Raw genomic sequence first — 288,358 nt, 5'->3', positions numbered from 1 at the left:
ATAGCTTTTTGGGTTGGTGGCTGCTTTCATACCTTCTGCTGGACTGGCTCCATCCCTGCTGCTCAGGCTGTCCCTCCTAATAGACGGTGGTACAGTGGAGGTCTCCTCTTCTAGCACCTGCCTGTAGGTAGGCCTCTTTCCCTGGCCCCCTCCCAGGTGCCACACTCCAGCCTCCTACTCCATCTTTCACTCGACCACTTCCTGCTGATCAGGCTCAATTATATCTGAGGGATGTCCTCACCCCATGCCAAGCTTCCTGCTTGGGAATTGGTCAAGATTCTTCTGACATGCCTATCAGCTCCTCCTCACCCCCACCCACTGCCTTCTAGAATCTTCTCAAGCTTCTAGAGCAGAGGGAGGTATCAGGGAACTGACCTGCAGAGCCCTCAGTCCTGACCTAGACTAACCTAGCTGACTCATCCCAGGCTGACTCATCCCAGGCTGCTGTTTAGCCTCTGCCTAAAAAACCCGTGCTAACCAGAGGGCGCTACAACCGTTGGAGCTGAACTGTAGGCACGTATAATACTTTGTTTTTTTTCTGGTGCCTGGGATGTTCTGTTGCTTCATAGAGCCACCCATAGATATTAATGGGTGAAAACACAGCTATTAGCCTAAAGTAGCACACGTACCCAGGCGTAACATTGAGAATGTGAGAGTGTTAGCTGCATACAGCCACCTCTACCTATTCATGTCTATGGGTGGCTGTACGCAGCACCAGGACATGCTGGGCACCACAAATATGCAGCCTGTTTATGCTGAAAGGACAAATGTGTCCATGTGCACATAACATAAAAGACACAAAAAAAGCAACTCTGTATTCAATATTGCATGGAAGTAGACTCTTGCAAGTACAGAAGGGCTGGAGTGTGCGAGGAAGAAGCAGAAGCCAATCACCTCATGTGGTGACAAGAAGCATTCTGATAGGAGAAGAAAGCAAAGTGTTAGGCTACGTTCACTGACCATTTGGAAATTCGGGCACTGCCCGAGGGCCCGAGGTCAGTAGGAGGCCCCATGAGATGCCCCTGGTACCTTTTTCATAGGCTTTTTTGAGTTTGGGCAAGGACACAGAGGCCCCATGATCCCCTATTGCCCGAGGGCCCCATGAGTTGTCAGTCCGCCCCTGGTTCACACTAGCTTTGTCAGCAGGCATCAGACGGGCATTTGGGAAGCATTTTTAACGCTTCTCAAACACCTATGAAAATTCTGCACATGGCAGCACACAGTGCTGTTCACACTGAAGCGTTAGTGTTAGCGTTGCATGTTGAGTCAGGAGGCGTTGAAACCTCCCATTCAAGTCTATGGTGATGCTCCTCAAACGCCTGGCAGGCATGTGCGGAGCGTTAATACCATTAAACTTCATTATAGGCGTTTTGTGGTGCAGTTTTAATGCTTGGCAAATTCCTATCAAACGCCTCAAAAACGTGCATAGGGTGTTTCGGGAGCGTTTGGGAAGCGTTACAAATGCTTCCCAAGTGCCTGTCTAACGCATGTCAAACTCCATAGGGCATTTGGCAAGCGTTAGAAATTAGTGAAGTGTGATCGATTTCTTATAGGGGTGAGGTCATCACTGTGCTACTTCTCCTTTACTATCCAGTCACAGGCTCTGGCAGGTCCAGGGTGACCTGGGCTCAGAGGAAGTAGATTAAACAATGCTGGCTTTCAGAATGAGGACATCTAGTGGTGGAAATAATGTAATTCAGGAAAAATCTCTGTATTGAAAGTAAATATAATATTTTCTGCTTTAAACTCACAGAGACGAAAAATATGTCAGATTAGCAGACTTGTGCAATTCAGTAGAATCCATATTTCTAGCAGTGTGTATCCTGCTACTCCGTGTTTATCTTCTGCTGTGCAGGGACTGTGAGAAGATAATAGCGAGACTTGGGGCAGCACAGTGGCTAAATGGTTAACATTTCCACCTGGCAGTACTAGGGTTGTCAATTCAAATCCAAACCACGGCACCACCTGCCTGGAGTTTGCATGTTCTCCCTGTGCCTGCGTGGGTTTCCTCTGGTTACTCCGGTTTCCTCCCACACTCCAAAGACATGTTGGTAGGTTAATTGGTTCCTGTCTAAATTGGCCCTAATATGTGTGTGTATGAATGTGAGTTGGAGACCTTAGATTGTACGCCCCTTGAGGGTTAGGGACTGATGTGCATGTACAATATATATGTAAAGCGCTGTGTAAATTGATGGCGCTATATAAGTAACGGAAATAAATAAATTTAATGCAATTATACCAGTAAGAACAACTGAAGACATTCCTTCAACAGAACAAGGAAGATTGTCTAGTTTGATTGCAGCAGCTGAAAGCAAAACAAGGAAATTTCCCGGCTATCCACACGCAAAATGTATAATATACATTCGGTCAGCACTCATCATAAAATGTATTAAGAAACACAATTAGATGGTCTGTAGAGACATCGGGGTGGATTTACTAAGACTAAAGAGTGTGAAATCTGGTGCAGTTCTGCATAGAAACCAATCAGCTTCCAGGTTTTATTGTCAAAGCTTAACTGAACAACCTGAAGTTAGAAGCTGATTGGCTACTATACAGCTACACCAGATTTTGTACTCTCCAGTTTTAGTAAATCCCCCCCATTGTACCCTGCTCGGGCAACCAGTATTTCAAAGTCACACCTGTAGGCAGGTAGATCATTGTTACTACAAAAGGTTGTGGCACAGATGTACTCTGGGCTGACCCATGCACAATGTACTGCAGATAGTCGCTTCTTAGTATACACAGCGGGAGTCTGTCAGCAAGTCCCAGCCATTGATTCATGGCCGGGACCTGCTGATCAACTGTGTCCAATCATAACCCAGAGCTCTGTGTTGACAATGAACACAGAGCTCTGTACAAAGGGAACAACCTCTCTGTTTCTTATCCCTTCAAAGCAGGGATGGGAAACAAAGAGGTCTGTTAGTAAAAGCAGTACATAATTCACATATTACACCCCTTGATCACCCTAAATCAAGGGGTGTAACAATACACACATTACCCCTTGATCACCCTAAATGTTAACCCCTTCCCAGCTAGTGTCATTAGTACAATGACAGTGTTTAATATTACCACTGATCACTGTATTAATGTCACTGGTGATGTCAGTGGCAGCTAGTCAGTTCCCACCCAGTGCCAGATAGCGTGGCAGGCAATCTGACACTATCACAGTCCCACTATAAGTTGCTGATCACCGCCACTAGTAGCATAAAAAAAATATATAGAAATTCCAGTATATACACCATTGTTTGTAGATGCTATAACTTTCATAAAAAACAGTCAATATACTTATGGGGATTTTTTTTTTATTACCAATGGCGTAGCAGAATACATTTTGGCCTAAATTTATGAAGAAATTTTATTTTTTTAAATTTTTTATTGGATAGGTTTTATAACAGAAAGTAAAAAATATTTAAAATTTTTCAAATTTTTTTTTCATTTAAAAAATAAAAAATCCACTGGTGATCAAATACCACCAAAAGGAAGCTCTATTTGTGTGGAAAGAATGATATAAATTTTGATTGGGTACAGTGTTACATGACTGTGCAATTACCAGCTAAAGTAGCACGCTGCTGTATTTCAAAACATGGCCAGGTCAACTTTTGGAGCTGAAATGGTTAAAGCTCACCCATAGTTCAATGTTTCCAAATGTAAAAAAAATCACATAGAGAAAAATAATCCCTTGAGAGAGTACAATATTGAAGGTACAGTGTTGGCCAGCACTTCAGAGGGAAAGGACTTGGGGGTACTTATTTCAGATGATTACAAAATGAGCAACAGTGTGGCCAGGCAGAAGGGAAAGCAAATCGAATTCCAGGATGCATCACTAGAGGGGTCACCGGCAGGAGGAAGGAGGTCCTGATTCCTCTATATAGATCTTTATATCACTAGAGGGGTCACCGGCAGGAGGAAGGAGGTCCCGATTTCTCTACATAAATCTTTATATCACTAGAGGGGTCACCGGCAGGAGGAAGGAGGTCCTGATTCCCCTATATAGATCTTTATATCACTAGAAGGGTCACCGGCAGGAGGTCCCGATCCCTCTACATAGATCTTTATATCCCTAGAGGGGTCACCGGCAGGAGGAAGGAGGTCCTGATTCCTCTATATAGATCTTTATATCACTAGAAGGGTCACCGGCAGGAGGAAGGAGGTCCTGATTCCCCTATATAGATCTTTATATCACTAGAGGGGTCACCGGCAGGAGGAAGGAGGTCCTGATTCCCCTATATAGATCTTTATATCACTAGAAGGGTCACCGGCAGGAGGAAGGAGGTCCTGATTCCCCTATATAGATCTTTATATCACTAGAAGGGTCACCGGCAGGAGGAAGGAGGTGCTGATTCCCCTATATAGATCTTTATATCACTAGAAGGGTCACCGGCAGGAGGAAGGAGGTGCTGATTCCCCTACATAGATCTTTATATCACTAGAGGGGTCACCGGCAGGAGGAAGGAGGTCTTGATTCCCCTACATAGATCTTTATATCCCTAGAGTGGTCACCGGCAGGAGAAAGGAGGTGCTGATTCCCCTACATAGATCTTTATATCACTAGAGGGGTCACCGGCAGGAGGAAGAAGGTCTTGATTCCCCTACATAGATCTTTATATCCCTAGAGTGGTCACCGGCAGGAGAAAGGAGGTGCTGATTCCCCTATATAGATCTTTATATCCCTAGAGGGGTCACCGGCAGGAGGAAGGAGGTGCTGATTCCCCAATATAGATCTTTATATCCCTAGAGGGGCCACCGGCAGGAGAAAGGAGGTCTTGATTCCCCTATATAGATCTTTATATCACTAGAGGGGTCACCGGCAGGAGGAAGGAGGTCCCGATCCCTTAACATAGATCTTTATATCACTAGAGGGGTCACCGGCAGGAGGAAGGAGGTCCCGATCCCTCTACATAGATCTTTATATCACTAGAGAGGTCACCAGCAGGAGGAAGGAGGTCCCGATCCTTTATATAGATCTTTATTTCACTATATCACCCCCCCCCAAACACAAAAAAAAAACACACACAAAAAAAAACCCCAGGAAGACCCGATAGACCACTCAGCCTTTTTCTGACATCACCTTTCTGTTTCTATATATGCATATGTCCAGTGGGAACAGGTTAAATTACAACGTCTTGTGTAGAATTGTATATGGATGTGTTTTTATATTTTCATATATATATATTTATTTTTGCTTTATTTATTTTGGAGTTATCATTTAAGTCTTATGTATAAGATTTTTTTTTTTACTTTAAATGTGCTTATAATATAATCTTTAATTTACTACAGATTCACGTTAAATACTTTTCATCCCCACCTTGTATATCTAAATATCTGCTGACTTTGCCCTTCAGTGATCAAAATGAAAGGTAAACTGGTGGGACTTTTGAAGCTCACCCCCCAGGCATGGAGTTTTTCATTAGATGGATCTGTCAGCACCTCTGTGGCCCTTGTTCGGTGACCCCATCCCTCTGATGAATTGTTTGGCTCTATCAGGAACGAGCTGCTACAATTGATGCATCTGTTCGGCCCTCTCTTGACCTGTTCATTTACTTCTCCAGCTCTCTGTTTACTTGATATTTGGCAGGCCAATCTTCTGGCAACTTTAACTTCCCTTCAAACATTTGCCTATTCCACTGCTACCAATCATTTTAATGTGACTACTTCATGAGGGCTTTAGCACTGCTATTTTCCACACTGCAACACAAAGGCAACAGGTTTTACGGCTGTCTGTCCCCCAGATAATGTGTTGCTTCCTTTTCAGTCTGAAAATAATCTGCTCCAAAGGAGAGAGGAAATATGGGTGAATGTCACTAGGTTTGGACTGGGCTTAATTCCCAGGTTGCTATCTCTTTAAAATGACTGCAAATGTATAAAAAAAAAACCATCGATCCTGCCATAAAACCAGGCATCTCCTAAATTCCAGTATACAGTTGACAACACTGCCTTTGCTGCACTGAAATCCCCAAGCAGCGTTGTCAGCCCTGTCTGAGGTGTTCTCTGCCGGACTACACAACCCCTCTCCTTTATGTTTTAGAGATGTAATGCTACCCTCTTGAGTGCTGCTGAGTTTTTGGGTCCCCCTAAGCTCTGCACAGCCAGGCAACATGAATTTTCCACACTTGCATCTACAGTTAGTAGGCAGCCTTTGAGCTTGGTTTTGGTTGTTTTATTAGGGGATAACAACTTGAATGAGGGTCTAAGGGTATATGGGATGCCCAATGGAACTGAAACAACTTGGAGGACAAATTCCTAGGCACAAAAAGGACAACAATCCTGCAAAATCATGAAGGAACAGATCCTAGGCTATGAACTCCTTTAGGAGTGGCTCTTATCTTCTGAAGAATCGGCATACAGCCTTTGCATGGAGCACTTGGTCCCCTGAGATGAACCTCTTCAGATCCCAAATAAAAATCTCCTCATCCACTTGGCTGTCTTGAAAGTATCCCAGAGCAAGGGATTCTGAGACACACAAGTAATGTAGTCCCAGGAAGAACTAGTTGGGTATTGCTCTTGACCGCCCTCTCCCTTGTTTTGCCCAGGGGGTGTAGAAGTACTCACATTGTCCTGTTCCTGTAGCCTTAAAGGTTGAAGCTGATTTCAGGCCTTACACTGAGGTGGCTCCTTCCCCTACTGACAACCTGTCTTTCCTCGGTAGACTGTGGGACAATGGAGGTCCTGCTTTTCAGCTTCCAGCCTGTAGGTAGACCCCCCTTCTCTGGAGCCCCCTCCCAGACTCCACAGCATTAGCACTTCCTCACTCCATCTTCCACCTGACTCCCCTGTTGACCAGGCTCTCTCATATTTAAGGGCTGACCTAGCCACCATGCCACACCTCCTGCCTGGGGATTGGCCAGATTCTCCTAGGTACGCAGATCAGCCCCACCTCACCCCCACCCACTGGCTTCTAGAAACTTCTCCAAATTTTTAGAGCAGGGGGAGGCATCAGAGAACTGACCTGTAGAACCCTTTAGCCTTAACCTGAAGTAATCTAGCTAACTCACTCCCAGGCTGACTCATACCCAGGCTTCTAGCAAGCCTCTAATTGTACAAAAAAAACACTAGCAGGTGTTACAGAGAGGAGGAAAAGTGGAGGTGGTCTGTAGTCCAACAGGGGCTGACAACGCTGACTAGGATTTCAATGTAGCAGCAGTAACATGTTGTCGGCTCAGTACAGAGCTTTAGAAGCTTTTTTATGCACTTTTGCCATTTTAATAGAGACAGAACATGGGGAAATGTGCATGCGTGGCAGAGATGTACTGAACACTGTATTTATTTTTTATTTTGCCCTCACATACATTTATAACTTGTGGGGAGCACTACCAGCTGTTTGACCATGTGGTGTTGTTAAATGCTCTCCCACTGCATTTACAGTCCACAATACATGTTATATATTGGGCATAGTTCACACCATTGCAAGGCAGGGAAAAAAAGTAAAGCAGGCTGCATTTTTTCACAATGCACATATGCATCAACTCATGTAAGCGCATGTAAGCTCAATGCGGCTGCATTTTGCAAATGCGTTAAAGCGCGTCAAGCGTTTGAGCGTTCATTGATTCTGTTGGCCAGAATCTTCATTTACTGTATTCTGTCTATTGAAATTAATGAATGTTCAAGGGCTAAATGTGCCTATTGTTAGGTGCATTTACACATGTTTAGGTATGTCCAGCATATTTTTCTGCTCAAACATTCCTCTCCTAAATGCGAAAGGGAAGGGATTGTTTTCTGCCTCTGAATACTCCTCTTCAAATGCACCTATAAACATCTACAGTGCTGTGAAAAAGTATTTGCCCCCCTTCCTGATTTTTGTTTGCATATTTATCATACTTAAATGATTCAGACCATCAAACAGATTTTAATATTACACAAAGATAACCCGAGTATTTTAAAAAAATTATTATTATTAATATTATACCAGATGTATACAGCACCAACAGTTTGTGCAATGCTTTACAACATGAGGGCAAACCGTACAGTTACAATACGATTGGAGAAATCAGAGGGCCCTGCTCGTTAGAGCTTACAATCTAAGATGGAAGGGTCAAGTGAAACAAAAGGTAATAACTGTGGGGGATGAGCTGATGAAGAAATTACATGTACAGTTGTTAGGTGGAGGAAGGATAGGCTTCTCTGAAAAGAAAAGTTTTCAGGGATTGCCTAAAAGTGGACAGAGTAGGAGATAGTTGGACAGATTGGGGTAGGGAATTCCACAGGATGGGAGAGGCTTGGCAGAGGTCTTGCAGGCAAGCATGGGAGGAGGTGACAAGGGAACTAGAGAGCAGGAGGTCTTGGGGGGAATGAAGAGGACAGTTTTGTTGGCATTTTGAGACAAGGTTAATGTTGTAGTTCGGGGCTGAGTTGTAGATGACTTTGTAAGTTGTTGATAGTATTTTAAATTGAATTTGTTGGGTGCATGCAGCCAGTACAGGGATTGGTAGAGAGAGGCGGCAGACACTGAACGGTTGGTAAGGTGGATGAGCCTGGCAGCAGCATTCATGATAGACTGAAGGGGGGATAGCCTATGTAATGGTAATCCAATGAGGAGGGATTTTCAGTAGCCGAGGCGCGAGATAACCTGAGAGTGAATTGGGGGCTTTGTGGTGTCATTGGTTAGGAAGGGGCGTATTTTGGAAATATTGTGGAGGTTGAGATGGCAAGCTTTGGAAAGTGATTGGATGTGGGGCCGAAAGGAAAGTTCAGAGTCCAGGATTACACCCAGCACCCTGGCATGCGAGGATGGGTTGATGGATCTTGACAGAGTAAGCTGACCCAGGGAGGAGGTGTAGATCGAGAATAGGAGAGGTCAAAGAACAGAACCTTGGAGGACCCCCACGGAGAGAGGAAGAGGAGAGGAGGAAGTAGAATTTTTAGTGACACTGAAGGTGCAGTGGGATAGGTAGAATGAGAACCAATGAAGAGCACAGTCACAGATACCAAGGGAGTAAAGTTTTTTCTTGAGGAGGGGTTGGTCAACCGTATCAAAGGCAGAAGTAGGAATACAGAATAGTGTCCATTGGTTTTTGCTGTTATTAAATTGTGAGCTTTAGGAGAGCAGATTCTGTGGAGTGTTGAGGGCAAAATCCAGCCTGAAAGGGGATCAAGAAGGTGATTCTTAATGAGGTTGTCACTCAGTTGGTTGTAGACTAGCCGTTCAACGAGTTTGGAGGAAAAGGGGAGCAAGGAAATGGGGCATAGGTTGTTAAGATTGGTGGGGTCCAAGGAAGGCTCTTTAAGTATGGGGGTGACTAGTGGATGGTTTAGAGTGTTGAGAAAGTTGCCAGAAGAGATACAAAATGCAGTTTTTAAATAATTTCATTTATTAAGGGAAGAAATCAGTCCTGCCTGGCCCTATGTGAAAAAGTTATTGCCCCCTAAACCTAATAACCGGTTGTGCCACCCTTGGCGGCAACAACAGCAATCAAGCGTTTGCTGTAAATGCATAAAATGCATGAAGGTAAAAAACCTTGAGCCTTTACAACCGCTTTAAACAAAATCATTATTATTATTATTATATATTGTACATTCATTTCAGTCCCTAACCCTCAAGGGGTGTATAATCTAAGGTCCCTAACTCACATTCATACACATATGATGGCCAATTTAGACAGGAGTTGATTAACCTACCAGCATATCTTTGGAGTGTGGGAGGAAACTCACACAGGCACAGGGAGAACATGTAAACTCCAGGCAGGTGGTGCTGTGGTTGGGCTTCAAACCAACAACCCTAGTGCTGCCAGTTTAAAGTGCTAACCATTTAGCCATTGTGCTGCCCATACTCAGATTATCTTTGTGTAATATTAAGATTTAACTGTGACAAATATGGAAGAAAAAAAAAAATCAGGAAGGGGGCAAATACTTTTTCATGTTTGTGTATCTGTGCATGGCCACATTGGCTAACAGAGAGCCAAACGCCTCTAAAAGCCTTTTTTTTTTTTACTCCTAGTGTTCATGAGGCCAACAAATACTTTCAAAGTGCAAAATGTTTGAAATTTTAAAGTTAGTTTTCTTTTGAAATCAACCACAGCCTGAGTAGAAAAGCCTGTACCCTGATAGCAGCTGCAGAGTGGGAATCCTCTGTGTGGAAGCAGTGATCTCTCTGCAGAGGTCTGACATGTCCTCCAGTGAGTCAGAGCTAAAGCTAAAGTTCTCCTTTTTATCAGAGAGCCTGAATTTTGCTTATTGATGACTACGCAGAGGGAAAGTAAGATCTCTGCAGAAAGGACACTGCCTCCACACAAATGAAGGGTTCTTTGCAGTGGCTTGCTGGCAGGGGGCAGGCTTTTCTAAAAGGGATGTGGCTGCTTTCTAAAAAAAAAATGAACTGTAACATTTTTCACAGCTTTTGTTTTGATGCACCTGGAATGTATTCCGCAGATTTAAACTGAAATTTCCTTTGGGCTTTAAATCATTTTTTTGCCGTGCCAATGGTGAGATAAGTGCCTGCAGACACTACTAACTCCATGCAGCGTTCTTCTATAAAGTTTGAAATTTAAATAGGTGTTCAAATTGTCAATTTTCTACAGCTGATTACTTGGCAGTAGGAGCTTAAAAAAGTAAAGGTGATTCCTAAATTGTTTCAATCTGCTTCCCAGTGTTGTGCTATTACCCTTCGTGTAAGAGATATATTTTAAACAGCAGATGTGTAGCACAAATATTCCACAGCTCTCACCCAAAGAGTCAGCACAGAAGTCCTGTTTAATCTGCTCCTAGTTATATGGATGTATGTGGGAGCTACACAGACACACCAAGGTGCCCCTGCATTGTCGAGTGCTACCCCAATCAATGAGAGGTCCACCAGCGGGACCTAAATAGAGAACATGCTTCATTCTTTCTATGGTTCTACGATAACCTAAGGCATTGCTTAGGCTGGATATACACTAGTAGATTTATCAACAAACATTCGTATGAAGATTCTTTGTACATTTGATGACTTGGCCAATGTCGTTTGAAAGTCATTCAAAATTTAATTTTCTTTTACAATAGATTGTGGAATGAATGGACTACACGCTCCTAAAAGGAAAAACATGAACTAAATTCTACCAGTGGATGGCTAGCTTTAAATTGCTTTTAAACCCTTACATGTAACTAGTTAAGTGACTGGTCTCAGGTGATACACAGAGATGAAACAAATCCTCCTACAGAAGTTATACCTGTCTACCTGCAGCCCTCTCTTCTTTACAGCTATTCAAAGTCCACAATATACACAGCATTTCTGAGCTACAAAAGGCAGGGGGTGGGTATCTATTGTCACACACTGCTCAGCATAGAGCAGGGAGCTTAGTGTAAACTGAGATCTGATTGGAGGGAATGGACACACCCCCTCTACAAAGTTCTATAGGGAAACATGCACAGCTAAGGCTATCAATCACCTGCTGTGTGCTGGAAGGGTTGGGGCAGGACTGTCTCCTGGGTTTGTCTGATGTTGGCATAGACTGTTAGAAGTGACTCATGCAGAAAAACAGTGACTCATGCACAGAACAGGAAGTGTTTGGAGGGTCAAAGTGAGGGAATCCCTGGTTCTTACCAGAACTAGTATCCCTATTGTAAGATTTCCCCTCTATTCCTGTTCTGGGGACAACCCACAACTTGGGATTTGCTTTCGCTTTCGATGAAAATAATGGTGAATAGGACAATAGAGAGGGTGCATTTCCATAACGGGGACACAGACAGCAATAAAAGCCTGACAGGCGTTCTAATCCGTCTCCACTCTGTCCAGAACAAAAAAGAAAAAAGTTTTGCATTTAGTTACACTTTAAGTATAAGATTGGATGGTCAACACTGAAAGGAATGGGGTAAATGTGTAATAAAAATGTAAAATGAGAGTACTGCTGTCCCTGAAAGGGAACCTGTCATGAGCAAACAATGGGGACTGCCGTTGACAAACTCTTCTTTTGAGAATGCTAGATCCTTGGCTGTCTTAATATTGATTGGACTTCAGTGTCTTCTGAGTCTTTGACTGGAACATGTACAAAGATAGGGAATTTTATCACTTTTTGACACTGATTTACAACAGCCATGCTTTAGGACTGTGAGTCAAAAAACACTTAAAGTATATGTGAACCCTCACCCTTACTTGCAAAAACAAACAATTCAGTGTAAATTCAAAATGAAGACAAATCGTTTGTGTATATATAAAAAAAATATACATATAAACACTTTTTTTTTCTTTTTTTTATGTGGTGACATAATCATGTTCTCAGCTGTATAAGTAACTCAGAGAGCTGGGGGAGGAGAAACAGCAGGCACTGATCTTCCCAGTGAATGGTTGTGTGGGGAAGGATGGGGGGGTGTCAGCACAAGTCTGATCATTGGAGGACAGGCAGGTTGTTCTTCCAGCACAGTCAGAAAACTGACCACGCTAAGAAGGATGTGCTTCCATGCCTAGCGTGGTCAGTTTAACATAGGAAAGCAGAAGGAATGACAGGATCAGCAGATATTTCACACAAAGGACACAATACAAAGTGAGCAGGATACTTTTTACCACAAGTACGTGGTACAGCAGGCACCTATCAGAAAATATGAAATGTTGGGGGTAACATATTCTTCAAATCAGACAGCCATGCAAATAGCATATGTAGAAAGAGCTAAGCAATGAAGGCTCCCATACTTCACTCATGACAAAGCCACTTCAATACAAGAGGTGGGCTGAAGACTGTCCAGGTGAATGCATACAGAAAATAATGCCATTGGTGCAATCGATATGAAACATGGCAATGGACACAAAGGGGGTTATTTACTAACACTGCATGGTGCAAAGTCTAGAGCAGCTCTGCCTAGAAACCAATCAGCTTCCACAATTTATTGTCAAAGTTAAAAGCTGATTGGCTGCTATGCACAGCTGCACCAGATTCTGAATGTTCCAGTTTTTGTAAATCTCCCCCAGTGGAAGACGCATTTACTTAGTAGGCATATATTAAAAAAAAACATTCACCCCGTCAATCAGCACAATGGTTCTATTGCTTTGTAGTTTATTTAAAGTGACACTAAAAATTCTCCATATTCTCCAAAAATAATCCATACACATCGACTACTTAAAGTATTACTAAACCCAGGACCCTGCATTCACTATATCTGGTCTCCCATAGTACACAGACCATAGAAATGCAATTATTTTAGTAAATATAAACTGCTAAATACCTTTTCTCATCAGCAGTTTATAGCAGTTTTGTGACTTCTATAAGTGTCCAACAGAGCACCGGTTAAAGCTTGTAGAAGGAGTTTTAATTCTCCCCTGATTGTCCTATGAGGCTGCATAACCCCTGACCCTCTTTCTGGACAGTGCTGATTGGCCCTGTGCTGATCACATACACCCTCCCAAAGAAAAAGAACAACTCTCTAGCAATACACACCAAACTGAGCTTTGTACTATCAGCAGATGGATTGGGGACAGTAGAAGAAGGGGAGGATCAGAGAAGACAGGATCAAACAGCCTTTTTTACACAATGCAGATAATTAACCCCTTAGGTTGCACAGTGAGTATAACAAGCATGCTTTACTGCATATACAGACTGATTTTACTGTTGTGTGTTTAGTAACACTTTAATGATCCTGTAATCTATTTTACATGATGTTGTTTCCTACTGTGTTTTTCTGCCTCTTTGTAATGTCTTATATGAGTTCTCAAACCCTTCCTTTTCCCACCACTTATGTTTATTTGGAAAAAGTAGTGCATGTTAGTAGTGGTCATGTGTACTGCACTACACATGCTACAAATCCCACAGTCCATCTTGGGAACAAGCAAGAGAGGGTGACTACATTCCTACATAACATGGGACCATGGAGAACAGATGTAGCCACCCTCTAACAGGAAGTCGGATCACAGCAGAAAAAAAAAAGGAAAAAAAAAGGAATTTAAAGATCTGGAAGAGGCTGAGAGCAATAGAAGGGCCTTTTGAGTGAAGAATGCATACTACATTTTTTAAATGTACTTTAAGTCACTTTAAGTTAGGACTTCTCACCCAGAATTCCATGGTTCCTCCAGAGGTTGTTAGGAGTTCCTTGAGCAATAAGCAATGTCTGCCTCTCAGATAAGTCCCCACTGTCACCATTGATCTTTTTAACTGTCTATATGGGGGTACTTCTTCCCAATGACCACAAGTGTAAGGAGCAGGGGCAGACTGACAACTCATGGGGCCCCCGGGCAATAGGGGATTATGGGGCCCAAATCAAACCCAAAAAAGCCTATGAAAGGTACCAGGGACATCTCATGGGGCCCCCTACTTACCCCAAGCCCTCAGACAGTGCCTGAGTTCCCCAATGGTCAGTCCGCCCCTGGTAAGGAGCATTCTTCCCGCTGACCATCGCACTAATGTATCATGAGTTGTAGCTATAGTCAGGGGCGGACTGACCATTTGGAAACTCGGACACTGCCCAAGGGCCCGGGGTCAGTAGGGGGCCCCATGAGATGCCCCTGGTACCTTTTTCATAGGCTTTTTTGAGTTTAGGCAAGGACACAGGGGCCCCATGATCCCCTATTGCCCGGGGGCCCCATGAGTTGTCAGTCCGCCCCTGGCTATAGTCATTATTAGCAAGGGTTCTCTGTGTTGAAAAGGTTGAGAAAGGCTGTGTTAAGTAGATTAAACTGAGACCTCCCTTTTTATAATAGAAACTGATCAGACAGGTCCTCTTTGCCGATTGTCAATTGAGTTGTTGAACTTAGTGGACACCAGTTATGTGCTGCCCATGTTAGTTGCCAAGTATTTCCCTTGAATGTGGTGTATTCAGTGTGCTAACATGGCCCATTCTCAGCCCGCGGATGTTTGTTCTGAGTCTACAGGTCACTTCAGTTGTCGTCATCATCAGGCTGAATTCTCTTCTCCTGTTACCCCGCCGTGATGTGATCTACAGAGCGTGAGATACTCTCATCATCTGCAATACCGTCTCCCAATGACTTCTTCCATTGGACTGACACAGTCTTGTTGGGTCATTTTTTTCATTTCACAGCAGTGTTTTCATTCCTTTCCACCACATACTTAAACTTGCTTTTTTAAAATCCTACTGCGTTTTGCAATACAGATTTTCCATTCTGATTGTCAAAGTCTGCTGTCCTTCCCTGCTCTCTGCGGCCGCCTTTGTGCTCAGCATGCAGCTTTTTGACTTATAAATAGTTTGTACTATGACTCCGCTGTCCTTCACATATACACAGACTCAGGCTGCTTTTCCCAGAGAATAGGTGTAGGTACTCCTCCCTTCCAAGTCACCCCTTGTCTCCACCCCCCACCTAACACTGAAAAGCGTCCCTTTACTGTCCCGTTCCCGTCTACTGCCCATACCTCCAAGAGAATACCAAACCAAGTATCATTTTGTGGTGCTAAGTAAGTTGTATGGAATTTGTTCATGATAACAAGAAAAATAGATCTACTGCAGCCAACAACCACAGATTCCCCCAGCAACAGTAGACACCCCCCCAGCAACAATAGACCCCCCTCTAGCAACAATATATCCTCCTCAGCAAAAATAGACACCACCAGCAACCATAATTCCTCCCAGCAAAAAAAGACCACCCCAGGAACAAGATATTCCCTCCCCCAGAAACAATAGAACGCAACCGGTAACAATAGATCCGCCCAAAGAACAATAGATCACCACCATCAACAATAGACCTGCCCCAGCAACAATAGACCACCGATTACAACAATAAATCCCCCAGCAGCCAACATCAGTAGACCCACTCCCCTCAACATAAGACCCCAAGAACAACAATAGACCCACCCAAGGGTAGACCCCCCCCCGCAGCAACAATATATTCCCCCAGTGACAATAGACCCTGCCAGCAGACACCATCAATAGACCCCCCAGCACAGCCCAGCTCCAATTGCCAGAACATGCATTCAGTGCTGAAGGGCCTCTTTACTTTTTGAAAAACAGGTAATTGAGTTGTGGTTTTAACGACCCCCCCCCCCCCCACAAGCTGCGGCCACAGATCATGTTTGATCAGATGCTTCCCTGAGTGTACTGGCCAGGGAATGACAACACTGAAACTGGTGGCAGCAAATTATTTTTCATTAGTCACATTGGGGATTGGGAAATGGTTGTTCTTCCATCTCCTCTGTGGGCTGCAAACCTGACAGCTTACAACCGTCCTGGGCTTCTCCGTGAAACAGGAAAAGCTGGGGAACAGCGGAGGGAGGGGGGGTGGGCCCCTTTCAAGCATAGTAAAAGCGATCAGGTAGCTGTAAAGCCACTTGGATCACTTACATAAAAGCTGCTCACCAGAACTAAAAAATGGTGAGAGGATCATGGCTGCCACTGCAGCCATATTCCTGGTATATCTACTTGCTACATATTCGTATGCTGGGCAGCAAATGGTTAATGCGACATGCCAAGATGAGAGGATTTTTATGTAACAGAAGTACATAGAAAGACATGAAATTACACTGCATATTGGTGCACTTATGTTTTTGATACATATTTTTTTTAGTTTTTTTATTCATTCATGATTTGTTATGGAGTAGCGCTACTCTGATTTTCATTGATTTGTAGACAAATGCATAACAGCAACATAACGTGTGAGCAGCAACTCAAAATAGGGAAGTGAATGGTATTTGGGATAACAGTGCAAGGCTTTCATTTGATCAAATACCACGTCAAGCTCAACCATTCATGTCAATGGGGTCTCCCCACAGCCACGAGCCAAACGCTTAATTTTCAGTTAGCCCCATTATAAATTGCCATTCTGAACACTTGCTCTATGCACACGACACATCCCATAGTCCATAGCAGTGCTGTCCACCTCCCGCAGAATGTTTTACTGACAACCAAAAAAATGACATTAAAAACTAAAACAATCAATATTCAGCCACTTGCTTACCAGGCATGTCACCCCCTTCCTGTCCAGGCCAATTTTCAGCTTTCAGTGCTGTCACTCTTTGAATGACAATTGGGCGGTCATGCAACACTGTACCCAAACTAAGGTTTTATTATTTTGTTCACAAAACTAGAGCTTTTTTTGGTGGTATTTAATCACCACTGGGTGTTTTATTTTTTGGTAAACAAATGAAAAAAGACCAACAATTAAAAAAAAAAAGTGTTTCTGTGTTTCTATTATAACATTTTGCAAACAGGTAATTTTTCTCCTTCACTAATGTGCATTGATGAGGCTGCACTGATAGCCAGCACTGATGGGCACTGATAGGCAGTACTGTTGGGCACTTATAAGGTGGCAATGATGGGCATTGATGAGGAGGCACTGATGAGGCTGCACTTATAAGCAGTATTGATGGGCACTAAAAGACAGCACTGATGGGCACTGATAGCCAGCACTGATGGGCACTGATAGCCAGAACTGATGGGCACTGATAGGCAGTACTGATGGGCACTAATAAGGTGGCAATGATGGGCACTGATGAAGAGGCACTGATGAGGCTGCACTTATATGTAGTATTGATGGGCACTAAAAGACAGCACTGATGGGCACTAATAGGCAGCACTGAAGGGCACTGATAGGCTGCAATGATGGGAATTGATGAGGAGGCACTGATGAGGCTGCACTGATATGCAGCATTGATGAGCACTAAAAGACAGTTTTTCTGTGTTTCTATTATAACATTTTGCAAGCAGGTAATTTTTCTCCTTCATTAATGTGCATTGATGAGGCTGCACTGATAGCCAGCACTGATGGGCACTGATAGGCAGTACTGATGGGCACTAATAAGGTGGCAATGATGGGCATTGATGAAGAGGCACTGATGAGGATGCACTTATATGCAGTATTGATGGGCACTAAAAGACAGCACTGATGGGCACTAATAGGCAGCACTGAAGGGCACTGATAGGCGGCAATGATGGGAATTGATGAGGAGGCACTGATGAGGCTGCACTGATATGCAGCATTGATGGGCACTAAAAGACAGCAATGATGGGCACTAATAGGCAGCACTGAAGGGAAATGATAGGCGGCAATGATGGGCATTGATGAGGCTGCACTGATATGCAGCATTGATAGGCACTAAAAGACAGCAATGATGATAAACACTGACAATACCCATAACAAGTAATTTGACTGGTTTACACTTACAAAAATCAACACAGCATGACAAATTATCATCCACTGATATTTAAAGACAGTTGTAAAAATTATTGATTTTCAGTGGCGACGCTATGGGGGTGTGTATGGGGAGGGTGCGCACTGCACTCGGATGACACCCACCAGAGGGGTGACACCAGGGCTGCCGATAGGAGGGTACCAGCGGGCCTACTGTACGGGGTCTGGGCGCACAGAGGGACCAGGACAGCAGGGGGATCAGTGCGGCGGGATGGGAGGACAATTTTTATGTCTCTCTCTCCAGCAGCTGAAAACCAGTTTCTCCCCCTCTCCCTCCTGCTGGCTTTCTGCTGCTGGAGAGAGAGACACAGGAAATCATTCTGTAATTGTCCTCCTGCACCGCTGCTCCATTCCCTACTCCCTGTTCTGCCCACATCTGATCTCCTCCTGTGTGCCCTACCCCACAGGACCCTTCCTTTTGTGAATGGACAAAGTGAGTGATTGGTACTGATCGCTCCTGTGTTCATTGATAACTGAATAATATTTTTTTTTTTAAATTGGAAAAATAATTTTACACATTCTTTGCAATTCGGGGGGGGGGCTGTCATATAGGCTGCACAGGGCCTGTGGAAGCCCTGGGTGATATCCAGCCACAATGAAGTCATATCCAACCACAATGGTGTCACCCCACGGATTGGTGCGCCAGCACCGATCTCATCATTTACAGGGGCTGGTTTGGGTATGTGGAGGGGGGAGAGGGGGTTTTTCAATGTAATTCCACCAGGTGACACAAATCCTAGTGACACCACTCCTGATTTTTACAGACTGTCTGTAAATTAACTGACGGTCCATAGTCCATCACAGGATTGCATACACTGGGACCATGGAGAATAAATAGAGTCGCCCAATAACTTGCTGAGGCTCTGCTTAGATATTCTGACCATGGTCCTCCCTGAATTTCTCAGAAGGTGACAAATGATTTCCCTGACAAACACGGGGTATCTCCTCCCTCTGAAGTACATGTGTCTTTATTTGCAGCTTAAAGGTAAACTCATTTGTTATCTGTCTGATCACTTCAACTGGAAGAGATACAGTATCTAGCCAGAAAGACAGAGGTTATCCGCTGGTTAATGTCCTCTTAAAGCTTTTCTGTAAAACAATGATGAAAGGCCCTGACCACAGATAAAACAGATTATTTGAAACTAATACCAGCAAGGTGAACTGATAAAACGGATTATTTATTAATATTTTGTGCGGTCATTAGAGTAGAGATCAATACTCCAGGGATAAAGGGCGCTGCTCAAGAGGTTGAGTATAAATTTGCATATACAAGGCAGAGGTTGTGGGTTTAGGAATTAGGGCCCTTTTATACTGCTGTGTTGAAAAAACATGGTAAAAAAAGAATATGCATTTCTGCCATGTTTTTGATGCTTTTTTTATACTTTTTTTAAGCATTTTTGCTGCGTTTTCTTGACTTCTGACTCCAGTCAAGCACCTGTGAAACTTGCACATGACTCAAAAAAACTCGCTGCTGGTGCGTTTTTGCTACATTTTCTATTCATTTCAAGGAGGAGGTGCATTTTGGTGTGGATTTTAACCACTTGCCTACTAGGCGCTTATATACCCTTTGTGCCCAGTCCAATTTTCAGCTTTTGAATAACAACTGTGCAGTCATGCAACATTGTACCCATTTGAATTTTTTAGCATTTTTTTCAGACAGATAGAGCTTTCTTTTGGTGGTAATTAATCGCCACTGGGTTTTTTATTGTTTGCACTATAAACAAAAAAAAGCAACAAAAAAAAAGCAAAAGCAAAGTTTTTCTTTGTTTCTATTATAAAAATTTGCAAACAGGTAATTTTTCTCCTTCACTGATGTGTGTTGAGGCTGCACTGATAGGCAGCACTGATAGACACTGATAGGCAGCACTGATGAGGCGGCACTGGTGGGCATTGTTGAGGAGGCACTGATGATACTGCACTGATATGCAGCAATAATGGTCACTAATAGGCATCACTGATAGGCAGCACTGATAGGCACTGATGGACGACACTGACAGACGGCACTGACTGACAGCCCTGACTCACAGCACTGACTGATGGCACTGACTGGCGGCACTGCTGGGCAGGGGCGGACTGACCATTTGGAAACTCGGGCACTGCCCAAGGGCCCGGGGTCAGTAGGGGGCCCCATGAGATGCCCCTGGTACCTTTTTCATAGGCTTTTTTGAGTTTGGGCAAGGACACAGGGGCTCCATGATCCCCTATTGCCCGGGGGCCCCATGAGTTGTCAGTCCGCCCCTGCTTGTGAGTATGTATTTGTATTTTTACAATACATTTCTTATTATCATGGTGATGCACAAGGAGAGTGCACCCTGTTTTGTTCTTTTCTGCTAGTATCAAGATTTCCCGATCTATTAAGGGCGGCACCTCAGCAAGTGCTGGATTTCATATTTTTGAGTGCACGAGAAGGATTTGAGTGCTGGTTTCTGGTTACTGTTGGAGATGACACATACATACTTACATTGATCTAAGCTGTAAAAATGGCCATGCCTAAACTTCAGCTTTGAAGAATACAAAACAATAAAATCAACAATATAAAATAATGGTACTTCCTCATCGTAACATCTAGTTCCTAGACAACATATTTTTCTGCCCCGTCACAGGAACATTGATTTGTATGGTGAATGGGAGAAGAAGAGACAATTTAGCCAGGCAGTAAGCTGAAACTCCTAAAAGAAGTAGGACATCTGGTAACCCTTTGGACGTATAAATGCTTCCTCCCCGGGAGAGTATCACATTGTCTTGTACTGTACAGACGAATAACAATAAGTGAAGAGAGAAAGCTCCATAGGCAGCTTCCCACAAAACTAAACTCTGGAAAAAAGATTGAAACAGTTGCAAGAATCCTCTTTTGTTGCTTCCAGCTTCTACAAGGAGACATCGAAAGCAATTAGACACACAGAACAACCAGAACAAAACTGGCCCAAGAGCTGGAATGTGAAGAGCCCGATCACAAGGCTGATTACATAACTCTGATTGTCTCCTGAGTATTGTTCTGAAAGAGGTTTACCAGCAATAATGGCACCAGACAGCCATACTTATCAGAAACAGGACCGCGGCTGATAAATCCTACACAACCATAGGCCCCTTCAATCGGCCCAGCAAGCCGGGAGGTATGGGCCTTATCACTTTTGACATTTGCCATTAGCTCTGGTACAGAGCTGTCACAGGAGGACCATGTAACTGTATGTAACACTTGATAACACCGTTGGGTTAAAAGCCACCCTAGGTGTGGAGGTGTCTGAAGGCCTTGGAGTATCAGAAGTGAATTCCATGTGGAGGGGAAGCTCAGATTGTGCATCCAAAGTGATTGATATAAAAAAAAGTTTCAATTAGCGGGCTACTTGCTGGAAATTCCATGGATCCGAGAACTGATATGCAGGAATTCCTACTTTGAAGTAAATGTAGACCAAACCATTAAAACCTCATATAATAATATAAAGTGTATGTCTGGTGAGAAAAATAGGGAAAAAAATGTATACAATATATACACTCACTGGCCACTTTATTAGGTACACCTTGTTAGTATCGGGTTGGACCCCCTTTTGCCTTCAGAACTGCCTTAATTAGTTGTGGCATAGATTCAACAAGGTGTTGCAAACATTCCTCAGAGGTTTTGATCTATATTGACATGATAGCATCACACAGTTGCTGCAGATTTGTCAGCTGCACACATACACACCATTACACCATCACCAGCCTGAACCATTGATACAAAGTAAGATGGATCCATACTTTCATGTTGTTTATGCCAAATTCTGACCCTACCATCTGAATGTTACATCTAAAATCAAGACTCATCAGACCAGGCAACGTTTTTCCAATCTTCTATTGTCCAATTTTGGTGAGCCTGTGCAAATTGTAGCCTTCGTTTCCTTTTTTTACCTGACAGGAGTGGCACCCAGTGTGGTCTTCTGCTGCTGTAGCCCATCTGCTTCAAGGTTTGACATGGTCATTCAGAGATGGTATTCTGCATACCTTTATTATTATTATTATACAGTATTTATAAAGCGCCAATAGTTCGCTCAGCGCTGTACATTACAAAGGGGGACAGAACATGTGACAGAACAATACCAATACAATGCAAAACATGAGGGGATCGAGGGCCCTGCTCTTTCAAGCTTACAATCTAGGAGGGAGGGGATGGTGGCAGAGGAGGAGATAGCTGTGGGGGATGGAGTGGTAGGAAGAGTGGAGGAGGTCGGCAAGTTAGCAGGGGGCGGGGTAGGCTTCCCTGAAGAGATGGGTTTTCAGGGTGCGCCTAAAGAAGAGGAGAGTAGGTGATAATCTGTCGGGTTGGGGCAGGGAGTTCCAGAGGATGGGTGACACCCTGGAGAAGTCCTGGAGGCGGGCATGGGAGGAGGAGACCAGGGAACTAGAGAGAAGGAGGTCTTGTGAGGAGCGGAGTGTGCGTGCTGGGCGGTACTTGGATATTAGGACAGTGATGTAGTTCGGGGCAGTATGGTGGACGGCTTTGTACGTCAGTGTTAGGATTTTGAATTTGATCCGTTGCGCAATCGGAAGCCAGTGGAGGGATTGGTAGAGGGGGGTGGCGGAAACGGAGCGGTTGGAAAGGTGAATGAGTCTGGCAGCCGTATTCAGGATGGACTGAAGCGGGGATAGCCAGCGGCAAGGCAGGCCAGTGAGGAGGGAGTTGCAGTAGTCGAGTCGTGATATGATGAGGGAGTGGATGAGCTGTTTAGTGGTTTCTGGAGTTAGGAACGTGCGGATTTTGGCGATGTTGCGGAGGTGGAGTCTGCACGAGTTTGTTAAAGAGTGGACTTGGGGCTGGAAGGATAGGTTGGAGTCCAAAATGACACCAAGTACTCTGGCCTGCAGGGCGGGTTTGATGGTGGCGTTGTTGGGCATGATGGAGAAGTCAATGGGGGGTGGTGTCCGGGCTGGAGGGAAGACAAGAAACTCGGTTTTGGAGAGGTTCAGTTTAAGGAAGTGGAGCGACATCCAGTCTGATATGTCGCTCAACAGGTGTGTGATTCGGGCGGAGACCAAGGGGGTGAGGTGGGGGGTTGAGAGATAGATTTGTGTGTCGTCGGCATAGAGGTGGTAGTTGAAGCCGTGAGAGTGTATGAGTTGGCCAAGGGAGGAGGTGTAGATGGAGAAGAGAAGGGGTCCGAGGACAGAGCCTTGAGGGACCCCAACAGAGAAGGGGAGTGAGAGGGAGGTGGTGGCATTATAGGTAACGCTGAAAGAGCGTTGTGACAGGTAGGATGAGAGCCAGGAGAGAGCAGAATCTCTGAGGCCGAGGGAGTGTAGTTTTTTGAGGAGGAGGGGGTGGTCGACTGTGTCAAAGGCCGCAGAGAGGTCAAGGAGTAGGAGCACTGAATAGTGGCCATTAGCTTTGGCGGTTAGCAGGTCGTTGGAGAGTTTGAGTAAGGCAGTTTCGGTGGAGTGTAGGGGACGGAAGCCGGACTGTAGGGGATCGAGGAGGTTGTTGTCGTTGAGGTGAGAGCATAAGCGGGCGTAGACTAGGCGCTCAAGGAGTTTAGATGTAAATGGGAGCAGGGAGATGGGTCTGAGGTTGTTCGGGTCATTGGGGTCCAGGGAGGGCTTTTTAAGTATGGGGGTGATGTGTGCATGTTTCAGAGGGGAAGGGAAAGTGCCGGAGGAGAGGGAGAGATTGAAGATGTGGGTGAGGAAGCGTAGGATGGAGGGGGAGGGAGGTTGTAGGAGTTGTGAGGGGATAGGGTCAAGGGGACAGGTGGTGAGGCGGGCATCAGAGAGGATCTTGGAGACTTCTTCGATGGTAGTAAGGTCAAAGGTGCGGAGTGTTGGGGGAGCTTCAGTATGAGGAATGTAGGGTGGGGTGGGAGAGGAGGTCAGAGCAGTGGTGGGGCCGTGGGAGAGGGGTGTAGAGGGGGTAGCTGAGTGAGGGGGAAGGGGGTTGGAGGGAGTTTGAGCAGCGACGAAGTCCCTGTGGGTTATGTCGAGGGGGAGGGGGGATGAGGGGGTAGCTGTGTGAGAGGGGACGGGTTGAGAAGGCGTGTGAGTTGCGGCAATGTCCTTGCGAATTGTGTCAGTCTTGTTTTTGAAGTGATTGGCAATCTCAAGGGCAGTGAGTGAGGTGCCTTGGTTGTAACAAGCAGTTATTTTAGTTACTGTTGCCTTTTATCATCTCAAACCAGTCTACCCATTCTCCTCTAACCCCAACAAGGCATTTTCGTCCACACAGCTCCCGCTCACTGGATAGTTTCTCTTTTTTGGACCATTCTCTGTAAACCTCAGAGATGGTTGTGCATGAAAATACCAGTAGATCAGCAGTTTTTGAAATACTCAGACCAGCCCATCTGGCACCAACAACCATGCCATGTTCAGAGTCACTTAAATCCCCTTTCCCCCCTTCATTCTGATGCTCGGTTTGAACTTCAACAAGTCCTCTTCACCACACCTAGATGCCTAAATGCATTGAGTTGCTGCCATGTGATTGATTAGCAATTTGTGTTGCCAAGAAATTGAACAGGTGTACCTAATAAAGTTCATGGTGAATATATATATATATATATATATATATATATATATATATATATATATACAGTGAAGGAAATAAGTATTTGATCCCCTGCTAATTCTGAATGTTTGCCCACTCACAAAGAAATGATCAGTCTAAAAATCGAATGGTAGGTGTATTGTGACACTGAGAGACAGAATATCAACAAACATTTCTAAAGAAATTCATATCTAACAACTTATGCACTGACTTGCATGTTCATGAGGGAAAAAAGTATTTGATTCCCTATCATTCAGCAGGATTTCTTCTACCAGGTGTCTGTCATACAGGTAACAAGCTGAGATTAGAAGTAGTCTCTTAAAGGGAGTGCTGCTAATCTCATTTTGTTACCTGTATAAAAGACACCTGTCCACAGGAGCAATCAGACAATCAGATTCCAAACTCTCCACCATGGCAAAGACCAAAGAACTGTGCAAGGAAGTCAGGGGAAGATTGTAGACCTACACAAGGCTGGACTGGTCTACCAAACTATCGCCAAGCAGCTTGGTGAGAAGGTGACAACAGTTGGTGCAATCATTCGCAAATGGAAGAAATGCAAAACAACTGTCAATCTGTCTAATGCACCATGCAAGATCTCACCTCGTAGAGTGCCAATGATCATGAGAACAGTGAGGAATCATCCCAGAACTACACGTGAGGATCTTGTCAATGATCTCCAGGCAGCTGGGAACACAGTCGCCAAGAAAACAATTGGTAACACACTACGCTGACAAGGACTGAAATCCTGCAGTGCCTGCAAGGTCCCTCAAGAAAGCACATGTCCAGGCCCGTCTGAAGTTTGCCACTGAACATCTGAATGATGCAGAGGAGGACTGGTTGAAAGTGTTGTGGTCAGATGAGACCAAAATCAAGCTCTTTGGCATCAACTCAACTCGCCGTGTTTGGAGGAAGAGGAATGCTGCCTATGACCCCAAGAACACCATCCCAACTGTCAAACATAGTGGTGGAAACATTCTGCTTTGGGGGTGTTTTTCTGCTAAGGGGACAGGACAACTGCACCGCATCAAAGGGACGATGGATGGGGCAATGTACCGTGAGAACCTTCTTCCCTCAGCCAGGGTATTGAAAATGGGTCATGGATGGGTGTTCCAGCATGACAATGACCCAAAACACACGGCCAAGTCAACAAAGGAGTGGCTCAAGAAGAAGCACATTAAGGTCCTGGAGTGGCCTAGTCAATCTCCAGACCTTAATCCGATTGAAAATCTGTGGAGGGAGCTGAAAGTTCGAGTTGCCAAATGTCAACCACCAAACCTTAATGACTTGGAGAGGATCTGCCAAGAGGAGTGGGTCAAAATCCCTCCTGAGATGTGTGCAAACCTGATGGCCAACTACAGGAAACGTCTAATTTCTGTGATTGCCAACAAGGGATTTGCCACCAAGTACTAAGTCATGTTTTGTGAAGGGGATCAAATACTTATTTCCCTCATGAACATGCAAATCAGTTGCATAATTTGTTAGACATGCATTTCTTTTGAATTTTTTGTTGCTATTCTGTCTCTCAGTGTTACAATACACCTACCATTCGATTTTTAGACTGATCATTTCTTTGTGAGTGGGCAAACATTCAAAATCAGCAGGGGATCAAATACTTATTTCCTTCACTGTATACAGTATATATACATATATATATATATATAATATACATTGTGTGAATATATAGTGTTCCTAGTGTATTGATCAAAGGCTGTTTTTCTCTCGGTCAGCTATTTTTTTTCAAACTGCTGCACCTTACATTGTTTGTTTAGATATGTACATAATATTGAGTGACTCATAGGTTGGATAGAGTTTGGGTGGAGAGTGCAAGGAGACAGGAGCTCTATTCTGGAGATGGCCCCCATAGGACTTAGCGGGACCTGCAAAGATGTGAAGGTTCCAGTGTCTGGTATTCCCCGGCCAGGTGGCTGACACATTAAGTAGGACTGAAATTGGGAAAAGGACTAGCAGTGTGGGAAAGGAGCTGACTATAGTCAACCAACATAGTACTGAGCATGCAAGTGATATTTGACCCAGCTCTGTATTCTAGAATTGGAGGCCCTGAAGTCATATGTGCTATAACTTTGTTCTCAGAAGTTGTCCACCTTAAAGTTAAAAAGTAACTCCATGGGACTCGACTCCATTATTACTTGTGGCCTTTCCCAGGAACCAATATCTGGCTCAGCCAGAAGAATTGTGGTACAAGGTGTGGAAAATGGAATGCTACATGTACTGAATGAGCACTTTATTTGCTTCCTTTGACAACAGGGACACACACTAATTCAAAGAAGGATGGGGCTGCCCAAAACCACCCTGCAACCACTTGTAGGCAGGTACAGTCTGCTTTCTCCACTTAAGGTGGTGTTTGACTGGAGCTATACTGCAGCTGGAGGGGGAAGTCAAGAGAAACTTGATTTCTCTATGGTTCTTTTGGTCCCCTGGAGCAGCGTTCCAGTTGTTGCATCCTGGTGACCCTAATGGCCATCTTGGGTCATGCACAGTCTTTTTAAGTTCCTGCCCCCAGGTTTTGGCATGCATTTGCGAAAGTGGCTAGTGTAGGGAGAGTTTACAAGTTTGTCAGGGAAAGCACTAGTTGTAGGGAAAGGTTCTGGAGGCCTAGGGAAAGAGCGGGGCCTACACCTATACCTCCTCAAGCTTCCTCTTGGGTTGGACTAGCCACGTCGCACTACACCTCCCTTGGTAAGTGTTGTCTCCAACTTGGGCCTACTACCGCTAGCTCTCCACTGCATTGACTGTGAGTTCCTGGTTGGGCGTTCCACCCGGGCTGTTGTACAGGTACTCCTCGCTTAACGACCGAGTTCCGTTTCAACGACTTGGTCGTTAAGCGAATTGGTCGTTAAGTGAGGAACTGCATGTACTGTATACAGTAGTACAATATATGCATAGTATTTGACAATACAGTATTCTGAATAAGTAAAATAACAAGAAAGATCAAACTGAAAACTTCCACTTGTTTTAATTTGCATAGGTTGTGTAATTTACACACAGTACTGGAATGTATTACAGTACAGTAGTACAATACAGTATATGCATAGTATTTGACAATACAATACAGTATTCTGAATAAGTAAAATAACAAGAAATATCAAACTGAAAACTTCCACAGTAAACAAAAAAAACAAAACAAACAAAAAAAAAAATTCAGGCTATCATTTTAGTCAACGAATCCTTCAAAATCGTCATCATCAGAGCTATTATCAGGAGCTGCTGAAGGCCCAGGTAAGGGAGACGATGGAGTAGAAATTGAAGCATTGGTAGTGCTTGGTGTAACTTTCCAAAAGTATCCACTTAGAGTGGTCTGCTTTGTCATTTTCTTTTTTTCTTCATATATTTCACGATAGCACTGTAAAACTTGACTTATTTGTCTTTCCACCTTTGTGAATCGTTCAACATTCGGATCCATACTCTCTAGTTGGAACATAGCTGCATTCACTTTTGAGAACACACCAGCTAATCCCTTCACAGTAAACTTCTTTGGCACTTCTTCCATGTTTTCATTTTCTTCTTCCTCCTCCGCCAGGTTCTGCTGTGCTTCCAACTCTATTAAATCTTCGGTAGTTAGCTCTCCCTCCCTGTATTGCACTAATTCCTCAATATCTTCCACCTCAACTTCTAAATTAAGCACTTTAGCAAGTTCCATAGTTGTTTTATTTATGGCATCAACATGTTCATCTTTCTCAAAAACTGTAACATTGCTCACAAAACATTTTAGGCATTTTTTCCATATGCCTTGCATACACTTTTCTGTCACTCCCTTCCAAGCGGATTCAATGTTGTTTATGCAGTCTAAAATGTTGTAAGATCTCCAGAAATCACGGAGAGTTACTTCATCATTTTCTGTTGCTGCTACAGCTTTGGAAAAAGTTGTGCGTAAATAGTATGCTTTAAATGTGGCTATGGCCCCCTGGTCCATTGGCTGAAGGATTGAAGTTGTGTTTTTAGGTAGATATACTATCTTTACATCTGTGTTTAGGTCATCAAGATACTGGGGATGGCCTGGAGCATTATCAAGCAGGAGGATAATTTTAAAAGGAATGCCCTTTTCTTGACAATAATGCTTCACTGAGGGTATGAAGCAGTGGATGAACCAATCCTCAAATAAAGCTTGAGTCATCCATGCCTTGTTATTTGCTCGGTAGTAAACAGGCAGTGTGTTCTTTCTAACTCTGCTCAATGCACGTGGGTTTTCAGAGCGATAGATAAGCAAAGGCTTCAACTTAAACCCGGTAACATTTCCTCCCAACAACAATGTGACCCTGTCCTTAAATGCCTTAAAGCCAGGCATTGTCTTAGCTTCTTTGTGTATATAGGATCTTTCAGGCATTTTCTTCCAAAAAAGTCCAGTTTCATCCACATTGAAGATCTGTTCTGGACAGTAGCCACCTTGCTCTATGATTTTATCAAATTGGTCAACAAATTTTTCTGCTGCTTCTACATCTGCACTTGCTGCCTCACCACTGACACTCCGATTATGCAGCTTGAATCTTCGAGAAAACCGTTGAAACCATCCGTTACTTGCTGTAAAGGTTTCGGTTGAACCGCTGCGTGCTTGCAAAGTCTCAAAGATATTGAGTGCCTTGGCTTGAATTATTGAAAGGTTCAATGGCATTCTTTTTTGAATCTGGTCATCAAACCAGATAGCCAGTAACTTCTCCATATCATGAATTAGGCCTTTCCGCTGTCTAGTTATTATGGCTTTAAAGCCTGTTGATGCTTTCACTGCCTCTTTTACTCTATCTTTATCCTTAAGGATTGTTGAAATGGTTGAATGTGCCAGATGCAAGTCATGTGCTATCTCATGGACTTTTTTGCCACCTTCATAATCCTTTATGATCTTTATTTTCTTCTCAAGATCAATAGCCTTCCTTTGTTTCTTGGCATTTTCTGGTGCAACCTTGCTTTTCCTTTTTGGAGACATCTGGGGTAAAGTACAATACAGAATAAGGCACCCAGATCACACACAACTTGTATGCTTGAAGAAAAAGCTTTATAAATAGTTACACTGTACTGTACATACTGTAATGTACTATATCTGTACTGTATACAGTATTGTCACACTACTGTGCATTATTGTGTGGGCCTGAGAGAGATCCTGGACTGTATACAGTACAGTACAGTATAGCTGTTTATAAAGTTTTTTTCTTTGCATCGCAAAAAAATACAGTAATTTACAGTACTGAATACTGACCAGGAAACCAGCAGTACCGGACCTCAGAATAGTGTACAATTTCAGCCATGAATGACTTTGAGACGCAGGGCCGCTACCACCGCTACCACGTCCGCTACCACGTCTGCTACCACGTTTAGCGCGTAACCACGTTTTAGCACGTACCGTCGGTGAGATGGTCGTAAGTGTGAGCGGTCGTAACGGTGAAGAGATGGTCGTAAGTGCGAGCGGTCGATAAACAGGTAGGTCGTTAAGCGAGGAGTATCTGTATTGTTCTGCAAGTTCTTCAACACATCATTTTCTGCACTTCAGGCCTCAATGTGATTACATCAATATAGCATACTGCACCTACCCCACATGATTGTAATGCACCTGGTTGCAAAATGATGTTGCAGCAAAAATAGGCAGTGAAAAGCCTCTGAAAAGCGGTCCACTGGAGATCGTTAATGTGTAAACCTAACTTTAAAATGTTTGTCTGGCCAAAAAGACATAAACATTTTATTACAGGTCCTCATCCGTCCCTGTGCTTAAAGCGGAGCTCCGCCTAAAAGGGGAAGTTCCGCTTTAAGGACTGCTCTCCCGCTCCCCATTAAGGATTGGCACCTTTGGGGGGGGGGAGGGGGAGCGGGTACCCAAATCTGACAGGTACCGGCTCCCAATTGCGGTCGGACCGCCTAGGCGATCGGAAACGGAAGGTGTCCTCCCTCCTTCCCTCCTAATAGTCTTCTGGGACACGTGACAGGTCCCAGAAGACTACAGGACCATTCATGAAGCGCAGCTCTACTCGCGCATGCTCAGTGGGTACCTGACTGTGAAGCCGCAAGCAGTCACACATCACGGGACAGAGGGACAGGTAAGTGGCTGTTTTTTTAAAAGTCATCAGCTACAGTTTTAGTAGATGCTGACTTTTATTTTTTTGCTGACTTTTATTTTTTGACAGGATGAGTGGGACTCCGCTTTAAGGAGCTTGCAATCTAAGGTCCCTATCTCACATGCTCATTAAGGCCAATTAATCTAGCAGCGTATCTTTGGAGTGTGGGAGAAAATCCTCAAAGCACAGGAAGAACCTCCCTCTCCCCTTTTAGATTATGAGCATTATTTTGACTTTGCTTTGCTGGGAAAGAAATCAATGTATGCAGCAGAGCAGGACAGATTGGGGTGGGGAATGGGCAGCATTGTGTAGTCCAGCAGGGAAGACTAATAATGCAATCTAAGATTTCAGTTCAGCAGAGGGGAATTATGCATGTATTGTGCAGGTGTTCTAAATACCTAGTGGCCTAGTGGTAAAGAGGCTGTAAAGAGACTGCTGGAGATGATCAGCACTGAGAAGTAACACAGGATGAAAAAACAGCCAATCAGTGATCACTTGAAGAGTAGTAAGCAAGATGTCACTTCCTGACATCATTGCTTACTACGTGTGAAATCTGTGATGATCACAGAGGTCACATGGTACAAGACTATTCACAACAGCCTTGTACCATGTGACCAGCTGTAACCAATCACAACTCACACAGTATTTCTCAACGGCTGCAAGAATGCAGCCAGAGAGAAGGAGAAATGATTGCTTTTACAGCCTTTATGGGTGTAAAAGCAATCAGTGTAAAAAAAAAAATCTTCACAACTCCCCACAAGTAGTACAGTGTTACTATGGTGACACTGTACTGCTAGGGTGACAGTATGTTAAAAAAAACCACATAAATAATAATATAAAAAAATAAAATAAAAATATATAAAAAAGTTTTTAAAAATTATATTTTTTGGTTATAAACTAATTTGAGTTATTTTTTTCTTTACTAAAAAGATAACCGCATAATTTTTTGCCAAGATTTATGAATAAAGATTATTTACTTGCACAATTTTATAAGAAAAAACACTTTTTTTCAAAATTTTTGGACTTTTTCATTTATATAGCAAAAAAATAGAAATCCCAGTGAATAAATACCACCAAAATAAAATTTTATCTGTCTCAAAAAAATGCTAAAAAATTCATATGGGTACAGTGTTGCATGACCGTGCAATTGTCATTCAAAGTGTGATAGCGCTGAAAGCTGAAAATTAGCCTGGACTGAAAGGGGGTGAAAGTGTCTGGACTTGAAGTGGTTAAACTTATTGCATTCACAGAGGCTGCCAATCAGCTAACATTTCCAGTAAGAGGTCAGGAATATTTGTACAGGTTTCCTCCGACTTACACTAAGCTGTCATCTACATCTGTACTATACAGCGCAGTATAAAATATAGCAGGCCAGCACTTTGCAGTATCACACCACCACATCCATTTTCATAGTATTTCCCCATCTGTATGTGACTTTCCAGGTTCCAGACCTGTTTTCTTTGTTGCCTCAAATTGCTGTCATCTGACAGTCTGGCTCCTGCCCTGTTTTATTAAGTTTGTCTTCTATTTATTTGGTTTTCGTACATGGTCGGTGTCTGTTCCTCCACATTCATTTAAGAATTTCCTCTTCAAGAATAATTTTTCCGATTATTGCTTCAATCTGACAGCACTCCACACTGTAGTCAGTAGAATAAAATTCATCTTAATGTAATAAAAATAAGTCTACATGGCTCAGTAAGAGCTACTCCCACTTCTTGGAAATTACTATTTAAATTTTCACCAATATGTATGTTTTCTGGAGTTACTGCAGCGTGCTAAAAAAAAGATCATTTTTCACCGACAAAATTGTTTTTCCTATTTTGCGTTTGAAGGAAAATGGTCATTGGCTAGAAAGATAACGTCTGCAGGATTTTTATTCGGACTGATGTTCTCACCCAAGCATGTGGGTTAAACATGTGCCTCAAATATTTTTAAATGTGGAAGTTCAAGTTCACGGTTCAGACAGTAACTATAAATCCATTGGTCTGCCCCCCCTTCCAAAAAAAAAATTTGGTTGATTTATACAAAATGTTTTAAATGTATTGATTAATTTGGAAAAAAAAGGTTATCTTCCTATGAGAGAGAAAAAACACATTCTCATATAAGCCTGTAGCCCACTGTGACAATATGGAAAGCTATATTGTTTTAAAATGGTTCTAAACTCTAAAACCTCATGTACACTGGACTTTTTAATGCTACAGTTAGGGACATCTGGAGTTTTTTTTATTTCTTTTTGACCTCTAAACACCCCTGCATGTTAGCCTATGTGTCCATGCACACATGGGCATTTAGTGGAGTTTAGAGGCAGGTGCATTTGCCTGGAATCATGGTCACATCTTCTTTCTTCCCACTTGAGAACATGGACCAGTACAAGAGTTGCAAATTCTATTACCCGTTTCCTAAAAAAGAACTGGTCAATACAGTTTAGAGGTCAGATCATCTCTTCTCCATCTAGTAGTTATTAGTGCCACTTGGAAGTTAATCTATCCATGTCATTTGCAGTCAGATAGCTGTTACCAAACTAAGAATGCCCACTGTCATGACGTGATGGCCAGAAGATCCAACTACCGAATTATCATTAGGCTGCATTCACACCAGAGCAGAGCGATCTTCAGGTGTTTCTATTTGAGTGTTTTTTGAGTGTTTTTGTGTGTGTATATGAGCATATTTTAAGGTTCCGTTTTAGTGGCGTGGGAACAGTTCTTACAGGTTCAAAAATGCCTGAAATACGCCTGAAAAAAAATGCTAAAAAATACCCGATTCAAGCATTTTCAGGCATTGCTATTGAAGTTTATGGGGCCAAACCTGCCTCAAAAGCTTCAGGCGCCGAGCTATAGGCTCCTAAGTGCCCATTATGTGACTAGTCACCATTGATATTCATGTGATTTTTGGATGTTAAGCATTTTGGAGCTTCGAGCTACAAAATGCTCAGGTGGGAATGGGGCCTAAATAAGAACACTCATGGCATAAAAATGAGTCAGCCCAAAAAAAATCCATACCATTGAATTCTTCAAGACCTGTCAGCCGGTTGGCGTCTACAGAGTTGACAGACTGTCGACACTACAGCTTTTGCCACTCCGCCCATGATTACCCAGCAATGATAATCTCATGTCTGTGTATGAAAAACTGAATATTTCATAATGTCCCTCAGAAATGATTATGTTACCTTGTCATTTATTTCCAAACAAACTTCCCCACATAAATACGTGTACAAGTTGCAATAACACAAGTTTCATATGTAACATCACGCTTCATCATCATAAAACTATAACGATGCCCATGAGATGCCACAGCCCGATGGTTACCATTTGCAGGAAAAGAATGAACAAGAGCCCTAGCTTAGCCGAGGAGCAGAGTGATTTTTCCAATTTTGAGGGGTTATTTCATAAACGTCTTATTTAATAAGACCTTTATACATTAGGCCTTCCCTGGCTATCAATGAAAGATGCATTCTAGTGGGAGCATATGTTTTTGGCTGCACACCTCTCCTCCTGGGAAAAGAAGAGAACATTTTCATAACAAAATCCTCAAAAATAAGCAACGTGAAAATAAATCAATGGAAAAACACTGAATCTTTGCAGTGGCTGCTGAAAAAAAAATACTGTTTAAGGGCTCAAGAGAACTCTGGTTACATTAGTGAGCTCATGGTGGGTTGTAAAAATGTGACTGTCTTTACTTTGACTAAAGCTGAACTTATTATTCTACTGGCTGAAGAAAACTGAGTATTTGACTTTTTAGTATGAAAAACACACACAAAGTATAAGCTGTACAGTGCTGCCTTTTCAAAGGGGGGTTTCTACTATACCCTTATAAATATATTCAGTCTTGAGCTTCTTTTTTGTGAACTTGGACCTAGATTCAAATACTGTATTAACTTAAAGCCCAACTAAGGGCTTTTTTTTTGGGTTCCAATCCTACCCTACACTATCCCAAACGAATGTAGCCATACATACACTTTAAAGCTATGTGGACAGTCTTACTGGAATTAATAAATAAAAAGTAATACTGCCCCAGTGAAAACTCTACTCCAAGATCTCTCCAGTACTCATCACATGACCAAAAGCCTCTTGAAAATGTTAGAAAAGGTTAACCTTTCCTGTGTAGAACACATGTTGGGCCTTCACATTTTTACAACTACCAGAGATACAGTTTAACCCCAGAGAAACCCCTACAATAATTTTCAGGTTTTGGGGAACCCTTACTAAAACCAATTAATTGGGCAAAAATTCCCCTTACATCAGTAGTCAGTAAAAAGAATATAATCCCTACAGAAGTGGTCAGAATGTCACAACTAAAACAATAATTAATGTCATGCTACTGGCTTTGCAAAGTGGCATTGGTCTTGGAACTATGTGGGCACCATCAAATAAAAGGTCAATCTTCCACAGGTCAAGCAAAATCTGGAGGAATCCGGGTTGAGGATAGCTGTGCTAAAGCCTGGAAGATTACCACCCTAAGCTTTGAAGTGGTAAAAAAAGGTTAATCAACATTATGCTAAATGGAAAACTGATGGCAATCCTGGCTGATATCTACACCAAATTGCTCCCCCATTGGCAGGCTTACCCTATCTTATTTTCAACCTCCACAGTTTGATGATTCTCTATTGACCTTTTGACTTCATAATGAAATGACCTACTAGGGTCTTCTCCCTTCTCCCTTGTCTTTCCCGTTTTCTTTTGCTGTGTACTTTCTTCTTTGCTTTTCCCTTCTTTATCCTTATCTTTCCTCTTTGCTTTGTTACTGTCTTATATCTTCTTCCTAGTCCCAAAGCTCCCCCCCTTTACATTTATTAAAATTTCTTCTTCATCTCCTATATCTGTGCCGTTAATCTTATCTGGAAGACTTCCTAGTCCCTAGTCCCAAAGCTTTCCCCATTTTACATTTCTTAAACTATCTTCTTCATCTTCTACAGTATATCTATGCCCATTAACCTTATCTGGAAGACTACTGTGATCCTGGTTTCCAGGTATCTGCATTAGGGTGAAAAACCTTTCAGTGCCTGTTTCGGGGCAGAGCCGTGCTGTGTGTGTCAATGGACACACAGACAATATACAGATCATTTGCACTTAAAGTATAACTAAAGGCAAAACTTTTTTTTTAGTTTAGGTTAGATTGGAAGGGAATAGAACACCTGTCAGGTTTTTATTGCTGTCCTCATTAGGGAGATTGATCCTCTCTATTTTGTCTTGGTGATCATTGTCATCAAGAGTGAAAGAAAATCCAGAATTTTGAATTGTCACCAGAACAAGATCAGAGAAAGTCATCAAATGGAGACACAAGTTTTGTCGACAACTATAGGACAGGAAGTGAAAGGAAATCTCCCCAATGGGACATAGATGGAAAAAAAAACTGATAGGGACTATAACCATCCCTTACTCTATCCCAAATAAAAAAAAAGGTTTGTTTTGGTTCTACTTTAATTGCATGCTGATTATTAGAGATGAGCGAAGAAATGAAAAATTCGATTCGACTGATTCGGCGAATTCGTGGACAATATTCGATTCGAGTCGAATAAATTCGCTGTGAATTTAACTTAAAAAAGGGTGTTTCTAGGCTTCAGAGAGACTTAATATTAGTGCAGAACACTGTACCTTTAATTTAAATGCCCTTGGAGTCTGCTGGGGAAGAGAAATAATACTGTCAGTCAGTATGACATGCAGATGAGTGCCGTCGATCTTAGAATCACCGCACACTTCACTCATTTGGGCAGTCACGGGGCCAAAACCAGAGTGTGGAGCCACAGTGTGGCGGTGGAGGCAGCAGCAATGGGAGGCCATACAGCACCCTATGACAAAAATGGAAACCACCAGCAGTGTGAGGAGACCTGAAAGTGGCACATGGCAGAGTGTGGCGATAGAGACAGCAGCAATGGGAGGCCGTACAGGGACCCATGACACACTCTGGACCTGGCAGCAGCATGAGGAGGCGGTACAGGGGCCCATGACAGATTACGGGCCTGGCAGCAGCATGAGGAGTCGGTACAGGGGCCCATGGCAGATTACGGGCCTGGCAGCAGCAATGGGAGGCCGTACAGGGACCCATGACACACTCTGGACCTGGCAGCAGCATGGGGAGGCGGTACAGGGGCCCATGACAGATTACGGGCCTGGCAGCAGCATGAGGAGTCGGTACGGGGGCCCATGACACACTCTGGACCTGGCAGCAGCATGAGGAGGCGGTACAGGGGCGCATGACAGATTACGAGCCTGGCAGCAGCAACTTGGACAGGAGGACGTTCAGCTTCTGCACCGTCGGGTGCGTGCTCGCAAACTGTTGTCTCTTGGAAACGGATTCCAAGAAAGACTGCTGACGGAATCCGTGAAGAGGAGTAGCAGGAGAAGGAGCATCTGAACGAGCGGAATATGCCAACAAGCGACAACAGTGGCCCATGACAGATTACGGGCCTGGCAGCAGCATGAGGAGTCGGTACGGGGGCCCATGGCAGATTACGGGCCTGGCAGCAGCTATGGGAGGCCCGTAATCTGCCAGCACCCTATGACAAAAAATGGAACCCACCAGCAGTGTGAGGAGACCTGAAAGTGGCACATGGCAGAGTGTGGCGATGGAGACAGCAGCAATGGGAGGCCGTACAGGGACCCATGAGAGACTCTGGACCTGGCAGCAGCATGAGGAGGCGGTATAGGGGCCCATGGCAGATTAGGGGCCTGGCAGCAGCTATGGGAGGCCCGTAATCTGCCAGCACCCTATGACAAAAAATGGAACACACCAGCAGTGTGAGGAGACCTGAAAGTGGCACATGGCAGAGTGTGGCGATGGAGGCAGCAGCAATGGGAGGCCGTACAGGGACCCATGAGAGACTCTGGACTTGGCAGCAGCATGAGGAGGCGGTATAGGGGCCCATGGCAGATTAGGGGCCTGGCAGCAGCTATGGGAGGCCCGTAATCTGCCAGCACCCTATGACAAAAAATGGAACACACCAGCAGTGTGAGGAGACCTGAAAGTGGCACATGTTTGGGGCATGATTCATGGCGGATTTAGTCAGTTGTGTCAGGAACTGGTGGTTTGAAATCCAGACTAATCCACGCCTGATTCATTTTCACAAACGTGAGTCTCTCCACACTTTGGGTGGACAGTCGTGTCCTCCGCGGAGTTGCAATACCTCCTGCCGCACTAAACACGCGCTCCGATGCCACGCTACTGGCCGGGCATGACAGCCTTTCAAGGGCAAATTCAGCTAGTTGGGGCCAAAGGTCAAGTTTCGTTGCCCAGTAGTCAAGGGGATTGTCTACCTCGGTTGGCAGGGTGCTGTCCAAGTAGGCCTAAGCCTGTTGTTTGAGGTCCTGCTCCAGGTCCACCTGATGCTGCTGCTGCTGCTGCGGCTGGTTAGTAGTTTCCTCACTGCGCTGGTGAAGAAAGCTACTCATCATCGACTGCAGACTGAGGCAGCCGCTGCTGGTGGAGCTGCCACTGCTCCTACCACCCCACCCCTCCCCTGCTGCCATGGCAGCGGAACACGAGCGCACAGGGCCCACAGTGTCTGAGGATGGACGTTGGCGCAGACAGGCAGAGACCAGCTGACTACATAGGTGTTTTTTATAGTACGTTATTTTGGCCTCCCTCTCAGCAGGTGTGAAAAAGGCCACCATTTTTGAACGGTAGCGAGGGTCCAACAAGGTGGACAGCCAAAAGTCATCCCTCTGTCTGATGGTTATTATTCGGCTGTCGCTACGCAAGCAACCGAGCATGCTATGGGCCATTTGTGCCAAGGAATGCGAGGGACTCCCTGCCTCCATCTCCACAGCATACTGCCACGGTGCGTCTAGGTCCTCTGTCTCCTCTTCCTCCTCCTCTACCAGATGCTCCTGCTCCTCCACTCCTGTCCGCTGAGTGGAAAAACCACCCATTTCACTCAATAATTCCTGAGCACCAATGTCCTCCTCTACCTCCTCCTCTTCTTCCAGTCCTGCCCCCACAGGGGCCATGTGGCGTTGAGATCTGTGCGCCACGTCTACCGCACCCTGACCAGCCATTGTTAACAGCATTTGTTCCAGGACGTGCAACAGAGGAATGACGTCGTTCATCCCATAGTCCTGCCGACTCACGAATAGCGTGGCCTCCTCAAAGGGCCTGAGCAAGCGCAGGTGTCACGCATGAGCTGCCAATGGCTGACATCTAAGTTACACAGGGAGTACCTTTATCTGCTTTTAACATCAGGAAATCTGTGATGGCCTTTTGCTGTTCGTAAAGGCGGTCTAACATATGTAGGGTTGAATTCCACCTTGTTGCAACGTCACAGCATGAGGAGTCGGTATAGGGGCCCATGGCAGATTAGGGGCCTGGCAGCAGTTATGGGAGGCCCATAATCTGCCAGCACCCTATGACAAAAAATGGAACACACCAGCAGTGTGAGGAGACCTGAAAGTGGCACATGGCAGAGTGTGGCGATGGAGACAGCAGCAATGGGAGGCCGTACAGGGACCCATGAGAGACTCTGGACCTGGCAGCAGCATGAGGAGGCGGTATATAGGGGCCTACGGCAGATTAGGGGCCTGGCAGCAGCTATAGGAGGCCCGTAATCTGCCAGCACCCTATGTCAAAAAATTCAACACACCAGCAGTGTGTGAGGAGACCTGAAAGTGGCACATGGCAGAGTGTGGCGATGGAGACAGCAGCAATGGGAGGCCGTACAGGGACCCATGACAGACTCTGGACTTGGCAGCAGCATGAGGAGGCGGTATATAGGGGCTTATGGCAGATTAGGGGCCTGGCAGCAGCTATAGGAGGCCCGTAATCTGCCAGCACCCTATGTCAAAAAATTCAACACACCAGCAGTGTGAGGAGACCTGAAAGTGGCACATGGCAGAGTGTGGCGATGGAGACAGCAGCAATGGGAGGCCGTACAGGGACCCATGACAGACTCTGAACTTGGCAGCAGCATGAGGAGGCGGTATATAGGGGCCCATGGCAGATTAGGGGCCTGGCAGCAGCTATAGGAGGCCCGTAATCTGCCAGCACCCTATGTCAAAAAATTTAACACACCAGCAGTGTGAAGAGACCTGAAAGTGGCACATGGCAGCAGAGTGTGGCGATGGAGACAGCAGCAATGGGAGGCCGTACAGGGACCCATGAGAGACTCTAGACTTGGCAGCAGCATGAGGAGGCGGTATATAGGGGCCCATGGCAGATTAGGGGCCTGGCAGCAGCTATGTGAGGCCCGTAATCTGCCTGCACCCTATGTCAAAAAATTAAACACACCAGCAGTGTGAAGAGACCTGAAAGTGGCACATGGCATGAGAGACTCTGGACCTGGCAGCAGCAGGAGGAGGCGGTATAGGGGCCCATGGCTGATTAGGGGCCTGGCAGCAGCTATGTGAGGCCCGTTATCTTGCAGCACCCTATGTCAAAAAATTTAACACACCAGCAGTGTGAAGAGACCTGAAAGTGGCACATGGCAGCAGAGTGTGGCGATGGAGACAGCAGCAATGGGAGGCCGTACAGGGACCATGACAGACTCTGGACTTGGCAGCAGCATGAGGAGGCGGTATATAGGGGCCCATGGCAGATTAGGGGCCTGGCAGCAGCTATGTGAGGCCCGTTATCTTGCAGCACCCTATGTCAAAAAATTTAACACACCAGCAGTGTGAAGAGACCTGAAAGTGGCACATGGCAGCAGAGTGTGGCGATGGAGACAGCAGCAATGGGAGGCCGTACAGGGACCCATGAGAGACTCTGGACCTGGCAGCAGCAGGAGGAGGTGGTATATAGGGGCCCATGGCAGATTAGGGGCCTGGCAGCAGCTATGTGAGGCCCGTAATCTGCCTGCACCCTATGTCAAAAAATTTAACACACCAGCAGTGTGAAGAGACCTGAAAGTGGCACATGGCAGCAGAGTGTGGCGATGGAGACAGCAGCAATGGGAGGCCGTACAGGGACCATGACAGACTCTGGACTTGGCAGCAGCATGAGGAGGCGGTATATAGGGGCCCATGGCAGATTAGGGGCCTGGCAGCAGCTATGTGAGGCCCGTAATCTGCCTGCACCCTATGTCAAAAAATTTAACACACCAGCAGTGTGAAGAGACCTGAAAGTGGCACATGGCAGCAGAGTGTGGCGATGGAGACAGCAGCAATGGGAGGCCGTACAGGGACCATGACAGACTCTGGACTTGGCAGCAGCATGAGGAGGCGGTATATAGGGGCCCATGGCAGATTAGGGGCCTGGCAGCAGCTATGTGAGGCCCGTTATCTTGCAGCACCCTATGTCAAAAAATTTAACACACCAGCAGTGTGAAGAGACCTGAAAGTGGCACATGGCAGCAGAGTGTGGCGATGGAGACAGCAGCAATGGGAGGCCGTACAGGGACCCATGAGAGACTCTAGACTTGGCAGCAGCATGAGGAGGCGGTATATAGGGGCCCATGGCAGATTAGGGGCCTGGCAGCAGCTATGTGAGGCCCGTAATCTGCCTGCACCCTATGTCAAAAAATTTAACACACCAGCAGTGTGAAGAGACCTGAAAGTGGCACATGGCAGCAGAGTGTGGCGATGGAGACAGCAGCAATGGGAGGCCGTACAGGGACCATGACAGACTCTGGACTTGGCAGCAGCATGAGGAGGCGGTATATAGGGGCCCATGGCAGATTAGGGGCCTGGCAGCAGCTATGTGAGGCCCGTTATCTTGCAGCACCCTATGTCAAAAAATTTAACACACCAGCAGTGTGAAGAGACCTGAAAGTGGCACATGGCAGCAGAGTGTGGCGATGGAGACAGCAGCAATGGGAGGCCGTACAGGGACCCATGAGAGACTCTGGACCTGGCAGCAGCAGGAGGAGGCGGTATATAGGGGCCCATGGCAGATTAGGGGCCTGGCAGCAGCTATGTGAGGCCCGTAATCTGCCTGCACCCTATGTCAAAAAATTTAACACACCAGCAGTGTGAAGAGACCTGAAAGTGGCACATGGCAGCAGAGTGTGGCGATGGAGACAGCAGCAATGGGAGGCCGTACAGGGACCCATGACAGACTCTGAACTTGGCAGCAGCATGAGGAGGCGGTATATAGGGGCCCATGGCAGATTAGGGGCCTGGCAGCAGCTATAGGAGGCCCGTAATCTGCCAGCACCCTATGTCAAAAAATTTAACACACCAGCAGTGTGAAGAGACCTGAAAGTGGCACATGGCAGCAGAGTGTGGCGATGGAGACAGCAGCAATGGGAGGCCGTACAGGGACCCATGAGAGACTCTAGACTTGGCAGCAGCATGAGGAGGCGGTATATAGGGGCCCATGGCAGATTAGGGGCCTGGCAGCAGCTATGTGAGGCCCGTAATCTGCCTGCACCCTATGTCAAAAAATTAAACACACCAGCAGTGTGAAGAGACCTGAAAGTGGCACATGGCATGAGAGACTCTGGACCTGGCAGCAGCAGGAGGAGGCGGTATAGGGGCCCATGGCTGATTAGGGGCCTGGCAGCAGCTATGTGAGGCCCGTTATCTTGCAGCACCCTATGTCAAAAAATTTAACACACCAGCAGTGTGAAGAGACCTGAAAGTGGCACATGGCAGCAGAGTGTGGCGATGGAGACAGCAGCAATGGGAGGCCGTACAGGGACCATGACAGACTCTGGACTTGGCAGCAGCATGAGGAGGCGGTATATAGGGGCCCATGGCAGATTAGGGGCCTGGCAGCAGCTATGTGAGGCCCGTTATCTTGCAGCACCCTATGTCAAAAAATTTAACACACCAGCAGTGTGAAGAGACCTGAAAGTGGCACATGGCAGCAGAGTGTGGCGATGGAGACAGCAGCAATGGGAGGCCGTACAGGGACCCATGAGAGACTCTGGACCTGGCAGCAGCAGGAGGAGGCGGTATATAGGGGCCCATGGCAGATTAGGGGCCTGGCAGCAGCTATGTGAGGCCCGTAATCTGCCTGCACCCTATGTCAAAAAATTTAACACACCAGCAGTGTGAAGAGACCTGAAAGTGGCACATGGCAGCAGAGTGTGGCGATGGAGACAGCAGCAATGGGAGGCCGTACAGGGACCCATGACAGACTCTGAACTTGGCAGCAGCATGAGGAGGCGGTATATAGGGGCCCATGGCAGATTAGGGGCCTGGCAGCAGCTATAGGAGGCCCGTAATCTGCCAGCACCCTATGTCAAAAAATTTAACACACCAGCAGTGTGAAGAGACCTGAAAGTGGCACATGGCAGCAGAGTGTGGCGATGGAGACAGCAGCAATGGGAGGCCGTACAGGGACCCATGAGAGACTCTAGACTTGGCAGCAGCATGAGGAGGCGGTATATAGGGGCCCATGGCAGATTAGGGGCCTGGCAGCAGCTATGTGAGGCCCGTAATCTGCCTGCACCCTATGTCAAAAAATTAAACACACCAGCAGTGTGAAGAGACCTGAAAGTGGCACATGGCATGAGAGACTCTGGACCTGGCAGCAGCAGGAGGAGGCGGTATAGGGGCCCATGGCTGATTAGGGGCCTGGCAGCAGCTATGTGAGGCCCGTTATCTTGCAGCACCCTATGTCAAAAAATTTAACACACCAGCAGTGTGAAGAGACCTGAAAGTGGCACATGGCAGCAGAGTGTGGCGATGGAGACAGCAGCAATGGGAGGCCGTACAGGGACCATGACAGACTCTGGACTTGGCAGCAGCATGAGGAGGCGGTATATAGGGGCCCATGGCAGATTAGGGGCCTGGCAGCAGCTATGTGAGGCCCGTTATCTTGCAGCACCCTATGTCAAAAAATTTAACACACCAGCAGTGTGAAGAGACCTGAAAGTGGCACATGGCAGCAGAGTGTGGCGATGGAGACAGCAGCAATGGGAGGCCGTACAGGGACCCATGAGAGACTCTGGACCTGGCAGCAGCAGGAGGAGGCGGTATATAGGGGCCCATGGCAGATTAGGGGCCTGGCAGCAGCTATGTGAGGCCCGTAATCTGCCTGCACCCTATGTCAAAAAATTTAACACACCAGCAGTGTGAAGAGACCTGAAAGTGGCACATGGCAGCAGAGTGTGGCGATGGAGACAGCAGCAATGGGAGGCCGTACAGGGACCATGACAGACTCTGGACTTGGCAGCAGCATGAGGAGGCGGTATATAGGGGCCCATGGCAGATTAGGGGCCTGGCAGCAGCTATGTGAGGCCCGTTATCTTGCAGCACCCTATGTCAAAAAATTTAACACACCAGCAGTGTGAAGAGACCTGAAAGTGGCACATGGCAGCAGAGTGTGGCGATGGAGACAGCAGCAATGGGAGGCCGTACAGGGACCCATGAGAGACTCTGGACCTGGCAGCAGCAGGAGGAGGCGGTATATAGGGGCCCATGGCAGATTAGGGGCCTGGCAGCAGCTATGTGAGGCCCGTAATCTGCCTGCACCCTATGTCAAAAAATTTAACACACCAGCAGTGTGAAGAGACCTGAAAGTGGCACATGGCAGCAGAGTGTGGCGATGGAGACAGCAGCAATGGGAGGCCGTACAGGGACCATGACAGACTCTGGACTTGGCAGCAGCATGAGGAGGCGGTATATAGGGGCCCATGGCAGATTAGGGGCCTGGCAGCAGCTATGTGAGGCCCGTAATCTGCCTGCACCCTATGTCAAAAAATTTAACACACCAGCAGTGTGAAGAGACCTGAAAGTGGCACATGGCAGCAGAGTGTGGCGATGGAGACAGCAGCAATGGGAGGCCGTACAGGGACCCATGAGAGACTCTAGACTTGGCAGCAGCATGAGGAGGCGGTATATAGGGGCCCATGGCAGATTAGGGGCCTGGCAGCAGCTATGTGAGGCCCGTAATCTGCCTGCACCCTATGTCAAAAAATTTAACACACCAGCAGTGTGAAGAGACCTGAAAGTGGCACATGGCAGCAGAGTGTGGCGATGGAGACAGCAGCAATGGGAGGCCGTACAGGGACCCATGAGAGACTCTGGACCTGGCAGCAGCAGGAGGAGGCGGTATATAGGGGCCTATGGCAGATTAGGGGCCTGGCAGCAGCTATAGGAGGCCCGTAATCTGCCAGCACCCTATGTCAAAAAATTCAACACACCAGCAGTGTGAGGAGACCTGAAAGTGGCACATGTTTGAGGCATGATTCATGGCGGATTTAGTCAGTTGTGTCAGGAACTGGTGGTTTGAAATCCAGACTAATCCACGCCTGATTCATTTTCACAAACGTGAGTCTCTCCACACTTTGGGTGGACAGTCGTGTCCTCCGCGGAGTTACAATACCTCCTGCCGCACTAAACACGCGCTCCGATGCCACGCTACTGGCCGGGCATGACAGCCTTTCAAGGGCAAATTCAGCTAGTTGGGGCCAAAGGTCAAGTTTCGTTGCCCAGTAGTCAAGGGGATTGTCTACCTCGGTTGGCAGGGTGCTGTCCAAGTAGGCCCAAGCCTGTTGTTTGAGCTCCTGCTCCAGGTCCACCTGATGCTGCTGCTGCTGCTGCGGCTGGTTAGTAGTTTCCTCACTGCGCTGGTGAAGAAAGCTACTCATCATCGACTGCAGACTGAGGCAGCCGCTGCTGGTGGAGCTGCCACTGCTCCTACCACCCCACCCCTCCCCTGCTGCCATGCCAGCGGAACGCGAGCGCACAGGGCCCACAGTGTCTGAGGATGGACGTTGGCGCACAAAGGCAGAGACCAACTGACTACATAGGTGGTTTTTATAGTACGTAATTTTGGCCTCCCTCTCAGCAGGTGTGAAAAAGGCCACCATTTTGGACCGGTAGCGAGGGTCCAACAAGGTGGACAGCCAAAAGTCATCCCTCTGTCTGATGGTTATTATTCGGCTGTCGCTACGCAAGCAACCGAGCATGCTATGGGCCATTTGTGCCAAGGAATGCGAGGGACTCCCTGCCTCCATCTCCACAGCATACTGCCACGGTGCGTCTGGGTCCTCTGTCTCCTCCTCCTCCTCCTCTACCAGATGCTCCTGCTCCTCCACTCCTGTCCGCTGAGTGGAAAAACCACCCATTTCACTCAATAATTCCTGAGCACAAATGTCCTCCTCTACCTCCTCCTCTTCTTCCTGTCCTGCCCCCACAGGGGTCATGTGGCGTTGAGATCTGTGCGCCACGTCTACCGCACCCTGACCAGCCATTGTTAACAGCATTTGTTCCAGGACGTGCAACAGAGGAATGACGTCGTTCATCCCATAGTCCTGCCGACTCACGAATAGCGTGGCCTCCTCAAAGGGCCTGAGCAAGCGGCAGGTGTCACGCATGAGCTGCCAATGGCTGACATCTAAGTTACACAGGGGAGTACCTTTATCCGCTTGTAACATCAGGAAATCGGTGATGGCCTTTCGCTGCTCGTAAAGGCGGTCTAACATGTGTAGGGTTGAATTCCACCTTGTTGCAACGTCGCAGATCAGGCGATGCTGTGGAATTCCGTTCTGCCGCTGCAGCTCAATGAGGGTGTTCTTTGCGGTGTAGGAATGGCTGAAATGCATGCACAGTTTACGTGACATTTTAAGGATGTCTTGCAGTGGGATGGTGGATTTTAGGAACCGCTTGACAACCAGATTGAACACGTGAGCCATGCATGGCGCATGGCACAACCTTCCTTGACGCAGAGCAGACACCATGTTCTTTCCGTTGTCAGTCAACATGGTTCCGATTTTTAGTTTGCGCGGAGACAGCCATCTGTCGATTTCTCTGTTCATTACACTCAGCAGTTCCTCCCCTGTGTGACTACGTTCGCCAAGGCATACCAGGTGCAGCACAGCGTGACACCGTTGCGCCCTGCACATGTGATATGCCGGTCGGGTAATGGGACTTGGCACGGGGGTGGCGGCTGAGGACACGGCGGAAAAAGAGGTGGTAGAGGCGGACATGCTTGCTGGACCAAGGACGTGCAAACGTGGAGGCAAAAGCGTCGTGACCTGTCCAAGTTGCTGGTGCGGCTGTGCCGGCACCACGTTCACCCAGTGGGCCGTAAATGACATGTACTGTCCCTGACCGTAGTTACAGCTCCACACGTCGGCGCTGCCGTGCACTTTGGCAGAGACCGACATGCTCAAAGACTGGCCCACCATCTCTTCTACATGTGAATGCAGGGCTGGCACTGCCTTTTGGGCAAAGAAATGACGGCTTGGCACTCTCCACCGCGGCGCGGCACAAGCCATCATTTCTCGGAAAGGTGCTGAGTCCACCAGTTGGAAAGGGAGGGACTGCAGCACCAGCAACTTGGACAGGAGGACGTTCAGCTTTTGCACCGTCGGGTGCGTGCTCGCAAACTGTTGTCTCTTGGATACGGATTCCAAGAAAGACTGTTGACGGAATCCGAGAAGAGGAGTAGCAGGAGAAGGAGCATCTGAACGAGCGGAAGATGCCAATGAGCGACAACTCCCCTCAGCAGAGGTGTTGGAGCCTTGACTGGCTGATAGAGGGCGATTGACGACGTCGGGTGACGGAGCAAGTAACGGAGCGGGTGATGGAGCGGGGGCTGGGGCAGGCAGAACCGCCGTATGTTTATCACGGTTTTCCCAGGCCACCGAATGGTGACGCTGCATATGCTGACGCAACGCTGTAGTCCCAACATGGGCCCCCTGGCCACGCTTGCATTTCTGGCCACATAGTCGACATACGGCTACGTTTACTTCCTCGGGCGGCTTGAGGAAAAATTGCCACACCACCGAGTAGGAAACTTTGCCCCCGCTACTCTTCACTGGCTGACTGCTACTTCCTCCGTGCGCACCGGCACCACTACTGGCCGTGGTGGTAGGCTGCAGTGGAGCTGGTGCTCTACTCCGTGGACGTTTGGCTCCACTGACACTGATGCGACCCTGCTGCTGTCTCCTGGGCAACCCACCGACTGTTTTGCTCGCTGCCAAGCTGCCACCCTCTTCTCCTGATGATGCGGAAGAAATTGCCTGATGACGACGAGGCTGCCAAGTGCGATCAACCTCCTCATCATCAAGTAGGGTCTCCGCCTCACTACTAGCCCCCTCGGCTGCGTCTGGGTCAGGAGACAGACCTGTCTCTAGACCGGCTACCGAGCCACTCTCCTCGCCAGTACTTGTTCGCTTGGCTGCTGAAAAGGCCGATGTCTCCCCCCGTTCCTGACCGCCCTCTGTTAGCTCTTCCTCACTGTACAGTGGGGCTGAGCCCACAGCATGCGATACTTCGCTTGGTGAGGGAACAGCAAAGGACAGGGGCAGGTAGAGGACACGTGATTTCAGTGGGCTTGGTCCCGGGCCATGCCAACTAACGGTTGTGTCTGACGTACCCACCGACCGTTGGCTGTAGGTGTCAGAGGTGACCTGGGAAGAGGAAGACGACCGAGCCAACCAATCAATGACGGCAGGGTTGTCGGTGGAGACACGACCGCTGGATGACACCGGGAGCACTGGCCTCTGGCTGCGAATACTGCTGCCTCGACCCCTTCCTCTGCTGCCACGTCTGCTCGCTCCTAAAACATTGCCTCCTCTGCCACTCCTCTGCATGTTGTCTGACATACTATTTAATTCAACGATTAGGTGTCCCTGAGTAACAATTCTCTGGCACTCAGTAACAATTCTGTCTGTCCCTGAGTATGAATTCTGTGGCCCTGAGTAACAATTGTGTGTCTGTGCAAGTAACAATTCTGTGTCTGTGCAAGTAACAATTTTGTGTCTGTGAGAGTAACAATTCTCTGGCACTCAGTAACAATTCTGTCTGTCCCTGAGTAACAATTCTCTGGCACTCAGTAACAATTCTGTCTGTCCCTGAGTAACAATTCTGTCTGTCCCTGAGTATGAATTCTGTGGCCCTGAGTAAGAATTCTCTGGCACTCAGTAACAATTCTGTCTGTCCCTGAGTATGAATTCTGTGGCCCTGAGTAACAATTGTGTGTCTGTGCAAGTAACAATTCTGTGTCTGTGCAAGTAACAATTTTGTGTCTGTGAGAGTAACAATTCTCTGGCACTCAGTAACAATTCTGTCTGTCCCTGAGTAACAATTCTCTGGCACTCAGTAACAATTCTGTCTGTCCCTGAGTATGAATTCTGTGGCCCTGAGTAACAATTCTGTCTCTGTGCGAGTAACAATTCTGTGTCTGTGCAAGTAACAATTTTGTGTCTGTGAGAGTAACAATTCTCTGGCACTCAGTAACAATTCTGTCTGTCCCTGAGTAACAATTCTCTGGCACTCAGTAACAATTCTGTCTGTCCCTGAGTAACAATTCTCTGGCACTCAGTAACAATTCTGTCTGTCCCTGAGTAACAATTCTCTGGCACTCAGTAACAATTGTGTGTCTGTGCAAGTAACAATTCTGTGTCTGTGCAAGTAACAATTTTGTGTCTGTGAGAGTAACAATTCTCTGGCACTCAGTAACAATTCTGTCTGTCCCTGAGTAACAATTCTCTGGCACTCAGTAACAATTCTGTCTGTCCCTGAGTATGAATTCTGTGGCCCTGAGTAACAATTCTGTCTCTGTGCGAGTAACAATTCTGTGTCTGTGCAAGTAACAATTTTGTGTCTGTGAGAGTAACAATTCTCTGGCACTCAGTAACAATTCTGTCTGTCCCTGAGTAACAATTCTATGGCACTCAGTAACAATTCTGTCTTCCCTGAGTAACAATTCTCTGGCACTCAGTAACAATTCTGTCTGTCCCTGAGTATGAATTCTGTGGCCCTGAGTAACAATTCTGTCTCTGTGCGAGTAACAATTCTGTGTCTGTGCAAGTAACAATTTTGTGTCTGTGAGAGTAACAATTCTCTGGCACTCAGTAACAATTCTGTCTGTCCCTGAGTAACAATTCTCTGGCACTCAGTAACAATTCTGTCTGTCCCTGAGTATGAATTCTGTGGCCCTGAGTAACAATTGTGTGTCTGTGCAAGTAACAATTCTGTGTCTGTGCAAGTAACAATTTTGTGTCTGTGAGAGTAACAATTCTCTGGCACTCAGTAACAATTCTGTCTGTCCCTGAGTAACAATTCTCTGGCACTCAGTAACAATTCTGTCTGTCCCTGAGTATGAATTCTGTGGCCCTGAGTAACAATTCTGTCTCTGTGCGAGTAACAATTCTGTGTCTGTGCAAGTAACAATTTTGTGTCTGTGAGAGTAACAATTCTCTGGCACTCAGTAACAATTCTGTCTGTCCCTGAGTAACAATTCTCTGGCACTCAGTAACAATTCTGTCTGTCCCTGAGTAACAATTCTCTGGCACTCAGTAACAATTCTGTCTGTCCCTGAGTATGAATTCTGTGGCCCTGAGTAACAATTGTGTGTCTGTGCAAGTAACAATTCTGTGTCTGTGCAAGTAACAATTTTGTGTCTGTGAGAGTAACAATTCTCTGGCACTCAGTAACAATTCTGTCTGTCCCTGAGTAACAATTCTCTGGCACTCAGTAACAATTCTGTCTGTCCCTGAGTATGAATTCTGTGGCCCTGAGTAACAATTCTGTCTCTGTGCGAGTAACAATTCTGTGTCTGTGCAAGTAACAATTTTGTGTCTGTGAGAGTAACAATTCTCTGGCACTCAGTAACAATTCTGTCTGTCCCTGAGTAACAATTCTCTGGCACTCAGTAACAATTCTGTCTGTCCCTGAGTAACAATTCTCTGGCACTCAGTAACAATTCTGTCTGTCCCTGAGTAACAATTCTCTGGCACTCAGTAACAATTGTGTGTCTGTGCAAGTAACAATTCTGTGTCTGTGCAAGTAACAATTTTGTGTCTGTGAGAGTAACAATTCTCTGGCACTCAGTAACAATTCTGTCTGTCCCTGAGTAACAATTCTCTGGCACTCAGTAACAATTCTGTCTGTCCCTGAGTATGAATTCTGTGGCCCTGAGTAACAATTCTGTCTCTGTGCGAGTAACAATTCTGTGTCTGTGCAAGTAACAATTTTGTGTCTGTGAGAGTAACAATTCTCTGGCACTCAGTAACAATTCTGTCTGTCCCTGAGTAACAATTCTATGGCACTCAGTAACAATTCTGTCTTCCCTGAGTAACAATTCTCTGGCACTCAGTAACAATTCTGTCTGTCCCTGAGTATGAATTCTGTGGCCCTGAGTAACAATTCTGTCTCTGTGCGAGTAACAATTCTGTGTCTGTGCAAGTAACAATTTTGTGTCTGTGAGAGTAACAATTCTCTGGCACTCAGTAACAATTCTGTCTGTCCCTGAGTAACAATTCTCTGGCACTCAGTAACAATTCTGTCTGTCCCTGAGTATGAATTCTGTGGCCCTGAGTAACAATTGTGTGTCTGTGCAAGTAACAATTCTGTGTCTGTGCAAGTAACAATTTTGTGTCTGTGAGAGTAACAATTCTCTGGCACTCAGTAACAATTCTGTCTGTCCCTGAGTAACAATTCTCTGGCACTCAGTAACAATTCTGTCTGTCCCTGAGTAACAATTCTGTCTGTCCCTGAGTATGAATTCTGTGGCCCTGAGTAAGAATTCTCTGGCACTCAGTAACAATTCTGTCTGTCCCTGAGTATGAATTCTGTGGCCCTGAGTAACAATTGTGTGTCTGTGCAAGTAACAATTCTGTGTCTGTGCAAGTAACAATTTTGTGTCTGTGAGAGTAACAATTCTCTGGCACTCAGTAACAATTCTGTCTGTCCCTGAGTAACAATTCTCTGGCACTCAGTAACAATTCTGTCTGTCCCTGAGTAACAATTCTCTGGCACTCAGTAACAATTCTGTCTGTCCCTGAGTAACAATTCTGTCTGTCCCTGAGAATGAATTCTGTGGCCCTGAGTAAGAATTCTCTGGCACTCAGTAACAATTCTGTCTGTCCCTGAGTAACAATTCTCTGGCACTCAGTAACAATTCTGTCTGTCCCTGAGTAAAAATTCTGTGGCCCTAATAACGTTTCTGTGGCCCTAAGTAACAATTCTCTGGCACTGAGTAACAATTCTGTCTGTCCCTGAGTATGAATTCTGTGGCCCTAACTAGCGTTTCTTTGTCCCTAAATAACGATTCTGTGGCCCTCATTAACAAGTCTGTGTCCCTGAGTAATGGTTCTCTGTCCCTAAGTAACTTCTCTCTGTCCCCAATTCTCGTTTCTGTGGCCCTAACTCTGTCCCTGTCCCTAGTACAGAGCGGTCTGCCTCTGTTCAATGACTGCAGGCAAATGAAGATTTCCAAAATGGCCGCTATATATACCTCGACCATTACACAGTGCTGGCTGGCTGGCTGCTGATTGGCTGATGCGATCACATGTCGTTGAGGAATGCATTATGGGGCAGCGCGCCTTGTCTGCGCGCCTTCCCCGACATCCCCGCTCCGTCGCCGCACATGTCAGCCGCCATTTTCGGAAAAATTTCGATTCGCGCGTCCGAATTAGGCTGTTTTTCGGATTCGGCACGAATCGAAATTTTTCCGAAATTCGACTCGAATTCCACTTCGGATACTTCGATTCGCTCATCTCTACTGATTATTATTATTATTATTGTTATACAGGATTTATATAGCGCCAACAGTTTTCTCAGTGCTTTACAATACAACAGGAGACAATACAGCAACAATACAATTCAATGCAAGAGGGATAGGAGGGCCTTGCTCCTCGGAGCTTACAATCTAGGAATGCCCCATTTCAGTTAGTAGTAAACTGTGGCAACAATTTAGTAAATATGTGCATGGACTAAAGAGTTCCCACATCTGCTTTCTTCTTTACGGATACTTTTCATTTAAGTAATATAGCTCACAAAGCATTTTAGCTTAAACATAATTCTGTCCATTTAGGTTTCTTTCAAAATATGGGCATAAGCGATGCACGCTCCTGAAACATAATCAAGGGAGACAGCTCTTTGTGTGCCATTGGGGTGATATCACGCTACAGGTTTTATAGAACAACTTGTATTTTACTGCCATTTACCAAATTCCGCAGAGTGAAAGTTAACCCATTTGCAGTGGCCTAGGTGTCTGCCAGAAGGAAGGCCTGAGAGACATTTGCCAAGTTTTAAACAGCGCTGTCCCGGGAGTATGCTCAGAAGGCATGTATCTGGACCTGAGCAGGGAAATTTTCCTGTAGAGGAAGGATGTACGCTGCAAAACCATTCCAGCCTAGGACTAAAGTTACATTTTTATGAATAAATTACACATTCCTGGGTGAAGGAATAGTCTTGTGGTTAGAGCTATGGTCTGCACAGTGGGAGACCCAGGCTCCCAGCCAGCTCTCTCTTTATAGGGCAGTGTTCTGCTTACTGTTCTTTTATTCAAAATGTTGTGAAATTGCTTTGTTTTTAACAGAAAAACTATCATGTGTCATCCAAGTATTTTGTCTTGTTAATGTAAAATTTATCTTAAAATTTTATTATATGGTTTTCGTGTTAATGTGCTTCTTGTGTCATATTTTCATAAATAAATTTCATATGCTGGGTTGCCACCACTAGAGGCAGCATGTCATTAGGCAAATGACGTGCGAGAGAAGGTTAAAGAAGAAGTACACTCAGGATGATAATCAGCAGAAAACCTGCCTCATTTCTGGTTATATGGTATACTTGACAAATAGGGGTAGATTTACTAAAACTAGAACATTCAGAATCTGGTGCAGCTGTTCATAGTAAAAAATCAGCTTCTAACTTCAGCTTGTCCAATTAGGCTTTGACAATTAAACCTGGAAGCTGATTGGTTTCTGTGCTGAGCTTCCCCGGATTCTGTGTGCTCCAGTTTTAGTAAATCCCCCTCCAGATTCATAAAGTAATTTATTTATTTTCCTTTTTTCGGATAGGTAAGGTACAGATAAAAACCCCTGTTAGTTTACTTGTTGCTGTCTGTGTTGTGCTGGGAAGATTTCCCTTCACTTTTTGTCCTGGAGATGCAAAAGGAAGTGAAAGAAAATTGCATTTTAGTGGCAATCCCAACTGCTGAGCTAAATGCTGTCTCACCATGAGCACTGAAGGTTGGACATAAGCACCTTTGTGGCAGCATGATTAGTCCAGTATGCAAACAATGTATATTTTTTTTTTAAGGGACTAACAGTCTAAATAAGTTGTTATCTTCCTGTCTATTGTCTACAGCTCTGGTCCAGCGAGAAGAAAGAAATCAAATATGTTCCACAGGATTCAGCACTTTATCCAACCCTTGGGGCATTATTCTCCTCATTGTCAGCAACAGTGGGGCGCAGTTTCTGCCACTGACACCAACAATGGGGCGCTATTCTTCCCACTCTTACCGATGATGGGGCACTATTCTTTCCACTGACACTTATAATGGGGCACTATTCCTCTCACTGATGCCTACGATGGGAGACTATTCCTGCCACCAATGATGGGGCACTGTTTACTGCCACTGGCACCAGGACATTTTTTACTCCCACTGGCCACAGCCCAGCCCTAACGTTTGAAGGACAGTAAACTGGCCCTTTGTTTAGAAAGTTTGGAGACCCCTGGTCTAAAGGCTGGGTATGCACAAGTCATTTATTTGTAAAATGCTGACTAAGCACCTGCAGAATCCAAAAAAAAAGGAAGCAGGGCCAGGGCTACAGATACATTTAACCCATCACCAAATCAACGCAGAGGGGCTGGGAGAGAAGTAAAGGTAAAGTAAAGTATAAAAATCACAAATTAAAAAAAATGCAAAAGAAAAAAAGAAAGCAAAGGTAAAGTAAAAAATAAAGGTGAAGTAAAGGTGAAGAAAAAGCAAGAGAGAGCACTAAAAGTATGCTTATCCTCTAAATCAGAGAGTAACTGAATTCACTGTTTTCTACTTTAAAGTGGAAGCCAAATCAAAAACATTTCCTATGTTTTAGATGGGGACAGAGTAGAATCAATTTACCCATCAGGAAGAGAAAGAAATAAAAGTGAGTTATTAGGAATTTAATCTGCCAGCAGCTGGTTCAAGCAGTTTGAGGCAGCCGCTGATGGACTGCTATGCAAACACATATCCCTGATGAGGACAGTAGAGAAGCAGCTACAGAAACGCGTTGGCTTTGCTAACAATTATCATTAGAATAAATTTGCATTTGGACTTTAATATTATGGTTTAGTGTTTCAGTTCCTAAATACTCAGCACTACCATCATCCAAGGTGATTGTGGAAGCCCTCAGTGTGCAGAAGCTGCCAGCTCAATATACAAACTCTCTCTGTCTTTTCTAAGTCATAAAAATCTTACAGAGGTTCTAGCCTTCCCCTACTCTACTAAAAAATAATTACTATTTATGCCTGTGTTGCTGGCAGAGAGTTCTCCTCACTTCCTGTCTGGTAAAATGTTAGCAGCAGGACAGAAAATGAGGGGAAAAACTCTCTAGTGGAGATCAGGAGGGTAGTAAAAGTTAGAGGGGGGTCTAAATCTTTCCCATTTGAGTCAAAACCAAAAGCAAAGTTTTGGCTGGACATACACTGGGGTGTGGCAGCCTTCTATAAAAATAGTTCAGATGTTTACACCAATTGACCTGAAAATGTTAAACTGCAATTTTACCATAAATGGTGTTTTTATAATTTGCCTGAAATTCTTTATATATTAAAACAAACTGACAGCAGAGATACATTTTTTTGGTCTTTGTTTGGTGCCATTCTCTGATTTTTTTTATCCTGCAACAGCTAATGAAACCAGAAATTGAGATTTGGAAGCAATAGGGAAAATATTAAAAGCTGCAAGAGTTGGTTTGAATTTGTACACTCAGCTTGCACAAATCATTGGAACAGGAAGAGCTGTAACTTCGAAAACGTAACTGGCGCCAAACTTTTTGAGAACGTTTATAGAGTTCTCCAAGGATCCACCAAATTGACTGCAAGCTACAAAATAATAGTCAAACTTTGTTATAACACTCTACAGCCAACTCCTGCAATGCAGAAAGTGTTCACTACGGGAATAAAAAAGTGCTTGGCGTGATTTTACATGATGGCTTTAATGGTCTGGCAGTGGTGGGGAACTCGTGTGAGGTTTTTTGAGTACACTCCAGAGAATTTTCAACCAATAAAGAACTAAGAATACATAATCAGGTTACACTGAACCAAGATGCCCCTTGGTATTTTATTACAAGGTGATAGCTCTGTAGCACAATGTATCTTGCTGTTAGAGCACCATTGTTAGAGTGCCTAGAATTTGATACAGACTAATTATGTCGGCAAAGTCACTCAAGCATGGGCTGGGTTGACTGGGTCACTAGCTTCATTTTCATCCTGCATATTCAGACCCTTGTAGATCCTGACTCGGAATTCAGAAGTGAAATCTAGATAGAATCTGGCAGAACTGAGATGTTTATAGTAACGCAAAAAGGATATGGAAAATTAAAATCGACCTTCCTCTACACCCTTTTTAGTTATAAAACGTTCTTGACTCCCACTTAAAGGCAATATATCGTTTTTATAGCTATTTTTGAACTTGATCAGTGTTTTTAGAGTCTACCACACCACTTACATTCTTGATGAAATGTATCTTAAAATTTATGGTTGATCACAAATAGGATACTATACCTGCATTTTTTTTTTTTTACTTATTACACAAAATACTTTATACTGTTGTAGGTGAGGGGTTAATGGCAGTTAGGGAAGGGGGTTAATAAAAATGCATATGTAAACCCGTGATCTATTTTTCAGTGTGTTTGGCATCATGCGTTACTATATACAGTTTTCTTAAGACCGTCACACCAATAATAAACATTACTTTATTGGCGTCCTCCTCACTTCCCCCCAAACTACAATGCCAACTTTTTTTAGGCAAGAGTAAAGTCTCCTGTGTTCTTGAATCCTCCTGAGATATGCATGTCACATATCCCAGAAGGCATCAACTTCAATACAACATCTGGCAAAGGCAGACCTGGTGGTGTATCATCAAGGGACATATCGATTGAACCAGGAGGGACAACCGGTTCCCGATGACATCAGAAGCGAAGATTTTGGTGTGGGACCCGCCATGCAGCACAAAGCTGCAGATCCCAACAAACTGAAACTGTATTCACCAGGCTTGTGAGTAAATTTTTTGAAGATAACCCATCTTAAAAAGTAAGGGAAGATTAAAATCACGAGGTGTGGGGCTTGTGAATTTCCTCTTTAAGCAAATCGTCTTTTGTGAATTTGTTGCAAAGTTTCTTACCTGCCAGTAACAGCTCTTCCTCTTGCAGAGTGACAACTTACTTTCAGTAGACCCTTGGGCTGCCCATCAGGTCTATCATATAGGCACATTTAGGTTAACGCTCACAAAGTAGGCTTACAAACCCTGCTGTTAATTGGGATGCAGTGGATTAGCACTGTCAGCCTGGAACAGGATGTGTTCTTACTGGCAGGATCTCTAGTTAAGAAGCTTTGCATTAGGTTTAAAAAAATGCTTAGCAAAATTATGAAAGTTGAATTCTTATATTTAAGCAGCTTGCTGTGACTGAGTTTTTATTAGTATAGGGCAGGGGTATTGAATTAAAATTCAAGGAGGTCCCACCTTACATCAGGCATTACCATCAGAGTGCCCCCTTACACTCAAAGTATCCCTTTCCATCATATTCCTCTTTAGAGTGCCCCTTTCCATCACATGTGCCAATCACACTGCACCTTTCCATCACATGTGTCGATCAGATTGCTCCTTTCCACAGTATGTGCCCATTTGTGCCCCCTTAACATAAAATATGCCCATCAAAGTGCCCCTTAAGATAAAATAAGGGACATGCTGATGAGCATATTTATATTAGCGGGCACTCTGATGGGCACATTTTATGCTAAGGGCCACTCTGATGGGCACATTCTATGTTGTGCCCATCAGAGTGCACCTTAACATTAAAGCAGAGTTCCAGCTGAAAAAAAAAACAAAAAAAACTGTAGCTGCTGAGTTTTAAAATACAGTCACTTACCTGTCCCTCAGTCCAGCAGTGTCCTCACTACCACTGGTTTCATCGGCGATCTTCTCTCCCTGGCGCCAGCTTCACAGCCGGGTGCTCACTGTGCATGCGCGAGAAGTGCTGCGCTTTGTAAATGGCTCTGCAGTCTTCTGGAACCTATCACGTGTTCCAGAAGAGTACAGGGAGGGGGGAGGACAACCTCCGATCGCCTTAGGTGATATAGGCGGAAGTGGGAGCGAGTATCTGTCAAATTCGAGTATCCGCTCCCCAAAGGTGTCAATCCTTAACAGGGAGCAAGGACAAAGGCCTAAAGCGGAACTTCCCCTTTTGGGTGGAGCTCCGCTATAATGTGCCCATCAGCATGACCCTTTAACATTAAATGTGCCCATCAGAGTGCCCCTGTAAGACCACACTCTACCTTGAGGGCAGACAAGAGCTTGCCGGCATCCTTGCTGAAGGAGCAGCTGCACGCTCATGTACAGGCAGGGAGCGGGAGCCGGAGAGACAGTGAGCTGCAAGGGGCGGGGTGCACATGTGATGTCATCAGTTGCCATGACAACCGCCCTGCTGAGCGGCGGATCTGTCATTCCAGTCTGGTGGGCTGAGGGTCCAGAAGGAAGTGCTGCCTGGGCTGTTCTTGGACCGCAGTCCGCCATTTAGTGACCACTGGTATAGGTTGTTTGTCCAATGGATGTTCATCAGCGTATGCAAGCTGTTTATGGTGATAATTGTGTTGATGTAAGGACTTTATGTTTGGGCCAAAAGTTGCAAAAATGGCAAGGAGGGAACATTTGAATTGTGTGAAACACAAAGGTGGCTGACCTGTGCAGTATCTAACGAAAGTCACAAGAAATGTATTAATGAACTGATTAGAGACAATCAGCAGATTACTCGGCAAGAAATGTTTAACAGATATTTGTAATGTGGATCTCATGATGGCTATTTTTGGATAGCGGAAGGTTTGTGTGCTTTGGAATCCATACAGAAGCAATTAAGAGACTACATTTCATCACCCTACCGCATCCACCATACAGTCCAGGACATCATGATGTATCCAGTGAAAATGTTGAGAATGATGTCAGGATATGGTTTGATTGTCACTGTTATACAGTCATGGCCAAAATTATTGGCACCCCTGCATTTCTGTCAGATGATGCACAACTTCGCCCAGAAAATTGTAGCAATTACAAATGTTTAGGCATTCTCATGTTTATTTCTTTTGTTTGTATTGGTATGACACAAAAAAGTGGAGGAAGCCAAATTAGACACATTCCACGCAAAACCCCAAGAATGGACTGGAAAAAATTATTGCCACTCCCAATTTATTATTTGGTAGCACAGCTCTTGGAAAAAATTACTGAAGTCAATAGATTCCTGTAACCATCAATGAGTTTCTTACACCTCTACTGGAATATTGGACCACTCTTCTTTCACCAACTGCTCCAGGTCTCTCAGATTGGAAAGGTTCCTTTTCCCAACTGCTGTTTTGAGATCTCTCCACAGGTGCTCTATGGGATTGAGATCTGGACTCATTGCTGGCCTGTTCAGTAATCTCCAGCGCTTTGTCTGAAACCATTTCTGGGTGCTTTTTAACATGTGCTTTGGGTCATTGCCCTGCTGTAAGACCCATGAAATATGATGGAAACCCAACTTTCTGACACTGGGCCCTACATTGCACCCCAGAATTCTTTGCTAGTCTTCAGATTTCATAATGCCATACACACGGTCAAGACATCCTGTGCCTGAAGCAGCAAAGCAGCCCCAAAACATCAGTGAGCCTCCACCATGTTTTACTGTAGGGATTGTATTCTTTTCTGTAAAGACCTCATTTCTTTTTCTGAAAACAGTTGAGTGAAGTAGAATTGTTTCATCTGTACACAGCACATTCCTTCAAAAGGATTTTGGCTTCCTCCAATCTGGCTTTTTTATGTTTCTGGGTCAGCAGCGGGGTCCTCCTGGGTCTTCTAAAATAGCATCTCTTTTCATTCAGATGGGGACGTATAGTGCGAGCTGACACAGTTGTACCCTGTGCCTGAAAGTCAGTTTGAATTTGTCTGGAAGTTGATCGAGGTTCTTTATCCACCATTCGAACAATCCTTCATAGCAATCTTTGATCATATCTCTTTCGTCCACATCCTGGGAGATCAGCTACAGTGCCATGGGCTGTAAGCTGCCTGACAATGTTGCGCACAGTGGACAGAGGAACATTAAGATCTATTAATGGATACAGGTGAGTTTAATTGCAAATTACAGAAGCATCACAAACTTGGAATGCAATTATTTCTTACAATTCCAAGAAGGTGCCAATCATTTTGTCTAGTCCATTTTCGGGGTTTTCCATGGAATGTGTCAGATTTGGCTTTTTGTTTCTCCACTTTTCTTGACACACCAATACCAACAAACAATGATGGACACGCTGTCAGAACGGCTGTGGACTGACCAATAGTGTAGTAGAGGTAAGTTGAGAGAGAGAGAGTTGTGTGTGTTTGTGTGTGTGTGTGTGTATGTGGGAGGGGGGGATGCAGAGTGTGTGTGTGTGTGGGGGGGGGGGTGCAGAGTTTGTGTGTATGTGTGGGTGGTGGAGCATATTGTGATATTTATGGTGGAGCAAGCTGTACTCTGACCATCCCTTGTGCCATGTCTGCAGTCTCTGACAATCTCCTGTGCTACTTCTGCAGTCTCTGACCCTCCCCTGTACTAACGGCATTAACCTCTAGCAACCAATCAGTGAGAGGTAATGTGCTGTAACCTCTAACAACCAATCAGTGAGAGGTAATGTGCTGTAACCTCTAGCAACCAATCACTGAGTGTGGACTAGTTCTTTATGTTTATATTATTAAAGTTTTTTTTTAGATAAGTCTATGTGTGTGTTTATTTGTTTTTTTGGGCTGTTGGAGTGGAAATAAAAAATTGCATGGTGGAGAAAATCTCAGACTCTATTTAACCCCCCCATTAAGCCACGCCCGACATTTAGAGTAATTTAAGACACACCCACTTTTTGGTGCAGCGTGCTCTACCATATTTTTTATCTCCAGGCCACGCCCACGATTGATGTCCCCACCCCTAATTTACATATTGCTCTCCCTATGCTGGCTTTCTGGACATACAATAAAAAAAGTGTCTCTAAAATTTTTTGGGGAAATGTTGCCAACTATGCATCAGTTATATGACGTTGTACTGCATTGGTGACAATATGTTAAAAAAAAAAATTGTGACAAAAAATTTCAAAAAAACTCACCATGCCTCCTCTTACTACGGTAAATATCTTGGACTGTCTACTTTAAAAAAAGGGGTCATTTGGGGGGTATTTGAACTGTCGTGGCATTTTCAGGCCTCAAGAAATGAGAAAATCCATCAGTACATCAAGACTGATCAATTTTCAAATATATACTGTACACTATAGCTGGTAGCCTCTTTAACTTTACTACAGACTAAATAATATATACTGATTTGGATTTGGGTTAAAAAAAATTGCAAAATTTTATACAGAAAGGAACATTTTTCAAAATGTTTCTTTTTTTAGTTAGCAAGAAACCAGTGGTGATCAACCACTGTAAGGAAAATTATATAACCCATATGAAAGAAAAATATATTTGAAATATATTTTAAAAATATTATTCCCAAATATATTGCCATATATTTGAAATACTAACATTTTGGCCATATTCAATATATTTCAAAATATATTTCAATAAATATGTATATATATATACTGCATGTTGAAATGCCTTTTTTATTACAAAATATATGAAAAATATTTTTAAAAACACATTTCAAATATACTGTATGTCTTTAAAATTTTTACTCTACATTTTTGGAATGCATTTAAAAATATATGTAAAAATATGTTAAAATTACTTTTTTATATGTTAAAAAAATCTGAAGAATATATTTTTAAAAAATAAATTTTTTTTAAATATATTCTTCAGATTTTTTTTAACTGAGGCATTCGTAAACCGAGGTATGCCTGTTCTTTGAATCCATTGGTTAAATTTGAATCTGGTTGAAAACGAATAAACAAAACTAACTTTGTTACGCATGCATCAAAAAGAAATTAGTAACTCAAAAAATCCATCCGAAACAAAACAAAACAGAACAAATGTTTTCGTTCTACACATGTCTAAGAGGGATCACTCCCAACCACAGCTACCTCAATGGAGCCACACCATCACTAGGTCTAGCTGAGGCTGTCGGCACCCTCCTGCCAAAACCCGGCCACCACTGGAACATGTGTAAGTAGAGAGGAAGTGGCTGGAGGATACCAGGAGCACTGAGATGCAACCAAAAATTGTGGAACAGTGTTTATTGGAAAAAAAAACATGGCAGTAGTTTATGACACGTGATGCTTCTGTAAGCCGTGTAGCGGGGTGGGCTCCCCAGGATACAGTGAAGTCACGAACGAGGAAAGCAACCCCAACACCAGCTTTTGCCACAACAGAATTTTACTTAGATGTGGCAAATAAACACAACCACAAATGCTGGAAACATACAATAAATTTACATACACCCAGCCCAAAGACTGAGACCCTTGTGCTGCACAGCACAGCGCCTTCTGATGGATGAAGGTAGAAAGTGAAGTAATTTACCTACTGGCGGGCACAACTGAGCTGCCACACCTTACCTGTTATTACCCTAAAAGAGCAGGAATCAGTGTATGGGTGTACGGTATGGGCTAGCCTGCAGTGCAGCACAACAGCTTACAATCTTACACAAATCTACAGTATTGCCCCTCCCATAACTGGTTCTGTAGCACGTGCCTGAGTATTCCTTCTGAGCAAAACGCCAGTCTGGCTTGAGTTTGTAGGATTTTATCAGCTCTCCAGTGGGAAATGTCACTTTAAGTTGTGGAGTCCTTCCAATAATCAGTAACAACACTTGTGGCCTGACACAAACAGAGACCCTAACTAACTAACTATAGGCCTGGACTCAGTCTCAAGGCGCCAACACTGAAATGAGGTGCGTGCACGATCTTACCGACCCGGGTCTGCTTTGTATTCGCTGGTGACTCTGAACAGAACAAATGTCTCTCCAACAAGCATGCGGTCTTGCCGCATAAGTTGCTTAGTTCCTCTGCTCTCATCAGCCTTCCTGGCAGCAATCTCATCAGCATTACTGGCAGCAATCTCATCAGCTTCCTGACAGCAATCTCATCAGCATTCCTGGCACCAATCTCTGGTTACTGAGGGACGCTTTCACACCTGGATGTCATCAGATTCTCAGCTCACATGGCCCCTTATTCACCATGCTCCAAAACATGGCTTCTCTCTCTCCTTCCTGTTCTCTCCAACTCTGCATGCAAAACCCCACCTCTTCATGAATATACAAATATCTATGCAGTCTGAGGCTGTGTTAGAAAAACCGTGACATCTTGTGGCTAAACCGCAGAATGTCAGTCAAAACATTAATTTACTTCCGCACAAACAGTGTTCAAACAATGAGAGCTGTTTCCCCATCTCACACTTCAGAAAACTGTTGTCCAATGGAGGCTTAGATTTACTTTTTGTGATGGAAAACTGGAAGTGTTTACTTTTGACTTTTTATCCTCTACAGATAATGATGATGGTGACTTTTCCTTCAACATTCACTAAGTTGTTTTTTCTAGTCAGGAGGAAGCAGCCATTTCGAAGAGGGTGCAGAAAATATGGAGGCCTGTCTTTCAGAGGAACAATCCTTTAAGCCTTTCAGTTGCACTCAGCTGAGATTTGTTTAGTCTTTCTTGTGAGGCTGACTTTCCCTTTTCATTGTTTTGAACACAAAGATGGCTGAACTCTTTCGCTGCCTACATGTCCAGAGAGAGATACTTGACGTGGTAAACAAATCAACCAAATCAACCCCTTCACCTTGTCCTTTCTAACAATGTCTGGAAGTTCCAAGTACTTTAGCTTGGCCTGACTTTGAAGACCACCTCTGAGAGGTAATAATTACTGTGTTCTGGTTAAACATTACCTATTAAAAACTGCTAAAAAGTCATGTAAATGTGTTTTGCAAAGCTATTTTTTTAAGTAACAAACATGTTATACTTACCTGTTCTGTGCATTTGTATTGCACAGAACGTTCAAACATTTCCTCTTCTGGGGTCCCATGCTGGCGCTCTAAGCTCCTACTCTTCTACGAGTACCCCACATAGCAAGCCGCTTACTATGGGGGCACTCATGTAGGCTCAATCCCCAGCTGGGCTGTGTGCATCTATAGACATGCACAACCTGTCCTGGCTCTGCCCCAGCTCCCGCTAACTGGATTTGACTGACAACAGCTCCCAAGGCTCCCGCTGCTCTCAGCCAAGTCCGTGAATGCAGGAAGAGAGTAGAGTGGGGCTGCTGCTGGGGACAATGCTAGTTTGAAAATGGCACAGGTAAGTGTTTAGGGAAGTGTGGGGAGGCACAGACAGTGGAAAGTTTTTTCACCTTAATCCACAGGACGCATTTAGGTACAAAAACCTTCTGTCTTTAGAATCACTTTAACATGTTGATATTGGCCGCCAGCATATATGCGGCCATGTTGAAACTACTTATATATAACAAAACCACACCTAACTTAAAGTGAAATACCCCTTCGGACCCAATGCATAATTACCTCCCCCCAGGAGACTCTATCAGGGTACACGGAGAAATTTGGAAGGACTTTAAATATTTATTTTTACTTGGTTGGACATTGGGAAATTTATACATTTTTAGTGACCATAATTGCCTTTACCTACTGTTGAAACGACTTACTATGCTGAGAGCGCGCTTCCTGCATGCTCCCAGCACGGTAGCCGGCGGTGATCAGTAAGTTCCCATTGCATACTTGCAATCAGGAGTTTTCCTATCATGTGACCGCTGTGACAGCCAATCACAGCGGTCACAAGATCCAAAGGCCTTTTAGAGCCCTTAAAGGGCTGGGAGACAGTTGGCGCCAAAGGGTTGAATATTTTTTCATATTGTGGCTGTGTTGTGGTTCGGTACACAAAGTTGTGCTTTTATGAAAACACCCGTAATGTAGAGTTAAATGGAAATGTATGCAAAGCGTATATATCAGCACAACACACAAGGCAATGCACACGTCTTTCCCTAAAGAGGAACTTCACTCCCTATGTGTTTCCCCCCTTACCAGTATTGTTGGGTTCTCTTCATAACACATACTCACACCCCCAGCCAGTCCAGCTTTGTCCCACTGTTCAGGTGGCAAAGCCTAAGCACCATCCCACCATCTTGGTCCTGCTCACTGGTGGGAGTTGGCTGCCTCTTCTGGGTTCAGGCAACCAGCCCCTGATGATGTGCACTAGTCACACCCCCTGGCTGCTGTGTGTCCCCTGGTCCTTTAGCCTCCTAGGAGATACCAAGTGCCTAGGTGATGAATGAGGAAGTGCCAACAAGTACCTTCTGTGAGTACTCACTACTGCCACAAATAAAAGAAAATGCTTGAAAATGTGCTATGCTATATTAATGCTATGATTTTGAGTATTATGATGAGGTCAACATAAATGATGACAATATTACTGTAGATAGAGCTGAGTATTAATAGTAGCAGTTAGCGATAGCAAATGCAAAGGTTCTCCAGCACATCAGACATACTCCAGGCTTTGCAAATGCTGCTGTTCTGTACTGCAAGGGTGGGGGCCACAAAAATATGATGCCCCTTTAAATATCTCAATAAATGGAGTTGTGGTAATAGAAGAAACCCTGCAGATAAATTGGCCACCTCTACTAATGAGTTTAGCAGCCGAAATGCGAGGTGCTAGTGTTTTATACTGGGGCAACTGGAGATCAGATTGGTGGAAAAAAATAAATTAAATTAAATTTAAAAAAAAAATATATATATATATATATATATATATATACATATATATGGTTGTGCTCAAAAGTTTGCATACTCTGGCAGAAATAATGAAATTTTGGCACTAATACTTAAAAAATGACTGATCATGCCAAAAAACTGTCTTTTCTTTAGGGATTGTAATCATATAAAGCCATTTACTATCATATAGTTGTTTGACTCCTTTTTAAATCATACTGTAATGATAACATAAATCACCCAAATGGCCATGATCAAATGTTTCCATGCCCTGGAATGTTTGGCCTTGGTACAGACAATAAGAGGTTCATTTCTGTGGCTTTTTAAATTGCAATTAGTGTCTGTGAATGAAAAATCAAGGAATTTGTTAGCTCTCACGTGGATGCACTGAGCAGGCTAGACACTGAGCCATGGGTAGCAGAAAAGAACTGTCTAAAGACCTGTGTAGCAAGGTAATGGAACTTTATAAAGGTGGGAAAGAATATAAAAAGATAGCCAAAGCTTTGAGCATGCAAGTCAGTACTGTTCATTCACAAATTAAGATGTGGAAAATTTGGGGATCTCTTGATATCAAGCCAAGGTAAGGTAAACCAAGAAAGATTGCAACCACTTCCAGAAGAAATGTTCAGGATGCAAAGAAAAACCCACAGGAAACTGGAAAAACATAGTGCAGTTGTTTTTAGGGACCTCAATACGACAATACTTGAACAAAAATGAGCTGCATGGTTGAGTTGCCAGAAAGAAGCCTATACTGTTCCAATGCCACAAAAAGACCTGGTGAGACATGTCAAGATGTTGGGAATATTTTAATGGGAGAAGGCAGAGAAGTGGGAGACCATGAGGGGGACCAAGTTGCTGCACCATGGGCTTCTGGGTTGTTATTGCCCCTGGGCCAATAGTTGTCAGTCAGCCCCTGGTTCTTCTCCTGATGCCAGCATGCATACTTCAATAACTCCATGAACACTGACCCAGTGACCAGTCTAGGAGATGTCTTTTCAAGTTTTAATGCTGAGTAAACCTGTAACAGAGGATGGATGTAGGGAATAGGATACTGCGATAAGTACAAGGTTTAGCAAAAAGGACACTAACTTCATTGTCCTGACCACTGAGATTGAAAGGGAAAGGCCAGATTAGGGGTCATTGCAAAATCCATACCCCATAAGACTACAATGGCTCTTATCTTCTTGCAGCACCAAATGTCACCCAGATCAGCAAACAGTCTTTTACTCATGAGGCCAAGGGATAGCCACCCAGACTTAGCTTCTAGATGCCTTCTAATGAGGTGGCAGTAGACTTGAACCTCAAAGGTGAAGACTCCTCAAAGGTGATTCTGTAGCTGCAGGTGGGGGTACTAGACTCTGCGATAGCCAAGGCCTAGGTGAACAGAAGTTGAACTAGCAGAACAGCCTTCAGAGATGGCAGCTTTCCCAGTTGATATAGTCTTCTTTACACTGAAGATAGCTCTTAATTATATTGGCTGTATGTTTGGGGTCGTTGTCCTGCTGCAGAACACATTTGGAGCCAATCACATGCAAGGAACCTCTTCAATGCTTCACTTTTGCCTGCAGACACTCATTATTGTACAACTCTCCAGACCTTCAGCAAACAAACTGCCTCCCATTGAAGCTAAATATTTAAAATTTTGATTCATCAGTCCAGAGCACCTGCTGACATTTTTGCACCCCAGTTCCTGTTCCTTGTTTTCGTGCATAATTGAGACACTTAGGCTTGTTTCCAAGTCAGATATATGGCTTTTTGGCCGTAATTCTTCAACATATACCAATCCTGGTCAGACTTCTCCGAACAGTAGGTAGGTATACCTGGGTCCCACTGGTTTCTGCCATTTTTGTGCTGATAAGTGCTGGACATCTTCTGATGTCGAAGGGAAGTAAGCATGATGTGACTTTCATCTGCTGCATTAAGTTTCCTTGACCAATATCTGCATCTATGGTCCTCAACGTTGCCCAATCAATGGTGTTCTTAATCCTGAGAAATACAGACAGATACTTATCCATCAAGCCATACCTCCAAGGAGATGTGTGACTGGCCCCAAATGTATTCTGCAGCAGGGCACCAACAAAAACATTCAGAGAATGTTATTAAGAACTATCTTCAGAGTAAAGAAGAACAAAGAGTCCTGGAAGTGATGGATTGGCCCCCACCGAGCCTTGATCTCAACATCATTGAGTCTGTCTGGAATTACATGAAGAGCCAGAAGAGTATGAGACAGCCAACATTCAGAGATGATCTGTGGGTAGTTCTCCGAGATGGAACAACCTACCTCATTCCTTTTAGTTCCTTCAAAATCTTTAATACAAGCACTGTGGGTACCTAGAAAAATTGATGCTGGTTTGAGGCCGAAGGATAGTCACACCAAACACTGATTTGATTTTATTTTTCTTCTGTTTGTTCACTTTGCATTTTGTAAGTTGAATAAATTAAACAATTAAAATATATATTTTTTAAAGCATTCTTACTTTACAGCATTTCTTCACACCTGCCTATAACTTTTGCACAGTACTGTATATGCAGTATATATTATATGAAAATAATGTGATATTATACAAGTATATTAGTTATTTTTCCCTTAAGTTCTCCGTTAAGACCCAAAAATGAAAGCCGAAAGATTATACAGCTAAAAAAAGCTAAATAAATAAATCAAAACTGAACATATTTCTTACATCTGCCATCACAATCTCTGTATGGCATTTGTATGAAAATTTGAGTTTGAAAATAGTTTTTACATTACATTTTTTTTTCTTCTTTAAATCTTATACGTGTGGTTCAGTTGAAATGTGTTGACATATTTCTTAACATTGGAGAAGTTTTAATACCCACCACTAGAAGAGCATGGGATATTCTTGGACTTGCCAGTGTGTGCAAATCTTACACTGTTACACTGGGCACTTTCTTTACCAGCTATACGTTTATGGAGTCATGCAGACAAAACATTCCTAAGTCTTGTGTTGAGTTTCTGTTTATAAAGAGACCATTATGTTCTCTTCTAACCCATGTTTGAAAAGAAAAAAGGGCAAGAATTTTGTGTTTTTAAGTTCAACAAAGAACGTGCTGTCCTTAAAGCATGATTCCACTTTCTCAAAGTTTCTGGACAAATCTGACATTGTAAAGCAGAACAATGACACTTCGGGGCTCATTTATGTTGGTGATATCACTTTCTACTCTCCACTGTAAACCATTGGGGTACTCCACTGCATTCTGCATTCTGCAGCCCATTCATAAAATGCAGCCTGTGGTACATTGTTCTCTCTGCTTAAAGCAAAACAAAGCGCTGGTTTAAAAAATATATTAAAGTATGTATTCTTAAGTTAACCACTTCAATACCGGGCACTTTAACCCCCTTCCTGCCCAGGCCAATTTTCAGCTTTCAGCGCTGTTGCACTTTGCACTTTGCATTTTTATACTTTTTTTTCAGACAGATATAGCTTTCGTTTGGTGGTTATTAAACACCACTGGGTTTTTTATTTTTTTGCCAAACAAACCAATAATTTTGAAAAAAAAACAAAATTTTTTTTAGTTTCTGTTATCAAATTTTACAAATAAGTAATTTTTCTTTTTCGCTGATGTGCTCTGATGAGGCTGTACTGATGGGCACTGATAGGCTGCACTGATGGGCACTGATGGGTATTGATGAGACTGCACTGATGTGCACTGATGAGGCTGCATTGATGAGGTGGTGCTGATGGGCACTGATGACGCGGCACTGATGGGTACTGATAAGCTGCATTGATGTGGAGGACTAATGTGGATGCACTAATAAGGCCACACTGACGGGCACTGATATGCTGCACTGATGGGCATTGATTGGCACTGTAGGGGCTACACCGATAATCAGGGCACTGATGATGCGGTGCAGTCAGCCGCGGTAAAATGCCTACATGCCAGGGGCGGACTGACCATTTGGAAACTCGGGCACTGCCCGAGGGCCCGGGGTCAGTAGGGGGCCCCATGAAATGCCCCTGGTGCCTTTTTCATAGGCTTTTTTGAGTTTGGGCAAGGACACAGGGGCCCCATGATCCCCTATTGCCCGGGGGCCCCATGAGTTGTCAGTCCACCCCTGCTACATGCTACATTTTATCACAGCGTACAGGACAGAATCCCATGTCACTGCACATCAGCATAACAGACTGCATTGTGCACTTCAAATAAAGTTGGTACAAAAAAAAAGGGAGCTGTGTGATGCCCTGAAACATGCATCACACTGCCCCCTACTGTCGGCTGACTGCAGCCAGAATGGACAGCTGCCGCAAACTAAACTGCTGTGGTCTAGTGTGTGGCAGCTGTCCAGGGTCCGCCTTAAGGGTCCGTTCACACCAATGCATTTTTTAGTGATATATAATTTTGCAGAAAAGCACTGCAGTCCATTTAGCATGGTTTTCTATGGAACATGCTCACATATATGCTTTTTTGAGCTGCTGCATTTTTGAAAAGTGCTAGGGACATTTTAAAAGCAAAAAGCAGCATTTTTGCTACAATAGAGTTCAATGGAGAAGCTGCTAAAATGCATGGTAGTGCGTTTTTGCCGCGTTTTGCATTTTTATTGTTTCCAGCAACAAAAAAAGTCCACTTTAACAAAAAAAAAGCTGAACAAAATGCAAAACGTGGTAAAAACACATCAAAAATGCATACAAAACGCGTGTAGAAAAACTCAAAAAGAACTGTGAAAAGCACTGCAAAACGGACAAAAAGCAAACTGCATAAGTGTGAACAGAGCCTAAGTGAAATAAACTTTTCTTCTTCCATCCCAGCAGAACTTTTCCTAATCTTTTTATATTCCTAATCGCTATTCTTAAGCATTTGCATAGTAATCAAGGGCGGACTGGCAACTCATGGGGCCCCCGGGGCAATAGGGGATCATGGGGCCCCTGTGTCCTTGCCCAAACTCAAAAAAGCCTATGAAAAAGGTACCAGGGGCATCTCATGGGGCCCCCTACTGACCCCCCGCCCTCGGGCAGTGCCCGAGTTTCCAAATGGTCAGTCCGCCCCTGATAGTAATACGTAAAGATCCTTGAAGTATAGTAAGTAAGCCCTCATGCATATTTGATGAGCTTGTTACTTTAAAGGGAAACTTCAGTCTATAACAACTGTTGATGCAACAATGGAGCACAATTGGTGCATCACTGCAAATAAACGATGCAGCGGGAGGCAGCCACTGTGTCCTTGCAGCTGCTGCATCCCAATAGCCAAGAATGGGTCTGCCTGCACATGGAACACTTGTACATCTTGTGCTGGCAAACACAGCCCTTCCCATGGATGTACCCTTAAGTACCCCCCATGTGAATATGGCCTAGGTGCAGGGGTGGACTGACCATTTGGAAACTAGGGCACTGCCCGAGGGCCCGGGGTCAGTAGGGGGCCCAATAAGATGCCCCTGGTACCTTTTTCATAGGCTTTTTTGAGTTTGGGCAAGGACACAGGGGCCCCATGATCCCCTATTACCCGGGGGCCCCATGAGTTGTCAGTCCACCCCTGCCTAGGTGGGAAATTGAAATTTTGAAATTCTTTTAACTTTTGCTATCCCGAGATTGACCTGCAGTAGGCATGCAGGTTTCGGTATGCACACCTATTTGTTGTCAATGTGTGTCCATGGGCCAAAAAACATACCTGCCTTATTTCTATCCAATGCACAGCAAGGCATCTGTGTGTCTTTTTTGCATGCTTAGAGACAGTAAGCCCCATTCACACCAATGCAATATGCCATGCGATTTGACAGTTCAAAATCGCATAAGTTGCACCTTATTTGTGCCTTTGGAACCGTTCAAATCAGTGAGACTCAGACTTGCTACTTGCACCGATTTTTAAAACGGTTCTTGCACAGCATAAAGCAATATTAAACCCCACACCATAAAAATGTAATATATTGCAGCTTACCAGTCATTAGAGGCGGTGGCTGCATTCGTTTTCTTTTTACGACTTTATTCGCCTCACCTGGTGAGCTGTCCATTATCATACCTCCTGTATTAGGTGGCCTCCACTCTGGACGAGGGAGCATCAGGGGCACCTTTGGACAGAAAGACTGTCAATCGAGGGGGGGGGGGTTGTTAGATGTATTCGCAGATTTAAATGCAAACAAATTGAACTCCAGATAACACTTTATAAGCATATACAGCAAAGATTTGTTCCTTTTGGGATAAAGGTTTTACATGAATAAATAAATAAAAGCTGATCATTGTAAGCATCCCTCTCAGTGGTAAATAGTTTGTCTCATCCCTGTAACTGCAGGAGAGCTTTCCTGTTGAAAATAACAGACTTACTGGCTGAATCACCAGGTGAAAATAGAACAAAGAAAGCCTAAAAAATGAATCTAATGCAGCCATCGCATCTATTGGTAAGCTGCAATATAATAAATGCTTGCTTTTGGGTTTAATACTGCTTTAAAGCAATATTAAACCCCAAATCAAAAATGGAATATATCCCAGTTTACCATTCCTTAAAGGTGGTGGCTGTATTCGTTTTCTTATTTTCTAGGCTTTTTTCCCTTCATTCCCACCTAAATATCTGGCCAGTACCACATCTCCTGTCTTAGGGTGCCTAGCAGATTAAGGCTAGGCTCAAACGATGTCGGTTTCCCATGTTTACATGGGCACATCAATCTATTCCCGTTCTGTATCTGCCACCCCTCTCTGCCAATCCCTCCACTGGCTTCCCATTGTCCAACGGATAAAATTCAAACCACTAACAATAACATATAAAGCCATTTATAACTCTGCCCCAAATTACTTCACCGATTTTGTCTCTAAATATCACCCAAACCGTCCTCTCCGCTCCTCGCAAGACCTCCTACTCTCTAGCTCCCTTGTCTCCTCCTCCCATGCTCGTCTCCAGGACTTCTCCAGGGCTTCCCCCATCCTCTGGAACTCCCTACCCCAATCTATCAGACTATCGCCTACTCTGCTCACTTTTAGGCACACTCCGAAAACCTATCTCTTCAGGGAAGCCTACCCTGCCCTCAGGTAATACTGGAATCCTCTACTCTTCCAACCACTCCATCCCCCACAGTTATTACCTTTTGTACCACTATCCCCTCCCTCCTAGATTGTAAGCTCCAAGGAGCAGGGCCTTCAAATCCCTCTTGTATTGAACTGTATTGTTACTGTACTGTCTCCCGCCATAATGTAAAGCGCTGAGCAAACTGTCGGCGCTATATAAATCCTGTATAATAATAATAATTCCCTGCTCCTCGCAGGACCTCCTGCTCTCTAGCTCCCTTTTCTCCTCCTCCCATGCTTGTCTCCAGGACTTCTACAGAGCTTCCCCCATCCTCTGGAACTCTCTACCCCAATCTATCAGACTATCACCTACTCTGCTCACTATCTGCCTACTCTGAAAACCTATCTCTTCAGGGAAGCCTATCCTGCCCTCAGCTAATAATTGAATCTTCTACTCCTCCTACCAGTCCATCCCCCACAGTTATTACCTTTTGTACCACCAGCCCCTCCCTCCTAGATTGTAAGCTCCAAGGATCAGGGCCCTCTAATCCCTCTTGTATTGAACTGTATTGTTACTGTATTGTCTCCCTTTATATTGTAAAGCGCTGAGCAAACTGTAGGTGCTATATAAATCCTGTATAATAATAATAATATTCATTTTAATCACTTCCCAACTGCGCTATAGACAAAAGATGGCTACTACATGGTCGCTAGTTTTGGGAGAGCGTCCATGGACATTACTGTTTTCGGGTTTAATACCGCTTTAAACCGCAGAATGTACCTTGGTTCTTGTCCAGTTTAGGGACATGCTGTGGAAGGCTGAGGTTTTCTTTTAACTCAACAGCATCAATCAATGTCAAGGAGCCCAAAGCACAGAGGTCACAGGGAAGGGGCACAGTCCTGTAAGACAGGAAACACACTTATTTGGTTCAAAAATAGTTTAAACATCCTTCTCCTCCATAGATCACTCATTTACCGGTTTAAGAAAAATTAGGAGTTGACCTATTTGGCCGATTTCAAGGAATTTCTGCTAAAAGTGTCATTTGTTATTGTTATCCACACTTGGGGGGACATTCATCAATTCTCTCAGAAAAGTCATGCTAAGTCCTCATGCACACTGATAATGCTGGTAACGTTAGCTGTGTAAAGTCTCGTTAAAAATGAGAGTTTTTCAGATTTTTTTTATCGTTCGCATTTGCGGTTTTTAGCTTTTTTTTACCCCAAAAAATTGGGGGGTCAAAAAAAGTCCAAGAACACCGGTTTGCAGCGTTTTACCACATTTTGCCATGTTTTTCAGCATTAGAGCGTTTTTACAGCTAAAAATCTCCTCTACAAACCCACTAGTCCTGGGTTCTTTTTCCAGCCAAAAAACGTCCCAGCCAAAAAAACTTTGATTCCAGTCTATGTGTGCATCTACACATAGGATAACATGCTGGGGGGTTTACTGGCTGTAGAAAAAAAGTCAAAAGCCAAAAACAACCTCTGTAAAAACGTCCCGTGTGCATGAGGACTAAAAAGGAGCAGAAACTCAGATAATGAGACAGATTTACTGTAAGGCCCCATTCACACCTAGCTTGTTTTTTAAGCATTGTTTTTTTTTTGCATTTTTTTAACGCAACACACTTAGGGCAGCTCAATGATTTTATGGATCTTTTTGCCAAGGTTCAAGTTACACATTTTTTTTACTGAGCCTTTCATTGCTGTGTTTGGAGCGCCTTTTACAAGATGTGAATGGAGACTAAGGGCCCAGAATTTGTGCTTGCTAAAAAAAAATGCAAAAAAAGGGTTTCCCTTTAAATCCTATGGGACTCTTCTCACCACTTCGCTGTGGGTGCAGTGCATTTTGAAAAGTTCTACTTGCAACATCTTTGCTGCGGTTTTGGAAACTCAGGCCCTCATCGAAATAGCAAATGCAGAAATGTATCTGCTATGCATTTTTTTAAGTCCCATGTCCAAGTTTCACAGTTGCACTTTATTAGGTCCACCTGCTCAATTGCTTGGTAACACAAATTGTGAATCAGCCAATCACATGGCAGCAACTCAATGCATTTAGGCATCTAGATATGGTAAAGATGACTTGCTGAAGTTCAAACCGAGCATGAGAATGGGGGAGAAAGTGGATTTAAGTGACTTTGAACGTGGCTGGTTGTTGGTGCCAGATGGGCTGGCAAACTATTTCAAAAACTGCTGATCTACTGGCATTTTCACGCACAACCATCTCTAGGGTTTTCAAAGAATGGTCCAAAAAAGGGAAAATATCTAGTAAGCGGCAGTTGTGTGGATGAAAATGCCTTGTTGATGTCAGAGGTCAGAGGAGAATGGGCAGGCTGTTTGAGATGATAGAAAGGCAAACCTTAACTCGTGTCAATATGGACCAAAATCTCTGAGGAATGTTTCCAACACCTTGTTGAATCTATGCCACGAAGAATTAAGGCAGTTCTGAAGGCAAAAGGGGGTCCAATCTCTGCAGATACACTTTTTGCTGTACTGGAATTCTTCTTCTTTTCATTCTTCTTCTTCTTTTCATTCTTCTTCTTCTTCTTTTCATTCTTCTGCTTCTTCTTTTCATTCTTCTTCTTCTTCTTTTCATTCTTCTTTTCATTCTTCTTCTTCTTCTTTTCATTCTTCTTCTTCTTTTCATTCTTCTTTTCATTCTTCTGCTTCTTCTTTTCATTCTTCTTCTTCTTCTTTTCATTCTTCTTTTCATTCTTCTTCTTCTTCTTTTCATTCTTCTTCTTCTTTTCATTCTTCTTTTCATTCTTCTCATTCTTCTTTTCATTCTTCTTCTTCTTTTCATTCTTCTTTTCATTCTTCTTCTTCTTCTTTTCATTCTTCTTTTCATTCTTCTCATTCTTCTTTAAGTGACTTTGAACGTGGCTGGTTGTTGGTGCCAGATGGGCTGGCAAACTATTTCAAAAACTGCTGATCTACTGGCATTTTCACGCACAACCATCTCTAGGGTTTTCAAAGAATGGTCCAAAAAAGGGAAAATATCTAGTAAGCGGCAGTTGTGTGGATGAAAATGCCTTGTTGATGTCAGAGGTCAGAGGAGAATGGGCAGGCTGTTTGAGATGATAGAAAGGCAAACCTTAACTCGTGTCAATATGGACCAAAATCTCTGAGGAATGTTTCCAACACCTTGTTGAATCTATGCCACGAAGAATTAAGGCAGTTCTGAAGGCAAAAGGGGGTCCAATCTGGTACCAGCAAGGTGTACCTAATAAAGTGGCTAGTGAGTGTATATACTGTATATAGTTTGTAGGCACTATAACTTTCACACAAACCAATCAATATACAGTTAATAGGATTTTTTATCAAAGACATATAGCAGAATACATTTTGGCCTAAATTTACAAAGAAATTTAAATTTTTAATTTTTTTTTTATTAGATATGTTTTATAGGAGAAAGTAAAAAATACCAATTACCAGTTAAAGTAGGGCAGTGCCGAATAGCAAAAAATGGCCTGGTTATGAAGGGAGGAAACAAATAGATACAATGTTTCAACCGCTGTAAATGTGAAGGAACTGTCAGAGAACTGTCAGAAATAGCGGAGCTCTCTGCAGATACACTTTTTGCTGTACTGGAATTCTTCTTCTTTTCATTCTTCTTCTTCTTTTCATTCTTCTTCTTCTTCTTTTCATTCTTCTTTTCATTCTTCTTCTTCTTCTTTTCATTCTTCTTTTCATTCTTCTTCTTCTTCTTTTCATTCTTCTTTTCATTCATCTCATTCTTGTTTTCATTCTTCTTTTCATTCTTCTTCTCATTCTTCTTTTCATTCTTCTTCTTCTTCTTTTCATTCTTCTTCTTCTTTTCATTCTTCTTTTCATTCTTCTCATTCTTCTTTTCATTGTTCTTTTTATTCTTCTCCTTCTTCTTTACATTCTTCTTCTTCTTCTTTTCATTCTTCTTCTTCTTCTTTTCATTCTTCTTCTTCTTTTCATTCTTCTTCTTCTTCTTTTCATTCTTCTTCTTCTTCTCTTCATTCTTCTTTTCATTCTTCTTCTTCTTCTTCTTCTTTTCATTCTTCTTTTCATTCTTCTTCTTCTTCTTTTCATTCTTCTTCTTCTTCTTTTCATTCTTCGTTTCATTCTTCTTTTCATTCTTCTTCTCATTCTTCTTTTCATTCTTCTTCTTCTTCTTTTCATTCTTATTTTCATTCTTCTCATTCTTCTTTTCATTCTTATTTTCATTCTTCTTCTCATTCTTCTTTTCATTCTTCTTCTTCTTCTTTTCATTCTTCTTCTTCTTCTTTTCATTCTTCTTTTCATTCTTCTTCTTCTTCTTTTCATTCTTCTTCTTCTTCTTTTCATTCTTCTTCTTCTTCTTCGTCGTGCCCCGTGACTGCCCAAATGAGTGAAGTGTGCGGTGATTCTAAGATCGACGGCACTCATCTGCATGTCATACTGACTGACAGTATTATTTCTCTTCCCCAGCAGACTCCAAGGGCATTTAAATTAAAGGTACAGTGTTCTGCACTAATATAAAGGCTCTCTGAAGCCTAGAAACCCTTTTAATAAGTTAAATTCGCAGCGAATAAATTCGCATCGAATCGAATTTCTCCCGCAAATTCGGCGAATCAGCCGAATCGAATTTTTGAATAATTCGCTCATCTCTAATGAAAACGTATTGCGGTTGCAACAATGTGTCTATTTGTATTCAAATAAAAACATCTGTATCCGAAATGGATACAAATAGATACATTGTTGCAACCGCAATACTTTTTCATGTCAAATATAATAGCAGAGCTCTCCACAGGGACAGAAGTAATTAAATGCCGGCTGTAGACGGGACGAAAATCGGCAGATTTTTTTTTACCGTTGGTGGTAACGTCGGCCTATTGAAAGACCGATTTTTCATTTTTTTTTAAAAAAAACGGACAGTTTTCGACCCGTCTATGGCCTGCATAAGAAGGTAAAGAGAGATACATCTCATCAACCTGATTATGAATGGTTTATTCAGCTGGTGTCATAGTTATTATCCCGTTTCCTTTGTATTCATCATTATCCGTTTAATTCCTAGGAGTCCATCCACCTTGATTGTTCTGTTCATGAAGGAACAGTTTAAGAAGAAAAAGACTTTACCAGGCCTTACAATATGGAACTTTATTGCAGATGAATACAGAAAGGAAATTATATTGCCTCATATGGATCATTTTTGCCTATACAGCCGTTTTTGAAGATGCCGAACGGTTCTTTATTTTAATTCTTTGATTTTTATATGATTGCAATATGTTCACCCTGTCAATTCCAACCTTTTCATGATCTATGTGATCGAATAAAATACAATATCGCATCTACTTTTGTAGTGACTTTACTCCGTATAGGATTTCAATTAACCACTTTCTAGGCGGTTTTGCACTGGTCAACTGCCATTTTTTCTGTTTCAGTATATTCAGGTTTATAATCCACACTTTCATTTGAAGTGAGTCAGAGATATTATCTAGATACGGTTATCTTATCAAACTGGATGGCACTTTCCCCTTTGTTAACCTTCGCCGGGGACCTGGGGATCGACATCTGTAGCCGCCAAAGGTTGCGCGGGTAGGGTGGCGCATACGCGTGCCCCCTACCTGGAAATGCGAATCACGTATATATGTATGTGATTTTGTGCAGCTCTGCCGCCCTGTAGCAGTATTTCTGCTATAGGGCAGTGGGGAAGCGGTTAAAGGGGAAGCGTATGTATGATCAAAATGTAAAATCATATATTTACTTCCACATTATATTTCAATTATTTCTATCCTACTACTGTATTAATCTGAATGAACTTTATAAACTTACTTTGTGAAGATCCCACAAACTTCCTTCCTCGAATTTTGTGACAGGCACTGCTGTGTCACACATTTCACAGAGCCTACTTTCTGATATACAGAGTAACAGCAAAGGAAAAACTGCAAAACATGCATGGAATCCAGGAAGTTGTGGAGAGAGATGACCAGCAGACAGGCACACAACAAGGAGATCTTTCGTTATATTATCCATTTGAGCTCCGGAAGATTTTCCTCCCTTCATAACCAGGCCATTTTTTGCTATTCGGCACTGCCCTACTTTAACTGGTAATTGGTATTTTTTACTTTCTCCTATAAAACATATCTAATAAAAAAAAAATTAAAAATTTAAATTTCTTTGTAAATTTAGGCCAAAATGTATTCTGCTATATGTCTTTGATAAAAAATCCTATTAACTGTATATTGATTGGTTTGTGTGAAAGTTATAGTGCCTACAAACTATATACAGTATATACACTCACTAGCCACTTTATTAGGTACACCTTGCTGGTACCAGATTGGACCCCCTTTTGCCTTCAGAACTGCCTTAATTCTTCGTGGCATAGATTCAACAAGGTGTTGGAAACATTCCTCAGAGATTTTGGTCCATATTGACACGAGTTAAGGTTTGCCTTTCTATCATCTCAAACAGCCTGCCCATTCTCCTCTGACCTCTGACATCAACAAGGCATTTTCATCCACACAACTGCCGCTTACTAGATATTTTCCCTTTTTTGGACCATTCTTTGAAAACCCTAGAGATGGTTGTGCGTGAAAATGCCAGTAGATCAGCAGTTTTTGAAATAGTTTGCCAGCCCATCTGGCACCAACAACCAGCCACGTTCAAAGTCACTTAAAGAAGAATGAGAAGAATGAAAAGAAGAATGAAAAGAAGAAGAAGAAGAATGAAAAGAAGAATGAAAAGAAGAAGAAGAATGAAAAGAAGAATGAGAAGAATGAAAAGAAGAATGAAAAGAAGAAGAAGAATGAAAAGAAGAAGAAGAAGAATGAAAAGAAGAATGAAAAGAAGAAGAAGAAGAATGAAAAGAAGAAGCAGAAGAATGAAAAGAAGAATGAAAAGAAGAAGAAGAATGAAAAGAAGAAGAAGAAGAATGAAAAGAAGAATGAAAAGAAGAAGAAGAAGAATGAAAAGAAGAAGCAGAAGAATGAAAAGAAGAAGAAGAAGAATGAAAAGAAGAAGAAGAATGAAAAGAAGAAGAATTCCAGTACAGCAAAAAGTGTATCTGCAGAGAGCTCCGCTATTTCTGACAGTTCTCTGACAGTTCCTTCACATTTACAGCGGTTGAAACATTGTATCTATTTGTTTCCGAATAAAAACATCTGTATCCTAAATGGAAACAAATAGATACAATGTTTCAACCGCTGTAAATGTGAAGGAACTGTCAGAGAACTGTCAGAAATAGCGGAGTTCTCTGCAGTGACACTTTTTGCCGGCTGATCGGGGAAAATTCGATTCGTGCATCCGAAGTTTGCTAAAATTCGGATTCGGTGCGAATCAAATTTTTCCTAATATTCGAAACGAATTCCACTTCGCCAAGTTCGATTTGCTCATCTCTAGTTTTCATGTCAAATATAATAGCGGACTGGAATTCTTCTTCTTTTTCTTTTTCTTCTTCTTTTTCTTCTTTTTCCTTTCTTCTTTTTCTTCTTCTTTTTCTTCTTCATGCAGGCCCCAGCTCATGCGCAGATTTTTTATCAGTAAAAAGATCAGCTGATTTGCCCATCATTGCCGGGAAAATCGGCCGATCGGCAAAATCAGACAATTTTTTTCCACCTTCACCGATAAAAAAAATGTGCCAAAACCCCAAAAAACGGCAGACCAATTAACCCATTCACGGTGCGAAAATCGGCCGATTTTTTTTTCAGCCGAAAAATCAGCCGATTTTTGATCCGTCTATGGCATGCATTAGTGGCTGTGCCATAATAAGCATAATAGGTATAAACCTTCCTGGATAACCACCACTGATGGAAGTAAATCCACAGTAACAAGTGACTCCAAAAGTGAATAAATAATAAATATAAGTGATACTAAAGTATCATTTAATAAAATTAAAGTGAATTACCATAAGGAAGATCAGAAAAAATTCCTTCTCACTGAAAGTATGAAAAAAAACCCTATGTGCATGAATAGGGAGGTGAGAGTCCAGGGTAATAAACAAAGATGTTTCAAAAAGGACATACAAGCCTCGATGATTCCTTATCAAAATGCCCCTCTAGGGGTTCCAAAAATTGCTCTTGAAACAGAGTTGATATAGTTTCTATAGAAATGCGTGAGACTGTTGTCTCATATCACTGACTGTATAAGCCCACAGTATATAATATACCCGGGCGAAGGTTCCCCGCTGGCACCCACCGACCGCCGAGTAACACTGACAGGGGAGAGACCTGTTTCCCTAGTAAAACACACACAGCACACAGTTAACCCTTTGATCACCCCAGATGTCAACCCCTTCCTGCCCAGTGTCATTAGTACAGTGTCAGTGCTTTTTATTAGCACTGATCACTCTATTAGTGTCATTGGGATGTCAGTGACAGTTAGTCAGTTCCCCCCAGTGTCAGAATGCCCCCCACAGTCCCACTATAAGTCGCTGATTATTTCCAAAAAAAAAATTCCAGTATATATACCGCCATTTGTAAATGCTATAACTTTCACGTAATTCAATTAATTTACACGTATTGGGGTTTTTTTAGCAAAGACATGGAGCAGAATACATTTTGGCCTAAAGTTTTGACGAAATTTAATTTTTAAAATTTTTTACTGGACATGTTTTACAGCAAAAAGTCAAAAATATTGTTTTTTTTTCCAAATTGTGGGGTCTTTTTTTGTTTATAGAACAAAAGGTGATCAAATACCACCAAAAGAAAGCTCTATTTGTGTGTGGGGGGGACATACATTTAATTTCTGTACAGTGTTGAATGACCGGGTAATTGTCAGTTAAAGTAATGCAGCACCGTAGCGCACAAAATGGCCTGTCAGGAAGGGGGTAAATCCTCTGGAGAGCAAGTGGTTAACTGTGCCTCTGTTTAGAGTGAAAATCTGTATCATCTACAGCAGTGGTCTCCAAACTGTTGCCCGAGGGCGAGATGCAGACCCTTGCTTGCTTTTATCTGGCCTTGGGGCACTATTTAATTTACAGACACCAATAATGGGACACAGTTCCTCCCAATGACACCAACAATGGGGCCAAATGGCACTAATGATGGGGCACAATTCCTACCAATGACACCAATGATGGGGCACAATTCCTTCCAATGACACCAGTGATGGGGCACAAATCCTCCCAATAATACCAATGATGAGGCACAGTTCCTCCCATTGACACTAACAATGGGGCATAGTTCCTCCCAATGACACCAACAATGGGGCCCAATGATGTCAATGCTGGGGCACAATTTTTCCCAATGAAGCCAGTGATGGGGCACAGTTCCTCCCAATTACACCAGTGATGGGGCACAATTTTCCCAATTACAGTTGCAAGAAAAAGTATGTGAACCCCTTGGGATTATGTGTAGTTTTGCATGAATTGGGCATAAAATGTGCTCTGAACGTCATCTAAGTCACAACAATAGAAGAACACAGTCTGCTGAACATAATACTACACAAACATTAGATGTTGCCATGGTTTAATTGCACATAACATGTAAACATTCACAGTGCAGGGAGGAAAAAGTATGTGAACCTTTGGACTTAATAACTTGTTGACCCTCCTTTGGCAGCAATAACCCCAACCAAACGTTTCCTGTAGTTGCAGATCAGACCTGCACAACGATCTGGAGTCATTTTGGACCACTCCTCTTCACAAAACTGTTTCAGTGTAGCAATAATCTTGGGATGTCTGGTGTGAATCGCTCTCTTAAGGTCATGCCACAGCATTTCAATCGGGTTGAGCTCAGGACTCTGACTGGGCCACTCCAGACGGCGTATTCTGTGCTGTTGCAGCCATTGTTTTGTTGAATTACTTGTATGCTTTGGGTCATTGTCCTGTTGCATCACCCATCCTCTGCGGAGCTTCAGTTGGCGGACAGATGGTCGTACGTTTTCCTGCAAAATGTCTTGATAAACTCTGGAATTCATTTTCCCATCAATGACAACAATCCATCCAGGCCCTGAGGCAGCAAAGCAGCCCCATACCATGATGCTCCCTCCGCCATGTTTTACAGTGGGGATGAGGTTTTGATGTTGGTGTGTTGTGCCTTTTTTTCTCCACACATAGTGTTGTGTGTTCTTCCCAAACAACTCAATCTTGGTTTCATCTGTCCACAGTATATTTTGCCAGTAGTGCTGTGGAACATCCAGGTGCTCTTTTGCAAACTTCAAACGTGCTGCAATATTCTTTTTGGACAGCAATGGCTTCCTCCGTGGTGTCCTCCCATGTACTCCATTCTTGTTTAATGTTTTCCTTATTGTAGATGTGTCAACAAAAATGTTAACATGTGCCAGAGATTTCTGTAGGTCTTTAGCTGACACTCTGGGATTCTTCTTTACCTCATGCAGCATTCTGCGCTGTGCTCTTGCAGTCATTTTTACAGGACGACCACGCCTAGGGAGAGTAGCAACAGTGCTAAACTTTCTCCATTTGTAGACAGTCTGTCTTAACGTGGACACATGAACATCAAGGCTTTTGGAGATACTTTTGTAACCCTTTCCAGCTTCATGCAAGTCAACAATTCTTGATCGTAGGTCCTCTGAGAGCTCTTTCCTGCGAGGCATGGTTCACATCAGACAGTGCTTCTTGAAACCAGTAAACCCAAAACAGGTGTGTGTTTTTTTAGGGCAGGACAACTGTCAGCAACACATCCAATATCATCACACTGATTGGAGTCAAGGTTGGCTCACTCCTGGCTCCAATTAGCTCTGGGAGAAGTCATTAAGCTACGGCCTCACATACTTTTTCCTCCCTGTACTGTGAATGTTTACATGTTATGTGCAATTAAACCATGGCAACATCTAATGTTTGTGTAGTATTATGTTCAGCAGACTGTGTTCTTCTATTGTTGTGACTTAGATGACGTTCAGAGCACATTTTATGCCCAATTCATGCAAAACTCCACGTAATCCCAAGGGGTTCACATACTTTTTCTTGCAACTGTACATCAACAATGGGGCACTATTTCTCCCAATCGCACCAATAATGGGACACTATTCCTACCAATGACACCAATGATGGAGCACAATTCCTACCAATGATACCAATAATGGGGCCCAATTACACCAATGATGGGGCACAATTCCTCCCAATGACACCAAGGATGAGGCATTGTTTACTTCAACTGATGCTGGGACATTTTCTACTCCCAAAAGGTCACAGTATGGCCCCTCTAAAGTCTTAAGGACAGTAAACTGGCCCTTTGTTTAAAAAGTTTGGAGACCCTTGATCTACAGTGATCAATCTGTCACTTCACATGCAAATCTGCCTAAACTGGGTATACACACTTTTTTGTTCAATCAGGCTAAAAGAAAATGATCTAGCACATTCCCCCATCCATTCTATACAGCAGGGATGGAGAAGTCCTAGGGTTGCCACCTCAACCCTTTAAACCAGCGGTTCTCAACCTGGGGGTCGAACGACCATTTCCCAGGGGTCGCCTAAGACCATCGGAAAACACATATTTCCGATGGTCTTAGGAACCGAGACACCGCTGCAGTCTCCGGCGATGTGTGGGCGGGATGATACGCTGCTGTCACCTGGCCACACCTCGCGGATCGCTCAGCAGCTCCGCCTCCTCGCCGCTGATTGGCCACCGGAACTGTAGCTCAGGAGAGGCACACAGGCGGCCAATCACCGGCGAGGAGGTGGAGCTTGGAGAGGAGGAGCCGAGCGGCAGCGCGCGTACATCAAAGAAGACCAAGGGAGCTGCCGGAGCAAGTGAAGAGGAGAGCGGCCAGAGAAGGAAGACAGCTGACAGGTAAGTGAGAGAGCGAGCCCAGGCTGGAGCAGGGGTCAGCAAAGTAAGTATCATTGGTGTCAGTGGGAGGAATAGTGCCCCATCATTTGTGTCACTAATACCAACGATGGGGCACTATTCCTCCCCCCACTGACACCAACGATGGGGCACTATTCCTCCCCCCACTGACACCAACGATGGGGCACTATTCCTCCCCCCACTGACACCAACGATGGGGCACTATTCCTCCCCCCACTGACACCAACGATGGGGCACTATTCCTCCCCCCACTGACACCAACGATGGGGCACTATTCCCCCCCCCACTGACACCAACGATGGGGCACTATTCCTCCCCCCACTGACACCAACGATGTGGCACTATTCCTCCCCCCACTGACACCATCGATGTGGCACTATTCCTCCCCCCACTGACACCAACGATGGGGCACTATTTCCCCCCCCCCCGACCCCAATGATGGGGCACTATTCCTCCCACTGACACCAATGATGGGGCACTATTCCTCCCCCCACTGACACCAACGATGGGACACTATTTCCCCCCCCCCCCCCGACCCCAATGATGGGGCACTATTCCTCCCACTGACACCAATGATGGGCCACTATTCCTCCCACTGACACCAATGATGTGGCACTATTCCTCCCACTGACACCAGTGATGGGGCACTATTCCTCCCACTGACACCAGTGATGGAGCACTACTCCTCCCACTGACACCAGTGATGGGGCACTACTCCCCCCACTGACACCAGTGATGGAGCACTACTCCCCCCACTGACACCAATGATGGGGCACTACTCCCCCCACTGACACCAATGATGGGGCACTACTCCTCCCACTGACACCAATGATGGGGCACTACTCCTCCCACTGATACCAATGATGGGGCACTAACCTCCCACTGACACCAATGATGGGGCACTATTCCTCCCACTGACACCAATGATGTGGCACTATTCCTCCCACTGACACCAGTGATGGAGCACTACTCCTCCCACTGACACCAGTGATGGGGCACTACTCCCCCCACTGACACCAGTGATGGAGCACTACTCCCCCCACTGACACCAATGATGGGGCACTACTCCCCCCACTGACACCAATGATGGGGCACTATTCCTCCCACTGACACCAATGATGGGGCACTATTCCTCCCACTGACTCCAACGATGGGGCACTATTCCTCCCACTGACTCCAACGATGGGGCATTATTCCTCCCACTGACACCAACGATGGGGCACTATTCCTCCCACTGATACCAACGATGGGGCACTATTCCTCCCACTGACACCAACGATGGGGCACTATTCCTCCCACTGACACCAACGATGGGGCACTATTCCTCCCACTGACACCAACGATGGGGCACTATTCCTCCCACTGACACCAACGATGGGGCACTATTCCTCCCACTGACACCAACGATGGGGCACTATTCCTCCCACTGACACCAACGATGGGGCACTATTCCTCCCACTGACACCAACGATGGGGCACTATTCCTCCCACTGACACCAACGATGGGGCACTATTCCTCCCACTGACACCAGTGATGGGGCACTATTCCTCCCACTGACACCAGTGATGGGGCACTATTCCTCCCACTGACACCAGTGATGGGGCACTATTCATCCCACTGACATCAGTGATGGGGCACTATTCCTCCCACTGATACCAACAATGGGGCACTATTCATCCCACTGACATCAGTGATGGGGCACTACTCCTTCCACTGACACCAATGACATGGCACTACTCCTCCCACTGCAAAATTACAGTTATGAAGTAGCAATGAAAATAATTTTATGGTTGGGGGTCACCACAACATGAGGAACTGTATTAAGGGGTCGCGGCATTAGAAAGGTTGAGAACCACTGCTTTAAACCAAGACACATATTAATTGCACAGGTTCTGAGGCTAGTTTAATGCAGAAAAGGCACTAAATGAGTTTAATTACCACATTAATCAGCATCAGAACCTGTGTAATTAATATGTGTCCAGTTTTAAAGGGATGAGGTGGCAACGCTAAGGCGTCTCCTGTTGCAGCTATTGTATTTTGCTGTACAGCCAAAGCTGGCACCTGTCAGAATACTCGAAGAGTGGCTGCGTCTGGTTGGATGTAGCCAGAGTTTGCCTTGTAGGTAGGTGCCTACAGGAGGGTTCATTTTTTTCTGTGCTGACTCCTGTTCTGCAGTTATCTGGGTCAAGTCTTCTGTCTTCACTGTTATAATATAGATGTGTGCTATATCAGAGGGATTGATTGTCTAGATCAGGGATTCTCAACCAAGGTTCCATGGAACCCAAGGGTTCCTCCAGAGGTTGCTAGGGGTTCCTTGATCAATTAGCAATTTCTGCCTCTCAGATAAGTTCCCACTGACAGAATTAATCTTTTTAAGTATCTGTAAGGGGGTAAGTCTTCCCAATGACAAGTGTAAGGAGCATTCTTCCCTCCGACCATCGCACTAATGTATCATGAGTTGTAGCTATAGTCATTTTTAGCAGGTGTTCCCTAAATAACAAAAAAAGATTTAAAGGGTTCCTCTGTGTTAAAAAGGTTGAGAAAAGCTGGTCTAGATTTTCCTGCCAATTTTCAACAAATCCACATGAACAGGGGCTCCTCAGTGCCCCAGGAGAGAGCTGCTGGAAATACTGACCAGATGTAGGCTGTTATGCTGCCGGATCACTCCCCTAGCAAGGGGGGACCATGCAGGGTTCCCTGAGGGACTGGGAACCTGAGGACTCTTAAAGTGGAGTTCCACCTAAAAAAAAAAATAAAAGTCAACAGCTACAAAAACTGTAGCTGCTGACTTTTAAAATACAGCCACTTACCTGTCCCTCAGTCCATTGGTGTTTTCACCAATGCTGGTTTCACCGGCCGTCTTCTCTCCCTGGCGCCGGCATCTTCAGTGTGGGCACATGGCTGTGACAGCTTTCAGCTTCACAGCCGGGTGCTCACTGCGCATGTGTGAGAAGTTCTACGCTTTGTGAATGGCCCCGTAGTCTTCTGGGACCTGTCACGTGTCCCAGAAGACTATGGGGAGGGAGGGGGGAGGACAACTTCCACTTCCAAGCGACTAGGCGTTCGCAGCAGAAGTGGGAGCAGGTAGCTGTCAAATTCTGGTACCCGCTCCCCAATGGTGCCAATCCTTAATGGGGAGCGGGGGACAAAGGCTTAAAGCGGAACTTCCCCTTTTGGGTGGAGCTCCGCTTTAACTACCAATCGTAGACTTACTGCCTTTAAGGATCTTTACCAAAAATGGACTATATGGACTGAGAGTGGGAGCAGATGAGTAGTTTAGCAAAAGACAATGTGACGGGGCTGACACCACCAAGTTCATTGAACTGCTGTGTTTTGTAATCTGTCATGAGTATTTTCTGTGTTATTTCAAAGAGCCCTCCTAGTTTCAGTCTGAGCTTTCTATGTTATTTTAAAGATTGCTACCAGTTATAATCTTGGACTGCAGAATAATGAGCCTTTATTATGAGAGAGGGAGTAGCTATGTAGTTTAGCAAAAGACAACTGGGCAGGTCTGACACCACCATTTTCTGTAAATGCAGGGTCTTTTGAGGGATAAAACACAGGGAAACGTGTATGTTTGGTGGAGATTTAATGGATATGCTTTTATATACAGGTGTACTTTGGTTTACAAACGCCTCGGTTACCGTAATTTTCGGTTTACGAATGAAAATCCATTGAAAATAATGCCTCGATTTACAGATTTTTTACGATTTTTTTTCCACAATATGAAGTGTATGTTGGTGCCCATTTTTAATGCAATTGCTGGCTTTTTTTCTTCTTCATTATAGTTCACAGAATTAGCTGTCACTTTCCCCAGAGCTAAAGGATATTTTGTTTCTTTTTTCTTGGGAAACTAACTAAAAGGAAACTTTTCTTTCAGCTGGGGAAAAGTGACAGCTGATTCTCTGAGCTTTAGTGAAGAAAAAAAAAGCAGGTAATTACATTTAAAAACCGGCACTGACGTATAGTGACAGCGACTTTTTTTTTACTTTTTTCTGACCTCCGGAACGGATTAATTGGTTTTCAATGCATTCCTATGGGAAGCTGCGTTTTGGTTTATGAATTTTTTGCAACATGAAATGTCCTGTAGAACGCATTAAATTCGTAAACCGAGGTACACCTGTATGTATTTTACCTTGACATACACTTTAAGTAATTTTTTGCTGTACCAGTGCGTCATTTTATTGTTATCAAATATAAGACATCAGATTCTAGATCCAGTTCCAGAAACAAGCTGCCAAACAGCTCTGCAGCCCATGTTCGGTGTGCCTGTAAAAGCCCCATAGTGTCTGTTGAATCCATCAGTCCTTATTGACAAGTCTGGTTAAATTATCAAGTTGTATTTAATTTTCTATAAGCTTAGGAAAATGAATGTTGCAGCCAAGACCTTGGTGTTTTCTTTTCCTGAAATGATGATTTATACATCTTGGCTGCAATAGACAGGGTGTCAGACATATTTCATACTTCTGCGTCTTTGACACTTCAAGTACTCGCTTGCCGTTGTAACTCCCAACCTCAAGCATGTTTCCCATTACAGACATCCAAGTGACTGCCATGCACACTGACTCACCAAGCTGTTTTACATTTTCACAAAGTATATATCCCAATCGCAATAAAATACAGATGGTGTCACACCGATTAAGCATTGTATATTCACTGTTTCCTTTTTTCCCCTCAATTCTTCTTCACCTATATATTGACATGAAGTCTTGTTAGCAATAAAATGTTAAGAAATGGAGCCATGGTAAATAGGTTGGACTTTCCAGTGGAGCAAATGTACATTTACGTGGCCTGAAAATTTAAATAGAATTTGTAAAAATACCCGTGTGAGAAAAATTAAATGCAAGCCGCCATTCTCTGACTTATGGGCCCTTATTTACCAAGCCTGAGATAGGATTGTGACACCTTTAAAGTGACACTTAATTCTGGTTAAAAATAAATTCAATTTAGGTATGTATTCCTAACTTCACAAAGTCACTTCTATTGCTCTCAACCCCCTCCAAATCTCCAATTTTCTTTTTTTGCTGCTGTGACTTCCTGTTAGAGGGTGGCTGCATTCGTTCTCCGTGGTCCTTCTGTACAGTGCTGTGAAAAAGTATTTGCCCCCTTCCTATTTGTTTGCATGTTTGTCTCTATTAAATTGTTTAGATCATCGAACAAATTTTAATATTGCACAAAGATAACCCAAGTAAATAAAAACGCAGCAAAAACACAGCAAAAATGCATAGGCATTTTTATTGTGCTTTTGCCACGCTTTCTGGGCATTTTTTAAAGGACACGTGACTAGAAACTATTCCAAAAACGCTTCTCAGAAGCATTTCTGAGTTTTTTTCAAGGCGCTTTTCAGGCGTTTTTCCATTGATTGCAATGGGAAGAGACGTTTTTGGGGTGTTTTTTTAACTCCCCAAAGATGCTGCAAGCAGGAGTTTTTACACCGCACCGTAAGGGCAATGCCTCAGTGAGAAAACATACATAGATATACATACACAGGGAAGCAGTTTTTTTGAGCTTTTCAGCTGCTTTTTTTTTTAAAGTATTAAAAAACCTCCCCTGTAAGGGGGAAAAGATAGTATATTCACCATTCCTGGTGCACCCACCCATGGCACCTAGGTGAAGGGGACCTTATTCTGCTTGCAGCAAGATCTGTGGAAAGTAAAGTAGCACCATACTGGAGCATCTTCCTGCGAGATTTGAAGTGTTATCATTCCCCAAGATCTTTTTGGCTGGGAAAGGTGTCACCCCCTGCATCACGGAAGTCACTAGCAGGAAACTATTATTATTATCTTTTACCCCTACAGGTGTTTATTATCCAGTGTTCTGTAAGACGGAGGGGAGCACATATTTAAAGGGGACCTTGCATGCTTTAAACTGAAATAAAATCATAACACAACTTGTTGGAGGAAAATGGCCACGGCCCTTTAGCCCTGGTTCACATATATGTGGCTGAGCGGGCCGTGTTTTGCATGGGCACGAGAGTCCATTCATTTCAATGGACTCCTGTGCCCCGGGACATGCAGGGAAGAAGTCCCTACACTTCCTTGGAAACCGCAGCCCTCAAGGAAATCTCGGTTCTCAGTGTGGTTGCGATTTCCAGTGCAGGTGGCGTGCCATTAGAATTAATGGCACCCGCCCACGGGTCCGCATTCTTCTGTGTGGGTGGTGCGGCTGCACGGATTTATGTGCGGATCTGCAGCGGCACCACCCGCAGATATGTGAACTAAGCCTTAATGTTTTTTTTTTTCAAAGATAACATATATTAGTCAATCTAAAGCAGTGGTCTACAAACTGTGACCAATGGACCCTAGGTTGTATCCGGCTCTTGGCGCGCTATTCCTCCCACTGACACCAATAATAGGGTACTATTCCTCTCACTGACACCAACAAATGCACACTATTCTTCCCACTGACACCAACGATGGGGCACTACTCCTTCCACTGCAACCACCAATGGCACACTATTCATCACACTGACATCCATGATGGGGCACGATTCCTCAAACTGACATTCATGATGGGGCACTATTGCTCCCACTGACATCCATGATGGGGGCTATTCCTCCTACTGACATCCTAGATGGGGCACTATCCCTCCCACTGGCATCAACAATTTGGCACTACTTCTCCCACTGACACCAACAATGGGGCACAATTCCTCCCACTGACAACAACAATGGTGATTGTTCCTCCATTGAATAGTAATAATGGGTCATTATTACTCCTCCTACTGCCCACAGAAACTATGTAATGTTTTTACTCTCACTGACCACCATGCATGACTCATTGTTCACTCCCACTGGCACTGGAGTATTTTCTACTCCCACTGGTCACAGTCTGGTCCTCCTCAAGTCTGAAGTACAATAAACTGGCTCTTTGCTTAAAAAGTTTGGAGAGCCCTGATCCAAAGTAAAAAATCACATCTGTGTGTTTCGAGCCGCTGGGGTTTTTTGAAAGGGTCAGGGAACATTTCCCACAGAAGATTGCATTTTGCATGTAATAGACTTCAATGAAACCGTACCAAAAACTTAAGTATTGAGTCTTTGATGCTTTTTTTATGCATTTTGTATGTTTTGTGATTGGTTGTTAAGGATGTGGCGGCTGCCCAGTCCTTAACAACCATGTTGTTTACCGGATATTAAGGACACTGGCGGCTGCCCACTCCTTAACAACCATGTTGTTTACTGGATATTAAAGTGGAGTTCCACCCAAAAGGGGAAGTTCCGCTGTAAACATGGGTCCCCCGCTCCCCATTAAGGATTGGCACCTTTGGGGAGTGGGGGGGGGGGGAAACGGGTACCTGAATTTGACAGTTACCCGCTCCCACTTCTGCTGCGATCGCCTAGGCGATTTGAAGCGGAAGTTGTCCTCCTCCCCTCCCTCCCTGAAGTCTTGTGGGACACGTGAAAGGTCCCAGAAGATGATGGGGCCATTCAGGAAGTGCAGCGATACTCGCACATGTGCAGTGGGTACCCGGCTGTGAAGCCACAAGCTGTCACAACCGGGTGCCCACACTGAAGATGCCGGCACCTGGAATACAGGACGGCCGGTGAAACGGGCTACGGCGAGGGCAACGTGGGATCATGGGACAGGTAAGTGGCTGTTTTTTAAAAGTCAACAGCTACGGTTTTTGTAGCTGCTGACTTTTAATTTTTTACAGAGTGAGTGGAACTCCGCTTTAAGGACGCCGGCAGCTGCCCGCTCCTTGACAGCAAGATACAAACACAACATGCAAAATGCATAAAAATGCAAAAGAAAAATGCATCAAAAATGGATGTGAAAAAGACACAAAATGTACCTGGAAAATGCATCAACCGCAATCCGCATAGATGTGAAGCTAGCCGTAAATTTGGTACAGACAGTGTCGAGTGCTCTACTCCCAACTGGAGAGGAAAAACCTTACATAGGAATGGATGAACAATTTTTTTTTTCATTCAAAACACTATATATTATGGGCAGCACAGTGGCTAAATGGTTATCACTTCCACCTGGCAGTACTAGGGTTGTTGGTTCAAATCCCACCCATGGCACCACCTGCTTGGTGTTTGCATGTTCTCCCTGTGCCTGCGTGGGTTTTCTCCAGGTACTCCGGTTTCCTCCCACACTCCAAAGACCTGCTGGTAGGTTAATTGAATCCTGTCTAAATTGTTCCTAGTATGTGTATGTATGATTGTAAGTTAAGGACCTTAGATTGTACGCCCCTTGAGGGTTAGGGACTGATGGCTTAGGGCTCTAAAGGATAATATTAAGGTAGGGTGCTGTGATGTTTTCTCTAAGCTAAGTGCATCACCCTGCCAGCCCCTATTCAGAGTCATGATCTGCCTACATTGCATAGAAAAGCACAGAGACCCACTGGTCAGTGGTAGACATGTGCAGAACTAAAAATGTGTTTTGTTTCAGATCGACACGTTAGGTTACTAATTACTATTTGTTGCATTCATAAGGAAATGTGTTTTGTTTATTCATTTTTGACCGGATTTGAGGCATCAACAGCAAGGCTCCTACTTTCCATTCATCATACATCTGCATCAGAGACTGGTCATCAGCTCTGAGGAAAGGGATTCGTCCCCGAAACGCGTCAGCCATTTGACCGCACTGACAGTGAGAACACCTTGCCTGCCGTTGTGGCCATTGTCATTTTTCTATGCTTTTTAGATACATGCTTCGTCTGTGAGTATGTTTTTATTATTCTTTCACTCCTACAATAAACCTTGGATAATGCACTAGGTGTGTGCGCCACCTGTTTTCTCTCTATCCAGTGGCTGATTTCCCCGTCTGAGGAGGGCTGCACCCCTGGAGCATTTCCTTTGGTTGTCGCTGTCCTGGTACCCTTGGCTTCCCTTTTGGCTGTGCATATCCTGAGGCGCTGGAGAGTACATACGATATCCTAGCCTAACAGCAGATTAAACTTCAACTTTAAATCTAGGCCCAGTGAAATGATTTTGTTTGCTGTTACTGTAATATATTGTTTGAGAATTGGCATTTTTCACTCTAGTTTCTGTGTTATGCAGAAACATTAGAGTGGGTTACAAAGTCGTTCTTTTAGCCAGCTACTATCAGAAAGACATATTGCCATGCAGGACTTGTATGACTCTGTCTTTGAAGCCTTTAAGGGTTGAAATAAAAGAAAAGAAGTAGAGGAGACCACAACAGCACATTTGTCTACCACATGCCGTCTGTAGCTGTTTTATCATATTGAAAGCTAGAATGAAAATTCATACGAGGAAAGACAAGGAAATTGTCTCATTTTTACTTTTATGAGTGTGCGCTGCAGTGGGGCCCATTTATAACCAGCGGTTTCAACGTGCCGTATATCTCCAAACCTCACCGAAGCTCAAGAGTACCTTTATTTTCAATTGTGTAGTTTACATGCTTGCCGTTTGGTAAGGTGTTTTTCTGAAAATGTTGTCTGTCGCAATTTGTCTGCGGTTTGGGTAGAGCATTGCAATGCTATAAATGGCAAATACAAATTGCACTATAGGTATGTTTTATATGTGTTTTCAGTTAACCACTTCATGTCCGGACACTTTCACCCCCTTCCTGTCCAGGCCAACTTTCAGCTTTCAGTACTATCACGCTTTGAATGACAATTGCGCGGTCATGCAACACTGTACCCATCTGAGTTTTTTAGCATTTTTTTGAGACAGATACAATTTTTTTTGGTGGTATTTATTCACGGGCTTCTTTTGGATGTGAGGTCTGGACGCTCCTCGTAGACTGTCGGCTGTGATATCGCGGTGAGCGAGGCTCGTCCCTGCTTTCTTGAGGCTGTCATTGCTGGTGTTGGCTAGACACCCTGTTTGTGAGTGCATTTCTGACGTTTTAATTAAACATTTTGGTTTTAAACGTACTGCACCATGATTTCCTTTTTTGATTCCCCGAACATGATCTATGGTATGGAGATGTGAAGACTACCTGCTGTTAAGGCTATTCCATATTGTGCTGATTGGCTGCTTGCAGTATATTGCTCCCAGTTTGGATTACTTCTGCTGATCATCGCTCCCAGAGCAAACGATATCTTTGCTGATTTATAATCTGGTCAACATGGAGCTCTGGTGAGTGTACCCATTTCATTCGGTGGTGGATTTTGTTTGCACGGTGTTTGAATTATACAAGATTTCACTGTTTAATTACTTTGTGATGGTGGATGGACTTTTATATAATATTTTTTTATCACGGACATCATTATTTTAAACTAATCATTTTTGTATTTACTTATATTTAGCGCACTCTTTGATTTATTCACATTTTCACCTTTTTTTGATTAGGAGTACAGCTTTTGTTTTATTTAGTTTGTGGCGCTTTTTTTTCTCTATTTCTTATATTATCATGGTATTTATTCACCACTGGGATTTTTGCCACCTGATGCAAGATTCCCACTTCCAATCATATCTCAAAAGATATCACTGTCTAGGGTCAGTAGATATGTTGTCTAAAAATAAATAAGATATTTTGTCAGCACACCCACAAGCTTGTTTCAAAGTGCAAATTTTTTATTTAGTGCATGATCACATATAACCCCAATTCCAAAAAAGTTTAGACGCCATGTACAATCTATATAAAACAGAATGCAACGATTAGCAAATCTCATAAACCCATTTTTGTTAACAATAGAATAGAGAAACCATATGAAATGTTTAAAATTAGAAAATGTACCTTTTTAAGAAACAATAAGGTCATTTTTAAATTGCTGGCAGAAACATGTCTCAAAAAAGTTAGGACAGGGCAACAAAAATCTGGCAAAGTAAATGGTACTAACAAGGAAGTGCTGGAAGAAAATTTTGCAACTAATTAGGATTATTGTCAACCGGTCAGTAACACGACTGATTATAAAAAGAGCATCTTAGAGAGTAAGAGCATCTCAGAAGTAAAGATGGGCAGAAGATCACTAATCTGTGAAAGACTGGAGATCTAAAAGTCTAAAAATTGTCGAACAATTTCAGAATTATTCATAAAATGGTACGTTTTCTTAGTTTAAACTTTTGATCTACAGTATTTTCTACTGGGAATAAAATATGGGTTTTTAAGATTTGCAAAAGATTGCATTCCGTTTTTATGCAGATTTTGTGTACCAAATTTTTTGGAATTTGGGTTGTAGAAGACAGTGTTTTGGAACTGTTCAGAGACCCTTCTTCAGGCATGTAAAGAGACCTGATGAAGGGTCCCTATGTCACCTTTCAATAAAGAAGAGCTTTGCTATTTGAAACAAGGAAACAAGCTTGTTGGTGTGCCGACATATCTCACCCGTGTTATACACCATGACCAATCGGGAGTCATTGCAGCACTCTTAACTATAGAGTTGATTCCAGTATTATGTGCAAAAAGAATATACTCCAAGTTGCCTAAAATGATCCTTCATATACTGAATTTGCTCTTATCAAGCTGCATTTGCTCAGTATTGTATATTTATAGTAATATATAATATGTATAATATGTAATATTCTAATTGCTTTCATGTATCTATTCTTTAATTTGCAGCAATTCTTAGAGGGATAGCCGATCTCTCTGCTTATGTAATAGGAATTCCATATGCCTGGAAACCCTGTTGATTTAGAATAGGAAGCAGGAAGCTGGGAGGGAAGATAGATGGAGCATTAAGTGTATTTGTCACAAATATTGCTCTCCCTTGCTGACTGATTCAGACCACATGAGGATTCCATTTTGTTGTCAGTAGGCTCTGATTTGAAGAGTGATGAGATGAAGGGATTATGTGTGCGTCTTTATGAAATGTGCTGAAAACTGTCAGTATGTCTCAGTAGCTGATGATTATCCTGTGAGTTTCAGGGCCCCCAAATTGTATTGTCATCCAGTTAAAACTCTTAAAATTAGCTAAAGTAGTAAGTGTGTGTTCCCAAATTCCACGTTGAGATGCCTGGTGGAAGGGTTAAAGGTTATACCAAATAAAACTAGCTCAATTACTCTGGTGGTCCTAATTACACATGTTTAATGTCTTCTGAGGACTCCAAAGCTTTGCGATCTCCTTTCACAGACTGAGATTCTCTGAACTTTACTTCTGTGTGTCGATGCAATGTGTTGGGAGACGAAAGCAACTTTTGGCCACCTCAGGTGACATTCTTTCCATTGCTGTGACCCTCTCTTGTATCCACGCAGCACTATCTAGAGACATCTTGGACATCCCCGAAGGCAGCAGGCCACAGTGGGGCAAACTCATCGATCAAAGTAGGAAAGGTAAGTAAATCAACTTTATATTTCAAGCAGTGCACAGTTCACCTCCTTAGCATGTTTCATTTGTGTAGTTTGGGCACTCCAAACCATGCCCTGGCACATATAATTGTAACATGCTTGGGACAACTTGGAAAAGGTGGTCTAGGGCTTGTTTCACATGGCATCCTGTACAGTTTTTTTCAGCATGAGTATAAAAGGTGCTCAAGTATAGAACTCTTATTGATTACTAAGTACTCACGGAGCATGGAAGCAAGGATCACCATGGTCTGGCTGGCAGAGATGATAAGGTAAGCATGCTCAGACCTGGCACACTGTGAGTGCAGATCAGCAGGGGAGTGAGGATAATCGTACTTGGACATGGTTCCAATCAACTATGCCTGGTGGGAGTACACCCTTAAAGGGTGTACACTGTAAGTAGTTATCAGTAGTGGAATCTCTGTAACCATCCTCATCACGGCATCCCTAACCATAAGTAATGAGTGCTCTAATGAGGAAAAAAATATCTAAGAGTTGCTGGGATTTTTCTATAAGTTCATACAAAGTAGAGAGAGGGACAAAAACCTTTGGAGAGCTCACTAGTTCAGGTTAGGCTGCTCACAACAGAGAGAGCTATCCTCCAGTGGGTTTCCAGCAGATTAACAGAAAAAAACATGCAGCAATGGAAGGAGCACCAATGATGGAAGAGTCCAAATAAATGTTTTGGTTTGCACTAAAAAATAGCCAACATGTTTCAGGGGCCAAAAAGCACCCCCATCATCAGGGCTTCAGTTAAAATTGGAAATTTGAATGGACTAAAAAAAGGACTTCCCCATGTGAAACTATGTAGGGAAGCTAGCTGCTGCACTAGGGGAGTTAAGCTGGCCATACTTTAGTAGATTTTCGAATGAACATTCATATGGATATTTGCAAGAACATTTGTGCAAAAATTATTTGTATATTCAATGACTCATTGAATTTTATTCAAAAGTACTTCGAAACTCTGTTTGATTTTGACATTCGATTTTGGAATAAATGTAATTTCCAAAGCCCAAACCACATTCACTGTTAGAAATTTGTTCATTAGAGTAAAATTCTCTATCCTGCTCCTTAGAATTTTTTTGTGGCTGCAGTTTTAAATGAATTTCAATTTGACATCAATAACGATTACAATGCTAAACTGACATTCTTAGAACTAAATATTTTTCTACTAGTGTATGGCCAGCTTTTCTCAGGCAGGAAGAATACTCACACAGATGGCTAATACCTCTCCTAGTCCAGCAATTAAACTCCCTACATAGATTCATGCTGGAAGGTCTTATTTTGATACCATTCAACTTTCTTATTTTCAACAAAGCCTTCATGAAGGCAGAGTATTTTTGGCCCCTGAAACAATTTGGTTGTTTTATAGAGAAAACAAAATGTATTTGGACTCTTTTATCATTTTGTTTGGTGCTCTTTCCAATGGTGCATATTTTTTCCTGTAATCTGCTGGGTACCCATTGGACCTGTCTGTTGTGAGCAGCCTTACCTGAACCAGTGAGCTCTCAAAATAAGACCTTCCTTTGATGTTCTAAGAACATCAATTCAATTTTCTAATCGTTAGTGGGGTCAAATTGCCCATCCATTTCAACTACAGTGACAAGAAAATTCCAAAGAGCAGGATGGAAAATTTTTCACAAATTTCTGATAATGACTGTGGTTTGAGCTTGGGAAATCACATTTATTTCAGAATCGAATGTTAAAGGCAAACAGAATTTTGAAGTACTTCTGAATAACATTCGTCCAGTCATTGAATGTACAAATCATTTTTGCACGAATGTGCTTACATATATTCATACAAATGTTCATTACAAAATCTACAAAAGTAGTCCAGTAATTAGCTTCCCTACATAGATCCACACAGGAAAGAACTATTTTAAGTCCATTCAACTCTTATTTTAACTGAAGCCCTGATGAAGGGGGGTGTTTTTTTGGTCGCAGAAATGTGTTGGATGTTTTTAGTTCAAACCAATAAATGAAGTTGGACTATTTTATTATGCGGTCTGCGCTCCTTCCATTGGTGCACATTTTTTTTATGGAAACCTGTTGGGTACCCACTGAAGGGTAGCCCTGTCACAAACAACCTAACCTGAACCAGGAAGTTTTTTTTTTCTCTCAGTGGCTCCCAAAAAGAGATGAATGATTCTTGGTGCAAACCAATAAATTCATTTGGGCTTCTATTATAAGTATTGTTCAGGCAGTTAAGTTGAATTCACATTTGATTTTGGCTACTAAAAGTATGCAACACTTTGGGTTTGACATGCTTTCCAAACACACTACCCCATGATTACTTGGACTGGTTGCATCCCTTGAATATATTAAGTAGTGTATGGCTGACCTACAAAACTCATACTGGCGATGACAGATGTACATAACGAGAGTCAAAAACGCAACGCTGCTACAGCATTCTTCATCATTTACATGCTAATTTACTACCCCCTCTATTGTGGGGCAGTTACAGTGTCTCCGGCCAAACCACAGAAGTACAAATCAGCTTCCATCTTGCCATCTAAGATAAGAGGAGGAAGTCATGGGCTGACTGTGGTTAAGAAAGTAACACGTTTTCAATGTAGGAAAACATCTTCTATTATACTTTAGAATGCCTACTTTGTTAGTTTTGGATGATGGACATGGTGTGGAAATCAGAAGAATAATTGAAATATTTTTTTACAGAAATAAGTAAAGACTATTCTGTTACACTAATCTGACATGAAAGTTTAACTGCAATAGCAACAAAAACATATCTATCTTCTCGGCGCAGAGCTCAAGTAAAATAATTCAGATGCTGACATATTTCCATTAATGGTCACCGAGAAAACAGCTCCCTGGTCATGCAGCAGTTCACTAATTAGCTAAAGAAACCTGTATCTTCCAGATTAATGTTCCAGTGTAATCATAAATCTAGGCTGATGCTTTGAATAATTGAAGATTATATTTAGCCAAAACATTTTTTTTTAAATTTTGGATATCTGTCTGGGGCTCCGTTAGAGAGCTTTCCCTCACTTTGGACCTATTTAGACCCTGGCTTCCTGGTACATTGCTTTAAAGTACTATTTACTGCCTTTGGCGCTCATTCACAGAGCTGTTCATGGCCATCCAATGCTCAGATTAATACATTTCTGTGGTGAGTATGGTCAGGCTTTTACATTCAGGAGCCTGTACAAATCAATGACAGATTGACACTGTCCGTGGTTGTCCTTGAACAATTTCACTAACTTAGGCTTTAATCTGTAGCGAGCAGGCACAAAAAAATGGTGTGAACCTTCTGAATCTACATAGCTTTCTGTTACAATGAGGACAGTTTAATGAATCTTTCAACATGCTCAATTTCCACTGCTGGTTGCTTGGCAAGGACAGCATGGATTTAAAAGGCACGGGTGTCTATTAATATAGTAGGATTGGTCTCCTGTGGGGCACATAAACATGAATGCTTGGCTCGGCATGCAAGTTTATTTCAGTACAAAGGGGAGTGGGAGGAGGCGCTGATCAGTGTTCCCTGAGAGAGGTCAGCCAACGGTCCTATTCACTCTATGGACATTGATTACTAAAAAGTTATTTCAATATCATTCCAGACAACTCATAGGTAATTTTCACTTGCTGGTCTCTGTTATCAGTGCTACTAACACAACACATTTCACTCTTGTTAATTAATGGCTGGTTTGTGAAACTTTTGATTCTGTTGCCGTAATTGTTTTTTTCCTTTTTTTTTAAACAGATGTTTTATAACTTTTAAACCATATATAAAGTCTTTGTTTTACAAATAAACATTTGATACATGCTGTAGCCAAGACATTGGATTTACAGAGCAATGTGGATTTTTTACAGAGAGAGTACAACAGATGCTGCTTACTTTCAGACTCTCTCTGTCTGATTGAAACTCCATATGGAGGCATGTGAACACAGCAGGAATGGAAGAGCAGGCATGGTTACTTGGCAAGGACAGGATGGATTTATGGAGAGTCTATTAATATACAGTAGGAGGGTTGATCGTTTACTCTGTGAATGTCAGCTTAAGTTATTGAGCTCTGAGAACATCACTCTCTTTCAGAAAGCAGATAAGGATAGTCTAGCAAGCATGAAAAAAGGAACTAAAAATGTCACCTGCTAATTATAATGCATTATAATATACAATATTTGATATTTATCAGTTCAAAAAATAACTATTTTTAAAAAAGTGTCCTTTATCTTGTAGGAACCAGAAACCTTATTTTGTGTCCAAAGATGGTCAAGAGGAGATTTCATTAGTGGAAACCTGGCTGTCACATCTTGTTATATTGCCAAAGGAATGTTGACACTCTTTCACATTATTGAGTTCAGTTGTCTCCAGTGAAGGGTACTGTCAATGCTACATCATACAGAGAATATTTAAGATAATTGTGCACTTCAAACTGTGGCAACAGTTTGGAGAAGGTCCTTTCTTGTTCCAGCATGACTGTGGCTTAAAAAGAATCCCAGAACTCAACTCCACTGAACACCTTTGCGATTAGTTGCAAAACTGATTGTAAGTCATGCTTTCTCATCCAACATAAGCACCTGACCTCACAAATGCTCAGGCAACCGAACAGGCACAGATTCCCATAGAGAAACTCTAAAAACCCTATAAAAGGCCTTTCCAGGAGGAAGCAGGATGGTATAGCAGCAGAGGGGTGTAATGGTAAGGTGTTCATAAACCTTTGGCCATATAGTATATAGGTAACATCCCTTTAAAGAAATAAAAACTGTACATCTTAATTGTGGTACATTCTTTATACAGTAAGTTGCCATAAAATGTGATTGGATCCTAATCTTAGTCACAACAATATACAAACACAGTGTGCTTATGCTGATAGAATTATTATTATTATTATTATACAGTATTTATAAAGCGCCAATAGTTCGCTCAGCGCTGTACATTACAGAGGGGGACAGAACATGTGACAGAACAATACCAATACAATGCAAAACATGAGGGGATCGAGGGCCCTGCTCTTTCGAGCTTACAATCTAGGAGGGAGGGGATGGTGGCACAGGAGGAGAAAGCTGTGGGGAATGGAGTGGTAGGAAGAGTGGAGGAGGTCGGCAAGTTAGCAGGGGGTGGGGTAGGCTTCCCTGAAGAGATGGGTTTTTAGGGTGCACCTAAAGGAGAGGAGAGTAGGTGATAATCTGATGGGTTGGGGCAGGGAGTTCCAGAGGATGGGTGACACCCTGGAGAAGTCCTGGAGGCGGGCATGGGAGGAGACCAGGGAACTAGAGAGAAGGAGGTCTTGTGAGGAGCGGAGTGTGCGTGTTGGGTGGTACTTGGATATTAGGTCAGTGATGTAGTACGGGGCAGTATGGTGGAAGCTTTGTACGTCAGTGTTAAGATTTTGAATTTGATCCGTTGCGCAATCGGAAGCTGTGGAGGGATTGGCAGAGGGGGGTGGCGGAAACGGAGCGGTTGGAAAGGTGATTGAGTCTGGCAGCCGTATTCAGGATCGACAGAAGCGGGGATAGCCTGTGGCGAGGCAGGCCAGTGAGGAGGGAGTTGCAGTAATCGAGTCGTGATATGATGAGGGAGTGGATGAGCTGTTTAGTGGTTTCTGGAGTTAGGAACGTGCGGATTTTGGCGATGTTGCGGAGGTGGAGTCTGAATGGTGGAGTAGAATACAAACAATTCTAATTAATTGTGTTGTTATTGGACAAACCCATTAAATAGTCACAGTGCTGGAAAGAAAAAAATGTTGAACCCATAGACTAATTATTTCAATGAAAGCTAATTGGAGTCAGAAGTTTGTACCACTGGAGTACAAATAATGAAATTAGTTTGTGGGTGTGGTTTAGAGCTACTTTGATTGATTAAAAAGACTCAAATATTTTAAGATTGCTGTTCATAAGAAGCATCAGCTGATGCTGAAAAAAGGAACTATCTGGAGACACAATCAAGAGTAATTTATCTGCAAAAGGCTGGAAAGAGATGCCAAACAGTCTCAAAGTGTTTCGACATTCATCAGTCAACAGTTAGACAAAATGATCATAAATGGAAGCAGTTTAATACTGTGGCTACTCTTCCTAGAATTGGGCACCCAAGGCACAATGTAGAATCCTCAATGAGGTCAAAATGAATCCACTAATAACAGCTAAAGGCTTGAATACATCACTGAAACTGGCAAACATCCCTGTTCATGAGTCTATCAAATGTAACGCTAGTCTTTGAACAGGCAGGTGTCCATGGCAGAACACCATGAAGGAAGCCAGTTCTCTCTAAAAAACATTGCCGAACACCTGAAGATTGCCAGTGCTACTGGAAAAATGTTTTGTGGACTGATGGAAAAAAGGTTTAAGTGCTTAAAAAGAATACTCAGCATTATATAATATTCGGCGCAAAAAAGGCACAGCTTATCCTAACCCCAACAAAAAAAGAAGTACATATTGTCCTTAGATTTGATGATTGCCTTACTGTCTTTTTTCAGATCTCCAGTCCTAGGATGACAACATTGACTCGCTATATCTATGGAGAAGCAGCATTGTCACCCTAGGCCAGGGCTGCAAACACCTTCCCCGCTCCACTTCTCCATAACAAAGAGGGAAGGGGTTCTGTAATCCTCAGACATAGTTGGGAACAATGTAACTTATAAGAGTAAAGCACAGATACAGAGATTTAACAGTTGACAAGATTTATGGAAAAAAATAGCAGATAATTGAATGGACATGACAAAACACATTCAGTGTTATATTTAACAGACCAAAGGGGATCATATAAGGGAACTCCATTGTTAGGGTTTACATACACTTTAACAAAAGTCTAATCGTTATAGTAAACATACAAAATATTACATCACGACAGACTATAAAACATAGGTCTTACAAGTTCCAAAATCCCTAACAAAATGATATCAAAGTTGAGTAAATACATTGAAGTTAAATAAATAAAATATCAAAGATTTCTAATCATTGGAAGTCTTTCATCCCACGTCTGTATTGAATTTTAGAAAGCGACATAAGACATCTATGAATAGAAACGTGTGCCTTCAAAATGAATTAAATGTGTTTATTTTGTCAAGAGACCTAAACTTTCTCATACTTGAAGTCATTAGTGCCATATGGTTGTACTGTATGTGATTTCTAAGTTCTATCGTGGATCATGTGTTCATTACACTCCTTTATGGCAGATGAAATGTTCAGTGTTGTGCCTATAGTATATTCAGTATTAATCATTTATTCATACTTGGCTAGACTTGTATATTATTTCAGTATTTGGTTTATAAATGGTCAAAGTAAATAATTTATCTTTTAAAGTTGAAATTTCTATTCAATCATGTCTCTCTAGAAATTTGCTTAGTGCATATTTCACTATATTACACTATTGACGAAGATAGTTAGTCCAGTTAAATAGTTTCCCATTGGCTCTTTAATATCTTTTGGCTTCCTTATGTTCTCCTAGTAATCCTGAAAATAACACACTTCATGTTTCCAGTGAATTTTGCATTGTTTCTATGGAGGGAATCACGGTTTCCACAAAGGGGTTGATTGACTAAAACTGGAAAGTGCAAAATCTGATGCAGCTCTGCATAGAAACCAGTTGTCAGGGCTCCCGGGTATGACCAGAGGTATGTGACTGACGCAGGGAAACGCAGACTTCAGATATGTTATAAACAATATAATTTATTAACACTAACAATACAAACATAAACGCAGTGCAATACTAAAACATAACACAGTGCAAACGAACCAAACCAACCACCCACAGATAACAGTACATACAATGCAAGCGTCGTCAGGCAGGCCGGGTCAATAACAATCTGGCAGGTAGGTACAGGGGGAGCAAGCGGAGAATGGTCGAGGTCACAAGCCAGGTTCAGCAGGTAGCAGGCAGCGTGGTACAGAGGGTCAGGCAGAGGGATGGTCAGGAACGAGCCGGGGTCAGAGCAGGAGAGGGTCAGCGTAATCAGAACAGGCAGAGTTTGGCAACAAGGAAACGTACTAGCAGGAACACAGGAACAGGAACAAGAATGCAGGATTACAAGATACAGGGCCCAGGAAAAACACACACACCAAGGCCCAGACTGCAGGTCTGGCCATCACTTAAATACACCTGTATAAGCAGTTTCAGGTGTTTGGTTGGCTGCAGGGTTGAGTCTCTGATTGCTGGGAGCACCCGCTGGCCAGCCCTGGTACTGCAGCCCACAAGGCAGGTGAGTCCCACCATTACTGGCAAGTCCATTCCTAACACCAGTTCCCAGGTTTTTTTTGTCAAAACTTAATTGAACAAACTGAAGTTAAAAGCTAACTGGCTGCCATGCACAGCTGCACCAGGTTTTCCATTCTTCAGTTTTAGTAAATCAACCCCAAAGTGTCTGTGGGAAGGTGCAGCTTGGTGCGAGCACTGAATACATAGGGTCTGGTTGTGGTAAACTCGAAACTTGTAGTGAATAGAATGCCAACATTACAAACACCCTAGTGGGAGAGCGCCACTAGGGAAATAGCTCACAGTTCATTGCAGTCATGTGTGGCTGAGGAAAGATGCAGACAGTGTCTGTTTCAGAGGGAGAAGTGTGGCCTGGCCGGTCCAGTGCGGTCCTAAGTTGGGGAGACTTTTTTCCTCATCAGAAACCTACAGCTAGTAACTCTCCCTATGAAGCAGGGTCTCTCTCCCTACACTATCCACTCACAACCAAGTGTGCCAAAACCTTGGTGCAGGGACCTAAATAGACCTTGCTGACCAAAGATGGCCACAGTGTAGCCAACCGGAATGTTGCTCCATTGACACAGGAAACCATAGAGAAACCAGGTTTCCTTTGCACTTCCTCTCTAGGCTGTGGCACCACTCGGGTTGAGTGCCACCTACAATGGAGAACACAGACTGCACCTGACTACATGTCTGCCCTTGTTTATCTCCATTACATGGTGGATTGATGAGACTGGTAGTTTATACAAGAAAGATAAATATGCTTTTGCTCACAACTCACAGTGACAAGTGACAAGAAAATTGTATTTCTGGTACACTGAAGCACAGGTATTTGCAATGGCTGAAAATGTTCTTATTTGGAACAATGAAACCAAATGCAGCCAACACATCTAAGGAGTGGTAGGCTACAATACATTTCATTTTTGCTTTTGTGTTTAGACACAATTGTATCAGTAAATTCCAGTTAACTGCATAAGATATATTAATGCTAAATAAATGGAAGGGTTAGTCTTCTGAAAAAGTATATTTTAGGTAAAGGTAAAGCTTGTTGGGTGGAGTCAGCTTTTGGGTCTTGCATATTCCAGTAGTGACATCTGTTCTTGTCCGCCTGGCAGTTTTCCAGGCTCCTGCTCATTTTTGTTTGTTTCAGTTCCTCTTGTTTCATTCTCTAAAATGTAAAATTATAGTGTAGTATTTATTTAAAACATTCATAACAACATTCCACATGGAAAGAGCTAGACAACATAGACATGCAGAATACCAAGATGGCTGCCGTTCTGAAGCATAGAACCGGCGGCGTGACGTCAGTACGTAGGCTCCACCCAACGTGTTTTGTGCGCATGCATGTCCTCAGGGATACGTCCATTGCCAAAATCAGAAAGTGACACCATTTAAATAGCCTGCAGAGCCCAACTGAAATTGCCAGACTGATTGCCTAGATCTTCTGTTACAATTGCTACCTAACAAGTAGCCTTCTGGTGAGTGCATAGTGGTGGTGGATCACTCTTTGGATCCCAGAGCACTGTGTGGAACCGGACACTTTGTTGTGATTAGTCATATCACATTACGTTTTCACCAATACACTTCTGAAGAACTTTTTTGTGATATTGCATTGTTTGCACTGATATATATTTATTGTCATTTACACTTGTATTTGTTTTATGTGCTGCACTCTTTGTATATCTAGACATCATAAAGAAGAAGCATGCTGGAGGAAAACAATGTGGTGGCCTGCGATGATGAGAATTGTTGAGTATGGAACTGTAGTGAAGGAGGTAAGTCTAGTTGAGCTCAGACTAGTGGAGGAAACCGGGTAAGTAAATGTTGGTTTCAAGTTTCCTTGCCTTTTAAGCATACAGGTAATGAACTATTAAAGAGGTCATTTGACCTACTCAGTCTCTCTCAAATTTGTATAGAGAGAAAATCAATAAGGGTAACTTTCAGAGGTGAATCAAAAAGCAGGTAATAAATATCCGATTCTTCAAAACAAATAGTAGGGCCAGGTTCACAGACTCCCAGCAGATGGTTTGTTACAAATTTGCTAATATCAATATCCCAGGGCTGTGGATAAGGGACCACCACTAGTCCTCCTGTATGGGGCCCAAGGCCAGGAGGGGGCCCAGGCAGCTGGGTGAATCAGATGTGGACAGGGAGAGAAATTTGCATGGCAGGGGACAATTACTGGAATTGATCCCCTATATGGCTCTCTCTGCAGTATCTGAAAGCTGGCTTCTTCTCTCCCTCCCGCTGGCTTTTTCAGCTGCTGCAGACAGAGCCATACAGGGGAATGGTTATAGTAATTGCACTGCACCCATCTCCCTCCCTGTTATACATACATTTCTGCCTGCTGCCCAGGCCCCACTGTGTGCCCCCACCCTCGCAGTGCTGCCGGCTTCCCTTCTCTCTTTCCCTCTCCTTATTGCAAGCACACAATAGGATCTCAAAGGATGGACAGCGAGGATAGGGTCTGGTAATTATGTCACATTTACCACCCCCTTCCTTTCCTGAATGAACACAATGAGTGATCTGTATTTGTCACTCATCATGTTCATTCATAACTGAAGCATAGTAAACTGTTTTGGGGTTTATTTTTGGAGGGGGGGTTGGCTGTCAGCTTGGCTGTATGGGGCCTTGTTGTTTCTAACAGCTGAATACCCCACATCCAATTACTGTTCAAAGCTTGCCACCTCAACAGCTCCAAAATATGCCCCTTCCTAACCAATGATACCACAAAGCTGCTAATTCACTCTCTGGTCATCTCACACGTTGACAGCTGCAACTTTCTCTTCATTGACTTACCTTTATATAGGCTATCTCCCCTTCAGTCCATCATGAATGGAGTTGTCAGACTTATTCACCTTACCAACCATTCAATATCTGCTACCCCTCTCTGCCAATCCCTCCACTGGCTTCCACTTTAACCAACGAATTAAATTAAAAATACTAACAATAACTTACAAAGTCATCGACAACTCAGCACCCAGCTACATCACTAATCTAGTCTCAAAATACCAACCAGATCTATCTTTGTTCCTCCCAAGACCTCCTGCTCTCTAGCTCCGTTGTCTTCTCCCATGCTCTCTTCCAGGACTTCTTCAGAGCCTCTCCTATCCTATGGAACATCCTATCCCAATATGTCTAACTATCGCCAACTCTGTCGACTTTTAGGTGATCTCTGAAACCCTTCTCTTTGGGGAAGCCTATCCTGCCCCCATCTAATAACTGTACTTTTATTTTCTCCATCAGTTCATCCCGCACAGTTATTACCTTTTTGTATAACTTGACACTCTCCTTTAGATTGTAAGTTCTAAAGAGCAGGACCCTCTGATTCCTCCTGTATTGAATTGTATTGTAGCTGTACTGTCTGCCCTCTTGTTGTAAAGCACTGTACAAACTGTTGGCGCTATATAAATCCTGTATAAGAATAAAAATATTCAATAAAGTGCTTCACTACCATGGTATAGTTCTCTGCCCTGTCCTTATTTATATTTCCTATATAATCTGGGTTTCTTGATTTTTCAGGTTCTTCGGATGTTAAACTGTGTTTTTTTTTTTTTTTTTTCTTTATACTTTTTTTGATGATCTTCTGCAAAGTCAAGGGAAGTTTAAGTCTGGCTGACCCAAAAAGCAGCCAGCTCCGAGAAAGGAACATGTAATTCATCACCTTTCAGTTCAGTAAGGATCTTTCCTCAGTCCCGGCTCAGCTATCTGCCAAGAGCACGTTTTCTCAACAAATGTGCAAAGCCTCAGCAAGTCGCTTTCATTCCCGACATCCTTCAAGATAAAGGAGTTTGTTCGGAGAGCTCAAAAAATGAGGAACAGATGGGGAAGAAACAATTGTCTGAATTCATATTTTTCATAAGAAATATTACAACTTTCAACATTTTCATTAAATGTGCATAATGTTCTTTCATGGTTAACAAAGGTTTGTTTATTTATGGTATATAAATGCTACATTGTAACAAATATGTGTTGGGTTTACAAAATGAAGTACTGTAATATAAGGATATGGGTTAAATTACTTTCCAATGGTCCATTGGTGCTGTGATTTGTAAGCTTGGAGGCCTTCTCAGCCTTCCCCATTCATGCCTGCCCCATGTCACCTCTTCCTTCTTGGATGTAGACCCTAGCAAAGTGTCTGCCATTGATAAATGACAGGTCTCTGAGAAAGCACTGGTCAGTAACTTTTGTATTTTTTCCAGTTAGCATTTTAGGATGTTTGACTCTTCCCGGAATATTCTACTATGACAAACCTTTTTTGGTTCTCTGCCAAACCTAAATAATGCCAGATAGAGAACTCTTCATTAGCTAAGTGCCTTTGTAATCACAATACATGTCAGAGATAAAGCTATGAATGAAAAATTAAGAATGTATGAATACATATACTAGTTGCATGAGGCTGGAGTCACACTTTTCTGTGTATGCTTTCATACATTTTTTATGTGCGTAATCAATGATTAGCTTCACTTTGCTCCTTTGTGTTTTATCACATAAAATTCAAATTATGTACACAGGTTAGCCATTACTTTAACCCCTTTACAACTGCAATATACATATGTATGCAGTGCAGGGCAAGTGGGCCCTTATGCTCATCTGGCGTACATATGAGCCCCTGCCTTGTACTCGGGTGTGTTCAATTATTATTATTATTATTATTCAGGATTTATATAGCGCCAACAGTTTGCTCAGCGCTTTACAATATAACGGGAGACAATACAGCAACAATACACTTCAATACAAGAGGGATAGAAGGGCCCTGCTCCTTGGAGCTTACAATCCAGGATGGAGGGGCTAGTGGTACAAAAGGTAGTAACTGTGGGGGATGGACTGGTAGGAAGAGTAGAAGATTCCATTATTAACTGAGGGCCGGATAGGCTTCCCTGAAGTGATAGGTTTCAGAGAACGCCTAAAAGTGAGCAGAGTAGGCGAGAGTCTGATAAATTGGGGTAGAGAGTTCCAGAGGATGGGGGAAGCTCTGGAGAAGTTCTGAAGATGAGCATGGGAGGAGGAGACAAGGGAGCTAGAGAGCAGGAGGTCGCGTGAGGAGCGGAGAGCATGGTTTGGGTGATATTTGGAGACAAGATCGGTGACGTAATTTGGGGCAGAGTTATAAATGGCTTTATATGTTATTGTTAATGTTTTGAATTTTATCCGTTGGGCAACTGGAAGCCAGTGGAGGGATTGGCAGAGAGGGGTGTTCAATTGGAGCCCCCAGAACTGTGACTGAGCTGTCACCAACAGCTCAGAGTCAGCTACTAATAATTGAGAGCTGGTAAGATGGACTTTGATGACAGCAGCACTGTGCAGCCATCACAGTGTCGCATGGTCAGAAACCCCTCTACAGGCCTTGGGTATCTCAGTCCATTTAAAGCATAGGGTACTAGTTCCCATCTATTAGATGAGTTGACATGTGTTCTCTGATTTTTGATCCATTTTGGTAAGGCCTATTGATAGCAGAGAACAAAAATGCATTGCATTAACATTAGTTTTTTTTTTATTGTCAACATGTTTTATAGAGGCTTTGGGTGGAAATGCCAACTCTTGACAATGTGAGCAAAAAAGAAAAAAATTAAAATATGCAGTACAAAGTTTTGAGAGTACTTCAGATAATTGCAAATCGAGCAAGCAGTGTGGCCAGGCAGTGGGAAAAGTCATAGAATTCTAGGATGCATCACCAGCAGGAGGAAGGAGGTGCTGATTCCCTTATATAGATCTTTAGTTAGACCTCTAGACCTTTAGAATATGATGTCCAGTTCTGGGGACCTCACTTTCAAAAAGATATTGATAAGACAGAACAAGTCCAGAGATCTGCAACAAAAATGGTGAAAAGTCTGAGGGATAAAACATATCAGAAGAGACTTCAGGAATAGGAATGTATAGTCTTGAGGTAAGAAGGGAAAGAGGAAACCTGACTGAAACATTTAAATACATGAAGGGTGTGAATAAGGTTCAAGAGGGCAATGTTTTCAATATGAAGCCAAGATCAAGAACACGGGGACATGACCTCAAACTAGCAGGAGGAAAGTTCAAAATTGATCTTAGAAAGTATTATTTTACTGAAAGGGAAGCTGATGCTTGGAATAGACTTCCAGCAGAGGTAGTGAGTCAGTCAACAGTAAGGCCCCTTTCAAGTGAGTGTTCCGATCACGTCTGCCTGTAGTTTACACCCATCAACATTCAATCCAATCCGATCTGCTAAAGCAAACGCCTGGCCGGATCAGATCGGATGGAAGTTGGATAAAAAAAGGACAGGTGGTTCATACACATCTGACCACTCATAAAGGAGTGGGTGCAAAGCAGAAAGGACACAGCTTACTCTCCTCTATGGGTGATCGGATGTAAATGAAATGCTTGTCTAGTTACACACGGCATGTCATCCACCTACTCAGCTGGAATCAGCACACAGATCCCCTGCTGAGCAAGCGGATCGCAAGTGGGGTCCGCCCCATGTGAAAGGGGCCTAGGTGGATTCAAACATGTTTGGGAGTAACATAGATTTATACTCTGAAAAAAAGTTTAAAAAAAGTATAAATTAAAAAAAAATGGATCAGACTTGATGGACCGCTTAGTGCCGGTTCACATATATGCGGATTGGATGTGGTTTGAACCGCATCCAATCTGCATGATATGTAAAATAACATTGCTTCCTATGGTGCCTGTTCACATATGTCCGGTGCACCGGTGGTGCAGATTCAGTGCGGTTGTAGCCTCCCTAGCGGTCTGTGCTCAAAGCGGTACATTTTTTTGCATGGAAATACAGTATTTTCTGGCGTATAAGACTACTTTTTATACTTAAAAATATACCCCATAAATTGGGGGTCGTCTTATACGCGGGGTATAAAATGTAAACCTTGAGTTTGTTTGGGTCAAGCTGGCTGGATGTGTGGTAATACTGTACATACAGTACACCGTGCTGAGCCAAGCTGGCTCAAAACAAATGTCCCTATTACAGATTTATCTGTCAGCCCGCTGGATGTGCGGTATATACAGTATACTGCGCTGAGCCAAGCGGTTTCAAAATGTACCGGTACGTCCCTACTGTAATCAGCCTACTAGATGCGTGTATGTACGGTAGCTGCGGCTATATACAGTATACACTGGGCCAATCACGGTGAGTGATGTATTCTACTAATGAATACAAAGCCTGCTTGGATTGGCTGAGTCAGAGATGTGGGCTGATGATGTCACAACCTCAGCCAATCCGAGCAGGCTTTGTATTCATTAGTAGAATACATCGCTCACTGTGATTGGCCCAGTGTATACTGTATGTAGCCGCAGCTACCATACATACACACATCCAGAGGTCTGATTACCGTAGGGACGTACCGGTACGTTTTGAAACTGCTTGGCTCAGCATACTGTATATACCACACATCCAGCGGGCTGACAGATTAATCTGTCATAGGGACATTTGTTTTGAGCCAGCTTGGCTCAGCGCAGTATACCGTATGTACATTACTGCACATCCAGAGGGCTGTATATATACTGTATGTAGCCGAAGCCACCGTATTACCGCACATCCAGCGGTAACCATCTGATTTGGAATTCGATCCATATGATGACTGTCTTACAAATGTATCACAAGATGTCATTCATGAACTTATGATGTCAGAGGATGAACATGAGGATTTTGAAGGATTTTAAGTACCGGTAAGTCATAACCATTTCAATTAAAAAATCTGATGTTTTTAAATGGTGTCGCCTCGGAAGGGGGGTAGTCTTATACGGCGAGTATAGCCCAAAACCTATGTTTTAACTGGAAAATTAGGGGGTCGTCTTATACACCCAGTCGCCTTATACGCCGGAAAATACAGTATGTAGTTTTTTTATTGTAGGCCTGTAATTTTTAGGAATAACTCACTGAAATCTGTCCGAACAAGAGTCTAGTAAACATCCCGGGTATGTTAAAACTTGAAACACGAAATCATAAATTATAATATAATAAATAATCATAAAAAATAATAATATAATAATAATAAATTTAATTCAATAATATAATCAAATCAAAAACACTGAAATTTGAAATATAGCGCCAAGTTCGCACATCGCTAAGCTCAGTCACAAAATCGTTTTCAGTGTCTGATGACGAATTTCCCCCACGAATCATTATCACTCAATTCTGCAAGTGGTTCTGATTTACTATCGCTGTTCTCTAGCCGGTCTAAAACCGCTTTTGACCTAAAGGGACACTTTTTGGACGCCATGGACATTTCTCAGTTTTCAGGCAGAAAGAACAGTAAAAATGCAGGCAAGGCGCCGGACAAAGCACTCGGGACAAAATGTATGTGAAATGGTTTGATACAGTAATGTTTTACTATGTGATTTTAGTAAATTTTAAAATTTCCCGTCATTCCATCCCCCATACGTCCTGACGCTCGCAGGGAACAGAGCCCAGATGCCGGCAACCGCCGGAGGACATTACAGGGGACACAACAGGAGGGACATCACGGGAGCGCAGGACAAGGTAAGTGCAGAAGAGAACCAGAAGCAGCGCTGCAAGGTATTCCTGAGTGTAGCTCGGGGTTACCGCTTGTGGTGCTTAAACTTTACCCCGAGCTACACTCAGGAATACCGCCAGGGAGGTTAAAAAGATTTATGTCCGATTTCTGAGCAGTGCGATCTGGTTCAGGTGCAGATTGCAGACTACTGACTTCTATGGGAACCATTACTAAACTGCATATGTGTGAACAGGATAGGATCCTGACCTGAACCTGTCCTGAACCTGAAGTAAACCTGACATGAATCAGTGAACAACTACTGTGTCAATTAGCTGTGAAACCTGAGCTTCAATCCACACCACACTTGTGGGAATCAGTTCTTAGATTTTTTTCTGCCGTCACTCTTCTATGTTTCTATGTTTCAATGCAGTTTAGGGGGGACCCTAACCAAACCACCAAATCTACTTCTAAATATGTTGATTAAATTCCTTCTTATTGATGAATTGTCTATTTTGTCTATGATTTTCACCTCGGTGACACTGTGATTCAATAAGCCATTAGCGATTTCCAGCAGTGTATTTGGAAGCCTTATATCAAATTAACAAAAAACCTGTATGCAACGTATGCAAAACATTCAAGTAGTTTTTTTTTTTACTACACTTTTACTGTATGGCGTCATCATTGTGACAAGATCATAAAGAAATGCCACCATATGAGTGATAAGGAAAGTAGAGTTAAGTATGACACATTGGGGTAAATTGTTGATTTTGTTGCAGGTGTAACTATTGTGTGGAATCTTTGAGACAATTTTGCAACCAAATTGGTATTTGATACGATCTGATAGTCTCCAAACTTCTTCAAAAAGCTTCTCTACATGCAAAACTCTTCAGCTTCGCGAGAAAGATACAACCCCTGGCAAAAAGTATGGAATCACCACTCTTAGAAAATGTTCATTCAATTGTTTAATTGTGTAGGAAAAACAATAATCGCAGATTATTTTTATTTAACATTCCAACCTTCTGGCTTTAAGAAACACTAGAAAAAAAATAAAAAATAAAGTATTCAATTGCAACTGTTTTTGCAGATCAAACAGAGTAAAAAAAAATATGAAAGCACTCAATTCTGAGGAAAATATTATGGAGTCATGAAAAAAAACCCTACACTACACAACTAGTACTTTGTTGCACCACCTCTGGCTTTTGTAACAGCTTGAGTTGTCTGAGGCATGGATTTAACTATGGACAAACAGTATGCTTCATCAATCCGGCCCCAACTTTCTCTTATTGCCGTTGGCAGATCAGCTCTGCAGGATGGAGCCCTGTCATGGACTATTTTCTTTCATTTCCACCAACATAAATTTTCTATTGGATTGAGGTCCAGACTATTTGCAGGCCATGCCATTGACATCATAAATCCTTCTTGAAGGAACGTTTTCATGGCTTTTGCCCTATGTCAAGATGCATTATCATCCTGAAAAAAGATGTCATCATCACCAAACATCCTTTCAATTAATGGAATAAGAAAAGTGTCCAAAATCTCAATATAAACTTATTATTTAACTTATTACTTAGCATTTGTTGAAGATTTAATGACTGTCATCTCCCTCGTACCTTTACCTGACATGCAACCCCATATCATCAATGCATGTTTCCCTCAGGCAGTCATCTTTATGCATTTCATTGGAGCGGCACCAAACAAAAGTTCCAGCATCATCACCCTGCACCAAGCAGATTCGTGATTCATCACTGAATATCACTTTCATCCAGTCAGTTCATGATTGCTTTTCTTTAGCCCACTGTAACCTTGTTTTTTTCTGTTTAGGTGTTAATGATGGTTTATTGGTTTTCATTTGGCTTTTCTGTGTGTAAATCCCATTTCCTTTAGGCGATGTCTTACAGTTCGCTCACGGACATTGACTCCAGTTTCTGCCCATTTGTTCCTCATTTGTGTTGTGAATTTTCTGTTTTCAAGGCATATTGCTTTAAGTTTTCTATCTTGACGCTTTCATGTCTTCCTTGGTCCACCAGTACGCTTCCCTTTTACAACCTTCCCATTTGATTTGTACTTTGTCCAGATTTTAGACACAGCTGACTGGGAACAACCAACATCTTTTGCAACATCCCCTGATGATTTACCTTCTTGAAGAAGTTTTATAATCCTCTCCTTTGTTTCAATTGATATCTCTGGTGTTGGATCCATGATTCACGTCAATCAGTTTGGTGCAACAGCTCACCAAGGTATACAAGAACTTGTTTTTTAACTGCAGACTAATTAGCAGATGTAATCTGATGCAGATGTTTGTTTTAGAACTGCAAAGTACATGATGATTCCATAATATTTCCCTCAGAACTGAGGGATTCCATATTTTTTTCCTCTGCTTGATCTGCAATAACAATTGCAATTGAATACAGTTTTCTTTCTTTTTTAATTTTTTTTAAGTGTTTCTTAAAGCCAGAAGGTTGGAATGTTATATGAAAATAGTTTTGAGACATGTCTGTGATTGTTTTTTTTTCTACACAATTGACTGAATAAACATTTGCAAAGGGTGGTGATTCCATACTTTTTGCCCGGGTGTGCAGCTTTGGCAGAGTTGCAGCGTTCATATACACTCTACCAACATATACAGTAAGATCTGTTCTGTCATTTGGCGCCCAACCATGAGACAGATTTCCAGAGTATCTACAACACGCTTTATAAATTCCAGGGAAAGTTATGAATTTGCTCTTTTGGACAACAAAATGTTTTCTTCTCACTTTTTTTTCTTTTCTCTGCACACCTCATCAAGTCACGTGCTTGTTTTTTCTTGTATGTACAAAGACATATGACTTGGTGGATGAAACAGAGATTGTAGAGCACCTTCTGAACGCCTGCCAGCTGTTGCTTTACTGCCTTCTGAAAAAGAAATCCACCACAGATTGTTTTTCAGAGGGCAGTAAGCATGCGTCTATCTGAAAGAGCTGTGAGAGAGGATTTGCTCTCACTTTGAAGAGATTTTCTCTCGCTCTCTGTTTTATCTCTGGCAAAGGAAATCCTCTCAATGGGATACACTTCGCTTTTTTCCCTCATTTCCACCTTACAGTGATTCTTACACAGGCTCCCTCCACTCTCGGTTTGCAATCAAGTTATCGAGTCAAAAAAATGGCTGCACCTGTACTGCAAGGGTTATCTGTTTCTTTAGGTCTAGAGGGCATAGAAAAATAGGTTTTCTTACCTGATTCTCTACTCCTCCATGCTGCTAGATCAGTCCTTCAGTGACTTCTCCCCCTTGCTCTAGCAGGCTAAGGTCCTGACATCATCAAGACCAATGCAGAGTCCATAGTCCTGCTTTGGATGTGAGGACGCCAAGTCCACTTCTGGAGCATGGGAGAGCACAGTCTTCTAGTGGAGGAGAGGATCAGAAAAGTAAAACTGCTTTCCCTTCCCCCAGACCAGGGGTCTCCAAACTTTAAATACAAAAGGCCACTTTACTGTTCTTCAGACTATAGACATTGGAAGTAGAAAATGTCCTAGTATCAGCAGGAGCAAACAATGCCCCATTGTTGGTGCTAAAGAGAGGAACTGTGTCCCATCGTTGTGTCATTGGGGAATCATGCTCCATAATTGGTGTCATTGGGAGGAATTGTGCCCCATCATTGGTGTTATTGGGCCCAATTGTTGGTGTCATTGGGTGGAACTGTGCCCCGTCGTTGGTGTCATTGGGAGGAATTGTGCCCCACCATTGGTGTTATTGGGCCCAATTGTTGGGTGTCATTGGGTGGACCTGTGCCCCATCGTTGGTGTCACTGGGAGGAATTGCACCGCTTCATTGGTGTCATTGGGAGGAATTTCACCCTTTCATTGGTGTCAGTGGAGGGAATTATGCCCCATTGTTGGTGCCACAGTTTGGGGACAACTGCCCTAGACTAAACAAGCAGTCAGTCCTTGCAGTGCATGTACAATTTTAGTACCAGTTCACACTGCACATAGCCTGTGATTCACACAGGAATTGCACACATTTCTATGCAAATCACTTACAGTTTCTGTGTGGTGCAGTTTGAGCCATACATTTTGTCCCAGTCGGCACCCGGTGATCTCCAAGGATTTCCGACGGGGGAGAGACCTGTATGTAAACAACACAGATTTCTCCCCTGTCAGCTCCTGCACACTGCTTTGTATGGCTCTGCATAGCAGAGCCATACAAAGCAGTGTGCTTACAGTGTAAAGCAGACACAGCCCCCATAGTGAAACAGCAAACAGTTAACCCTTCGATTTCCCAAGATGTTAACGCCTTCCTGCCCAGTGCCATTAGTATAGTGTCAGTGCTTTTTTTATTAGCACTGATCACTGTATAGGTGTCACTGGGGATGTTAGTGACACAAAGTCAGTTCCCCCCAGTGTCAGAATGCCCGCCACAGTCGCGCTATAAGTCGTTGATCACCGCCATTACTAGTAAAAGAACCAAAAAATTCCAGTATATACACCGCCATTTGTAAACGCTATAACTTTCATGTAAACCAATTAATTTACACATATTGGGATTTTTTTAGCAAAGACATGGAGCAGAATACATTTTGGCCTAAATTTATGACGAAATTAGATTTTTTTTTTACTGCACATGTTTAATAGCAAAAAGTCAAAAATATATATATATTTTTTTCAAAATCTTTAGTCTTTTTTTGTTTATAGCACAAAAAAATTAAAAAAGCACAGGTGATCAAATACCACTGGAAGAAAGCTCTATTCGTGGGGGGAAAAAGGACGTAAATTTCATTTATGTACAGCATTGCATGACCGTGCAATTGTCAGTTAAATTAGTGCAACGCAAAAAATGGCCTGGTCACGAAGGGGGGTAAATCCTCAGGAGGGCAAGTGGCTAGGGAAAACAAAAACGATACAATCATTTTAAACAACTTTATTTTTTTTAGAAAAATAAAATTTTGAAAAACAAAAGTACAAAAACATTCTGACTTTACAAATTACAAAAACAAGTATGGCAATTGTCAGTGGCAGCTTTCACTGAAAGCAAATACATCAGATACCGAGCGTACCTGTTTAAATACTACTATTTTCAGCACCGTCTAGGATCAAGTAGTTATTGCAAAAGAAGAACAATCATCAAAATTCAGATCAACATCCTATAAAATTAAATATAATTGGCCATTGCAGTGTCATTTACCAACTGGTTATTTGAAATGGTTTCCTCTTTTCTTGTAGATAGTTGTAGAGGGAATGTAGTTCCTGGCTAAATTCTCTCTATAGGCAGCAGTTGCCACAGCGATCCCTGCAGGTTACAGCAGGAATCACGGCAATTGTTAAGCTATAAGTGCACTATAGATAACAAGCTCCCGCCTAATGTCCTCCTCCAGGCTCTGCCATCTGAGCTAAATTGGTATTTAGCATTTAAGATTAGAAAAAACAATCCTTCATCTCCAAACAGGTGGCTTTGTCTAGACTAAGAGGAAGTCATTAGTCTGCTGCAGGCAGGAGGAAATATTTCCATAGTCTACCAGTAATCATTCAGATTGTACATTGTCACTTTGTAGCAAGTCACAAGGTAAGATGCTGCAGCAAGGGCTGATCCGTGTAAGAGATTTGTGATCACAAACAAGAACCGCCCAAGATTTAGATGACCATGTCATTTTTGAGCCATGCATCTCAATACAGGAAGTAGATGATGACCCTGGATGAATGCTGAAGAAAGCTGGAGCTGTCCTTCAGATGAGAAATGCAGATGAAGACATTGGCAGGGGGAAAACTGTGACCTTGAAGTAATAATGCATTTAAGGTTTAACGTTCCACACCACTGCTAAGAGTTTCAGATGCTACTTGATTCCATTACAAATCAGGCAGACAATCTAAAAGTGTAGCAACGCATTTCAGGGGTCAAAGTGCCCTCAAAACACGATGGTTACTTTTTGGATTGTCCCCCTGATTTTTTGCATCTGGACCTCTTAGCAGTGGCACAATACTTCAGTTTCAATGTTTGTTACATTATTTACAAGCCAAAGAGACCATGAAGATCCTCTAGGGTGTAGAAGTCTCCTGGCTGGGAACCAGATCATTTACATCAATACCTTAAGATAGCAATACCAGTGAGATAACCCTTTGGGTCTAGATCTATTTTTTCCATTTTTCTCAAGGGTAAGGATAGGAATCTGCCACAAAGAACAATGGAAGTCTTAGTTGGCATCTTGGTGCATGCATCAGCCTCATTGTGGTCCCTGCCCCATCACAACACATTCCAGCTCAGATGGCATTTTAGCTCAGACTGCCCATAGCCAACTGTGTTGCAATGGGCAGTCTGCCCCGCCAATTGGTTTCCAATGGGCAGCACAGGGTTTCCAATCATCAGCTTTATGAATCTTTATTATGTTTCTCATTGCAGCGGGACTGGAGGGCTTGTTATTTAGAGTGCATGCATCCTTTAGGAAAAAGAGCACAATAAAATACAACAATGTACCTTTGTTAAATAATTTACAGAATTCAATTACAAATAATTTTATACAATTAAAATGTATTTTGATGGTAGTTTTCTTCAGGGTATGTATACACGTACACAGTGGTGCTTTTACAAGGCAGTGCTTTCAGTCCATGATGAATGCAGCATGGGCCCACTGCAGAGACCCCAATTATTGTTATCCCTGAACCCCTTGATGAATTCCATGCTAAATCCAGAAGGTACCAGAAAACATTGGAAGCAATGTGTCCTGCTTGTGGATCCCATGAATTCCTTTGTATCATGTAGTCACTGCACTGAAATCCCATCACCACATAAGTGTATACATATCCTTAACCACTCGACCTGATCATAACACACAACACTAGTTATTGTAGGGTTGACATTTTTACATTTTCACATCAAGTAGGTAGCACTGAAATAGGCATATTATAAAATAATGTAGCCAAACAATTTAGATTAAAGACAACCTTGCCATGATCAAAGCAGGCATTTCATGGGTAGACTTCATTAAAGCATAAGAAGTGGAGGACATGGATAAGAGTAAGTCACATACTTCCATATTCTAAACTGCATTAGAAAAATGGCAGATCTCATTGACTGCTCGGAAGTCCAGGGGCACTATTAGTTTTTTTCCCCTGTATTCCAATAATTGTTTCCATTAAACTATGTATTAGGTAATGTAGATAACTACACAGAAACATTGACCATGGTTCCAAAATAGAACTTCTCAAAAATTTGGAAACGCAAAAGTGTGGATAATATTATGAAGCTAGTGGAAATAAATTCTGGGAATGGTGGGGCTAATGCTTCTGGCAACTTATCCAATTGCTTATTTTATTTCCCAAGAGAATCTAATTTACCAATACCAGGAATATGAAAAAAATCTACCCTTGCAGTACGGTCCAACTGCAGGGTTGTATACTTGTTATGTCTAGGGGTACAGGAATAGGCCAGGTTATTCACCCTATCCCCTGCTCTGGCCATACCCTCTTGTCTCCAAAGCGTCGTTCTGTGGGTAGTCCCTTGGCATCAAATACAATGCAGGGCTATTTACCTTGCATTGCACATAGTGGGGGCGAGCATGTGACCATGGCCTAGAGAGGAGGTTGCTGGGAACTAGTTGAACCACTGCTGGGACCTTGCTGGAGCATGGTATAAGGTAAGTATTTCTTCTTATTGAAACCCCTAAACCACATGAGTCAAACGCAAGGTCTGCAGGCTAAATCTGGCTCACCGACCATATAATGTGGCCCTCGCACCTCTCCTACAGCTGCGGTACCCCCCCCCCCTCACCATCACCTTGCGTTAGCAGTTGGCAGCAGAGAGGAAAACAGAACTCCTCCACCAGATCCTGAACTTCTCCATGCAGCTGTGGAGAGGCTCATCTTTCCCCCCCATTCATCCCGTCTTAGCAGTCAGCAGCAGAGAGGAGGACAGACCTCCTCCTATAGATCCTGCGCCTCTTTGTGCAACTTCAGCACTCCTCTCATCTCCCCCTCCCCCTGGTCTCAGCATTCAGTAGACTCCAGCAGCTGACTCTAGCTCCAGTCTGGTCCACCTCCAGACCCTGCACTTTCTGCTTCTCAGCTCTGCCCCCTAGCTTCTTCCTAGCAGCAGCACAAGGTAAGGGGGGAGCACTGTGATGTAAGGGAAGGAGGGGGTTCTTGACATCTGATGGTGGGAGGGGGGGGGCTCTAGACATCTGATGTATGGGAGGACATCTAGTCCTGCAGATACAACCAGAAATTTAAGGTGAACCATAATACTGATGCGACCCGTGAATAAATTTATTGACACCCTAGACATAAGGAGCATTTAGTAGGGGAAGAGATTTTTTTCATTCCTGGAGGTGGGCTTTAAGATTCACTTTTCCCACTGTCATAAATCAGCCTCTCTGAAGTTCCTCAGCAATCAATGAGATTCTAGCTTATTGCAAAACAAGTCAGGCTGATGTCAGATGGGCAGTTTTGTAGCAAAGGTTAATTTCAATGGATATTACTATAAATAATATTGATAGAAATTTGATGCAATTTGTAGTTAGCGATTTAATCGCAAGAGTCGCTGGTGATTTGTCACTAAGAAGTGATCTATCACATTTATAGGCCAAACTAGGGCTGGTGTGCTCTGCTACAAACTGCTCTCCTACAGCCATTTGTAGCTAAGTCAAGCGATTTGTAGCTAAGCCCACGGAGGTTACTAAAGAGCGGTTGTACCTGGAGAACTGGAGAAAATTTTGTCGCCAGCATAAAATGCTACAAAAGCTCAATCTCTGGGACTCTGACTCCCAGGCACTGAGTTTTAGCAGCATTTTATGCTGGTGACAAAATCTCCAGGGGAAATTGCTACAAATTGCTGAAAGATTAGAAAATAAATATGAATTTTTTATTGAGAAATAAAAGTAAGGTCACTGCAAATAAATCGCCCGCTGACATCAGCCTTAAAAAGATCAAAGATTTGTTACATTCTTTCTTTTATTAAGTTCTTTACACCAGTCGGTGTATGTGATATATTTGGCTTGAAAGCTGAATAAGTTAAATTTGTGCTAATTTTTTTTTTTTGGTAAATCATTGGAGGTTTTTTGAAAATAATTATTAGATGTTACAAGCTGAAAGTTTGCAATTTTAAAAAGGGGACAAATTAAAGATATTTGCATTAGATGGCTGATTAAAAATACTGGCATATCTGTCACTAACTAAAACTTTGGTTAAAAAAAAAAAACTTTTGAACTTCGTTCTGAAAATGAGTCCCTGATCGAAATCTCTAGCATCATGTCAGCCATGCCCACATCACATACTTTAAAGTATACAGTATATTTATTTAATAACTTAGCCCTGCTATAGGAAGATAATGTGCCCCCAAAATGGCTTGTTGTCATCTCTAGAAAGCTTGCAAACTGGCATCATGACAGGCAGGAGAACAATGGTAAATGTTCATAAAAGGGCTTACATTCTGCTTTTAATATTCACCGCTGCTTTTTAAAGCTGAATTTCAAGTTGTGATCTTTATTGGTCTAGCTTGACACAATGGAGTCGATTTACTAAAACTGGAACTGGAGAGTGCAAAATCTCTGCAGGGAGACATAGGTGTGCACAGCCTATTCCATTAGGGTGTACATACCAAAGCTCAAACACACATGCATGTATACTGTATATATATACATACATATGCATACCTCGGTTTACGAACGCCTAGGTTAACATAATTTTTGGTTTACGAATGAAAATCCATTGAAAATAATGCCTCGGTTTACAAATTTTTGTCGCAATACGAACGGATTATTTGGTTTTCAATGCATTTACACATTTTTTTTTCATGTGCCTGTACAGTACTATGCCTTTAAAGTGCACTTTATAAAGAGTTTTGAAGAGATAAGACTTTTTTTTTTAACGGATTAATTGGTTTTCAATGCATTTACAAATTTTTTTTTAATCATGTCCCTTTATGCCTTTAAAGTGCACTTTATAAAGAGCTTTGAACAGATAAAACTTTTGATAAAAGACAATTTTTTTTACTTTTTTCTGACCTCCAGAACGGATTAATTGGTTTTCAATGCATTCCTATGGGAAACCACGTTTTGGTTTACAAATGTTTCGCAATACGAAAAGTCCCGCATAACAAATTAAATTCATAAACTGAGGTATACCTGTATATATAATCTTCCTTGCAGCCTTGCAGCACTCTGCCCCGCCGGCACATTATCTTCCTGCTTGAAGATTCAGAATGAAGGAGAAATGCTTCCACACTTCTCTTATGAGCAGAGCCACTCAGTGGGAGATCTTTCCCATATCCCCACCAGCACACAGAGTGATAATGCTAATGCAAACGGGGTGATTAGGAGGTGCCCAGGCATATCCGGCACACCCTGTGCACATGCCTATGCATAGAGACCAATCACATTCCAGGTTTTTTGTCTAAGATTGGCTTCCATACACAGATGCACCAAATTTTGCACTCTCCAGTTTGTTAAATCAACCCCAATGTACCATTCTTCCCTCATACCTGAAGGGTGCTGAAGAAGCTGACTATTACTGTAGCAGTCAATGCTACTTCAGTGATAGCCACAATCCTCCAGGTCTTGTATGAAGTGGCTTCCCCGCTGCACTCCAACCACAGGGGGTCATTCACTCTGCACTGCCACCATTCGCAGAATGCCTTGTATATTTTCAATGGATACAAGGTATTCTCTGGAAGGATCAGAGGAGAAGCAGTGATATTGCCCATAACCCCATAACAAGGAGAAACTAGATCAGAGAGAAGCATGGAAAAAGCTTTACTTCCTGGTGTCGACTCCTAGGCAGGATGTCTACTTTTAAAGGTATCAAACTGTAGAAGTTCACTGTGAGAGCCTGATCGCATTATGCCGAGCTGCAGGAAAGCATGTGCCGTAACGCGCTTTATCGTGAGTTGCGTTACCCTACTTTTCCATAGCCTATTTAATTTGAATGGGTCCCAACACACAGCAACACATCTCATCTGCATTTTTTTTCCCACTGCAGCATGCCACAACCCCCATTGTGTGTTGTTGTGGCACACTATAGTGTGAAAGAGAAGCCACTCAAAATAAATGACATACCATATACAGTGTTACTTAAGTGTGAAAGGGCCCTCCGCTATTTAAGATGCTTTACAATTATGACAATATAATTTAAAATTAAAGTAACAAATATTAGGACACAACAAATAATCACCTTCTCATCCCTGTAAATAATAACACTGCATAAAAATCACCAGTGCAATGTTTAGAACAGTCCTTCCGATTGTAAAGCCGATAGTCCGCTGACACCGCTGAGCTGGTACCAATTCATTACTGCTGAGTTCCATTGCGCAATTCGGAGATGATCACCACATTATTCAATATATTCATTTCTAACAGTGTATCACATTATCTTTTTTTTTTCCTTTTTTGAGTCACATTAAAAATTTGCTGATTTATTGCACATCCACCCGGGCAATTCAGGTAAAAATGTATCGCACTCTAGAAATTAGAATGATTATTAGTGCATTTTCTCCTCCAAATAAAGCCACGTCACACCTTGATCAAACTTTTTTCCTCATAAGAAAAGTGTCCGTCAATCTGTTGTTTTAAGATATATCATTTTGCTTTGGTCAGGGGTGAGATTACTTGAGCCAGCTTTGAAGAAGATAAGTTGTCGACCTACAGAAGAAAAAAAAAATATATTTTATTTTTTAAAGAAACAAAAATATAGATTTTCTTCAGCAGCTCTTAGGAATTATTATTCTGAAGGCAGTCTTAAGTGTATGCATGCAACTTTGACCACCAACTTCAGCTGGCATTAGCTCTGATTCATTGAGGAGCAGTAATATTTAAATCTGAAGATTGGAGCGCCATACTAAAAATGTTAGAGCCAAAAACAAGGTTTATTTCCCATCTTATCATAGGTGCCAGAGCCAACACGTTTCAGGCACCGCACATCTCCCCCTTCATCAGGGCTTAAAATATACAGAACCTCCTAGTATGTACTTGTGTATGGACTGGTATGGAGCTGGTATTTAGACTCTGTATTGAGAAAACTCGGCAATGTTTAGCAGCTGCTGAAACACTTATCAAGTAGCAGTGGTGCATAAAGTGGTTATAAAGGCTGAATGTCTTTTACTTTCATGCATTCTATACATGAAAGTAGAAAACCTTCTGTGTGCTGCTCCCCCCCCACCACCCCCCTAATACTCAACTGAGCTGGATCTCAATCCAACGTTGTGCACGGTAGCCTCAGCTGTCCTGGGTCTCTCTCTCTTCATTGGCTGGTACACAGAAGCGGAAGCCAGTGAGCCAATGAGGAGAGGGGGGGGGGGCTGAGCCATGACTCCATGTGTTTTATAGACGCATAGAGTGGGGGTTGGGAGTGAGCACTCACCAGTGCCCTCATAGCAAGTGGCTTGCTTTTGGGGGCGATGGTCAAGGAGGAGGAGCCAGAAGCGCCAGTAGGGGACTCAAGAAGAAGATGATTGGGGCTGCTCTGTGTAAAACCATTAAAGTAAGTATGACATGTTTGTTATTTAAAAAAATGCCTAAAGAGCACCTTATGTCCCTTGAAAACTGTTGGCAGCTTGATGAATCAGGCCAATTTGCTCATTGATGCTGTTACAGACTAACATTTTTTAATAGTCTATTTTTTTTTTTTACATTCTTTAACCTATATATATATATATATATATATATATATATATATATTTGAAATGGTTTTGACTTACTTTATTTGGCCTTAGGAATAAAGTCACCAGAAAAAAACAGCCCTGATGTAGGGAATATGGTAAGTGCCCAAAAACAGGTTGGGCGGCACAGTGGCTTAGTGGTTAGCACGTCTGCCTTGCAGTACATGGGTCATGGGCTCGATTCCCAACCATGGTGCCTACTGCATGGAGTTTGCATGTTCTCCCTGTGCTTGCGTGGGTTTCCTCTGGGTGCTCTGGTTTCCTCCCAAACGCCAAAGACATGCTTGTAGGTTAATTGGCTCCTGTCTAAATTGGCCCTAGTATGTGTATGTATGAATGTAAGTTAGGGACCTTAGATTGTACACCCCTTGAGGGTTAAGGACTGATGTGAATGTTCAAAATATATATGTGTAAAGCGCTGCGTAAATTGACAGCACTATATAAGTACCTGAAATAAATAAATAAATATATACCCCTCTATGAAGAAGAGACATACAGTACCTGTGATCAAGATCGATGTGCCTGCCTTTTGTAATGTAGGGTTGAGCGTTCACAATATTAAAATTTAATGAAGTTTTGTCACACTCACAACACAGTTACCAGTTTACTAATGTGTAACCCAAGCTGCCAGATTACTTCTCACTAACTGATGGACCTTTGATGTGCCCTAATTTTATCTTTAGGTCTTATTCATGGCAGGAGCTCTTAAGGCATACTTAAAAGACTTGCCTATGTAAGAGTTCACATTTACATGCCTTAGATGCTCTTTAGAGCACCCTAGGTATTGTTAGAAAATTGATGAATCAGGGCTACTGTTTTCCACTCCACATTTAGATCTATCTGATAAAAATAACATTAAGTCCAGATTATTACAAAATCAGACACAGCATAGTGATCCCTGTATTATCATTGTACTAAATATATTTGTTTTATATATATATATATATATATATATATATATATACATACATACATGCATATATATTTGTTTTTTACAAAGGTATTCCTTTACAGGCCTAGCCACTGAGTTGTGTGAGACAGTGTCTGAATCATAATTGAAAACAAAACATAAAACAATACTTTTTTAATCACCTAATTAGATTACACGGCACGTTTTCTGATTTTTGTCTGATTGCTATTTACCAAGCCAGATTCTACCCTTCTGTGTACTGCCTGTATACTGCATATATAACAGCTTTCTTGTACGGAGGAACGGAGAATTGCTGGCTGTCTGCTTAGTCTCAATTACACCATCCATCCTTCCTCACTTCCACATTCATTTTGGCCTATCTTTCACTAGAGCGTTGTATGTTTTTCCTCCCCAGATACTTCTGGCTGATCTAATGACTGTTGAACTGGGCACCATCTGCATGGCTGGATCTAAGTCATTGACTTATTCAGTGACACAAATGAATTCTCACCTTTTTATCTGCAGATGGTTCACTTTTTCTTCTTTCATGTCAGAGAAATATTTCTCTATTACAGTGTGAATCTTATGTATGAATGTTTTAAAAAAGCATAAAGCAATGTGCAGACCTCCAATTATCAAAGAACCTTAGGTTCCAGCACATGCCATGCCCAAGAGTATAGCTTCACTCCATCAGACACAGAAGAGCAGAGATTTTATCACAGTCAAAGCACATTAAGAACCTGTGTCAATGGGCTTTTGTATACTTTAACCAGATTTAGCATTCTCATAGTAATCTATGGCTCCTTAGGATTGGAGAACGCACTGGGCTGATTCGATCAGTCACTGGTCATGGGTGAATGGTGAGGTGGGAAGGCTTCACTTGAAATAATTTGTGCCTAACTTAAAAGGGGATGACACGTAGCCCTTTTTTGGGCCTTGGCTGCTACCTCTGGATATGATCTTAGGATTGTTTCTATGTGAGAACTAGGAAGCATAGGTGGAAAGGAGCACCCTTAATCCAGTAAGTACAAGTTGGAAGGTGAGCTTGAAGGTGCTTAATAAAAATTGCAACTAGTTTAACAAGCCTCACACTGGGCGCTTGAAACCAGAAGTGAGAGACCCTCGGGGATCGCCCCTCTGTGCAATGTAAGAAACATGAGAGGTGAAGGATAAATGGAAGTATAAGGGGGTGCTGCCGGTGAAATACCACTACTCTTTAGTTTTTTCACTTATGCGGTGAAGCGGGGAGGCATGCCCTGAGGGGCTCTCACTTCTGGCTCCAAGTGACTGGTGTGCAGCTTGTTAACCTTGTTGCAATTTCTATTAATCACCTTCAAACTCATCTTTCAACTTGTACTTACTGGACTCCGAGTGCTCCTTTCCGCCTACTCTTCCTCATACTAGTCTTTGAGAATGTAAAACCCTCTTGAAGCAGATCAAATGCAGGTCAGAAGGATGTCGACTGCAGGTCAAATACACATGTGAATGAATGAATTCTGAATGATCTCAGAAGCATCCCAAACTGATGCCAATGACTCTGACCAAATCTTGTTGACACAGGTCCTAATGCATACATTTCATCCCCTGATAGTATCACAGCTTAAACAATCACCTGCATAGATACATTTGTAAGAAAGGGTTGTCAATAGAGATGAGCGAATCGAACCTGGCGATCCGGAATTCGAGTCGAATTTCAGGAAATATTCGATTCGCGTGGAATCCGAAATTTTGCCTACTTCGGGTGCGCGAATCGAACATTTCCCGATCAGCCGGCAAAAGTGTCCCTGCAGTGAGCTCCGCTATTTCTGACAGTTCTCTGACAGAAGGAACACATGTTTAGCGGTTGAAACATTGTATCTATTAGTTTCCATTTAGGATACAGATGTTTCAACCGCTGTACATGTGAAGAAGCTGTCAGAGAACTGTCAGAAATAGAGGAACTCTGCACATACACTTTTTGCCGGCTTGGAATTATTCTTCTTTTCATCCTACTTCTTCTTCTTCTTCATCCTCATCCTCATCCTCTTCTTCTGAGGATGAGGATGAGGATGAAGAAGAAGAAGAAGAAGAAGAAGAGGAAGTAGGATGAAAAGAAGAATAATTCCAAGCCGGCAAAAAGTTTATGTGCAGAGTTCCTCTATTCTGCAGATACACTTAGAGGAGCTCTGCAGATACACTTTTTGCCGGCTTGGAATTAATCTTATTTTCATCCTACTTCTTCTTCTTCTTCTTCATCCTCATCCTCAGAAGAAGAAGAAGAGGATGAGGATGAAGAAGAAGAAGAAGAAGTAGGATGAAAATAAGAATAATTCCAAGCCGGCAAAAAGTGTATGTGCAGAGTTCCTCTATTCTGCAGATACACTTAGAGGAGCTCTGCACATACACTTAGAGGAGCTCTGCACATACACTTTTTGCCGGCTTGGAAATAATCTTATTTTCATCCTACTTCTTCTTCTTCTTCTTCATCCTCATCCTCATCCTCAGAAGAAGAAGAAGAGGATGAGGATGAAGAAGCAGAAGAAGAAGAAGTAGGATGAAAATAAGAATAATTCCAAGCCGGCAAAAAGTGTATGTGCAGAGCTCCTCTAAGTGTATCTGCAGAGCTCCTCTAAGTGTATCTGCAGAATAGAGGAACTCTGCACATACACTTTTTGCCGGAAACCGCTGTATGGAGGGAATGTCCCATAACTGTCAGAAATAGACTATTTCTGACAGTTCTGGGACATTCACTCCATACAGCGGTTTCAACCGCTGTATGGAGGGAATGTCATAGAACTGTCAGAAATAGACTATTTATGACAGTTCTGGGACATTCACTCCATACAGCGGTTGAAACATTGTATCTATTTTTTTCCATAAATGACATTCTGCAAATACACTTAGAGGAGCGCTGCAGATACACTTTTTGCCGGCTTGGAATTAATCTTATTTTCATCCTACTTCTTCTTCATCCTCATCCTCATAAGAAGAAGAAGAAGTAGGATGAAAATAAGAATAATTCCAAGCCGGCAAAAAGTGTATCTGCAGCGCTCCTCTAAGTGTATCTGCAGAATGTCATTTATGGAAAAGAATAGATACAATGTTTCAACCGCTGTATGGAGTGAATGTCCAAGAACTGTCAGAAATAGACTATTTATAACAGTTCTGGGACATTCACTCCATACAGCGGTTTCAACCGCTGTATGGAGGGAATGTCATAGAACTGTCAGAAATAGACTATTAATGACAGTTCTGGGACTGTCCTTCCATACAGCGGTTGAAACATTGTATCTATTTGTTTCCATAAATGACATTCTGCAGATACACTTAGAGGAGCGCTGCAGATACACTTTTTGCCTACTTCTTCTTCTTCTTCTTCATCCTCATCCTCTTCTTCTTCTTATAAGGATGAGGATGAAGAAGAAGAAGAAGAAGTAGGATGAAAATAAGATTAATTCCAAGCCGGCAAAATGTGTATCTGCAGCGCTCCTCTAAGTGTATTTGCAGAATGTCATTTATGGAAAAAAATAGATACAATGTTTCAACCGCTGTATGGAAGGAATGTCATAGAACTGTCAGAAATAGACTATTTCTAACAGTTCTGGGACATTCCTTCCATACAGCGGTTGAAACATTGTATCTATTTGTTTCCATAAATGGATCCATTTATGGAAACAAATAGATACAATGTTTCAACCGCTGTATGGAAGGAATGTCCCAGAACTTTCATAAATAGTCTATTTCTGACAGTTCTATGACATTCCCTCCATACAGCGGTTTCAACCGCTGTATGGAGTGAATGTCCCAGAACTGTCAGAAATAGTGTATTTCTGACAGTTATGGGACATTCACTCCATACAGCGGTTGAAACATTGTATCTATTTTTTTCCATAAATGACATTCTGCAGATACACTTAGAGGAGCGCTGCAGATACACTTTTTGCCGGCTTGGAATTAATCTTATTTTCATCCTACTTCTTCTTCTTCATCCTCATCCTCATAAGAAGAAGAAGTAGGATGAAAATAAGAATAATTCCAAGCCGGCAAAAAGTGTATCTGCAGCGCTCCTCGAAGTGTATATGCAGAATGTCATTTATGGAAAAAAATAGATACAATGTTTCAACCGCTGTATGGAGTGAATGTCCCATAACTGTCATAAATAGACTATTTTTGACAGTTCTGGGACATTCACTCCATACAGCGGTTGAAACCGCTGTATGGAGGGAATGTCATAGAACTGTCAGAAATAGACTATTTCTAACAGTTCTGTGACATTCCTTCCATACAGCGGTTGAAACATTGTATCTATTTGTTTCCATAAATAGATCCATTTATGGAAACAAATAGATACAATGTTTCAACCGCTGTATGGAAGGAATGTCCCATAACTATCAGAAATAGACTATTTCTGACAGTTCTGGGACATTCACTCCATACAGCGGTTTCAACCGCTGTATGGAGGGAATGTCATAGAACTGTCAGAAATAGACTATTTATGACAGTTCTGGGACATTCACTCCATACAGCGGTTGAAACATTGTATCTATTTTTTTCCATAAATGACATTCTGCAAATACACTTAGAGGAGCGCTGCAGATACACTTTTTGCCGGCTTGGAATTAATCTTATTTTCATCCTACTTCTTCTTCTTCATCCTCATCCTCATAAGAAGAAGAAGTAGGATGAAAATAAGAATAATTCCAAGCCGGCAAAAAGTGTATCTGCAGCGCTCCTCTAAGTGTATATGCAGAATGTCATTTATGGAAAAAAATAGATACAATGTTTCAACCGCTGTATGGAGTGAATGTCCCATAACTGTCATAAATAGACTATTTCTGACAGTTCTGGGACATTCACTCCATACAGCGGTTTCAACCATACAGCGGTTGAAACATTGTATCTATTTGTTTCCATAAATGGATCCATTTATGGAAACAAATAGATACAATGTTTCAACCGCTGTATGGAAGGAATGTCCCAGAACTGTTAGAAATAGTCTATTTCTGACAGTTCTATGACATTCCCTCCATACAGCGGTTGAAACCGCTGTATGGAGTGAATGTCCCAGAACTGTCAGAAATAGTCTATTTCTGACAGTTATGGGACATTCACTCCATACAGCGGTTGAAACATTGTATCTATTTTTTTCCATAAATGACATTCTGCAGATACACTTAGAGGAGCGCTGCAGATACACTTTTTGCCTACTTCTTCTTCATCCTCATCCTCTTCTTCTTCTTATAAGGATGAGGATGAAGAAGAAGAAGAAGAAGAAGAAGTAGGATGAAAATAAGATTAATTCCAAGCCGGCAAAATGTGTATCTGCAGCGCTCCTCTAAGTGTATTTGCAGAATGTCATTTATGGAAAAAAATAGATACAATGTTTCAACCGCTGTATGGAGTGAATGTCCCATAACTGTCAGAAATAGACTATTTCTGACAGTTCTGGGACATTCACTCCATACAGCGGTTGAAACCGCTGTATGGAGGGAATGTCATAGAACTGTCAGAAATAGACTATTTCTAACAGTTCTGTGACATTCCTTCCATACAGCGGTTGAAACATTGTATCTATTTGTTTCCATAAATGGATCCATTTATGGAAACAAATAGATACAATGTTTCAACCGCTGTATGGAAGGAATGTCCCATAACTGTCAGAAATAGACTATTTCTGACAGTTCTGGGACATTCACTCCATACAGCGGTTTCAACCGCTGTATGGAGGGAATGTCATAGAACTGTCAGAAATAGACTATTTCTAACAGTTCTGTGACATTCCTTCCATACAGCGGTTGAAACATTGTATCTATTTGTTTCCATAAATGGATCCATTTATGGAAACAAATAGATACAATGTTTCAACCGCTGTATGGAAGGAATGTCCCATAACTGTCAGAAATAGACTATTTCTGACAGTTCTGGGACATTCACTCCATACAGCGGTTTCAACCGCTGTATGGAGGGAATGTCATAGAACTGTCAGAAATAGACTATTTATGACAGTTCTGGGACATTCACTCCATACAGCGGTTGAAACATTGTATCTATTTTTTTCCATAAATGACATTCTGCAAATACACTTAGAGGAGCGCTGCAGATACACTTTTTGCCGGCTTGGAATTAATCTTATTTTCATCCTACTTCTTCTTCTTCATCCTCATCCTCATAAGAAGAAGAAGAAGAAGTAGGATGAAAATAAGAATAATTCCAAGCCGGCAAAAAGTGTATCTGCAGCGCTCCTCTAAGTGTATATGCAGAATGTCATTTATGGAAAAAAATAGATACAATGTTTCAACCGCTGTATGGAGTGAATGTCCCAGAACTGTCAGAAATAGACTATTTATGACAGTTCTGGGACATTCACTCCATACAGCGGTTGAAACCGCTGTATGGAGGGAATGTCATAGAACTGTCAGAAATAGACTATTAATGACAGTTCTGGGACATTCCTTTCATACAGCGGTTGAAACATTGTATCTATTTGTTTCCATAAATGGATCCATTTATGGAAACAAATAGATACAATGTTTCAACCGCTGTATGGAAGGAATGTCCCAGAACTGTTAGAAATAGTCTATTTCTGACAGTTCTATGACATTCCCTCCATACAGCGGTTTCAACCGCTGTATGGAGTGAATGTCCCAGAACTGTCAGAAATAGTCTATTTCTAACAGTTATGGGACATTCACTCCATACAGCGGTTGAAACCGCTGTATGGAGGGAATGTCATAGAACTGTCAGAAATAGACTATTTATGACAGTTCTGGGACATTCCTTCCATACAGAGGTTGAAACATTGTATCTATTTGTTTCCATAAATGAATCCATTTATGGAAACAAATAGATACAATGTTTCAACCGCTGTATGGAAGGAATGTCCCAGAACTGTTAGAAATAGTCTATTTCTGACAGTTCTATGACATTCCCTCCATACAGCGGTTGAAACCGCTGTATGGAGTGAATGTCCCAGAACTGACAGAAATAGTCTATTTCTGACAGTTCTGGGACATTCCCTCCATACAGCGGTTTAAACCGCTGTATGGAGTGAATGTCCCAGAACTGTCAGAAATAGACAGAAACTGTCACAGAACTGTCCTTCTTCTCATCCTTCTCCTTCTTCTCATCCTTCTCCTTCTTCTCATCCTTCTCCTTCTTCTCATCCTTCTCCTTCTTCTCATCCTTCTTCTCATCCCTCTTCTCATCCTTCTCCTTCTTCTCATCCTTCTCCTTCTCCTTCTTCTCATCCTTCTCCTTCTCCTTCTTCTCATCCTTCTCCTTCTTCTCATCCTTCTCCTTCTCCATCTTCTCATCCTTCTCCTTTTCCTTCTTCTCATCCTTCTCCTTCTGCTTCTCCTTCTCCTTCTTCTCATCCTTCTCCTTCTTCTCATCCTTCTCCTTCTTCTCATCCTTCTCTTTCTTCTCATCCTTCTCCTTCTTCTCATCCTTCTCCTTCTTCTCATCCTTCTCCTTCTCCTTCTTCTCATCCTTCTCCTTCTTCTCATCCTTCTCCTTCTCCTCATCCTTCTCCTTCTTCTCATCCTTCTCCTTCTTCTCATCCTTCTCCTTCTCCTTATCCTTCTCCATCTTCTCATCCTTCTCCTTCTCCTTCTTCTCATCCTTCTCCTTCTGCTTCTCCTTCTCCTTCTTCTCATCCTTCTCCTTCTTCTCATCCTTCTCCTTCTTCTCATCCTTCTCCTTCTTCTCATCCTTCTCCTTCTTCTCATCCTTCTCCTTCTCCTTCTTCTCATCCTTCTCCTTCTTCTCATCCTTCTCCTTCTTCTCATCCTTCTCCTTCTCCTTCTTCTCATCCTTCTCCTTCTTCTCATCCTTCTCCTTCTCCTCATCCTTCTCCTTCTTCTCATCCTTCTCCTTCTTCTCATCCTTCTCCTTCTCCATCTTCTCATCCTTCTCCTTCTTCTCATCCTTCTCCTCCTTCTCATCCTTCTCCTTCTCCTCATCCTTCTCCTTCTTCTCATCCTTCTCCTTCTCCTTTTTCTCATCCTTCTCCTTCTCCTTCTTCTCATCCTTCTCCTTCTCCATCTTCTCATCCTTCTCCTTCTCCTTCTTCTCATCCTTCTCCTTCTTCTCATCCTTCTCCTTCTCCTTCTTCTCATCCTTCTCCTTCTCCATCTTCTCATCCTTCTCCTTCTTCTCATCCTTCTCCTTCTCCTTCTTCTCATCCTTCTCCTTCTCCTTCTTCTCATCCTTCTCCTTCTCCTTCTCCTTCCTGATCTCCAAGGGCATTTAAATTAAAGGTACAGTGTTCTGCACTAATTTAAAGGCTCTCTGAAGCCTAGAAACCCTTTTTATAAGCCATCTTCGTAGCGAAGAAATTCGCATCGAATCGAATTTCATACTGGAATTCGCCGAATCAGCCGAATCGAATTTTTCAATACTTCGCTCATCTCTAGTTGTCAAAGTCAGTCTTTTGTAGCTACAGTTATTAGAGCCTCACAACTGGGCCTGTAGGCTAAGATATTCATTTATAGGCTAGTCACTTGTAAAGAAATGATAACTGGGCACTTACAGTAAGTTTGCAAATGTAGTATTACTACACTATTGACCACACTATTTGCCAGTCTTCCTGTAACCAAATCTGTGGTTGGGCGATCTGTGCAGCTTCAGCAAGTCTTGCAGTGCTAGACTTGCGCCAATGTGATTTTGGAAGAAATCTAGGCTTAGTCACCAGAAAGCACACAAGCACAGTGAAAATGTTTTTTAAAAAACAGGTCATCCTCTGTAGGGTTCTCAGTTTGGGCTCCAGTCTACTTTAGAGGTTTGGAAGCAGGAGTGATTACAAACCAGGCTCCTGATGGTTGCTCACACCAGTGTCTAAGGAAGCCTTTTCTCAGCCAGTTTGCATATACCATAATAACCATTGAGATTCTTCCCCTTTCTTCTCTGAGTGCTGGATAACTTTGCTATGGACAACACTGACAATTTTAGACAATACTTCTTTCATTCCAATGGATTAGGCCCATTGAGAGAAGGAAAAGTTTATTACACAGCCTTATTTTTTTTTGTTTTGGATAGAACAGAGATCTATTAGAACCCCTGTCAGTATTTATTGCTGTCTGTGTACTTGTTAAGGAGATTCACCCTCTCTATTTTTCCTGTTTATCATTATCATTAAAAGTGAAAGTAAAAGAAAATCCCAAACTTTGGGTTGTTCCCAGAAAAGTAATAGAGGGGAAATCTTACAATGGTTTTGGTGACCTGAGGGTCCCCAAGGATTTCCCTTAATTTGTAAGGATTTCCTCTCACTTCCTTTTTGGCTATGGGACAGGAAATTAAGGGAAATCTCCGCAGTGGAACATACATGGCGAAAAAATTTTGACAGGGGTTATAACTGTCCCTTGCTCTACCCAAAATGAAAAAAAAATGTTTTGCCTGTAGTTCTCCTTTCAGTCCAATTCTCTATAGAAATGATGAACCAACATTAACAAATGAAGCATAGAGATACATGGTTGCTAAAGGCCACAGCCTCACTTTTATGTCAGCTTTGTTTGCACCAGCTTTTTTAAACTATTCCATAGTGATTAACAATAATTCATAGAATTAAATGTACAATAAAGATGTGCATTACCTGTCCATGTTGTTTGATTGGTCCAGACAAAGGCCTTGCACTGGGAATGACTTTCACAAACGTCTATTGCTTCATTTAGGTCAAACACTGAGAGGAGACATCCATCATGATGATAAGATGGCCAACATCTGTAGTCTTCTTCTAGTATAGAAACACCTTCTACCCGACTATACTCTGAAACAAATCAGATAAGAAATGTTAAGACTGAAGACTTGCATTTTCTTAAATAGACCCAGCTTGGTCTCTAAAAGAAGGAGAAGAGTTAGATAACTTCATTCCAGAACTGTAGCCTCCCTCATTCTCCTCGGAGAATTTTTGGAGGTGTCTGATCCTTGTGTCCCCACCATACTGTGGCTCTATCCATTGACCCCTATGTCAGTCCTGTAGTGGCATAGCAGTTGGGAGGAACCAGAACATGGCAGGGAACACAGGAAATGGCATCCAACACTCCCAGGATGTCGAATACTGAAGAGATTGACGCTGGTTGTTGTGCTGGAATAAAGGTTGTATGAGTCACGGGTCAATGCAGACTATACCATCTCTTCTTTTGCTTTTGGATTCATTTAGAGAACTTATGTGATCTCTTCAAAGCCCAATGTTGGCCAAACATTTTGTTTTGTTTTTTTTAATAGAGTGGGAAAAGCCTACAGCCTTCTGTGTCCCACTTGGGGATATTTCCTCCACTAGTTCTCAGGATTAGAAGGAGAGCCCGACAAAAACACATTTTTTTTTTAGCAGTGAGGTAGAGCTGGAACTTCTGGCTGCTGGTTCTTCCTGTTATGGTGACAACTGCAACCACCATTTCTTGTACTGGTGTCATAGAGACAGAAAGTAAGGGGATATCTCCTCAATGAGGTCAAAGACATAAACAAAAACCTGACAGAAATGTTAACTCTTCCTCAATATATCCAAAGCAAAACGTATACAGTATATTAATGCAAAGATGTAAAAATAAAAAAGGACACTAAAATATAGTGCTTCAGTCTGTAGGCTTGAAGAGGTATCTCACACCTTTTCTTTTGATGTGCTCATTCTTATGTGTTGCTACACCTTCCAGCTGCTGAAAAAATGGCAGGTGAAAGGGGAGGGGCACACATGAAAGAGATGCTTGCATATCAATGTTTATTTCTGTTATACACTCTTAAAAACAATATTTATAATGACCTGATACATTCACATTCAGACAGTTCACATGATAAAACAATTGCTTTACACTAAACAGCATGCACCAGGAGAATTCCCTTTGCAGCTTTGAAACAAAACAGGCAAAGAGTTATCTATGTGGATGTGGAAAAAAAAATAAAAGTTAACAATATGAATTTCTCAAACAAGCCAAAGAAACAGCATGAGCAAAGTTCAAATATTCCTTTTTTTAATGGTTTATTTAAAAAATGTGTAAGTTGCGTCATTTTGAAGGACCAACACCCAAGCTGGTTTGTATAGAATATTAAAATTACAGATACATGTAGTATCTTAAAAATATTTCAAGAGGTTATGAGAAGTGAAGATGTTTGGGATCAAGTCATTGTCTAGGGGTGCAATATTTAGTTATTACAATGCAAACAAGCGTGAATGTAGTGCAAAATATCCAAATGTATTCCACAATATAAAAATAGTCCATCAATCAATTTATGCTGTTATAGAAAGGAGTAAAGTATAATGGTTTGGGGTCAATTTTATTATTTTTTAAATAAAATTTTAGACTGCTGTTTTAAAGTTGTGTATATATATATATATATATATATATATACACTATATTGTCAAAAATATTGGGACGCCCCTCCAAATCATTGGATTCAGGTGTTCCAATCACCTCCATGGCCACAGGTTTATAAAATCAAGCCCCTAGGCATGCAGACTGCTTCTACAAACATTTGTGAAAGAATGGAAAGCTCTCAGGAGCTCAGTTAATTCAAGCGTGGTACCGTGATAGGTTGTCACCTGTGCAATAAGTCCATCCGTGACATTTCCTTGCTACTAAATATTCCATGATCAGCTGTTAGTGATATTATATCAAAGTGGAAGCAACTGGGAACAACAGCAACTCAGCCATGAAGTGGTAGGCCACGTAAAATGACAGAGCGGGATCAGCACATGCTGAAGCGCACAGTGCGCAGAAGTCACCAACTGTCTGCAGAGTCAATAGCTAAAGACCTCCAAACTTCATGTGGCCTTCAGATTAGCACAACAGTGCATAGAGAGCTTCATGGAATGGGTTTCCATGGCCGAGCAGCTGCATCCAAGCCTTACATCACCAAGTGCAATGCAAAGCGTCGGATGCAGTGGTGTAAAGCACACAGCCACTGGACTCTAGGGCAGTGGAGACGTGTTCTCTAGAGTGACCAATCACGCTTCTCTGTCTGGCAATCTGGTGGATGTGTCTGGGTTTGGCAGTTGCCAGAAGGACGGAACTTGCCTGACTGCATTGTGTCAAGTGTAAAGTTTGGTGAAGGGGGGATTATGATGTGGGGGTTGTTTTTCAGGGGTTGGGCTTGGCCCCTTAGTTCCAGTGAAGGGAACTCTCAATACGAACATTTATTACATGGAGCAGGATTCAGGACATGCACAAAAGATGGCAATTGTATATGCAGACTGAACAAGAAAGAATCTAACTGCTTATAACAAACAATCTCCTCTGGGTGATCTATGTACATTGCAGGGTTTTAACAAACTGTAGCAGATTCCTACCTTTATTGCTGTAAAACAATAGCTGTTTGTTTTACCAGACTGATTGCAAACTTTGCAAACTTATTCTGAATGGGAGTAGCTGATTCATTTTAATCAGCTGATGCACACTCCGTATTCTATAGAGAAAAGATGCCCTGTCTGCGTCCCTTTAAATGTGATATAAGATTTCCCCAAAGTTTAATTTTTATTGCAGGGGATGCCTAAAATCTGAATCAGTGGGCCAATCACAAGCAGGTAAAGACATTTTTTAAGGCTTTCTGCACATCAGCTGTGTACAAAATGCCTCCAGGTTGCCATATTGCATTGAATTTGAGATAAAATTACAGAGCTGCATATTGAGAAGAAAAGGTCATTTTTAATAACATTAAAGTGGTTCTAAGGGCTGAAGGTTTTTTTACATCCTATGCATGAAGGTAAAAAACCTTCAGTGTGCAACTGCCCTCCCAGCCCCCTCTAATACTTACCTGTGATTTGGATAAAACCAGCGGCTCTCCTGGCTCTCTCCCTCCTCATTGGCTCAGACACAGTAGTGGGAATAGTTGGGAAGATACTAGAGAGTTTAATAAAAGACCACAAAGATGAGTTCTTGCTGGAAACAAATACTTTAAGCAACAGACAGTATGGACTCATGAAAGACAGAAGTTGCCAAACAAATCTGATTTCTTTTTATGAGGGGGTGAGCAAAACCTTGGACAGAGGGGTGGCGGTGGACGTGGTATACTTGGACAGAGGGGTGGTGGTGGACGTGGTATACTTGGACAGAGGGGTGGTGGTGGACGTGGTATACTTGGATTTTGTAAAAGCATTTGACACAGTTCCCTACACATGACTAATGTGTAAGGTAAAGTCTACAGGCTTGGAAAAATCTGTATGTAAATGGACAGAAAACTGGCTAAAAGATTGTATTCAGTAGTGGTTAATGATTCATACTCTGCATGGTCTAGGGTTGTTAGTGGTGTACCCCAAGGTTCAGTGATGGGACCCTTACTTTTTAATATATTTATAAACAATATAGGGTCTGGGATTAAAAATATAATTTCAGTCTTTGCAGATGACACCAAGCTGTGCCGTGGAATAACGTCCTTACAGGATGTCTCCAACTTACAAGCCGACCTCAATGCTCTGTGTAATTGGGCAACTATGTGGCAAATGAGGTTTAATGTTGATAAATGTAAGGTTCTGCACTTGGGGGCTAAGAATATGCATGTATCATACATACTAGGGGGGAAATCAATCGTGGAGAAGGATCTGGGAGTTCTGGTAGATCACAAGCTTAATAATGGCATGCAATGCCAAGCTGCGGTTTCTAAAACGAGCAAAATTCTCTCTTGTATTAAGAGAGTTATAGACTCCAGAGAGAGAGATATATCATATTACCCCGATACAAATCATTAGTAAGACCTCATCTGGAATATGCAGTTCAGTTTTGGGCACCAATTCACAAAAAGAACATTGGGGAACTGGAGAAAGTACAGAGAAGGGCAACCAAACTGATAAGAGGCATGGAGGAGCTCAGATATGAGGAAAGATTAGATTAACTGAATTCATTCTCTCTTGAGAAGAGGAGATTAAGGGGAGATATGATCAACATGTATAATACATAAGGGGGGATATGATCTCCATGTATAATACATAAGGGGGGATGTGATCTCCATGTATAATACATAAGGGGGATATGATCTCCATGTATAATACATAAGGGGGGGGATATGATCACCATGTATAATACATAAGGGGGGATATGATCTCCATGTATAATACATAAGGGGGAATAAGATCAACATGTATAAATACATCAGTGGCTCATATAGTGAACTCGGTGTAGAGTTATTCACCCTGAGGTCACCACAGAGGACAAGAGGGCACTCTTTACGTCTGGAGAAAAAGAAATGTAATCTCCAAACACGGAAAGGTTTCTTCACAGGGAGAGCTGTGAAAAAGTGGAATAGATTCCCTAAAGAGTTGCTTCTGGCCAGCTCAGTAGATTGCTTTAAAAAAGTCCTGGATTCTTTCTTGGATACACAGAATATAACTGGATATAACATTTATAGGTAAAATTGATCCAGGGAATATCTGATTGCCTCTCGGGGGATCAGGAAGGAATTTTTCCCCTGCAGGAGCAAATTGCTTTGCTGGGTTTTTTTTGCCTTCCTCTGGATCAACTGTGGGTGTAGGATTATAACTTTTTTTTTTTTAATGGTTAAACTGGATGGACTTTTGTCTTTTTTCAGCCAGACTAACTATGTAATCATAGCCAGTGAGGAGGGAGCGGGGGGCAAGACTGAGCAGAGCTCTGTGTGTCTTATAGGTACAGAGCCAGCTCAGGAGCAAGTACGTATGAGTGCTCCGATAGCAAGTGGCTTGCTATGGGGGCTTTCAGGAAAGGGGAGGAGCCAGGAGAACCAGTGGGGGATCCAAGAAGAGGGGGATCGGGGTTTCTTTGTGCAACACCACTGCACAGAGCAGGTAAGTATAATATGTTTGTTTGTCTTTTTTATTTGTACCTTTCACTTTAAATTACAACATGGCTTGTGCAGCAATTGTACATTCTATATCATTTTTTTTTTTTATTTGCTGCACTTTTTTTCCACGAAAATGGAGTCATACTGAAACTAGAACATATCACAGCCACATTTCCTTTAGTAAATCAAATCCATTTCCCTAATCCTCATAACTACAAATCACATTCAAACTTACAAAGTACACTGAATCTATCTGGTTGCAGAATATAAGTCTCGTTCTTAGTAAGCATACTTTGGCACATCAGTAGTAGCCTTTAAAGAGGGAAAATCTGAATTCAGAATTGCGAAATATTCATGGATATTTTATCAGGTAAGTTATTTTTTCTTGCAACATTTTATGTTTGGAGAGCTGATCTGAAGGCGTATTTCTATAACTAGAGGCAAAATGAAGTTAGCTAGTGCCCACATGTTTGCTGGGAGGCCTTCTAATTCCTCGGACATGCATAATAAGTTAACACATGCTGTAAATTAGGCAAAGTGCTGACATTTGCTCTAGATATCATAACGCTTGATAAAAACAGCCCCTGGGCAAATAATGTGGTAATTTGTTTTTCCTAGTTTTAGTCGATAAGTGTGTTCCCTATAACACTTGATAAAAGGAAAATGAATGAGTACATTGTGCATCGGCTTTATAAACTAATCAGTCTTCAGGATCTGTATTTCAGTCCCAATCTCTTTATATTTTGCCTAAAGTGGTTGTAAAGCTCAAGGTTTTTTTAAAAAACCTTCTCTGTGCAGCAGCTCCCCCAGCCCCTCCAGTACTCACCTAAGCCCCCTCTCGATCCATCTTGGGACTCCCTCTCCTCACTGGTTGAGACAGCAACGAGAGCCATTGAGAAGAGAGAGGGGGCAGGGTCTGAGCCGCGGCTCCATGTGTGAATAGACATACGGAGCAGCGGGTGCCCCCATAGCAAGCTGCTTGCTATGGGGGCACCCGACAGGAGGGAGGGGACAGGAGAACCTATGAAGGACCCAAGTAGAGGAGGATCCAAGCTGCTCTGTGCAAAACCACTACACACAGTAGGTAAGTATAACATGTTATTTTTAGAAAAAAAATGTAAGCCTTTAGTATCTCTTTAATTGTTCTCCATTCAAAACTATAAATTAAAATAGGTTGAAACCCAAACTAAATGACATGCAGTTTGCTAAATAGTCATGAGTCATGTACAATTGTCATTTTTTTTTTCTCAAAAGATACTGTTTCCACCGTTGGCATCTCAGTGCTGCTGATCTCTCACGGCCTCTGTGAACCGTCTCTTGCCTAAATGCACAGGTTTATATGAACATCATTTACCTGGACTGGCTATCTGATAGTGACAACAGTGGACCATGCCTGTGCAATGTGTGTCAGCAGGGCTGTGACAAGGGGTGGGCAAGAGGGACAGCTGCCCAGGGCATAGCGGTAGAGAGGGGGTGGCCTCTCACTGCATGCTCCAGATCTGCTGTCACACCATGCTCCAGCATGCCCACTCTCCACCCCTATCCATCCACAGCTGACACAAAAAAACACACTGTGCATGTTCAACTACCTTCTGACTGCTAGAAAGCAAGTGATTGACCATGCATATACAGTGCAGACTCTATGCCAACCATGGGCAGCAAGATTAAAGGGGGCAGAGAATGAGTGTAAGGTGGTATACCCATTCTATGAGTGGCTCATGCATTAGTAGTAGGTGAGGGGGGTGCACTGGTAGTCTTCAATTGGGAAAGCATCTGATGGGGTGACAACGAGGGAGCACACCTGGGAGAAAGTTAGCCATGGCAGACTTACCAGGTATTACTTTCATGAAAGTTGCATTTAAAACAACTTTTGAAATTTTATTAACAAGTTACAACTTTCATGAAATTTTAGTCATAGGAGGTTAGATTTACTTTCATCCTTGGATGCATTCAGTGGGGTAGGGTGGGGACAACAGCATTATGAATAGCATCTATAAATGATCATTCGGATTGGCTGAATGTGCATGTTTATCCCTATGGATGAGGAAGGTGGAGGAATGATTCTCCACACCTGGCTATGGTTTATCTCATGGGAAAACAATAGCAATCTGCCAAGAAAATCCAACCTTTTGCCGATTTTCCTGAAGCAATCCTACAGCAGTGATTGCTGCATATTTACTGTACATTTATCCAGTAGAAGCAGTAAATAGGTAAAGTAAAGCTGTACTTCAAGAAACATAAAGTCTGCCATTGTAGGGTTGCCACCTCATCCCTTTAAAACTGAGCACATATTAGTTATGCAGGTTCTGTGGCAGATTAAGGTGGTAATTAAACTCACTTTTTAGAGGTACTTGTATAGCACTGTCAATTTACGCAGGGCTTGTACGTTCACATCAGTCCCTAGCCCTAAAGGGGCGTACAATATAAGATCCCTACCTTACATTCATACTCACACATACTAGGGCCAATTTAAACAGAATTCAATTAACCTGCCAGCATGTCTTTGGAGTGTGAGAGCAAACTGGAGGAAACCCACACAGGCACAGGGAGAACATGCAAACTCCAGTCAGGTGGCGCCGTGGTTGGGATTCAAGCCAACAACCCTAGTGCTGCCAGTCGGAACTGCTAACCATTTAGCCACTGTGCTGCACTTAGTGCCTTAGCTGGATTAAATTAGCCTCAGAACCTGTGTAATTAATATATGTTCAGTTATAAAGGGATGAGGTGGCAACCGTATGCCATTGATACTCTTGAAAATGCTAGATGCTAGGTTGTTCCAATACTTTCTAAATAAGTGACCCGGAGGCACCACGTAGATTTGAAAAACGTTTGTATACTTGATTCAACTTAAAAATAATGGAAGTCATTGGATCATTATGGCAGCTAGGCAACTGCTTTAGAAGGAGCCCAACAATAGCAGCCTACATACAAGGCCAGGACAAGGAGCAACAAGGGAGAGCAGGAGGGGCAGCTGCCCCAGGTCCAGAGTTTTTATGTGTGTGTGTGGATGGGGGACGACGACGACCGCAGAGCAGCAACTGCCCTGTGCTAGAATGCTAGGTATCACAAGGGGCAGTTGTAGATCAAGGCCTCCCTTGGTGCAGAACAGTACCCGACCACCCTTAGTATGGGCACTAACTGGGAATTCCTGTATGGGAAAAAGATCAGTAACACCTAGTAAGCTCTAACATTGGCACACAAAGCTACCTAGGAACTACTCTTAGGGACAATTCACACTTGCTTTGGTCTCTGAAGAGTGATTCATATTTGGATCGCTCTTAAGAGAGCCTTTGGTGTTATATCACCTCCTCAGTGTCTGCTTCAATCCCGCACTAGCATGCCGCATGCATTGTATGTAGTTGCTTGTAGGGGGCTACATTTACTTGAAGGGATTGTGCTCACTGGGCACTACACCTTCAAAAAGCATCAAAGGGGGGTCTAAGTCTTCTCGCAGTGGTTTTACACCCCAGGCTGGTGACTCTGCAGCTAGAGGGGGAGGGGCTGAAGGGTGGTAAAACGTCCTTAGGGTTCCAGCAGGTTGACAGATTCCCTATGAGCAGGATGAGTAAGCCACGCCAAAAATGACTTTCAGACCACGTTTACAACAATACCACAAAATGTAATCACCCTAAAAACTATTTTATTTAACATAAATACCCCTTTTAAGGAAGAAAAAAAATAATACTAGCTGATTCTGTCAGCTGAAGCTTCCCATGACTCTCCAATGGATGATGAGAAAGAGAACATGGAAAATGTCACTTTATTTTCTCGCCCTCCTCTTCTGTACTGACTAATATATGACCAGCCTGCATTGGCTGCCTTTCAGTCTCAGATGGCTTTAAAAGCCACCCTCTTGTTCTCTGTTCACAGCTCCTCCGAGTTCCTCCAGCCATCACTGAGCTGCCTTTATTGCCCAAACCATCAGTGAATTAATCACTTTTAAATATTACAACTTAGCTCATTTATAAACATGCCATAGATGTAATAACTCAGCAGATTCATATTTTGCAATTGTACGTAGCTTGCGATATGTAAACCACACGGTCATGCTTATACTAAGCTTAAGTAAATAATTATTCCACGGGGTTGTACAGTGCTTGTGTTTGTGAAGGGTGAGATTTCAATTCAGAGAGAGAGAGAGAGAGATCACACCCGCTCTTTCTCTCCCTCTCTGTTTCTTATTCTCTCTTTTCTTATGATTTCCCCCTTTCCTTGGCATTTCTCTCTTTCTTCATACCAGTCTTGGTCATACTCTCCCTTTCTGATAAAAAAAAGTCTAAAATTGAGAACACCACACCATAATATACAAGTCCAAGTATGTTTATTCCAAAGATGTTTTTATCAGAAGCCAATCCGTTTTGGGGGGCTAAGCTCTGCTCCCTTCATCAGGGTTTGAAGAAACAGGAAACAACCTGTGTGAACTAAAAACTGAATAAATAATTGGCTGTTTTGATCGTGGTTGGGCTAGCACAGACTTCGTGAGTAGCGGCCTTCCCTATTTTCTTATACTCCTTCCCTCGCATTCTTTTTTCCTGTCTTTCTCTATTACTTTACTCTGTATTCCTCTCTCTTTCCACCCTTCCCTTGCAATATCTCTGTACTCTTGTCTGTCAATGTCATTACTCATCTGCTACCCATCTGCCTTTCTGTCCTAACCTCTATTCTTCCCTTACCCTCACTTCTCTTCCCTTACCCTCTCTTCTCTTCCCCTCTCTTCTCTTCCCTTACCCTCTCTTCTCTTCCCTTACCTTCCCCTCTCTTCTCTTCCCTTCCCCTCTCTTCTCTTCCCTTACCCTCTCTTCTCTTCCCTTATCCTCTCTTCTCTTCCCTTACCCTCTCTTCTCTTACCTTCCCCTCTCTTCTCTTCCCTTACCTTCCCCTCTCTTCTCTTCCCTTCCCCTCTCTTCTCTTCCCTTACCCTCTCTTCTCTTCCCTTACCCTCTCTTCTTTTTCTCCTCTCCTCTCTTCTCTTCCCTTACCCTCTCTTCTCTTCCCCTCTCTTCTCTTCCCTTCCCCTCTCTTCTCTTCCCCTCTCTGCTCTTCCCTTACCCTCTCTTCTCTTCCCCTCTATTCTCTTCCCTTACCCTCTCTTCTCTTCCCCTCTCTTCTCTTCCCTTAGCCTCTCTTCTCTTCCCTTACCCTCTCTGCTCTTCCCTTACCCTCTCTTCTCTTCCCCTCTCTTCTCTTCCCTTAGCCTCTCTTCTCTTCCCCTCTCTTCTCTTCCCTTACCCTCTCTTCTCTTCCCTTACCCTCTCTTCTCTTCCCCTCTATTCTCTTCCCTTACCCTCTCTTCTCTTTCCTTACCCTCTCTTCTCTTCCCTTCCCCTACCCTCTCTTCCCTTCCCCTCTCTTCTCTTCCCCTCTCTTCTCTTCCCCTCTCTTCTCTTCCCTTCCCCTCACTTCTCTTCCCTTCCCTTACCCTCTCTTCCCTTCCCCTCTCTTCTCTTCCCCTCTCTTCTCTTCCCCTCTCTTCTCTTCTCTTCCCTTCCCCTCCTACTCTTCCCCTCTCTTCTCTTCCCTTCCTTTCTCTTCTCTTCCCTTACCCTTTCTTCTCTTCCCCTCTCTTCTCTTCCCTTCCCGTACCCTCTCTTCTCTTCCCTTTCCCTCTCTTCTCTTCCCTTCTCTTACCCTCTCTTCTCTTCCCTTCCCTTACCCTCTCCTCTCTTCCCTTCCCTTACCCTCTCTTCTCTTCCCTTACCCTCTCTTCTCTTCCCTTCTCTTACCTTCTCTTACCCTCTCTTCTCTTTCCTTACCCTCTCTTCTCTTCCCTTCTCTTCTCTTCCCTTCTCTCTCTCCTTTTCTGCTCAGTCACTCATATCCTCCTCACCCCTCTGCTTTCTTCCTATTCTGTCTCTTTGTCCCTCTTTGTCTCTCTTCTCAATCACTTCCACTTCCTTTGTTCTCTCTTACCTCTCAGGGTATACTCACATGAAGGTCGTACTGGAACTGAACTGTGTCTGAGCACCACAAATCAAAAATTAATTCATTTTTAATATTCAAAGCAAACTCACACATCCATCCATGTCTCCGTTGCCTAATTTTGTTGAATAATCAGTTTGAAAAACACCCCCCCCCCCCCAGAATTTTTAGCCACGGCCATCTTGAGTAAGGGCAGATGGTTCATGTAAACTTTATTTCCTGAAATCTATCTGCTCAGGAAAGCAGACAGGAGGGTGTGCTTAGCTGAGAAAGCCCCTCCTCCCTCCTTCCCCTCCTGAAGACCTGGGATGTATGACATCATTTGGCCTAGGCCAGAAACCAGGAAGCAAATGAAGAAATTTAAAAAAAAGTTTAAAACAAGTAAACATAATATACCTTCCTATCTATTTACTAACGCTAGAACCATAAGAATTAAAATAGGTAATGTTGATAGAGAGAGTTTAGTTTTTCATAGTCCAGTGTATGTGCACGCATGTTCATTCTGTACGAATTAGGCAAAAACTAATATTTTCTCCTCTGAATGAATGGTCTTTTAATATGAACAGTAGTACAATAGAGAATTATGGCAACTAGATGGAGCTGGGGAGCCTAGGAAATTATTCTTTGTATAAAAAAAAAGGTACAATTTAACAATTCTAGAGAACACTAGAGGGAATTAGCCAATAATTGTAACCAATGCTTAGTCCTTTATTGGACTCCCGAATTGTTACATTTTATCTCATTACAAAGATGTATTTCCTATGCTCCTCAGCTCCATCTAGTGGTCATCATGCAGTACTTCAATTTTTTAAATATATAGACCACTGGGTGTTTAACCGTGTTGGGGCATAGTTCATCCTCTTAGTCCATTTTTTTTGTTTAGTTTGAATGCTCTGAACTGTACCCAGGAAAGGTTTAGCATACCGTGCTGGGGACTGCTTGGAAGAGGTGGTCTGCGGCACCGTTCACTTGAAGTTTGGAATGGTTTGCTTCAGTGTGAGCGCAAACTGTGCTTGCACACAGAACTTTTCGTAGACCACTGAGAACGGAAGCAGTGTGGCCTGGCTAGTAGAGGTGATGTCATGAGTGATCCTGGGAACACTTTCTTCCAAGCACAGTGTGAGCACAAACCACAGGGGAACCACAGGGGGGTGACTGTACTTGAGCATGGCAATGATCAACCATGCCTAGTGAGGGTCTCAGTAGAAGCAATTGTGATTTGTGAGTGGGGGCTCCTATTGACCTCTACAAGCCAAGAAAAATTGCCACAAAGCAAAGCCCCGTTGGGCTGCATTCTTAGAATATAGGTGTTTGTTTGGGGGGTGGGGGCAGTAAAACTTCAGCTCAACTGTCTGTTTCTACTACCCTCTGACTGCCCGAGTGAAAGAGCCCTTAGGATTTTTTTTGTCATTTGGATATTAAGGTTCCGCATTGACTAATTGTTGCAACGAAGCACCATGGAATGGATTAAACTTCTTTGGCTCGGCACACAGAATGACGGCCGAGATGAAGGTTGAGTGCTACTCCTATTTCTCTAGAGTAGGTTCGGGATGTCTGTTTCTGCTTGTTTTGTTCTGCTAGAGGAGCAGCATCTAGGAAATGGCTGTAGATTAGAACAATATTTACCTTATAATTTTGCCCTTAAGGCTTTCCAAATACCATATAATCGTTTGATGCCAATTGAAAACTAATTGAAAACAAAAGTCTCATATATGCAGACCCTGAGAGTATAGGCAAGGTTTCAAGCAAGCCTGACCTATGTTATTAGCAATACTACGATTACATATTTATACAATAAAATGATATTTTATACAGATATATAGTAATCATAAATTAATAGAATATAAATGACAGGGGAAGACCAGAAGATCCAGAATACCAGTTTACTGTAGTTTTTCATGGTTCTAAAGGCTGGATTCTGTATAGATACTATCACCATTTTCACAAAACGGAGGATTCAGCAAAAACCCACAAACTGCAAAATGCAAAGATTCAGTATTGGCGTACAGGTTAGGCTTCCACAGTCAAAAACCTGCAAGACTGATTTCCGATTGGGAGGGTCTGGTTTATTATAAACGTCTGGTGCCTTTTCAGTGTTCTAATAATGAAATTTTCAGTGCCTGCATCACAATGAACCCTTAAAGTGACACTAAAGCTTTGTTCTTTTTTTCTCTTAAAATAACAAACATGTCTATACTTACTGGCTCTGTGCAGTGCTTTTGCACAGAGCAGCCCTGATCCTCTTCTTTTTGGGTCCCTGCTGGTGCTCCTGGCTTCTCCTCTTCAGACAGTGCCCCCATGAAAAAGTTACTTGCCCTGGGGGCACCGTTGCATGCTCATCCCCAAGCCGCTGCTCTATACATCCATAAGATACATAGAGCCATGGTTCGGCCCCGGTCTCTCCTCATGTGATTGAAATCCTGCCAATGAGGAGGAAGAGTCCTCAGACAGCAGAGGATGTCGTGAACGCCGCTGGATCAGAGGGGGCTCATGTAATGATTAGGGGGGGCCTCTGCACACAGAAGGTTTTTTACCTTCATGCATAGAATGCAAACATTTAGAACCACTTTAGGGCTTCCTGTACATTGTATTCTGTTAATACTTTTTTCACCTACAGGAGTTTAGCAGCATCAAAAATGAGGTAAAAGTCGCATTTTGCAAAGACCATTCACGCGAGTTTCTGCGGGTTCTCACATCTGGCACTAATACATTTTATAGGCCAGAATTCTCGTCATTAAAGTGCATTAACACGGGAATGCTCCTAGCTTTTAAGCTTTTTTTATATTAAAAAATTCCTCTCCTGAATACACAAGTAATTTTTTTTCTCCCTCTAAACTCCTATGTGTCCATGGACACATAGGTTAACATAGAGGGGCACTTAGAGGCAGAAAAAGTTCAAACACTTGTAACAGGAACATTGTTTAACTCAAGTGCATGAGGCCTAAAAAGTAGCTAAAAAACCCTACTGCAGAGGATGCCTAAAATTGTATTTGACTCTTACAATAGACTTCTGAGAAAATCAGTGAGCCAATTACACAAGAAGTAAATGAAATTTCTGGGGACATTCCATACACTTTTAGTCAACGTTGCCATATTGCATTTTGTTTGGACAGTTTTAGAAAATTACACCCGCTTCACATGAAAATAGAAAGATCGTTTTTAATAACATTCAATTATAAAATGGCTTGTGTGGCAATTGTATATACTATTTTTTTTTTTCATGAAACTTGAATTCCCCTTTAAGCTTCTCAACCCATTTTTATTTTTGAACAATAAAAGAGCATCTCATGTTTATGGTGGCATCTGAAAATAATTTTGTTTGAAGGCAGTTGGATTATGTCTCCACATCTATCCTCCCACTTTCTAAGGAGATCTGCAAGTATCAACACCAGAATTCATCTTTTTAAAAAAATTATTATAAAGTAAGCATGCATGTACAGTCAAGACTGCATGTTCACAAAATCCATAAACACTCTGGTATGTCTCAGACAGTAGGAGCGATAGTGATTAGTGTGAAGAACCCATCCTGGTCAATAGGTTCTTCTCCTGAAAATGCTCAGCCTGGTGGTGACACCAGACGTAACTGATTTTCCCAGATATAACTGAAAACGTTGAGCGAATACAGAAAAATCTTGTGATTCAGTAGAGTGGACACCACTATTCAAGACACTAGGCGAATAGACAATTTACCAACTTACATAGCAGGACTTTCCCCAACAAATATCTGAAGAAGGAGGTGTAGCCCTTCCTTAAAGTGTATCAAAGACCATTTTTGTCTAGATTTAGATACAGTGCAAAGTTTTATTTAATTGGCCGCTGTGACAGGATCATCCAAAATTTCGAGTTGTCAGTGGCACAGAGAAGAAGTAGAAGTCTACCAGTGAAGACACTTATTGTGGTGACAACTGTCTAAGAGGAGAATATATACAGTTTAGTAACTCTCTATATCATGGAAGGGGATTCTTCCATATTTTTGTTATTGTATTAATCCCTTGACGAGAGGCCCTTTAGGTGGATCCTGAGGGAAGATGGAGGTGGAGTTCCTGATCACGTGACCACTGGGAGTGGCTGTCATAACGGATACATGATAGGTTATAACATCAGAGATTGCTGATCCACCAAGCTATTCATTCACTCTCTTCTTGTCTCTCACCTTGACTCTTGCACCTCCCTTCTCTTAGGACTACTACTACGCAGGCTGTCCCCCTTCAGCCTATCATAATTACTGATGCAAAACTGATCTATCTGCCAAACCCTCCACTGGCTTCCAATTGCCCAGCAAATTAGATTTAAAATACTAACAACTACCTACAAAGCCATCCACTATTCTTCTCTGAGTTACTATCACCATTTTCACTAAATGGAGGATTCAACAAATACCCACAAACTGGAAAATGCAGAGATTCAGTATTGGCGTACAGGTTAGGCTTCCAGAGTCACCCATCTTGTCTTAAAATATCACCCAAACTGTCCTCTACGCTCCTCCCAAAACATTCTGCTCTCTAGATCTCTTGTCTCCTCCTCCCATGCTGGTCTCCAGGACTTCTCCAGAGCCTCTCCCATCCTCTGGAACTCTCTACCTCAATCTGTCTGGCCATCTCTTCCTCCCATGCTCATCTCCAGGAATTCTCTAGAACCTCTCCCATCCTCTGAAACTCTCTGCTTTAATCTGTCCCGCTATATCCTACTCGAGCCACCTTTAGGCTAGCCCTGAAAACTCATCTCTTGAGGGAAGCCTATCCTGCCGCCAACTAACAACTGAATGTTTAATTCTTCCATCAGCTCATCCCTCACAGTTATTACCTTTTTGTACCACTTGCTCCACCTTATTAGATTGTAAGCTCTTATGAGCAGGTCCCTCGTAACCCTCTTGTATTTTATTGTAACTGTGCTGTCTCCCTGTATATTATAAAGCACTGCCCAAACTAGCGCTATATAAATCCTGTATCTTAGTAATAATAAAAAGGACTTTTTTTTATAGCGGGAACATGGGGAACATGTATGTAATGGCAAGGGGTGTTGGGGTGTGCTGCTGGTGATTCTATTGATGCTGGCTGCTGGTGGTCTATTATTGGGGCTCTATTGTTGCTGGTGGGGGATTTATTGTTGCTGGGGGTTCATTGGTGCTAGGATGGATCTACTCTTTAAGTAGGGGTCTACTTTTGCTGGCTGCTGGGAGATCTATTGTTGCTGGTGGGGGTCTATTGTTGCTGGCTGCAGGGGATCTATTTTACGGCTTTTCTTGCTGTCATTAACACAATCCATTTAAATTACTTAACATCACAAAATTATACTTGGTTCTGTACTGGGAGGTGGGTAGGGTATGGAACCAAGGGCCAGTGCTCAGAGGTGAGTAGGGGGTGGAAGCAAGGGCCAGTGCTCAGGGGTAGGTAGGGGGTGGAACCAAGGGCCAGTGCTCAGAGGTGGGTAGGGGGTGGAACCAAGGGCCAGTGCTCAGAGGTGAGTAGGGGGTGGAAGCAAGGGCCAGTGCTCAGGGGTAGGTAGGGGGTGGAACCAAGGGCCAGTGCTCAGAGGTGGGTAGGGGGTGGAACCAAGGGCCAGTGCTCAGAGGTGAGTAGGGGGTGGAAGCAAGGGCCAGTGCTCAGGGGTAGGTAGGGGGTGGAACCAAGGGCCAGTGCTCAGAGGTGGGTAGGGGGTGGAACCAAGGGCCAGTGCTCAGAGGTGGGTAGGGGGTGGAGATAAGGGATGACTCAGAACAGGGGAGTACCTGCACCTATTCTTTGAGAAAAAAAGTCCTGGCAATAATAATAATAATCCAGGGAATACTGTATATAGAGCGTATATCTTAACAACAGTTGACATGACATACCAGCCGCCCGTAGAGTAGAGCCAACTCATAGGTATTTTTTGCAAGCAAGACAAATAAAACAAAAGCATTATGTAACATTGGCAGCTGATAGAAAATGAATATGTAATGGACAAACATGTCTACCCCCCATATTATTATTAATTTCTGTAATACATGGTCTCCTAGATTGTAAGCTCTAACGAGCAGGGCCCTCTGTTTCCTCTTGTACCAAATTGTATTGTAACTGTAATGTCTACTTTCATTTTGTAAAGTGCTGCACAAACTGTTGGCGCTGTATAAATCCTGTATAATAATAATAATAATAATTTAAAAAATAATAATAACAAGAATTTTTAAAACATTACCAGACTCGTCCTGATCTCTCTCACCGGTATATCTACAATATTTTTAAAAAAATAAACAATCGATCCCCTTTAATCCTTAAGAACTCTTATCCAGGTCAGCAGACTGTATCACAATATCGTTCTTGCATGGTCTACTTGTGAACCCTGTCAATGGGATTCATGTTTTCTGTATTTGGGAGGACCAGCTTCCTGCCTTGGGTGAAATATATACATTGGTTTCCAACACATGTAATACAGTACTGTTTATAGTTGCCTAGCTATTAACAAAAACTTTTCTTGCCTTCCTGCCATTAGAAATTTTGATCCTTGCCTAGATGAGCACAAGTCTCATTCTAAGTAAACGCCATTTCTGTCTGGCTCACGCCAAGCCCTTATCTCCCAGCTAATGATCTAGGGGCTTATGATCCTAGGGGCTTTGTCTTCTTTGAAAAAAAGGAAGCTTATTTAAATGAAGTCAATGGAATTTGAAGTCGCCCAGCAGTAAATCACATCATCAGAAAGGTCAAAGTTCTGGTCAATTTCCAGACTAATGATGTTTAAAACAAATAAATACTTGCCTAATACAAGAAACGCAGTCATAAATTTAAAAGATGCATACATCATACTGGGAGACCCAAAGTGCCAAAGAATAATAATGTGATGGAAGAAAAGGAATGTAGAATAACTAAGATTTCACTGTAAACTTCTGTAACTTATCCTATTTTGCAATAGGCAACAATTACCTAAACCTAAAAACAGAAATGTAATATACCAGCCGTTAGACGTTATGACTGCATTAGTTTTCTTTTTTGTTCTTTCTTTTTTTCCCCTTTATTTTTACCTGATGATCCTGCCAGTAACATTATTCCTGTTCTAGGGTGACAACGCCCAGTCACTTTACAGTATCTATGGAGAGAAGCAACGTTGCCATTCTAGGTCGCGCTCCTGATTTGGACGACAAACACCTCCCCACTGCTCATCTCCATTACACAGTGAGGAGGTGTGTTGCAGTTCATTGAAGATAGCTTAGAAAGCTAATATGCTTTAAAATGGAACTCCCCTCAGCCTGTAACTGACCTGCAAAGGGGTGAACAAGTTCCCCAGTAGCCCCTCACATTTCTGAAATGTTCCCCCTGGTGAGGATGACTTTATTCATCCCAGTCTACTTCCCGCCCATAGCCTCCTGGGACACACCACGTCACTGCGCCACGTCACATCATTCCGCAACATCTTGTCACTGTGCCACATGATCTCACGCATGCACAGTGGAGAGCCAGCTGATATTCATCAGGAAGTCACATCTGGATCCCAAATCCAAGATGGTGGTGCCTAGGAGGAGCAGGGGTGAGAAAAATTGGCTGCTGGAGAGAGTGCTGGACTCCATGGACTGGTAAGTACTTGATTTTTAAAAGTCAGCAGGACATGATTTGCAGCAGCTGACTTTTCATTTTTATAAAACTCTGCATTCTGCGCATTCTGGAAGTTAAAAGGACAGTGGAATTCTAGTAGGATCACCGTGTATTTTTTTCTGTGCTTGCAGAAAATGTGCTTCACATGAAAAGGGAAAGCAGCCGCCACGTCTAAGGACTGCTATGCTGCAATATATTACATTTTTGGGTTTTGATATATTTAAACAATTGAGTACTAACCGTGATACTTTTGTTATTTGCACTAACATACAATTGTCAGGACAAGCTTTCAGAGTATGTCCCCTTCTTTAAGGTCCAAGCAGTACTACAGTAGTTCTGCTTGGACCTTGAAGAAGGGATACATACCCTGAAAGCTTGTCCTGAAAATTGTGCGTTAGTGCAAATAAAAAAGATACCATGGATAGTACTCCATTGTTTCTGACGCAAGTACACTAATACGGCTACAATCATCTCAAGCGCTATATTTAAAAAATCTCCATAATGATGTAGCAATTCTCTTTCAATATTTCTCTTTAACCCTTTATTATTATTACAGGTACTTATTTATTGCCATCAATTTATGCAGAGCTTTACATGCATATATATATAAATAGAAAAGCTACAGTGAGCGCTCCAAAATGTCAGCAGCTGAACATTCAAGGAAAACACATAAAAAGTCCCAAAATGGATATACAAATATAAAATGCAGCGCTGAGCGATATTGCTCTAGTATAGGTACAGTAATATAGACATAAAACCAAACATGGAATGTGGAATTTATATCATAGATGGATAAAATGCAGTCCTGTAATAGTGCTCGCTGTTCTCCAGTGCAAATGATAGAAATGCGCACTAACCAGAAGCGTATTGGTAATACGCATGTATATAAATAATCCTGAAGAATCCCCTCTCTTTCTGGTCAGAAACTGGATAGGAGCTGGATAATATTGTACATTCACATCAGTCCCTGCCCTCAAGAACTGTACAATCTAAGGTCCCTAACTCACATTCATACATACACATACTAGGGCCAATTTAGACAGGATTTATTTAACCTACCAGCATGTTTTTGGAATGTGGGAGTAAACCCACACAGGTACAAGGAGAACATGCAAACTCCAGGCAGACAATACTGTGGTTGGGATTTGAACCAACAACCCTGGTACCGCTAGGTGGAAGGGCTAACCATTGAGCCAGTGTGCTGCCACAACTATTACAGCACACATACAATCCAATGAGAGTGCCAAACAAGCATCCAAGGTAATATCATGATAAAACTGATTCTTAGCAACGCGTTTCAAGGGGCCAAACACTCCCCCTTCACTAGGGCTTAAAAATTCTGACTGTGCTTGAATGGACTCAGGTGAGCAGATAGCAAATGTTACTTCCCATTTCTGTTTACCAGTGATCCAGCCAGGTGAAATTGAGATTTTCACTAAAATATAGATTTGATAAACAATAGCACAAATATTCTGTTACATAAAAAAACAACTACCGCCATTTTTCTCTGCTTCCAGAAAATCTAATATTTGGGGGTTTGTGAATTTTCATGTTAAAAAAAAGTGCATTCGAAAAAATGTCTCTGGCAGCAAAATGGTTAAACCATCGCCTTATGGACATTTGACAGATTCTTTAGACACGCATACCTCAATGAGGATTTGTTCCCGGACCAAAAAAGCCTTGTGACCAGATTTTCATTGTTTTACATAGCTGGGATTACCTTCAATCTGATTTTAATCGTTCTTAATGACCAGTTATTTCAGCCCCAGCAAACCTGACTGCCTTTACTACCAATTTTAGCTACCAGTTGGAAGGCGGCCCAAGGTTCCTTTTCAGCTATCACCTGCTGGTACACTCTGGGTCAGTGACCCTGGAGCCACACTGCGTGCCTTTACCAAACAGTTCACACCATCCTTGTCTTTGTGTGAATCAACAGAAACTTTTGAACTTTTCTCGCGTAGGTTTATTGGCTGTCTGATATCACACAATCATTGCTTTCGCAAGGTTTAATTCCCAGGAATATTCCAGATCTCATACACCTTAGGGTCATTCACACCGGAATACTAAATAAATAGACAGTCAATACGTCAAAGCTCCTCAATGTATGAAAAAAATGGGTCCTGCGGAATTTTCTTAAGAGTAGCGTAAGCAACGCAAAGAGTATATATTATCTGAATGTTGAATGGTGTGCCTATTAACACAGGTGCATTACAGTGCATTGTAAATGTGAATTTAGTGCACTGGAATGAACATCTACAATGTGTTGCAGTAGCACTTGTTATTTTGTGAGCCGTGATATCTGGAGGTATATCTGGAGCCGTGAAATCTGGAGATTTTAAAAAAATTTCTGTATGAATGTCATAAGAATTTGTTCAGCCATCACAAATAATCCTCCTATTTTGTCTAATATGTTTGTTTTCTGTGATCATCAGCTCCATCTAGTGGCCAGATTTCAGTATTTGTCCTGAAATTCCTCAGTCGAGAAAATACTGTATTATGGCCACTAGATGGAGCTGGAAATGATAGGAAAGTAGTGTTGTACTCAACTTTCACCCCCCCCATGTTTTTTTTTCTACTTTCTTGCAGTGATGTTGTGCACTTTACAGCACTTGTTCGCTCACGCAGCAAATCCAATGTTGTCCCGTTGCAACCCACAATTCGAGTGTCACACAGCAGGTTCCATGCCACCATGTTGGTCCTCCTCATTTGGCTGCCTTTTCTGTGTTCAGAAAGCCAGCTCTGATGATGTGTCCAACCCACCCTAAGACCACCCCCAGCTGCTTCTGTGCTGATCCTACAACCTCCTGGGAGATGGGATGTAAGTATCCCAGGAGCCTGCAGGACCAGGTAGATGTCATGGGCAGCACAGTGGCTAAAAGCTTAGTACTTCCACTTGTCACTGCTAGAGTTTTTGGTTCAACTCACAACCACAGCACCACCTGCCTGGAGTTTGAATGTTCTCCCTGTGCCTCTGTGGGTTTCCTCCCACCCTCCAAAGACATGCTGGTAGGTTAATTGGCTCCTGTCTAAATTGTCCCTAGTATGTGTATGAATGAATGTGAGTTAGGGACCTTAGATTGTACTCCCCTTGAGGGTTAGGGACTGATGTGAATGTACAATATATATGTAAAGCACTGTGTAAATTGATGGTGCTATATAAGTACCTGAAATAAATAAACAAATTCTAACCAAGGTGGAGGTAAAAGTTTAAAAAAGATAGGGAAAACAAAACTTGTCACAATTCTACATAACTTCATTTTGGGAGTTTAGTTCCACTTTAACATTTAAGAAAAAAACAGGGATTTTTAGAAATGGCTTTGCAAATGGCATTGACAGTCATACAGCAATTTCTTTTAGAAGACCCCTAGGTTCCAGCCTTGTATAAAATGTAATAATCTATCACTTTTCCTGGTGCTTGCATGTAGTTTGCTCTTATTTTGGTCGTTTGCTCTACTTTGGCTCACAATTGGGCGTGTAAAAAGTGTGTGCACTAGGCATGCCCCCAGAACTACACCTCCCATAAGCCCATTTTTCTACACAGTGGGGTTGATTTACTAAAACTGGAGAGTGCAAAATCTGGTGAAGCTCTGCATGGTAGCCGATCAGCTTCTAACTTCAGCTTGTTCAATTAAGCTTTGACAATATAACCTGGAAGCTGGTTGGTTTCTATGTAGAACTGCACCAGATTCTGCACTCTCCAGTTATTGTAAATAGACCGCACGTGCCACATGTACAGGCAGGATATTCCGAGTCAAAGCAGCAGAACTGATTTGCTGGGAAAGAAATCAAATTGAAGTGGGACAGAGAGGGGTGGGAATTGGGCACTTCCATAGTCCAACAAGCAGGGCTGACAACACTACTTGGGATTTCCGTGCAGAAAAAGCTGTGTTGTCAGACTAAACAAGGAGCACACAGGATGTAACAAGCAATTTTCCTTACTAGAGTATTATGTGCAACATTTTTAAAGAGATAAACATGAGAAAATATGCATGCAAGGCCTCATTAACACGGGTATACTGATCCACATCAAAAATATATAAGAAACTTATTCCTGCGCCAAACCTTCAAAATATCAATCTAAGCTGCTACTGTGCAAATTTTGAAAAAACACAAACAATATAAATATAAATAAACAGCGCAAAATTAGATTCTTAATCACTCATAAGAACTTATAAAATATGTGCATAAATTAATAGTGCTTATCCTCACTCATAAATAAAATAAACCACCAAAAGTCCATGTGTTAAAAAAATTATATAAATGTGTAAACTTCTTTTCTTCAAAATTTCTTTAGATGTAAAAAAGGAACTTCCACCTTCCACCCGTGCACAAACCAACATCAAATACACTCACCAGAACTTGGTGAGTGAAAAACCTTTAAGGAATTTTAGGGATCCAAAACCCTCCTTGGTGTCACACTAGAGGAAATCTTCACCTTTCGAATAGGCTCCACCGTTCAACCAGAAGAAAAAACTCACATAGTATAATATTGTCACACAATAGTAACCTTTTAAAACAGAGATTAAGGCCACTCACATGTCAATCACTTGATAAAGGCATATTTATTAGATATAGTAGGCTTCAATTCAGCAAATCTACAGCCTTTTTCTTCCAGGAATCTCACATCCACAGTGGAACAAAGCCAGGACTCCTCATAGGAGGCTGTAGATTTGCTGAATTGAAGCCTACTATATCTAATAAATATGCCTTTATCAAGTGATTGACATGTGAGTGGCCTTAATCTCTGTTTTAAAAGGTTACTATTGTGTGACAATATTATACTATGTGAGTTTTTTCTTCTGGTTGAACGGTGGAGCCTATTCGAAAGGTGAAGATTTCCTCTAGTGTGACACCAAGGAGGGTTTAGGATCCCTAAAATTCCTTAAAGGTTTTTCACTCACCAAGTTCTGGTGAGTGTATTTGATGTTGGTTTGTGCACAGGTGGAAGGTGGAAGTTCCTTTTTTACATCTAAAGAAATTTTGAAGAAAAGAAGTTTACACATTTATATAATTTTTTTAACACATGGACTTTTGGTGGTTTATTTTATTTATGAGTGAGGATAAGCACTATTAATTTATGCACATATTTTATAAGTTCTTATGAGTGATTAAGAATCTAATTTTGCGCTGTTTATTTATATTTATACTGATCCACATGCCTATGCAAAGGGCTGCCTTTAGCCGCCCAAGATGCACAGGGGTTTCATGCAGGAACGTGCAGGCAAACTGTTGAAATCAATGACAGGCAGCCAGCTGCATGGACCTGCCTGCATGGACCTCTACGTGAATTCTAAGTGCACTTTTGTGTATGGATCAGGTCCAAATGCAATATTCCCAAAGCACACATTCCTGAAGATGGCTATTCGGTATTGCTGGATGCTGTAGAGAACACAGGCTGGGAGCCGTAGAAAATCCAAGTGACACTTTGGACCCATTTTGAGGAATCCTTGGCGTGCTGGTGACCTTTCTTCGCTTTTTGTGCATGAATCAGGATGCAGACAGACTGCATCAGTGCATCAGACCCAATGGATAGGCACTCTGGGGTGCAAGTGTAGATTCCTGCAGCCAGTCGCCTGTCATTGATTTCAACTGGCTGCCTGCATGCCCCTGCATGGAACATCTGTGCATCCCAGGGAGCTGAAGACTGCCCTTTGCAAAGGAGTACAGGTCAGTACACATATGTGAATGATACCTAATAATGAGATTTTTTTTTTTAATTTTGCCCTGACATGTAACCCCTATAGATCAGTATTTTTTAGTATTAAAGAGGTGCGTTGACAGGCATCAACATACGTTTCCTTTGTGAGTTGACCTGCATTTTGACGCACCTTGACACACATTACCAATGCTGTTGTGAATGCAGGATTTGGAATGGGTATCACAATCGGCCATTGGCCAAGGCTTGGTAATACCTGTTGCGTCAAAATGCATGTTATACTGTGATTTGATGCACTGCCATTGTCTTCTATGAGCCTCCCGATGCAAAAGAATTGCAGAAAAAATAGGACGTGACTTTTTTTGTCCAAAATACACAGCCCTGCAGCGCTGAGATGGGAACAGACACTATTTTTACTATAGGGAAGTTGGGCACATGTACTTTAGTGCATTGCAATGCATTCGTTAAACTGCAACAGTGTAAATGGACCCTAAGGGGAATAGTTAAAGTGGTTGTAACCCCTTACCTATACCCAGTGAAGTGACTGGCCTCAGCTGATACATAGAAGTGAAACAAATCCTCCTACACAAGTTGTACCTGTTTATCGGCAGATGTCTGTCCTCTACATCCATTCAAAGTGCAGAATTTACACAGGATCTCAGCTCCAAAAAGCAGGGGGCCGGAAGCTGAAGTTACATCAGTGTAGAGATCTCTGAGAGCTGATTGTAGGGAAGGGACCCCCCCCCCGCACACAGAACCAGAGCTGAGGCTGCGTAAGTGTGCGCAGTCTATTGCATTAGGGTGTGCACCCCAAAGCTCAAGCACACATGCGTATCTTTGCTCCCTGCGGACATATTATCTCCCTGCCTGCAGATTCAGAGTGAAGGAGAAGTGTTTCCACCAGGGGCGGACTGACAACTCATGGGGCCCCCGGGCAATAGGGGATCATGGGGCCCCTGTGTCCTTGCCCAAACTCAAAAAAACCTATGAAAAGGGTACCAGGGGCATCTCATGGGGCCCCCTACTGACCCTGGGCCCTCGGGCAGTGCCCGAGTTTCCAAATGGTCAGTCCGCCCCTGGTTTCCACACATCTTTAATAATCAGAGCTGCTCAGTGGGAGATCTTTCCCATTTCCTCATTGACACACAGAGAAATAAAAGTAATGAACAGGGGGTTATTAGGGTGTGCCCAAGCACATCTGGCACACCCTGTGCGCACGCCAATGTAAGGCTGTCAATCAGAGACTGTGCCCTCCCCTGTCACCATTTTTCTCTTGTTGTCAGGAAAACCCATCAGAAGTAACTCATGCTTATAGCAGAGGAACAAGGCAGTGAACAGAAATCACACTTATCGCTCTTAACTGAGACCAGTACACACTATAGAGGGATATGCTTTGTTCATATTTCATGTCTGAGGTTTACAACCACTTTAAACAAAGATTTCTATACTTTTAGTTGCTAGATCTCCTACAAATATCAAAATTTCTCAAAGGAAATCTGAGGATGACAGTACTCTTCCCAGGGCCAGCCAGGTAGTTCCACTCTCTGGCTCCACACCGGGAAAAGCTTTGTAGGCCTTTTCTGTACAGTGCATCGGGGTTGCCGAAACAACGTGAGGAGTACATTATAATTTAAAGCGCAATAAATGTTTTACAACTCCAACATTTTTAAAGCTTAAGGCCTACATTTTTTTGTAACCCGATCAGGGTTCACCTTGTTAAACCTTGTTTTATGTGAACGCTGGGTTTCACGTGCTGTTTCACTGGATTTGCAGAGTAATTGTTAATATCACTTTTCACACTTGGTGTTGTTCAAAGGAACCTCTTGTTTTTTTTTTTTTCCTATCGAAAACAGTGAAGGCGATGCGTGAAGGGCGACTGCTCCATATGTTATACTGCTCGCTCCTCGCCCCCTCCTCACTATAACAAGCATTTTATTAAGGATTTGAAACACTGCAGAATGGGATCACTCGGCCTTTTAGAAAGCATGTGTTCTGCTTTACTACAAACACTTTCATTTCCTAGTTGTACAATTATTATTGCGCGGCATTGATACATTTTGATTTATACGCGGGTATTTACAGTAGACGACTTTATTTTTCTGTTTTAACAAAAACACCGAAACTTGCACACGTGGACCAGAAAGAAGTGAGTATAGCGTTTTTCAGAGGAAAATAAGTTGTATGTGCAAATGTTTTTGTTTTCTACAAACAGACGGTAAAAACGCACGTTCAGTGTTTTTTACTGCTCCCCCCCCCTTTCCCAACCACACACAGAAAGCCTGGCAAAGCAGCTCGATGGAATCTTAATCATGTCACTCAGTGACGGCAAATTTAACAAGGCTGGTTGAGCTTGATGGGTAGCACTGCCCCATAGACTCTTCCAATGCAGTTAATGGGATAGCGCTGCATCTGCAAGCCAGACACTTGACTTTTGGTTATGGTGCGTTAGGATCATGCAAATCACTGCATAAATTATTGCCTCCTGAATGTCTGGAAGAAACTGACTGCCACCTCTGAAAAACAATCAACAACAGCTCACGTTTCAGAGACTGCCGCCTTGTGAACCTGGCCTTAAAACGGATCTTCACCCTCAAATTAAAAGTCCCTCCTGTCCATCCCTCCTCTGCTCCACTTGCTGAATATCGGCTTTTTTATAATGTTTACCCTTTTTTTTTTCCAAAAAAGTGTTCAGTCCTGCCTCCAGTACAAGTCATTCGCCTAGACAGGGTGTGCAGGAAAGGTAGGAGTAGGGAGGGAACATTTTTAAGAATAAATATTATTATTATTATCAATAATGATAATAATAATCATTTTTATTCTTATGCAGGATTGATATAGCACCAACAGTTTGCACAGCGCTTTACAAAAGAAGGGCATATTATTTTTTATCACATTTTATTTGCCCTCCAGAAGTTTTACCCCCCTTCATAACCAGGCCATTTTTTACTATAGGGCGCTGTGCTATTTTAGCTGACAATTGCGAGGTCATGCAACAGTGTATTCAAATGAAATTTATAAAAAAAAAAAATCACAAAAATAGAGCTCTCTTTTGGTGGTATTTGATCACCACTGGGTTTTTTTTTGTGCTATAAATGAAAAAAGACTGAAAATTTTGTAAAAAAACCCCAAAACATTATTTTTTAATTTTTGCTATAAAACATATTCCTTAAAAAAAATACTTCAGAAATTTAGGCCAAAATGTATTCTGCTACACGTCTTTGGTAAAAATAAAATCCCAATAAGTGTATATTAATTAGTTTGCATGAAAATGTTAGCATCTACATATGACGGTATTTACTGGAATTTTTTATATTTTTATAATAGTAATTGCAGTGATCAGCAACTTATAGCAAGACTGTGATAGTACAGTGGGCATTCTGACACTGTCTAACTGACATTGGCATGACCAGTACTAATACAGTGATCAGTGCTGATAAAATGCATTGTCACTGTGCTAAAGACACTGGGCAGGAAGGGGTTAACATCTGGGGCAATCAAAGGGTTAACTGTGTACCTAACTATATGTGTAGTGTGTACTGTGTACCATTTTTACTAAGGGATGTGACAGTTTTTGTTTCCCTGCTTTGCTTTGTTATTAGTACAGAGATCTATGTTGTTTACCAACACAGATCTCCCTCCTGTCACTAGCTCTGATGATCAGCGAATCCCGGTATGAAAGCAGACTAAAGGACGCAGTGAATAACTGGAGGTTTTGAACCTTTTTGAGCTGGTTACTATATATATTTTACAGGATCTAATTTTGCTATTCTATTTACCGTATTTGCCAGCGTATAAGACGACTGGGCGTATAAGACGACCCCCTACTTTTCCTGCTAAAATTTAGTGTTTGAGCTATACTCGCCGTATAAGACTACCCCTCTTCCAATGCACACCAGTGGCAGGAATAGTGCCCCATCATTGGTATCAGTGGCAGGAATAGTGCCCCATCATTGGTATCAGTGGCAGGAATAGTGCCCCATCATTGGTATCAGTGGCAGAAATAGTGCCCCATCATTGGCATTAGTGGCAGGAATAGTGCCCCATCATTAGTATCAGTGGGAGGAATAGTGCCCCATCATTGGTGTCAGTGGGAGGAATAGTGCCCCATCATTAGTATCAGTGGGGGGAATAGTGCCCCATCATTGGTATCAGTGGCAGGAATAGTGCCCCATCATTAGTATCAGTGGGGGGAATAGTGCCCCATCATTGGTATCAGTGGGGGGAATAGTGCCCCATCATCGGTGTCAGTGGGAGGAATGGTGTCCCAACATTGGTGTCAGTGGGGGGTGGAATAGTGCCCCATCATTGGTGTCAGTGGGGGGGGGGGAATAGTGCCCCATCATTGGTGTCAGTGGGGGGGGGAATAGTGCCCCATCGTTGATGTCAGTGGGGGGGAGGAATAGTGCTTCATCGTTGGTGTCAGTGGGGGGGAGGAATAGTGCCCCATCGTTGGTGTCAGTGGGGGGGAGGAATAGTGCCCCATCATTGGTGTCAGTGGGAGGAATAGTGCCCCATCGTTGGTGTCAGTGGGAAGAATAGTGCCCCATCATTGGTATCAGTGGGAGGAATAGTGCTCCATCATTGGTATCAGTGACACCAATGATGGGGCACTATTCCTCCCACTGACACTTGCTGACCCTGTTCTCGTATAGTGTTGCTGCAGCCAGCATATGTGGTTGCAGCAGCACCTCTACACTGACCACTTACCTGCTGGTCCTGCACTCGATTTTCGCGGGGCCGCTCGGCTCCACCCCCTCGCTGGTGATTGGCCGCCTGTGTGCCTTTCCTGAGCTACAGTTCTGGCGGCCAATCACTGGTGAGGAGGCGGAGCCGAGCAGCCGCACGAACATCCAGTGGCCGAACTGAAGGCGCAGCCGCGCTTCCTGGACCGGATCGTCGTGGGACCGGAACCAGGTAAGAAACAGCCGCTGCCCACCCCTGTACTTAGTGTCCCTTCCATTGGGGGAAGGGGGGGGCGGCGGCGTATAAGACGACCCCCGACTTTTGAGAAGATTTTCAAGGGGTAAAAAGTCGTCCTATACGCCGGCAAATACGGTATATTTTTGTGTATATGTATATGTATATGGATTTGAATTTATTTTAGAACACTTTATTAATTTTTATATTATATTAAGTAGAAAGGTAGTTAAGTAGGATGGGAGCAGCATTTAGGACAATCACGAAACACGTTAATTTAATTGCAGCAGCCTTCGCTAAACACTATATATTTGGAGATAAAAGTATTGATCGCACTTTGACCCGTTCTCTAGGGAAGGGTCAGTTAAGGGGTACATTCTCATCAGATCAGTGGTGGAATAAGTGGTGGGGGCATTTGGGCAGCACGGTGGCTAAATGGTTAGCACTTCCATCTGGCAGCACTAGGATCATTGGTTCAAATCCCAACCATGGCACCACCTGCCGGGAGTTTGCATGTTCTCCATGTGCCTGCATGGGTTTCCTCCAGGTACTCCGGTTTCCTCCCACACTCCAAAGACATGCTGGTAGGTTAATTGGCTCCTGTCTAAATTGGCCCTAATATATGAATGTGAGTTAGGGACCTTGGATTGTACACTCCTTGAGGGTTAGGGACTGATGTGAATGTACAATATATGTGTAAAGCACTGCATAAATTGATGGCGCTATAGAAATACCTGAAATAAATAAATTTGCTGAGCACTTTTGAGAACTCTGCTTTTGATTTGGAGATTTACCTAGGAAAAAATGCAAAAAAAACCCTGCAATAAAAATATTTTGCTTTAAATCCTATGGGACTCTTCACACCATTGTGCTGCGGGTGTGGTGGATTTTGAAAAGGCCTGATGCTGCATCTTTGGTGCACTTTTCAAAATCGCACCAAAAAAACAGCTCCGCATGGAAATAAAACACGTAAAAAAACGCATCAAATACAACCGTGGTTACAGTTTTAGTGCGTTTTTTGAGTGACATGTCCATGTTCCAAAGGTGCATGCTAGGAGTCGGGCCTCCAGAAAATGCACCGGAAAAGCATCAAAAAGGCATATGTGTTTTTGATACATTGTTTCAAGCAGCCTAAGGAACACAGTGAATAACAAGATTTTAGAACTTTTTTTGTTCTTAATATGTATATTTTTAAAGGATTTAATTGTGGAACTTCATTTATTATGTTATATTAATAAATATTATATTATATTTAGGGAAAGTTAAATAGGGTAAATGCAGAATCTACCAAACAAATGTAATTTACTGTAATTTCATTCACTAAACACTGTAAGCATGACATTTTAATTTTGCAGAAAATAATCTTAGCCTAAAAAAAACGAATGTAGCCACCAGGACTGGTAATCTGCAGTACAGGGGCGGACTGACAACTCATGGGGCCCTCGGGCAATAGGGGATCATGGGGCCCCTGTGTCCTTGCCCAAACTCAAAAAAGCCTATGAAAAAGGTACCAGGGGCATCTCATGGGGCCTCCTACTGACCCTGGGCCCTCGGGCAGTGCCTGGGTTTTCAAATGGTCAGTCCACCCCTGCTGCAGTATAGTATATAGCATATTTTAATACACTTTGACAAATTCTTTTAACATAATTGTATGATTTTATTTTTTTAAAACTGATTTCAGATGCTTTGGTAAAGGAGGTATTTTCACTCCCTGGAAATTTCCATTGGGACTTCCATTGGGAGATTCCATTGAATCTCTCCATAGGGAGATTCTAAAAAAAACACTATTATACATTCCTTTATTAAACGTGTTGGTGGAAAAAAACAGGTACAAGCACAGATAGAGGCTACCGCTGCACCATTCACAAAGGACGTCTTGTATCTTATGCAGCTCTTGAAGACATAATTACACCGTGATGACATATATCACTCAGCAAAAAGTTAAATGAACATCATTTAAAGTGAATACTTACCAGCTTTAGGTACATTAGTGGCATTGGAGAGATACAAGCCGCTCTTGTATAAGTAAAGTACCCTTTCAAACTGTGTGGTGGTTTCATCGATTCCCCAGCGCAGCTCTCCTACAAATGAAAACAGGCTGATTAAACAAGAGTAAGGGGCATCCCAGTTCTAGGATCATTGTTACATGTAAATGTTAGCTGTGCTATGCTCTCAGTAAAACAGTGACAGCGTAAACTCCGGAATGGACCTTATAGAATGCTGAAAGAAAATACGGAGGCCTTTAAAATGCATATAGCGATAAAACTATTTTTTTAACATTTGGATATTCTAAAAATAAAAAACGTTTTCCCTTTAAATATAGTATAACCTTGAAAGCTTATAGTAACTTCTATTATTAGATATTAGATAAATGTCAATGTGGAGGTGCAATTCTAAACCAAACAATAGTTGAATGATTGGATCGAGTGAGAAGGGAAAGGATAGGAAAGGGCATAAGAAAGAGGAAAGGAAAGGAAAGGAAAGGGGAAAAGAAAGAGGAAAGAGGAAAAGAAAGGAAAGGAAAGGAAAGGAAAAGAAAAGAAAAGAAAAGGAAAGGAAAGGAGAGGAAAGGAGAGGAAAGGAAAAGATGAAATAATAGGAGAAGAAAGGAGGGGATGGGATATAATAGGAGAGGAAAGGAGGGGATGGGATAGGAAAGGAGAGGATTGGAGGGGATGGGAAAGGAAAGGAGAGGGAATGAGAGGAAAGAAAAGAAAAGGAAAGGAGAGGAAAAGGGAAGGAGGAAAGGAAAGGATAGGAAAGATGAAATAAAAGGAGAGAAAAGAGGGCATGGGAAAGGAAAGGAGAAAATAAAAAGAAAAGGAAAAGGACAGGAAAGGAAAGGAGAAAATAAAAAGAAAAGGAAAAGAAAGGAAAGGAAAGGAAAGGAGAAAATAAAAAGAAAAGGAAAAGAAAGAAAAGGAAAGGAGAGGAGGGGAAAGGAAAGGAGAGGAGAGGGAGAGGGAGAGGGAAAGGGGAAAGGTTAATAAGTGAAACAGTTTAAAGGCCTATTAAACACAACTGTAAAACAATGTGACTTGATTCCAGGTGCAATAGAACAGCAAGTAGGCTCAGATTTATCTTTTGTTTAGCTGGTGAGGCAGCCATAGCAATAATAAAGTTGCCTGTCTCTTGCCTTTATGCTGTGGAGAAAAAAAGCTGCTCTTTGAGTGGAGGCAGTGGCCTCTCTGCATTGATCCAACTCCCCAGAGTGAGTCAAAGCTAGAGCTCTCCATTCATCAAATCTCATGCTTCCCGTTGATTGGAGAGCTCTTGCTCTGACTCAGCAGGGGGCCCATAGAATCTCTAGGCCACTGCAGCCACACAGAGAGCAGCTAACCTTGGTGGTAGGATCTGGGGCAGACTGACAACTCATGGGGCCCCCGGGGCCCTATTCCCCAGGGGGGGCCCCATGAGTTGTCAGTCTGCCCCAGATCATGGGGCCCCTGTGTCCTTGCCCAAACTCAAAAAAGCCTATGAAAAAGATACCAGGGGCATCTCATGGGTCCCCCTACTGACCCCAGGCCCTTGGGCAGTGCCCGAGTTTCCAAATGGTCAGCCCGCCCTTGGGTAGGATATAGGCTACTTTACTATGGCAGTGGCTGCTTTACTAGCTAAATAAATGAAAGGACTGTGATCACTTTTTGGAACCTATTCACAGCATTTTACAGGGAAGTTCAGTTTGGTCTTTAACTGATCATAGGCCGAGGACCGACAGAGACATAGATTCCTTAGGTACCTGTGGCATTGACTATGGCATCCAGCAGGGGTCTCAGGGAGGAAGGTGCACTATGCGGCAGGAGATATGTAAAGAAAAACCTGCAAAGAAATAACAACATGAAGCAGCTTGTTCTGTAAGTGGCTCCGTTCATATAATTACACTATTTAAAAAAAAAAAAAAATTCCAAAGTGCAATAAGCCGCTCACCCTGTTCAGGAAACACAGCCATATATCATAATATCCTAATGTGGGAGCCTGGCACTGCAGAGACAAGGACCGCCAAGTACAAGGCTGCCTTGTAATCACCCGTAAATGCTCCATTAACACAGCCACTCGCTGCAGCGCTCAGTAGATTGTGGCTATTTGCAGGGATGTCTGGCACTCGGGGGAAATTTATGGCACTTCTCTAACCGATGGAAGAACTTTCTAATTCTGGGTGTGTTCTGCCAGTGTTTCAGACTACTAGCGCCAGAGGTCTTGGAAAGAAATATCCAAATCATAATGAATAAAACAGTAGTAGGAAAATGTAGAACTGAAGCTATACCTGTAATGGGCTTTTGCAGCCCAGAACTTTTCTTCAGAAAAGACCAGAGCTGCTTCATATACTAGCTTTTACCCAACTATTTCATTTTTCACTTTCATTTTTGTTGAAAATTAATAATATGAGATCGCTCAATGGGCAGTGTGATGGTTAAAGCTAAATGCAAAAAGCAAATACTTATATGAGAGTAGTTTTACCTTCCAAAGGATTCTTCCTTCTGTCCATCTAGCTCAGCTCTGCCCCATGATACAACCCTATCTAGGAAGGGAGGAGACTTGTACTTCCTCTGCTGCAGTTTCACTTGCACTTACAGGTATCAATTCAATGGCTGGACAGTGAAAAGGGAAGCAACACACTGACACATTCTTTTCTTCAAATTTTGGGGGAAGTGGAGTGGAAGTGCTGGAGTCTAAAGATTGGCTTTCTGTTCTAAAAATGAAAACGGTAGATTGATCAGGGTATCTGGATTATGGGCAGGCTGCTTCTCCATGCCAAAGAATCTCTACTATCCTCCTGGCTTGTAACTGAACAAATTCAAAATTGAAGCGCCACACTGAAAAATGTTAATGTTCTAAAACAACCTTACTCCAAAATCAAATAAAATGGAATTAAAACTGAACCAATGCGTTTTCAAAAGCCAAAAAGTACCTCCTTTATCAGGGTTTAATATTGATTAATATTATGTAGTGGATTGGAAGCTGCATTTGTTGTGAATGTAAGGCTGGCTTTAACCACAATGGTAATTGAACATATAGGGAGAGATTTACTAAAATTGGAGAGTGCAAAATCTGGTGCATAGAAACCAATCAGCTTCCAGGTTTTAGTGTCAAAACTTAATTGAACAAGCTGAAGTTAGAAGCTGATTGGCTACCGTGTACAGCTGCACCAGATTCTGAGCGCTCCAGTTTTAGTAAGTCTACCCCACAGTCTGTCAGCAGCTGGTTTTGAGTGGCACAGCTCTTCTCTTTATCGCTCTGTTCTCTATCAACATCACAGTCTTTGCAGTGCAATGCACCTGATTGTGCTACTCCTCTGTCCCCCGCTCTGAACTGTACAGACTCACAGTAAACTGCAAGATCCTGATATTGGGTACTTTTAGTGCTTGCATTTTAAATATTTATTTCAGGTACTTATATAGTGCTGTCAATTTAACCGTTTCAATACCGTGCAATTTGACACCTTCCTGCCCAGGCCATTTTTCAGGTTTCAGCGCTCTCACACTTTGAATGACAATTGCGCGGTCATACAACACTGTACCCAAACTAAAATTCTATCATTTTCTTCACACAACTAGAGCTTTCTTTTGGTGGTATTTAATCACCGCTGGGGCTTTTATTTTTTGCTAAATTAACAAAAAAAGACCAAAAATTTTGAAAAAAAAACACATTTTTTCTTTGTTTCTGTTATAAAAGTTTACAAATAAATAATTGTTCTTCATAAATTTAGGCCGAGATGTATTCTGCTACATGTCTTTGGTGAAAATAACCCAAATTAGGATGTATTTTTTAGTTTGTAGGAAAGTTATAGAGTTCACAAACTATGGTATAGATCTGAATATTGATCAATCCTGAAGTACTGACAGCCAATCTAATTTCTTGAGGTCCACGAATGTCAGAATAGTACAGATATCCCCCAAATGACCCCTTTTTGCAGAGTAGACAGTCCGACGTACTTCATAAGAGGCATGGCGAGTTTTTTGAAGTTGTATTTTTTTGTCATAATTTTTCGGAAAATGAAAAAATTAAAAAAATTATTTTCACTATTTTTTTTTTTACATACTGTCACCAGTGCAGTACAGCGTCATCATATAACTGGCATGGCGGTGAACAGGGACACTGACTGGTGACAGTATGAAAAAAAAATATATATATTTTTTTTTTTAATTTATTTTTTTTTTTATTATATTTAATTTTTTATTACATTTTTTTTTATTTTTTTTAAGATTTGTTTTTCATATTTTACTATGACCAAAGTAGTACAATGTTACCATAGTAACATTGTACTACTTTGGGGAAGTGATCAGTATTTTTTTTTTTTTTTACACAATTTGCTTATAGCAAAGAATTACTTTGCTATAAGCAATCATTTACCTGAATGAAATCGATTCATTCAGCTTTCTTTTTTTTTTTTTTTTTTTTTTTTGTGCTTAGCTGTGATTTGGTCACAGCTAATCACATGACATGTGCATGTGATTAGCTGTGACCATTCACAGCTAGGCGCTAGTATACAATGGATGGCATCATGAGGGCACAGCAGGTCACAATGGATGGCATGATTAGTCACAGCAGGTCACATGGTACCAGCAACGGGAGTCGGTACTCGGATCTGTCATCGGCCGTGTCCGAGGTGCACGGCCGGTGACAGATCGCACTGCTGCGCCGCTCTGCATTAGCGCAAACGGCGTGCACCCGGAGTGCAGAGACACTTTTGAAGCCGCCAAACGGCCATTGGCCGGGCGGCTAATGGTTAAGCAGCGCTTTCCATATATGGGACATTCACATCAGTCACTGTTCTCAAGGAGCTTACAATCTAAGGTCCCTAACTCACATTCATACATACACATATTAGGGCCAATTTAGACAGGAGCCAACTAATCTACCAGCATGTCTTTGGAGTGTGGGAGGAAATCCATGCAAGTCTGAAGTTTAGCTGATAGGCGAGGTCCACATCTAGGGTCTTGTAAATGTATGTTTTTGTGTGCGGTTTCACACTATGCACATAGTGCAGCCCTATGCTCCTGTAATTTTTTTTGGCGTTGAGCTTTATGCGTTTTTTGAAGGACACCGGAAGTGCAACATGTGTTTTTTATGCATTCTGTGAATAGGCACAAAAACGCACACTTTTGCATGTAATCATGGAATGCTTAGGTGTGAATGGAGCCTAAGTTGCTAACACTCTTTGCTTGCAGTGCCATAACCTTAGTTGTAAGTCTGATGAACGGGCAAAGTGGCTCCGACTGACTCCGACAAGACCCAACCCCCCTTTTCAAATCCTGGCAAGACCACCCCTCAATGATGCGTACTCCAATCAAGTAAGTAACCACCCCCCCCCCTTTTTCCTCTTGCTTAGACTCCCACCCAAAATACACGCTCCGCCTCGTCTGCACGCCCCAGTCATGCTGGCCCTCCCTTTTAGCTTCGCTCAGTCCAGGCCTTGACTTTCCACTTAATGTTGTCATCCAAGAGGGAAAGCATGACAGCCAGGCAACAAGCACTTTCAGGAGAGGTACATGGGCAGCCTTGAAATTTTATTTTCAATTTATTTCAGGTACTTATATAATGCCATCAATTTACACAGCACTTTACATATATAGTGTACATTCACATCAGTCCCTAACCCTCAAGGGGTGTACAATCTAAGGTCCCTAACTCACATTCATACATACACATACTAGGGACAATTTAGACGGGAGCCAATTAACCTACCAGCAAGTCATTGGAGTGTGGGAGGAAACCCACACAGGCACAGGGAGAACATGCAAACTCTAGGTAGGTGGTGCCATGGCTGAGATTTGAATCAATGACTCTAGTACTGCCAGGCAGAAGGGCTAACCATTTAGCCATTCATAGATTGTAAGCTCCAAGGATCAGGGCCCTCCTATCCCTCTTGTATTGAACTGTATTGTTGCTGTATTGTCTCCCGTTATATTGTAAAGCGCTGAGCAAACTGTTGGCGCTATATAAATCCTGTATAATAATAATTTATTTATTTATTTCAGGTACTTATATAGCGCAGTCAATTTACGCAGCGCTTTACATACATATTGTACATTCACATCAGTCCCTAACCCTCTAGGGGTGTACAGTCTAAGGTCCCTAACTCACATTTATACATACACATATTAGGGCCAATTTAGACAGGATCCAATTAACCTACCAGCATGTCTTTGGAGTGTGGGAGGAAACAGGAGTACCCGGAGGAAACCCACGCAGGCACAGGGAGAACATGTAAACTCCAGGCAGGTGGTGCCGTGGCTGGGATTTGAACCAACGACCCTAGTACTGCCAGGTGGAAGTGATAACCATTTAGTAATAATAATAATAACCATTCAGCCACTGTGCATATCTTCTCCATGTCTGGTTTTCTTTTATTTTCTGCCACACACTACGTTTTGTTAACTTTCATGTGTATATGTATATATGTGTTCAGTCTTATCTAACTTATGGTGATTCTATAGGCCAGCTCTTTGGGCACCATGTCTGATACATTTTATGCTTTCTAAGAATTTTCTTGGCGAGGTGGCCAGGTATTTTCTCAACATTCCCCAATTACTTATGCTTGGGACTGGCATGCAGAATGTGATTACACATGTGCATAGCCAGTTTGTAAACACATATTAGGGCCCATTTGGACAGGAGCCAATGAACCTACCAACATATTTTTTTTAGTGTGAGAGGAAACTAGAGTACCTGGCGAAACCCATACAAGCACGGGAGAACATGCAAACTCCATGCAGGCTAACTTTCACAAATGACCTCAGAATATCTATTGTCCCTCTAAGCCCTGTTCTCTTAACATCTCGCTCCACCGGTCAGGAGTTTTGATAGGCCGTAGTTTGCCAAGTACCCCTATAATCTATTTACTAGCGGTCGGCTTGAGATGAATAAAGAGTTTCCACAAGAAGTCCGTTTGCTGCGGTTCATTTTCATCACGGCCTTTTACGTTTGCTGAAATCATCAGCCTCAGTTTAATGTGAAGTGTCATAAATCAGCACACGCTGTCTGCCTGTTGAAAGGAGGAGAGGCTATTCCCCGCTGCAGCACCGAGCCTGTGGGCCTTTGTGAACACACAGATTTAGGGCAACAAGGAAAGCTTCTGTTAGTTCAAAGGGGATTGTGAAAACAAGGCAGATTAGAAGAACCAGAAAAGAAAAGTTCAAAAGGTCGACCTTAAATCATGAGGTTTAAAAAGTTCGAGTTGTGTGCTGGTTGGTCACAGCTTTAAAGAGGCATAGGTCTTAAATAAAGACTGGCACATGCTTAAAATTAAAAAGAACCTTCCGCTAATATGTTACAAATATTATCAGATCACAACAAGAAAGATTTCTATATTACTTGTTCAAAATATATACTTCCTTGTCCACAGGGGTGCAGTCATGTCTCACTTCCCTCTCAAGTTATCACCCTTCTCCTTATTTTCACAACTCCATGTTGGATCTGAAGCCGGCTGTTACTTTCCAACTTTGACAGTTGGCCCCTGGTGATGTGCTGTTAGATCTACCTGGCCGTCATTACATTAAGGCCTCCTGTAGACTAGCAGTTGGGGTATTAAAAATTGCATGGTTGAGCTGTGATTTTAGTGCTGCCTCCCAGCCATCCCCCCACCACCTTTGCTGCAATGGCAGCAAATGGGGTGTTCATATCCCGCGATCACAATGCTTCACTTTGCACCAGTGGTGAAAATGATCCAACATGTCACTCGCAGAGGGTGGCAAGCCCACCAAACGCAACCCATTAAAGTGAATGGGGAAGCTTTGCAAACAAATTCAGGTGTTCCAAGGACCTCCATGCAATGACCTCCATGGCCACAGGTGTATAAAATCAAGAACCTAGGCATGCAGACTGCTTCTACAAACATTTTTGAAAGAATGGGTGGTTCTCAGGAGCTCAGAGAATTCAAGCGTGGTACCATGATAGGTTGCCACCTGTGCAATAAGTCCACCCGTGACATTTCCCGGCTACTAAACATTCCACGCTCAACTATTAGTGGTATTATAACAAAGTGGAAGCAACTGAGAGCAACAGCAACTCAGCCACCAAGTGGTAGGCCACGTAAAATGACAGAGCAGGGTCAGTGCATGCTGAAGCGCACAGTGTGCAGAAGTCATCAACTGTCTGCAGAGGCAATAGCTAAAGACCTTCAAACTTTGTGTGGCCTTCAGATTAGCACAACAACAGTGCATAGAGAGCTTCATGGAATGGGTTTCCATGGCCGAGCAGCTGCATCCAAGCCTTACATCACCAACTGCAATGCAAAGCGTCAGATGCAGTAGTGTAAAGCACGCCGCCACTGGACTCGGTGAAGCGGTGGAAACATGTTCTCTGGAGTGGCCAATCACTCTTCTCTGTCTGGAAATGTGTCTGTGTTTGGCTATTGCCAGGAGAAAGTACTTGCCTGACTGCATTGTGCCAAGTGTAAAGTTTGGTGGAGGGGGGATTATGGTGTGGGGTTGTTTTTCAGGGGTTGGGCTTGGCCTCTTAGTTCCAGTGAAGGGAACTCTTAAGGCGTCAGCGTATGAAGACATTTTGGAAAATATCATGCACCCAACTTCATGGGAACAGTTTGGGGATGGCCCCTTCCTGTGCCAACATGACTGCGCACCAGTGCACAAAGCAAGCTCCATAAAGACATGGATAAGCGAGTTTGGGGTGGACGGACTTGACTGGCCTGCACAGAGTCCTGACCTCAACCCGATAGAACACCTTTGGGATGAATTAGAGTGGAGTCTGCAAGCAGGCCATCTCATCTGACACCAGTGCCTGGCATCACAAATGCACTTCCGGAAGAATGATCAAAGATTCCCATAGACACACTCCTAAACCTTGTGGACAGCCTTCCCAGAGGAGTTGAAGCTGTTATACTATAGCTGCAAAGGGCGGGGCCAACTCAATATTGAACCCTATGGACTAAGATTGGGATGCCATTAAAGTTCATGTGTGTGTTAAAGACAGGCATCCCAATACTTCTGGCAATATAGTGTGTGTATGTGTGTGTATATATATATATATATATATATATATATATATGATATAAAAGGTCTACACACTCCTGTTAAAATGTCAGGTTTCTGTGATGTAAAAACATGAGACAAAGATAGATAATTTCAGAACTTTTCCCACCTTTAATGTGACCTATAAACTGTACAACTCAATTAAAAAAAAAACTGAAATCTTTTGGGGGGGGAGTAAACATAAAAAACTAAAATAATGTGGTTGCATAAGTGTGCACACCCTCTTATAACTGGGGATGTAGCTGTGTTCAGAATAAAGCAATCTCATTCAAAATCATGTTAAATAGGAGTCGGTACACACCTGCCATCATTTCAAGTGCCTCTGATTAACCCCAAATAAAGTTCAGCTGTTCTAGTAGGTCTTTCTTGACATTTGTTAGTCGCACCCTACAGCAAAAGCCATGGTCCACAGAGAGCTTCCAAAGCATCAGAGGGATCTCATTGTTAAAAGTATCAGTCAGGAGAAGGGTACAAAAGAATTTCCAAGGCATTAGATATACCATGGAACACAGTGAAGACAATCATCATCAAGTGGAGAAAACATGGCGCAACAGTGGCATTACCAAGAACTGGACGTCCCTCCAAAATTGATGAAAAGACAAGAAGAAAACTGGTTTAGGAGGCTGCCAAGAGACCTACAGCAACATTAAAGGAATATCTGGCAAGTACTGGCTGTGTGGTACATGTGACAACAATCTCCCATATTCTTCATATGTCTGGGCTATGGGGTAGAGTGACGGAAGCCTTTTCTTATGAAACCTGGCTAAATTTGGCAAAACACATCTGAAGTCTCCCAAAAGCATGTGGAAAAATGTGTTATGGTCTGATGAAACCAAGGTTGAACTTTTTGGCCATAATTCCAAACGATATGTTTGGCACAAAAACAACACTGCACATCACCAAAAGAACACCATACCCACAGTGAAGCATGGTGGTGGCAGCATCATGCTTTGGGGCTGTTTTTCTTTGGCTGGAACTGGGGCCTTAGTCAAGGTAAAGGGAACAGTTCCAAATACCAGTCAATATTGACAAAACCTTCAGGCTTCTGCTAGAAAGCTGAACATGAAGAGGAACTTCATCTTTAGTATGACAAGGACCCAAAGCATACATCCAAATCAACAAAGGAATGGCTTCACCAGAAGAAGATGAAAGTTATGGAATGGCCCAGCCAGATCCCAGACCCGATCGAAAATCTGTGGGGTGATCTGAAGAGGGCTGTGCACAGGAGATGCCCTCGCAATCTGACAGATTTGGAGTGTTTTTGCAAGAAGCGGGCAAATATTGCCAAGTCAGGATGTGCCATGCTGATAGACTCATCCCCAAAAAGTCTGAGTGCTGGAATCACATCAAAAGGTGCATCAACAAAGTATTAGTTTAAGGGTGTGCACACTTGTGCAACCGGATTATTTTAGTTTTTTATTTTTACTTCCCTCCACCTAAAAGATTTCAGTTTGTTGTTCAACTGAGTTGTACAGTTTATAGGTTACATTAAAGGTGGAAAAAGTTCTGAAATGATTCAACTTTGTCTCATTTTTTTACATTACAGAAACCTGACATTTTAACAGGGGTGTGTAGACTTTTTTGTATCCACTGTATATATATATATATATATATATATATATATATACTTTTTTTTTTGTTTTGAATATTTTAAAGAAATAATATAAATTTTGCTTTATAGGAAGAAAAAATGATTGTACCTGATTTTTTTTTTAATCATTTAAAGATAGGGGCAGTTATATAATTTTAGAGCCACCAATACATAGAAGAATTTGATATGGTGTGATGACATGAGTGGATGTTGTTATCTAATAATTATTCATTCTCAGCATCTATGTTTGTTTGGATGTAATGTCACTTTTTTAATACTAAGAAGAAATTTGTCTCTTCTGTATTTCTTTTCCTCTCTGATAAAGGTAATCAATACAATTTGAATAAAAATGACCTTAGAGACTTCCTCAAAGCAGAAAAGGGCTCACATGTTCATGGTTTGTAGCTTTATCATTAAGGGTTTTAATGATCCTTATTGGGATACCTGTATGCATTGTAGAGATTCCTCTTCTCATTCATGTTTTGACATTTGCCTTCAACAGAGCATGGCAGTGTGAAGTTTCTAGCTGGGAACTCCATAAAACAGTTATCATTGCTGGTACAAGGTGTCTCTTCCATGCTGGCATCATCCAAGTCCGTTACTTTCAATTCACCATCAATGACCACAAACTGGCGAGGGCGAAAATCCAAGAGGGTTATGGAGCCAAGAGGGGAGTGTGACAAGTAGTGTAAGAGCCGAACTAAGCTCAGGCAGATCTGCAGTAAATAAAGGAACATCAATTGGTCATGTTTTAATATGCATAAATACTGCATTATAAAATATTGAAAGGACCACTCTAGACAGAGGCATGAGAGTAAATTTAATGTAACAAATTAGTCATGGTGTTAATCTTTTGCCAGGCAAAGCGGGTTTTATACAAAAGAATCAACAGATAAAGCTTAGTGAGGGAGAATTGTACTAAGCTCACTTCTGGATACCATGTGTGATGATAATAAAGTCTGACGATCCCAAACTCTTTGGAGAGAATGGAGAAATCGTAATCAACACAGAGCCACTCTCATTTCTCCAAAATTCACAAGTCAGTTACAGAAACAGTTAGATTTAAATCTCATTTCTGCGCTAGGCATTCATGGAAGGTAACACATTGGACTAAAAAAAAAATGATCGACTGAAAGTTGACTGTAAATTTGTAGAATTTCAGATGGGGTTTATTTGTTCCAAAACTGAATGTAATAGCAAATTAAATTGCAAAGTACTTTCAAATGACATTTGTCAAGTCAGCGAGTGTATTGAGAATTTTTTGTATGAATTAATTTTAGAGAGAGAGAGAGATTTATATATGTATGTATATAGATAGATAGATAGATAGATAGATAGATAGATAGATAGATATTTCTAAATATATATATATATATATATATATATATATATATATATACTGTATATTGCCGGCTTAATACACTGACATAAAGCAGATCAGCTAGAAAGGAGTTAAGATGTGACATAAACCTCCATGAGCAGAGTCCTCAGATGATTTGGTCATGAAAAAAACCTGTCATAAAACAATAACTTTGAGGAATACATGTCTGTCAAACAAGGGGTAGTGACCTACGGATGAAGTGTCACATCAATGTATGGGAAGATGACAATCCATTAGGCACCAAACATGCCCATGTTACAAGGTGTGGAAGGGACTAAAAAGACAGCTGCCTCATTCAGTTTTCACTTTACATGTGGCAACACATGCACAGATACACAATAATATGGTGGATTATATTAAATCCATCTTTTAAAAAGTAGCTTTTCAACTTCATTATATTAATAACACATTATGGTCCAAAACATACTCCCCACAACTAAAAACACATTAGAACCTGTTTTTCATATTTCCTTGGAGGGGGTTACTTAAAGTATTACAAAACCACGGACCCTGCAGTCACTATATCTGGTCCCCCACAGTACAAAGAGCATGGAAGTGCAATTATTTTAGTAAATATAAACTGCCAAATACCTTTTCTCATCAGCAGTATATAGCAGTCGTGTGACTTCTTTCAGCTTGTAATAGGAGTTTTAATTCTCCTCTCACTGCCCTATGAGGCTGCATAACCCCTGACCTTCTGTCTGGGCAGTGCTGATTGGCCCTGTGCTGATCACATGCACCTTCCCAAGAAAAAGAAAAAACTCTCCAGCAATACACACCAAACTGAGCATGTGCAGAGTGTCCCTGAGGCTGTGTTCTATCAGGAGATGAAATTGGGAACGTGGAAGAAGAGGAGGATCAGAGAAGACAGGATCAAACATCCTTTTTACACAATGCAGAGGATTAACCTTACGTTCCACAGTGAATATAACAAGAATGCTTTACTGCATATACAGACTGATTTTACTGTTGTGGGTTTAGTAACACTTTAAAGTGTATGCAAACCCTGACAATAATTTCTTTAATTTGCTCCCTTTTGGTTTGCTAAATATACCATTGAAAGTTTTTTTGGTATATCTTTTCGAAAAATACCTGTTGATTTTGCCAGAACGTTTGTGAGCTGATGTAAATGTATACTCTTTGCCGTTATACAAGGAGTGGTTATGGAGATGAGGAGGGGTTATAGAAATGAGGAGGGGTTATGGAGATGGGGAGGGGTTATAGAGATGAGGAGGGAATAGGGAGATGAAGATGGGTTATAGTGATGAGGAGGGGTTATGAGATGGGGAGAGGTTATAAAAAATGAGAAGGGGTTATGAAATGGGGAGGGAATAGAGAGAGTAGGAGGAGTTACAGAAATGGGGAGGGGTTATAGAAATGAGGAGGGGTTATGGAGATGGGGAGGGGTTATAGAGATGAGGAGGGAATAGGGAGATGAAGATGGGTTATAGTGATGAGGAGGGGTTATGAGATGGGGAGAGGTTATAAAAAATGAGAAGGGGTTATGAAATGGGGAGGGAATAGAGAGATTAGGAGGAGTTACAGAAATGGGGAGGGGTTATAGAAATGAGGAGGGGTTATGGAGATGGGGAGGGATTATAAAAATGAGGAGGGGTTATGGAGATGGGGAGGGGTTATAAAAATGAGGAGGGGTTATGAGATGGGGAGGGAAAAGAGAGATTGGGAGGAGTTATAGAGATGGGAGGGGGTAATAGAGATGGGGAGGGGTTATGGAGATGCGGAGGGGTTATATAGATGAGGAAGGGTTATGAAGATGAGGAGGGTTTATAGAGATGGAGAGGAGTTATATAGATGAGGAGGGGTTCTATAGATGGAGAGGGGTTATATAGATGAGGAGGGGTTATATAGATGGAGAGGGGTTATGTAGATGAGGAGGGGTTATATAGATGGAGAGGGGTTATGTAGATGAGGAGGGGTTATATAGATGGAGAGGGGTTATATAGATGAGGAGGGGTTATATAGATGAGGAGGGGTTACATAGATGGGGAGGGGTTATATAGATGAGGAGGGGTTATATAGATGGAGAAGGGTTATATAGATGAGGAGGGGTTATATAGATGAGGAGGGGGTTATATAGATGAGGAGGGGTTATATAGATGGGGAGGGGTTATATAGATGGAGAGGGATTATATAGATGGAGAGGGGTTATATAGGTGAGGAGGGGTTATATAGATGGAGAAGGGTTATATAGATGAGGAGGAGTTATATAGATCGAGAGGGGTTATATAGATGAGGAGGGGTTATATAGATGGGGAGGGGTTATATAGATGGAGAGGGGTTATATAGATGAGGAGGGGTTATATAGATGAGGAGGGGTTATATAGATGGAGAAGGGTTATATAGATGGAGAGGGGTTATATAGATGAGGAGGGGTTATATAGATGGAGAGGGGTTATATAGATGAGGAGGGGTTATATAGATGGGGAGGGGTTATATAGATGGAGAAGGGTTATATAGATGGGGAGGGGTTATATAGATGAGGAGGGGTTATATAGATGAGGAGGGGTTATATAGATGGAGAGGGGTTATATAGATGAGGAGGGGTTATATAGATGAGAAGGGGTTATATAGATGGGGAGGGGTTATATAGATGAGGAGGGGTTATATAGATGAAGAGGGGTTATATAGATGGAGAGGGGTTATATAGATGAGGAGGGGTTATATAGATGAGAAGGGGTTATATAGATGGGGAGGGGTTATATAGATGAGGAGGGGTTATATAGATGGAGAGGGGTTATATAGATGGAGAGGGGTTATATAGATGAGGAGGGGTTATATAGATGGGGAGGGGTTATATAGATGGAGAGGGGTTATATAGATGAGGAGGGGTTATATAGATGGAGAGGGGTTATATAGATGAGGAGGGGTTATATAGATGGAGAGGGGTTATATAGATGGAGAGGGGTTATATAGATGAGGAGGGGTTATATAGATGAGGAGGGGTTATATAGATGGAGAGGGGTTATATAGATGAGGAGGGGTTATATAGATGAGGAGGGGTTATATAGATGAGGAGGGGTTATATAGATGGGGAGGGGTTATATAGATGGAGAGGGGTTATATAGATGGAGAGGGGTTATATAGATGGAGAGGGGTTATATAGATGAGGAGGGGTTATATAGATGGAGAGGGGTTATATAGATGGAGAGGGGTTATATAGATGAGGAGGGGTTATATAGATGGAGAGGGGTTATATAGATGAGGAGGGGTTATATAGATGAGGAGGGGTTATATAGATGAGGAGGGGTTATATAGATGGGGAGGGGTTATATAGATGGAGAGGGGTTATATAGATGAGGAGGGGTTATATAGATGGAGAGGGGTTATATAGATGAGGAGGGGTTATATAGATGGGGAGGGGTTATATAGATGAGGAGGGGTTATATAGATGGAGAGGGGTTATATAGATGAGGAGTGGTTATGGAGATGGGGAGGGATTATAGAGATTGGGAGGGGTTATAGAAAGGAGTAGGGGTTGAAGAGATGAGGAGGGGTTAATACAATGAGGAAGGGGGGGAGTTGAGGAGAGGTTATTGTGCTTTGTAATCCATCAGAAATGAAGTAGGCAGGGCTGACAACACTCACATAGAAATTCAGAGCTGAATTGTCATGTCAAAGAAGGTAGGAGCACAGCACTCTATATTTCTGGCACATCAACAGTTATTCTTCTTTACTTACGCTGTATTTATAGGAATAAAACCTGTAAAATGTGCATGCAATGCAGAAATGTACAAAATAATAAATTTGCCCTGATATATGCATTAAAGAGAACCTGTCTATGCCAAGATATAGTCAACAAAGATTCACACAAGGATAGGTGACTTACACGGAATCTGTCTTCCCAGGAGGACTGTAGAAGTTGAATCATCTCCAGTGGGGAGCCCAGCTCTGTGATAGTAGTGAGGGTGTCCGCTATGTCATTGCTGTCCTGGTAGCAGTACCCGTGTAGCTGAAAACAGAGAAATATACAAATCAGATCACAGAACTATACCGAACAATACTGTGCATATGAAAAATAAAGCATTTGTAAACATTTTTGGGAAAGCGCAGGGAAAGGTTAAACCTCCTTCTTTTGCATTTTTGCAACCCTTTGGAAAGATTTTGTATGACTTCTTGCCCTGCTCATGGAAGCTTACAATCTAATGGTGAGCAGTTTTGACAGGCAGCACCACTCAGTGTGCTGAATTTAAAAACATTGCAGGTTTATTACTACCTTAAACCAAAAAAAATATCTGTGACTTTTTAATATCAATATATTTTATATGCAATTCTTTAAACTTTACACTATTTTTCTCATGGCAATTTTAAAACACTACAGCCCAGTTTATGAAAGTTCAAAGTTTAGACATTCCCAGCACAGGAAGCAGATTGTATAAGTGTGTCTTATCAGCAGAGCATCTTCCTATAAAACACTAAACAGCAACATATAAAGAGGGTAAACACACAGGAAGAGAAATATCCTGTAAGACAGTAGAAATGTATAATGATTGCAACCGGAGCCCTGTGACAAACATACACTACTTTGTTTCCCCTGTCATGATGTCCTGTGTGTTGATATTGTTAAAGACTAGCTTTGGGCATATACAGGCAGCACAGCAGCTAAATGGTTAGCACTTCCACCTGGCAGTACTAGGGTCATTGGTTCGAATCCCAACCATGGCACCACCTGCCTGGAGTTTGCATGTTCTCCCTGGGCCTGCATGGGTTTTCTCCCACATTCCAAGGACATGCTGGGAGGTTAATAGGCTCCTGTCTAAATTGGCCCTAGCTTCCAGAGTAAACACCTGGATTTGGTACTAAATATTCATACAGGTGAAATGTGAAAAATTTAAATATCGTGCAAAAGTTCATTTATTTCAGTAATGCAACTTAAAAGGTGAAACTAATATATGAGATAGACTCATTATATGCAAAGCAAGATAGTTCAAGACGTAATTTGTCATAATTGTGATGATTATGGCTTACAGCTCATGAAAACCCCAAATCCACAATCTCAGAAAATTAGAATATTATATGCAATCAATAAAACAAGGATTGTACATAGAACAATATTGGACCTCTGAAAAGTATAAGCATGCATATGTACTCAGTACTTGGTTTGGGCCCCTTTTGCAGCAATTACTGCCTCAATGCGGCGTGACATGGAAGCTATCAGCATGTGGCACTGCTGAGGTGTTATGGAAGACCAGGATGCTTCAATAGCGGCCTCCAGCTCTTCTGCATTGTTCAGTCTCATGTCTCTCATCTTTCTCTTGGCAATGCCCCATAGATTCTCTATGGGGTTCAGGTCAGGCGAGTTTGCTGGCCAATCAAGCACAGTAATCCCACGGTCATTGAACCAGGTTTTGGTGCTTTTGGCAGTGTGGGCAGGTGCCAAGTCCTGCTGGAAAATGAAGTCAGCATCCCCATAAAGCTCGTCTGCGGAAGGAAGCATGAAGTGCTCCAAAATCTCCTGGTAGACGGCTGCGTTGACCCTGGACTTAATGAAGCACAGTGGACCAACACCAGCTGATGACATGGCTCCCCAAATCAACACAGACTGTGGAAACTTCACACTGGACTTCAAGCATCTTGCAGTGTGTGCCTCTCCATTCTTCCTCAATACTCTGGGTCCTTGGTTTTTTCTTTAGCCCAACTAAGACGCTTCTGACGTTGTTTGTTGTTCAGGAGCGGCTTGACAAGAGGAATATAACATTTGAAGCCCATGTCCAGGATCCGTCTGTGTGTGGTGGCTCTTGATGCACTGACCCTAGCCTCAGTGCACTCCTTGTGAAAGTCCCCAACACTTTTGAATGGCCTTTTCCTGACTATCCTCTCCAGGCTGCGGTCATCCCTGCTGCTTGTGCACCTTTTTCTTCCACACTTTTCCCTTCCAAATAACTTTCTATTAATGTGCTTTGATACAGCACTTTGGGAACATCCAACTTCTTTTGCAATTACCTTTTGAGGCTTTCCCTCCTTATGGAGGGTGTCAATGATGGTTTTCTGCACAACTGTCAGGTCAGCAGTCTTTCCCATGATTGTGATCCCTATTGAACCAGACTGAGAGACCATTGAAAGGCTCAGGAACCCTTTGCAGGTGTTATGGCTTAATTAGCTAATTAGAGTGGGACACTTTGAGCCAAGAATATTGCACCTTTTCACAATATTCTTATTTTCTGAGATTGTGGATTTGGGGTTTTCATGAGCTGTAAGCCATAATCATCACAATGATGACAAATCACGGCTTGAACTATCTTGCTTTGCATGTAATGAGTCTATCTCATATATTAGTTTCACCTTTTAAGTTGCAATACTGAAATAAATGAACCTTTGCACGATATTCAAATTTTTGGAGTTTCACCTGTAGTTACATTGGTCCAAGCTGAACCATTGTAACTATGTATGAAATATCCGTACATGGAGTTACTCTTTAGAGCAACTGCCTAGGTGCACTTCACTGAAGTAATCTTTATTATACAGGATTTATATAGCGCCAACAGTTTGCTCAGCGCTTTACAATATAACGGGAGACAATACAGCAACAATACAGTTCAATACAATATGATTAGGAGGGCTCTGCTCCTTGGAGCTTACAGGAAAGAGGGGCTAGTGATACAAAAGGTAGCAACTGTGGGGGATGGACTGGTAGGAAGAGTAGAAGATTCCATCATTAGTTGAGGGCAGGATAGGCTTCCCTGAAGAGATAGGTTTTCAGAGATCGCCTAAAAGTGAGCAGAGTAGGCGATAGTCTGATAAATTGGGGTAGAGAGTTCCAGAGGATGTTCCACCCATGCTCTGGAACTCTCTACCCCATTCTGTCCGAATAACTCTGACCACTTTTAGGCAATCCTTAAAAACCCTTCTCTTTGGAGAAGCCTATCCTGCGTCCACCTAACCATTGTACTTTTATTTTCTCCATCAGCTCATCCCCCACAGTTATTAACTTTTGTATCACTTGACCCTCACTTTCAGATTGTAAGTCCTAAGGAGCAGAACCCTCTGATTCTTCCAGTGTTGAATTGTATTGCAACTGTACTGTCTGCACTCAAGTTGTAAAGCAAACTGTTTGCGCCATATAAATCTTGTATAATAAATATGTACATCAAGTTTATTTGATTATGAACTGTGTTAAAATTTAGGTTTACTGGCTGTTTAATACAGTCGCCATACTTCTAAAAAAATTAAAAAAAAAACTCTTGAAATATATTGCTGTTATATGATACAGGGCAATAATGGTCTGATTGGTCATTAATATTGCCTTAGCTCAGACGAGAAGCCTGCAAGGGACTGTCTGCACAATGTTAGACGGCAGCCTACAACTCAAGTGCTGTCTGGTTGGCTCTCTCCAGTGTTTGCAGTGTCTGTTCATGTCTCCATTGTGCGTGAGCTTCTTCAGACACTGTTGTGTTAATCTATATTCCAAAGGTTGCATTTTGTCGGTGACAGATAATACAAATTGGTTATCTGCTTTGATTTTTCCAGGGAACAAGTTATTGTTCCACAAGTCTAGCAGCCCCCATAGCATGTCAGTTCAGCATTCCACATTACCGCAAATTAAAGTGACATAGCTGCCCTTTCCTGACAACGAAATGTAGAGGTCAGCCTCGACACAAAGAACGACAAGCCTTCCGAACAAAACACAAAATAGACTCCATTATTAAGTTGTCATCGCTTTCTAAGTATATGTAAACTACAGAATCCCGCGCTGCGCTAATGCAGAGTTACAAAAAAAAGGATTCTGTTAGCTTCATCTGTCTTATTGACTTAGTCATACGCATTGGATAAATGAATGGAGTGGCGCTAACAGGAAAGGTTTGGTTTTAGGACTGAAGAAAAACCCTCAAGCAAACCTTATTTAGTCAGAAAACTATCCAGTATTTACAAAAAAGTGTGAGTACAGAATTCTCTACCCATCCATCCGCTGTGGAAAACATACAAGTGGTAGAAGCAGATTGTCAAGGGAATCTGACTCACAGTTTATATTAGGTATCTTCAGAGCTACTTGTGGTGCCAAAGTATAACTAGAGATGCTTTATAGAACAATGCGAACTTAGATTAAAAAAAAAATGTAGCCAAATAATTCCATTTCAAGTCCAAGTACTTAGATATGCATGTTTACTAACCAGATAATGTAATATATCTTCTTCTAGTCAATGTATGGACTAAAGTGTATCTAAAGCAAACGCTTATTTTTGGATAGCGTGGTGAGGGACTAGAATGCCTGTCAGGCTGTTTTTGCTTAAAGGTAAAGGAAGTAATAAGAGCGCCAAACCAAAAAGTCCAGGAGAGAGTAAAAGCACTTTAACTTTCTTGATCCTCCATTCTCGCCCCAGGAGGTGCTCCCCCACACTCCAGCAGCGGAGTGTCCCTCACACTTTATGGCATCAGGACCTTAGATTTTCTGGAGCATAGGGGAGAAGACACTGCGGGGACTGGGCAAGCAGCACTTAGCAGCAGAGGATTGGGTAAGTAGATATTCTTTACCATGTCCACCTAAACCTAAACGAGCACTTAACCCATGCAGTGGAGGTGCAGCTCCACTATCAGAGATTTAAGAAATTATAAATCTTCCTGGAGTTGGGCTTCAACCATTGATTTTGGCTTACTTATTACTTCTTCACCTTTGGACTTGGACTCCCGTTTCCCCAGGTAGGGATACCCTGATTCATGAGAGCAGCTAGTGAACTCTGGTATCCTCTATCACTGACATGAAATGTCAGTGATAGAGGCAGGGGGGACTGACAACTCATGGGGCCCCTGGGCAATAGGGGATCATGGGGCTCCTGTATCCTTGCCCAAACTCAAAAAAGCCTATGAAAAAGACACCAGGGGCAACTCATGGGGCTCCCTACTGACCCCGGGCCCTCGGGCAGTGCCCGAGTTTCCAAATAGTCAGTCCGCCCCTGGATAGAGGATACAGTAACAGGTTGCTTGAGAGTTTCAGTAAAAACAGGTTGTCGATCCACCTTTTTACTACTTCCCAGCTGCCTGTTGACAAGTTGGCATTGCATTGCTGTATACATTGCCACGACTACAATGCTGCCTGGCAAACATGACCACTGCGGTCAATGGGACGACTTGGCACACAGTTGCGGAACATTAAAAATCCCTTCAGAATAAGAAAAAATCAGCCATTCAGGAAGTGGCAGTATCGCTGATCTACAGCCCTTCGAAAAGTGATCCACCGTAGTAGAGTCTACTGCCCATGTGAACAAGGCCTAAATCTTTCAATGGAGGACATTATCCTGGTGGCAACTGTCTTTGAGGGGATTATCCTCTCTTCGCAGAGATTTCTTCTCACATCCTGTTGTCTTTTTAGAAATACTTTAATAAAGATTCTCAGAATCGTGTATGTCAGCTGCTGTCTAGTAGCTATAATAAGGTTTGTGTTGTTCAGGCTATTTTGTCTCTAAACTTTCTAAACAAAGCACCAGTTTACTGTTCTTCAGACTTTAGGTGTGCTGGACTGTGGCCAGCAGGAGTGGAAAATGCTGCAGCATCAGTGGAAATAGACTATGTTTCAGGCATGGAGGTCAGTGGGATTAAAACAATAAATAGGGCCTGTGGTCAGTAGGAGGAGGAATATTGCCCCATCACTGGTGTCAGTGGAATGAATAGCACCCAGTTGTTTATTACATACATAGTTGCATAGTTGGTAAGGTTGAATAAAGACACAAGTCCATCCAGTTCACCCTCAGAGCATGTGTTCATATCAATGGGATCAATTATGCCCCATCATTGCTATCAATGGAAGGAATAGTGCTCCATCATTGGAGTCAATAGGAGAAATAGTGCCCCATCATTGGTGTGAGTGGGAGGAATAATGCCCCATTATTGGTGTCAATCGGAGTAATAGTGCCGCATTTCAGTTGGAGGAACAGTACCCCAAGAGTCATATAAAGGCAAGCAAAAAAGGCCACATCCAGCCCGCAGGCCGCAGTTTGGAGATCACTGATCTAGAGCTACATTGGCAATTTTTATTACATGATGGGATATGGACAAGATGCAATGCTCCAATTCTATTTTCTGTATTTTCAATAGGGAATTACTAAAGTGATGGAAAATTCAAAATTTTACAGCCATTGCCAGAACAGTAGGTGAGAGAAAATTTTCCAAAATGGGATCACCTGTTATGAGGGGATCTCCTTCACTTTCAGGAGATTTCCCGTCACTTTATAGTGTATCTCCAGGACAAGAAGTTAAGGGAGATTTCCTCAAGAGGACACAGACAGCAAAAATTAACCAATCCCCACTTAAAAAATGGCCATAAATACTCTTTAATTAAACAAGGCCTTTAAAAGAGAAGTATGGGTTTAAAAAATAAATATTTATACTCACTTATGCATCCTTCCCCTGCTGGTACTAAGGCCAAGAACTGAGTGGTCAAAGATTGCTGATCACTCAGATCTCAGTCTTCACTGAGCAGGGAGCAGTGACTGTCACTCATTTTGTGTCGGCTCTGCCCCCTCAGCAGTCACTGGAGGGTTGTGGAGGGGTCGAGAGCAGCTGGCTCAGGCTCTTAGAGGCTCGCTGACTGGCTGAGCCAGCTGCCGGTCCAGGCACCTGGAAGGATCCCAGCTTTAAAGTCATGGTCTTTTCTGAGCCTGGATTGGCTAAGTGATGTCAGCCGGAGGTGGGCTTTAGCTTGTTGCCAGCTGAAATAAGGGTCACAGGAGTACAGAATGAACTCCTTTAAGGATGGTGAACAAAAAAAATATAAACCGTCTGTAAGATTTATAAATATATTGATGTGAAAACTCCCCTCAAGCTTGAAAAATAAAAACGTAGTCCTCATAGAAGCCAAATGTATGAAGACATCAACTGTTAAAGCTGTTAAACTTTTTACGGCTCTTACCATTCCTTCTTTATTTTCAGAAGTATTTACACAGAACATGGAAAATATATAGAATGTAAAGAAAGTGTAATACCAACATGGAGCACATAAAAATTTACTGGACAGCTAATGGATTTCCATGTCTGTACGTTAAACAGCCAGCGTCATAAAAGAACAAAAACACGTATGTCATAAAAATCTGTCCAAACATATGAAAATCTGATAAAATAGGAAAGGAAACACAGTTTCTAGAAGGCTTCATATCAGAATTATAGATTTAATCCTGGTCATGGAAGATGTGAATTAACTGGGTAGTATATGTGATAAAGCAGTGCTCCGGCCAAACTTTTTCTAGTTTTGAATTGAGTGGGGAAGGGTTTGAACCTCTGTCAAGTTTTGATTGCTGTTTGTGTACTTGTTGGTGAGATTCATCCTCATTGTTTATCATCATGACAGAAAGTGAGGGGATATTCAGATTTTGTGGTTGTGATACAACCAACCATAGTTGGGGGAATATCTTCCAATGCTTGAAACCTGTTCCAGTACAACTCTCAAGTGTAGGATTAACTCTTCCTGTAATGTCTTTGGGACAGGAAATGAAGTCTCCAAATCTGGAACACAGTGAGCAACAAAGATCTAACAGAGGTTCCAACCTTTCCCCACTCGATCGAAAAAAGAAAATGGACTGCTTTCTACTTTAAAGCACAAAACGTCTGCACCTACCTCTAATGGACAGGAGGAATCTGCAGGAGTTATAAACCTTTCTACTGTAATCCAAACACCATTTTTACACTTAATCTTCTAAAGCACAGTTTGTAAAGATCATTGATGATGGGCATCATGTACAACTCTTGTTGTTCAATGTTTTTATTGAATTTCAGCGGTAAGTTTGTAAAGTTGTAAAGAAAGCCGATGATCCCCGCAGGATGGGTTGGATCTGCGGATTGGGGAGCATAATGGATCGGAGTCCGATGCATTATGCTCAATCCGCAGACTCTGATCCATCCTGCGGGGATTGTCGGCTTGCTTTACAACTTACCTTTTTTGTGGAGCGGGTCCGGTGTCACCCCGTGCAGTGTCACCTGGTGCAGCACGCACCCCCCGCACATGCCTAGGGACGCCCCTGCTAGGGGGGACACATTGCGGTATTATTGCTGCAATCTGGGCCACTAAATTATTTATTTGGGCACTCTCAGCCCAGGACTTCTGCGACCCCTGCTCCCTATATTTCCCCGCATTTTTCCTACCCCACTCTTACAACTGCCTACACCATGTTATTTTTTAGTCTCATGTTGATTTACTAAAGGTAAATAGGCTGTTCTCTTTGCAGGGGGAGTTGCACATTTGCAATTTGGAGTTTTCCCCAGAGCTTAGTGACTGTGGTGAAGTTTACCTTGGCAAAGAATACCCAATCAAATGCATGGAAAACAAAAAAAGGCCTTTTTGCTTGCACATGATTGGATGAAGGAAGTCAACAGAGCTTCACTTTATTCACTAAGCAAAGTGCAACTTCCATTGCAAAGAGAACAGTCTATTTGCCTTTGGTAAATCAACCCATTATGTTGTACATGAGATTAAAAATGCACATGGCGTAGATTTTCGTAACAAACCTATTAACCAGGTAAGGGTGGGGAAGTATGGGAAATGGGGGTTGCAGAGGTTCTGTTCTAAGAATGCCCAATTCAATCATTCATTGACTCGGGTTGTAGCAATGAAGGTGGAAAGATCATCAAGTGTTATCAAAACCTGGTGGTAAGTATCTATCAACCTAAGGCTGCCATTCCTGGTTATACTTAATAAATCTCATGTACAACTCTTAAAGGAAGCAACCACAACATATACAATTATGGCCAAATCCAGGCTTACAGGAAGCATAGGTAAGGGTGTTAGAATTTTTATAAACATACCTGATAACTGAAATATTTTATTTTTTATTGCAGGTATTTATACAGCGCTGTCAATTTACACAGCACAGTGCTTTACACACACACACACACACACACATATATATATATATATATATATTGTACATTCACATCAGTCCCTAACCCTCAAGGGGTGTACAATCTAAGGTCCCTAACTTACATTCATACATACACATATTAGGGCCAATTTAGACAGGAGCCACTTAACCTACCAGCATGTCTTTGGAGTGTGGGAGGAAACCCACGCAGGCACAGGGAGACCATGTAAACTCCAAGCAGGTGGTGCTGTGGTTGGGATTCAAACCAATCACTCTAGTACTGCCAGGCGGAAGTGCTAACCATTCAGTCACTGTGCTGCCCTGGAAATAGGCATTCCATTGGTAATTTGGTGCAAGGTCACAAGACCTATAGCTACGAGGTAGCACATAGGGGTGCTAACCAGGGGCGGACTGACCATTTGGAAACTCAGGCACTGCCCAAGGGCCAGGGGTCAGTAGGGGGCCCCATGAAATGCCCTTGGTACCTTTTTCATAGGCTTTTTTGAGTTTGAGCAAGGACACAGGGGCCCCATGATCCCCTATTGCCCGGGGGCCCCATGAGTTGTCAGTCCGCCCCTGGTGCTAACATCAAGTAAGCCTTCAGAAAAGTGGATGTAGAACCTGTTTCAGGCCATATGACCTAATGCCAAATTTAGGTCAAGGGGCCTGGAATCCACCCTTTAACACCCATCTTAATTTCCCAACTTTTTTTTAGTGTGGATACACAGTTTAGGTTCAGGCCCGAGTCAGTTTTTGTGGCTTAATCTTTACCTAGTTATTGAGTTTAAAGTTTAATCTGGAATGTAAAGTTTACTCTTTCATCATGTTGCCTTTTTTTGTTCTACCGACCAAATGAATCACTGATACCAGCTTATCTTGCTGTCCATTTGTGTTATCTGTGAACATTTCTACTCTCTGTTGGTTCCATCATTGTGTACAAGTTCCTCTGTGTCCTTTTTCCTCTCTCATCCTCATTCCTGTCTCTTAACTCAATAACCTGGACTTCTCTTTCCAGGACATTTGTGTCTGTCACTGCTTTTATCTGTAATCACAGACACCGCTCTCCCTTGTGCTGTGCAGGCCCTGACATCCAATGCCCTCCTCCCACCTCCAAATATTTTCTGGGGCTGCCTGATTGCCAGAGATTCTCGCCATGCCAGCTTCTTGCAAATGCCATTCGTACTAGGCTGCGTTTTTCTATTTTTAGACTCACCCTGTGACATGGAGATCTTGTTGATTGCTTTGATATAAAAAGAGGTCACTTTCTTTCTCTGCTAAAGAAATCCCAGGACCACCTTTACCAATGTCATAAAAGAAAAAAAAATTAAATTAGGCTATAAGTGCCATTTTCAGAATGGCTCCTTTTTTAAAGATTATTTATTAGTTGTAGTTCTAGCTGTAAACCATACTATTTCTGCACATATATATACGGTATATACTGTATGTATATGTATATATATATATATATATATATATATATACACTGTATATATACACACTATATTGCCAAAAGTATTGGGACCCCCCTCCAAATCATTGGATTCAGGTGTTCCAATCACCTCCATGGCCACAGGTGTATAAAATCAAGCACCTACGCATGCAGACTGCTTCTACAATCATTTTTTAAAGAATGGGTCGCTCTCAGGAGCTCAGTGAATTCATGCGTGGTACCATGATAGGTTGCCACCTGTGCAATAAGTCCATCCATGAAATTTCTTTGCTGGTAAATATTCCAGGGTCAACTGTTAGTGGTATTATAACAAAGTGGAAGCAACTGGAAACAACAGCAACTCCAAGTGGTAGGCCACGTAAAATGACAGAGTGGGGTCAGCGCATGCTGAAGCACACAGTGCGCAGAAGTCGCCAACTGTCTGCAGAGTCAATAGCTAAAGACCTCCAAACTTTGTGTGGCCTTCAGATTAGCACAACATCAGTGTGTGGAGAGCTTCATGGAATGGGTTACCATGGGCAAGCAGCTGCACCCAAATCTTACATCACCAACTGCAATGCAAAGCGTCAGATGTAGTGGTGTAAAGCACGCCACCACTGGAATTTAGAGCAGTGGAGATGTGTTCTCTGGAGTGACCAATCACACTTCTCTGTCTAACAATCTGATAGACATGTCTGGGTCTGGGCGGTTGCCAGGAGAACTGTACTTGCCTGACTGCATTGTGCCAAATGTGAAGTTTGGTGGAGGGGGGATTATGGTATGGGGTTGTTTTTCAGGGCTTGGGCTTGGCCGCTTAGTTCCAGTAAAGGGGACTCTTAAGATGTCAGCATACCAAGACATTATGGACAATTTCATGCTCCCAACTTTGTGGGAACAGTTTGGGGATGGCCCTTCCTGTTCCAACATGACTGCACACCAGTGCACAAAGCAAGGTCCATAAAGACATGGATGAGTGAGTTTGGTGTGAAGGAACTTGACTGGTCTGCACAGAGTCCTGACCTCAACCCGACAGAACACCTTTGGGATGTATTACAGTGGAGACTGTGAGCCAGGCCTTCTCGTTCGACATCAGTGCCTGACCTCACAAATGCGCTTCTGGGAGAATGGTCAAACCTTCCCATGGACACCCTCCTAAACCTTGGACCTTTCCAGAAGAGTTGAAGCTGTTATAGCTGCAAAAGGTCGGCCAACTCAATATTGAACCTCACGGACTAAGACTGGGATTCCATTAAAGTTCATGTGCGTGTAAAGGCAGGCGTCCCAATACTTTTGGCAATATATTGTGTGTATGTATATATATACAGTTGCAAGAAAAAGTATGTGAACCCATTGGGATTACGTGGAGTTTTGCATGAATTGGGCATAAAATGTGCTCTGAACGTCATCTAAGTCACAACAATAGAAGAACACAGTCTGCTAAACATAATACTACACAAACATTAGATGTTGCCATGGTTTAATTGCACATAACATGTAAACATTCACAGTGCAGGGAGGAAAAAGTATGTGAACCTTTGGACGTAATAACTGGTTGACCCTCCTTTGGCAGCAATAACCTCAACCAAACGTTTCCTGTAGTTGCAGATCAGACCTGCACAACGATCTGGAGTCATTTTGGACCACTCCTCTTCACAAAACTGTTTCAGTGTAGCAATATTCTTGGGATGTCTGGTGTGAATCGCTCTCTTAAGGTCATGCCACAGCATTTCGATCGGGTTGAGGTCAGGACTCTGACTGGGCCACTCCAGAAGGCGTATTCTGTGATGTTGCAGCCATTGTTTTGTTGAATGACTTGTATGCTTTGGGTCATTGTCCTGTTACATCACCCATCCTCTGCGGAGCTTCAGTTGGCGGACAGATGGTCGTACGTTTTCCTGCAAAATGTCTTGATAAACTCTGGAATTCATTTTCCCATCAATGACAACAATCCGTCCAGGCCCTGAGGCAGCAAAGCAGCCCCAAACCATGATGCTCCCTCCACCATGTTTTACAGTGGGGATGAGGTTTTGATGTTGGTGTGTTGTGCCTTTTTTCCTCCACACATAGCGTTGTGTGTTCTTCCCAAACAACTCAATCTTGGTTTCATCTGTCCACAGTATATTTTGCCAGTAGTGCTGTGGAACATCCAGGTGCTCTTTTGCAAACTTCAAACGTGCTGCAATATTCTTTTTGGACAGCAATGGCTTCCTCCGTGGTGTCCTCCCATGTACTCCATTCTTGTTTCATGTTTTCCTTATTGTAGATGTGTCAACAAAAATGTTAGCATGTGCCAGAGATTTCTGTAGGTCTTTAGCTGACACTCTGGGATTCTTCTTTACCTCATGCAGCATTCTGCGCTGTGCTCTTGCAGTCATTTTTACAGGACGACCACGCCTAGGGAGAGTAGCAACAGTGCTAAACTTTCTCCATTTGTAGACAGTCTGTCTTACCGTGGACACATGAACATCAAGGCTTTTGGAGATACTTTTGTAACCCTTTCCAGCTTCATGCAAGTCAACAATTCTTGATGGTAGGTCTTCTGAGAGCTCTTTTCTGCGAGGCATGGTTCACATCAGACAGTGCTTCTTGAAACCAGTAAACCCAAAACAGGTGTGTGTTTTTTTAAGGGCAGGACAGCTGTCAGCAACACATCCAATATCATCACACTGATTGGAGTCAAGGTTGGCTCACTCCTGGCTCCAATTAGTTCTGGGAGAAGTCATTAAGCTAGGGCCTCACATACTTTTTCCTCCCTGCACTGTGAATGTTTACATGTTATGTGCAATTAAACCATGGCAACATCTAATGTTTGTGTAGTATTATGTTCAGTAGACTGTGTTCTTCTATTGTTGTGACTTAGATGACGTTCAGAGCACATTTTATGCCCAATTCATGCAAAACTCCACGTAATCCCAAGGGGTTCACATACTTTTTCTTGCAACTGTATATATATATATATATATACAGTATATATATATATATATATATATTTTTTTTTTTATAGAAAGGATAAAAGACTGAAAATGCCATTGACAACTCAAGTAGCTAGTATGTCCTCTCATTATCAAATTTTTGTGCAATTTTGTTAGAAATAAAATTACATTATTGTGTTTGATGGTTCTGGGCCTTGCTCATATCTCGCAATGTGGTCTAGAATTGTTCAGTTCAAAGTGGTGCAAAGTCATGTAATACCAGAGAAAGGAAAATGGGGGGGAGGTGACAGAAGTGTAATCATATGATTTATAGGCCACAGAAAACCCCATTGGTTTGAAAATCTGTCTTAAGAAAAATAAAAGACTTAGTCAAGGCGGAATTAAAAAAAAATATATTAACTAATTCCACATGCTTTGTGATGGCAGCCAGTCTGTGACCTGAACTCCAAACTATAAAAATGTAGCTATCAATTTATTAGGGTCCAGACTCTCCATACTGATGTTACATATCCCCTGTGAGCTGTAATTTAATGGTATATTCCACAAAATGACTTCGCTCAGTTAGGGAAATGACAAAAAACTAGTGTAAAACCCATATATCCCAACTAAAATCTCATAAATAGATAGGCAGTCAGTCAAATACTGTACTTAAAACCTCTGTTTTTTTTAGTCCTATCCTTATTTACTTTAGAGCAGTTGTACAGGGAGTCTAAATATCACTATGCAGTCCAAAAGGCTGTAAAGTCAGACTCATTGCATTCAGTAATTCTCAGAAATCTGGTCAGACATGCCCCCTGCCCTTCTCTGCAATAAAAGTGTATGTATGGATATTCATGCAGAGGGGTGTGGCTGCTACTCTGCTCTGCCAGCAGAGAGCACTGCAGTGGAAGATCAAGCATTTCCATGCCATAAATAGGAACGTACTTTATGTAAAAGACCTAATATATACAGTCATAAATAAATAAATATCTCTCTCTCTGTATATAGATATAGATATATATACATTGAGAGGGAGAAAGAGAGAGAGACGGAAAGCCAAAACATAATATATAGATATATATACACAGAGAGGGAGAGGGAGAGAGAGAGAGAGATGGAAAGCCAAAACATAATATATAGATATATATACACCGAGAGGGAGAGAGAGGGAGGGAGAGAGAGAGAGCGAGAGAGCGAGAGAGAGAGAGAGAGAGAGAGAGAGAGAGAGAGAGAGAGAGCATAATATATAGATATATATACAAGCAGAGGGGGAGAGAGAGAGAGGGGGGGGGTAGAGGGGGGTGGAAAGCCAAACCATAATATACAGATATATATACACAGAGAGTGAAAAGGAGAGAGAGAGAGATGGAAAGCCAAAACATAATATATCAGTAACTCTTTATTTTCATTTCATTTTGTAAAGTTATGGGCCTTCAGCAAGAAATTAACCCTGTTTATGGCAATTGGCCTCATTCAGTAGAATAGTGCAAGAGTCAAGGTGTTAAATGAAAAGCTCAGCCATGGCACCGTAAACTACAATGACAAGCAATCAGAATTTAGCTTGTACTGCTAATTCCAGCAAAGTAAATTCAGATAGGTTGGTATGGGTTTTGGCATCTCATAATTAAAATGTGCTTCTTGCACTGTACAATAAATTAGCAGAAAATATCCCACTTCTGCGTGTGTCCTGGCTCCTGAAAAACAAATTAGTTATGGTGTAAATCTTTCGCCAGGCAGAGCAAATTTCTGCGTATGTGTTTCAGATGTGTTCGTAGCTGTTTTGCTGGATTTGCCCCGTGTTTCAAAAATTTGCCTTTGCCTGAAACAGCAACCTGAAGGCTGAAGCTAAAGGAACGGGTTAAGGTTTGCCTGGCTAGCAAAACCATTGCAGATCTGAATGTGGGAATGCTTAGTTTTATAAGCATGTCATAACATTTGATGGACAATTACGCCAAAACACAAACACATCATTTTGCAAGGAAATTCATTGGGCTGACTTGTATGCAGGTCAGAGATAAGGTACAGAGCACATAAGGAGATAAGTAGGGGTGGAAGGTGCTTAAACCTGCAGGTGCACTGACATTCCAGATGGTGTGAAAGTTGGTCTCATATAAGCCAATTACCTTCATCTCCATGACAAAGGGTCACAGGTGCAGGCTTTTTAAAAACCAATCTGAAAAAAAGAATACTCCAAAAATGTGTTCTTATTTTAAGAAAACCTGTGGGCTTTGTAGGACTAGATAACACAGGCATTTCTAGATACATTCTAACTTAGATCTTAAAGTGTATTTCCACTTTTGCAGCCAAATTGGGATAACAACTACTTTGTATTTATTACATTCCTGTTAATATAGTTGCATAGCTTAAAAAAAATTAAAATTTGCTGGTTACCTTTTAAGTACTTTTTACTTGCTTAAAAAATCCTGCTTTGTAATGTTTGGGAGAGGCCTGTGGAGTAATATTTACCATAATTAACCCTGTTGGTATGTTTTTCACAGGTCTTCATTATCATCTGTAAAGTATATTTCAACACTGTCTGTCCTAACAAAGGGTTAAAAATTTAGATACCGCCAGGGGCGGACTGACAACTCATGGGGCCCCCGGGCAATAGGGGATTATGGGGCCCCTGTGTCCTCACCCACACTCAAACCACACCCACAAAAGCCTATGAAAGGTACCAGGGGCATCTCATGGGGCCCCCTACTGACCCCGGGCTCTCAGGCAGTGCCCGAGTTCCCAAATGGTCAGTCCGCCCCTGGATACCACCCCCCTGCATTGCAGGTTAATGAGGCATAGTGTGGGGATAAAGACAAAATATGGAAAAATACAAACACACTTTAGGCAATCTGGTACCCACAAAATTCCTCTCTTAGTGTTCCACTTAGCTAAGCGTTGGCCACTAAGTGCAATAAGCAGCTTTACTGGCCAATAGGGTGATACGAGTGGGAAGAGGCTTCAGCATATTAGAGATCTGGTCACCTTGGCTGGACCAGTCACTAGGCAACCTGGGCAGAAGTAGGTCTTTGTACTTGCCCTGAAAGTCTTGAGGGGGAGGGCACGTGTCCTTATGGTCAGGTTCTCCCGCTCCCATGGGATCTCCCTTCAGGGGAGTCCCGCCGAGTACTTGGGTGTACCTTGCTCTGGCAGGTCCCCTTAGGAATGAGGCCCGCCTGGTTTTGGCCAATTTGACCATGAGCGCTCCAGTCCCTGTCAGGAGTCTTGCACCTCAGGGATCAAGGCCATGGCCTTTTGTCTTTGGTGGAAGACCATGTGTACACCCTGTGCACTTTTTTTTATTACACCTGGTGCTAGTTTCAAGTATGTGCACTGCAGTAGGGAGCTTAAAAAAATGTCTAGGGCCCTGTGAAGTTCAGGGGGCCCATCTACAAACTCCATGCTCCTTCAGTAAAACCAGGGGGAAAGCACAATTGGTCAAAACTGTAGTGGGTGAAGTGAGGTTGTACTTGTAGGGAGTTGTAGGGAGTTGGTGTCTGATGGGTAGACTATGCCAGTACAGACAATGTACTCTTGCCTGTACATATTGCAGTCCTTATTAATGTCAGTCTAAGGCAGGGGTGTCAAACTGGCAGCCCTCCAGCTGTTGCGAAACTAAGAGTCCCATCATGCCTCTGCCTTTGGGAGTCATGCTTGTAACTGTCAATCTTGCAATGCCTCCTGGGCTTGTAGTTTGGCAACAGCTGGAGGGCTAAGGGTCTAAGGGATGAGGGGGCCAAAGCAGCAGCCTTGCATAGAACCCCATTCTGCCTTAGTAAAATCATATTTATTTTACACTATGTAGAGTGCAATGGGAAGAGAAATATTGCCTATACCTTTGCTTCATCATGAAGGCAGCCTGACATACAGAACATCCCAGCATCTAATACAATACTCTTACAGTATATGGAGCACAATAGAGCATTTCTGGACAAGCAAAATTGTTCCTTCGGTTGAAGGAGCCTCCCAGCAAGCCAAAAGAGCAGATTTATTAAAATGTGTTGAAAAGCCTCTCTACTGAGGCATCAAGCTTCTCATAATTCTCTAACATTCAAATGAAAGACGTCAATTACTGCACAATGCTGACATTTATGTCTGAACCAGGAGAGGGGTTTGTAAATTGACCAGACAGATGTCCACTTTAATCTAGGACACCTATACAAAATGAAACCAATGATTCAATATGGATGGAAGGCTCATTCTTTATAATATTTTTTTTCTATTTTTTCTTTTCCCTTGCATGTGATGAATATGTATTCAGTGCATTTTCTATATCTATATAAACAGCTCTCGATGTATATCGAAAGGCCAAAACTTTTTTTTTAAAGAATAGGGGAAGATTAAAATCATTGCGTACTTGTTTTTTGTTTTTTTTCCATCAATGACTAGCTGGAGAGGTTTTCTTTCTTTCATTTCTGTCCTGTAAACTCAACAGTAAGTAAGAAGATATCCTTCCAAGGTGAAGGAAATGCCCTCTCTAACAGTTGTCCCAGAAACAAGTGTCCCCATTGAAGGATTTCCTGTTTTGATTGCAACTCAAAATTTAGAATTTCCCTTCATTTTCATTATCTTTGACATTGGTAATCAGGAAATTTAGAGAGAGGGAATTTCCCTAACAGGGAAATAGACAGTATAAAAATCCCAGGTGTAACAGGTCAAAGAGAGCACCAAATGAAAAGTCCAAAAGTACAAAGTCTTTAATGCCCAACTAGTTATGACAAGCAGGGCAAAAGACAGCCAATGTGTTTTTCATTTGGTGCTCTCTTTGAGCTGTTACGCTTGGATTTCTCAACTTGTGTAAATGTCTTCTTCAGGGGATCCCTGTCTTTGTGGTGAGCTGCTGAATATAGGCCATTTACAGGACTCACGTACTGACTTTGTGCACATTTTGAAAACCAATGCAAATTTGTGTCCAGCACCCCTCTACCAATATCTCAGTGAGTTCAAAGGCTGTTGCGTAGTTGGTCAATTTTACAATATCATGGTACTAGAAATGTTTTGCGTATAGTAAAGACCTTCAGTAAACCCTAGCATGGTTCTGATATTCTTTTTTTCCCGAGATTCATTGAAGGAGTATTATGTCTCGTCTTCCACTTTCTCCTGGACACTTTTGTTAGCTTCAATACATAGAGGGGAACATAGATAGTGTACGCTCTCAGTCTATTTCTGGCATCTGTAAGGTCTCATTTAGACGGGTGAATAAGGGTGGATAGGCTCTGTACAGAGCAGTGCTCTGTGCCCTCCATTGCTGCTCAGCAACTGCTGTCAAGTTTTTACTCCATGTGGAGAGTTTAAGTGACGGTTCACATAAATGCAGATAGGATGCCATTTGAACCGCATCCAATGCAATCCAATGATATGTGAAATAACATTTCTTCCTATGGTGCCTGTTTTCATATGTCCAGTGCACTGGCAGTGCAGATTTAGTGTGAAATCAGTTGTGAACAAGATAAAATCCTGACCTGAACCTGATGTAAACCTGACCTGAACCACTGAACAACTACTATTTATTATTATTATTATTCAGGATTTATATAGTGCCAACAGTCTGCGCAGGGCTTTACAAAATGAAGGTGGACATTACAGTTACAATACAATTTGGTACAAGAGGAAACAGAGGTTACTATGTCAATTAGCTGTGAAGCTGAGAGGTATAATCCGCAACGCACATGTGTGAATCCAGCGTAACACTGGTTCTAATATACATCTGTAAAGTCACTGTTTTCTATGACTCCACTCAAATTTTATCCTGTGTTGAGCCCTGATGAAAAGTGGTGTTGTCCTCAAAACGCGTTTGGATGTTTTATATGGATTTTTTTTTACCAACAATTGAAATTGTTTTTGACTTTTGTATCCGATTTGGGCATGGTGCTCCTTTCTGTCTTTATTTGGTTTGAGCACTCTGTTCTATGGCACTTACAAAAGACAGCAGAAACGCTGTCCCTGGATGCAAACTGCCTGCGTCCAGAGACAATCAGATTCCCTATTTGCTCAGCAACTGCTATCAGGTTGTTACTCCATGTGGAAAGGTAAATGTTGGTTCTAATATAGATCTGTGAGGTCCATTTAAATTTTATCCTGTGCTGAGCCTTGATGAAGAGTGGTGTTGCCCCGAAACACGTTGGCTTTTTTTATATTCCTTTTTTTTTTTACCAACAATTAAAATTATCTTGGATTATTTTTTCCAGTTTTATTCTGGTTCTTCTTTCTGTATTTCTATGGTTTGAGCCCTCTGTTCTATGGCCACATACAAACTGTCCCTGGACGTAAACTGTTTGCATCTGGACCTGGTCAAAGTCCTCAATTGCAAGTAATTGCTTGGATGAGAGCTTGCATTCAAATTAATGGTGGTACTGGTCATTGATTTGTACAGGGAGGAAAGCTGGTCATGGTTATTCACACACACTGTGGTCATGGCGAGAGTTTCTCTGCCAGCACAAATGGCAAATTCTAGATGGTGGCCAACAGTGTTGATGGACTCTCAGACAGCTGAGTGTTGGGATATTCAAACTCCAGCACACATTATTATTATTATACAGGATTTATATAGGGCATATTATTATTAATATACAGGATTTATATAGCGCCAACAGTTTGCTCAGCGCTTTACAATATAACGGGAGACAATATAGCAACAATACAGTTCAATACAAGAGGGATAGGAGGGCCCTGCTCCTTGGAGCTTACAATCTCTCTTTGTCTCTTCTCACAATAGAGAAAGAAAGAAAGAAAGAAAGAAAGAAAGAAAGAAAGAAAGAAAGAAAGAAAGAAAGAAAGAAAGGCACAGGTCCAGAAGAAACATCGGAGAAGATGCCAACAGCAGCAATGGGGTTTGAGTATCCATTACCATCGAAGGAGGGCAAACTCAGAGGGAAGTCTGCTATAATATGCAAGTATCCTGTACATATGCTTTAATCAAATTTTATTTTAAAAAAAGTAGGGAAAAGCAAGCATGCAAAAACATGAAAATCACATCAAAGCATATTATCAGGGAAACACTGGAATACTAACTCAAATTATGTGTTCACTAAAAATACGCCGTACTGGCAAATGGCTGCAAAGACGTAGTCAGAGAGTCCAAGGCGGCCCAAGAAAGTTTGGCATGCCAGATTTAGCTTGTATTGGCTCTTTGCTGTTGCTACCTAAACTTTTTACAAATGGATTCCTTTAATTAAAATCTTCATGTTTCTAGACAAACAGAGGTAGGAAACTGAAACTGTTCACTTCCAGAGTATAATAACAAGGTCTGCTTCTGATTGTCTTTGCTGCTGTTTAATGAGCTATTAGCATGATTTTAGCTGGGCTTAACTGCTTAAACGGGACACGTTTTTAGTTTTAAAGGTCGTACAGTTATTTATTGCTCGTCCATGGAAACGTTTAAAAGATTTCCACTCGCAAATACAGTACTTCAGTTGGTGGCAGATATAACAAACAGAGCACCTCCGCTCATACAAACAACAAAATAACCTCCATAAATCATAACGCAGAGCAAAGTACAACGAAACTGGGAACCGATCAGAAATGAGAGTTCACGAATTCAGCAAAGACTGATGAAAGAATGTTAGTCTGGGTTACTTCTCAGAATTTCCTGTCAGTAAACTCTTAATATTCTCTGCCTGTAACCCTTTAAGTAGGTTTTAATGCCCAGGAGGTGATGCTGCGTCTTCTCTTGATCAGAAGCCGTACCAAGAGCTGCCTGTGACAGTTTAATCAGTTTTCTGGTAGTGCACAGAGCGCGCACCTTCATCACACAACCTCATGCTGCCATGGACACATAGATGGGTGTCTGGGTATTAAAGCCCAACTTTCTTGCCTCACATATATGCATTATAAGGTCAGTAGGAGGTTAAATGGAATTTGAATAACATTTCTACCAGAAGTGCATGTGATAGGGTGACAATGTGAAAGAGATATTTGGAAACACGGATTTAACGTTGTCATCCTATAACAAGAAGTACCAGAACGAGCAGCTTAACCCCTTGGTGCCGGCGCCTCCCGGACCTTTAAGGGTTTCAGAAGTCGGGAGACGGGGCGGGGGTTTAAGGTCATGTGACCTGTGTATAACACAGATCTCTTGCCTGTCAGCTCCTGCACACCTCTTTGTTTGGCTCTGCATAACACAGCCATACAAAGCAGTGTCCTTACATTGAAACACACACATACAGCTCCCATAGTGAAACAGCACACAGATTTGATTGCCCCACGTTAACCCCTTTATGCCTAGTGCCATTAGTACAGTGTCAGTGCTTTTTATTAGCACTGAGCACTATATTGGTGTCACTGGGGATGTCAGTGACACCAAGTCAGTTCCCCCCAGTGTCAGAATGCCCGCCGCATTTTTTTCCCACAAATAGAGCTTTTTTTCAGTGATATTTGATCGCCTGTGCGTATTTATTTTTGTGCTATAAACAAAAAAAGACCGACAATTTTTGATATTGGAACATTACTTTGTAAATATTGGAACTAAATTAAACCTGTTGTAAGGGCTAAATATTTTTTACCTTCATGCATTCTATGCATGAAGGTAAACAACCTTTTGTGTGCAGAAGTGCCCCCAGCCCCCTCAATAGTTACCTGAGCCCCATCGTGATCGATCGATGTGCACAAGAGCCTCGGCTGTCCTGGGTCTCTGCCTCCTCACTGGCTGAGACAGCAAGCGGGAGCCATTGGCTCTAGCTGTGGTCAATCACAGCCAGTCAGCCATTGAGGAGAGGGAGGTGGGGCCAAGCCACAGCTCCCTGTGTAAAAAGCTTCGGAACAGCCTGCTTGGGTGCCCTATAGCAAGCTGCTTGCTATGGGGGTACCCGACAGAAAGCAAGAGCCAGGAGCACCAGCAGGGGACCTGAGAAGAGGAGGATCCAGGCTTCACTGTGCAAAACCACTGCACACAGCATTACCTGTTATAACACGGGGCAGCACAGTGGCTAAATGGTTAGCACTTCCTCCTGGCAGTTCTAGCGTCACTGGTTCAAATCCCAGCCACAGCACCACCTGCCTGGAGTCTGCATGTTCTCACTGTGCCTGTGTGGGGATTCTCCAGTTTCCTCCCACACTCCAAAGACATGCTAGTAGGTTAACTGGCTTCTGTCTAAATTGGCCCTAGTATGTGTATGAATGTGAGTTAGGGACCTTAGATTGTACACCCCTTGAGGGTTTGGGACTGATGTGAATGTACAACATATATGTAAAGCACTAAATTGTGCATAAATTGACAGCGCCATATAAGTACCTGTAATAAGTAAATAACATGATTGTTATTTTACAAAAAAAAAGAACCTTTAGTATCGCTTTAATGCAGGGAATGCATTGGGGAAATATGTTCCACTTTAACAATACACACTTTTTTAAAACCAGCTTATTGTCACTTTAACGTAATAACCATTTCTGATCTCAGGACAGGATGGATGTTACAAAGTCTATGACAACTGAACTATCCAACATGTAGACATTTGATTTGCGCTATTTGCCTGGAGTTCAGCTTTAAATGTTTATTTGTAATTAAATAGATTTGTGGAAATAGTAAGAAATAAAAACAATCAGTTTAAGAACAAACAAACAAAAACCCCCAAAATCATTAATGGTTTTCCTTGACTATGTATGCAATATTATAACTATATAAAGAACACATAGGATACTAAACAAAAGACCGTTTCTAGCAACTGCATGCTTCATTAAGAAATGCAAGTGTTCTTTCCGAAAGGCGTCTTATTTATAGCAGAGTTCTTTTTATCATTTCATAGATTAAATAATCAGCAAAATTCTGTTTTTCCCAAAGAACAAGAACAATCAAATATTCAGACTTTGAACACCCCAGTGCAACTGCATGCCTAAAATTTCATTCATCATTTATATTGATCCACTTGTACTTTTTAACCTCCCTAGCGGTCTGATTATGTCAGTATTTCTGTGCTCAAAGTGGTACATTTTTTTGCATGGAAATATGTTGTTTTTTTATTGTAGGCCTGTAATTCTTAGGAATAACTCACTGAAATCTGTCCGAACAAGAGTCTAGAAAACATCCCGGGGATGATAAAATTTGAAATACGAAATCATAAATTATAATATAATAAATAATCATAAAAAATAATAATATAATAATAAATTTAATTCAATAATGTAATCAAACCAAAAACACTGAAATTTGAAATAGAGCGCCAATTTCGCACATCACTGAGCAAAGTCGCAAAATCATTTTCAGTGTCTGATGACGCATTTCCCCACGAATCATTATCACTCAATTCTGCAAGTGGTTCTGATTTACTATCGCTGTTCTCTAGCTGGTCAAAAACCGCTTTTGTCCTAAAGGGACGCTTTTTGGACGCCATGGACATTTCTCAGTTTCCAGGCATAAAGAACAGTAAAAATGCAGGCAGGACACAGGACAAAGCACTCGGGACAAAATGTATGTGAAATGGTTTGATACAGTAATGTTATACTATGTGATTTTAGTGTATTGCGTGAATGTCACATTTTTAAATTTTTTAATTTCCCGCCGGTTCCATCCCCCGTATGTCCCGACGCTTGCAGGGAATGGAACCCAGAAGACGGATGCTGGCATTGGCCGGAGGATGGCCGGGGACGCTGCAGGGGGGACATCACGGGAGGACAAGGTAAGTGATCGAGGGATCCCGGAGCAACGCTGCAGGGTAATCCCAAGTGTAGATCAGGGTTACCGCTTCTGGTACTGAAAGTTAACCCCGAGCTACACTCAGGAATACCGCCAGGAGAGTTAAAGTATAACTAATGGCAAAACTTTTTTTTATTAGATTTGCATAGAGTAGAGAGAGATTAGAATGTTTGGCAGTTTTTATTTCTGTCAGTGCAACTGTTAAGGAGATTCACTCTCTCTATTAGTCCTGTTTATCATTATCATTGAAAGTGAAAGTAAAAGAATATCCCACATTTTGGGTTGTCCCCAGAAAAGTAATAGAGGGGAAATCTTCCAATGGGGACACTAGTTCTGGTGACCTGTCCCCAAGGAATTTCCTTACTCTTCAGAGATTTCCTCACACTTCTTTTTTGGTTATGGGAAAGGAAGTGAAGAGAAATCTCCTTAACCTCCTTAGCGGTATTCCCGAGTGTAGCTCGGGGTAACATTTCAGTACCAAAAGCGGTAACCCCGAGCTACACTCAGGAATACCATGCGGCGCTGCTCCGGCATGTGTTCTTCACTTACCTTACCCTGCGCTCCCACGATGTGTCCCCTGCAGCGTCCCCCGGCCATCTCCTCCGGCCGATGCCGACATCCGGCTTCTGTGTCCTGTCCCTGTGACGTCGGGACGTACGGGCGCCGCCGCCGCCGGCGGCGGGAAATTTAAAAATTTTAAAAAATGTCTTTTTTTTTTTTTTTCATTTTACACAGTAAAACATTGCTGTTTCAACCTATTTCACATACATTTTGTCCCGAGTGCTTTGTCCTGTGCCCTGCCTGCATTTTGTCTGTTCTTTCTGCCTGGAAACTGAGGAATGTCCATGGCGTCCAAAAAGTGTCCCTTTAGGTCAAAAGCGGTTTAGATCAGCTAGAGAACAGCGATAGTAAATCAGAACCACTTAAAGAATTGAGTGATAATGATTCGTGGGGGAAATTCGTCATCAGAAACTGAAAACGATTTTGCGACTGAGCTCAGCAATGTGCGAACTTGGCGCTCTATTTCACATTTCAGTGTTTTTGGTTTGATTATATTATTGAATTAAATTTTTTTTTATTTTTATATTATTTTTATGATTATTTATTAAATTATAATTTATGATTTTGTGTTTCAAGTTTTATCATACCCGGGATGTTTACTAGACTCTTGTTCGGACAGATTTCAGTGAGTTTTTCCTAAAAATTACAGCCTACAATAAAAAAAATACATATTTCCATGCAAAAAAATGGTACCGCTTTCAGCACCAAAAATCTGAAATAATCATACCGCCAGGGAGGTTAATGGGACACAGGTGGCAAAAAGTAAAAAAAATATGACAGGTGTTATAACCCTCCCTTGCTCTATCCAAAATGAAAAGAAACATTTTGCCTATAGTTGTTTTAGGTATTACCAGCCTGTATATGTATACACCTACTGTTAGGGCATCTTTTGCGTAAGGGGGAGGGAAGGATTTTTTCAGGGTTTTGTAATTGTTGTTTTTTTATTTGTAAAACTCTCAAAATGATTTTAAAAAAATCAAATATCAAGTCTACCTCCAGAAATATGTCAATTTTAATTCAATCAAATGTCAAATGATAGTTTTTATCACTTACAACTGATCATACTACCAAAAGTCTCCTTACATAGGTAAAATGAACAAACTCATATTATATTTTAAATTATCTACTTGGCGAGCGCCTACCAGAGATATACTGCAGCGGAGAGGCCTCGCTGAGTCAGATTACGTACATGTACGTGATTTGTATTTGTGTGAAAAAATGATATAAGTTTCATGTGGGTGCAGTCTTGCATGACTGCGCAATTGTCAGTTAAAGCAGCACAATGCCGAATAGCAAAAAATGGCCTGGTCATGATATATAGCCTGGTCAGGTTATATTTTATATGTTTAATATTTTTTATGCTTGCATAACAACAGATATCTTGGAACGTGTTCTCCATGAATGGGGTGAAGAATTTGTGTTAGGGTAGAAAGAGGTGGCCAACTTGTAGAGAATATTTTGTAAACATTTTGTAAAATTTAGTAATGAATATTTTGTAAATAAAGGTATGTTTGGCTACAGTTTCCTATTTTCCCTATGCATGGTGACTTTTGGGACACCCTGTATTCACATTAAATGAACTATAAGATATTGATTCTTCATATGCACCATATGAAAATCTTCCAGTGTCAAGACGTAGAAAGAAATTACAGCCGGTCAGTGAACTTTACATTTAATATTTTATTCTACAATTTCCTGTTGTATAACTCTGGTGGGAGGGTGTCAAAGTTTATTTAGATAAAATTTATTGACGGGTCAGAGCTACAAAGATTTTATTTTTAGCATTTATTCATATTTATAGTATTTTAATGGATTGTTGCCATATACAAGGTGGTTTTGGTACAATATGTTTAACCATTTGCCGCCCGGCCTATAGCCGTTTGGCGGCTACAAATATGCATTAGCTTTCCGGGGTGTACGCCATTTGGCGTCCTCCCGCACATGCGCAGTTCGCGCGCTTGCAGAGCCGCGCAGAGGCACGATCTATCACCGGCCGTGTACCTCGGACACGGCCGATGACAGATCTGAGTACCGGCCCCTGTTGCCGGTACCATGTGACCGGCTGTGACCAATCACAGCAGGTCACATGACAGTTGTATACAATGGATGGCTTCATTCATGCCATCCATTGTATACTAGTGTCTAGCTGTGAATGGTCACAGCAGGTCACATGCACATGTCATGTGATTAGCTGTGGCCAAATCACAGCTAAGCACAAAAAAAAAAAAAACCTGAATGAATCGATGTCATTCAGGTAAATGCTTGGTTATAGCAAAGTAATTCTTTGCTATAAGCAAATTGTGTAAAAAAAAAAAATACTGATCACTTCCCCAAAGTAGTACAATGTTTCTATGTACTACTTTGGTCATAGTAAATATGAAAAAAAAATCTTTAAAAAAATAAAAAAAAATGTAATAAAAAATTTAAAATAATAATAAAAGAATAAATAAATAAATATATATATATATTTATTTATTTTTTCATACTGTCACCAATCAGTGTCCCTGTTCACCACCATGCTAGTTATATGATGATGCTGTACTGCACTGGTGACAGTATGTAAAAAAAAATAGTGAAAATAATTTTTTTAATTTTTTCATTTTCCGAAAAATTATGACAAAAAAAATACAACTTCAAAAAACTCGCCATTCCTCTTATGAAGTACGTCGGACTGTCTACTTTATAAAAAGGGGTCATTTGGGGGATATCTGTACTATTCTGACATTCTTGGACCTCAAGAAATTAGATTGGCTGTCAGTACTTCAGGATTGATCAATTTTCAGATCTATACCATAGTTTGTGAACTCTATAACTTTCCTAAAAACTAAATAATACATCCTAATTTGGGTTATTTTCACCTAAGACATGTAGCAGAATACATTTTGGCCTAAATTTATGAAGAACAATTATTTATTTGTAAACTTTTATAACAGAAACAAACAAAAACGTGTTTTTTTTTTCAAAAATTTTGGTCTTTTTTTGTTAATTTAGCAAAAAATAAAAATCCCAGCGGTTATTAAATACATCCAAAAGAAAGCTATAGTTGTGTGAAGAAAATGATAAAATTTTAGTTTGGGTACAATGTTGTATGACCGCGCAATTGTCATTCAAATTGTGAGAGCGCTGAAACCTGAAAATGGCCTGGGCAGGAAGGTGTAAAATTGCCCGGTATTGAATTGGTTAAATATTTATTATTCTGATCATGCGCATTTTTGTTACATACTCTTTTCAATGTGGCAATGCACATTTACTAGAGGAGCACCAAATCAGTGAATAATATGTTGAACTTATTTAAAACATAAAAATGATTATTGGAGTAGTCAGGTTTGCATTGTTCAGTCCACCAAAAGGTGGAAAATAAAGATTTTTCTTTCCATATGTTACACTTATTTAAAACATAAAAATGATTATTGGAGCAGTCAGGTTGCATCATTCCGTCCACAAAAAAGGTGAAAAGTAAACTTTTTTTTTTACCCCGAAACATGACCGTTTATCTTTCAAGTGGATGAAACAAAAGTTTTGTCAGACAGAATATGATACATAGCAACTGGAAGGCAATTAGTGAATGACTCAGCCTTGTGTTAAAGTAAATCACTGACCCAAATCCCCCTTTTTTTCCAAATGCCCCTCATTATTAAATCTACTTTAATGAACAACCCTCCAGACCAAATACATTTCCATCTTAAAGGGAGTGCACCTGCCCATTTCAAAAGCTTTTCAGAAAAGGAATTTAAGTAACTTGAGCAATGGCAAGAAAAGTTGCATCTATGAAAAGGGAGATATTCTGACATTTATCTTGAAATTAATGAGCTACAGGCTTCTCTTTGCGTCTCCAGATCCTAAAAGTTATTGAAAAGTTCCACGTAGCCAAGAAGTTCGTAATTCTTCCCGCATTTTACAGTACAGGACTGAAACAGGTTACAGGATAATGCGCTCTAATCCATTTTATTTTGACAGAAGGAAATACGGGACATGCTGCGTTAGCAAAAACATTAAGCATAGAATTCTTCACTCAGCACAATTCCCTTTAATGTTTTTTGGTGTGACTTGCACTGATTTTTGTACGCTCTTTTTAGAATTACATCAATGTGATCACCACCTAACCAGCCAACAGCCGTAATTTTTCGATGTAAGCTGCATATCTCTGCAAATGCCCCAGGCTGGTAAAACTTGTCCAGTAATATCTGTTGGTTTGCTCTTATTTATATGGGGGATATTAAATGTTCCCCCAAAATAAATAGGTACTTCTGTGGGCATACAGAAGAGAAGCACATTGGCCTACTGACTTCCTCTGGGTGGAACTTTCATTCTTTATGATGTCAACCTTTGGTGGCCTCAAACACCCAATCATGTGCAGGGAAATTAAAAAGAATAAAAATGAGTATGGGCTCATTTACACAGGCTGATGGGGGAGGGGGGCAGTAAAAGCAGACTTTACCCATGCCACGGATGAGGACATTGTACTTTTGGCAGGCAGTACTGTCGCCAAACCCAACCCATTCAAGGGAAAAGGTCCATGCTGCAACCGTGTGTAATGCATGTGGTTACTGTGGCAGTATAGCTGCACGTGTGGATGAGCCCTATAAAATGTAAGCCACTTTTGTCTAGCACTTGTCCAAAATTCCAAGTCTGCTCCATAATCCATCACTGGTCCTCTTCAAAGTTTTTAAGGGTGGCCAGTGCTATTCAGCCCACTCCCTGTGAGCTCAGGCTGTTATAGCATACCACCTCCCAGGGATATGTCATCACATGGGGTTCACAGCACTATATTATAGAAGTGCTGACGTCATAACACCAATGTTTCTCTCTGCTGAACTGAAGATTGCTGCTGCAGGGAGATGAGGAAGAGGGCCTGGGGTCATCTGTGACTGGCCAGAGGACTGGATTAGGGAGTATTTAAAAAAATAATGTAAAATATGTGCAGGGATGAGGAGCTTACTCTAGAGTAGAGATCTGCTTTCCTATATCATATCCTAAAACAATTAAGGGCAAACTCCAATCAGGATAAAAATAATAATTCTTCAACAAACAGAATTTTATCTGAAAAATGTAATTTCCTTATACAGGCCTACTGATTTATGGGGCATCTGACTGCCATCTGGTGTTTAAAAACAGCTGTAAAGCTGAACCCCGAAAACTGTTCGTTTTGTCTAGGGATGAGGAGAAAGCTTTTACACACCCAATCCTTTATTCCTTTGGAAAATGGTGCCCCCCCCCCAGCGGTGGACTGTTCTTGGTCTATGAAGCCTGCTCTGGGCCTGATGAGGTCAGGAACAGTCCAAAACTCAAGAACCCTGGAGCGCAGGGGTGCCGGACCAGTGGATGTTTAGGTAAGTATATCTCCTTTCTCCTGCTAACTAGACAGAAACTACAAGTTAACCCATGCAGTGCAGGCACAGCCTCATTGCATGGGATTTTTTTTTTTTGCCTGGAGATGGGCTTTAACATATTCATATTCAAAAAAGAGTGAAATTGGGTTGCAATAGAAAATCTGATCAACATGGGTTCTTCCAGACAGAAAGCATCAGGTGACAACCTTCGGGTGTTTTTTTTAGAAAATCGTAGATTAATTGGTTCCTGTCTAAATTGTCCCTCATATGTGTATGTATGAATGTAAGTTAGGGACCTTAGATTGTACACCCCTTGAGGGTTAGGGATTGATGTGAATGTACAATATATATGTAAAGCGCTTCATAAATTGAAGGTGCTATATAAGTACCTGTAATAAATAATAATAATAATAATAAATAATAATCCCTTTTAAATCACATTTTCTATGAGAAAAGATAACATGTTTTTTCTTCAAATATCCAACCCGGTTGAGTGGAGATTTCTAATTTAATTAATTTTTTCCCACATTTTTTGGGTATATAAACCTATTTGCGACAGCAAAAAAAAAACTCCTTTAGAACCTAAACCTTCTACATCTATAAAGGCCACTAACATATAAAATAAATCTCTATCTGTCTGCTATCACTGGCAGTGATCAATGAACACATAAATTGTTTATGCTAACACAATACACAAGCCATAAATCAACCTCATTTCTCAGCACTTACACTAAAAGTACAATCGACAAAAGATACTAATAAGAGGGAATTATTTTAAAATGCAAAATATAAAAAAATATACATTCATGGAAAAAGATACTATGTTATCGAAAGCTTTACTTTTGAAACAGTTTCTGAGCCTGTTTTTGGAGTTAATTATTATTATTATTATTATTACTACAGTTACGTCCTGTTTTGCTATACTAAATTCAAGAATTTCCATAGTGCTCTAAAATGTGTAAATTAGCCTTTAAAACTGTTGCCTTCCAAATGTGATCGAAAAACATCACGGTTTAAATACCAGATCACAGATAAAATACTGAAAAAAGTACAAAAACTGAATATGTGGGAAAAGTGACCCTAGGATTCCGGGTTTCGTCCTTGAGATACACTTTTATTTTCTGGATCTTAGGAATTTAATTTTTTTACAGCAAACTTGTTATCAATTTTGCGTCCAATCAGGTATAACTAGATGAACAACCAAGTTTTGTTTATCGCCAGGCTTGTGCACTTTACGGAAATCTCTATGGACTGATTATATGCAATAATGAATATATCGGGGACCATTAAGTCTTGTGAGCAGGAAAAACAGTTTGTTAATGGCGTCATAGAAATTCAATAAACTTTGGTATCCTGAACTGCGTTTTACTATTCTAACAAATCTGAAATTCAGTAATGATCTTATTGCCTGTTGAAAAATAATGGATTTTGGGAATGCTGACTGTAAAAATTCCCCAGTGTTTTAGCTGCATTATTCAAATTAGGAAAAAAATGGCAGAAACGCCTGTCTTATACTAGGTTATGGGAATTTTTAAAAGCATATTAATGGGTGTTAAAGATGCCACTAAACCATTGAATGTTAATTAAATCTGTGAGCGTGTATATTTGTTACACAGAAACATATCAGGAGATAAGTCAAGGATACAAAAAAAAAAATCTGGCAGTTTTTGTAATGTGCATATTTACAATCCAAGACTTTTAAAACATCTGTACATGGCGACATAAATATCCATCCTGATATATCTGTAGATGTCAACATAATGATCCAATACGATATATCTGTATATGTCAACATAATGATCCATCATGATATATCTGTATATGTCAACATAATGATCCATCATGATATATCATGATTTCTCTATATGTAGACATAAGTATCCGTCCTGATATATCTGTCAACATAATTATCTGTTCCGTTCAACATAATTATCCATTCCGTCAAGATATAGCATGATCTCTCTATATGTAGACATACCGTAAATATCCATCTTGATATATCATATTTATAAATATACAGTACATATATATTTACACAAGCAGCTTAGGTTTTCTCTGTACATATGTGTGTGATTTTAGATTTTTGTGTGTATATATATATATATATATATATATATATATAAGTATATAGGAAAAAGTGATGTGATCATGAGATGAATTTGGATATATATGCTTAGAATAAGATGTATATTGGAGTTTATTAACTAAAGGAGTTGAGGCAGTACACTTAGCTGAGAGTATGTTTTTTTTCAGATAACATATAAAATACCTGGGGGGTTTCAATATATGAAGTGTGATATAAATCTTTATGGCCCACAACACTTTTTACATGGTATTACCTAATTTCTAACATAGATTAAAAAATTTCATTCTGTTACTATTTTGTTTAATAATCGACTGGAACGTAAGTATATGGATGTGTTTTTGAATTAAAAATTGTAAGACTACCACAATAATCAATGACTATCATTTTCTACTTAGGTCTTATTATCCTTAGGGTCAGTTCCCTATATCTGACCATGATGGGGTCCACCTTGAGTTCTGCTCCAGGCCCTTGTGGATTCCCATTATGCCTCCTCCGATAAGGACAAATAAATTTAAAGTAACTCTTAAAAGCGATGAAAATTCCAGGTTAGCACATCTTACTTTTAAGCTCTGCATTTTGCAGGGGCGGAAAAAAAAGCTTTGTTTGATGAATGTCAAGAGCAACCTTAGCTACCCTCACCTATTGCACCGAGACAGCTTGTGATTTTCGACTGCTAATTTATGACATAATTGCTGTGTACTGAGTCCATGAACCCTAATCTGTTTCTAATGAAGCACTCCATCTTCCATTGGCTGGGAGTAGAGGCTGCAGCCTGGGAGGATGCAAAGTGTGGCAGCTTCTGCTAAGTCATGATTTTCAGGGCTGGCTTGGAGATGCCTATCAGCAAAGCCCGTGTGTCTGTCTGTTTTCTGTTAAGCAGATGGTGCCTCTCAACAGTGACATAGAACAAGCCAGGTTCCACTAGGCTAGTTCCTGGTAATATGCTCTGTTATAATGTTATTCTTTGCTAGCCTGGATGGAAACCGTCAACATTCTGCATCATTACAATGTGCTTTGAGCTGTTAAAAAGCCAGTGAAATAAGATACAACCCCTACGTCGGGGTGAACAGACTTATGTAGGCCTATTCAATAAAGGGGACAAAGTTCCTCTTTTGGAGGCATTGCCCCTTTTTTGGAACCAAATCTCTCTGCCTCAGGCTTTCTTTTTTTTTGGTCTGATATTTAGACTTTTATAAAAAATAATATACTGTTTAATACAAAGTGTTATAAACTTTTTGTTCAACCTCTATATCTATGCTTTAGATATTTTAAAATGCCAGAATAAAGAAAAAATGAAAGTGAAAAAAGCACCAGTCATTTTTTTTTTGCCTAATAATTCTTCATGTCCTGCTTAACTGGTGGCGTGGCAGGGGTGGGTCCTTCGTCTATGTACTACATGCTAAAAATTGTCCCTCCTTCTCATCTCAGAAAGTTGGGAGCTGTGGTGGAAGTCTAAATGCAATGTGGAGTAACTCTAAGGCAAGCCATAGATGATGTAATTTTCTTTCCTAAAACCCATGAAAATCACAAGATTCCTCCATCAACACAGTCAGTGTTGATGGGGGAATCCCTTCCGCAGCACTATTGTATTCTACCAGTGGGGAGTTCTCCCTGGTGAACACAATGGTAATTGCTAGTGTCTATAGCCACTGGCAATGATCGCATGCAAAAAATCGAACAGGTTGGATGGATCAATTTTAGTACAACCAACCTGCCCATAGAAGAACCGATTCTTGGTCAGTCCCTGCTGAACAGGCTAAGATTCAATCCTTCTATGACTGGCTTAAGCAACCAACCACAATAAGTCCAAAATAAATTCTGAGTAGTTGTTTTGGGTAATCACATTGGTCTTTTCTTCTTGTATAATTTTCTTAAATATCACAGAATTCTAATCTGTATAATGTATTAATCATGAGCTATGGATAAAAATATTTTGAAGTGAATCTAAAAATATTTTAAACTTCAGATAAAGCAAAGTTAGATCTCACTTTATTAGAAACATATTACTTAAGAACAGCTAGTATTACATGATAGCTGGGTTAATCACCTGTCCTGCCAGTAGATCTGTTATTTTTCCATTTCATGTAATAGGGTGACAATGTTGTCACCTTGAGGACAAGCTAGGCTTAGATTTAAATTATGTTATAAATAAGGGACAGATGACTTAAAGCCCAACTCCAGCTAACATTTTTTAAAGTTTTAAGCAACAGTTTTTTTTTCTTACAAAGGTATAAACCATTTGAATAAAACCTAACCATCAAAAGTACACCAGCAGTGTTATATAGTTTATATGCTTTATCCAGCCTCCTATAACTTTTACTTGTGCTGGACAGCTTGGCCAATATGTAAATGTGAAGAAAATATCAACAAAGGCATGTGGAATAAAACAATTAACATTCTGAATACAATCATTACAGCTATTAACCATATATAGGTACCAGAATACAGCATTTTTTGCTGTAGTGGGCCTTTTGTATTCTATAAATAAAAAATATATAACTCCTTCGCCACTATGTACAGATGAACAATTTAAGCAGCCAGTACTGAAAATGCCACAACCACGGCACCAAGACAGTGAACTAGAATATAAACAAACAGTACGGCACTAAAGGTCACAAATATAAATGTATAGATAGTCACACAAGCCACTCAATATTGTGTGGCCCGGGTGGTCATAAACATATGAGTTTAAATGGAAACTATGAGCACATCTTTAAGTTATGATTGTACTGTTTAGCCTTACAGTATTTTTTATGTTACATTTAGTACATTTATAGCTGTTGTATGTTTTAACAAATTTGCTGAGCACCTGCTGATAAAGAACCTGTTGGCAGCCATATACTCTATTGTTATCAATTATTCTGTACAGACTGAACTGAGGTTAGAGGACCAATAAAAAGAAGGAACAATGTGATTAGGTTGCAATCTAGCATGGCTGCCACGTGTGCACATATATGCTGAATATATTTACATATGTATCTAAAAATCTCTACAGATTTTCATACTACTTGCAAATCCTACTGTCTGCCGAAGGTAAGATGGTAAAAATTTTGGTTTTCCCTTGGCTGTTGTATGTGCCTTTCTTGTATTATATAAACCACACCAAAATGCATGCCATTTTAAGGCCGCCCTTAAACATAAGACAGTCCACCATGTAAAAGATCATTCTTGAAAGAATCAAGATTTTCTCTGTGAAAAAAATTCATATACGCCATGTTGTCATATAATATCCAACTAATGGAGGAAATACACGTATCTGTTGTATACAATTCCTCAAGTTATCTCAAGATTGATAAACAGACATGCAAAAAGATTGCCTTTCTGCCAGAGGTCCATCTTTCTGGAAATGTTCCTTTCCAAAAGAAAAAAATTCAACTGAAAATTGTGTGTTCCTCCAGACCCCTATCTTATTTCTACAGGTAGCCTAAATCTGCAGACAAGTGTCCACAAACAAACCATCAGACTCCTAGATGATCTGCTTTTACCCACAAAGAACATGGATAATATTGAGCACATTCCCTGAAATTCATAAAGAGTGTTGTAGATACTATTTAGAAATCTGTCTCGAAGTGGTGCGACAAATGGCAGAATTTGGTACTTGAGAAAGGGAACTAGTGTCACCGGAATGTTGGTGTTTTTTATGTCTCTGTATAAGCAACTAGAATGGTGGTATCACCAATGGCTGGGCATCTTCCTTAAGGTGTTAAAGGTAAAGGTGCAAGATAGATATTTGTCCAGATTCATGTACGTGTTGGTGAGGCGTATTAGAATTGTTGCAACTCTGACAGAACTGTTGCAAGCATCTCTCCTGCGAATTGGAAGTTTTTTAGGAAGAGACGCTATTTAGAGAAATTAGAAGAGTAACGAAACATAACAAATCTCAGTACCAGAAGAACTGAAAGTCAAACTTTGTTGTAGAATTGTCTCAGTGCTGCAACACTATAATTAAACATGCGACACAATCGAAAATTTACTCCAAGTAGGAAGAGGTCTTATTTACCTCCACTTCCCCTTATCATTGATATTGAGGTATTATTTTATGAATTTGTTGCAACGGTAGCATCATTCAGTGGTTTTGTCCTAAAAAAGAACTACTTCATTTTGTCACATGCGTTGGTACAAAGAAAATGTCGCCGTGTTTTTATGAATTGAGCGCAAGGTTTGTGCCTACATATACATTGCCAGAAATGTGTCGCAATTGCCTTACTGACTCGCTCCAATTGGGAGATCTTCCCAAAAGGGATGACGTTATGGAACATGGGCTCCAAAAACTAAAGGGAATGGGATCAAATCTTTTTTTTGTTGTGTGATCGGTCTAGTACATGCATCTCTATCACTCAGCAAAATATTGCTGTGTATGACATTATTGCACAGAAAATACATTTTTTGCACCTTCTATATAATTTTATCTGATATGAAGCTTTTACAACGTAAATTTTCTGGCTTATTCAAAGCAAACAGACTTGTCCCTGGCAACGCTGCCTTGGAAAAGCAGTCAATGTTTCATGCACAGTTATCAAGTTAGTTAAGAAAGATTCTGAATCTGTAAAGGCTACCGTCCAACAATTCTAGTCCTAACAAAAAGTAAAGCGAGCATATTAGATAAGCAGTGAATCTGGCTCACAGATAAATGAGATAATGTTCCTGGAAATCAGAGATAGCTAGCAACTCTGGCAAAAATATTTTCAGAATAAAAAGGTAAAGGACATTCTGACAACCTCTGAAAGGTCTAGTGCTGGAAATGTTGTAGCGAATCAATATTAAATTCATATAAAGCATCACATGTCAAGCTTTGATCTTCAGAAGGTCAGCAATGCTTCTGATCTCTGTCTGTGACAACTGAATTACGTTTGTTGTGGTTAATGCTAAATTAAGAAAACCACAGAACATATAGGCTAATCTAAACTACTGTGCTCTATCAAGACAATGCAACTGTGCTATGTATAGATTAGGGAAATCTACCATATCATCACGAGACATTGATAGTAAGACCAGATCGTATTTAGAACATGAATGCTGCTGAAAAATAACATTTAGGTACATAAATGTAATAAAGCAGTAAGAACATTCAATCTATTAGTCTGTGAACACTGGGTTTGGCTATGTTGAGTCAACAGTCGCTGAAGAACTAGAAGTCCAAGCATTCCTTACTAGCAAGTGTATGTACTCTTCAAATAGAGGACCATAGACTGCCCATGCTTCTGTTGTATTTTTACAAATGATCAAATAATTTAAAATTTTTTTAAAGTGCTGAGTTTATTTTTAACTAGAGTACCATCTGAGTACAGTTTGTATATTCTGCCTGTGTTTATGTGTTTCCTTCACCTTTCATGTTCTTGCCCAATAATGTATGATTAGCTTCAGCCTGTACTAACCTTAGACTGAGTTTGTAAAACTGGTAGGGGCAATAGATAGGCAAATCATAGATATCAGATGATGATCATCAGCAGTGTCAACCTTCAGGGTCTCCACAGAGATGTTAGAGGGTTCTCTGTCAAAGGCCTCAGATGGAATTTTTCAACCAACAGCCTTTTGTTCCACCAGCGCCAAAACAGTCTGCTGTTCATACATAATGGTCTCCATTATAAATACAGTATCTGGTTCTACATGAATTAGGAAAGCTGAGGCTATTTTCCTGACATTCATTAGAACTCAAAGAATGAGTAGCTTGGACAAGCTACAAAACGTCTTCTACATTACACAACATGTCCAGATGAAGGGGAATAATTACTACTACATAGTTACATAGTTAGTATGGCTGAAAAAAAACAAAAGCCCATTCCAGTACTACCTGACCTGACCTGTATAAATGAGAACCTTCACAGTCATTTCTTCTGTCACTATCAGTTTGACAATATCTGTTGGTAACTTGATGTTTTTTGACCAAGTTTAGAATGTAAGCTTCTCAGTAAAGGATTTATGTTAGTGGGCAATGTTCTATGTTAGGTTCTTAAGGAGAGAGATGATTAACTTCTGTTATACTAGTGCTGATTTGTCACCGTTCTCAGAATCAAGAAATATATTTTATACCAAATATGAAATAACTGTCACATCCCCTAATTTTGGTACAACAAAGGTTAACCCACTTGGGATCTCCAACTCACAATTTGTGTACCACTACAGTAAAATAAGTGTAATAATATTGTAAGATACCTACAGGTAGGAGGAACTAGATATTATGTGGTCACTGAATAAAGCTGGCAATCCTTTTTATAAGTACTACATACGATTAACACATTAAAATAATAAGAATAATCATAATAATAATATAAAATGTATGTCAATCCTTGAAAATTCTACAAAGGATCTTCTCCATGGCTGGCACCCAAAGGAGCCACTGGGACAGGGTCAAAAGGTATTTCAGACTGCTGAACTTTTTACAATTTTAGCAAATAAAAATTCTTACAAATAAACCCATTGTATAAGCCTCTAGGAGCTTCTAAGGGCACCGCTGATAGATAAACCTCTAAAGCTGCCCATGTAAAGGACAATGGGCAACCTTGGAGTCATGAAGCGATATATAATTTAATACGGTTAAAAATCACAGCTCTTGAATTTCTGAATGTACTATTAAATATAAGCCGCAGGTAAGGTGTACTCCTACAAAAAAAAAAAAAAAAAGTGGCGCAATTAAAATATTGTCAAGTTCTTGAATTAACAATGTCATGCTTGTTCTTGGCAGCAGAGAATGTTTCGCACAATATTTTGATAATTATCAATAGTGGTAAAGATTGTATGCTGGATTCGCCTTGTCCGTGGCACACAGATAGCCTTGTTTTCACTCTTGAAAGGCTGTGTTTGATTTACACTTCTCTTGCTTCAAGTAAATGAACTTAGGCACTGACTTCTCACTGACTGGAACCAGGCTCTGCCATTGGCTCCTTGGTTGGAACTCGACGGGGAAATATTCCCCTCTTTTTTAAAGCCTCGGGATTGTCTTTCTAGAGGGAGTTTTAAAAATAATTCATTCATAAAGAAACGTGCAACCATTTATGATGAGAGTAAATAAACACGGCAGGGGCAGGCCGTGCGAAAGTCTCCGACTGTTCCTTACTTGGCAGCACAGGACGGTGATGTTACATTGCCTTAATTGACTCTGAAGGTGATTTTAACGTCAGCATGCAGACTGAATGGGGGAAGTGCATTGTTGTGCCTGATAGATATTTTGTAGTTCTGATGGCTGGACATACACAGACAGATCTGACACCGACAACAAGGGCTGGGGGCATAATTAAAGAACGCCACCATGGTCCACCGCAGTCTGACTTACCCTCACGCATATGTGATGCTCAAGTGGTCCAAGAAGCATTCCCTTTCTCAGGAGAACAGCTGACAAGTACATTCCAAACCATAATAAAATTTTTGCAACCAATTTCAATGTTGAGAAGTGTTCTATATGATCCGAGTATCCCAGGTGGTGGGATCTTGCTAAATTTTGGGCTATGCCTACTCACCTCAAAGAAAGTGTCCACAACATAAAGGGTTAAATTAATACAAGCTACTAGATATTTCATCTAACATGTTAAAGATTTTGCTCTATCTAATGGGCAGTTAGGAAAATGTAGAGTTGTGAAAATTTTCCAGCAAGGTGGAAATTTTTTGTGCATTTAAAAAAAAACTTTTAAAAAAATAGGACGTGATCATTCATGTGCATACCATGTTTTTCGACATTACTTAGCTTCATTAACACGTGGCCCCATAACTGTGTTCACTAAAAATGCCCTGTCATGTTGCGGTTCTATTTCTTCTTTTTTATTTTTTATCCTCACTGAGAATTTGAAGTAAACAGCACGGCTTGAAATTTATTCCATACACTAAATCACCCCTGAAATCTGTTTCACATCTTCCGCACAAAGTTCATCTGGAGTATACAATTCACATATATAGCTTTACATTTAAAAAAAACCCCATAAAATATGCATCATTGCAGCAACTTCTGGAGCCTTAGGATGCACAAAAACATGAAGAATTTCGGGTGTAGAGATAGACTTTTCAACAAACTATTGATTCCAAATGGCACAGTGATATTTAGAAAATGTTTGTTACTAAACAAGGGCCACTGTCACATGTGCTAATCACGTGGATTATAAGGGCGGAATATTTATTTTAAATAATGTTTTAAGAATCTTTTTCCCGTTGTTCTATATTTTCAAACTGAATTTCTAAAGTTGGAAGATAAAAGTTATAAAGTTGGAATGCAAAGAATCTACACAAGTCTGGCTCCTCGAAAATACAAGATAAAATGTTAACCTGTCTTCGGAAGATGCAAAACATGTAATTTCCTCCATGACTACAAATCTCTTTTGACCCAAACATCATATAGAGCACATAGGCTTAATGGACGTGGCCAAAACAAGAAGAATTCTGAATGTGGATGGACTGTCATGCTTACCTGCAGGATGTTTGGATGTTGAAGTCTTTGGAGTAAAATCATTTCCTTGACAATTTTGAATGAAGCCAGCCTGTAGCAGTCCTCCAAAGTTCGGTATCGTTTTAAGCAATTCTGAATGTCGTGACCACCAAAATCAACAGATTTGAGAGCCACAGACAGGGTATCATTCAAGACCAATTTGTATACAGCTTTGGTATAACCAGAACCCAAATAATGCACGTTAGTCCCCTTGCTAATGTCCTGGCAACCTAACAAAGGTGGGTGCAAAGACAGATCTATTTTTGAACCGGGGTGAGATGGAGACAGAATGTTCTGATCAGAGATGGATCCCTTTGGGCTTTCCCATTTCTGATTGTGTTCAGAGGATTGTTGGGCTAGGTCCATCAACCTCCTCTCCAGAGGTCTCAGCAGCCTCTCCGAAACTGACACTGGAGCTTGATGCTCCCTATAGCGGATGACTTCCTGGTATCTCTCCTGAAGCTGCTTGAGTAGATCCAACGAGCCCCCCTGGCCTTGCCATGATGCGGCAAGGGGTACCGTAGTCCCTCTATCCTGTACCTGCTGGATATGGTCAAACCCGGGCACGCAGAGCAAATTCAGCACAGTGCCAAGGAAGAAGGACAAACTGAAACCAGCAACCACTGCGATTTTCCTGCGCCTCATTCTCAGGTTGTGTCCAGGGCTCCAGCCTGTGGATCTTGCGTTCGGGTGGAAAGATGAGATCTGTAGAAGACTTTTTTCACATTGTATTCCTAATTCCTGGCACCGCTGGACACCCCCCATATAAGGAAGGCTGCGCTGACACTTGCCTCTGTGACTTTAAAGGGGACGTACTGTGTCACTTCGGCAAAACCGTCGTCCGTCCGCTCGATTCTTGGCATCCACTTCGTCCTGTTGCTTCACTGCAAGCAGCAGTTTGGTGCTTTCACCTCTCTTCAGCCTCTTCTCACTGTAGATGTTGGCTGCAGGACTGTCAGAGCAGGAATGAGGAGAGGGGGGAGGCGTGTTTAGAAAGGGTTCTCTTTAAGTCCAGCCTCTTGCTGAGTGACAGCATCAGTCATTCATAGTGGGATACAACACTTCCCCTTCTGCAGGAGGCATGCATTGTATATTGGGGGCATTGCATCTCCTTGTGTCTCCAGATCTTGTAGAGTTAGGGATGAGCTGAGACTGGGCTACTTGCAGTCCTTCTTGATCCACGCTGGAGACTGAACCCTGCCTGTAAACACAGCACAAGCGTTCAGAGAGGAACGGGTGCCCCCAGCAGTTTAACTCCTAGTAAAGCAGTCTCTGCACAGGCACATATGGACAAGTGAGGTGTCTGCGGGCCCTTGGCTGCTATAGTGCAATGTGACCAGCACCCTGCAGAAGAAGGAGCCAATTGCTTGCCAATTCCTCTACAAAGCTCATCAATACTCCGCCCTGTATCTGCGCACAATCAAGTTAGCCCTTCATCCTAGTACGGCAGCCTTTGCTGAGCATAGACAAGCAGCAGAACCTTCGTCTGAGTTGATTATTTTTATTATACAGAATTTATATAGCGCCAACCATTTGTACAGCACTTTACATTTTAAAGGGAAACAATACAATTACAATACAATAGAACACAAGAAGGTTAGGAGGGCCCCGCGCATGAGAGCTTACAATCTAATAAGAAGGGGGTAGAATGATATATAATATATTTATTTACTTATTCATTTATTTCAGGTACTTATATAGCGCTGTCAATTTACACAAAGCTTTACATTATTGCATATTATGAATATAATGCATTCACATCAGTCCCTATATATATATATATATATATATATATATATATATATATATATGTGCATATCTCCGTTTTTACCATTAAAACGCATAATCTGATCCTTCAAAATATAATAAAATTCATATGAATGTGATCAGCAAATCATAACCAAATGTTTATATATAAAGGAATGTGAGAATAAATATACACATATGCTATATGCTACTATATACATATTTTATATATATATATATATATATATATATATATATATATAAAATAAGTATCTAAATAAATAAATATATATATATATATATATATATAAAATACATTTTATATATATATATATATATATATTTAAAAAAATGTATTTTATATATATATATATATATATATATATATACTTATTTTATATATATATTATTTAGATACTTATTATATATAATATATATATATATAAGTATCTAAATAAATATATATATATATATATATATATATATAAAATACATTTTATATATATATATATAAAATGTATTTTATATATATATATAATTTTTTTTAAATTTAGATACTTATTATATATATATATATATATATATATAAAATATGTATATAGCAGTATATAGCATATGTGTATATGTATATATATATTTATTCTCACATTCCTGTATATATAAACATTTGGTTATGGTTTGCTGATCACATTCATATGAATTTTATTGTATTTTGAAGGATCAGATTATGCGTTTTAATGGTAAAAACGGAGGTGTGTGTGTGTGTGTGTGTGTGTGTGTGTGTGTGTGTGTGTGTGTGTGTGTGTGTGTGTGTGTGTGTGTGTGTGTGTGTGTGTGTGTGTGTGTGTGTGTGTGTGTAAAAATGTAGTCAGTGTAGTATATCCAGTCATATTATTGTATGCAGAATTTTCCATACACGTGAATGTGATGAGTGCGTGATAAACCATTAGATTGTCTGTAAATAAAAGATATTTTAATGCAGAGTTTGTGACTAGGTAAGTACAGACAGCTGTGTTTGTTCATTACAGATGACGTCCATCTCTCTGCCACAGACATTACAACTGATTGTATAGATTGTTTAGGCATGCCCACATATTATTATTATTACATTATTATGTGATTTTTAAAGAGTTTGTACAGAGATGGCACAATATATTGTAAAGTGTACAGCCAGCTTTAGACTAATTGAAAACAACAGATTTCTAAGGCTAAAGGGTCCCACAGACATCAGATGGTGATTGGGAGATTTGATCACTGAGAAATTATTCTTTAGAATGGAATAATTATTGCTGTGTTTACATTAACCAAGGGTGATTATTAATGACACTACTAACTTCATCCTTATCTTGGAGAACAATAGTTGATCAGCTTGAAAGATCCAATCATGATAATCAGTTTTTACTCAGAAGGTGTCTGAAGTAATGTTTGAATAATGAATAATGTTTGTCAGATTGGACTGCAGTCCTCATATGTCTATAGGCACCCTAGCCTAATAATAACAACCTTTCTTCTTTGGGGATGCTGACTGCACTGCCTGAGAAACAAATGGCCACAAGAGGGAGATGATTTGCTTGCAACACCAATTATGGCTGTAATAAATGGTTATTACTACAATTATAATTCTATAATATTATAAATATACGGTAATCTTCTTTTCAGATACAATAAAACTCTTATACTATACTAACTCTCTCGCATGAAGGTACAAGTATTTAAAGTAATGATAGAAATAAAAACGATAGGTAGTATATGTAAACCTAGTAATTAAAATCTCATGTAATGTACAGTATGGTCCCCAGATAGGGGACGTATCGGATATTAACAGATAAGAACAGATACACTTGGAAAAAACAAATCTCATGTAAGTATTAGCATGTTATTGTAATATCAAAGCTCATTGTTGGGGCTCATTCACATCAGCGGCTGCATTACATCATCCTGGAGCGGTGTATTTGCATCATAATTGACGCATCACAAACTTTTCCTTTTTTTTTTCAATTTTATTGAAATGCCGCATTTATTTTGTGGTGTACTGGATCCCAACACGCTGAACTGAACGCATAGAACTCAAAATAAGTGGCCTTGTCTATGTGCTGGGACTGTGGTAGACATAGTCACAGTTCAACGCATATTGTGTGAACAGACCCTTAAAGTGCCTATTTTTGCCCAAATCCTCACATTCCTCTGCATCGTGTTTTAGGCAGTCTTAATTTCAATAGACTACACCATTTTAAACATGGAGCCACACCAAAATGCATAGTATTGTGCTACCATGTGTTTTGGCACATGCAAACATGTACACGTTTGCAAGACGCATAGGGGTTCCAATAATAATTATTGGCACAGCCGTGCGTCTTCAAAGTAGCAGTGTGTTTTTGTGCGGGAAGGAGCTCAATTTTGCGTACCTTCCGACCACACGCTGGTGTGAACAAAGCTTGGAGATCCTTGTTCCTTTTATTGGGTGACAACACTCTGTCCCTGTCTCCCAGTTGTGCTCCTGCAGTTGTCACCCTGCTACATGGGCTTCCATTAGAGACTACAAGTGGCTGTTTCAACATATTACCATCCCAGCCCAACTTGAGAAATGCCAGGCACCCATCACTAGAGAGCATGTCAGTATGAAGTGGCTGCAAAGAGGCTGCAGGAGATAAGCAAGTATTTTATTGATATACAAATGGAAAATGTGGCAGATTTGCAGAACTTCTAGGAAATTCAATGGATCTACTTTACCTCCAGCCTTTTTGATGCTGTTTATGAGAAAGGACGTGTTAAGTCTTTTTTTTCATGTTAATGATTTGCAGTCAGCATTTTCCTCATTAGACATTATCAAATGTCCAAAATATATTGCCATAAAACATCAGAAATATTGCCATGCAATAAATAATTAGGCAGATAAACAATGCTGGTGACATGTAGAGTTGGGAATCTCTGTGTATTTGATGAATAAACAGGATGGGCAGGGGGAGTGTTTAGACAAGATTAGGGACCTTTGGGGGTGGGGGATGATTATCTGATGTCATTACACTGCAATCTATTCAACCTTTTATCTCTTTACTGTCTTCTGATAAACAAACTGGACACAAAGGAAGGACTCACTGGAAAGCAGAGGGGTGTTGGTGCTGCCACACGGTAAAGGTGGCCACATAAGTATCAATAATATCATCCAAGCTATCATTCAATGCAACAAAACCGATCAAATTAAATAAAAATTGCAAACTAAAGATCTCCCATCCGATCAATTAAAGGTGGCCACGTATGTACAGGGGCGGACTGACAACTCATGGGGCCCCTGGGCAATAGGGGATCATGGGGCCCCTGTGTCCTTGCCCACACTCAAATCACACCCAAAAGAGCCTATAAATGGTACCAGTAGCATCTCATGGGGCCTCCTACTGACCCTGGGCCCTCGGGCAGTGCCCGAGTGCCCGAATGGTCAGTCCACCCCTGCGTATGTATCAATATGATCATACAATCCATTAATCAATGCAAAAGAACTGTTCAATTTAAATAATAATCACAAACTTAAGATCCCTCATCTGATCAATTAAAGATACAAACATAGTGATATGATCATTCAATCCATTAACCAATACAATTAAACTGTTCACATTAAATAACAATCGCTAACTGAAGTTCCAGCATTCAAATTATTAAAGTTATTGTATCAATATGGTCATACGATCCATTAATCAATGTAACTACATTAATCAAATTCAATTAAAACTGAAAAAAAAAGATCTCCCATCCAACTGAATAAAGGTGGCCACATATGTATCAGTATGATCCATCAATCATTGCAATTAGAAGAATTGAATTAATTAATAATCACAAACTGAAGATCCTGCATTTGATTGATTAAAGGTACTTTCATATCAATATGAGCATACAATCCATTAATCAATGCAGCTAAATTGAAAATTTAAATCAAATTAAATTGAAACTGACAAATATAAGATCTCCCATCTGATCGATTGATGGTGGTCACATGTGTATCAATATGATCATACAATCCATTAACCAATGCAAGTAAACTTATCAAATTAAGGAATAATCACAAACTGAAAATTCCACAATCGATTGATTAAATGTATGTACGTATCAATATGATCATACAATCCATTAATCAATGCAATTGAATTATTCATATTAAATAAAAAATAAAAATTGTATACAAAAGGTGGCCACATACAGGGGCGGACTGACCGTTTGGAAACTCGGGCACTGCCTGAGGGCCCGGGGTCAGTAGGGGGCCCCATGAGATGCCCCTGGTACCTTTTTCATAGGCTTTTTTGAGTTTGGGCGAGGACACAGGGGCCCCATGATCCCCTATTGCCCGGGGGTCCCATGAGTTGTCAGTCCGCCCCTGGCCACATATGTATCAATACGATCATACAATCCATTAAACAATGCAGTTAAACTGTTCAAATTAAATAATAATCACAGACACAAGATGCCTCATCCGACTGATTAAAGGTATATACATATCAATATGATCATAAAATCTGTTAATCAATACAATTGAATAAAAATCGCAAAAAAAAATTATCCCCCATCCAATCAATTAAAGGTGGCCACACACATACCGATATGATCATACAATCCATCATACAATGCAACTAAAATGATCAAGTCACAAACCAAAGAACCTCCGCTCGATTGGTTAAAAGTGTCCATATACATATTGATTTGTGATTGATCTAGTTACAACTGATTCATCATCAATTAAAATAGCGAATAATGCAACACATAGGATATCTTATATTATCTATCGAAATGAATCATTTTATTGATCTGTATTATGATCAGTTGTCTGACTGCACAGTTATTTAAAAGCATTAAAATCAATCAAAAACTTACTAAACCAAAGAAAGGAAGGATCTGTGATTTGTGATTGTGATTCTCATTCAATTTGATCAACTAGATCAATCAAAATTGATAAGTTTATCGCCATCTATAGTTTCAGCGATTGAGTACATGTGTGTCCACCTTTATTGATCAATCGATCATTATTCATTTTGTCAAAAGCCTCTGATTGATCAGATAAGTATCTGCATGCGTCAGGAGAACTGGATGTAATTCAGGTATTTTTCATACATTGTATATATTTATAACTGATAGATCATTTCTTGAATAATACTTTTAATTGGTCGCAAAACAATACCACATGCATTGCATTGTTTTATATTTTATTGGATGATGAATCGCTTGTACTTAAATATTTTTTTTTAATATTTACCATTTTTGATGATAACAGAAGAGGGAACTAGAAAGAAAAAGTTCATAAATGGTGAAATCAGCGTATAGAACCTCTGCACCGTCATTGTAATCAGGGAGGTGTTAGGAAGGTGGATTATTTCGGGTCTTTATTATTGCAGTCATACAGATGTTGGACATGTGCATGGACATTTTATATCTGTGCAAAAATCTATCGAGGCAAACTGCGTATAGTTCCAGCCATTGATCTCAGAAGATGATCGTCCATGATCCGTTAACATTTTACAGTTCCTTTGTCAGCCTTAGGTTTTCAAGATCTGTCCTTAGAAGTTTTTTGCATACAATAATATAGATAAATGGATGAAGATATGAAATTGTTTGTAAACAATGAAATCGCTAAAGGGCTTATCCTGCCTTTGATTTTCTTGCAGCAGCTATTCACCAGTGGCCGCTGGAGTGAAAGCATGTTGACAGGAAGCAGCTGAAAGAGGCTGCAGGGGATGAGCAGTTCTGTGATGCAAAAAAGAGTGAAGAAAGGTAATAAAGAAAAGTTAAAACAGCATTAAAAAAAATAATAAAATAATAATAAAAAAAAATATAGACACCTGCCTTTACACGCACATGAACTTTAATGGCCTCCCAGTCTTGTCTGTAGGGTTCAATATTGAGTTGGCCCCGCCCTTTGCAGCTATAACAGCTTCAACTCTTCTGGGAAGGCCGTCCACAAGGTTTAGGAGTGTGTCTATGGGAAGGTTTGACCATTCTTCCAGAAGAACATTTGTGAAGTCAGGCACTGATGTCAGACGAGAAGGCCTGGATCACAGTCTCCGCTCTAATTCATCCCAAAGGTGTTCTGTTGAGTTGAGGTCAGGACTCTGTGCAGGACAGTCAAGTTCCTCCACCCCAGACGTGCTCATCCATGTCTTTATGGACCTTGCTTTGTGCACTGGTGCACAGTCCTGTTGGAACAGGAAGGGGCCACCCCCAAACTCTTCCCAAAATTGGGAGCATGAAATTGTCTAAAATGTCTTGGTAAGCTGATGCCTTAAGAGTTCCCTTCACTGGAACTAGGGGGCCAAGCCCAACCACTGAAAATTAACCCCACACCATAATCCCTCCTCCACCAAACTTTACACTTGGCACAATGCAGTCAGACAAGTACAGTTCTCCTGGCAACCTCCAAACCCAAACACAACCTTTGGATTGAGAGACAGAGAAGCATGATATATCACTCCAGAGAACATGTCTCCACTGCTCTAGAGTCCAGTGGTGGCGTGCTTTACACCACTGCATCCAATGCTTTGCATTGCACTTGGTGATGTAAGGCTTGGATGCAGCTGCTCGGCCATGGAAACCCATTCCATCAAGCTCTCTACGCACTGTTTTTGTACTAATCTGAAGGCCACACCAAGCGTTGAGGTCTTTAGCTTTTGACTCTGCAGACAGTTGGTGACTTCTGCAGACTCTGCACTTCAGCATGTGCTGACCCCACAGCTCAGCCATAACCTCTAGTGTAAAAGTGCCCCTAAAATGATTGTAAATTTTTGTTTTTTATTTTTTTAAAATGACAAACATTTTATACTTACCTACCATGTCTTCTCTGGTGCCCCCTGGCGCTGCTGTCTTCTCCCCTTTTCTGAGTGCAGTAATGTGTGCTCGCCCCTGAACCCCGCTCTCTGTGCAAATAGACATTTACACATGTTGGGAGATGTATTGGTTCTAGTATGTGTGCATATGAGTTAAGATTTAGATTGTAAGCTCCTTGAAAGCAGGGACTGATGTGAATTTACAATGTATAAAGCTTTGCGTAAATTGTCAATGCTATATAAATACCTGTAATAAATACATAAATCAATATAGAGTACAAATGGTACAAAAATTATATTTGTAGTATTAAAAATAAGACATTTTCCATTAATATGATTATTTCCCATTCACATAAATAGCTAAAAACATAGAAGACTTTGTGTTGCTCTTAATGAATGGTTTTCTGCTACGGAGAAAGACAAAAAAAGAGTTTGTTGGATGTTAAGAGGAAATAATGAGACTGAAATGTCTGGAAGGATAAATCTGTCGTCTTTAGACTAAATCTACAACTCATGGACTCAACATGGGGCAACACTTGCCCTGCTGGAGACATGGATGGCAGGGGTGAGTGCTAATGACATCGTTATCCATCAAGGCCCTATTATGCTGCTGTTAGCAACTAATTAAGAAACACAATAGCAGCCAAGAGTTCTCAAAGAAAAGAGCATCAACACGAGAAAGCCATAAAAAGTTTTAAGGGAATTCCAAGCTGAAAGAAGAAAAAAAAGTTCATTGTGGTGAATAGATAGTGGCAGTGTCCATTGGCCTTTCTAATACACATGACACATAGGGCTTTATGAGAGAGCAGTGGAGGGGACAGTCACCTCCATTATGGCAGACAATCATTACATCATGGTCCCTTATACTCTTATCAACTGGTATTATTCAAAAGCTAATAAAGTCTTCCTGGGGCTGTTTTAAGCAAATGAGGACCATAAAAGAAAATTGTCAGGTGAGGTGTGAATACACATGGAGTGATGGGGGACAATATACAAAACACAAACTATACAGTGGAGGCAGATAGTGTTATGTACCAAAGTTACTGTGGCTGTGATTGAAGCTAGATCTACAGATTAAGGGACCAAGCTCATGTAATCTTTGTGTTGTACACAATGGTTATATGGATCATTACATGTTCACATCCAAAGGAAGAAGATCACCACACTCTATTGTAGACAAATATTCAATATAAACTAATTTGTGTAACATCCTATGGGTCAAACAAAGCCCTTATTTTGGGCAACTGTAGGGTCACTTTTTCAAGGTGAGACAGTGATCGGTTACTGCATCACCTTGAAGAAGCGATCCTGGGCAGTCCCAAAACGTTCAATTAATAACCTCCTATTCTGTGAACCCACCAAAAAGTCACACTTTCTCCCTAGAAAGTTTACTATATTTAAACCTTTTTGTGATAAACTATCTATAAAATAAATAAATATACATATAGATAAATAAAATACATAAATCCTAAAGTGTCCAATTCAACAAAAGTCCCACATGTGTCCAATAAAATCCAAAGATCCAAATTTCCATCCAGTAAGAAGGATTGACTCCTATTAATCCAATGATACCTCAAAGAAATGAGAAATATACACCATAGTGCATTACCTTTTACATTTTCAATATTTTGAAAATATTGGTTTATTTTGAAAATGTAAAAGGTAATGCACTATGGTGTATATTTCTCATTTCTTTGAGGTATCATTGGATTAATAGGAGTCAATCCTTCTTACTGGATGGAAATTTGGATCTTTGGATTTTTTTGGACACATGTGGAACTTTTGTTGAATTGGACACTTTAGGATTTATGTATTTTATTTATCTATATGTATATTTATTTATTTTATAGATAGTTTATCACAAAAAGGTTTAAATATAGTCCCAAAACGTTGACTTTGTTTGAGCCATGTGATGATACACAATTAAATACATGTTGATTGTTCGTCTACAATGGAGTGCTGGGGACCTTATTCCTTTTACTGTGGGTTTGCAGGTTTGCAGGGCTCCATCCACTGAAGTCACTGCAACCCCTTTTTGTTACACGGGTCGAAATGCTGTGAGCTGTAAGCAACTAAGAACTGTGTTATCATATGTTCACATGACTGGTTGCACTGGGACTTGGGCTGCACCAGTTTCGGAAGCTCATGTCATGTACCTGATTGGAGACTGAAATGACGAGATTGGCCTCACTTATGACACTATCCCTGACCCCACTGGAAGTGGAACAGAGGGTGTCTAGGGACCAGGGGGACAAGAGTGCCAGCAGATGTTGTTTGCAGCACTTGCAGCTGGAGTCCTTAAAAGACTGATGAATTCAGGAACAGTAGCGATATGCAGAGCTGGTATGGTAGATCGCCAGGCGTGTACCAAACAAGGCAGGAAGCTGGGATGGGAGAAAGGAGCAATGTCATAGGAAAAGCCAGGGTCATCAACGGGTGGACAGCGAGGTACCAAATCATAAGCAAGGCAAAGTCAGGAGCAGAGCCGAGGTCAGAAACGAGTATCAAGCAGGAGAGTAATCAAGAGTCAGGTCAGGAACAAGCCAGGTCAGCAACAAGGGAATCACACAGGAACAAGGAGGACATGGGGAACAGCTGAAGACCAGTCAGCACTCAGCACAGGCAGAGGCACCCTTTAAACAGTCCGTCTGGCGCCAATCTTACCCATGCGTGTGCGCGTGCATGTGCGCAAACGCGCATTTCTGTGTGCATGCGCATTTCTATTCGCCAGCCGTCTCATGGGAATTCCCTTACACTCATAACTGGCACAATGAATTTCAGTGATTACAAACTTGTGACCACCATACCATACCTTGAGGTCCTCTAGGCATGTTCAGTAGGTAATAACTACGGTGTCTGTGGGGTACTCACACAGATACCTTCAGAGAGTTTCATCATGAACTGTTCAAAAACCATTCTGATCAACATCAACCAAAACTGATATTTTAGCTCCTTCTTGGCATTGTGGGTTAGTTCTATCACAGGCAACTTTCCTAGACAGATGGCCCAACAGCAGTTTTTGTCTTTGTCATCTCTCATAAATTTGTAATTAATGTTTGATTTTCCTACAGCTGGAATACCCAATTATTTGTTGATTCCATGTTATGGAAAATCTGTTGGTAAAAGGTAACACTATCATTTGACTTATTATTATTATTATTATTATACAGTATTTATAAAGCGCCGATAGTTCGCTCAGCGCTGTACAAAGGGGGACAGAACATGTGACAGAACAATAACAATACAATGCAAAACATGAGGGGATCGAGGGCCCTGCTCTTTCGAGCTTACAATCTAGGAGGGAGGGGATGGTGGTACAGCAGGAGATAGCTGTGGGGGATGGAGTGGTAGGAAGAGTGGAGGAGGTCGGCAAGTTAGCAGGGGGTGGGGTAGGCTTCCCTGAAGAGGTGGGTTTTCAGGGTGCGCCTAAAGGAGAGTAGGTGATAATCTGATTGGGGCAGGGAGTTCCAGAGGATGGGTGACACCCTGGAGAAGTCCTGGAGGTGGGCATGGGAGGAGACCAGGGAACTAGAGAGAAGGAGGTCTTGTGAGGAGCGGAGTGTGAGTGCTGGGTGGTACTTGGATATTAGGTCAGTGATGTAGTTCGGGGCAGTGTGGTGGATGGCTTTGTACATCAGTAATATTCACAGATTCTGATGAAGATATTTTCCCACTTGAGTTTCCAATGAGAAAATTGAAGGTTGCATTTGATTCTGCAAGGTTCTCTCCAGCCATCATGAAAAGCTGAGACATCAGTTTTGTGTGGTTGGTCTTTAACTAGACAACATACGGAAAACAGTGTTCAACATTTGGATCATTTTCAAATGATTTACTAAAAATATTTATTTCTCTTTAGGTTACCTATAGATGTGATATAGTAATAGTCTTCATACGTTTTTGTAGAATGCTATAAAATGATTGTGACATAAACACGCAACTTTGCGTTGGCTTAGGTTTATGTCACACTGATGCTGGGGCAGACTTACTGGAGTTGGTAGAGAAACCTCACACTTGTTTGTACAGCATTGCTTTCCAGGCAGCAAAGCATCGCTCCCTTTCTGGCAAGAGATTCTGCATTGCTTTGACCAGTGAGGGAGCAAAGCTGCGCTGGCCTGGAGCGAACAGGTGAGAGGTGTCTTTGTCTTATGTAGCAAATGATTGCCTGTGACAGGATCACAAATGTGACATGGGCCTTTACATAATTGATAAACTGATCAGACACCTCTTCATGTACAGTATATCTAACCAATGTAATGCTGACCTAAAGTTTATCCAAACCCCGAAACAAAAATTATTTTTTTTTAGATGTGGTGGCTGCATTAGTTTTCATTTTTCAGGCTAAGAATGTTTTTAGCAAGTACAGAAATACCAGAAAGGCAATATCCTTGTTACTTCCTATGAGATGAATGGGAAGCAAAAGCAATTAAAACTTTTCTGTGGCACTCTTAACCTCCCTAGTGGTCTGATTATGTCCATATTTCTGTGCTCAAAGCGGTACATTTTTTTGCATGGAAATAAGTAGTTTTTTTATTGTAGGCTGTAATTTTTAGGAATAAGTCACTGAAATCTGTCAGAACAAGAGTCTATTAAACATTCCGGATATGATAAAATTTGAAACACGAAATCATAAATTATAATTTAATAAATAATCATAAAAAATAACATTATAATAATAATAAATTTAATTCAATAATATAATCAAACCAAAAACACTGAAATTTGAAATATAGCGCCAAGTTCGCACATCACTGAGCAAAGTCGCAAAATCGTTTTCAGAGTCTGATGACGAATTTCCCCACGAATCATTATCACTCAATTCTGCAAGTGGTTCTAATTTTCTATCGCTGTTCTCTAGCTGATCTAAAACCGGTTTTGACCTAAAGGGACGTTTTTTGGACGCCATGAACATTTCTCAGTTTCCAGGCAGAAAGAACAGTAAAAATGCAGGCAGGGCGCCGGACAAAGCACTCGGGACAAAATGTATGTGAAATAGTTTGATAAGGAATGTTTTACTATGTGATTTTAGTGTATTTAGTGAAAGTCGTTTTTTTGTCATTTTCAAATTTCCTGCCGTTCCGTGCCTCGTACATCCCGACGCTCGCAGGGAACGGAACCCAGATGACAGTTACCGGCATCAGCCAGTGGACATTACAGGGGACACTGCAGGAGGGACATCACGGGAGCGCAGGACAAGGTAAGAGAAGAACAGATCCCGGAGCAGCACCGCATGCTACACTCGGGCTTAACGCTTGTGGTACTGAATCTTTACCCCGAGCTAAACTCAGGAATACTGCCAGGGAGGCTACTACCTTCACCTCCATGTAAGGCAGAAATGTTTAAAGTCCAGCTGGTGTGATAGCCAAGGCTTCCTCCCAGGGGCGGACTGACCATTTGAGCACTCGGGCACTGCCTGCGGGCCCGGGGTCAGTAGGGTGCCCCATGAAATGCCCCTTGTACCTTTTTATAGGCTTTTTTGGATGTGCTTTGAGTGTGGACAAGGACACAAGGGCCCCATGATTCCCTATTGCCCGGGGGCCCCATGAGTTGTCAGTCCGCCCCTGCTTCCTCCATAGATACAGTGAAGGAATGAGAGTAATCGCTTTGAATCAGGAAGCATGTTATTTGCAGTATTACCAAGTGAGAATAAAGGAAAAATGTTTGAAAAAAGGAGGCTAATGTAACCACCACATCTGTTAAGGCAGTGGTTCTCAACCTTCCTAATGCCGTGACCCTTTAATACAGTTCCTCATGTTGTGGTGACCCCCAACCATAAAATTATTTACCCAGTAATTATAATTCATGAGTGTCGTTTTACCTCCAATACTGCTGCTATCAACACAGTTGCTGCTTTTAACAGAGTAGCTGCTTTCTACACAGTAGCTGCTCTTTACACATCGGAAATATGTGTTTTCTGATGGTCTTAGGGGACCCCTGTGAAAGGGTCGTTCAACCCCCAAAGGGGTCGTGACCCACAGGTTGAGAACCACTGTGTTAAGGACTAATAAGCTACAATATAAAACATTTTTGGCTTTAAGTTTAGATACACTTTAGCCAGTATTATCTTGGTAGAACAACAGTGATCTCCCAAAAAAACCCAGTGCAGATGATTGTGTGACCAAGAGATGCCAAAATGCCCACAGACAAAACCACCTCTCCATCACACCGAGGATCGTTGGCTCTTGTCAGGTTGAAGATCATGTCAGGTCTGTAGCTGACCTTACTCCTGGGAAGGTTGCACCGTGGAGATAAACCAATCTGAGGCGGGTTTATTGCTTTAAATTAATCTTATTTTATGACTGGGTAGGCTTAATGAATAGCTGTTATTTACTCTTGAGTTGTAAAATGAGAAATAAAACAAGCAGGGGATTGGTAACTAGGTGTAAAAGTCGGCAAGATTCCATTAGCTGTAAGAACACAAAGGACAGGGTAATGCATGGCACTCTTCCAAACATAGAATTACTACATGTCATGTGATTATACATACTTTATATGTCTCTGTTTTTACATAGTCACATGGTAATACTTTTCACTATTAAACTAGTACTGCCCTGTATGTAGGAGCCTTTTACTTCTCCAGATTAGAATGGGACACATCTGCTTAAAAGGGAAGGTATAGTGTATTTTCATGGAGCATGTATGTTTAGTTATTATTGCAGTGTTTGCCTTTTGTATTGCTATAAATATGAAGATCTGTAGATTAGTCAGTAGAGGGATCTTGCCTGAGTGGATTGGGAGGCTATCACAAGGCCTAGTCACTCTGCATTGAATGAGAAAAGTAACAGGAGGAACTTAGGGGGTATTTGCTTGAAACTTCTGGAAGTGTTGGTCTCCCAGCTGACTATGGTGGTGATTTCTCGGTAATGGAGAGGCAATTACCACCATGGACAGTGGGAAGGTAAGTAAGTAAGTATCATGCTCTTATTTGAAGATATGTGCTTGTTTGATGCAATGCATTTATTTCACGTTAAACCAACGTTTGTCAACCTTTTTACCATGGGGGGGGTAAATAACTTTCTGGACTCAGGGAACCCTGCTAATAATTATTTTATCTATAGTTTGCAGAACATTACATTTGTGGTCATTGGGAGTAATGCTTTTTACAGATAGCTAAATAGACTATCGCTGTCATTGGTCACTCATTTGAGAGGCAGACGTTGATCATTACTCAAGGAACCCCTAGCAACCTCTGGAAGACACTTAGGCAGGCCATAGATGGGCCATTTATCGAGCGAATTTTCGGCCGATAAATGAAAAATCGGTCGGCCCCGTTGCCGATGCTGCCACCAATGTCCACGAAAAACGGCCGTTTTTTGCAGATTTTCCAGCATGACCGATAAAACTAAACGAGAAGATCCACGAAAAACAGCCGATGGGCTGGCCCCACTAACGGCGTGAATATTGGCCAATTTTTCGTGCATACAAAAATGCGGCCGATAAATGACCCGTTTATGGCCTGCATTAGGGCTTTTATGGATCCCTGGTTGAGAAAGACTGCTTTAATCAGTAAAAGTTGCTGAGAAAAGCAAATATAACATTTACTACAGCCACTATACCACAACCAGAGACACCCCAGAACTAGTATTCATAGAAGGAGGCTAGCTATGGCACCCTCTGTAATTCTCTCAGCACAGGTCTCGTTTGATTAGCTTCAATCAGACTCTACCTATTACATAAACAGAAACACATTTTTATTAGAGTGAAGAAGTGCTAGAACACCTGACAGCGTTTAATTGATGTTGGTCTCCTGTCTTGATGACACTTGCACTCCCCCCATCCAGGGACCCTAAGTGAGGAAAACTTATATCTCATACAGAAGAAATTGACACTTTCCTACTTTGTCCACTAAAATAAAATAGCTGGTATTAGTCTCTGCCTTGCAAGGCACCTTGTCCTCATTTTTTTTCAGTCCCATATCATGATCCCTAAAGGTAAGTGATTATTTAGGGAGGGGGGTCATATTGGAATCTGAAAGCCTCCTTCAAAATAAGGGTGCCCCCTCAGGGGAAGGCGTACAGGGTGCATAGTACCCCTTGCTACTCATCCTCGAAAAAATTTAGAAAGTAAATAAAAACACCCACACCATGAAAAAGTCCTTTTTTAACAAAAAAATTAAAACAATTAACATTGCCCCCTAATGTAAATCCACAGTCAGTCGTTATTCAGTGATGTAGATCCTCACCAGTCAAGGCGATCCACAATCACTATGACCTGTAGCCCAATGAAGCCCTCCCATTGTACTTCTGCATCAGTTGGGGGTTTATCATTTTGCCACAATAGTCCCATTGCTGCAAAATTACAGATTCTGAGCTGGCTGCTGTATGTCTACAAGCTGGTTGGGAATCCTGGATGATGTCAATGAACAAAGTTGATCCTGGCCATATTTGGTCAATGAAGTCACCCTGGATCCTCTTCAGATTGGTTTAAAAACCAGCCAGTGGAGGATGGGCCATTAATGACAGATCCCTGACTGATGTTTGTTTCTGGTGGTTCTGAAGAGTGAACTGGTCAAGTACGGCGTGTTTTTCCAGTCATTTGCCAGAAGTGAACTGGCTGGGTTCATACTGAACTCATGTTCAACCCAAACCTGAAGCTCATCCCTACTCCATACAAATGTTTCATTTATACCCTAATGAAAAACAATGGGGTTGATTTACTAAAACTGGAGAGTGCAAAATCTGGTGCAGCTGTGCAAGGTAGAGAATCAGTTTCTCGCTTCAAATTGTTCAATTAGGCTTTGACAAAGAAAAAAACTAAATTGGAAGCTGATTGGTTTTAATACAGAGCTGCACCACATTTTTGTGCTCTTCAATTTAAGTAAACCAACCCGTAGTGTGTTGTTACACAAATGGTATATAAAATTATTTAAAAAATTGGTTTCCCTTTACAATGATTTTGTAAGCACATGTTCTCATAGGTTAATAAAAGTACATTATTTGGTATAACAATTACAGTGTTTTATGTTTCAGATAGAAATGGCTTAAAATAAAGTACAGTAAAAAAAATTGTAAGAACGTGTTTCTCATAGGTTAATAAAAGTACATTATTTGGTGTAACAATTACAGTGTTTTATTTTTCAGATTGAAATTTCTTAAAATAAAGTACAGTAAAAAAAGAAGAAAAAAAAGCAACTAGTTACAGCTGCACTCTACGCCTACTGCATAATTATAAGGGTCTGTGTTGAGTCTTAGCTAGACTAATAATTTAAGGATTTGCATAGAGCAATATCTGTCCTTTGTTTCCAAGCAAACACTATTTACACTCTCCTGATTTCATTTCAGAAATTATTAGCAGGGGATTATTACCTCCAGCACAAGGCAAATACAGCTTAAGCCTCTCCATTCTGTTGGAAGATTTCATTAAATAATAGCTTAAGGACACTGTATTTAAAGAATGGAATCGTTCCATTGACACAGGTCCTTTACATTACAATCTTACCTGTGGGAGGTTTGGGATTAGGGCTGTAGGAATGTCAAGCTGCAACTTTCTAGGGAAGGTTTGTGTGTGTGTGGACTCCTGCTGGGAGGGGAGGCTGGAGACCTCTTTTCATTATAAATGCTAATGAGGTAGACTTCACACCAAGCCATCCTGAAACAAAACAACTGTTTTTCTATCTCTTTATTTCTTGTTTAATTTCCTGCCCCCCAGCAGATTCTTAGGCTGACCTCCTGGATACCAGAGCAGGGGTAAGCTTTGGGACAGAGCTTCCAAAGTAATCTTTTACCTTCTGTCGTTGTTCATGCCAACCAATTCTAGTTGTGCACTATGACTTCATATCAATGGCAGATTATAATAGGGACAGAACTAGCAACTGAATATTGCATCAGGTAGAAATCAGGCCAAACAAAAGTGAAGTCATAGCTGGGGTCCAAGGTGCTGAATCAGACCCTTGTATCCGGTATATACTGGATAGGGATGACCTTATCTTTGGTCCAAACATGGAGGTTGATTGTCATCGTTGGGACATAGGTGTCCTTTTATGACACAGAGAATAGCTGCGATTCAACGGATCTCAGCTATTCTCTGGTCATTCACAGTTTATGACACTCAGGAGATCATGTTAGCCCTTCTCTGGAGATCTGTGTTCTCCCTCCAGATTCTCCAGCCCAGAGCTGGAGAATCAGAGGGACCGCAAACTTAGCAGAGATAATTTACCTCTGCTTAGTAAACTGATCTTTTACTGTAATCTCGCGAGATTATAGTAAAATCAGCCGTTTTCCAGAGTTTGTAGACCGTTCTCCAGCGTTTGGAGATCGTTCTCCCTTCGTTTGGAGAACTGCTTCATAAACTGCATTCACAGGAGAACTGTGTTCTCCAAGAATGCCGGAGAACTGAGCAGCGATCTATTACCGCTGGTTCATAAATGGACACCATAGTTGGGCCAATGAACTGTGGATGGTTGCTGCACTTATACAAAGGAATGGGGATGCTCATGACTTTGTTGACCTAATATGGCCACATGGCCATACTAGGTCAATAACATTGACTTAATATGGCCATGTGCTCATAATAAGTCAATGATATGAATAAAGAATGTAACTATTACTAGAAGTACCATGACCTGGATACAGGAGAACCATTACAGATATAAATCCTGGATACTCCAACAGAGGATCTCCCTGCTATAATTCCTGATAACTTGTGTATTCCTGCCTACTTTTTCTTACACCAACACCTTCTATAAATACAAAAAGTAAAACTGGAGAGCAGGAACCAGGTATGGTGGACAATGCAGGTGTGTATATTAAGTCAATGATGTAAAGAGGTTCCCTTCCTTGTTGGGTACATCCAGGGGCGGACTGACCATTTGGAAACTCGGGCACTGCCCGAGGGCCCGGGGTCAGTAGGGGGCCCCATGAGATGCCCCTGGTACCTTTTTCATAGGCATTTTTGGATTTGGGCACATGATCCCCTATTGCCTGGGGGCCCCATGAGTTGTCAGTCCGCCCCTGGGTACATCAACTGCAGGATGGGGAATCTCCCACATCTGATCATTTGTCCAGCAATGACATCCAATTTCTAGGTTCAGACTGAACCCAAGCCTGAACTTAAGCTCATCAGCAGCTGACCAATCAGATGCCATCTAGCCTGAACTGTCAAACCTGCAAGGAGAGGAAAGAAATCGGCAGGGATTTCAAATCCTCCTTGCTTTCTCTCCTCTCCTACCACTGACACTGAGCATGGGATGCCTGCAGGGAGGATGCCCGCACTGCTCCTGTATGAACGTGAGCTATGACAAGCCTGGGTTCACACAGGAGCACTGGGGAAACCGCATGCAATTTGGACAGGAATCACATACCTGTTCAAATCTTATGCTATTCTTTGCGGTGCAATTTGCGTCCATTAACTCGGTATCGGCAAGTACTTGACCAAAAGTATTGGTACTCGTACTCGCCAATAAAAACGATATAAGTTCATCCCTAGTAGATAATCAATGGGACTTGTTTTTTAATGTTTAAGATGTTTCATGACATATTCAAGAATGTGACTATTACTAGACATATCATGACCTGGATAAATGAGAACCTTTACAGATATAAATCCTGGCTACTCCAGCAGTGGGATCCCCACGCTATAATTCCTGATGTCTTGGGAGTGCTTCTTGGCTGCGGGTTCCTGAGAAGGGTTCCTGAGAGGAGATGCGATTTCTGGCTGCAGGTTCCTACTCTCAGAGTTCACGCGCTCACAGCTGGTTTATAATATTACCAGCCTGGAGCTCTGGTGAGTTCATCTAATTTACCCGGAGGTGGAAAAACACACAATCTTTTTTTGGTGGGGCATGATAAGACACACAAATTTTGTTATTTACAGTGGACATTCTTTTTTCACATTAATTTGTAGGAGCAGTTATGTGTATTATATGATTTGATTATTTATTGCACAGCAGCACTTTTGTTTAATATTTTGCATATTTTACGCACTTGTTTGCTGAACATTTTTCACACTTATTTGTAGTAGTGATCATATAAGAGGGGTTTAAGTTATATAGTTTGAGTTATAATAGTAGTAATGTATTGCATAACTGCCCTTTATGGTGTAAACAGCACAGTATATATATATATATATATATATATATATATATATATATATAGTGTGATTTTTGTGTTTCACAGCATTGATTGTGTTGGGGGTAGGTTAGCGCTGTTTTGTATATTTTATGCACATTGTCTAGTACACTACCAAAAAAGATAGCTGCTTCCCTATTATAGTTAAAGACCCCAGGTGGTAATCTGTGACGCAGCCCGGTATTATTTCCCTTTTTTGTAAATCCTGGATACTCCAACAGTGGGATCTCCCTGCTATAATTCCTGATCTCCTGGGTGTTCCTGCCTACCGTTTCTTATTCCAACACCCTTTATAAATAAAAAAATAGTTCAATGGGAAGCAGGAATGACTTATGATGGCCACAGCAGGTGCTCATATTAAGTCAATAATCTAAGGGGTTTCCCTGCCTTGTTGGGCACATCAGCTGCAGGGTGTGGAATCTTCCACCATCAGATCATTTGCACAACAATGACAGCTAACTTCTGGGTTCAGACTGAACCCAAGCCCAAACTTGAGTTCATCACTGACCCTATTCAACGGGACTTGTTTTGTAATGATCAAGATGTTTCAAGACTTATCCAAGAATGTGACTATTACTAGACATACTATGACCTGGACAAATGAGAAGCCTTACAGATATATATCCTGGATACTCCGACAGTGGGCTCTCCCTGCTTTAATTCCTGATCTCTTGAGTGTTCCTGCCTACCTTTTCTTGTTTGATCACATTCTATAAACACAAAAAGGTCAACGGGGGAGCAGGGACCACTTTTGATGGCTACAGCAGGTGTGCAGACCCAAGAACTGAATGCAAAAGAGTCCCCAGGAGATAAAGAAAACTGTGAGCCAGTTTGCCTCACAAGCATTAACCAGAAACTGAAATATCATGGACTGATCTGTTGAAGAGACCCTGTTGTAAGGCAATTAACGTTAACAAAAATCTTCCTTTAGAATTATATGTGCATTTAACATATTTTATGCATGTTATGTATCTGTAGAGCCTTCCTTGTGTAGATATTCACAAGCCCTGAGGTGCCACCATCTTGGATCTACTGTTAGCAGCCCCAGCAGATCAAGAGCGGTCCCTCAAGTGACATTTTAATATTCCCATGGCAGGTCCATAAACGGTTATGTAGGGAGGTGAGAAATGGAATGGAGCAGCTGGACCAGCACAGACAGTAGATATTCTCAAAAGAAGACAGGGCTAGGGTGTGCAAGGAAGGAGGGGGCTTTGCTAGGCATTGAATATTCCTAGAGTAGTCAATTTTTCCAGCAAGCTTAAAAGCACATTGCAAGTGTATAAAAAATAATTTTCGTAAGGAAAAAACGCAGCAAGAAAACAATTAAAGTACTTTCTGTATTGTTCAGTGCCAGGGTCTCTTTAAAGGAAAAAGATAACAAGGGGGGGATAGGAGAAATTCATAAGTAAGTTAAAAAATTATAAGTGCACATACGCAGAAAAAAACCCATTTCAGATTTATGTACCTGTTTTTATTTTGTCGGTTCATTGCTAAAATCTTATTTATTGTAACGCGTCTGCAAATGAGCCCGGTTTTCATATACTCTCTTATTCCCGGAAAGATGTTTTCTCAACAATCAGTAACAAGGCACTTTGATCTTAAAGCACCTTGATCCCCAAAATCTGATCGATGGCTTTAATTAGACCGTACTGTCGGCCTGTTTCTGATTATTATGCTGCCTGCAGGAGGTCTCAGAGTTTTTCCAGAAAATCATCCAGTGTGTGAACATGATTGGCCATTCCAGATGTTTTACTGGGACATTTTCTAATAATATCTTTCTCTTTTTTGGGGGGGTTTCCTTTTATTTATGTACTGTTAGCATTTTACTTCATTGTACAACACACGTTGTAGACATTGCAGTGTCGAACTGGGGAATACAAACTATCTCAGAACACAATGTGCAAGACAGATAAAAAATAAAAATAATACTCAAAAGCCAACTTTTCTTAAATGACCCCTCACCCTCAGCTCCAGCTGCAATATTCAACTTCTCTCCGGAGCTGCCCCCACAGTAATTCCTTCCTACCACACCATGTCCTCAGTCTTTCAGATAAAACAATACTGAGGACATCCTGTGAGTGCAGGGGGGCATTATGGGCCCTCCACTGAGGGGACACCAGAATGCTCTGCACTCTCTGTATGACGATACAGAGAGCAGTGCTGATGTGATGACCTTCTGCATCATCAATGACTGCCCACCATTGGAGAAGAAGTGAAGAGTACTCCTTAAATCATGTGACCTTCCTGAAGACATCTGGAAAAAGAAAGTATATATATATATATATATATATATATATATATACTATATATATATATATATATATATACTTTCTTTTTCCAGATGTCTTCAGGAAGGTCACAATTTAATGATTTAAGCAGTACTCTTTTTATATATATATATATATATATATATATATATATCATGCAAGGGAGCCTGCAGGGTTGGGGAAGGAGGGGGGAGACGAGACATATTGGGGTTTATTTACTAAAGCCGGAGAGTCCAAAATCAGACTTCCTTCTGCATAGAAACCAATCAGCTTCTAACCTCAGCTTGTTCAATGAAGCTTTGGCAATGAAACCTGGAAGCTGATTGGTTTCTATGCAGAAGGGAGTCTGATTTTGGACTCTCCAGCTTTAGTAAATAAACCCCAATGGGTCTGAAATAGGAGTTAGTCTTCTGCTCCAGAAGATTTTATCCCCTTCAAGACCAGACCATTTTTTGCTATTTACAACTGTGCTACTTTAACTGGCAATTGGTAGCACAGTGGCTAAGTGGTTAGTACTTCCGCCTGGCAGCACTAAGGTCATTGGTTCAAATCCCAGCCACGGCACTACTTGCATGTTCTCCCTGTGCCTGCGTTGGTTTCCTCCCACACTCCAAAGACATGCTGGTAGGTTAGTTGGCTCCTGTCTAAATTGACACTAGTATGTGTATGTATGAATGTGAGTTAGAGGCATTAGATTGTATGCCCCTTGAGGGTTAGGGACTGATGTAAATGTATAATAAATGTAAAGCGCTGTGTAAATTGATGGTGTTATATAAGTACCTGAAATAAATAAAATTATTGTGCTGACATGTAACGCTTTACCCAAACAAAATCTTTATCATTTTTTTCACATAAATAGAGCTTTCTTTTAGTGGATCACCACTGGGTTTTTTATTCTTTGTGATATTAACGAAAAAAGACTGAAATACTAAACTAAAAACTATATTTTATACTTTCTGCTATATAACATATCCAATAAAAAAATGTAAATGATCAAATTTCTTAATAAATTTTGGCCAAAATGTATTCTGCTACACGTCTCTTGCTGAAAAAAAAAGCCCAATAAGTGTATACTGATTGGTTTGTGTGAAAGTTATAGTGCCTACTGTAAACTATGGCAGAACGTGTATACTGGAATTTGTATTTTTTCATTTATTTTATACTACTAATGGCAGTGATCAGCAACTTATAACGGGACTGCGATAGTGCAGCGGGCAATCTGACACTAACTGACGCCGGGGGGGGGGGGGGGGGGGGGGCGACTGACTAACTGCCAATGACAGCACCAGTGACATTAATACAGTGATCCGTGATATTATTATATACTGTTATTGTATTAGTGACACTGGCTGGGAAGGGGTTAACACCTAGGGTGAGCAAGTGGTTAAATGTGTGCCTAACTATTCGTAATAAGTGTGCTGCTTTTACTAACAGATCTCTAAGTTTCTCCTCCCTGGGATGAGAAAGAGAAAGGTTGTTCCCTCTGTACAGAGTCCTGTGTTGATTGTCAGCACAGAGCTCTGGGCTGTGATTGCACACAGCCGATCAGCAGGTCCCAGCTGTGAACCATTGGCTGAGACTTGCTGACAGATTCCACTGTGTCCAATCATGCCCTAAACCCGGAAATAGGCAACGACGTACGGGTAAGTTGCTTTGCCTACAGTGGCTGCCTGTCCATGGTATATTGGGGGAGGCCAGGAAGTGGTTAAAGTGCACGAATAATTGTTTTAAAATCTAAACCCATATGCAATTTTTTTTGTATATCGCAGTGTACCAGCCTTAGAAATGTTGGCTGCATTTGCGTTCCTTTTTTTACGCATTTCTTCTTTTATTTTCAGCAATCCGACTTGTAACACACTTCCTGTCCTAGGATGACAATCCTCACTTGCTCTTCTGTATTAGGACAGCAGAAACAAAATAGGACTACAAAATCTCACCCTTGCTGCTTCTATATAACATAGAGGGGCTTGGTTCTGTAGCACCATGTAGTTCTGAGATAGCTGAGAACAATGTAATTGATAACAGTCAGCACAGGCAGAGAGTGCAGGAAATTATTGGCTCACAAGATTTCTGAGAGGATCAATAGGTTTAACTTCTCAAACAGAGAAAAGAAAACACTTTCATTGGTATATTTAATAGACCAAAACGAACCAAAAAAGAGACGTGATTGTTAGGGTTTAGGTACATTGACAAAAAGGGGGTCCTTCCCCAGCACCTGCCAGTAGCCTCTGGAGCGCGATCCGGATGCGGACCAGGCATCAGAGGCAAGGGAGATTTAGATGCATGTCTAAATCTACCCTTACCCCAGGTTCACACCTAAGCGTTTTCCGCATTTTTCAGAAACGCACTATAGTCCATTTAACCTGATTTCCTATGGGGCAGGTTCACATCTCTGCGTTTTCACCCCGTGCGTATTTTGGAAAGGGTCAGGGACTTTTTTAAACGCAAAAAGTTGTGTTTTTGGTTCTACAGGAAATGCTGCATAAAAGCATGTAGTGTGTTTTTGCTGCATTTTTGCTCCATTTTTAATGTATTTTAACCTGCCTAGCAACAAAAAAAAAATCTGTACCAGATGTCTTGCAAATTTCCCCTGGAATTGGCAACTCACCCAACTTTGATATCATGCAATTTCACTGTAAGTCGCACAATTTCAAAGTACGGTTTGATGTGACCGGGTGTAAGGGACCGCAGGGGCGGACTGACCATTCGAGCACTCGGGCACTGCCCGAGGGCCCGGGGTCAGTAGGGGGCCCCATGAGATGCCCCTGGTAGCTTTCATTGGCTTTTTCATAGGCTTTTTTGGGTGTGGGCGAGGACACAGGGGACCCATGATCCCCTATTGCCCGGGGGCCCCATGAGTTGTCAGTCCGCCCCTGAGGGACTGTTTGCACTTCGGTGCCATGATGCATTGCAGTAAGGAGTGGGAGCATCTTATGCGCATGAGCAGTTTATGGGGTCCTTTACTTTGAATGGCACTCCAACGCACCAACCCAACACTGCACAGTTGAGCATAGTGCTGCGTTGGAAAAAAAATGCTGCATGTTCAGATTTTCTCCCATTCTGGTCCCATTAGTTTGAATGTTCTGCCTGATCACAATGCACATTAACATGCGACACAATGCGGGATAATGCATGCTCTAGAATGGTCCCTTTGTTTGCTAGCAAAGAAGTTTCAGAAGTTACCATTAGGGCCCATTCACACTAGAATGGTCATGTTCTGAAGGTCGGTCAATAAGAAGAGTAGGTTGAAATACACCATAACACAGAATCTGAGGCAGGCTGGTAGGTTGTAAAGGTGCATTGGGACTCACCCTGCATTTTGCACACGTCATCTCAACACAACATAAGTGGTGTGAATGGACCCTCACTTCCAAGAAATGGTACTGAGCCCACCTCTGCAGTTGCTCACTCTTGATGTAGCTGCGGTCTGAGGTGCGACCAATCTCCATCCTCCCCCTATGCCCTGGTTACCCATATCTGGCCTATAGGGTACACTGCACATGCGTGGCCCTTCATTTGCTTTCTAGCAGCAGGAGCGGTCGGTGTCTTTTTTCTGTTTGCTGTGGTCGAGAGGGAAGTGGGTTGGGCAGTGAGCGTGTTGAAGCACAAAGTGCTAGCAGTGGCTGTAAGAGCAGAGAGAAATGGTAGCCCGCTAGAAGGGAGACCTTGGTTCACTAGTTGCCCACCATTGATCTGAAGTGAGGGGGTCTGGCTAGTGCGGGTGTCGGCAACCCGTGGCTCCGGAGCCGCATGCGGCTCTTTTTCACCTTTCCTGCGGCTCCGGAGCACACTGCCCACCAGGTGACAGGCAATAGGGTCGGCAAGCCGCGGCTCTTTTAATGCAGCTCTTCTGTGTGCCGGGCGCCCGCTGGCAAACATTGGCTGTCAGGATGTAGGCGGGGCAGCCCGGATTTAGGCGGGGCAGCGTGACGAACTCCTCTCCTCTCACAGTCCGCCCTGAAGACCAGAACGGCACGGGAACCCAGCGAGAGGAACGCGCGGAGCAAAGGTAAGTGAATTCACACAATATGGGGAATGAATTACTATAGGGGGGATGAATTACTATATGGGGGATGAATTACTATAGGGGGGATGAATTACTATATGGGGGATGAATTACTATATGGGGGATGAATTACTATAGGGGGGATGAATTACTATAGGGGGGATGAATTACTATGGGGGATGAATTACTACGGGGGATGAATTACTATATGGGGGATGAATTACTATATGGGGGATGAATTACTATAGGGGGGATGAATTACTATAGGGGGGATGAATTACTATGGGGGATGAATTACTATATGGGGGATGAATTACTATGAGGGATGAATTACTATATGGGGGATGAATTACTATATGGGGGATGTATTTTCAGTTTTAAAAATGTTTCTCTCAAAATAAATTTCAATCGTGGTTTTGGCGAGATTTGGCTCAGTCGAAAAAAAAGGTTGCCCACCACTGACCTAAGGCTATGATTGTGATTATGACGATACACTGTGGCCCTGATTAACCCTTTGCTTACTGGGCCCTTAAACCCCCTTCATGACCAGAGCGTTTTTTGCAATATATGCAGTGTCGGATTTGTTTTAAATGTTGCAATGGTTTTGCGGCTCCCAGTCTTTTTTTCCCTCTCGGAAACGGGTCCAAGTGGCTCTTTATGTCTTAAAGGTTGCAGACCCCTGGACTAGTGCATCTAGTGAGTGAATTTCTGCTTTAAACTGTTACTAAAGCCAGGACCCTGCATTCACTATATCAGGTCTCCTTTGACCCTGCATTCACTATATCTGGTCTCCCTGGACCCTGCATTCACTATATCTGGTCTCCCAGGACCCTGCATTCACTATGTCTGGTCTCCCCGGACCCTGCATTCACTATATCTGGTCTCCCCGGACCTTGCATTCACTATATCCGGTCCCCCCGGACCCTGCATTCACTATATCCGGTCTCCCCTGACCCTGCATTCACTATATCCGGTCTCCCCGGACCCTGCATTCACTATATCCGGTCTCCTAGGACCCTGCATTCACTATATCTGGTCTCCCCGGACCCTGCGTTCACTATATCTGGTCTCCCTGGACCCTGCATTCACTATATCTGGTCTCCCACATTACACAGAACATGGAAATGCAATTATTTTAGTAAACACAAACTGCTAAATACCTTTTCTCATCAGCAGTTCTTGTGATTCTATCAGTGTCCAGCAGAGCACTGGTTAAAGCTTGTAGAAATTTTCGTTCTGCTCTAGGAGGATGCAGGACCCCTGACCTCTGTCTGGATAGTGCTGATTGGCCCTGTGCTGATCACATGCACATTCCCAAGAAAAAAAAAAAACCTCTCTATCAATACACACCAAACTGAGCATGTGAAGAAGGGCTATGAGTTCAGTTTGTCTTATCAGCGTGGACATTTGAACAAGAGGAGGGGCAGAGAAGACAGGATCAAACACAATGCGGAGGATTAACCCCTTAGGTTCCACAGTGAGTATAACAAGCATGCTTTACTGCATATACAGACTGATTGTACTGCTGTGGGTTTAGTAACACTTTAAGGCCTCATGCATGTTGGTTTATCGTAAAATGTTAAAAACTCACCTAAGCTGCAGTTTAGAAGAGTTTAGCAGAATGTGGTATTTGGGCATTTATGTATTTCATTTTTAATTTATTCTGGCTATTGAAATGAATACACGCTGAGGTGCTAAATGTGCCTAGCGTTTAGACGCGTTTAGATGCATTTAGCAGCGCTTAGCATTTTTTTTCTGCCAAAACTCTGCTGCTCCTGGGCACTCTGGCAATGGGTTTTTTTCTTTCCTCTGAACTCTTCTGCTATTAAATACTACTAAAAGCCTATGTGTGCATGGACTAACATGCAGGAGAGTTTAGAGGCAGGAAAAAAAATGCCAGACACCCCTAGGAGCAGCTGTAAAAGTCCTGTGTGCATGAGGCCTAAGGCATTTTTTTTAAAGCTCAAAAACCGTTGGGAAAAACACTGGATAAAAAAATGCTGGTAATAGTGTTTTGGTGGCATTTTAGTAGCGCTCAGAAGCGTTTAGGAGCGTTAACGTTTTAGTAGCATTTTTACAGTACATGTAGAGGAAAAAAAAGCTGTTAGGAGTGTTTTAGTAGCATTTAGCAGTGTTTAGGAGTGTTTAACGTTTTTTATTTCTGCTGGAAAAACACTACAAAAACATTTTATTTTTCTGCTCCTAGATGCTGAAGCTCAAAAAATCTTAATAGCCTAAAGTAGTGTGCATGGACACAGGATACGTTTAGAAGCAGAAAAAATGGTGCTGATAACAGCTTCTAGGAGCTTAAAAAAACGCTAGTGTGCATGGAGCCTAAAGCAGTTCTATGGTCACAGCATACACTTGTATTTTATAACATCAGCACTGTAATACCTACACAAACAATGGATATTATTGACAATCCAATATGAGCTTACTTGAAATATCCCCTTTCATGTTGTGAGCGCTGTCTGTCTGCTGGCCAGTTCTTTCCACAACTTCCTTAATTCCCAGCATGCTTTGCAGCTTCTCCCCATTTCCTAAGGACTACATATCCCATGGTACCTTGCTCCCTACAAGCAGTGATTCCTGTACTGACTCCGCCTCCTGAAACTCCTCCTCTTAGAACATCTTTAGATCAGGTGGCGGGCTCTGGAAAATGTGTGACACAGCAGTGCCTACTCACAGGCATTAGTGACTACGTGTCATAGAATTCAAGGAAGGAGATATGCGGGTGTTTTCACAGAGTAAGCCTTCATATACAGGAGCCTACTCTGACCTCCGACCGTGGGGAAATGCAAATCGCAACCGCGGTTGCCGCGGACCAGGACCTTCACAGAGCCCAGAAGCTCTGATGACATCTTACTCCTGCACCCCCTGTGATGGTGTCACACAGTGCAGCTCGCACCCCCCTAGGGATGCCACTGAGCCTAGGTCAGGGGTGAAAAACTGGCAGCCCTCCAGGTGTTGTGAAAGTACAAGTCCCATCATGCCTCTGCCTTTTGGGAGTTATGCTTGTAACTGTCAATCTTGCAATGCCTCATGGGACTTGTAGTTTGGCAACAGCTGGAGGGCCACCAGTTTGACACCCATGGTAGGGGTACATGGACACAGTGGTGTATTTAGGTTTTGTGCTGCCTAGGCAACACAAAAATCATCTGCCCCCACGGACACCGACCAACACGACCCCCCCTTCCCCCTCCCGCGGAGAGAGCCTAACCAACAACACCCCTGCCCCCCACCCGGTAGAGCCTTCCACTAACCCTCCCACCTGGTACAGCCTTCCGCTAACCCCCCCAGCGATAGAGAGACACTCATCTTCACAGCTTCGGACATCTCCAGGAACAAGAGCCAAGCTCTACATATACCATCAAGCAGCCCGCAGCCTCTCTCAGATCCCACCTGGTTCCCATGGTGCACGTGTCCCTTCTTTCATCCCTTCTTCTGGTGGGAGGTGCTGCCCCGCTGAAAAATGCCACCCTAGGCAAGTGCCTTGTTTGCCTTGTGGTAAATACGCCCCTGCATGGACACATAGGCTTTTATGGAGTTGAGTTTAGGAGCTTTGGCACAAGAATGCCAAAAGCTCCTAAACTCGAGTTTCAGAGCTGCTCGTGTATATGGAGCCCAAGTTTACAAACTTCAAGCAAGCTCATTCAGGTGAATAGGAGTTGGCTAGAAATAATTGAGATATAATGTGGAAATGATTCTACATTGTGACCATAGATACACTTTAAGTACATCAGATTACCTCCTGATGGTGACATCATAGTTTCCCCATGTAGGTGGGGTAGAGACGTGTCTGACCTGCGCTTTTCCTGTCCAGGTTTCCTAGAAGGGAAGATGAATAACGATCACACCAAGAGATATTGAAACCATCTTTCATGCCGAAACAAGACAAAGGCTACATCAATGCCCTGAACGTCCCTGTGGGAGTAACCTATTTGCTGCATGAATCAAAGCTTTCCTTGGTAGCCGGGAGAGCAGGATAAACTTGTGTTTCAGTGGTTGCAAATGGGAAATCCAATTTAAGAAGCTCTGCTTGCTTTTTTTCTCTTTCTGCAATGACTTTGCCCTATTCCCTGCTTCGTTGACATTTGATCTTTGACTAAAGCCCTCGCTGTTTAGAATTAACATCTGAGTGACCGTGGAAAGCCTTTGAGAAGAGAGAGGGACCAGGTTGGGGTTATAAACTGTACAGAAGAGGCCCTGTACCTAAAGTCTCATATATATGCTTTACCGTGGTAATGCTCAGCTCAAGCAATTGGAAACAATCTACCCTTGTAGTGGGTCTCTCTACGATTTAACCACTTGCCCTCCAGAGGATTTACCCCCATCCCTGACCAGGCCATTTTTTGCGATACGGCGTTACTTTAACTGACAATTTCGTGGTCATGCAACGCAACCAAATGAAATTTATATCCTTTTTTTCCCACAAATAGAGATCTCTTTCGGTGGTATTTGATCGCCTGTGCGTTTTTTATTTTTTGAGCTATAAACAAAAACATACCGACAACTTTGAAAAAAAAACAAAAAACAATATTTTTTACTTTTTGCTAATAAAATGGTTGTGCTGTCATGTAAAGCTCTACCGAAAAAAAAATTATATCATTTTTTCACATAAATAGAGCTTTCTTTTAGTGGTATTTGATCAGCACTGGGTTTTTTATTCTTTGCGATATTAGCGAAAAAAGACCGATATACTAAACTAAAAACTATATTTTATACTTTCTGCTATAAAACATATCTAGTAAAAAAATGTAAATAGTCAAATTGCTTCATAAATTTAGACCAAGTCTTTGCTAATAAAAATCCCAATATGTGTAAATTTATTTGTTTATGTGAAAGTTAAAGCATTTGCAAATGGCGGTATAGATACTGGAAATGTTTTTTTTAACTGGCAGCGATCAGTGACTTATAGCGGGACTGCGGTGGGTATTCTGACAGTAGGAGGAACTGACTTGGTGCCACTGACATCCCCAGTGACACCAATACAGTGATCAGTGCTAATAAAAAGCACTGACACTGTACTAATGGCACTGGGCAGGAAGGGGTTTACATGTGGGAGCGATCAAAGGGTTAACTGTATGCTGTTTTAGTATGTGTGCTGTGGGTGTGCGTCACTGTAAGCACACTGCTTTGTATGGCTGTGTTATGCACAGCCATACAAAGCAGTGGTCAGGAGCTGACAGGGGAGAGATCTGTATTGTTTACATACAGGTCTCTCCCCCGTCAGAAATCCTCAGAGATCGCCGGGTGCCGACGGGGAATCGCTAGGACCCGGTGATTGACAGCCGAGGCCGCGAATAGTGGCACGCGCTCCCCCTACCTTGAACTGCAAAATCACATATTGTTCTGTGTCTCCAATCTAAGCATTGATAGTGTGATCTCTGTAACTTACAGTTGTGATGAGATAGCGATAACTTCAACCTCAGTTGGATACCACAGTCAGTGACTCAATGAGAATGACATCTTGTAGATCTTGTGAAGTGTATTCCATAAACTGAGAGAATCTTACAACAATAAAATTCCATAGGTCAAAAGATCATACTGTTTCTTGCTCCATGCCATGAGGCTTGCTGCAATGCATTTCTGGGAAAGGGGGAGGGCTGTCTATGCAACATTAACTAAACCAAAGGAAAGGGAGGAGCAGAGACAAAATATAGAAAGCATTTAAAGGCATATGACAGTCAATATGACAGTCATGTGAAACATGACACATATATATATATATATATATATATATACGTGATTTTGCACACCCGTACCACACTGTAGTAGTATTTCTGCTATAGGGCGGGGCGGCGCAGAAATGGTTAAGGGCTAAATGTCTAGGAGTAGAGGATAATGCCCCACACACATGATGAGAATATCGGACGAATGACGGTTGGAATAGTGCAGAGCTAAATCATACTAAATAAAAATTTCCTTACAGATGAAAGAATCATCAATCCATGATATATGTGTAAAGAAGTACTGGTTCCTGTACTCGGAGCAGTGGCCATCTCTGTAAGTCTAAACAGATTGTTTGTTTGATGCATCCACATGGTTGTTTTTAGCTTCACCTTCACCTAGGTGCAGGGGTGGACTGACTATTTGGAAACTCGGGCAATGCCCGAGGGCCCAGGGTCAGTAGGGGGCCCCATGAGATGCCCCTGGTACCTTTTTCATAGGCTTTTTTAGAGTTTGGGCAAGGACCCGGGCCCCATGATCCCCTATTGTCCGGGGGCCCCATGCGTTTTCAGTCCGCCCCTGCCTAGGTGTGAGCTCCTTTCCATTTTGGACTTTCGAATAGATGTCCAGGGATTGGAACTCTGGAATTACTACGTTGGCTGTGATACATGCATTTGTATTCTAGCCCTCCGGTGAGTGCACATGGGTGGAGGAGTGCACACTGCTGGTGATATGGGGAAGAAGATTTTTGGTCATCTCTTTCTCTTTGAATGGTTTTAGACACTTTATGACACTAAATACACTATATACACTTTATTGATTGGATTCTTTTATTTTGATATCACTTTTTGATCAATATTTGTAGTATCGGTCCGTATGGGATGTATAGATTGATATTGGAAGTGATGTAATGTATTTGTATTGTATTTTCGGATGAAAACTTTACTGATTAAACGAAAATCATACGATCTGGTATCGAACGAGAAAAATTTTCGTGCTTGTCCCTTCAAATAATTTCAGGTGAAAGCTGTGTACTAACGAACAGATTATCATATGATCGCTTCAAAAGCGTTATTTTTTGTATGATTTTCTAATTATGTGTACTAGGCTGAAGGATTACTTACCCTGTCCACTGCTCTGGCTGGCTCTGACTTTCCCTTTCCCCCTGAAGCTCTGGTCTCTGGATGGTCCCCCAGCATCATACCATACAATACAAGGATCTTAAAGCAGAACTCCGGTCAAAACTTTTATTTTCCCATGCAGTGGGGCTGTGCCTGCACTGCATGGATTAAGTGCTCGTTTTATCCAGGGGTTCAGGGAAAAGCTGTACTTACCCTTTCCTCTGATCTTCCGGAAAACTGCATTCCCCCACATCCAGCAGTGGACTGTTCCTGCCGTCCTCACGTCTGGAGCTGGTCTATGGGCATGATGTTGTCAGGAACAGCCCATTCACAAGACCGTTAGTGTGGGGGGGGGCAGGAGCGGCAGGGACCAGCCTTGTGCTCAGAGGATCGGTGGATTACATAAGTATATCTTTGCTCTCTGAGCCCTTAGACAAAAACGAGCATTTAACCCATGTAGTGCGGGCACAGCCCCACTGCATGGGAAAACAATAATTTTGCCTGGAATTCTTTAAAGTTAAAGTGGCTCTAAAGGCTCAAGGTTTTTTACCTTAATGCATTCTATGTATGAAGGTAAAATACCTTCTGGGTGCAGCTTCCTCCCCCCCCCCAGCCTCCCCTTTTACTTACCTGAGCCCCATCTCGATTCAGTATGAGATCAGCAGTTCTTCAAGGTCTCTCTCTCCTCATTTGTTCATACAGGAGTGGAAGCCATTGACTCCTGCTACTATCAATCACATCCAATGAGCCAATGAGGAGAGAATGGGGGTGGGGCCACATTACACTCCATGTGTGAATGGACACACAGAGTGCACCTTGGAGTGAGCCTGCTCGAGAGCCCCCCATTGCAAGAGGCTTGCTATTGGGGGCACTTGGCAGGAGGAAGGAGCCAGAACCACTGTGGGGGACCCAAAAAGAAGACAATCGGGGCTGCTCTGTGCAAAACCATTACAAAGAGCAGGTAAGTATGTTATTAAAAAAATAATTTCCTTTATAATCACTTTAATCTAAAGCAAAAAAAAAAATGTAATATATTGTAGATAGTTCTTGGTGTGGTGGCTTTATTAGTTTTTCTTTTTCAAACTTTTGTATTATTTTCACCTTGAAATCTTGCAGACAACCTCTTTCCTGTCCCTGTGTGGCTATGTCACATTTGTAGTTCATGGTGTCCACATTTAGCATCATTTGCCCTGTCAATAAAGTATGAAAAATGAAAATAGCCATATGGTGAATACTTACCTTTCCTGCTGCCCATGCCTCCATTCACCAGCAATCCAAGGCTGAAATCCAAAGCAAAACCAATACTTCCTGGGAGTGTCCGTCTCCTGCGTCCCCTGCAGTGTTCCATCATTCTCCCTTTGACTCCTGCAGGGAACACAGAAGAACAACACTCCCTGAAGGTTTCCCTAAGGACTTTCTGGCAAACAGAGTGGCGTTTTGATGTAGCGAGCAGCAGAAAAGCTTCTTTTACAGGTATGGCTTAAAGTCGAACTCCATGAAAATGTAAAATGATCCTTTGCAGTGGAACTGAACCCTCACTAACAGGGTTATTTGCTTAATTGATCGTCTTGTCTAAGGGAGCGGAGATACACTTTTACTTTCCTGATCCTCCACTCCCCTGGCAGATGGCGCTCTCCCACGCTCTGGCTACGGACTGTCCCTCAGCGCCATCACGTCCAATGCAGGACTATGGACCACCAGATAGACCACCAGAGTGCAGAGGAAAGACCCTTGCAATGTGGTCGCTTTCAAGGGAAAATAGTTTGTCATTGGGTCAATTTTATTTAAAACATTTTTTTTACATTTACATGTTTAGAATTAATTTGGTAATCTTTATTGTTTATATCAAATGTTTATTTTACAAATAATTATTTAAAGGAAGCTTTCAATGTGTATTTATGCAGGCTGCCGTTGTTTCTAACACTGCTAATTCCTTGTTTGCCATGCCAATCCGGTGGCTTCAGTACATTTTTATTGTCTATGACTTGGAGCAAGTATACATATTAAAAGCTCTGATTATGCTCTAGTTTCCTTATCTTCATGCTTGTTTCTTGTCAATGCTTCTAAAAGTACTAAGGGTGCACCCAGGGGCGGACTGACCATTTGGAAACTCAGGCACTGCCCGAGGGCCGGGGGTCAGTAGGGGGCCCCATGGGAGGCCCCTGGTACCTTTTTCATAGGCTTTTTTGAGTTTGGGCAAGCACACAGGGGCCCCATGATCCCCTATTGCCCGGGGGCCCCATGAGTTGTCAGTCCGCCCCTGGGTGCACCCGTGACATTGGCTTCATAAAGCATTATGTAGTTTTTTTGAAAGAAGAAAAGAAAAATAGCAGAAGCTGCCTTCTCTCATGTGTCATAATTACCCTGTATGGAGCCATAAAGAGCAGTAAGAGGATAGATGAGTAAACCTTCTGATTCATTAGGCTGTGTGTGAAATCTGAAATTCAGCTACTGAGCTCCGTATACAATAAGCTTTTTTAAGAAAAGCAAATTAGATTCGGCTGGCAAAGATGGAAAAGGGAATCTGCAGCTTCACCCAATAATATTTCTCTCACTACAAAATTGAAAACATATTTTTTAAACTGCCTTTTTTCAAAAAGATAAGTTTACCTTTGGGAACATGTTACATGTTCCACCCATTTTTAAGGTGGAACATGTAACATGTACCCAATGCTGCAGCCGCTGTTCGATCACCCCCTCCCTGTGACAGCAGTAACAGGGAGAAGTTCCCCGTACCAGCTGTCACTTTTTAAAAACAGTGCAGCCATATGGGGCTCTGCCCAATGCAGCCGCGTCATTCATTCACAGTGTTCTCTGAATGAATTACAAGAACTGCAAGTCCCCACAGCCTTAGAGGCTGTCAGTTTGTAGTTCTCAATGAACTATCACAGTGCTGTGAAGCAGCATGGTAGTTTACTGAATCTTCCTGTCAGTATATCTGCTTGCCCGTACAGCCCATACGGTCATGCAAATATAATGACGGGTCTGCAGGAGACCTGCATGGCACCAGTGATCTTCTGATCGCTGGTGCAATGCTTTACAAGCTCCTGCCACCAAAAATAACAAATGCACATTTTTTTTTACCAGCGAAAAAATGTGCATTCGTTATTTTTGGTCAAAAGGTGAACTTATCCTTTTAGAAAAAAAAAAGAAAAAAGAGAAACACTTGACATTCCCTTTAACAAATATACTGTATATTGCAAACAACACAGATTCCAATTCCAGAATAACTGACCTGTTCGTATATATTTTACAACAAATTTGCTTAAAATCTAGGGTTCTGTGAGCTTTAAAGCAAAAGAGTTTATATATATCTATATATATAGATATATATATATATATATATATATATATATGTATACAGTATATATATATATATATGAGATTTCAGTCATTCAGGCTTAAGAAAAGACTTGCTGATGACCTCAGTACGGATATTGCTGTGTGGTCATCAGCTGGTGGTCACAGTGACTGGACCCCATGTGACTCATATTGTGTGGCCCAGTTGGACACATCTGGTTATCCTGTGATCGGGCCAAACAGCTGGATATTAATACATGTCACCAGCTTTACAAATTTATTTAAAAGAAAAAAAGCTCCTTGTGTTTATGGAAAATGTCCATCGCTCACAAATTTTTCTTTATTTGATTTGGAAGATAGGTTTGATTTTTTGTGCCTTCTGAGAGATGCTGGGTGTCAGTACAGCTGCATCTTCAGACAGTTGTTGTAACAATAGATAAAGACAGACAGATAGATAGATAGATAGATAGATAGATAGATAGATAGATAGATAGATAGAGTGGGGCAAAAAAGTATTTAGTCAGCCACCAATTGTGCAAGTTCTCCCACTTAAAAAGATGAGAGAGGCTTGTAATTGGCATCATAGGTAGACCTCAACTATGAGAGACAAAATGAGAAAAAAATCCAGACAATCACATTGGCTGATTTGGAAAGAATTTATTTGCAAATTATGGTGGAAAATAAGTATTTGGTCAATATCAAAAGTTCATCTCAATACTTTGTTATATATCCTTTGTTGGCAATGACAGAGGTCAAACATTTCCTGTAAGTCTTCACAAGGTTGGCACACACTGTTGCTGGTATGTTGGCCCATTCCTCCATGCAGATCTCCTCTAGAGCAGTGATGTTTTGGGGCTGTCGCTGGGCAACATGGACTTTCAACTCCCTCCAAAGGTTTTCTATGGGGTTGAGATCTGGAGACTGGCTAGGCCACTCCAGGACCTTGAAATGCTTCTTACGAAGCCACTCCTTCATTGCCCAGGCGGTATGTTTGGGATCATTGTCATGTTGGAAGACCCAGCCATGTTTCATCTTCAATTCCCTTGCTGATGGAAGGAGGTTTGCACTCAAAATCTCACGATACATGGCCCCATTCATTCTGTCCTGTACATGGATCAGTCGTCCTGGTCCCTTTGGGGAGAAAAAGCCCCAAAGCATGATGTTGCCACCCCCATGCTTCACAGTAGGTATGGTGTTCTTTGTATGCAACTCAGCATTATCTCTCCTCCAAACACGACGAGTTGTGTTTCTACCAAACAGTTCTATTTTGGTTTCATCTGACCATATGACATTCTCCCAATCCTCTTCTGGATCATCCAAATGCTCTCTAGCAAACTTCAGATGGGCCCGGACATGTACTGGCTTAAGCAGGGGGACATGTCTGGCACTGCAGGATCTGAGTCCCTGGCAGCGTAGTGTGTTACTAATGGTAGCCTTTGTTACTTTGGTCCCAGCTCTCTGCAGGTCATTCACTAGGCCCCCCCGTGTGGTTCTGGGATTTTTGCTAACCGTTCTTGTGATCATTTTGACCCCACGGGTGAGATCTTGCATAGATCCCCAGATCGAGGGAGATTATCAGTGGTCTTGTATGTCTTCCATTTTCTAATTATTGCTCCCACAGTTGATTTGTTCACACCAAGCTGCTTGCCTATTGCAGATTCAGTCTTCCCAGCCTGGTGCAGGTCTACATTTTTGTTTCTGGTGTCCTTCGACAGCTCTTTGGTCTTCACCATAGTGGAGTTTGGAGTGTGACTGTTTGAGGTTGTGGACAGGTGTCTTTTATACTGATAACAAGTTCAAACAGGTGCCATTGATACAGGTAATGAGTGCAGGACAGAGGAGCCTCTTAAAGAAGAAGGTACAGGTCTGTGAGAGCCAGAAATCTTGCTTGTTTGTTGGTGACCAAATACTTATTTTCCACCATAATTTGCAAATAAATTCTTTCCAAATCAGCCAATGTGATTGTCTGGATTTTTTTTCTCATTTTGTCTCTCATAGTTGAGGTCTACCTATGATGCCAATTACGCGCCTCTCGCATCTTTCTAAGTGGGAGAACGTGCACAATTGGTGGCTGACTAAATACTTTTTTGTCCCACTGTAGATAGATAGATAAATTGATAAATAGAGGGCCACTGATTGGTGATTACAGGCAGTACTCCCTTCAGGCCAAGATGCTGCTGCCTGTTGGAGGCCCAGAGACCCCATCCCCAGGTCTCCTTCTCTCCAACCCCCATTCCTCTCAGACAACAACTTCCAGAATCCCAACTCCAGGCTAGGAAGAGCTCACAGCATACGAATGTACAGTAGCACTACCCCATTAGAAGTTTCTGGATTTTTTTCAGGCTCCTTGTTGCTCTGGACTCCTCTCTGAAAGCACAGCCCTTGCTGACACCACAGTATACTCCTAACCAAAATAAATCACCACCAAAAAGTAGACTCACACACTGATTGGCGTATCCTGGTAAGAGGTTTACAGCAAACTTCAATGTAGCATGGTTACACAACATAAACAGAATTGGCATGTGCAGAGTCAGTTATTACTTGTGTCAGCTTTAAACAAGAAAGAAAAAAAGACAACACTTATCACAGAGTCTCAATTAGTGTTAGCAGGCCTTCTTTTCAGAAACTAATCCAATATCTTCAACCTGAGGTGGCTTTACAGTCCCCAGTGAGCAGCGAGAACTATCAAACAGGTAGACTAGCTCACTTCGGGCCCACAGGACCTGATGGCAGGGAGGTAGCCTGAAATAAGAAGAGGTTTTATCCAAAACAACCAATGTTCTTTTAAATGCAGTGGAGAATCTTCTGCGCACATGATGGGGCTCAGTTGGTACACAATGAGAGGAGTTGTGAATAAGGGTTTTCTGAGGGAAAAATGCAATAAAGAAAGAGAAAGACAGCACTCACCAGGAATAAGCAATTGACTTGTGTAATGCCCTTTAAAGCACTAGTCACTAGTAGATCTAAAGCAATAAAAAAGTAAATTGATGATGGTGGGGATACATCGGTAATTCAGCTTGTGGAATGACTGTCCGGCAATCAGATCTGATGATAAGGCTGTGTTGAGTGTGATCAAGCAATAGCGGCTGAAAGAACTAGGCTGCTACTTATAATAACTATGTGCAATGTCAACAATTGTGTGCAGGAACACAGCAAATATGGAGCGAATGTCAATGTTCTCCTTCCTTGGTAATGCTTGGGACTCTCTCATTCGAGGGATGGCATCTGGCAAATTCTGGCAGTCTTTCTCTCTCCTCCGATAGGGCCTGTACCCATTCTCCAGTCCCGCTTGCAGCGTTTCGTCCGTCACCTGCTGGCAGATTAGCTTTCTGACATTGTGGCAAGGTCAGCGATCAGCAGGCTCTCCTTGCCTTCCTTCTCCCTCTTTCACTGGCCTGGTCTGGTCCTTCAGCAGTCAATGCACTCCTCTCTCCAGATCTCTGCCCTCTCACTTCCTGTCCCATCTCCCAGGCTTTTACATACACAGTATATGCTTCCACCCACACACCAGCTCCTATGGGAAATGTAGTTCCTAGATACACTGCTCCTTAGTAAAGTCCTGTGGTTCAACATACAAGTTCCATGGGGCTGCTCTACAGAGTATGAATTGCACTGTGCTGCAGGACACTGCCATCTGGTGTTCACTTTAACATCCTGCATCAAACGAAGGTGAAACTTAACCACAAATCTTAGAGATTATGTATTAATTGGAGGGAGGGAGCGCAGTTTGTCAGGGGATTACAGGGGATGCAGAGTAAGGTGTAGTGGGAGTGCAAACGGAGGGGTAGTAGGGGTACAGAATGCATGTAATGGGAGATTCAGTGGGTACAGAGCATAGGGTAAGTGTAAGTGTCAGCAATGTAGGGGGTACAGAGTATAGGTTAATATGGGGTGCAGGGGGGACACAGTGCGGGGTAGGTACAGAGTATGGTGTAATGAGAGTACAGAGAAAGTAGTGGGGAATGCAGGTCCTGCAAAGTTCTGGGTAATGGGGAATACAGGGGTTACAAAGTGAGGTATAATGGGGATACAGGAGGTGCAGAGTGTTGGGGTAGAGGAGATACAGAGAGTGCAGAGTGCAGGTGATGCAGGGGTACAGAAAGAGGGGAGGGCACTTTTACTTGGGAGAGGGAAGATTTGTGTTGGTGTGGCGGTTTGTTTGGAGGGGTGAGATTTTGCAGGGAAATTTTCAGGTGGAATGGGGGAGATTTCTTTTGGGGGGAGGATTGTGCTTAGAAAAGGAGGACTTTGGCTATGGGGGAGGGAGTTTTGTTTGGGGGGATATTTTTGCTGGAGATAGGGTAGATTTTGGTATGGGAGGGATTGCGTTTGTTTGTGAGGGGAAAGATTTGTGCAAGGGGGATTTGCTGGGAAGGGAGAGGTTCATTATAAAAGGAGCTTGCTATAGAGGGGTAAGTTTTGTGACTGAGGGGGATTTGCTTGGGAGGGAAGTTTTTTTATAGGGGAGATTTTGTTTGGTGGGGTGTAGATTTACTCTGGAGGGGGTTTGTGCTGGGGTATGCTTGGTGGAAGGAGATATATAATGAAAGCAGAGTTTTTAGTGGATGGGGAAGGGTTAGATTAGTTTTGCTTGGAGGGGAGATATATTTGTGCTTGGGGGATGGGGGATTTTTTCTTGGACATGGGAAGATTTGTCTGAGGTGATTTTTGCATAGAGGGAGATGATTTGTATGAGTTTGTATGAGTTTTTGCTTGAGAGGCCTGGTTTCCTGCTGCGGCCTGAATTTTTATATGGAATGTAAAACACGGGGATTGGTATGGAATAACTTTGCAGTGCACAGCAGATATAGCAATATTCACTTTCTGCTGTATCTACTCCCCTAAAAAAAAACCTGGTTAGGATTTGAATGTTCTTTGAGTGACTTGGTAATGGGATCATTTGGAACTAATTCCAGTTCAACTATGGTGTAGGAAAACCAATAGAAGACCCCTTTTTTGCTTGCTGACCTCTGCCCAATCCAGGCTGGCAAATCTACTCAGCAAGTGGAGAAACCAGTATTATGATTACAAGGCCAGATATGACAAATCAATGATATGGTAAGAGGTCTTATAATCACTGATTAAACCCTATTAACTAACCAAACCCTATACCCTGATCCTTGTTTCCAAGAATTTGGAATCTCTAGCTGCCTAGGTATGGGGTTAAGGTCAGAAGTTACAGCTTGCAGCTTTCAGGCAGTTTAAAAAATTATTATTATACAAGATTTATATAAAAATATTAACATATATCTAAAGACAAAACTTTATTTATTTATGTATTTATTTATTTATTTTATTAATTAATTTATTTTTGCTGCCTGTGTCCCATTGGGGATATTTCCCTTTGCTCCCTGTCTTGATGGAAACACAAAACGAAGTGAGAGGAAATGTCTCCAAAGTCAGGAGAAACCCCCTTGCAGAATCAATGCCACATAAACAAATGTCCTGTTTTGTTGACTACTTCAAAATTTTGGATTATCCATCATTTTCTGTTCTAACCTCCAAGACAAAAAGAGAGAATTAATCTTCCCAGTGGGGACACAAGTAGCAATAAAAAAATGGATAGTTCTAAATTTCTAAACCCTTCCCTATGCAAAACTAAAAAAATGGCTTTGGATATACTTGCTTTTTGTTGCCTGGCCACCAGAAAAATTACTGAGCTTTAATTTGAGCTGTAAGTAGGTTTTCTATGCATCATGTGATGCTTGGAGTGGAAGAACTCAGTGGCTGCCAATACTGGAAGAGGGTCTGCGAATAGCTTTCCTCTCTGGCCTTTATCACTGTAATGAGAGTGGACAGCAAATCCTGGGCTTATTGAATATAATTATTGCTTGGATTGATTATGGAGATTACGGGCCGCATCTCTACCAATCAGTCCCGGCTCTGCTGCCTGCTCTGTATCACTGCTGTAAACGCGCCTCTAAGTTTTCACACAATACACAAGGCCTATTTGTTAAGTGTGCTTTGCCAAATCTGTGATCCAGATGACAAACCTGTAATCATCCAGCCCATGTTATTTCCGGTATACATCTCTGTTTTCCTCTTGTCGCCAACACTTTTTACATTTTCAGCAGTATCATTAACTGGTCAAATACGTATTTTCAACAATCCCATTATATTTAAGTGGAAATGAAAAGTCTTCATGTACTAAAGCATCAGGTAAGTGGAACTTGACAGCCTATAAATCCAGCCTGCTTGGACCACAGGTTGTGGTGCAGGCAGAGCCATGTTCACTTTTAAGGGGAACCTGAGATGCTCTATGCCAGCAGTGTATCAAGAATACAATTTGCTCACAGCTATATTTCTTCAGATGATTTGTTTTTACATTTTCATGAGTATTATTACTATTATTTTATTTTTTTTCATCAGTTTCATTATTTATGTAAGGCTTTAGTTATTTATTAGTGCTAATATTTTCATTATTATTACTATTATTTTGCATGTTTTTTCCTCCTTTGCATTTTCTAATGGAAAATTGAGGCAACCCATTTCAGATTTCTTCAGGTGAAATTGTTTATATTTTCCATTTTTTTTTAAATTGTTATTCTAATTTTTTTTTATTTAATCTTTCCACCCTTTGTTTTTTTTAAATGAATAAAATAACCCAATTTGCAATATTTTAAATAAAGAACTTTAAGAAAATTTTTAAAACTGTTATATGATCTGCTTTCACTATGCATTTTTAATGTAAATTATGATCTTAGTGAATATGTTGATTTGCTAATTTAATTTTAAAATCATTTTTTATGTATTGAATATGGGGGTAGTAATATAAATTTTTGTATATCTACACAAAAATTTACAATCTATAATCAAAAATAGCAATTATATTTAACATTTATAGAAAAATACAAAAAATGTTTATTAGGTAGAAACAAAAGCTGAAGGTTAAATTGATTCGTATGTACCCTCTGTAAACCCACAAATTTGAAACCATTTACAATAGTTTAACCGCATGTCAGACTATTAGATGCATCAATAAAGTGCAAGGTTATAACTTGGCTGTATGGTAATCATTATAAGTAAAGGAGATCTTCCAACCAAATAGATTACAGTATGTATCAAAGACAGATGGACCAATAAATAGCATCCAAGGTCTAGAAACACAGAAAATGTTCTAACAAACCCCAATCTATTGTCTTGGGTAGACTTATTTAGTTAAATAACAAATGAGACAAATAGAAATTGGTCAAAGTCCAAGTATATCTATACCAAACAGATGGTAGCTTATATACAGAGCCATCTTCTATGTATGGACTGGAAATAGAGAATCAATTTTCAAATCAATTCTTTAATGTTTTATGCACCCTGTATTGAAAAATTTCAGCTCTACCATATTTCCCATATTATATCACAAATGCATATTTGTTGATTCTTTATGATCCATTGTCTATGAGGCAGCACACAACAGACCTTAATGATTATTCTAGAGCAGTAGTTTTTTTTTTTGAGTCATAAGTCATTAAGAATCAAATGAAAGCTAATGACTCCCATACAATAAATATATACTTTTTTTATTGAAATTTGATTGCCTGATACATATATGACATAGACAAAGATTGAATCAAATAAATAATCCTAAAGGATAAGCTGACCTTTTGACAAAAAAATAATAAATGTACATTTTTTTGCAGGTAAAAAAATATGCATTTATTATTTTTTGTTGCAGGAGCCTGTAAAGCATTGTACCAGCGATCAGCAGATCACTGGTGCCATGCAGGTCTCCTGCAGATCTGTCAGTAAACCTGCTTGCCTGTACGGGATATATGGGATACATACGGGATATATGGGATATATACGGGATACACTGAAGGAAGAATCAAATAATTAATTAATTGAAAACTACAAGCCGACAGCTGCTAAGGCTGTCAGGACTTGTAATTCATTCATTCACAGAACTCTGTGAATGAATGAATGATGTGGCCGCATGGGCGGAGCCCCGCACAACTGTGCTGTTTTTAAAAATTGACAGCTAGTACGGGGAACTTCTTCTCGTACTGCTTTCATGGGGGAGAATCGGACAGAGGCTGCGGCCCAGGTGGAACATGTAACATGTTCCCAAAGGTGAACCTATCTTCAAAATACTCACTCCCTTTAATGCAAAAGGTAATGGCCATACAACAATGAAACATAATTATATTGTGCAAATTAAACAAAACAATTTTAATTCTGCTCAAAACTACTACTACGCTACTACTAGAAAATGAGAATTAACTCTTGTTATTATGGAGTGGCACAAAATGGCGGCTGTGCAGAGAAGAATGATACAAATTTACTGGTAAACATGGGGTAACAACGAGTCAACAAACAACAGTGGCAGGGTGTCACTTTCGATGGGAAACCATTCATTAGGACAAGTCAGAGGGCTGTATAGTGAATGTAAATGTTATTTTTTATTTGACCCTCATAGACCCCCTGAAATCCATCCATGGATCACTTAGACATCCATGGACCCCAGGTTAAGATTTCCTGTTCTGTGGAAACAAGATGGTTGAGCAGGTTAGGAAACTTTGCCCAATGGCTATTGGTTCGCTACAGCAGGTACTTAGGTACAACCAGCATGCCAGATTTTCAGCCAGGGGCTATAGCCGCTAGCAATAATTACTGTGTTCTCCCAGCAGGAACGGCTCCCTTTGCCCCATACTGCTCCCCCAAGCCCTCCCACCCCCCAACCCGGGAGAACACAGTAGTTCTGCTGACTGTGTTTATGGGGGAATCAAGAGATTTTCTTTCCTGTAACTCGTGGCTGCAGGAAAGAAAACCGCACTATGGCCTGCCTTGAACATGCAATTGATTGCATAATATCCATGGCTATAGGAGACAATTTTTTATTCAATCTGACAAAGATTGGACAGACAAGAATATAAATGATCATACAAATCATATCAACACTCCAAATACAAATAAGTATTCAAATAAGATAAATCCTGAAAATCATTAATAGGAATGAGATTCAGGTTCGCTGGAAATCCTGCAGGTTCGAGGTTTGGGGTTTCAGTGAATTTTTGTGTAGAATAATGGAGTTTTTTTCTTCCAACCATAATGCATTGCATGGCCTTTGAACTATGGCCAGCAGGCTTAGAAGGGCCAGTAATTCAGTAAGTAGGTTTGTGGAGTAAGTAGCCCCCTGACTATAAAAGGCAGCCATAGCATCAGTGTTTTTTAAGTTGTTGTAGGGAAAAGATAGAGAAAACAGATGAACTGCATAAGGCTAGGTTCACATATGTGCGGGTGGTGTGGCTGCGAATCCGCACAAAAATCCCTGCAACCACACTACCCGCACAGAGGAATGTGGACCTGTGGGCTGGTGCCATTAGTTCTAATGGCATGCTGCCTGCACTGGAATACGCAGCCGTACTGGGAACCTAGGTTTTCAGAAGAAGTGTAGGGACTTTTTTCCTGCGTGTCACGGGGCACGGGAGTCCATTCAAATGAATGGGCTCTCATGCCCGCTCAAAAGGGCCGCATATATATGAGCCAGGGGTAAGGAAAGATTGGGGTCAGTTAGGAAACTGTACTTTAATTCTGGTTGCTAGCTCTTTAAGAAATTAACACCCTAAGGCATGGGTGTCAAACTGTTTGCCCTCCAGCTGTTGCCAAACTACAAGTCCCATGAGGCATTGCAAGATCGAAAGGCATAGGCATGATGGGACTTGTAGTTTTGCAACAGCTAGAGGGCCGCCAATTTGACACCCCTGCCCTAAGGCATGCAAACCTGTAGGATTTCCAGCGAACCTGAATCTCATCCCATGATTTTCAGGATTTATCTTGTCTGAATACCTGTTTGTATTTGGAGCGCTGATATGATTTGTATGATCATTGGATCATAATTGAATAATTATTGGAGGCTTTTATTCTTTATTTTTATTTTGTGGTTGTAGTTTGTGATTTTAAGTCAGCAGCACCCTTTAGCTGCTGCCCAGCAAACTATTTTTTTTTCAGTTTTTTGCTGCAATGCTTCCCTTAAAAATAAGGTTTTTTCTTTCAGGGGTTGGTATTTTGGGTTTTTTTATTTAGTTTGGAGGTACGTTGTGTATTATTATATCTTATCTTACAATGGTTTTTTTTTCAGGGGAGTTTTCATTTCATTTTGGGGGGTTTGGGGGGGTTTAAGGGGTTATCAAAGCACAACATTAAATTGATATTAGCCATTGGTTCTTGGTTTGCATCATGCCACGTGATTATTTGAAAGAGAAAGAAAACTAAGGTGGTTATGTACTAAGACTGACTGCTGCAAAATCTAGTGCAGCTCTGTGTAGCAACTAATCAGCTTCCAGGTTGTCAAAGCTTAATAGAACAAGCTGAAGCTAGGAAGCTGGTTGACTACCATGCACAGCTGCACCAGATTCTGAGTGCTCCAGTTTTAGTAAATCTTACATAGGTGTAGGAACAGTGTGCACCTAAACCTAAACATTATATCACTCACATTCACTGCATGCCCCTTGCTTAATAGATAAACAAAAGTTAGGCAGATGCAGGTAAGGCCTATTATCCTCAGTTTAGTTCAGGTTCACCAAATTTCAAACAGGTTATGCCAAACTCCTGGAGAAACAAACCTGGGAAGTTTCACCAATCCCTAATCAGCGATTCTATGCCTTTATTCACATTGATAATATATATTTTTTATGATCTTTTGCAACATTTTTTTCCAATGATGTTGGAAAATCAATGTATTCATTGATAATACATCACAACACAAAAGACACATATGAATGCAGCGCTGTAATCATTAACATTCATTCATCATTAAACGCCTTTTAAATGCAAGCTTTATAGGTACCTAGATATGACTTGGTATAAGGGCTCATGTACACTACAGCTGATAAACTGATGTTCAGGAGCTTATCTGTGTTTTTTTCAGCAGCCCCTGAACTCTCCCGAATGTTTTCCTATGTGTCCATGTACACTATGTCGCTTACAGTCGTTTACAGGCAGTTGAGTTTACAGTCATTTTTTCAACGTACCAAACTTGCGTTCAGGAGTAGATTTTATCAGCGTTTTAAATGCCAAATGCTTGTAAACGCAGCTAACCACGTTTATATAACTTTGACAACTTCCTGCGATCAGAACGGGGCCCTCTCCCTATAGCTGCTAACACTTAACCTCCTACCAGTGTGAGTTAAATCAATAAATAAATAAATAGTGCAGCGCTACATACTAAATAAACATATACATAATTGAATAAAATAATCACATCAATAAATGCCTGTGCAACTGTGCAAATAAAGTGTAATCATAAATTCCACCATAAAACAACCAAAAGTGACCACGTGATAAATATATAGAATTAATAATAATAAATAAATATTCAAATCAATACTCATATATATGTGCAAACTTACAAATAAAGTGTGACACGTGTATTACACCGAAACAACAAAATATAACCACGTGATAAATATATAAAATTATTAATAATAAATAATCATATATATGTGCAAAATTGCAAATAAAGTGTAACACGTGTATTGCACCAAAACATAAAAGTGACAAAGTGACAAATATTACTTAATAAAGTGCAATCAATGTGTTCCCTAAACGGGAATATCCAAAAAAGACCAAGTGACCTAATAACCTATATAACACAAATAATCAAAACCAACACTCTGTGTAAAAACTGTCCATATATATACATATATATATAGTGTATTTCGTAATCTTCATGCATGAGCCATCCAGTGTCCACACTGTGTATTTCCAAAAAATAGCTGCAATGGCCCCTCACCTCCTTACATTGACCCCACAGGGTCAGCTCCCTTTTGGATACAACCACCACTCTGGTTTATCACAGGATCCTCCAAAGCGATGTATACTCTATACCCAGCCGCTCCTCCGATTCCTCCTTTATAGAACTCTCAGGGACACCTTGCCTCAAGGGACAAACACCACTCTGTTGTATCTCAGGATCTTTCCAACCGCTGTATACTCTACATTCCTCTCCGGTTCATACATAAACAGAAGACTCCCATAGTGTAAAACCGCATTTATTAAATAGATTATACAGAACGATCACTACTCACATTTTACTTCATCTTTCTTATGACATATAAATGGCTCCTTCACCTCATGCTATGCCTGCCTTGCATGGGTAAGATATAGGGGTTTCAAATATGGCCGCCACGCCGGAAATGACGTCACCGCGCTTCCCAGAATCCTCCTCGCGCACCGACGCGTTGCGTCACGCTAATCACGTGACTTCCTCAGGGTAAACGCCCCCAGAGGACTGGAAATATTATATAGCACCCTGGCTCCAATCAAGCACAAGGGGCGGGCTCGGGCGGCCATTTTCCTGAAGTCCGCTCTCCCTATGCAGATAACAATGCATATGCCAGTACTGCGGTGATGACAACCACAATAGAGGAAACAAAAACCAAAAATCCACAGCCGAACAAAAGGTTAAAAAAAAACACGTTTATAAGCATTTGCATTTGGAAGCAGTTTTTAACTGTTCCATACCCAGATGCTGTCCAGAGCCTTTTTTCATCATCAAAAATGCATGCAAAGCATTTTCTATGTATTCAAATGGACCCAGTACACCAGCACAGTCAGTTCCAGACTTCGCATGAAGGAAAAAATGGTAGAACGTGCCGCATTATGCTCATGATCGGATCCATAGTGAATACAACCAGAAAACACAGGTCATCTCAACACATACTGCTCTCTCTGCTTCTGCTCTCTCTATATCTCTCAAAATGTCTGAAATAGTTAATTTGTTACTGTTTTTCAGTGCATTTTGGAAGGTCTCCTGAGGTTATCTTAAAAAAAACGCTTCTAAGCGCAAACGCTCATAAACACGGTATGCAAACGTGGCTAAACAGACATTTTTTAAGCAGTCAGTTTCCATCACTCAGATGTGTTTTCCAAACATCCCGTGTACATGGAGCCTAGGCCTCATTTTCAGGTTCTGTATAGCAAAGCTGGAGTGCAAGAGGAAGTAGCAGCACAAGGAGCCAATCAGCCCATGCACTGAGAAGGGGTATGCTGATAGTAGGAGAAAGCAGAGTGACAGAGAGAAAAGCTCGTAACTTTCCTGCTTCTCCTTTTTACTGACTAGTCACAGGCTGAGGGGAGTTCAAGATTACCGGGGTTCAGAATAAGTGGTTGAATTATATTGGCCATTAGACCAAAGACATCTAGCACTGCAGGGAAAATCTCTGCAATGAAGGCTACATTACATTAAAGCTGGTTTTAATCATGTATCCTTTAATGAACTAGTCTTATTTATTAATTTATTTTTTTGTTGGAATTCTACTTTAAGTTAGGTTTTTTTTTTTAAATTTTTCTTTTTTTTGAACAAGGAATGCAGTGAAAGCAGGAGATAATGGAACTTTGTACAAGTGCATATTTATTCTTTTTCTATAAGGATTAGAACTAACGAAAGAATGTTTAATAAGTACATATGTACTCGAAAAACCAATTTAAATCCTGCACACAAATAGCCACCTCTTACCTCTGCAAAGACCAGCTTGAGAGAATTTACCCCACACAATTTGCAAACAATGGATTAAAATATTTACAATGACTGCTTGCTGTTCTAATTGTTCAGTACATTTTTTTTTTCTTTTTTTTTTTTTTCCGGTTACCTGATAATGAAATTCACACGTATTTATTTTATGTAGATTTCAAGGAAGGAGTTAAAAGTCATTATAGCTTCTGCTTGCAGCACATTCTGTATGCAAAATGCTCCATCTGCAAGAGTTTGTCAGTCACTTTTATTTTTGTTTGATGCTCGTAGATCTGAGAAAGTAGTTTAATTTTCTTGACCTTGTCAGACCCGGATTAGATCTGGGATTCATGAACAAACAAGAAAATATGACAGAAAAACATTAGGTAATGTGAGGACATCAGCTAGCACATAAGATACTTTATTTTAACCTCCTCAGTGGTATGATTCTTTCCGATTTTTTGTGCTGAAAGCGGTACCATTTTTTTTCATGGAAATATGTAGTTTTTTATTGTAGGCCTGTAATTTTTAGGAATAACTCACTGAAATCTGTCCGAACAAGAGTCTAGTAAACATCCCGGGTATGATAAAACTTGAAACACGAAATCATAAATTATAATTTAATAAATAATCATAAAAAATAATAATATAATAATAATAAATTTAATTCAATAATATAATCAAACCAAAAACACTGAAATTTGAAATACAGAGGCAAATTCGCACATCGCTGAGCAAAGTCGCAAAATCGTTTTCAGTGTCTGATGATGAATTTCCCCACGAATCATTATCACTCAATTCTGCAAGTGGTTCTGATTTACTATCGCTGTTCTAAAACCGCTTTTGACGTAAAGGGATGCTTTTTGGACGCCATGGATTTTTCTAAGTTTCCAGGCAGAAAGAACAGTCAAAATGCAGGCAGGGCACAGGACAAAGCAGTAGGGACAAAATGTATGTGAAATGCATTGAAACAGCAATGACAGCAAAAATTACATTTTTTAAAAATTTCAAATTTCCCGCTGGTTCCGGCGCCCGTACGTCCCGACGTCACAGGGACCGGAACATGGAAGCCGGATGCCGGCATCGGCCGGAGGAGATGGCCGGGGACGCTGCAGGAGACACATCGCAGGAGCGAAGGACAAGGTAAATGCTGCAGGGACCCCCTGAGCAACGCCGCATGGTAAGTCCGAGTGTAGCTTGGGGTTACCGCTCTTGGTATTGAAATTTTACCCCGAGCTACACTCGGGATTACCGCTAAGGAGGTTAATGGGGGGGGGGGGAATGTTTAGCTCAGTAAAATTAAGATAAACCCTTCTTGTGTAACTTTGTCTTATGACATGTAGCAAATCTCAAGTTCAAAGTATAATAGGAATTTATATTTTAACAATTTTGTGGCTGCCAAAATCATCGCCTTCATTATCACAGCGATTTTCAGGTTTTAGTAATGTGTTGTTTGCAACTGTTCTTCTATTTTTAGAGTATAGTCACATTCGTGTCTTTTCATTGCTTTTTTTCTGCTTTTTTTCTAAAGTCATTTTAGGGCTCATGTACATTGCAGCTGATAAACTCATGTTCAGGAGCTTTTCTGCATTTTTTTTCAGCAGCCCCTGAACTCTCCCTAATGTTTTGCTATGTGTTCATGTACACATAGTTGTTTACAGTCATTAACAGGCAGTTGAGTTTACAGTCGTTTTTTGGAACGCAGAAAACTTGTGTTCAGCAGTAGATTTTATCAATGTTTCAAATGCTTGTAAAAGAGTGTAAACTCGGTTAAACGCGTTTATAAGCGTTTTCATTTGAACATTTTTTTTTATTCTATTTCCAGATGCTGTCCAGAGCCTTTTTTCATCAGGAAAAATGTATGCAAAGCGTTTTCCCGGTACTCAAATGGACCTGGTACACCATACTTTGAAAGAAAATATGTTAGACACTGCTGAAATAATTTCTGCACAGAAATGAGCTGGAACACATCTAAAAAAAAAAAAGACAGTTAATCTCAACAAACACTGCTCTCTCTGCTTCTGCTCTCTCTATTTCTCTCGACATGTCTGAAATAGTTATTTTTTTACTATTTTTTAGTGCATTCTTGGCATTTTGGAAGGTCTCCTGAGGTAATCTTTAAAAAACGCTTCTAAACTTAAACGATAAACGCGGTATGCAAACGCGGCTAAACTGCCATTTTTTAACCTACGTTTTCCAGCAGTCAGTTTCCATCGTTCAGAAGTGTCCTGTGTACATGGGGCCTTAGAAATCAGAACATTTGCTTTTTGATGCCTATTGCATTTTATTTGGTGTTTTTATAAATACAACATGCTGTACTTCATCCTGCCAGTTCATATCTTTGTACTTTGTAGTATTGGAAAGTAGGTTTTTAACTACTTCAGTACTAGGCCAACTGTGAGACTTCTCAGATACATGTAAAAATCAGCATTCTTTTGCAAAAAAAATACTTAGAACCCCTAAACATTATATATAATTCTGTAATTCTGAAATGTAATTCTGATACTGCCTGTAGCTGCAGGAATCATCCCGGTATAACCACTTCAATCCCAGTACGTCATAAGACGTCCACCCAGGGGAAAGTGGTTAAAGGCAGTTGACTTATTAGGGAGTAGAGCATGTTTACTTTAGGAAGTAAAATTTCACTTTTGCAATGGAATTTTCACATAGCTTAGTAAATGTAATGAAAATTCACTTATGAAGAACACCCAATCAAAAAGCAAAGACATTAAAAAAAAAAAAGGAAAAAGAGGTATTTTTGCTTGCATATGAAAATGGAAGTCAGCAGAGCGTCACCTCATTCACTAAGCTAAGGGGAAATTCCTTTATATAGCATGCGCAGTAGGAAACCAGCTGTGAAGTCACAAGGATTCACTTTCAGTTTCCGTCACTGAAGATTAAAGAATCGGCTCAGGTGAGGACATCGCTAGACCCCTGGACAGGAAAGTGTCTTTATATTAAAAGTCAGCAGGTACAGTATTTGTAGCTGCTGACTATTCATTTTCTGGGGGGGAGCCTGGAGCTGTGCTTTAAGCACTACACACACATGGAAGGGAAATATATTTCCAATATAGTTAGAAAAAAAATTATATATGTGACAAATATTTACAATATGTTGGCCTACGCTAATATATTTTAACATGCATTCTAAAACATGTAAATTTAAATATATTTTCTAAAGGCATTTTTTTAACATATAAAAAATCATTTTAACATATATTTCTAAATGCATTCCAAAAATGTAGATTAAATGTATTTTCAAGACATATATTTGAAAACGTTTTTTAAAAAACATTTTTCATATATTTTTTAATATATAAAAACACATTTCAACATACAGTATATATATATATATATATATATATATATATATATATATATATATATATATGTTGAAATATATTTTTTAAATATATTGAATATGGCCAAAATTGTAGTATTTCAAACATATGTCAATATATTTGGGAAGAATATTTTTAAAATATATTTTTCTTCCACGTGGGCAGCCTCAGACAGAATCTTTACATCTGAAGCACTTCCAAATGTGTTGAAAGCCTGGCCCCCATTACACTGAATGGTTCTTCCCACATTACTACTGTCTTCTATAGTTACATAGGGACCTGAGGATGGAAGCCAAATGGGTGGCAGGGGACACAAGCATCCGACAGTCCAGGAAGTGAGGAATGATGAAGATTCAGCCACAGGCTGCAGCTTTTGAAGTTTGGACTCTCTGGCTGCTGAAAAGCCTTCTTTTGCAGGCATCTTTTAATAGATTCTTTTTAAGTAAGAGTCATTTTAAAGTGAACAAAGCATCACCTTAATTACTAAAGTACAGTAAGTGAATGTACTCCTTTAGGGCTCTTTCAAACTGACAGCCAGGGGTGGTAATAACAGGTGACAGAGCCATGGCTTTACAGCCCCCTGCTGCCTACAGAATTCTAACTTTATGCATAACTTTAACCACTTCCAGTCCAGACACTTTTACCCCCTTCCTGTCCAGGCCAATTTTCAGCTTTGAATGACAATTGCGCGGTCATGCAACACTGTACCCATATGGATTTTTTAGCATTTGTTTAGACAGATAAAACTTTATTTTGGTGGTATTTATTCACCACTGGGATTTTTATTTTTTTTGCTATATAAATGAAAATGTCCAAAAATTTTGAAAAAAGTGTTTTTCTTATAAAATGTGGCAAATAAATAATCTTCATAAATCTTGGCCAACATTTATTCAGTTATCTTTTTAGTAAAAAACAACAACCCAAATTAGTTTATAACCAAAAATTATAATTTTTTTTAATTTTTTTTTACATTTTTATTTTATTTTTTTATATTAGTATTTATGTTTTTTTTTTAACATACTGTCACCCTAGGAGTACAGTGTCACCATAGTGACACTGTACTACTTGTGGGGGGTAATGAAGATATTTTTTTACACTGATTGCTTTTACACCCATAAAGGCTGTAAAAGAAACCATTTTTCTTTCTCACTGGCTGCATTCCTGCAGCCATTGAGAAATACTGTGCGAGCTGTGATTGGTCACAGCTTGTCATATGGTGCAAGGATATTGCGAATAGGCTTTTACCATGTGACCTCTGTGATCATTCACAGATTTAACAAGTAGTAAGCAATGATGTCAGAAGTGACATCCTACTTACTCCTATTCATATGATCACTGATTGGCCAATCAGTGATCACATGATCAGGACCTCACACAGAGGTCCCGTACAGCGATCAGTGTCCTCCGGACACAGCGGGCAACGGATCGCGGTGCCGGGCACTCCCAGGGAGCGTGCACAGTCCAAAATGGCGGCAGCCATTTATGAACAGCAACCCACCCCTGCGCTACCACTGTCCGGCCGTTTATAATATACATGGGCCAGACAGGAAGTGGTAAAGGCTGAAGGTTCTTTACCTTCATGCATTCTACGTATGAAGGTAAAAATCTTCTTTGTGTATCAGCACACCCTAATATTTAGCAGAACCCGATGTGCACAAGTGCAGCGGCTCTTCTGGAATTCTTCCTCCTCATTAGCTGAGACATTGGCCTCTGCTACTGTCAATCACAGCCAGTTAACCAATGTTGAGATAGCAGGGGGCGGGGCTAAGCTGGGCTAGCGTGTGACTGCACACACAGAGCAACGGCTCAGGAGCGAACCCACTTGGGTGCCCCCATTGTAAGCTGTGTGCTCTGGGGGGAACTTGGCAGGAGGGAGGGGCCAGGAGCACCAGCGTGGGACCTGAGAAGAGGAGGATCGGGGTTTTGCTCTGTGCAAAACGACTGTACAGAGCAGATAAGTATGACATAAATGGTTAGCACTTCCACCTGGCAGTACTAGGGTCATTGGTTCGATTCCCAACCGCGGCACCACCTACTTGGAGCTTGCATGTTCTCCCTGTGCCTGTGTGGGTTTCCTCTAGGTACTCCGGTTTCCTCCTACACGCTCATTTTTAAAATATCCTTCCATGCTGCACATCTGATCCATCTTAAAGGGGACTTCTGGCAGATCTTATCACCATCATATTATTCTACTAATTGCACATTTATTATGCGCATCTGGTGAATGCACACTTTTTACCATATCTCCTGCACAATCTGAATGTAGTATTATCACACGGAATTTGTTTGATATCACTTGGGCAACGGGATCTTCACGTAGCACCATTTTCTGACTGATGTCAGATTTTCACCATTCTATGAACTTTTTCTTCTGTTTGTTGACTTTTATAGTTGCACGTAATATATTGTGCTTCTTATCATAAAGAAGGACTTTATTTATTTACTTTTACATTCATTTTTTTTTTGCATTTATTTATTTATTTCATTATGTTTATCACTAATTTTTTTAGCGCTGCATTTATTGACGCTATATGTTATTTAAGGTCTTTGGGTTCCTTTATAGTACATATGCTGCTGACTCCATTTGAATCTTGAGCGCTCGCTATTTTTCCTCATCATTACATAATCATTTCCTCGCACTCTCCAAAGACATGCTGGTAGGTGAATTGGCTCCTATCTAAATTGGCCCTAGTATGTGTATGTATGAATGTAAGGTAGAGACCTTAGATTGTACACCCCTTGAGGGTTAGGGACTGATGTGAATGTACAATATATATGTAAAGTACGGATCAAATTCAAAATCCTAACACTGACGTACAAAGCTGTCCACCATACTGCCCCGTACTACATCACTGACCTAATATCCAAGTACCACCCAACACGCACACTCCGCTCCTCACAAGACCTCCTTCTCTCTAGTTCCCTGGTCTCCTCCTCCCCTGCCCGCCTCCAGGACTTCTCCAGGGTGTCACCCATCCTCTGGAACTCCCTGCCCCAACCCATCAGATTATCACCTACTCTCCTCTCCTTTAGGCGCACCCTGAAAACCCATCTCTTCAGGGAAGCCTACCCCACCCCCTGCTAACCTGCCGACCTCCTCCATAGCTATCTCCTCCTGTACCACTATCCCCTCCCTCCTAGATTGTAAGCTGGAAAGAGCAGGGCCCTCAATCCCCTCATGTTTTGCATTGTATTGGTATTGTTCTGTCACATGTTCTGTCCCCCTTTGTAATGTACAGCGCTGAGCGAACCATTGGCGCTTTATAAATACTGTATAATAATAATAATAATAATAATAAAGTGCTGCGTAAATGGACGGCGCTATATAAGTACCTGAATTAAATAAATAAAATTAAATGTTTGATATTTAAAAAAAAAATTCTGCCTTTAACCTCCCTGACGGTATTCCCGAGTGTAGCTCGGGGTAACATTTCAGTACCAAAAGCGGTAACCCCGAGCTACACTCGGGCTTACCCTGCGGCACTGCTCCGGCAAGTTGTCTTCACTTACCTTACCCTGCGCTCCCACGATGTGTCCCCTGCAGCGTCCCCGGCCATCTCCTCCGGCCGATGCCGGCATCCGGCTTCTGTGTCCTGTCCCTGTGACGTCGGGACGTACGGGCGCCGCCGCCGGCGGGAAATTTAAAAATTTTAAAAAATGTCATTTTTTTTTTTTTACATTTTACACAGTAAAACATTGCTGTTTCAACCTATTTCACATACATATTGTCCCTAGTGCTTTGTCCTGCGCCCTGCCTGCATTTTGTCTATTCTTTCTGCCTGGAAACTGAGAAATGTCCATGGCGTCCAAAAAGTGTCCCTTTAGGTCAAAAGCGGGTTTAGATCAGCTAGAGAACAGCGATAGTAAATCAGAACCACTTTCAGAATTGAGTGATAATGATTCGTGGGGGAAATTCGTCATCAGAAACTGAAAACGATTTTGCGACTGAGCTCAGCAATGTGCGAACTTGGCGCTCTATTTCACATTTCAGTGTTTTTGGTTTGATTATATTATTGAATTAAATTTTTTATTATTTTTATATTATTTTTATGATTATTTATTAAATTATAATTTATGATTTTGTGTTTCAAATTTTATCATACCCGGGATGTTTACTAGACTCTTGTTCGGACAGATTTCAGTGAGTTTTTCCTAAAAATTACAGCCTACAATAAAAAAAATACATATTTCCATGCAAAAAAATGGTACCGCTTTCAGCACCAAAAATCTGAAATAATCATACCGCCAGGGAGGTTAATATCACTTTAACACTACTGAACACCTGCCAGCTGCTGCTATTCAGAGGGGGGAAGCATTACTGCCTATGTGAGGGAGCCCTTCACAAATCAACCCCAATATGTGATTTATTTATTTTATTATTTATTTATTATTTGTACTTATATAGCGCTGTCAATGTACGTAGCGCTTTACATATATATAAAAGCTACTTGCACTTCATTCTGGTCCTCATCATTTCATTCTATAAAGTATATGTCAATGTCTTTAGGGCCCCTCTGACATGCCAGGATGTGTGTTGTCATCCTTTTAGTATTTGGACAAGAATATTTCTTCTCACAATATTTGCAAATTGCAGCTTTGCTCTCAGCAGAAATAGCACTGTGCAAATGTTTCCTCTCTCTAGATGTTGGTCTCATCAATTTACTGAGCGAAGGAAAAGAATAAACACACAATAGGGAAACATTATTCTGTAATGGTGGAGAATATTAATAGGAACCTTTTAAAGGTTATAACGAAAAACTAATTTTTCAGACAAATTTACCCTCCTACCTGTCAATTACAGTGTTACTAAACCCACAACAGTAAAATCAGTCTGTATATGCCGTAGAGCATGCTTGTTATACTCACTGTGGAACCTAAGGGGTTAATCCTCCGCATTGTGTAAAAAGGCTGTTTGATCCTGTCTTATCTGATCCTCCCCTTCTTCTACTGTCCGCAGTCCATCTGCTAATAGTACAAAGCCTTGCACTTGCTCAGTTTGGTGTGTATTGCTAGAACGTTTTTTTTTTCATCTTGGGAAGGTGCATTTGATCAGCACAGGGCCAATCAGCGCTGTCCAGACAGAGGGTCAGAGGTCCTGCAGCCTCAGGGAAGAATGAAAACTCTCCCTACAAGCTTTTACCAGTGCTCTGCTGGACACTGATAGAAGGCACAAGACTGCTATGTCCTGCTGAAGAGAAAAGGTATTTAACAGATTATATATATATTTTTTTTATTTATTTCAGGCACTTATATAGCTCCATCAATTTACGCAGCGCTTTACATATATGTGGCACATTCACATCAGTCCCTATCCCTCAAGGGGTGTACAATCTAAAGTCCCTAACTTACATTCATACATACACATACTAGGGACAATTTAGACAGGAACCAATTAACCTACCAGCAGTATGGGAGTATGGGAGGAAACTGGAGTACCTGGAGGAAACCCACGCAGGCACAGGGAGAACATGCAAACTCCAGGCAGGTGGTGCCGTGGCTGGGATTCAAACCAACGACCATAGTACTGCCAGGTGGAAGTACTAACCATTTAGCCACTGTGCTGCCCTATGTGATCATAATAAGTGATCCTTATTGGTCGAATTACTTGAGTGGATTGCAAAATATGTAAGAGCTATATAAATGCTGAAAATAAAAATGTGTAAAAAATAAATAAATAAATAATGTACAGCAATTCTAATAAGCAGATAAAGTGAATCATTAAAAAAAACTATAAACTGTAAAAAAATAAATACACTCCATAGGATTTCTTTCTAGTAATAAAAAAACCAATGAAATATATTGCTATTAGGTGTTAAGGGGGTTGTGCAAGGAAAAAAAAAATCTTTGAGTAAATATTAAAGCAGAGTTCCATTCAGCTGAGCCCAACGGCATAGCAATTGAAATGACAGCAGACAGAGTAAATACTTAAAGGTTAAAAGGTCAATCTAGGCCAATCTTGACATGCGAACTGCTCTTTTTCTCAATCTTGTGAACACATAGCTGTTTTTGTTTTTTTTTGTTTTTTTCTACACGCTCCGATTTTAAAATCAACTTTATTTCCCTTTCGTCTTTCCTGGGATCAGTTTTATGTATTAAAAGACTTTCAACTTTATTGGTGTCATTTGTTCCACAGCAGGATTTTCCTCTCCAAAAAATGTCCGTTGATAACATCTACTAGCCGTATTGCTTATGTGTTTATTGTAAAACAGAGCAGGCATTTCAAGAAGGCTTCCCGTTTTATTTTAAAGGCAAGATATATATATATTTTTTTAATGACAGTAGATGCGACCCCTAACTAAAGGGCATTTGTTTGCTAAGGTATTACATAAAAACAATTACTATGGTTTACAGTAAAAAATAAAAAAATAACATAACTTGTCTTTAAAGCAGCACTATGCTGCATCTGAGCACCACAAACCAAAAAAGCAATTTAACTCATTTTTAATAATCAATGCAAACTCACCCATCCATCCATGTCTCCATGCTTTATTTTGTTGATAATTCATTTTGAAAAACACCCCCTGGCACTTGTGGCAGTGGCCATCTTGAGTAAGGGCAGATGATCAGGCCAGAGTACTTGGTGTCATTCTGGACTCCAACCTATCCTTCCAGCCCCAAGTCCAATCTTTAACAAACTCGTGCAGACTCCACCTCCGCAACATCGCCAAAATCCGCACGTTCCTAACCCCAGAAACCACTAAACAGCTCATCCACTCCCTCATCATATCACGATTCGATTACTGCAACTCCCTCCTCACTGGCCTGCCTCGCCGCTGGCTATCCCCGCTTCAGTCCATCCTGAATACGGCTGCCAGACTCATTCACCTTTCTGTTTCCGCCACCCCCCTCTGCCAATCCCTCCACTGGCTTCCGATTGCGCAATGGATCAAATTCAAAATCCTAACACTGACGTATAAAGCCGTCCACCATACTGCCCCGAACTACATCACCGACCTAATCCAAGTACCACCCAGCACGCACACTCCGCTCCTCACAAGACCTCCTTCTCTCTAGTTCCCTGGTCTCCTCCTCCCATGCCCGCCTCCAGGACTTCTCCAGGGTGTCACCCATCCTCTGGAACTCCCTGCCCCAACCCATCAGATTATCACCTACTTGAAGGAATCAGCCTTTCAGCATTACCATACCGCCATTTTGTCCCTTAGCCTAAAAGTAGCCATCTTGTGCTAAGAATTAGTAAAGGCCATCTTGTTTAAATGATAGCTTAAGTTAAGAATTATTTCATATTTGTTAAAACATTGTATATTCTCTGTCTTTAACTTAAAAACTAACTTCCTCTTTCTATTGTATGTTATCTTTTTTCAAGAAACTCTAAGGTTCCTCTTTTGTCTCATATTCTCAAGAAACCTAAAGAACTTCCTTTTTCTCTTAAACTCCAAGTTCTCTTTTTTCTTCTTATCAGGTTAAACTGAAAAGTTAGTGGTGAGGCAGCATCCTGAGTATATGTTAAAAATAAATATTTCTTTTTCTTAAGAACTTGGAATTTACATAAGTGTTTAAGAGTTCAAATATGACGTATATCAAAAATGATTGGCCATGACTGATGCATGTAAAACTTGATTGGTTTATGCATATCTGATATTTGATTGGCTTCTATATTTTATGCATTGTTTGAAGTTTCTTATATAAGCTGAAACACGGAAGAATAAATTCAGTTCATTCTGAGATACCACCTTGTGTCTGCGTTTCCTGTGTGTCTCAGAGTGGGCTCCAGGCCTGAGGACAGTCACTGATCAAGCCTGGGACTGATGGGGGTCAGTGTCTTGAGAGGGATGAGAGTCTAATTCCTTTCACTACTCTCCTCTCCTTTAGGCGCACCCTGAAAACCCACCTCTTCAGGGAAGCCTACCCCACCCCCTGCTAACTTGCCGACCTCTTCCACTCTTCCTACCACTCCATTCCCCACAGCTATCTCCTCCTGTGCCACCATCCCCTCCCTCCTAGATTGTAAGCTCCAAAGAGCAGGGCCCTCAATCCCCTCATGTTTTGCATTGTATTGGTATTGTTCTGTCACATGTTCTGTCCCCCTTTGTAATGTACAGCGCTGAGCGAACTATTGGCGCTTTTTAAATACTGTATAATAATAATAATGATTAGGTATCATTTACTTCCTGGAATCCATCTGCCCTTAGCTCAGGCATTGAATAAGCTGAGAATCCTCCCTCCCCTCTTGAAGACTGCTGGGATGTATGACATCATTTACCTAGGCAGGAAACCAGGAAATGACTGAAGAAATGTAAAAAAAACAGTTTTAAACAAGTAAATATGATAAACTTTCCGATCCACTGACTAATACTAGCAGCGTAAGGAATAAAAATAGTCCACGTTGATTGAGAGACTGAAGTTGATACATGTAGCATTTACTTGGGATCCATCTGTACTTAGCTCAGGCATTCAGGCAGGGGGGATTGCTTAGCTGAGAAAGCCCCTCCTACCCCTCCTGAAGACTCCTAGGCTGTATGGATGTATGTCATCATTTGAGCCTAGGCCAGAAACCATGAAGTAACTGAAGAAATTGAAAAAAAAACATGTTTTAAAGCTGAATTCCAGAAATTCAGCAACTTTGTAATGATTGAAGTGGTAGAGAAGTCTTGCTGATCATTTTTAAAAATGTGCTCCTGTTCAGGTTTAAAGTGTTACTAAACCCACAACAGTAAAATCAGTCTGTATATGCAGTAAAGCATGCTTGTTATACTCACTGTGGAAACTAATGGGTTAACCTTGTGTAAAAAGGCCGTTTGATCCTGTCTTCTCTGCCCCTCCTCTTGTTTAAATGTCCACGTCATATCTCCTGATAAGACAGACTGAACCCATAGCCATATGCACATGCTCAGTTTGGCGTGTATTGCTAAAGAGGGTTTTTTTTTTCTTGGGAGAGTGCATGTGATCATCACAGGGCCAATCAGCACTGTCCAGACAGAGGGTCAGGTGTTTTGCATCCTCCTAGAGCAGAAAGAAAACTCCTCCTGAAAGCTTTAACCAGTGCTCTGCTGAAGACTGCTCTAACTGCTGATAAGAAAAGGTATTTAGCAGTTTATATTTACTAAAATAATTGAATTTCCATGTTCTGTGTACTGTGGGAGACAGGATATAGTGAATGCAGGGTCCTGGGCAGGGGCAGACTGACAACTCATGGGGCCCCCGGGCAATAGGGGATCATGGGGCCCATGTGTCCTTGCCCAAACTCAAAAAAGCCTATGAAAAAGGTATCAGGGGCATCTTATGGGGCCCCCTACTGACCTCGGGCCCTCGGGCAGTGCCTGAGTTTCCAAATGGTCAGTCTGCCCCTGGTCCTGGGTTTAGTAACACTTTAGGTCATAATGTACTAGTATACACTGCATGCCAGTACATTATGACAAACTTACCTACAAATGGAGCCCTTCTGCACTGTCATGGCTTTCCCAGGTCCCTGGCATTCCCATCCTCTCCCGGTCTTCCTTACGGGTTTTGTATCTTTGGCTGCTTGAATGGCACAGGAGTCACATCGCTGCAGCAAAGAGAATGGGCTGTAAATGTGGTCTGAGCCATTCATGTGCGGCTCAGGTCACATTACCCTCTGAAGGGGGGGGGGGGATTTATGACAGAAGAGACCTCTAGGGTCTCTTTTGTTATAAAAACCCTGCCTGCCAGGGGTTTTTAGGATTCTGAACTTTACTACCGCTTTAGGCAGTCTATAAGTTAATTCCAATGAGGTGCCTGCCACCTCCTGGGCTTATCTCTATTATCTATATCTGACTGGTTTACTGTGTTGTAGCTGCATAGCTTCAGGAGCTCCATCACTGGACTCTTCCTCCCATCCCCTCTATCTGCCCAGTCACAGAAGGCTTTGTATTATGTGAACTCATACGCACAATACAAAGGCTTCTGTGAATGGGCAACAGAGGGGAGAGTGGGACATACCTGTTCTCTGTGTTTCTCTCCTCTCTCACAGTCTCCAGCACAGCCATAAACCTGTCGGATATAAATAAGGGAGATAAGCCCATGGTGTGTCTGGCAGCTATTAAGACCTAACTCACGGTGTATCTTAACAAAGTTGTTGAATTAGTGGAGTTCAGCTTTAAACAAGTAAATATAATATACCTTCCTATCTATTTACCAATGCTAGCAGTATCGGGAGTCGGGACTACAAATAGTGTTTGCTGAGAGAGTGAAGTTCTGCTATAACCTTTTCTTACATCTTAGTGCTGCTTATCTGCTGCAGGATTTTTGCAGACACTTCAAGGCAAATTTACTAAAGCCATGAAATCCACCATGAGAAATAGTATATATGACACAAAACTGTGGTTCAAAGAAATTCTGTTAACGTATGTATTCTTGTTTACAAACGATTTTATTTTTCAAGAAATAGACTGTAAGGTGACATTACAGCTTCAGACAGTGTATAAAACAGTAACAAGGCACAATTGAAGTGTACATTTCAAAAAGGCACAATCATATAGAGTAAAGAAAAACTAAAGAGAAAAGAAGAGGAGAGAATAGAGTATAAGTACATGAGCAATATAAATAGAGAGGTAGGCAGAGTTATACATCTACCAACAGAGTAAGTCAATTAACCCAAATAAGGATTGCCCTTAGTCATGTAGTAAATGTCTATGAGTTCTCCAAATTTCCCATTTTCTATCAAATAAGTGCATCTTGTCCAGTAAAGTATAATGAATTCTTTCCATAAGCATCACAGCATCAACTCTATGTAGAACAGAGGCCAATGGTACTGTGATAGATTTCCAGTGCAGGGTGATAGCCCACAGGGCGGATATACAAATAGTATGAATTAGCCTCATAACCTCAGTCTGAACGCCCCCCGGGATATGAGCTCCCAATACAGGACTGCATAGTCAGATGTACCTGGGCACCCACCAGTACAGAAGCTATGTCAGAGATCCTGAGCCACACCAAGGAGAGGATTGGGCAAACCCAGAATGTATGCACCAGAGTACCGCTAAGGCCACAGCCCCGGAAGCATAGATGGGACGTCCGTGGATACAGGGCGTGTAGTCTAGATGGGGTATAATACCATCTGGTAATACCTTGAAAGCTGTCTCACAGACAAAGAGGGATCTAGAGCTCTTACGTATGTTATCCACCATGGAATCCCAATCCTCATCCAAAAAGGTGATACCACTATCAGCTTCCCATTTTTGTCTATATAGAGGGGATGTGGGAAAGGAACTACCCAGGAATTGGTGATACAAATCAGAGATAAGACCCTTGCTCCTAGGAGAGTCACGGCTAATTCGTTCAAAGAACAAAATTGGAGATGAGGGTATAAGACCAAAATGTGAATTAAAAAAATGTCTAATCTGTCGATAACAATAACTTATGTATTCTTAGACTACATCTACACTGGAACTGCCGTAGACGTTAACTCTCCTGGCAGCAGAAAAACGCTAAACGCGGTAAAAACATGTAAACGCAGTACTGCATTTAGCACTTGGATGTTTATTCATTTAATTGGCAAGAGTACAAAGTGCTAAACGCAGCTAGCACTCAGAGCATTTACATACATTTTTGCCGCATTTGGCTTGTTTTGGCCAAAACGTACCTCTCCTCAACGCAATTCTTCTGCATTCAGGAGAGGGACATTTAGGTGCCCCTAAACTCTCATAAAAGCCTATGTGTGCATGGACACATAGGCTTTTATTGAGTTGAGTTCAGGGGCTCTGGTAAAAAAAATGTCAAAGTTCCTAAACTCATATTTAGGAGCGGCA

General features: G+C 41.8%; 1 protein-coding gene across 1 annotated transcript; it reads right to left on the bottom strand.

Annotated features, from left to right (window-relative positions):
- Positions 1 to 117,347: 117,347 nt before the first annotated feature.
- On the bottom strand, positions 117,348 to 224,142 carry PKDCC (protein kinase domain containing, cytoplasmic). Its single transcript, XM_089677829.1, has 7 exons — positions 222,858 to 224,142; positions 182,574 to 182,696; positions 177,790 to 178,061; positions 168,503 to 168,582; positions 166,737 to 166,844; positions 135,560 to 135,733; positions 117,348 to 124,065 (listed from the first exon to the last, which is right to left on the bottom strand). Exons 1-7 carry the CDS (start codon positions 223,638 to 223,640, stop codon positions 123,980 to 123,982), a joined length of 1,626 nt encoding a protein of 541 aa, XP_089533955.1. The 5' UTR covers positions 223,641 to 224,142; the 3' UTR covers positions 117,348 to 123,979.
- Between the last annotated feature and the right edge of the window lie 64,216 nt (positions 224,143 to 288,358).

The sequence above is a fragment of the Staurois parvus genome, unplaced genomic scaffold (assembly GCF_062004578.1).
Source record: "Staurois parvus isolate SC_StPar_1 unplaced genomic scaffold, SC_StPar_1.0 ptg000192l, whole genome shotgun sequence".
Lineage (NCBI taxonomy): Eukaryota > Metazoa > Chordata > Amphibia > Anura > Ranidae > Staurois > Staurois parvus.
This window is presented reverse-complemented; position numbering and strand designations above follow the sequence as displayed.

Bases quoted from the DNA above. Each gene is read 5' to 3' on its own strand.
- PKDCC (XM_089677829.1), bottom strand. From the start codon at position 223,640: ATGGGGGGTGTCCAGCGGTGCCAGGAATTAGGAATACAATGTGAAAAA. The intron at 168,583-177,789 runs GTATCCCAATAA...ATTTCTTTGCAG, and splicing joins AATCTCTACAATGCATACAG to GTTTTTCTTTACATATCTCC. The intron at 135,734-166,736 runs GTAAGTATTCAC...GATTTGTTTCAG, and splicing joins CACTAATGTACCTAAAGCTG to AGTATAGTCGGGTAGAAGGT.